This window comes from Pinus tabuliformis, chromosome 3_1 (genome assembly GCF_031772625.1).
Source record: "Pinus tabuliformis cultivar Carrire ecotype Pingquan chromosome 3_1, CPIR1, whole genome shotgun sequence".
In the NCBI taxonomy this organism is placed as follows: Eukaryota; Viridiplantae; Streptophyta; class Pinopsida; order Pinales; family Pinaceae; genus Pinus; species Pinus tabuliformis.
In genome coordinates, this window is record NC_142301.1 from 101,341,826 (window position 1) to 101,630,183 (window position 288,358).

At 38.6% G+C, this 288,358-nt stretch overlaps 1 protein-coding gene across 2 annotated transcripts; it reads right to left on the bottom strand.

The window, feature by feature from the left end:
* Window positions 1–83,742: 83,742 nt before the first annotated feature.
* Window positions 83,743–227,598, bottom strand: LOC149185971 (two-component response regulator ORR21-like). 2 transcript variants are annotated; one of them, XR_016255680.1, is made up of 7 exons: window positions 227,108–227,598; window positions 180,152–180,304; window positions 179,603–180,004; window positions 179,122–179,198; window positions 87,517–88,872; window positions 84,755–84,906; window positions 83,743–84,580 (listed from the first exon to the last, which is right to left on the bottom strand). XR_016255680.1 is itself a non-coding variant. In XM_089410851.1 (6 exons), the coding sequence occupies exons 1-6, from the start codon at window positions 227,337–227,339 to the stop codon at window positions 84,856–84,858; spliced, it is 2,271 nt and encodes a 756-aa protein (XP_089266977.1). In that variant the 5' UTR covers window positions 227,340–227,598; the 3' UTR covers window positions 83,743–84,855. The 2 variants fall into 2 exon arrangements, 1 of the variants encoding a protein (XP_089266977.1); XM_089410851.1 differs by having other exon boundaries at window positions 83,743–84,906.
* Window positions 227,599–288,358: the final 60,760 nt, after the last annotated feature.

The following is a 288,358-nucleotide window of genomic DNA, read 5'->3' on the forward strand; positions in this document are numbered from 1 at the left end:
GGGTTTGATCAATAAAAAAGCATTTATATCTATTTCTATCTTGTTATTTCTGGGTTTATTGCTATTATCTTATGTTTCTGGGTTAGATATATAACATAAAACCCACTCATGTGCAAATTATCAAGGTCAACTTCAACATCACGTAAGCTCATGAAGCCCAATTGACATGTCTTTCCACCCTCATTGATTCATATAAATACAAGAGACCTTCATCCTCATTTGGCACTTCATCATCAAATGACATATATTCTCTCTCTTCTTCCTATTGGTTTGTACAACTAAGATTTGGAAGGACTCCTCTCACACATGCAAAGGACAAAAGACACTTTTGATTAGGCCGAATTGCAAGTTTGTGTTTGGGCATTGACCAACGTTGACTTGGGCATATTTAGCATATTTTTACTTCGTTCTTGGGTGGATTAATTATGTTCTAACAGGCCACAACTATTGGTACAATTCAAGGAAATCTATACATTTTGACTGTTGCCCTAATCGCAGACTTTGACCGTAGGCTCCTCCTCTATGCTAACCAAGTTTGATTGCTCCTAATTGGACTATTTTGGGCTCAATTTTTTCAGCTAAGAAGGTTGCATAAATTGCTTCAGGATCGAGCTCCTTTGAAGACCATTTGATTGTTGTTGTATCTCTGGTTAGGGCACAATTTCAAAATAGTGATAGTTGTTGACTTGAGCAAATGTCAAGTAGATCGGATTTGACTACAGTTGACTCCATCTCTCTTGGATAGTTATTTGGCATATTGACATTATTTGGGTATTGGATGATGTACTCTTTCTCTGCTAAACATTTGAAGACAATGTAATAACAAGAAGATTTGCAAGGGTTTTCCCCATAGTGGGTTTTTCCCTGGTCATATTCGAAAGACATAATCCATGTATTTTTAGTCAAGGAACACTTTATCCTTTTTGAATTAGCTCAAATATATGTAAGACATGTTTGAATAGATGTTTTCTCCATGAGTCTACAAGGTGATTTTTTGAATACTTTGAGGCATATGACAATGCAATTTTTTTTTAAATAAATAATGTTATATAATTTTTTCATTAGAAAAAAATATGGCCTTGGGAAGAAGGATATGTAAGTGGTTGATCCAATTTATGAGTTTGAATTTGAAAATGTAGTGGATATGAGAAATTATAAGTTTGGACTATATCAAATGTCTAGATTTTAGTTAAGAGAAAGTGAAGGGAGATTGGATGATGACTTACTTGATACCTAACTTTTACAAGTGGATGTTGTATTATGCTAGTTTGTAAAAATCATAAAAAAATTACCACTTGTAAATAAATATCCCATTACACGAGTGTGCGTGGGATACAATGGATGAATGTCATATAAATTACCAATTTATAGTATGCCACGTATACAATATGACAGTGGGTGTAGATCTGTGTACGTGTGTGTCAAACCATGAAAGAAATGATATCTATATGAAGCACATGAAGGGTCAAAGGGGGATACTACATAGGGATCAAAACCACAAGAAACGTGATACACACTAGACTTTGGTTTCCCTCATCATTTTTTAGATGTAAAATATTACATGAAGCAGTGTGATGTTTTCTACATAATAATAAATCCATTAAATCGTGATGAATTCCCCTCTATTCCTAATAGTTGCAATAAATTCATTCTATGAATGGGAAATTGACTGTTGGCCAATTGACCCTCACACGCGAAAAACTAGAGCTATATACATAATCATTAAATGGAGTATTTAAATATTACATGAAGTAGTGTGATGTTTGCTTAAAAAAAAAGAAATCCATTAAATCGTGATGAAATTCCCTCTATTCCTAATTGTTGCAATAAACTCATTCTATTAATGGGAAATTGAATTTTGGCCAATTGACCCTCGCACATGAAAAACTAGAGCTATATACATAATCATTGAATGGAGTATTTAACAATATGGGTTGAAGTCATAAAAATGAAATATTGCACTTCAAATATCTGTACACACTTCATTTTTAGAATAATGTGACAAGATTTGAGTGTCCAAAGATGATTATGAGTGATCAACATACCCATTTTATAAAAAATACCACTACAGTACTTGATACATAGTTCATAGTTCATGATACATAACTAGAGGAGTAATCCATACCACCCCAATCTAATGGGATGGTAGAAGGATTCAAAACTATTCTAGAGTATGGATTGATTAAAATTTATAATGTGGGGAGGAATAATTGAAAGAGAAAATCCCTACAATGTAATTTAACTATGTCTTTACATCCTTTTCTGTGATAATTAAATGTAATACAATATAATTTCCTTCCTTATTTGTCATTATTGAATTCAAGAAAAATTTCATACGATTTCCAAAATATTAAGGGACACTGTGGGGTTCAAGGGGGCAATGAATTAAATGAACTAAATTAATTTTTAAATACATTAATTCTTTTGCATGACTGCACATTGAATTTTAATTATTTTTCATGTTTCTCAATTAACTCAAATCCCTCTTGGATGTGCCCAACTTCCCTTTATTTCATAGGTCTGGTTTTCATAAATTTTCTTTCTATTGGTTCCCCAATTCGGCTTCTATACCTTTACGTTTTTGCATATTGATTCCACCTAGACAATCTACACCTTTAATTATGCCTATTTAATGTTACATGGTAGTAACTTCAAATTATGGTGGTCTTTACATATTTTTCTAGGAATTTTCATGTGATCCTTAGGCCTTATCTTGCTCTCGAGCCTTCTATGTGATGCATTTTCCTAAGGTCATTGGGGCAATGGATCCCTCCTTTATGTTTCCCTAAACCATATTCTTTAAATGCACTACAAGGACATATCCCTAATGATGGGGTATGGGTTGTTAATGAAGATCCATGAATGATATCTTAATTAGTCTTGGTAAAACATGTTCCCCCCCTCTGCCCACCCCCACAAGTTTCCCTAATATGCATAATCAATAATGGGATGTTAATCTCAATCCATAGATAATATCTCAACCACTGATTAGGATATCTGGGTGAGATCTCAATTATGCATGGAAAATTATGCACTTGTTCACCTGAGACACTTCTAATTGTTCTAGTGATTGTTGCCTATTGATACAAGTCAATAGATACAACCCTGCCCATTGAAAACCATTGTTTTCCTCCTACTCAACCACTTTTTAAAATCCTACAAGTTATCCTAGCCATCAAGTTAACTTGGTGGATGTATTCTTGTCCATTTGGAGGAAAAAAATACCTTGATAAGGTACATGCTCCTAAAATGCCAGAAACACTCTCCATCATTGATCTCCCATTATCATATCTATCAATTTATCTTCATGCCAAATAGGTGCTCATTATTTAGTGTTTTCTCTTGTGACAAAATGTTCATGGGAATAAAAAGATATCAGTGTATTCATGCATCTAGGTTTAAAATTAAGAATTCCTAATTCACCAATATATGTTCTATGACCTTCCAATAGTGGTATAAATTCTCAATATGACCATACATTATAAGGAATAATGTCAGTCCCTTCTCAAAATTATCCATATTTGGCACAACTTTGATCCAAATTTATGAATGGAACGAAATGATATACATAATTATAACCAAAATATAGAGATACTGCGAAACTTGACTTCAATTAATAAATGGAAAATGTTGAAATTATATACATGCAGAATGAAAGAAAAATAGCTTGAACAGTGGTATCTTATACTAAGAAGAGATGTGATGGCTATGTGTCTTCACTGAACTATGTTATAATGAGGCTCAAATTCCTTTTTAGCATGAAGAATTAATGAGAAACCCTAAATATCCAAAAATCTAACCCTAAGAGATGAAGCGCCAAAGGCTTTTGGACCTCGATCGGGTAAGTTGGGATGCCAAATTGTCAAGGTCGTAACTTTGGCATCCTCACCTAATGCTCTTAGGCAATCAAGACTTCCATAAATAAGGATTTAAATTTGTAATCCTTAGATGACATATCTCCACAATACTAATAGAGAAATTCTCCTAAATAGGACTATGATTAATATAAACACATGCATAAGCATGAAAATTTGGAAAAAACATTGATGGTCAATTTATTTGAGATAATTAGCACTAAGAGTTAGCTCAAGTACTTGAACCATATCCCAAGGCATGTTGGCAACAAGGAGGTCATGTGCTACTTACTAAAATCTCATCAAGTGTCTTACATTACTAATTGTTATTGTGGTTGGTGCTTGAGTTGAGCTCCACCTCAACATTCCATGAGAAAGAGTGGGATCCTTGAACATGGGTTCTGACCTTATTGACCAATATATTATCATGTTCATTTATAAAGGGGGTTCGAAATTGTAAAAAATAGAGTCAATATATTGTAGGTATTAGAGGCAGGAGGGTTGTGGGGTAAAGGGATTTTATAAGAATTGAGGGGCATAAATGGGTGAAAATGTGAAGTTGGGTTACACTTTTTGCCCTTTTTTGAGAAAAAAAATATAATTTTTAGAAGTTCTTCAACTTTCGGCAAGCCAAAGAATTTTTTGTTTTAGAATTTCATTTAACAATAAAAAGAAAACTTGTCAGAAATTTTATTAGCTTTCTATTACTTTTTTCTGAATTTTTTTATTCACATTCGATATGTCAACTTAGCAATTGTTTGATTGTGTTCTTTAAAAATGAAGGGATTAATAACACGTCATGTTTTTTAGCACTAGTGTATTCTTTGTTAACTTGACATTTTTGAAAAAAAAAATATGTTGCAACAAACTAGACAAAATTTACGTCGATATCGTTATATTTACGAAACCAACTGATGCACATCAAAATTACTATAATTTTTTTATTTAAACTATTGTATCATTTTCTTCCCAAAGATGTAAGAAAAGAACCCACTTAAGACTGTGGATGACAAACAATCTCAACAATATAAAGGGTTTGTAAACATTGTAGATCTGCAGCAACTGATAGAAACAAAACCTGCCAAAATCTTGATCTATGCCACAATCATAGTTAAACAGCAAAAAGAAATAGTAATAACTCCAATTATCCAATGGAAACCAGATATACAAAGAATATATTTTATTATAACACCTGTGAAGGGAACAAATAAATGTTACCAGTCCCCCTCTATGGGATGGGTTCTTGGCTATCCTTAAACTTCTTCAGCTTTTTGATAGATTCTCTCTCCTCTATAATGTGTAAACCCAACAAATAAAATGTTTGAGCTCAATGGGAACTCAAATGGAAGAAAAATGGTGGTGGACAATGAAAATAATCAGAGTTACAGCAGTGAGTGCAACAATGAAAATAATCAAAAGTGAATAATGAATGGAACCCTTTTATTTATAACAAAATATTGAGTTATCCTCATATAATGAGCAATAATAAAATATTATTAACCCCATTCTTGGAATAACCACTTGGAATATTTTATTATATTTGGTTAGAAGGGAAAAAAGTATTTAAACTTCTATTTAGAAATAATAAATAAATAAATAATTTATTTATCATCTCAAGAAATTGGTTAAGGAACAATAAACAAATAATCTAAGGGATTTAGTCAAATTTGACAAGGAATAATAATGTGATTAATTAAATATTCCTAGAAAAAATAAGATAATTAATAATTTATTTGTTGATTTTTCATAATTTGGTCAAATATGACAAGGAATAAAAATTGAAATGGTTCAATTAATTATTCCTAGAATAAAATCAAATAAATGGTGATTTATTTAATTATTCTTCATGGGTTTAATTATAAATTACTTAACAAAGGTGGTTTATTAAGTAATTTCTTACAGTGAAAGCAATTTTACTATGGTAAAATTGGCTTTACATAGTGTACTTCAATCCATCTAGTAAATTAGGATAGATGATCAATTTTTTGGTGATAGCAAATTTCCCCCCAACGTATGAGCGTTAGGAGAAAAACGCATGACCGAAGTACGTTGTAAAGGCATAATCACTAAACAACACAGTGGACTCAGAGAGAGAGAGAGAGAGAGAGAGACCAATAAAGTAGAAGTGAAAGAGGATAGGGACAGAGGGGGCGAGATAAATGCAAGTCTCTTTTTATGTTGCAGTACCAGACCTCAATGAGGCGGGGGAGGCATAACCATACCCACCGAGAAGAATTAGTACAAAAATTATGGTGCACCCAGAAACATAAAACTGAGCAATGAAGTACATGTTGAATGGTACATGACATGTTGGCATAACTGAGCCAGAAAATAATACAATGTGTCCCATATACATAATGCACCTGGAGAAAACATGAGCCAAGATTGAATACAATAATATCTTAGTACATGAGATATAATGGCCCTTCCCTCAAAAAATGGGTGGGAGGGAGGGTAAAACAACCGAAGAAGCCCTACTAAACAGGGAATGTCTTTGCAAAACTGAATGGATAATTTGAAGGAGACAAGCATGTTATGAACATTGCGATCAGTAGGAACTAAACCCATCAAATCTGTGGAACTACATATGAGGTTGTAGCATAATATGAAGGCATCCAGGCATGTGGGGGGCTACCTGAAGGGCCACCCCCTCATGAGGTCTGAAACATCTCACACACACCTGCGAATCACTCGTACAATCTACTGCATCACTAGACCATCAAGTGCATGAATCACGAACATGAAACAACCAAGTCAAAGCGAAATGATAAGTCCCTTTACTTGATCCGAGGTGCCAAACAAGAATGGAAGCTGGAACCAAGATACACCACCCTCTAGGCTATTCTTTTGGAATAAATGAGTTGATGTTGACAGAATAGGGACCGCGATAGGTGAGGCAATAAGGATCCTCAACTAAGACACGAGGGAAAATAGTAATGTGACTAATGGACTGACACCAGGGATAATGGGAAAAGTGGTACTGAGGGACAAACAGATGACTTCCCTTGTTAGAGCACAAGATTTGAACCTAAGACTTCTGGTTCATCATGTCCAACTTCTCACCCCGATTGGGGGGATAGCACAAAATTTGAACCCAAGACTTTCGGTTTGGTGAGACTCAGTGAGACTTCATTTCCACGGACTCAATGAAACTTCATTTCCACAACCATTGCCAACTGAGTTATCCCAAACAGAGATATATATGTAACTATAATTATTATCAAGACTTTATTAAAATTAAAATTAATTTATATAAATAATATTATTAATAATTAATATAGATTATTTTAATTGTGATTCTATAAGTGTTAAGAGAAATCAAATTTCTCCATAAATAATGTTTCTCAAATATTCCACTTAAAAAAATTGTATTTTGAAAAATTGTATTGTTATAAATACCAATTTAAAATAAATATATACTATAAATTTGCAAAAACTAAATATATAGTAAAGAGATAAATACTTAAAATAAATATATATTAAAAAATTGCAAAAGTGTTTTCATAATATAAGTGAGAAATGAAAATGTGACACCAAAATTCTTATATTATATTATAATATATATATATATATATAACTTAAAAATATATATGTTATTATTATAATATTTTAAACCAGGGTGATATAATTATAAACTAATTAAAACAAACGACGCAGATAATAGAATCCCAACCGACCTTCTTGTTCTTAATTTTCATCTCCATGGAAATATTATTAATAGATCACTAGGTTTGATATTGCTTTGGTCCTCATTCACACGTTGTTAACAACGTTCTGAACAAACACGAACTCGCGGACGACATCGCTTTCCCATCTGATTTTGCAGACGACATCGCTTTCCCATCTAATTCCGCCAAAATTCTGGAATCTGTAGCATACTTTTAAAAATGGTGAAGGAAACCAGTTATTATGACGTGCTAGGCATCAGCCCCATGGCCACCGAAGCAAAGATCAGAAAATATTATTACATGAAGGCTAGGAAAGTTCACCCTGATAAAAATCCAAATGATTCTCAAGCGGTAGAAAAAATCCAGGTATTAGGAGAAGCTTACCAAGTTCTTAGCGATCCACCATAACATATATCATATTACGCAGACAGAAAAGCAGGTGTATAAATGGAAATGGTGATAGATCCAGCAGCAATCTTTGCTATGTGGTTTGGAACTGAATTATTTGAACATTATTTGAACCTGGTTACCCTGTATTGTAATTGTCTAACATTATTTGGTATAGTTTTTCTCGCTCTTGTCATACATCTTAATATACCCATTGAGTGCGATATGTATGTTTTTCCCTTTCAATTTTCTTTTATATCCACAGTTTTTGTCACCATTCCTAGTTATCTGGCATGTCTAGATATTTACATTAATTTCTAAGTTGTGTACTCATAGCTTGAAGTTGGGTCAAATTCGCTTTACCGTTGTAGTGTTTATGAGACAAATTTTCACCCTTATACGATATCCCTGATAATTTATCCTTTCCAATACTCTACCCATTCTGAAATTCATAACAAATGTTGTGAATTACCCCAATTACCAATTTTGACGCAGAGTAAGTTGATCTATATCTTGAGCATACATCTCTGCTTATTGGTTATATCACTCTCAACTAAAGATGATTAAATCTGTTATTTATTAAATGTGTCTCATGCGCCATCTACCATGGAGAATTTCTCTTTTCTATATAGTTTCTTACCGTTACCGAATAAGCCATGACTATAAATACTGGAATGATCCAAGCTTCTCTTCCTTCCAGTCAATGTTTTTATTTTCTTCTCTTTAAGAAATGTTGATTCCTCACCTAACCCATTGACATTTTTGTTTCCTTGTTTTTAATTAACATATCTGTCCTTATGATGACCCTTTAAAATCATGACGTTGGTTCCTTTTCTATTAGTTACCAAGTTCCTTACATTCGTAGGTTAACACTATCTACTGTTGTTTTTTCCATGGAATAGCTTGGTTTTTAAAAGAATAATAATCGTTTCTTATATGCTATAACGCAACTTCACACAGGTTCATTCCTCCTTTTGGCCTAAATCTATCCTCAAACTTTGATGTTCAAACACCCCAGCATCCTTCATATATATATATATAATTATATAATTATAATTCCCATTCATAGATCGAGTTATGCATTTATCTTGGTCAATAGTATTTATTATAACATGCTTATCATAACATAATTATAATCTGCCTCTAATCCTATCTTTCTCACTGTAAAACAAACATTGTCGCAATATATACATATTATACTGCTTCCATCACAAAGTCTTGTTCATTTACTTAACATTGATCCTAACAGATTATCATTCACAAAATCATTGGACTATAGCATAATATACATGTTATTCTACTTCTCTATAATAAAATCCTACTCCTTTTACTAATTACAGAACCTATCACCTTATCCGTTCACCAAAATATCTCCATTGTTTATAAATTAGATCACATACCATTCATACACATATTTCATAGCCAACCACTTATAAACATTTACGAGATTATTTCAATTTCATACTAGAATAATCACAAAGAATTATGCACATATATTCTGACCAATTAATTTTCACAGATCGTACTTAATGAGCACACTATCCACCCAACCACGAACTGCACCTTCAGTTCCTCCCGAGCTGAGAGCATTTGCCCAAAATCAACCCCCTTTCATTGATGCCTTCAATAGGTATTTAATACCTTTCCTTCTTGATAAGGTTTCCTTTAGTGGCGTCCCACTTTGTGGACCTTTTCTTATCCACTTGCCTAGGATTTTACATAAAATCCCACCTTTCTCTCCCGCGGAGATTTTATGCTTTTCCACGTTTAGCATCTTTCTCCAGCTAAACAACTTAATGGATCTTTCTCTCCCATCCATTAAGCTTATCAACAATTCTTACCATGAAGGCATGAAAAGCATCTCATTTATAGGTGTCTCATTCTCAAGTACATACATCTCATTTATTTATTAATAAATATTCATTTACATATTTATTCTAATATTTTTCCCCGTGGCTTTCTCGCCATTTTATCCAATATAGCTCAGTCAAATCAAAATAATATTATAACAACAAAGGGATATTACACATCATCCTTAATTCAAATGTTTCTCAATAATCTCAGTGGTTATGAGAGGTCGTTAAAGCACCAAGGGTTAGCTCAAGCACTTTGGAACATATGCCAATGCATGTTTCCAATAGGGAGGTCATATGTTACTTATTAAAATTTCATTGAGTCTCTTACATTACTAGCAATTATCATGGTTGGTACCTTGACATTCTATGAGAAAGAGTCTCTTACATTACTACAAGTTATCATTATTAGTACCTTGATATTCTATGAGAAAGAGTGGGATTTGTGAGCATGGATCTTCACCTTTTTGACCAATATATTATCACGCTCATTTATAAAGAGAGTTTTGAAATTGTGAAAAATAGAGTCAAAATATTTTAGGTATCTGGAGGGCGAGGAGGGATGTGGGCTAAAGTTATTTTATAGGTATTGTGGGGCATAAAAAGGGGTGTTTAGTAGAAATATGGGATATATATTAACAATAGGAGTTATTTTTCTTAAAAGGATGTATTGGTGATGGGGGGTTTCATTAAAGGATTTTGAGAGGTTTTTATCAATATCTAGTGAGATTAGAGGTATTCTTTAATATTCCATGAACAAATATGTTATGGGATAGGTTTACTGAATGGATACCCTGAGTAACAAGTGGTAATGGAGACCCCAAGTAACACTTGGTAAATTAGAGGTACTTAGGCATTAATTATTAGTAATTTTTAGTCATTGAATAGTGAGAAGGGATAAATTAGGATTCATTAGTGATGAATTACATCATAGTGAAGTTTAAATATAAGACTTGGAATGCTAATGAAACCATTACTAAGAGGAGATTGAAATATTACAAATATTTTCTCAATCTCACTTTCAATGATAAGAACTAGTTTTGCAACATTCAGAAGTTAAACAAAAAAATGAGTATTGTGAAACATAGGACTAATACTCATGAACTTCACAGTGAAAATGGTATTTGGACTAGCCCAAAAACACCTTCAGGGGAACAAATTTGCAAATTTGTGATACAAAATAGGTTGCAGACCAAGACTATTTACCTTTCAATTGAGTTATCTTTAATACTATAAGACATAAATTTACCTAATAACTCAATTACTCTTGAGGACCTCCTTGCTTAGGAAACAAAAATTCGAACCATTTTTAAATATAGAAATAATTATCCAAACAATATGTAACTTGTTTGCTTTATTTGTTACATAAACAATGTTAAGTGTATTATCGATTGCACACATCTAATATATTTTATCCATATCGTATGCAATATGATAATATTAGCTTAGATCCATTTTAATCTTAACTTTATCAAGAAATGAGAATGATCAAACCTTTCACAATGCGATTTCTTTGAGAATACATAAACATAAAGTAAATAAAAAATATTTAATGTAAACCCTAGTTTTTAACTTAGGATTAAAGCACCCTTGATGGGGATGACCGACACGCAATAGAGGGGTCCTTGGGATCCCCACCCTCTACCATTTGTTCACCATGCGAGGATTAATGAGACAATATGGGGGGCTCGCGGCCCGTCAATGGAACTCTAGGGAGATAGGGAGGTTTTATTCCTTTCTCTGGAGGAGGAATGCGCTAATGTGTCTATGGCGGGTGTCGAGAACGTGTGAATAGAGGAAGGGCTATGATTATGTTCATTGGCAAATCTCCGGTGAACGCTGAAAGATCGGGGTGGTATTTTCTCCAAGAATTCGTTTGGGATCCAGGGGCACCACAAATAGGGAACCCCGAGAGTAGAGAGACGCAATGAAAATCACTTGAATCTGAGTTGTAGAATTGAAGATATGAATTTTTGAAGTTAGAGTGTGAGAAGAGTTAAGGTCAACTTATTGTTTGAGTGACCTTATGACAGGTTGTCAAACCCACATTTGTGATTTGATGGAGGGCAGCGTGATAGTGCCCAAGTTGGAGCCCAGTGTGCACCATCTTCATGGACTTAGGTGGTTGCTAGAGTGGCAGAAGAAGAGCTCAAGGGTCTGACCAGCCAGGAGAAGTTTTGAGTAGCCCTAGACTTTTGCGTGGAGAAGGACATCTACAACATAAGATGGGCAGTCCTCCTAACCCACGTTCATTATGGGAGATGAACATCCTGCAGTGATAGGTGGAAGCCTTCTGTGCCATATGCTAGTCTTCATTGGAGCAGCACAGGAAGACTATAGTGGGCTTAAGTCCCTAAGTAGATGACGATAAGTAGTGGGAAAATGAGAGTTGTTCACAAATGAAGTTTTGAAAAACCTGACAGGAGTCTCGATTTGTTGTGACCTTAATGGACTAAGGCACAACTAGTGATCATATTGGATAGGCGAATTTCAGTGGCCAAATGGACTTGGATCTTTGATAGAGGCAATGTTGCAGATCAAGAGCCAAAGGATCGGGCAGGTACAGGGTATGACCGAGATGAGTTGAGAGAGAATGCTACATCATCCAGACGGTCAATGTATCTTGTATGGGAGGATTGGTTCTCGATGGACTGACAACAAGCCCTAGTTATTTTATTTTGTACTAGTGGATATATGAGGGAAATTATCCCTAGTATGGGAACCCTACACCGTTGTATTACTCAGATTGATTAATATAATGTTGTTGGATTACTGTACAAAATTGTGTAAAAAGTTGTCTATATTTTTGCACTAGTAGACTTACTGTTGTTTATATTCCATTTTGAAAAGTAGCTTTGTTGTGATTCTTGGTTTGGTAGCATCAGTGATTTAAGATTCTATCCTAGACACTGGGATCGTGGAAAAACAACAACAGGATCATTGGATTTGAGGAGCATGATAGTGTGAATGAGGTCTATTTCCTAATAGTTGAAGTTTTATGATACTTTTAACAAAATGCATGCCTAAAGGTTGTGTTGCAGAGAGAAGCATCATGGGCAGTGTCATGTATGAATTTCGCGGCATAGGAAGATGACTCCTTTGTTTGAATATGCAATGAGTATTTTGCAATATGCATAGTTATATGTTCCTAGTCTTTGGCCTTCCAACAACCATAACATTTGAGAATTTATGTCTACTAATGGTTCTAGTTCCACTATAAATTGATGTTTAAACCGACATGTTTTGTTTAGATAATATAACATCGTTGTCATCTAATACGAAGTATGGAAGGGCAAGCTCGGTTCTGTTTGGTAATGTTGCCAATGGCTTCTCCAAGAGCTAGGATTAAGCAATGATAGAGAGTTCCAGTGAGAACCCCATGCAAATTTCAGGCAATAAGAAATTTCTAAAATTCAACCCGACACTCAATGTTCAATTTATGGTTCCCTTGCATTTTCAAAGTAGCAGGGGTTCCATGGTGAGGTGAATCTTAGAATGAGACAAGGACACAAAGGGACATGTTTGAATCCATTTCTTGTGATGATATTTCGAGAAGAATGCCAACAAAGTCATCCTAAAACCTAGCAAGGTATCGATTGGATGGTGCTAAACTAGTGGAGGTGTGGCATAAAGATTACTGAGCATTGATTGATGAAGAAAAGAGATAAAGGTTTCTAATATTGTAAACGGTTAATTTTTATGTGATAGTTTATTTTTTGTCACTCCTTGGATTTTTTAGATTTGTTTGGAGTTTGTATTTTATACATATTGAGTCTAGTCAACTCAATATGTGACTTAGAGTTTGTTAGAATTGACCACTCTAACAACTTATTTGTGAAGAAGAGAAACTTCAAGATAAAGATTGAACCATGATGAAACATTGAGACACTTACATATGAACAACAAGGGAGGGACGAGGAGACTTGTTTGTGCTCAACGACAGAGGATAGTTTCATTGTTATGAGATTTGTTGATTTATTTGTTAAGTAGTTTTCCATTATGTTTGTAAAAAGTGAAAAACAATTATTGAATAGTGTTCCTTAATTCAAATTAGTGCTTCTTGGCACTTGAAAACCCTTGAACATATCACTAGTAGGATTGTGTTTATATATTGTTACAAATTCTTGTTCCTGGTGCTTGAAAATCCTTAAACAATGACTATAGATTATAGTATGAGATCCTTGTGTTATACAAGTCAAATTGTATGATCAACTTCAGAATACATTCAGTATTCAGACCTCTTTCCTAAAAAATGATGGATAGCCGAAAGTAAAATATCTTAAAGATGGTGGTAGGTCCATAGAGTGGTTCATTACTTGACAACTTTTATCACAGAAGCCTCGATAAGTTTAGTATGTCAATATTTTTGATCATATATGTACGTCAATGACAGTTGAAAACAATTATACCTTAAATGATTCAAGTGAGAAGCTCGAAGATTATGGTGGAAAAAAAGTGTGGTGTGTGAGATTTCAAAGTGTGTAGAAGTGTTGGTGAAGACCATATCAAACAGATGTGACTTATATGTGAATTGTAATTTGTGATTCTTGTGTTTATCGTTGTGATGTTAATTTTTGTAATATAAGCATAAAGGGAGGGATTTAGAATTAACTCTTACAATAGTATATTGACATATTAGGTTCGTTGGTTGTCGGAGTTTGTAGAGAGATTTTCTCAACAATAATCTCCTAGTTTGGAAGTTGTTGGATCTCATAACACTCTATATGTAGGATGTGTTTTGGTTTTGAAATGTAACATACAAATCGTTTTATGGTGCAATATGTGTACCATATATGCTTGTCAAGTTCTTATTTGTAATATAATTGAAAAAGTTGTGTAATTCATATAAATAGTTAACTTTGTATTGTCACAATTTTCTTTTGTATATATGTTTCTATTGCATTCATAATTAATGTAAATTATACAATTGTTTATTTAAATTAACTATAATGATATCAAACCAAAATTTCAATTTATCAATAGGAATTTCAATTTTACAGCTTATCATCACAACCAATTTTACAAATTATCGTCACATCCTTTACTTGAGAGATTCAATGCTAATATGAATTTATAATTATTTATAATACAAATTCCTCACCATTAAATATGAGATATCTTTTTTTCTAAGATCTTGTTTAATTTAATTTTTTGTAAGATTGTTGGGACTACATCTTCATCATGTCCAATATATCACCTCAATTGGGTTGGAGAATTGAACTAATGACTTCATATCAAGGAGTGTCTTAACACAACATCATCTTAACACAAGGAGTATCTTAACGCAACATCATCTTAACACATCCGATCACCGTCTATCCAAGACTTCATGGACAAAATCTTATTTAATTTTATGTGTATCATTAAATTGTTTTATTATATTTAAAATACATGAATAATGGTCTTTTGATAAGTTTTTCCCTAAAAATAATAAAATCAAAATATTATGTAATAGTGTTGTGAGATGTCTTATTTTTATAATTCTATTTAATTTTAGGTGTATCATTTAGTTGTTTTATCATATTTAAAATACATGAAGAATGGTCCTTTGATATTTGTTTCTCTAAACATAATAAAATATTATGTAATAGGGTTTATATAGAAAATAAAATATAATTATTAAATGTTATTTAAATGATAGTTGGATTTTTTTTGGTTGATTAGAGATGTTATAATCAATGGAAAAGATATTGTAATCAATGTAAAATGAATTATTAAATAAAAAATGAAAGAAGATAACATAAATTCAATTAAAAAGTAATAAAAATAATAAACCAATTTTTCATAATTTTCATATCATACTAAAAAAAAAAATTATAAAACATGTCAAAGAAAAATGTCAAGCCCATTTATATATGTAATTATACTTTTTTTGTAAGCTTGGTAGGACTACATCTTCATCATGCTCAACTTCTCACCTAGATTAGGGGGATAGCACAAGATGCACAAGATTTGACCCCAAGGCTTCCAATTCAATACTCTGTGAGACTTAATTTCCATAGTCAAAGACTTTATTAAAATTAAAATTAATTTATATAAATAATTTAATGGATCCCAGTTGGGATTTGAAACGTTGACATAAAAATGGTTCAGACTGTGTGTTCTCGGTAACTAAGTCAAAAGATACAAACCATAGATCTCTTAAATCCAATATTATTAATAATTAATATAGATTATTTTCATTGTGATTCTATTAATATTAAGAAAAATCAAATTTCTCAATAATTAATGTTTCTCAAATATTCTAATTAAAAAAAATTTTATTTTGAAAAATTGTATGGTAATAAATACCAAGTTAAAATAAATATATACTATAAATTTGCAAGAAACTAAATATATTGTAAAGAGATAAATACTTCAAATAAATATATATTAAAAAATTGCAAAAATGTTTTTATAATATAAGAGAGAAATGAAAATGTCACGCCAAAATTCTTTTATATATATATATATATATATATATATAACTTAAAAATATATATATGTTATTATTATAATATTGTAAACCATGGTGATATAATTATAAAATAATTAAAACAAACGAGGAGGATAATAGAATCCCATCTGACCACCTTATTATTAATTTTTCATCTAGATCACTAGGTTTGATATTGCTTTGGCCCCCGTTCACACGTCGTTAACAATGTTTTGAACAAACACGAACTCGCGGATGACATCGCTTTCCCATCTGATTCTACGGACAACATCGCTTTCCCATCTAATTCCGCTGGAATTCTGGAATCTGGTGCAGAGTTTTAATAATGGTGAAGTAAACCAGTTACTACAACGTGCTGGGGGTCAGCCCCACGGCCACCGAAGCAGAGATCAGAAAAGCTTATTACATGAAGGCTAAGCAAGTTCATCCTAATAAAAATTCAAATGATCCCCAAGCGGCGGCAAAAAAATTCCAGGTATTAGGAGAAGCATACCAAGTTGGTCCTTAATGGTCCAGGGGATTTCTATAAATATGTATTGCACTATAATTATCACGCCATAAAATAGTAGATTGATCTTGCTAAATGCCTAACTTAGTCAATAATTTTCGCAACTAAAGAACTTCTTGACTTGTGAGAATTGTAGCTTGATACTTAACTTTTGCTATAAATTATGTAATCACTAACTATTTCTTGCAAGACAAAGAAACAGGAGTAGAACCAAAGACAAAAAAACAAAACCAATGTTAGATATGTGATCATCAATTGATCCATCCCACTTACAATCTATGAAACCCACAAGCTTGGGAGAACCAATAATATATTGAGTGGAAAAACTCAAATTCCCCTAAATATATCTCAAAATATGCTTTGTTAATTTCTAATGACTCTGATGAGAATCCTGGGAGAATCAAGAAATTAGCCCTATTAGATAAGCAATGTCAATTCAGGTGTGAGCCAAATATAGTAGGCTTCCAATCAGTCGTTGATACAATGTGGGATCCACCTGTGGTGAGGTGAAACTGGTGGTAACAGTAACACCTGGCTAAAAAGGAGTAGGTGTGGGCTTACAATTAGCCATGCCAAAGCACTGAAGTCAATTAAGGCAATATTTTTCTAGAGGATGGTGATTCCTTCAAAAGACTAGTCAATCGACAATCCAAAAAAGTAATGTAGCAAGCCAAGGTCAGTCATAACAAATTGTCCCATCAAGGCTTCCTTAACACTTTGAATCATAGATGAAGAAATCCCTATGAGGATCATATCATCCATGTATAGAACTAGAATCAATAAATCAAATATATTTGAATTTAAATTGTAGGATTATAATGACAATAGTTAAACCCTGAGGTAAACAGAAATTTATCTATCTTCTCATACCAAGCTCTAGGAGCCTGTTTGAGACCATACAAGTAACACCAAAGTATTCAAACAAGTGAAGGATAATGCACAAAACCAGGAGGCTACTCCATGTAAATATCTATGCAAAAAGGCACACTTTTCATCCATCTGGTAAACTAGCCAGCCTTGAGAGGTAGCTAGATAATTCAAAAGACTTATTGAATTCATCTTGACAACAGGGAAAAACGTCTTGAAATAATCAATCCCTTCATCCTGTGAAAATCCCTTTGACACAAAATGTGCCTTATGTTTGTCAACAGAGCCATATGCATCATATTTGGTTATGTAGACCCACTTGCAATGGACAAAGTTACATCCCTTGGGAAGAGGAACAAGATCCCAAGAATGATTCTTCATCAAAGAATGATACTCTTCTATCATGGAAGATTTCCACTTAGATATTCAAACAACATCAGAAAATTATTGCAAATATGCTGAAATAGCAAGAATCAAAATAGAGATCCTTCTCGACTATGATTGAATTGAGGAAAGATAATTGAAATCATTTTCCTTATAACCATATCTATCAATCTACTTTCTATGGTGAAAGTGATGGTTGCCCAAATTAGCATGTCTTCAACACTTATATGTAACTTTTTTGATATCATTCTTCTAGTTTCCATTATCTCCTTGTGCACTTTTCATCCATATTACCCCATTTTTGGTGTAGGTAATGAGCCCCAGTATTGCAACAAGAATGTTGCAACTCCCAGGGCTACCAACTTAAATTATCAACTCGAGGTTCATACAAACTTAAGAGGGGTTTGCACTGTATGTGCAACAAACACCTTCCTCTCCCTATTCTGACTCCCTTTGATGCAAGAGAAAGAAGACAATGAAACAACTTCAAATGAGCAAAGATCTAGGTACACTGTCAATCCTAAATTGCAAAAGGTGAATAACAATAAGCAAACCTATTCTACTTTTTTTGGAAAGTAAATGGAAGAAAGGAAATCTATTCTATTTGAAAAAATTTCAATCATAATGACAACTAAGAAAATCTAATTTATCTTGTTGGAAAGGAAATGGAACTAAAGGAGTCCTATATTACGCTTGCAAGAAGGAAATCACACTTTGCATAAAGTAAATTGCGGAAAGGAAATCTAGACTAATTGTAGAAATCAGCATTCAAGAAGCAAGAAATGTAAGACCTAAATGGAAACCTATCCAGGCCTCATATCAACCAAAGTGGTCTCAGAGCATTCATAGACTATAAATCTACTTCTACCATGAATTTAGAGTGAATTTGGGCAAGGAAGATTTCAAAAACAAACTGCCACAGGACTGCTACTCCTCGATATAACTTGTTGATGCCCAAGAAAATTAAATGAAAATGAAATAGGAAAATTTGTATTATTCAGTAGGATGTCCTAGGACTCCATTCCAAGTGGAATCACTCAAAAATATCCCTCTTAACATGTGCTAAAATATAGCAGAAAATTATTATAAAAACCGAAAATTCTAGAACTAGTGAACTAGTTAACCTACCAAATGTCTAACCCAATCAAGTGAAAATGCTAAGGGGTAAAAAAAAATATTAAACAGAATGTTTTTATGACTCAATCCAAGTGGAATCAACTCAAAAGAGTTGCTTTAACATGTGCTAAAAAATAGCAGAAAATTACTATTGTTTTGCTACAAGATTGTTGGGAATGAATGTTTATCTACTTTATTAACCAAAGAAAAGTTCCTACAAGGTATATGAATCCATTTTATTCTTTTTTATGGCCTTTTGATCATTATGGAGTGCCTAGGGGTATTCAGAAGTGTTGTTGTGCAAATCGAAATGAAGTTGGAGGCTTTTTTCATAGTGCTACAGGATTGTCATGTTTTGCTACAAGATCAAATCTGAGAGCAATTTGCAGGATTAGAAGGTGTTCTGAAGGAAATATATGGTGGGATAAAGTAGGGGAAAAGTGTATGAATCCCTTGGCAAGCCTAGTTCTCCTCAAGAGCCCATCTTGCACAAGGAGATATGCACATGGTAGCTACTAAAAAATATGAAAAGTAATATTTGTAAAGCATATGCTTGAAGAGGTTGTTGGAGAAAGAAGGGAAATGTTGGTGATGGAATGGACATGTAAATGATTATGCTCAGCCCTGCAAACCCATACCCCAACCAACACACAAGATACATTGTTCTTTTGATGCTTGAAAAGACTACCAAACAAATAATTTGATTGCATAAAGCATAGATGAAAAAGGAAACTAATTCAAGATCTAACTATTCCAACAAGAAATTAACTATAAATTTTGTTTTACAACACAATATCTAGTAACCACTCTTCCCACAAGAGAGGTGATTAACAGAACTACACAAGAAACTTTCTCGTAAGTGAATTCTTCTATAAAGGAAAGGAAATATTGTTAGCTAGATACAAGAAAGAAGATGCATGAATAAAATACACAAAGGGGAGAGACTAGAGCCTATGGGTTGGGCCCTAACCCAAGAGGACTCAACCCTCTAAAGATGGATTAGACTGAAAATAAGATGGCTTTCATTCACTATCAAAATAGTACATAATAAAATACTAGGCAAAGAAGTATGTTACTCCCAATCTATTCTCCACTAACTTGAACCCCCTATTGGGATACTAGGTCCCTTTATTTATACATAAAAACTTGAGGGGAAGCCACCTTGAAGAGGGGGACTACTTTCCTACAATTCCCTAAAATTATGGATTTGGTTCCCTGGTTGAATTTAAATTCCAAGGAGGATAGATCCTTTGTAAGCCATCCAAACTTGAGATCCTCTTTTGGTAGGGAATGCATCCCTATATTTTCTCAATCAATGGAGCTCCAAATTTTTCTTAATATCTTCATAATATCCATTCATTTATTGGTAGGGAACAAGTCCCTAGACTATCTCATTCTACATATTTTTTAGAGTTCACTCAATATTCTGCAAAATTTAACAATATTATGCACATAATAAGCAAGGATAAATCAAATTCCCAAGGACATTAATACTATGAATAAAACTCCATAATGTGCAAGTAAAGAGGTTAAATAAATGTTTTAGGTGTCTAGGAAAGACCAAATTGGCCTTATAAAATGTCCAATTTTGGGGCCCATCATCTCCCCCCTACTGAAACTGTTTCTCACACTTGAGAAACTCAATCCTTATACTTGTCCTCCATGTCCTTCTATTTCTGTGATGTCATTGGTTTGCACATTCCTTGCTTTGTACATTGGTCTACTCCTTGTTCTTGTTGATCCACTATCTGCTCACCACAACATCACATCTATTCTAATTGATGCCTTTGTTCTTTGAAGTTTTGGGAAGATTCAACATCTTGTAGTGCTCAAGATTAAAGAAATGACTCTGCAATGCCTTTGTGATGGTTGGTTTCTCAATTTGGTGCTCCAGCAGTGGTCCTGTAGGATTTGTATAAATTGCGACAAGACTGTGTGTCTTCCTGTAATAGACACACAAATCCTTCTAGGATCATAATTGCCTGTAAAATACCTCTAAAAATACTAATAATTCATGAGCACCTTGTTGTTAAGGGTCAGAGGCTTTTCCTATGGTGGAAGGAATGGAAGAAGGGGTGAAAAGGAGCATTTTTCATGGACAAAAGTGGAGATTTGGGTGGAGGAGAGACAAAGTGGTGTGGAAAATGGATGGTGAACGTGTGGTGGAACCCTCCTCTTGTTCCTAGATGAAAAACACAATATTTTAACCCTCTTTCTGTGTTAATCACAATCCTGTAGCAAATATGGACAATTATGTAGCAATACATGACAAACTTGTAGAAAACTTGTTTAATCCATATCTCTCAAACGGTAGATTGGATTCACCTGAAATTTTTTGAGCAAGTTTCCATCATCCTTATACATCTCCAAATAGAAAATATTAGACAACAAATGCACGAATCCTAAGAAAAATGGAAAAGGGTTGTAGGTGATGGAGGCCAATTTCTCGAAAAGTGTGCACTAGAATATGTTGAAATTCCTTGAGCATCGTACCATCATCCTTATGCATCTCCCCATGAAATAGATCGGAAAAATGATGCATAGTTTTTGAGATATGCCAAAAACAATTTATGCTTTGTGTTTTTCTTCAATCCTGTAGCAACTCATAACTTTCATGTAACAACTATAGGACCACGAGAAAATAATGGGAAAAGCTTTGAAATGATGGATGAGGGTGATGGAAATGAGGCTAATGGTGATTAAAAAGAGGCTAATGAGAGATGAAAACGAGGTTGGTGGTAATGAAAACAAGGGTAGGTAAAGATTGAGTTTGGCCAAGAATTTAGCTTGCGAATGGTTGCCTTTATTAACCCCTGATACTTAGACACATAGAAGAGAAATTACATAGCACTCATGAAGCCCAAAGGATTTGATTACATATCTTGCCTACCTGTGGATATTCTTGATGGTGTCGATGATTTAGATTGAAGACTTGTTTTGCAGGTGTTGTTGGAGCCAAAGACTTCATTGCACGCACTACATGGAGGTCTGATTCTTTGTTGATGATGTTAGGGGTTTTCTTCTTCCTATCTAGTTGCTCAGATCCATGGATAGATCTTCTCATCCTTCTTGAATGGTTGTCCAACCTTCATTTTCATGTTGTTGGAGTCTTCTTCAAATGCAATTGATGATGTTAGGGCCCTCCTAGCCTCTTCTCTTCAATTCTTGCTAAGTAGTGGTGGTTTTGTTTGGATTTTGAAGGTTGCTACAGGAAAGAGAGTTTCCTGTAGCAGTCACAAAGACTCCATAAAATCACCATTTCTTGGAGCTCTTGTTGTTGTGGGAACTTAATGGAGATAAGGTAAGGTGATGGCACAGATATCCATGGCTAAAAGCGGGAAGTGGAGGCATCAAATGTTGATTGTGATGAGGAGGCAGAACTAGTGCATGAAAAAAATTTCATATTTTGAAAGTGGTTGAAATCAAAATGTACTTGATTGGATTGATGGCCAAGGTAATTAGAAGTGTCAAGATGCCTTTATTTTCCTCAAATGATGAAGAAAACTAGATCATAATTTTTTTTTTGTGTAAACAGGTTTAAAATGTATGGGGAGATTTTAGGCCAGAAATGAAAGTGTTCAGATTCCAATTTTGAATATGGGGATAGATAGAATATTAGTTTAGAAGGTAAATGATGCCTTCCCGAAGCCAAATTGACAAGAAAAAGTTGTTGTTGTATATTTTTGCTAAAACATACCTATAAATGAAACTATAACGAGCTTGAGATGATGGTGTGGGATGCCAGGAGTGGCATTTTGGCACATGGGATAGGTGGGGATAATTTTGAGTTCAAGGACACCTTACTCCCCTTAAGAAATCGAAAAAGTGGCCTTGTTGTGTCTTTCTAACAAGATTGTCTACATCATGTAACATTATAGGACAATCATGTAGCATTTCAGGACCATGCTCCAAATGAGCTAGAAATTGATGAAATGGAAGGGGAAAAGGCATGGAATCACATTACGAGGATGGAGAGAGTTTAATTGACCTTTCCTTCACCCTTCCTAAGAAATTTTCACAAGAGGCAAGAAGCCCAAGGTTGACTGTTTTTAGCTTTCTGCTTGCCTATGTGCTCATTTTTTTTATTTTACCTTTTTGTGGCGCTGACATGTTTCTTTTCCTTATGTAGGTGGAAGAGTAACTACATGAAACACATAGATGAAAATGGAACAAAAAATATCTTCTTTTATTTTTTCTTTTTTTCTTTGGGCCTACTAGTTGCCTTAATGAGGTTACTAGCAGGTTTTCCTAGGTGACTCAAAGGAGGTTTTCACCTAGGATATTTTTTATTTTTTTCTCTCTTTTTTAATTTCCAACCCATTGACCACCTCAAGGAGGTTTTCAATCAGTGAGCCAATATCAGGCGCCTCAAAGGAGGTTTTCACCTGAGATTTTATTCTTCTCTTATTTATTTTTTCCTCTTTTACATTTTTTCTCTTTTATTCCTCTATCCTACTCTACTTGAAAAAAAGAAAATCTCTTTCAAGTGTAGGAATACTTCCAATGGATCCATGTGCATAACAAGATGATAGATAAAATCATGTGTAGGCTCAAAACATATACTTTGACATGTACCTGAATATGAGAGACCAGTTCCTTTAACTTTGATGATGACAAACATTGTTGAAGAGAGTGGTGCTCTTGTTTCTTGATTATCGAGAACTAAAGTTCAATATAGTCGTGATGCCCTACAATTTTCTTGCTCATCTAGAGCATTCTTCATGTATTCTTTTTCTGTTTCATTCAAATCTTCTATTATTTTCTGATTGGTCCCTTGAACACAAAAAGGATCTGATGATAAGCATAGTATAAATTATTCAATTTCAAGCTCCAATGGTTGCTCTCCATTAAATGTGGTCAATGATTCTTTATTTTTCTCTAGATATTCTACAACAGGAGCAAGAGAATTTCTTCTTTGCGATACTCTTTCTGATCCAAGATAAATATCATTTGGATCTAGAGAATTTGTTTAGACATTTTGTATCTCAACATTGTAAGTGGGTCAAGTTACTTTATTGTTTGGGTTTGGAAATATTTGTTCAGGTAGTTGAGTGGGAGTGGGTCTTTGAAATGGTTGTGGTTGAGGATGTGGTTGTGGTGGAGGTGGATGGGATGGATAATATTGATTTTGGTACGGAGGAAATTGAGGGTGTTGATGGAAATATGGATCACTCCATTGAGGATGAAAAGAAGGAATGACATATTGAGGAGGATAAGACCATGAATATGGATCACCCCATTGTGAAGGATAAAACCATGGAGACCAAGGTGAGGTGCTAGGTGGAAACCAAGGTTGAAATTATGCATTGAAATAGAAGGGTTAGTTCATATCTTGCTAATATGAGTAGGATTTCTCCATGCCTCATAATTTATCTGCCACACTTTCTTCTTCTAATTGCACATGATCAAGTGGGGGTTTGTGGTGTGGAAGAAATATTTTTTTTGTTTTTATAAAATTATTTGAATGAGAATGCTAATGAAATGCAATGAAAGATTCCTAATGTAATTTTTGAGTTTTTGCATAAAAGAAAGAGGGAATCATTCCAAGAAAGAGAGTGCTTTCTTTGACACTCTCCCCGCCAACGCTACCAACTTAAATTATCAACCCGGGATTCGTATAAAATTAATAGGGGTCAACATTGTATGTGTAGCAGACACCTTCCTCTTCCTATTCTAACTCCCTTTGATGCAAGTGAAAGAAGACAATGAAACAACTTCAAATGAGCAAAGATCTAGGTAAGTCGAAAATCCTTAGTTACAAAAGGCAAATAACAACAAGAAAATATGTTCTAATTTTGCCGGAAAGTAAATGGCAGAAATGAAATCTATTCTATTTGCAAAAATGTAAAGCATAATGACAACTAAGCAAATATAATCTATCTTGTTGGAAACAAAATGTCGTTAAAGGAGTCTTATATTACGCTTGCAAGAAGGAAATCAAACTTTGCATTAAGTAAATCGTGCAAAGGAAATCTAGACTAATTACAGAAATCAACATTCAAGAAGTAAGAAATGTAAAACCTAAATGGCGACCTAACCAAACCTCAACTCAACAAAAATGGCCTCAGAGCATTCATAGGCTATAAATCTACTTCTACCATGAATTCAGAGTGAATCTGGGCAAGGAAGATTTCAAAACAAACTACTACTCCTTGAGATAACCCTTTGAATTCCAAAGAAAATAAAATACAAATGAGATGGGAAAAATATAATATTAAGTAGGATTTCCTAGGACTCTATTCCAAGCGTAATCACTCAAAAATAACCCTCTTAACATGTGCTAAAAAATAGCAGAAAATTACTACTCTAAAAACCGGAAATTCTAGAGCTAGTGAGCTACTTAACCTACCAAATGCATAACCTAATCAAATGAAAATTCTATGGGGTAAAATTTTTTATTAAACAAAATGTTTTTATGACTCAATCCAAGTGGATTCAACTCAAAATAGCCTCGTTTACATGTGCTAAAAATAACATAAAATTACTACTATTTTGCTACAGGATTATTGGGAATGAATGGCTATCTACTTTATTAACCAAAGCAAAGTTCCTACAAGGTCTATAAATGAATTTTATTCATTTTTATCTTTTTTTGTTCATTATGGAGTTCCTAAGGGTGTTCAAGAGTGTTTTTGTGCAAATCGGAATGCAATTGGAGGTTTTTTCCATAGTGCTACTAACATTAGGGGAATTTTGAGGTCTAAAATGGGCCTCCTAAGAAAAATGTACAACCAAAATAAACTTTATAAGAACCAATAGGATTCAAGATGATGATGTCAACCATGGGGGATGATTCACCATTTTTGAAGTAAAAAAAGTAAAAAGAATAAAAAATAATAAAATAATAAAACTACTTTTTTCAACTCGTATTTTCAACTTATGTCCCTAAGTTTTACTCAAATTTCAAGCGGGAGAACTCGTTGGATGAAAATTTTAATTCCTCATTTAAGGAGTACTAACAATCAAATTTTGCATCAAACAAGTGTTTCCGCTCGCAATTTGAGTAAACCCTTAGGGAGATAAGTTGAAAATACGAGTTGGAAAAACATTTTTTTTCGTTTTTCCCTCTAAAATTTGATGATGTAATCTAATCTTATTTCATTATTTCCAATATTATTTTATAATTTCCTTAGAAGACCCATTTTAGACCTCAAAACTCCCCTAATTATCAGGACAGAGTGCTACAAGATTGTCCTATTTTGTTATAAGACCAAATATGAGAGCGAGTTGTGGGTTTAGAAGGTGTTCGGAAGGAAATAGATGATGGGATAAGCTAGGGTAAGCATGTATGAATCCCTTTCCAAGCCTAGTGCTCCTCAGGAGCCCATCTTGCACAAGGAGAGATGCACATGGTAGCCTCAAACAAATATGAAAAGTGATCTTTGTAAACATTCTGCTTGAAGAGGTTGTTGGAGAAAGAAGGGAAATGTTGGTGATGGAATGGAACTGTAAATGATGATGCTCAACCCTGAAAACCCTACCCTGACTTGCACACAAGATATATTGTTATTTTGATTCTTGAAAAGACCACCAAACAAATAATTTGATTGCAGAAAACATAGATGAAAAAGGAAACGAATTCAAGATCTAACTATTCCAACAAAAACCTAACTATATTTTTGGTTTTCCAACACAATATCTACAACCACACTTCCCACAAGAGAGGTGATTAACATACCTGCACAAGCAACTTTCTCATTAGCGAATTATGTTATAAAGGAAAGGAAATACTACTAACTAGATACAAGAAATAAGATGCATGAATAAAATACACAAAAGGGAGAGACTAAAGGCTTTGGGTTGGGCCCTAACCCAAGAGGAATCAACCCTCTAAAGCTGCATCAGACTAAAAATAAGATGGCTTTCATTCATTTTCAAAATAGTACATAACAAAATACTAAGCAAAGAAGCATGTTACTCCTAATTTATTCTCCACTAATTTGAACCCCCTATTGGGAAGGTGGGTCTCTTTATTTATACAAAAATACTTGAGGGGCAGCCTCCTTGAAGAGGGGGATTGTTTCCCTCCAATTCCCTAAAATTATGGATTTAGCTCCCTGATTGAATTTAAATTCCAAGGAGGATGGACTCCTATGTAAGTCGGTCAAGCTCAAAATCCTCTTTTGGTGGGGAACACATCCCTACATTTTCTCAATCAATGGATCTCCAAAATCTTCTTAATATTTTCATAATATTTCATTCATTTATTGTCAAGGAACAAGTCCCTAGATTATCTCACTTGCAGATTTTTTAGAGTTCACTTAATATTCTCTCAATATTCTACAAAATTAATAACATCAGGCACATAATAAGAAATTATAAATCAAATTCCTAAAAACACATTAATACTATGAATTAACTCCATAGTGTGCAAGTAAAGGGGTGAAATAAATGTTTTAGGTGTCTAGGAAAGACCAAATGGGCCTTATAAAATGTCCAATTTTGGGGCGCATCAGTAGGTATGATTAATCTCCTTTTCGCCGTTGTTATACTTATTCTTATGCATTATGTCACGAGATTGTCATCTTTAATAATATTGTCGAATAAGAGAAAAAGGGCAATGGTTGCAACTCCTCTATGTAGTTGCAACACTAGTTGTAACTCTACAAATAGGTGTTGCAACTGCATGGGCCACAATAGTCAAAGTGTTGTGATTCTCTTCCATCTTGTCGCTGAAACTCCAACATGCTAACTGAAGGGAATGTTACAACTCGCCCAAGACCAACAAAATTGTTATAATACATGAATGACAGGCCTCTACGTTGATATATCTCTCGTTTCTACAACTATCGTTGTTGCAACTCTTGCTGCTACAACTCTGACACAATATGTTAGCTAGACAGTCAATGTTATAGTTGTACAATCAACATGTGTTTCTCATGATGGAAGGTGACGTAGGTAACTGGGTGACCAATCATGAGGGAAAACTCAACTCCCAATAATGCCTAGCTCATTTGAGTCAACCTTTTCCCAAATCATAACAAATTCTAAATGTATTGTTATAATAGGAAGAGCTTTCAGATTTTTCTCAAGTTAGTTGTCTAACCTAACACTCAATTTAGATACTAACACCTTTTATAAATACTCATCTTCCTTTGAAGCCCAGAGAGGAGGAAAAAAGAAGAAATTATTGTTTAGTATTGTATAATTTGTTGTTTGTTGCAATAGAAATATTCCTATGTTCCATTTGCTCGATGTTTATCTTGTGATCGTGTGATTTAAGATTTAACCATACCTTTTCTAAGGAGGTAGGGCTCCCTCCTTAGCTTGGTACTACTAAGTAGCGTAGACATGTAGCTTAGTATTTAAAATTCTGATTAAATTACAATTATTTACATTGTGGTTATTTGATTTATGTTTCATTGTAACTGTGTTAATTTTCCTTTATTGTAACTCGTAGTTCCCTTTTGCTACAACAATGTTAATTTCCTTCTGCTATAATTCTAATATTTTGTAATGTTGTGATCACAATATCTAGTTGCTACAACTCCAGGCTATGAAGTTCTAGGCACTAATTCAAGGGCTAACAATTTTCTAACAAATTTGCATGTTTTTGGATAGTCTAATTGTTGTTGCAAGTCATGTAGCTCCAACTTGCATGTAGCTTACTTTTACTTTGTTTTCAATCATAGCTTACAGTTGAGAATTGTGTCATGTTTGAATATTGTTTCTATGTAGTTTATTTGTCATACATTACATATTTGTTACAATAAACCAAGAATATAACTATATTGGAACACATCAATCTCAATGCTTGGAGTGCTCCTTTTTTGCAAGTGTGATTTATTTTTCCTACAAGCATGCTTTATTTCCAGCAAGTGTGGATTGTTTCGCTAGATTATTGACCTATGAAAGCATCTATATCATAAAGTAATTAAGATGGAAATGGGAAGGAATTATATATCTCTCTCATACTAAAAAGTAAATTAAAATATGTTTACTTTCAATTACTTTATATCTCTATATAAATTTGATGTAAAATTAAGGTGGAAAATGAAGTTTTTATTTATAGATGACATTGACCTTTTTGTTATTACTATTTGTTGAAAAGTGTAACTAGGTTCGTTCTTCATAATGACATGTTTAATTATGATTTTATGTAATTGATCTAGAGAAGAGAAATAAAATTATTTTTGTAATGCTTGAATCATGGGTTTCATGATCCATGAATTTTATATTTAGGTAAGGCTCCCATTGTGAGCCTTTAGGATTAGTCGTCATGTTATAAAAGTAGTTTGAGTCAATGTCATGTATTAAAGACCCTTATTGGGCATGTTACATATGTAAATAATTCATTAAAATACCCTCCAAGACCAAGCTCAAGCACCTCCTTGAAGTCGGCCTAAGGAGGATTCTAGTAGGACATGTCAGCGTAGGCACTAGTTCAAGTCGACTTATTTTGATGGGAAAAACACTATATATAGAGGCAACTTGGCCTTCATTTGGAGACAATAATTTTGGTAAAGGAAAAAGTACAAGAAATAAGTGTGAAGTTTCCAAGGAAAGAAGCCTATAGTCAAGCGAAGGAAGGAGGACCATCACCGAGGTTATTTCAGATTTGTTTTTGGGTTATCACCTCCACAAGTGCGAGAAACAAGTATTGTATGTTGCAAAGAAGGGTCGATCCTAGTAAGGTCACTCTAGAAGTTGAATCAAAGAAGAAGACATTACATTCATCAAGTTAAAGTGTAGAAGGAATTCTTTCGATTCAAGTGAAGTGGTAACAAGGTGCAGAAGTTAGTAAACATCCATCACACGTGTTGTATCTAGGGTTTCTGAAGAGGCCAAGGGTTATAGGTCTGATCCAAGAAGCTGGTATCTGAAGGATAACCAAGGAGGGAGAATCAAGTAGTTTGACCATCGTTGACTCAAGAAATAAGAGGTTAAACTAAGAGGTCTTGTGACTTGGTCTTGGAGAGGTTAAATAGGTCAAGGGTCTTGGTCTTGGTATTCGTCAATTGAAGTCTCTATAAGAAGAAGAATTTGTTTGGGTTTTCCTCTCAAGTTGGAGAGGTTTTGGCCCTGGATGGTCGCCTATATTATGTGTCTCTTGTCTCTTTATTTTTTATGCTTTGGAAGTTGTTTGATGAAGAATAATAGTATAATAATCAAAATTAAGAGAAGATCCTAATCTAAAAAAGTAAAAATCATTCACAAGTAGTTATCATTACAAGAGAAATAAAATAATTGCCATGCCCTAAATTTCTCAACATGGTATCAGAGCTAAGGTGACAAATCAAGGAAAGGGCATCTCATCAAGGGACACACAAGCACTCAAGGATCAAATCTCGAAGGATATCAAAGTAAAAGTCAAGATCTACAAAGAAGTGTCAAAACCCTAGATCGAAGAAGAAGTCTTGGGATCCTCAAAAGACCACAATGACCTTCTCAAGTTAAATATACCTACAAATCTTGAAGATTGTTCAACCAAGAGAAGCAAGATCAAGGACAATGTCATCATCTTCAAAATTTATAATGAAATCTACCTTTCGTTGAAGCAATGTCCTTACCATTGAAGAAGCATCAAGAAGTCATCATTGATCATCATAAACAAGGAAAACACCATCAAAGGATCTAAATTGGTTCCCTCTTTGTGGGGTCAAGGATCATTCTTGAAGAAAACTATCTTCATCAAGGAGAAGCTCTCTTTTATCTATATCATCATAAAATTCAAGTAAGCGGAAAGTGGAAGAAGCATCTTCACAAGTAAGTATATTTATCTTTGAATCTGTCAAAATGTCAAGGAAAACAACAAATTGGTTTGGGATTCAAAATATCTTGCACAGAAGAAGAGGACAAATCTGAATCTCATTGAAAATGAGGTGATGGATCATGGCAAAGGATCTATCACCAAACCATCAAAAGAAGATGTTCAAAAACTTTCCAAGTTTATGAAAGGGGAAGTGAGGGCTCAAAGGATTCTCATAGAATACATCAAGGATCCCCTCATTCCATATGTATCTAAACTTGAAACCTCAAAAAAAAAATATGAAAAAGTGGTATAGTTATTTTCTATAAGCACTGCAGGAGAAGTTATCTCTCTAAGACAATAAATCTACAAGATAAGGATATCAAAAGAAGAAGGAATAACCTCATACTTTATGAGGATATCTGAAATAAGGGACCAAATTCAAGATTTGGGTGAAATAATGTCTAACAAGGAGATGACCATTGTAGTACTAAATGCACTACCAAAGGAGTGGGGCAACTTTACTTCAAGTATTTATGGGAAGAAAGAAGCTACTCCATTCCAGGATATATGGTCTCTATGAAAAATTGAATAAACCATACTGAAGGCAAAGACTAATGTGGGATCAAGTGAGAAAAATCAAGCATTTGCTGCTATGACAAAGAGAAGAGGAAATTCTGGAAAGTTTGGTCCTCATAAAAAGAAGAGGAACATGGCTAAAATTCAATGCTATGGATGTCAAGAATATGGGCATTACAAAAGAGATTGTCCTAAGCTCAAGAAGGAAAATAGCAAAACAGGGAGAGAAGAATCCCATATCACTGAAGAAGTGGAGGGCGCTAAAAAGATGAAGTCTAAGAAAGAGGAAGTAAAATATCTCTACTATGATTGAGATAAGCTTCCTCACTTAGTTCTTTTCAAGTTCTTGTTTTCAAGTTTTTTGTTGTAAGATATGGCTATCATGAATCAGTAAGGAAAATAATAGGATGCATCATGGCATCATAGAAGCATTAAAATCAAGAGCTTGTGCTCATAGAATAACTGAAATAGAAGTGGCAGTCGCCTATGGAAGGATATAGCTCTTGGTAACCTCATTAGAGGCATAAGTGAAACTTATGGGAAAAAGAAGAAAAAATCATCTAGCACAAATCTCATCATACATCAATTAAAAGGGGAACATTTGCTGGATGAGGATACTCAAGATCCTCTATTAGAATCTACATCGGAAGGTTCACCAATAAAAATAAAGCAAGGGTTTCATCAAGAATCCCATCTTGTGGGAATTCATGGGATGATGGTATGGTTACAAAGAGGCAAAGTAGATCAAGGGATTGAATTAATTTCAATCAAGGAAGTTGTTGAAGGAAGTCTAGATTACCTAAAGGAAAATGAGGTATGTATGCTTGTATTCGATATTTTAAATTCATGTCATATGGTTGTAGGTAACATGGATAAATGCTCTATCTCAAGAGCATGATCAAAAATAAGGATCTCCTCCTTAAAATATGCGTCAAGGCATGGGTCACACATTAACTAGATGAAATCAACATAATATGTCCTCATATGAAATATGAGGTGGTTGACATTGATTGGTGGAAATCTGATTAAAAGTTCCTGGGAAGAAAAGTGTGTGAAGAAAGAAGGAAAGAGATCGTGGAATATGCAACCATGAAGAAGGCAATCAATATCCTAGAACTGGAAGATTTGACTAAGATATCTCCATGAAAGATATGAAGACTCAGATGAATTCTGAAAAAGAAAGAGACCCTTGAAAACATGTATATTTTGGAGATGTGTCAATGTGTATGCAGGATGTTGATGCAAATTAGAATATTTCATGGTGAAATACCATCACAAAGGTAACTTTGATTTAATGTTTGTTTCTCATTTTTGAATAATATATGGATGGGCTGCCAAGGGAAGAGCTATGGATGTCTTCCACCATTAATGACCATGTAGCTTGATATTAGATCCTTAAGGAAACATGGCATGAATAAGGCAGCAAAGCATGAAGGAGGACCGAATATGGACTAATGGATCACTTTCCAATGAAAGGAGTGATGACTTACTCATGGATGAAAGTTATGGATGGTATGTGCCCTACAAAGAAGTCCCGAAAGATGTAGACTCTGTGAAAAAGAAAAATTCATGACATCAAACAAAGGATTTCTACAAGCAGTTGGTTGTCCCATGATCTCCACTTGAAGAGTTGTTGAAAGCAAGTCCCTAGTCAAGAGGGAGCTTGGTCAAGTCCCTAGTTAAGAGGGAGCTTGGGTACATTCCTATTTGTAGGAATGGGTACATTCCTTCAATGGAATGGGTAAGTCCTCCTTAGATTAAGAGGGAGAGATAGACACATCATTCTTGTCTTCACTTGGGAAGACAGAATGGAGGATTGGGTAAACACATGGCATCTGATACTCTTTGAGGATGATTTAGGGTATCCAAGATAAGAGTAGTTGTAGAGGACCGATATTCTTTGAGGACTGGGAATCCAAGATAAGAATAGTCCTAGTGGAACATACTCTGAATGAACCTCGATGGGGTATGTTCCGAGAGAGAAAATGATGAGGGTGTCTATACATCATTGGTCTCGCCAGCATTGAGCTCTAATTTTGAGAATATCCAAGTACTTTGTATAGATTATTAATACCTCCCTACTTAAGAGGGAGTATTGAAAAGTTTAACTAAGTTTCGTCTTCATAATGACATGTGCTATTATGATTTTATGTAATTGATGTAAAGTAGAAAATAAAATTATTTTTGTAATGCTTGAATCATGGGTTTCATGATCAGGAAATTTTATTCAGTTAAGGCTCCCATTATGAGCCTTCAGGATTAGTCATCATGTCATAAAAGTCAATTCAGTCAATGTCATGTATGAAATACCCTTATTGGGCATGTTACATATGTAAATAAGTCATTAAAAGACCCTCTCATACCAAGCTCAAGCACCTCCTTGAAGTCGGCCTAAGGAGGATTGTACTAGGACATGTCGTCCTACGCACCAGTTCAAGTTGGCTTATTTTGATGGGAAAAACACTATATATATAGGCAGCTCGGCCTTCATTTGGAGACAAGAATTTCGGTCAAGGAAAAAGAAAAAGAAATAAGTGTGAAGTTTACAAGGAAAGAAGCCTATAGTCAAGCAAAGGAAGGAGGTGTTGGAAATAATACTGAGAGGGGGGGGTTGAATCAGTATTAGCAAATCAATAATCTTTTCATTTCCATTATCAGATTCATATACGCTACTTCAGTTAAGGAAATTCGTGTGTATACGCAACTGTGTTTAATGCAACTAGCTATATCCAGTAAACTTATGATTCAATTAGTTGATCTTTAATGAGTGCATCAGAACATTATTAACCATATAAACAGTAAATAGGTGCAGTAAAACAGAATAGATCATCACACATAAGAAGCACACATGAACACCATGATATAAGGTGGAAACCCAATGTGGTGAAAACCACCTGCTGCAACTGTCTCTATCTTCCTTTTAATAAGAAACTTCTGTTTACAATTTTGTACTTGCGCAGACTCATACCAGTACACAGGCACCCACCTGCAGAAGGCTACAAACTTCTCTCGTTCTCCAACTACTACTGGAAGGGAGCTACAACCCCCTAGCTCTTGTACTAGCTGATGTACTAGTACGTAGGTGCTACCCTACAGAAGGCTACAACCTTCTCTTTTCTTCCAGGGACCACGTTTCATAAATTTTTAGACTGGATCCATAAATACAAAACAATCACCACTGCAATACAATCATTAACTCTGAATCACCCAACAACTGAATCACTGAAACCCTATCATCAAAACACAGTCACCAGAACACAGAGTAGAGCCCAGAACTCTGCAACAACCACTAGAACCAACAGCAACCTCAAATATCAAATCTCATAATGTATACGCTACTTGACTGTGTCGAACCAGCGTGTATACACCCTTTCACCAGAGGGAACTCGCATACAGATCTGAAAATAATTACTTATACCTTCGCTGCAATTTTCAACTTCAGATATACCCAGAACATAAGATATAAAGGATAAGACATGCGTCAGTATTCAGATCTATTCATGATCATACCATATAATGATAATGCATTTTAGTCTTCATGATCTCGGTCCATCAACCTTTATCAACCGCATAGGTGCCTCCTTGGTTCAGATTGAGCAAAACATCACAAACCCATAACCAGCATACTAGATCTCACACTTCATCAAATATTCATCACTTGCACACTTCCACCTCTTGGCCTAATGATCTTCTCCTTATATAGGTTTAGGCCTCTCTCAATACCATGGTCGAAAACCACGTAGAACCAATACCTTGGAGCCAATACCTGGGATCAACACTTCGGACAAAATACCATGGACCAATACCAAAATACCATGGACCAAAACTTAGATTCCCAACATGTACGTGCCTTTCCTTTTGTAAACGTATGTGTGTACGTATACGTGACTTAGTATATGGTGATCCCGCGTGTATACGCTTCTTTGTCACATAACACCTGCGTATACCTCTCTGATCATTAATTCTTTGCTATTTACTAGTTGTAATATGATTTGTCATCTGAGTGAGTTGCCATCAAGGACAACACCTGTATCATACTTGTATCACAATGCCAACAATCTCCCCCTTTGGACTTGATGGCAACAACCACACCAAGTCACTCTCCCCTTTTGACATCAAGGGCAAAGGGCGAACCAAGATACTCTCTCCCTTGATATAAATTATGTTGTCCATACTCCCCCTGAGTACATGTTGAATTCTCTAATTGAGCTCCCCCTTTGTATATGCTAAGATGTATCAATCCGTTCATGCTCCCCCTGAGCACATACCGATTCTAAACAAGACCATGATAGTCATCAGCAACTATCATGCACCATATGATCTACACTATAAGCATCTCTCATCAACATCAGCAACCTGTAACCTGCAATATCATTCTCTTGACCAACCAACAGTAAGTAGCAACAATTATGCCAACAATTATTCGAAGCATATGCTCCCCCTGAACCTGTGCCAACCAACACATACCATGACTAAACCATATCAGACTTCTGTCCTGCTGCCTTTTCTTTAGAGCTCCATATACGCGATTCTGCAGCCTCTAACTCGCGTATATACGTGACTTCTATTCATAATATCTGCGTATGAAAATTGGAATACTGAAGGTCTACACTTTCAGTTTCCCATGTGTCTGTTATGTCTGATAACTGAGTTATGCCACATCTTTCTGACTCTAATTATATCTTCTTCAATACCTGGGATTGCAATGATGTATGATCCTTTTGCTTTGGTGTCCGAATTTTGCTCCTACATTCCTTTACTTTATGTCCAAACTTGTTACATGCATAACATCTTACATGTTTCATATTCCTTTTATTGCAATCAATAGCTTTGTGACCAAACATACTGCAAGCAAAACAATATCCCTTAAAGTACCTGGAACGTGATGATCTTTCTTGAACCATTCTACTTCTGCATCTGGCTGCAACGTGTCCAATATTATGACATTCATAACATTCAACATTATTCATTGGAGGAAATAGTCGTCTATCACTTCCACAGTTAGGAGCAAAAGATTTTCTTTGAGGAATCTCTTTGTTGATCATTTCAAATTTTGCATTAGAATTCCTTTCCTCACCCTGTGAGCTAGATTCACCTTCGATAGTTTCATAAAATCCAATCCCAGTTTTGATAGTAGGGGATCTTTGACCACTAAGAATATCATCCAAAATCTTAGCACTGTCTTGAAATCGTAACATTTTATCCTTTTCTTCTAATTTACCTTTAAGATATTTACCTCAACCTGATGTTGTTCTTCCTTTTCCAGATATTGCTTCTTTATGTTTTCTTCAGCTTTCTTCCTTCTTCCACTTGTTTTCTTAATTCGAGCACTTCATGCTCTTGTTCTTCACGAGCTTCTTTATTCTGCTTCTTTGATTCTTCAAGATCTTCTTTTAGAGAGAGGATCTTAAATTCAAGTCTCTGAATTTTTATGCTCTGATCTTTTACTACATCCTGCAGCTGCTCCCTTAATTTGGTTACTGTCTCCAACTGATCTTTTAATCTAGTAACTTCTTATGTTTCTACATCCTTATTTACATATGCCATGAGAAGTCTAATGTATTCATCACTATTGGATGAGTCATTACTTTTATCATAAGTATAATAACTTCTATTACCTTCTTCAGACATCTTTCCTTTGTTATGAGGGCATCTAGCAGCATAGTGACCAACTCTACCACAAGAAAAACATTTGAAAGGTAGCTTACCTTTCAACCTTCCAGATCCTCGTTGAATATTTTTGACAAAATTTACCTCATATTCTTCTTCTGAAATGTATCCTGATTCACTGAGTTTTTTTGATACGTTAAATGCAGCTTCTCTCATATTTGATGGTCCTCCTTTTCTCATTTCAAAAGCAATTAGGATTCCGTGAAGCTGCATCATAGTGATTTTCTGCAGATCCTCCTTTTCTTCTATGGCAGACACTTTGGATTCAAATTTAGCAGACAAGGATCTCAAAACTTTCTCAACTAAGACAACTTCCTTAATTTCTTCACCCAGAATCCTCATACAATTAAAAATCTCATCATACACAGGAAGTAATTAGCTATGCTTTCATTACTATGCATCTTAAGAGTTCATATCGTATTCTAAGAGTTTGAAGCTTAGCACGTTTTACTTGATCATCTCCTTCATAGCTTAGAATGATTTTGTCCCATATTTCTTTAGCTGATTTGAGCTGCATGACCTTGACAAACTCTGATTTTGACAAACTTCCCAATAAGATAGTAACAGCTTTGGCATTGAGTTCATATTGCTTTCTCTCTGCCATATCTGTAGGAATTGCTAATGGATATGTATATCATCCTTCCACGATTCCCCAAACATCCATTCCAAGCGATTGTATATATGTTATGGTTCTTATCTTCCAGTAGACAAAATTGCTCCCATCGAAGATTGGTGATCTGATGGATCCCTCTCTTTCTTGATTACTCATCCTGATGGATCTTCCTTCAAGCGATCAAGATTCTTCTGAAGGACCTGCTCTGATACCAATTGTTGGAAATAATAATGAGATGGGAGGGGGGGTGAATCAGTATTATCAAATCAATAATCTTTTCATTTCCATTATCAGATTCATATACACCACTTCAGTTAAGGAAACCTGCGTGTATACTCAATTGTGTTTAATGCAACTAGCGTATATCCAGTAAACTTATGATTCAGTTAGTTGATCTTTAATGAGTGCATCAACACATTTTAACCATATAAACAGTAAACAGGTGCAGTAAAACATAACAGATCATCACACATAAGAAGCACACATGAACACCATGATATAAGGTGGAAACCCAATGTGGGTGAAAACCACTTGCTGTAATCGTCTCTATCTTCCTTTTAATAAGAAAATTTTTGTTTACAATTTTGTACTGGCGCAGACTCATACTAGTACGCAAGCACCCACCTACAGAAGGCTACAACCTTCTCTCTTTCTCCAGCTACTACTGGAAGGGAGCTACAACCCCCTAGCTCTTGTACTCGCTAATGTACTAGTACGTAGGTGCTGACCTACAAAAGGCTACAACCTTCTATTTTCTTCCAGGGACCACGTTTCATAAATTTTCAGACTGGATCCATAAATATAAAACAATCACCATTGCAATACAATCATTAACTCTGAATCACCCAACAACTGAATCACTGAAACCTTGTCATCAAAACACAGCCACTAGAACACATAGCGAAACCCAGAACTCTGCAACAACCACTAGAACAAACAGCAACCTCAAATATCAAATCTCATAATGTATACGCTACTTGACTGTGTTGAACCAGCATGTATACGCCCTTTCACCAGAGGGAACCCGCATACAGATCTGAAATAATTACTTATACCTTCGCTGCAATTTTCAACTTCAAATATACCCAGAACATAAGATATAAAGGATAAGACATGCGTCAGTATTCAAATCTATTCATGATCATACCATATAATGATAATGCATTTTAGTCTTCATGATCCCGGTCCATCAACCTTTATCAACCGCATAGGTGCCTCCTTGGTTCAGATCGAGCAAAGCATCACAAACCCATAACCAACATACTAGATCTCACACTTCATCAGATATTCATCACTTGCACACTTCCACCTCTTGGCCTAATGATCTTCTCCTTATATAGGTTTAGGCCTCTCTCAATACCATGGTCCAAAACCACGTAGAACCAATACCTGGGGTCAACACTTCAGACCAAATACCATGGACCAAATACCACGGACCAAAACTTAGATTCCCAACATGTACGCGCCTTTCCTTCTGTAAACGTGCGTGTGTACGTATACGCGACTTGGTATATGGTGATCTCACGTGTATACGCTTCTTTGTCACATCACACTTGCATATACCTCTCTGATCATTAATTCTTTGCTATTTACTAGTTGTACTATAATCTGTCATCTGAGTAAGTTGTCATCAAGGACAATACCTGTATCATACATGTATCATAATGCCAACAGGAGGACCATCACCAAGGTTCTTTCAGTTTTGTTTTTTGGCTATCACCTCCACATGTGCGAGAAACAAGTATTGTCTGCTGCAAAGAAGGGTCGAGGCTAGTAAGGTCACTCTAGAAGCCGAATCAAAGGAGAAGACATTACATTCATCAAGCCGAAGTGTATAAGGAAGTCTTTCCATCCAAGCGAAGTGGTAACAAGGTGCAGAAGTTGGTCAACATCCATCACACGTGTTGCAACTAGGGTTTCTGAAGAGGTCGAGGGTTGTAGGTCTGATCCAAGAAGCTGAGATCTGAAAGATAACCGAGAAGGAGGGAGAAGCAAGCAGTTTGACCATCGTTGACTCAAGAAAGAAGAGGTTAAACTAAGAGGTCTTGTGACTTGGTCTTGGATAAGTTAAATAGGTCAAGGTTCTTAGTCTTGGTATTCGTCAATTGAAGTCTCTATAAGAAGAATTTGTTTGGGTTTTCCTCCGAAGTTGGAGAGGTTTTGGCCTTGGTTAATCACCTATATTTTGTGTCTCTAGTCTCTTTATTGTTTATTCTTTTGTAGTTGTTTGATGAAGAAGAATACTATAATAATCTAACTTAAGAGAATATCATAATCTAAAGAAATAAAAAACATTCACAAGCAGTTATCATTACAAGAGAAATCAACTAATTGTTATGCCATAGATTTCTCAATACTATTTTTCAATTTGTTAATGTAAATATTATTTTATTATTTTTAAATATAACATTACGTGACATCTTGAGAAATCAACTAATTGTTATGCCCTAGATTTCTCAATACTATTTTTCAATTTGTTAATATAAATATTATGTTATTATTTTTAAATATAACATTACGTGACATCTCCCTTATATAGGAAGGTAAAATGCCTCTCAATACAATTAGGAATGTTTGAGTCTAAAATGAATATCAAAGACTTTAATAAAGATAAATATATAATTAAAGGTTAATGAAACCTAATTGAGATGATATCATTAAATAAATATAGGGTTTTAATCCAAGACAGTTGCATAAGATTCAAACCTGAAAACCAAGTTCGTTGTTCTATCCAGCCCCATATTCTATCTCATCACGATATAATGTAATGTTAATCCGTTTGATGACCACATTGTATGTGGGAATCAAAAATAACTTCACATAAGCATATTAAAAGCACTTAACCATGGGTATCAGTTGCTAGTAAAGGGAATAATATTTATATTTTATATAAAGGAAAAAATCATGGAATATTTATGCATACATTCACCGCAAATTTAAGATTCATAATTGGTCTACAAGTCTATGCCATGTGATATAAGTTAAGAGTTGTTTTTTTCTATAAATCTGCAACATAAAAGGTTTAGAACATTTTTCTTTGTGCCAAAAAGCCTTTATGACTAATTTCAATATGCCTACCGTTTGATCTTTACATCTCTGAAATACATATAAGCAAGTAGTCACAAATATGTTGCAGGTTTTACTATTGGCAAGTAGTCACAAAGTATGTTGCAGTTGCTACTATATGGAATGTAGAAAGAAAAAAATTATATGTTTTCCTAACCTGAGGTTGATCAATGTTTGATGTAAATGCACACTTATCCAAATTCATGTGCTTGTGGTTGATTATTTGTGTTAGCACATACTGAATATTGAACATTCGAGACCTCTTTTACAACTCAGAAATTTTGCGGTCCACAATGAAAATATATTGCAGTGACATGACAGACACTCATCCTCGATCTTTTTGTACAAACCTCACATGGTCCAAGCTCCCCCTAAACCTTAAGATACAGAATTCCCATGTACTCTGAATCGTTACCCTCACAATCTTTTTTTATCTTGAGTTTCATCACATTGCAAATAAATTTGTTGGGTGGAGAGGTATTCTACAGCGCAATATAGGATAGATCTCACATAAAAACATAAATTTAAAAGTGAATGTAAATATAAACACTTAAACATGTAAACTTAAACACTTAAACATTTAACATTTAGCATCTAATGTTTAACATTTAACATTATAGATAAATAAAAATATAAATAAACCAAAGGTATGGTAAATAAATAAAACCATTTTTTATATTTACTCCATAAACCTCTTTATATTTACAAAAACTCAAAAAAAGAGGTTTTATTTAGGTAAAGCCCATAGGACAAATACCATGGGACAAATTATTACTAATACCACGGGTCAAATACCATATTTATAAAAAGAGTATGATAAATAAATAAATATAAAAGAGGTATAAAGAGGTATGGTAAATAAATAGAAATATATCAAATATGATTAGAAATCAACATATAATTATATACCAAGCCTATGAGTCAAATACCATGGACCAAAATACTATTAATATCATGAAAAAAAAAAAAAAAAAAACATTATTAACCATAATATTTATATTAAAAGATTATTATTATTATTATTATTAAATCTAATATTCATATTTGTTGAAGGCTTTCTATTTCAACTTAAAGTGGATGATGATTTGTTGACTTTTTTTATTTTTTTAATTGATTGATTCTCAAGTGTGTGCTTAGCATGTGCTTCATGTGAATGCTTATCAATGGTTGTAATGTGTTATAGGGTTTGTTAGGTTACATTGACTTTTAATAAATTAAAATAAAATTATTCTTGCCAAGTGGCTTCTCCCACCAATTTCCTATGGATTTGAGATTATTCCAATTCTAATAAGTTCGTATTCTAATTAGATGGGGAAATTAATATATAAGCAAACTTTATTTAGCAAAATGGTCTATTTTACAATAAGATGTGTAATTCTCTTTTTTTTCTCAAGTTAAATCAACCGCCCACCAATTTCCTAGGGATTTGAGATTATTCCAATTCTAATAAGTTCATATTCTAACTAGATGAGTAAATTAATATATAAGCAAAATTTATATAGCAAAATGGCCCATTTTACAATAAGAAGTGAAATTTCTTTTTTTTCTCATGTTAAAGTTAACCCGTGACCTTTTTATACATGGTTAATCAAGTAAATGTATGCATTGGTAAAGCATTCTTTTGTGCTACAATAGTTTTTTTTGTTGCAATAGTTTTTTTGTTATATTTATGAAGTCTTTGGCTATATCAACCACATTAATATTTTTAATGTGGTTGTACTAGTAATATATTATATTATTAATATTATTAAATTTAATAACTTTGAGTTAATACAATATTAAATTTGTTATATATATATATATATATATATATATATATATATATATATATATATATAAACTCTAGATATATATGGGAGGGAAGAACAAAGACATAGAGTGGTAGAGAGATAGGGGAGCAAAAAGGGAGAGATAGAGATACATTGAAAGAAAGGGAGAAAACGAATGAAGAGAGAGAGAGAGAGATGGGGAAAGAGAGAGGATTGGAGGGAAAAGTGAGAGAGAGAATAATGGATGGAAAAGAGAGAGCGACAAAGAGAGGGGGGGAGATATAGGGAGGCAGGACAGAAAGGGAGAGAGGACTTGAGAGACAGGAAGAGAGTGATGGGGGAAGAGAGAAGATTGGAGGGGAGACAGAGTGAGTGAGTGTGTGAGTGAGTGATGGGGGAAGAGAGAATATTGGAGAGGGGAGAGAGAGAGAGTGAGTGAGTGATGGGGAAGAGAGGGGGAGGTAGGAGAGAAAGGGAGAGAGTGTTAGCACTATGTAAATTTCCCTAGGTTAAGGAGAGAAATTTCAGAGGTAACCACAAACCACTTTTAGGCTAGAATCTAGCTCTTCTAGCCTTGGAGAGGGCTCTCCCACTAAGGTTGTTCAACTAATATGATATTAGGCTAAGTATAGATCTCAATAAGGTCTATTTTTTCAAAGGGTTTGTTGTTAAGAAAGGAAACAGAGCCATTGGGCATGGAGTCATGTCAAAGTTATAATTTGTCCAGCGATATGATGAAGAAAGAAAGTGTTTTTCCACAGGGGCAAGGTAGGTAGTCTCAGTGATGAAATCAATTTTAATTGTTGTATGAGGGTGAGTGCAAGAAAGGTGAAAACAACACGAGCATCAAAATTGTAGATGAATTCTAAATATTGTTTTAAGAGGAAAAGACAAATTACTTGGGAAAACTAAATCAGAGCACCATTAAGATGAATTATGAATTAAACATTGTTAGTTTTTGTAGCATCGGATGTGTTCTAGCAACGAAATTTTGTGGAGAGACTAGAATACATGAGATCTCCAAAACCCAAAAATTGTTTCTGGAAATTCCCGCCTAGAAGTGTCTCAATTAGATAGTTATCCGATTTTTAAATATTTCCTAAGTCTAAACTTAAGAAATATGGTTAATTAGTCAATATTAATTGAGATAAGGCATGAATCATCTAGAAAATCACACGGATTGATCCAGAAATGATCCTAGACATTGATTAATTTTTAATCTTGGTCGTTGGTGCTCCAACAATGGATTATAAAAGAAATTTGATGTGGTGATGGAGATCATCTAGTGCAGATACTCAGTTGCCCAAGCAGTTAGATTTTCTCAGTAGCAGCAGTTCAACAAAGAAGATAGAGCCATAGGGTGAGTAGCAGGTGGAAGAGGAGAGCAACAGCATTCCAGGAGGAATTTTTTAGTTCCCAGAAGAGTCGAAGGAAGGAAGGTCGAAATCTGCAGAGGGCCAGCGTAGGGACTACACAGAGGCTGACACAGAAATCTCAGCACAGAGGTCAGGGAAGCTATTTCAGAGGCTGGGGGTGAGAGAAAATTCTCACAATATTTTTTTCCAATGTTTTCTTCAAATTAGATTGCCATCTGGGCATCTAAATTATTGTACTCAGAATTGTTGTTGAACATTAATAATAAAACCCTCATCTGCTACATTGGTTTTCCCAAGTTGGATTTTTCCACGGACAATTGTCCAAAAATAACTGTGTCAATTTTATTGTGTGTGTGCTAGAATTTCTTTGTTTCTAGAATTTTACTTTCCACAGTATTTTTATTGTGAAAATTGCAGCTATGATTTTATTCGTTATATCTCATAAGAAAATAAATTGAAAATTAATTTTTGAGTAAGAAGAATAATATCCATTAGTTGCAATAGATGAATTTTCACATGGTATCGAAGCTTAATTGATCAGTCGAGAAGCTCGGAAGTAGAAAGGAATTTCATTGTTCAGAGGGAGCAGCAGATCAAAATTCCTAGACAGACTGCATAGAGCCCAGAACAGGTAGTTCGAGTTACTAGGGAAGTAGTTCAATTTTTCAGTAGAAGGGAGGCAAGAAAATTGAGTTACCCATATTAGTGATTCCAACAGTAAGAGGGAGCAGTTGTAGCTCAAATTTTCACTGAGTAGAATCCTGGTTGGACGCGAAGAGTTTTTGCTGCAGGCCGCATAACAAAATTTGCATCGAGAGAAAAAGAGAAATAGCACACTAAAATTGTTCCAGTATAGTCGTGGACAGAAGTAACATTTAGGAGACTTCATATTTGTCTTCCAGATTGGAAGACGAATTCGCTTGCTTAGTAGGATCAACTTCACAAGGAGTCTGGTACATAGATAGTGGGGCTTTAGCACACATGGCAGGTGTTAGAGAATATTTCTCTAACTACAAATAGGATAAAATGGATTTCCATATTACTATGGGAAACAAAACTAAATGTACTCCAGTAGGGAGAGGTACCACATATTTTGAGGGGGGGTCAGGAGCAAGCTCCAGCGCTTCAGATGATTACATGTGCTAGGAATGGGTATGAACTTGATTTCAATATCTCAATTATAGGATAAGGGGTATGATGTTCACTTCGTTGGGAAGAAAGTGTATGTCAAACACCCAAGCTGGAAAAAGGTAAGGCAGATTGGAGTTCGCAGTAACAAGTTGTATCAGTTACAAATCGATTCTCCAATGGCACTGATAGGTAGTAATAGTATCAATGCGAAGGAGTTGAATGGATTATGGCATAGGAGAATGAGAGATCTACATCATGGACCACTCATGATGCTCAAATAAACCGTAACAGGGGTTCCTAAGCTTGGAACTGAACATGGTGATGTGTGCATAGGATGCGTACTTGGGAATATGCTAAAGAAGCATTTCGAAGAGTGACAGCAGAGCTGATGGTGTGTTAGGACTTATAGACTCGGATATTTATGGCCTGATGTTCACTAGAGATCTCAGCGGTGTTGAATATTTCGTCTCCTTTATTGATGATCATTCCAGGAAAAGGTGGATCTACATCTTGGATACTAAGGATGAGGTACTTGATCGTTTCAAAGAGTTTAAAGCTCTCGTGGAGAATGTGATAGGGAAGAAGATCAAGGTGCTTCACTCAGATAATGGTGGAGATTATATTGATAAATACTTCACATATTTCTGTGTGAAGGAAGGCATCGAGAGAGAATGGACAACTCCATATAATCCACAGCATATTGGTGTAGCGGAGCAGAAAAACAGAACCATTGTTGGAGTTGCAAAGGCTATGTTTTATGACTAGGATCTACCCAGATTTCTGTGGGTAGAAGCATGTAACACGGTAGTGTATATTCAGAATAGGACTCCTCATAGAGCATTGTGGAAGAAAACGCCAAAAGGAGTCTTCACAAAGAAGAAGCCAGAAGTCAACCACATTAGAATTTTTGGCAACGTTGCTTATTTTCACGTGCTAAATGATAGAAGGACCAAACTGGATCAGACTGCAGAGAATAGGTTTTTCATTGGGTACAACGAAACCTCAAAGGCATTCAGAATCTACATTTCTAGCATTGGAAGATAGTAGTAAGGCAGGACATGAAGTTCATGGAGGACCAAGCTTTCAAAAGGTCTCGTGAGATGCCTACAGGCGATCAGAATCAGTTAGCAGAAGCTCCATTAGTCCACCAGTAGGGACAGCCACAGGGGCAGCCAGTGAGACAAGCAAGAGGATAGTCACAAGGGTCAAGTATTGTGACCAATACCAATATTTCCTTAGGTGCAGGAAATCTGGGGACTTCTCGGCAGATGGAGCAGCAGAGACGGGATGAGGAGAAGCTGACAGAACCTCCCACGACTAGTGATAGAGCCAGCAGAGGTTCGTCAGACATTAAAAGATACAAAGGAGTTTATTGGAACTCCTAGGACAAGCAAGAGGTAACGTAGACAGTCTGATAGGTACCAAACATTGGTAGCTCAGGTTGTAGAGCCTTCTAGCTTTCAGAAGGCCGCACAGCATCAATTATGGAGAGATTTCATGGTAGAAGAATATAGCTCTATCATGTCGAATGATGTTTGGGAGGTAGTGCCCATGCCAGAAGACAGATCAGTTATAGGTTTAAGGTGGATCTATAAGATCAAACATGCGGCAGATGGTAGTATGGAAAATTAAAAGGCTAGGTTCGTGGCAAAGGGGTATGCACAAAAGGAAGGGATAAATTATGAGGAAACCTTTGCCCCAGTTTCCAGATACACTTCTATCCAGTCAATTATATCTCTAGCAGCTCAGATGGGATGGCAAATTCACTAGATGGACATCAAGACAACCTTCTTGAACAAAGTCATAGAGGAGGAAGTGTACATTGAATAGCCAGAGGGCTTTGAGACTCAGGAGAGGTGCACGCATGTGTGCAAATTGAAGAAGACTCTATACGGACTTAAGCAGGCTCCCAAGGCATGGTCTAGTAGAATTGACACATACTTGCAACAGATGGAGTTTGTCGAAAGTGACGCAGATCCCAACCTTTACTATTTGATGGTTGTTGTGGCCACAACCACCACCCTATTAAAACCTGCTCTAGTAGCAAATTTGAATGGGTCCCCTAGAAGTTTGACCTTTCATTTCTCTGAATGATAACTCTCCGAATTTTTATCCCAGGGATTTCAACTATGTGCCAAGTTAAATCTTCAATCCTTAATGCTTAAGACCCCTTGAATAAATCTTTGCGGCATGATTCATTGATAACCCAGTCTAGCCCTTCATTCATGTTCTTTCATCGGGACTTTTCTCAATCCTCACAAACATTCATGGTAATCTATGCCCGCACATTTAATCACCCCACTCTTTACTATGGGTGTATATGGACTCAACCCTCAAAACCTTCCATCGCGCCTTTATTTCTATTATAACACTTGTGTGATAGAAATACTTTGCAAGCATATGCATAACTTACCCTTTTCGCACGTCCTCAGTCTTTACACATCTCTCGATGCATGCCTTCATCGCTTATCGCAATCGCTTGTCCATGCCTCCATCGCATATCACTTTTCGCATTGGCAAAGGCTAAAGGCCCATCTCCCATGAATAACTGCGATGCGATCAAGTCTCCAATCGCATCACACATCACAATCGGCACTTTCAACCAATGCATCGGCCCAAATTCAACATACCGTGATATGTCGGACCCGCCGAAATTATTAAACATAACGTATATATTTTTCGGGTCTGCTTCACCAATCGCAAATCGCAATCAGCAGAGTTCAGTGTTTTACATAAAGCGCAATGCGATATGGCGGACCCGCCGGAATTATTAACCATAACGCATATACTTTTCGAGTCTGGCCTATCGCATATCGCAATTGGCGGAACCCAAGGCCCATACATAAGGCGCTCCTCAATCTGACGGACCCGCCGGGATTATTAAGCACAATATAATATGATGTCGGGTCCGCTTCTACCATCGCAATATCGGAGTTCAACAATTCAATAAGTCTGGTTCCTCTCCACTAAAACGATGCGATGCAATAATGTTTCGCGGACCCGCTAGGGTATGGGTTCCTGCCTATAATATTTCAAGTCCGGATTTCGGATCTGGTTCTATGTTATGCGTTGATTTTCAATGTAAATCAGATTTATGCTTGCGGGACTTAATCAATGCATGAATTAAAAACCCAGGGCTGACCCGTTCTTAACACGACTTAAGAAATAAAAGGAAACACACCAGATCTATTAAAACTAAGAGATTTCAAAGGCAAACTGATATTCCTCTAATACACAATGTGATGTGATATGGCGGACCCGCCGGGATTATTAAACGCCACACATATATTTTTGGGTCTGGCCAATTGCAAATCGCAATCGGAGGGACCAGGGGTGATGTTGTATATGACTGCCCACTGCGATGTGCGATTGCAACTTGATCGCATCGCAACCTTGGCTTAACCAGGGGCCGATTCTTTTACACTTGTTCCTTTTGATTTTATAAAAGTGTTATTGAGAGAAATATTTGTGTTTTTATGCATGTTTGTCATATTTCTCATAATCATAGCTAATATGAACTATTTCGGTAGGCGAGGACCAAGAGAAGAGAGGCGCATTCGAGTGGACCGGTATCGGATGAATGCGATTTATATCAAGACGACACCTCTGCACCGCCGATGTCGATATTGCAAAGACATACTCTGCAAGAAATGGATACGAACCGCCATAGTGCATAATGGAGGCACGCTCTATGTTCAGTGGAAGCACTCATGATAGTGTTGATCCATCAAGATTTCATTTCCTCTAGATACACCTTAAAGCATGCCAGATGTGGGATGATGAGCACAGTATCTTCAGTTTCCTTCAGGTCATGATAGGGAATAATGTCCGCTCCATACAGGTGTAGAGAGATGACACGCAGTCACGCTCTCTTAATCAACATCCTTTCATTTCCCAAAAAACTAAAAATGCCCCAGCAAATGTAGCCTCAAGGTGTCGATAGTCGGACGGACCGTTCTGATCTGTATATTTAATTTGTATATTGAATAAGTCGGGAGATGGAGGGTTAGGGAGATACAGAGAGTCAATTTCTTCTTGCATATGTATTACCTCCAGAGATGGAGAGAGGACTTTTTTTGGGCATAACAGCTTTTGATTTATTGTGCTAATAAAGAAGATTGTTTGGTTGAGAAAGATCCTTTTCAAATTTACTTTCCTTTTCTTTCATGTGTTTAGAATCAGGGTGTTGTCACTGGCATAAACATAAATATGTTTTGTTTTTGTGCATATTGATAACAGACAGTTCGTGACTAGTCTTGGTTATTCAAATATAATTCGTGACCATGGTTAATTCATGAATGACTGTTGATTCCAAACCTTGTTAAACATCAGTTGCAAGCTTTATTTGTATGGAAAGGAATGTGTATTTTTGTATGAATGATTAGATTGTAATTAAGATTTAATACGGCCTTGTTCATCTGTGAACCAGTAATTGATTCATTTGGACTTGGAATCTATATATGATGTTTAATCTCCTTTTGTTATGCTCCTGCAAGATAGATTAGAATAGTTAGGATTAGCATAAGTAGTGAGAATTAGTATAGATAGGATCTTATACATATAGGTTAGATGTTTCTTTTGTTGATTTAATGGAAGTCTTCCTCCGGGGAGCAATCTTTCAACACCTATAACAGTGTACGGGGTCCTTTAAAACACATCAAAACTAGCCATTCCAAACGAAAGCAGATCTAATTGGGGTCTGCAATCAGGTTAGTTCCCCCTTGTTGGCATAGCGAACACTCGCAACATCAACAAATTGGCACTAAAAGGAGGGCCTGAACCGCCGTCCACATCTTTTCATGATTTCATCTATAAATGTCGTGCATGGATTCGAAAAGATTAATGTATGGATCATAAAGGTCAAAAAGATCATTCCGCTCATTTGGAAGAGCCTCATTTCGAAGAAGCAGAGATCCCTCTAAGTCTCGTGTTTGGGTCACCCAAAGAAGAGAGACTGTGGGAGTATCCTGTCACTCAGGAACAACCAGTCAAAGTACTTACTCAGGCTTACGCTCGTTCCCTCTCTCAGCTCCCCATCTTTCAATTTACCTTTGACAACTAAAAGAAAGCCAAGGATCTGTCCCATAAACGAAGAGACATCTGCAGCCCCTTCTGTTGAATATATTGTGCTAGAGTACTTGCAAAGTATCGACACTCCTTGGGAAGAAATTCCTGAGGATCCACTTTCTGAAGGTAATCCCTGGCCTGATTTCAGAAATCCTAATAAAGAACGCCTCGAAGAAACCTTCAACCAGAACCTCCCTATCCATAATATGGCTAACGTTCCTCCTCTAGGTGGGAATCAGCTTCTACTGGGTGGGAATCAACCCCCACCTCCTCTGGGAGCACTCCCTCCCTAGCTCGCTCAGGATGTCATAGCGGTACCTGGGCAGTAACATCCCTTACCCAAGAATGCAGAAAGAGTATTGCCTAAATTCGACCCTGAGCGGGGAGACGTTGTTGATAACCATATTCACTCTTTCTTCCTAGCCGTGTGCATGTTGGGGGTAGCTGATGAAGATGTAGTATGTCGCTTATTCCCTTTTACTCTTATTGGTGTGGCCTCCACATGGTACTTTAGCTTGAGATTAGGATCGATCACCTCATGGGTCGCCTTTTAAGAGGCCTTTTTAGACAAGTTTGGCGATGAAAAAACACCTGCGGCCTTAGTTTTAGAACTATCCCATTTGAAAATGGAAGCCAAAGAAAAGGTCAAGGATTTTAACATCCGGTTCAACACTTTGTTCAACAGAATCCCAACTAACGCTAGACCTACTGAGGAGGTGCTCATGGAATTCTACATCACTACTCTCCCTGTCCCTACTGTGATGTGGGTCAAAAGGAGTAACACACAAACCTTACAGGGTGCTATCGATGAAGCAGTAAAAGTTGAGAATGAAATGATCAGTCTCACAACATGTCATCATACAACCGAAGAAAAGAAAGCCTCTCAATCATCCAAGAAGAATATTGGGAGTGATAACAAAGTGGCTGAAATAAAAGAAAGGATACCACAGATGTGGAAGGTTTGCATCGGATCATTAAGAAATTGACGAATACAGCCATTGATATGAAGAGGAACTCTAGAGAAATTACAAATGGGAATGGAGGAGATTATAACAATAGAAAATCCTTCAAACCTTTATGTCGTAAGAAGATAGAAGGTGGTCATGGCCAACTTGCGCTGCTTGCTCCACCCAATGAAGGGATTTTATATACTGAAGAGCTGGCTCTTATCGGATCGCTCCTTACCAAAGAAGAACCTATAGTGGAGCTGGAGCTAGAACAAGAAAATGAGGAAGAATACCATGTACAAGAGCCCTTGGACGAAGAATCTCAAATCAATGTTCTATGGGATTTCTATACAAATGAGAACGATGACGACGAAGGAGTTAGTATGGCAGAAATCCACACACGAAGTAAAGGGCCACTTGCAAGCGTGATGAAGCCTATAGACCAGACAAAGAAAGATGTTTGCCCTTTGAAGGCATTTGCTCCCAAGGTTCCCATTAAGAAGGGTATACCTAGTGGTGATTCCAAGAGTACTCTAGTTGCAAACTATCTAGAGAAAGATAATACACCTCTGACTGCAACAAAGGTGACTCAAAATGGTAAACTCCCACCTAAAAACGGAAAAACCAGTATGTCTACTCTGCCCTACCCTATTTATAACATTGATTACAACATTTGTGGATGATCTTAAGAAATCTCGAGCTAATATCACATACTTCGATTTGCTAAAATTAACGCAGCAAAGAGCTCTGCTCTTGAAAGCTATGAACGAACGGAATTGCAAATCTCCCACCATTCTGAGCGGACAAACCAAGAAGTCGGCATCCAGACCTGTTAGTACCCCCAGTATAGCCTGAACACCATCAGTTGTGGAAGCCACTCTGTCAAAAATGAATCGAACCCCACAAGATGTCAATGCAGCCATGATAGTAAGGAAATCAAAATCCATGAATCCACCTTTCCTTATCACATTTTGGATCTTCAACATGAACGTACACAATTTCTTGGTAGATTCTGGTGCCTCATCCACTGTTATGCCTTACGCTGTTGCTAAAATACTTCACACGATACCTGAGAAAACTGGAATTCGAATTTTGCAATTGGACAGAACGAATGTGAAAGTAATTGGGGAATTGAAAGATTTGTCGGTTCGGATGGCTACCAAACCACAGTACACACAAGTCATTGACATAGTGGTAGTCGACATACCTGAGGCTTATGGAATGTTGCTTAGTAGGCACTGGTCAGGAAAACTTAAAGGATATTTCTCAACTGATTGGTCCCATCTCTTGCTACCTCAGAAGGGAAAAGGTGATATGCTGAGGGTTGATCGAGAAAGATACATGAAGTATGTGGTGACGGAACTAAATGGCCCCAATGAACCTGTAATGTTTACCAACTCTATCCTTGGGAATTATAGTTTCGACATTTGTGCCATCGAAACTTGTTTCAAAGAATTCCATGCAGAGACAGTTGAAGAAACTGTGACAAACACATAGTTGGAAGCTCTCCCCCGTAGTCCAATTGATGAGCCACCCTGTAATATAGTAGATAATAGGACCAATTTCGTAGGAAGCAGTTCATTTAATGTAACATTAGATTCTATTTTCTGGACACTCTACTTTGATGGCTCTAACTACCTTGAAGGTGCAGATGCTGAGAGCATTCTCATTGACCTGCAAGGGAAACAAAATTTGATGGCCATCCGGTTGGAGTTCGCGTGCACCAACAACACAGTTGAATACAAAGGCTTGTTGTAGGGCCTGAAGAAAGCCATTTATATGAAGGTAAAAAATATTAAAGTTTTTGGTGACTCACAGATAATTGTGGACCAGGTAAGGAAAAGGATACACTGCAACTCGCCACACCTGGTAAGATACCAACATGAGGTATGGAGATTAATTGACAATTTTGATTCTTTTAATATCACATACATACCTCGAGGGAAAAACAAAGATGTCGACCTGATGGCTAGTATGGCTGCGAAACTTTTGGATGATCTTAGACTAAACAAGAATAAATGTTACGTTGAATTGATTTTCAGACCATCCGTGCCTGATAACATCTCGAATTGGCAGGTGTTCGAAGGTGACGAGCAAATCCTTGAGTTCTTGCATGGTGAAAAAACATTCAAAAACGCATTCATTGATGAAAAAGAGCATGACAAGCTTATGAATGGGAGTGAAGATTAGGAGAAGGAGAAGCTCAATATAATTCCCAAGTCAGTTGTCAAGATGGAGCACCTGTATTACCTTCATGATAAATTTAAGAAGCCGACTAACTGCAAAACGCATAGCTCATCCATGAAGTATGAATTGGTCAACCTTGGAACCGAAGAAGACCCAAAAATAGTTAACTTGGGCTTGGGATGCTCTCCACGAGAAAAGGCTGCATTTGTTAAGTTGTTTAAAGAGTACAAGGACGTCTTTGCATGGACATATGGTGACTTAAAAACCTTCGATACCAGCGTTATGCAACATGTGATTCCGTTGGAGAAGGATGTTAGGCCATACCAACAAAAGCTTCGCAAGATGCATCCAAGCCTGGAACCGTTGGTGAAGAAAGAATTAAACAAAACGTTGGACGCCAAAATCATTTTTCCTGTCAGGCACACCCGCTAGGTAGCCAATCTCATGCCAGTAAGAAAGAAAAATGGAGACATCAGGTTATGTTTCGATTTCAGAAACTTGAATAAATCATCGCAGAAAGATAATTATCCTATCCCTTCTATGGAACACATTCTTCAGTGCGTTTCTAGGTCTGAAAGTTTGTCCCTATTGGATGGTTTTTCGGGATATAATCAAGTGTTGGTATCGAATGGAGATCATCTTAAGACAACCTTAAACACTAAATGGGGCACTTACGCATACCATAAAATGTCGTTTGGACTTATTAATGTTGGTGCCACATTTCAGAGAGCTATGGATATAGCTTTCCGAGGATTGATTAACAGATCAGTAGTAGTGTACATGGACTACATTGCTGTATATTCGTATCACAAAAGGGATCATATTTATCACCTGAAATAGATTTTCGAAAGATGCCGAAGATATAGAATATCATTGAATCCCAAGAAGAGCATCTTCGCAGTTACAGAAGGGAAACTACTAGGTCATATCCTCTCTAAAGAAGGGATTGTTATTGATCCTGAAAGAATAGAGACCATCATGAGAATACAACCCCCTGCAAATAAAAGGGCAATGCAATCTTTCTTCGGGAAAATTAATTTCGTTAGGAAATTTGTTTCAAGTTTCGCATAAATAGTGCGTCCCATGCAGCTAATGATGAAAAAAGACGTTTTGTATAGGTGGAGCGATGAAGCTAAGAAATCATTTCAGCAAATTAAGGAGGCCATCGCAGAAGCTCTTGCGTTGGTCAGCCCCAATTTCGACAAGGAATTCTTATTGTACACTTTCGCTTCTGATGTTTCATATGCCGCAATCCTCACCCAAAAAAATGATGATGGCAATGAAGTCCCTATCTCTTATATGAGCTCTAATCTTTAGGGAGAAGAATTGAACTACCCAGACGTGGATGGTTTTGCGGTTTTTAAAGCCGTAAAACATTTCCGCCCTTATTTATTAAAGGCAAGGACTAAAGTAATCATTCCCCACCCTACTGTAAGAGCCCTCTTCGTGCATAAAGAAATGGGTGAACGAAGAGGCAATTGGATAACCGCCCTTCAGAAATACGACCTCGAGATTAAGCCAGCAACGATATTTCGAGGGCAGGGATTGGGTGAGCTTGCGACAAAAGCCTTGGCGGATAAAGAAGGGGCGTCCAAAGAACCAGAAGCGCAGAGCATACAGAATGCACAAGTAGAATTCAGGGAGGAGCCCTTGTGGATTAATGAGACGCTGATGTGTGAGCGCGAAACGTCGGAAGTCCCTTTGGACCCTGAGTCGTGGTATTACGACATACGCTTTTATTTAACACAAGGATCATGTCCTGAGCACATGGATGCATCACGAAGGAGAGCACTCAAATTAAAATCTAATCAGTATCACTTGGCCAATGACACATTATACAGGAAAAATTATGATGGAGTTTGGCTGAGGTGCTTGGAAAAGGATGATGCCGATCATGTCTTGAAAGAAATGCACGATGGCCTAGCAGGTGGTCACTATGGAGGAGAGACCACTGCTCACAAAATATTAAGAGCTAGATATTATTGGCCCACAGTGTTCAGAGACTTGCATGCCTATGCTCAGAAATGCAAGGTATGTCAAACTGCCGCAGGACGAGAAAGAAAGCCAGCCGTTCCCCTCAGGCCCGTTATGATCTATCACCCATTCCAGCAATGGGGCCTAGATGTCATAGGTGAGATCACTCCAAACTCTTCACAGCAGCATAAGTATATACTCACGGCAGCCGAATACTTCACCAAATGGACCGAAGCCATCCTGCTTTGAAAGGTTAACAAAGACGAGGTAATATCTTTTATTGAGAAATTTATTATCAACAGGTTTGGCATCCCTGACGCGCTCATATTTGAAAATGCTTCCTACTTTTCATCACTAAAATTGACTGAATTTGCTATCGATAAATCAATTCGCATAAGGTACGCATCAAACTATTACCCCCAAGGAAATGGAGTTCCAGAGTCCTCAAAAAAAAACCTCATCCGCATAATCTGTAAATCTGTCGCCGACAACCAGAGGAATTGGCACAACACTCTAATAAACGCCCTTTGGGCCAATAGGGTCACCCCAAAAGTAGCATTAGGAAACTCCCCATACTTCCTCGTCTATGGACAGGAAGCCATCTTGCCTCCTAATGTTACCCTTCCCTCTTTACAGCTCTCCCAAGCTTCGAGAGGGACCCCTTCAGCCTTACTTCAAAAAAGGATCAACCAACTGGTGAGGTTGGAGGAATTGAGAGATAAAGCCAGAAATAAATTTAGAAATCACCAAATGATTGTAAAGAGATGGTTTGATCGTCATCTGGCAGGAGATAAAGATTACCAAGTAGGAGAGATAGTCTTGAAATGAGACAAGCTGAGTGAGCCAAAAGATAAGCTCACGAAATTCCAACACTTATGGTTGGGCTTGTTCCAAGTTGAAGAAAAAATCGGTCAAGGAACTTACAGATTGAAAACTTTACAGGGAGAAACTGAAAAACTCCCTGTTAATGGCCAACATCTTAAGAGATACTTCCAGTAGCCACCACATGGTGGTTACCTCCTGAGTAGGTTAGGATTCATTTTATTTTGTTGTTAGCTTAGTTAAATTTTCGTCTTGTCCTTTCCTGTTTTACGCAAAGTTTATTTTCCTTTTGAATTTCAGTCCTTTTCAGCCAATTGATTTTGGTCCTTCAATCTCGTTTTCACCTTTATAACTCTCTTCAGATTTCCCTCATTCCCCACCTTTAGCTTTTTGCCTCCCTCAGTAACCTACTAATGAGTTTGCCAATCCTAAATTCATCGTTACCTTACAAATCAAGCAAAATTTCAATGAGCCTATGAGAACTGGAAAATCAACGGTCAAATTCAAATCAGAGCCACTCATTGGCATCTGTTGGGAACTAGGTAGGATCTGTTGATAACCTGGATACCAGAGCATGTAGGGGCATCTTTATAAAACGAAAAATGTGTAACCACAGTTGGACTGGCATGGCAGAACGCTGCATTTTTAAAATCTCATCCAGACCTAGCCTATACTTGTCTATAAGGTTTACAGTCATTCTCCATTGGTCCCGTCGACCACACTAAAATTTCCAATATCTATCATCTACATGTAAACCTCCTCTCATGAGCTAAGCTCGTTGTCGTATATCCTGTGGCAAATTTAATTGTGCTCTAGTCCTTGTGCCTGAAACTGGAAGGACTTATGTAAGAGAAAATGAAATGTTGAGTCCTTATGCCAATCTGGAAGGATAGGTTGTTTGGGAAGCCAGTTAGAGTAGGGACTATTGTTGGACTCAGAGTACCGGTTGACACAGCAAGCCCAACCTTGCTTAAGCGGTTTAAAAATATGGCATGATCCATAACTGTGCCCCATTCAATCACACGAAAGTATAGCACTAAAAGTCTTACATAAAGTGTAGATAAGCATATCTACATCAAGTTTGATGAGTGATAAAGAGCTAAGGTACACACCTAAACAGGTATTGACAGACCAGTGATGGCCCCGAAAGGATTTTGAAAGTAGAAAACAGGTAAAGGAAGGTCAATAAATCCCATAATACGACCATTGGAGAATGCATGTCAAAATCCTATCAGTAAGTAGAAGTTATTTATCTTCATCCCGCCTAAAGCTATTAAATGTTGAAGTGGAACCCATGCCTATCTGTCTATACAGTTTGCATTTCAAGTTTATCTTAACACCCTGACGTTCTACTGATCCAGAGTTTATTTGGTAACAGAGATAACTGGTTCACCATTTGTTGTGGCCACAACCACCACCCTATTAAAACCTGCTCTTGCAGCAAATTTGAATGGGTACCCTAGAAGTTTGACCTTTCATTTCTCCGAATGATCTCTCCGAATGACCTGTTTTTATCCCAGGGATTTCAACTCTGTGCCGAGTCAAATCTTCAATTCTTAATGGCTAAGACCCCTTGACTAAATCTCTGCTACATGATTCATTTATAACCCAGTCTAGACCTTCATTCATGTTCTTTCATCGGGACTTTTCTCAATCCTCACAAACATTCATGGTAATCTATGCCCGCACATATAATCACCCCACTCTTTACTATGGGTGTATATGGACTCAACCCTCAAAACCTTCCATCATGCCTTTATTTCTATTATAACACTTGTGTGATAGAAATACTTTGCAAGCATATGTATAACTTACCCTTTTTGCACTTCCTTGTTTCTTACACATCTCTCGATGCATGCCTTCATCGCTTATCTCAATCGCTTGTCCATGCCTCCATCGCATATCGCTATTCGCATTGGCAAAGGCTAAAGGCCCATCTCCCATGAATAACTGCGATCTCCGATCGCATCACACATCGCAATCGGCACTTTCAACCAATGCATCGGCCCAAACTTCAACATACCGCGATATGTCGACCTGCTGGAATTATTAAACATAACGTATATATTTTTCGGGTCCACTTCCCCAATCGCAAATCGCAATTGGCAGAGTTCAGTGTTTACATGAAGCGCGATGCGATATGGCGGACCCGCCAGAATTATTAACCATAACGCATATACTTTTCAGGTCTGGCCTATCGCATATCACAATCGGCGAAACCCAAGGCCCATACATAAAGCGCTACGCGACCTGACAGGCCTACCAGGATTATTAAGCACAGTATAATATGATGTCGGGTTCGCTTCCGCCATCGCAATATCGGAGTTCAGCAGTTCAATAAGCCCAGTTCCTCTCCACTGAAACGATGCGATGCGATAGTGTTTCGCGAACCCGATAGGGTATGGGTTCCCGTCTATAATATTTCAAGTCTGGATTTTGGATCCGGTTCTGTGTTATGCGCCGATTTTCAATGTAAATCGGATTTATGCTTGCGGGACTTAATCAATGCATGAATTAAAAACCCAGGGCTGACCTGTTGTTAACATGACTTAAGAAATAAAAGGAAACACGCCAGATCTATTAAAACTTAGAGATTTCAAAGGCAAACTGATATTCCTCTAATACACAGTGTGATGCGATATGGTGGATCCGTTGGGATTATTAAACGCCACACATATATTTTCGAGTCCGGCCAATCGCAGATCGCAATAGGCGGGACCAGGGGTGATGTTGCATATGAGTTCCCGCTGCGATGTGCGATTGCGACTTGATCGCATCGCAACCTTGGCTGAACCAGGGGCCGATTCTTTCACACTTGTTCCTTTTGATTTTATAAAAGTGTTATTGAGAGCAAGATTTGTGTTTTTATGCATGTTTGGCATATTTCTCATAATCATAGCTAATATGAACTATTTCGGCAGACGAGGACCAAGAGAAGAGAGGCGTGTTCGAGTGGACCGGTAACGGATGAATGCGACTTATATCAAGATGAAACCTCTGCACCGCCGATGTCGATATTGCAAAGACACACTCTGCAAGAAAGGGATACGAACCGCCATAGTGCATAATGGAGGCACGCTCTATGTTCAATGGAAGCACTCATGACAGCGTTGATCCATCAAGATTTCATTTCCTCCAGATACACCTTAAAGCATGCCAGATGTGGGATGATGAGCGCAGTGTCTTCAGTTTCCTTCAGGAAATGATAGGTAATAACGTCCACTCCATACAGGTGCAGAGAGATGACACGCAGTCACGCTCTCTTAATTGACATCCTTTCATCCCCCCCAGAAACTAAAAACGCCCCAGCAAATGTAGCCTCAAGGTGTTGGCAGTTGGACGAACCGTTTTGACCCGTATATTTAATTTGTATATTGAATAAGCTGGGAGATGGAGGGTCAGGGGCATACAAAGAGTCAATTTCTTCCTACATAAGTATTACCTCTAAAGATGGAGTGAGGACTTTTTTTGGGCAGAACAGCGTTTGATTTATAAGAGAGTTTCTTCGACGTAAATCACAAGAAATTTCATTTGTCGACGCGTTTCGAACCAACAAGTGTAGTTCATCGTCAAGACAAGTTGAATGAGCAGATTAGGCTTAGAATGATTAAATAGATAGAGCAGAAACTCCAATGGTTGTATTCAAAGACGAGGTAACGACTATAATGACAACGGCTAGATTTGACTCGATTAGGGGAATAACCAATATTTAAAAAATTGACTTGGTTGGTTAGATTCTTAAAAGTGAACGGACCCTTATCAATTAAAATAAACCCAAATTAATTTACATTAATAATTAGTTATCAAAGATTTTGTAACTAAAAAGTTAGAGTAATTAATAGTTAAATATAAAAATTATTAAATATGTAAAAATACATAAATATCAGGATGTATAAGACAAAGGGGTTCCATACACTACTAAATAATAAATTAATTATAAATTAATTGATAATTAATAATAGTTATAAATAGAAGTTTAACAAATCAGTAAAAAATCGAGTAATACAGTAATTTAATTATGATAAAAAATAAAAATAAAAAATAAATAAAATAAATAAATACATAAAGTTATTAAATCTAAATAATGGAGTAGTTAGTTATAAGAGTTATAAAAATTGGGGTAATACATAAATAGTAAGTTGTAATATTATTTACATTTATAATATTAATAATAAAATAATTAAAAATTAATTTTAATTCAATGGTTATGAATAAAGGTTAGTTCAATATATAAATACTAGAGTAATTTAAGGGTAAAAAAAATAATAATAATAATAATATTTAAAATTAAAGGTTAAAATAATCAAATTAATTTCAAGCTTATTATCTCTAAGTTATTTATAAAAAAAAAATGGCTACTATAAACCCTCAGACTATAAGAACCTCAAGTAAGGAAGGCCCCAAGAAACAAGAAAACCAGGGGAAAAAAAAAAAAGACCACATGAAAAAACCAAGGAAAGGGAAGGGAAGGCAGGAAGACCATGACTAGGAGGAGAGAGAGCGTTGAGACCTAGCAGCTACTAATCTTCCAACCATCCTCCCTATTGAGACTGTTTGGCCTTTTTTCAATCTCAAGCGCTTCCCTAAATTTCCGGTGATGGAAATGGGACACTCTAGCAATCACACTAGCCTCCTCGCTGCAGACATGATGATTGGTTTTCTCCACATGCACTGCTAAAGCAGAAGACTTGGCTTTTCTATGCTTAAGGTCAGTTGTGTGCTCACTAATCCTTTGATTAATGGAGCGACCAGTCTCACCAATATAGGGAGTCCCACATGAAAAATGAATAATATAAATCCCTTTCATGTCCTTAGGGTCGATAGGATCCTTCACAGATCTGAGGGACTTACGAATGGTATTGAGGGGTCTAAAGGTTGAGGGGACATTATGCCTCTTAAGAATCCTCATAATCATGTCCGTAGTCCCCTGAACAAACGGAAGATGGACACCGGGAATCCTCTCCTTATCTCTTTTAGCTAACGAATTCTTAGCTGCTTTGAGGAAAGCTTTCTGACCCAAGTGCCTACTATAACCGTTCTCAACAAAGACATTAAGGAGATGGAATTTCTCCTCCTCGAAACTCTTATCATCAGAGATCCTTAAGGCACGAGTAGCAAGGGTGTTGAGAACCCCCAACTTCTGAGCCAGGAAATGGTGGGAACTAGCATATTGTGCTAATAAAGAAGACTATTTGGTCAAGGAAGAGCCTTTTCATATTTACTTTCCTTTTCTTTCATGTGTTTAGAATCAGGGTGTTGTCGCTGGCATAAATATAAATATGTTTTGTTTTTGTGCATATTGATAACAGACAGTTCCTGACTAGTCTTGGTTATTCAAATATAATTTGTTACCATGGTTAATTCATGAACGACTGTTGATTCAAAACCTTGTTAAACATCAGTTGCAAGCTTTATTTGTATGAAAATGAATGTGTATTCTTGTATGAATGATTAGATTGCAATTAAGATTTAATACAGCCTTATTCATCTGTGAACCAGTAATTGATTCATTTGGACTTAGAATCTATATATGATGTTTAATCTCCTTTTGTTATGCTCATGCAGGATAGATTAGAATAGTTAGGATTAGCATAAGTAGTGAGAATTAGTATAAATAGGATCTGATACATATAGGTTAGTTGTTTCTTTTGTTGATTTAATGGAAGTCTTCCTCCGGGGAGAAATCTTTCAACACCTATAACAGTTTACGAGGTCCTTTAAAACTCGTCGAAACTAGCCATTCCAAACGAAAGTAGATCTAATTGGGGTCTGCAATCGGGTTAGTTCCCCCTTGTTGGCATACCTAAGACGCGCAGCGTCAACAATGGTGGAGGATGAGCCTCTCATTCTAGATTTGTATGTGGATGATCTATTCTTGACAGGATCATAGAGGATTGCAAGAGGAACCTAGTAGCAGAATTTGACATGAAGGATTTGGGGTTGATGCACTATTTCCTAGGATTGGAGATGTGGCAGAAGGATGGGGAGATCTTCCTTGGGCAAGGAAGATACGTTACAGATATTCTGAAGAGGTTCAAAATGCAAGATTTCAGCCCCATGTCTACACCCATGATTACCAACTGGAAGAAGATAGATGCATCAGATGACAAAGATGTCGACCCCACCTTGTATAGACAACTCATTGGGTCTCTCATGTATTTGGTCGGCATTAGGCCAAACATTTGCTTCGCAATGAATACCATTAGTCAGTTCATGGTGGAACTGAAAATGGTACATTGGGAAGCAATGAGGCATATTCTGAGGTACATTCATGGCACAATCAAGTATGGGTTGAAATATACTCAAGAAGATGATGTTAGACTTTGTGGGTACACAGATACAGATTGAGCAGGCAATTCAGTGGACAGGAAAAGTATCTTTCAGTACTTCTTCAGTGTTGGATTAGGGATGGTTTCTTGGTGTAGCAGGTAGCAGAAGTCAGTAGCACTGAGCTCTGCAGAAGTAGATTATATGGTAGCCAACACAGCAACGTGTGAAGCTATATGGATTCGGAAGTTGCTAGTAAGTTTGTTCATGCAGAGGATGGAGGCGATTGGTGTCTATTGTGATAATCAGAGTTGCATAAAGCTCTCTAAGAATCCAGTGTTTCATGACAGGTCAAAGCACATCGATATTCAGTGTCACTTCATCGGAGATTGTGTACAGTGAGGAGCAATCCAGTTACAATATGTTCCCACAGACTAGCAGGTTGCAAATATACTCACGAAAGCTCTAGGGAGAACTAAGTTCGTGTATTTCAAAGAACATATGGGTATGGTGGAGAATTTGTTTCAGTAGCAGAGACAGACTATTTTGGATGTCGCAGATGTTGCAGATGTTGCAGTTGCAACAGCAACAGATGAGAGAGAGTTGCAGTGCAGATGCAGTGTTGGCAGCAGTATGGGAGGGTCAACAACAGCACAGATGCAGCGTATATCAGAGTTGCGCAGTAGTTGGTGGGCAGCAGCAACCAGACATCAGCAGCATGATAGGAGATGATACAGAGACATGATGTTTCTACATGAGGCAATAGCTCTAGAACACATTCCTCGCTAAGACGGAGTGTTAGTTTTTGTAGCATCAAATGTGTTCTAGCCACGAAATTTTGTGGAGAGGCTAGAATACATGAGATCTCCAAAACCCAAAAATCGTTTCTGGAAATTCTGCCTAGAAGTGTCTCAATTAGATTATTAACTGATTTATAAATATTTCCTAAGTCTAAACTTAGGAACTATTGTTAATTAATCAGTATTAATTGAGATAAGGTGTGAATCATCTAGGAATTCACATGGATCGATCCAAAAAATATCTTAGCCATTAATTAAGTTTTAATATTGGTCTTTAGTGTTCCAACAGTGGATTACAAAAGAAAGTCGATGTGGTGATGAAAATCATCCAATGTAGATACTCAGTTGCCCACACAGTTCGATTTTCTTAGTAGCAACAGCTCAGTAGAGAAAATAGAGCCACAGGGTAAGTAGTGTTGGTTTTTGGTAGCATCGGATGTGCTCTAGCCATGAAACTTGGTGGAGAGGCTAAGGCACATGAGTTATAAAGAACCCAGAAACCATTTGGTGAAATTCCACCTGGGTTGTATTTTATTAAAATAATTAATATTTTTAATGGGGTTCCTCAGCCTAAACTTAGGGAAATTAAAATATTAATGGGTATTAATCAAAATATGGGTGATAATGATCTAGAAGGCAGATCAAGTCATGTTTTAATCGTAGTCGTTGATTAGAGACTTAATCTTGGTGATTGAAGTCTCAACGAGAAAAGTAAAAGAAGGAGGTTTGGCCTTCATTTAGAGACACACTAAGAGAACAAATTGATCTAGAGTTCGATTTCTGGGGCTAGGAAGCTAAGAATTCGAACTGAGTGATTAGTTGTAGCAGAGGGGCAGGGATAGTTCGGGAGTACAGACAGAGAGGCAAAGAGAAGCCACTGGAGGCAGCGTAGCGGCTAAGAGGACTGACACTGGGCCCACGCAAGCCTGACGAAGAGCCAGAAGGGCCAGTGTAGAAGCAGAAGCTTCCCTCCATGCAGAAAGTCGAAACTGTCGGAATAGCCAAGAAGTTTGACGCAATAGGTAGAAGAGACAACACAGAGCTAACGCAGGGCCAACGCAAAAGTAATCAGTGTTAGCCAGTTTTGTTGCCAGATTAGCCGGAATCTGTAGGGTGAAGTGAGGTCAAACTCACTCAGTATTTCTGCCATTGTATTTTCTGTCACTGGTTTGTCGGGAGGATAACCAGCATTGTATTCAGAACTATTGCTTAATAATAGAAAACCCTTAGAGTTTTTGCACCGATTTTCCCGCATGGGGTTTTTCCGGGGACTATTTTGTCCAAAAATAATTGTCCTATGTATCTTGTTCTTTGCTCAGTTTTTTGCTTCATGTAATCAAATATTAAAGTAGTGTAGGTTGCATAAGTAATTTTCTTCAGTATTTAGAGAATAACATGATGAATGTATATTAAAATCAAGTAGGTGAAGTAGATTTAGATTTTCTGCAGTAGGGGTTCCTTGAGGATCAGGAATTTTCACAAGTAGCAGTTGGAAGAGGAGAGCAGCAACATTCGGGGAGGAATTTTTCAGTTCCCGGAAGAGTTGAAGGAAGGAAGGTTGAAATCTGTAGAGGGTCGGCGTAGGTACTATGCAGAGGCTGACGCAAGCATCTCAACGCAGAGGTCATGGAAGTTATTTCGGATGCTGAAAATAGATGTGGGGTTAGAGAAAATTCTCACAATATTTTTTGTTAGTGTTTTCTTCAAATTAAATTTCCAGATGGGAATCTGAATTATTGTACTCATAATTGATGTTGAACATTAATAATAAAACCCTCATCTGCTACATGGGTTTTCCCAAAGTTGGGTTTTCTGGGGAAAATTGTCCAAAAATAACTATGTCAATTTTATTGTGTGTGCTATAATTTCTCGGCTTCTACTATTTTATTTTCCACGGTATTTTTATGGTGAAAATTGCAGTAAGAAAATCAACTGCAGAATTAATTTTGGAGTTAGAAGAATAATCTCTAGTGGTTGCAATAGACGAATTTTCACAAACATCTCGTTTTTCCAAGCATGAATACATACATTCAAGAGATGTAGAAACATAATACAAACTTACAATATAAAAGAAGCATGACACCATCAAGATCTGACACATGGATCCCTGCAAATCACCTTTTGTCTTTCATTTAGTAGCCAAAATATTCAAAAAATACAATGCACTTAAGGAGTCTCTCTCTCCAATCTGACCAACCCCTTTTCCATTACATAAACATCATAATATAGACTCAAAATATTCATTTCCCGCCTCCAAGGGTTGAATTCTTCATTAGGAATATTGTTTCAAACTTCTGTTATTAAAATAGAACTGGCTGCTTAATACTAGGGACTACATAACTAGATATTTTCTTAAGAATTTTACATTAATATCTTAGCTCCAAACTGAGCTCATGAGTAATTGCCTACTTTATCATAATTACAACAACCATAAAAACAAATTACATCAAGTTTTAGTTGAGATAACTCGCTCAAACATAACTTTGTCTGGAATTCTTCAACAAGGCAGAAACGTAACGCTTGAGGGTTTAGGTACTTATGGTCAGTTTCTAAGCTTATTAATGGCTCCAAAACCTGCAAATGGACCTGCACATGGTCACCTTCCCCTTCAAAAACTCAATTTTACCATACAACACATCAAAATCTAATAAAACCTCTTGTGGGAAAAAACACAACGCATGTTTCAAAAGCACAGCGCCATCTTCATTTCTATGGTTTAAGTGGTGAGGATGTTTGTAGTGAATCTGTACACATTGATGATGATGTTGACTTTGTAATAACCATGCCATATACTTCTTTCAAACTTCCCTTCCTCAAAAATGCCAAATGTCCACCTTGACACCAAAAATCCTAATGTTGGCTAGGGCACAAAATGTTTCAAAATTTCTTCTTCAGAATACCTTCAAAGTTGTGACCAGATATGGTTGCTAAATTTGCTTTGTGCAAAACATGAACACCTGGAACTTCAATCCTATAAACAAGCTTACTTAAGGGAAGAGCCAAAATACAAAATTTTGTTATTACACCTCCTTCCAACATTCAAAGCTTGGTTGCCTCAATCAATAAGTCGAATTTGCCTCTTTCTTTCTCCAGTATCTCCCTCAGCTGATGCTTAGTGGCCCTTAGTTCTTTCCTCATAAATATGTTTTTTCTGCATACATTCTTCATTTGCCTGTGAAGTGGAAGGGGTCTACTTAACATGTATTTGGCATCATCCATTTATAAATGTCCATAAGGTCACTCCATTGCTTCTTCATATGCTCATCATGTTGCTTTAGCCTAGAAATTTCCTTGTGAGCCTCCTTTAATTGTTTTTTCATCTTGTTGAAAGTGTGTTTTCCTTCATCCATCTCTATCGTTTCTTCTTGGATGGCTTGTTCTTCTTGTAGTTGTAGTTTTCCTTCTTGAATTTGCAACTTCGCTGATGTAGACCTAGTTACCCTAATTACTTGAACCTTTGCCTTCTTAACATCTTCTTTAATCACTTTCTCTTTGCCCTTAGACTTGACGGCAAGTGTAGCTTTAACCACAAGCACATCTTCACTAGGTTGGGTTATTTTTTTCTAAAACAGACTTCTTAAGTTGCCTATTTTCTTGCTGCAATTGTGCAATCATGAAATGAGCCTTCTTCAATTGTTCTTGCAATTCTACAAATTCCTTGACTTCATCATCAATCACTTCGACATTTGGTATGGTCTCCATGGTCTCCAATGTCTGCTCCAAGGGGAGCGTTTTGGCAGCAGACCTAGTGAGAGGTTTCTTAGGGGCAGCTACCACCTCTGGAGAAAAGTGTAGTCTCTTTCATTTCTTCTTTCCTGTAGACTGTGTGGTAGATGAGGGCTTCTTTACTAAGCTTCCAGCTAGTGATTTAATTTCATTTACAACTACTAAGGGTGTTTCCTTCTTGATCAAGGGACTAGTTGGGAAATCATCCACTAATTCTGAAGAATCAACAAATGTTTGCCATGATATATTTATTTTACTTAATTCCTCTAAAACCCAACTTGATTAGGGAAAAATGAAATAGGCTAGGCTCCAATTGGCTTTGTTTTCCCTGTACCTTATCATCCATCTTACAGAGACTCCTAAACAGATAAAAGGGTAAGTTCAAAGGGTTCTTTCCAGTGAAATGCATTAGGAGCCTAAAGTGGTATTGATAGACTCGTCCAAACCTTCCCTCACATGTGAAGTACCTTTGAATAGCTTGGAGAAGCTTGCTATGATTTTCTAACATATACTCCTTAGCACAATGGATCCATACTCCTTGTTTTTGTACTCATTCTTCAAACAATCTCTGTAATGGGTAATATCAAGGGACATTCCTTTGAACCATTGTTCTATCTGGGGAGGGATCTCTGTTGCAACTGCTATGGTGACATCTGTAACTCGAAAGGTAAGTGTTCCAATCTTAGCTTTTAATCCATCAAAGCTTTTGACGAAGTCCTTAGTCAATTTGTTGACACCTAATCCTCAACGGATGGGTGAACTGGAACGCGAACAGTCATCAAGAAGATGAACTGATCTGTTCCATTTATGTATATAAATGATAGTTAGCTAATGAATTAAATCATCAGTTTTTTCTCTGACCATTCTGGAGTTACCCTGGCCTGACATTGTATCAGAGCACAAGTCCCAGGTTCTAAAATTGGTTGTAACTCCCGCACTGTCCTGAGACTGCGCCCTCTGTCCTGAGCGCCTCTGGCCTGACATGGTGCGGTGAGCGTGGAATGCGCTGTTGAATGTGAGCTTCGGTTTCCTTGCACTGTTGTGACAAACAATTTTTCCTCTCGCCACTCTGAATGAGGGTTCCCCCCGATACATTTTAGCAAAGATAGGATTGCAGATGCCCTCCTGTTCAAACTCATCAACCTCGGCCAACTGGTTCTGATCAAGCCAGCTGATGGCACCATTAATAGCCTCCTCGATCTTGGATTTGTCTGCCGGATCTAATTGACCAGCAAACTTCTTGTCTCGGATGGTGTTTCGCATATTGTATGCATAGTTCTCCAGGGGAAACGACAGTCTTTCCATATCCTCACTAATCAGTCGGTTTGTCTTTCCATATCCGTGCAAATTGCAAAAGAGCTTTCCTTCCTGGAGAACTGGATTCACGCCTCTGTGGATAAGGATACGACCCTTATTCCTTCTTTGTTTTCTGATTGCATCTGATTTTCTTTTGTTTCTCCACTGGTGAATTAACGGGACTGCTTTCATTGAGGTTACCCGCATTCATCCAAGATTCGGGGTTGCCAAATTCATGGCAGCTCGTGGACTTCGGCATTTCGGAGGGCGGCCGTTTCTTTCCCTCAAGTGGGGCACCACGTTTTTAAGTGGGTCTGCCATGGCCATGCCGTTCTAAGCAGTGGACGGCCTGCATTTATTTCATTAGTTTTTTTCACTCCGAGCGTGAAGCGCTTGTGCAGATGATCTTGAATGTACATTCAAGGAAGCGAGGGATTGCGTTAATCGTTTTTCTCTGCCACTCTGAATCAATATACTGCTCCTCGATTAAATGCGCACTGTCCTGGTTATGAGCTGTTGAATATATTGCGCTGTTGAAGCCCAAATTGGGGTTGAATTTCACAGTTCACTAAATGCAGCCCTTTCAGGATGAATCATGGATTCATGATTTAAATTCTGGTTGTTTTGTTTGATAGTCGGATTTCACTGTTATATGATGAACCACAGTAATGCTTAGAAGTTAGAAGCTTTGGGTTGCTTTGTGTGAGCACCATTGGCATGCTCTAAGTGGATACACTCCGAAATCCAGATTTGGAAAGCTTCTCAAATGGTAATGATGTAGTATTGCGCTATCTCTATAAACAGTTTTTTTTCAAAGCATTGCGTTGTTTTTTCAAAGTGTTCATATATATCATTCAAGGCAGTTTTCAAAGCATTCAAGTTATATCAGTCAGGGTGTTTTATATATCAAAACATTTGTAGTGTTGCATAATATATGGATTATTGAAGTGATATATTGATGAAGTGAAGTGATCCCTTGCGCATTTGCATAATATATTGATATATTGAAGTGATATATTATATAATGAAGTGATATATTGAAGTGATCCATTGCGCATTTTTCAAAACATAGTAGTATTGCAATGATATGTACAATGAAATGCTGATGTTTTTAGCAAATATCAGAAGGATTTGAAGGCTGTAACGTAAGGATTTTTTTTTTATCAGCAGAAGTATTTTTTATAGAATGCATTCAATCATCTCTATGGTCGGAATAGTTCTCACTGGCAAGGAGAACTATTCTGAATGGTCTCGGATGGTAAAACACACCCTCATCTACAATGAGTTGTGGAAGGGAGTGTGTGTCGGAGAAGAAGACAAAGACCCTGTGCAGCCTACATCAGATAAAGAACTTGTCATTTGGGAAAACAAGAACAGCAAAGCCTATGCATTGATCGCAGCATCTGTAAATGAAGAAGTAAGTCGTCATATTTCATCCTATTCCATTGCCTTTGAATCTTTACGAAAGCTGAAAGAACTCTATGATTCACATTCTGCACTTGAAGTTGTTCAACTCATGATTAAACTCTTCACTCTTGAACTGAAAAATAATGATCCCCTTGCTCTTGCATCTGAAATAAAGTCTATAATGCATGATATTAAATCCACTAAGGTTGAGCTGGATATCTCTCTTATTGCCTTTCTCAAAGCACTCTATCCTACCTACTCCAATTATCTTGAGTCTTTACAAGCAAATGGAAATCTTAAAGACATAACCTTTGAGTCCCTTGTGAAAAAGTTTGCTGAAAGAGAGAAAGCCTTTGGAAAGAAAACAGTCCCTGAATCTTCTGAAGAGACTGTTTGCCTTGCTCATAAAGAAAAGCATCCTGCTCAAGATTCTACAAGAGGAAGAGGTGGACGAAGAGGAAGAGGAAGATACTTCAGAGGCAGGGGGGGCAGACATTCACAAGCAGAAAAGGCAGATCTGCATTGCATTCGCTGCAAATGAAATGGATCACATGATGCTTCTACATGCAAGCTACCATGGGACAAAATTGAGCAGAGAAGAAATCAGCAGAAAGGTAAAACTGATGACACAGACAAAGGTAAAGCACCTGAATCCGCTCACTATATTGAGGCACAATGTAACATTGGAGTAAATGAAGATTTGTTTAATGCTTCACTTGCTTCTTCGAAAAATGACTGGTTGCTTGATTCAGGAGCAACCTGTCATATGACTCATAGGAAAGATTTTTTTGAAGATTTCACTGACAATGTTGATGGAGCAGTATACTTTGCATATCAGTCAAAAATCAAGCCATCAGGGCTTGGCAGAATCAGGCTTAAACTGCCTGGTCTTCCAGACTTTCTTCTGGATCATGTTCTATATCTCCCACAGCTCAAGAGAAACTTGATGTCCCTGGTCCACATCCGCCAGCAAGGTCACTCCATTCACATGTTTGATGGAAAGCTTGAGGTAAGAAAGGCATCTGACCACTCACTTGTCATGAGGGGTATAGAAGAAGAAAGACTTCTTAAACTGCAAGGAACCTCTGCTCATGCACAACATTTCTCATATATTTCTCATCATGAAGAAGGTACACTTCCGTCAAGTTTATTATGGCATGCTAGATTTGGACATTTAAACTATGATAGTCTCCGCTTGTTGAAGAAAAATGGTGTTGCTGGTTTGCCTACAATTCCTAGAAAACATAAGCAATGTGATGCTTGCATTCTAGGAAAGCATAGCAAACAGTCTTTTCATGATTCACATTCAAGAGCACATAGGAAGCTTGAACTCATTCATTCAGATTTATGTGGTCCAATGCATGTTCCTTCTGCAAATGGAAATAAATATATCATGACATTTATTGATGATTACACCAGAATGTGTTGGGTTTATTTATTGAAGAACAAATCTGATGCTTTTCAAACATTCAAGAATTTTCATAAATGGATTGAAAATGATGCACAATCTCATATTGGGTCTATTCGCACTAATAATGGAAAAGAATATACATCAAATGAATTTGAACACTATCTTCGCCAACATGGGATTAAACATCAAACAACTGTGCCTTATAATCCTCAACAGAATGGTGTAGCTGAAAGAATGAACAGAACAATTTTGAATATGGTACGATCCATGCTTTTCTTCAAAAATGTAAAGATAATGTTTTGGGCTGATGTTGTTCTATGTGCTGCTTATATAAAGAATAGATGTCCACTTAGTGCTATAAGAAACAAGACTCCTTATGAATTGTGGTATGGACATGTTCCTTCGGTAAAACATCTCAGGATTTTTGGTTCCACCTGTTATGCTTTAATACCAAAGGTACATAGAAACAAACTTGGTGCTAGAAGTCGTAAGTGTATCTTCCTGGGGTATTCAAACACATCTAAAGCATACCGCCTCTATGATGAAGTAAATAAAAAAAAAATTGTATCTAGAGATGTCATTTTTCTTGAATCATCCAAATCTGACAGTGTTGTTGAGCGGCAACTTGATCGCTTGGATAGATTCACAAAACCGAAATCATTTCAAGAGTTTGATAATCAGATTCCACATCTTGAAGGGGGGATTCCTATACTAGATCAACATGTGGAATCTTCTTCTGAAGAACAATCTCCCTTGCATAAAACTCCAACACCGGATGATCCTTTAAGTGATGTAATTGATGGAATTGGGAGACTCAATCTTGATTCAATCCCAACTCAATCAACAGAGCAGCCTGGACCATCTCAGAAAGGTCCCCCAAAGTGGCTGACAAAGACACTTGAAAGTGTTCATCCTGATGAAATTGGAAAAACAGGAACCAGAAATACAAACCGACAAGATGGAGGTGATGTAGATGACTCTAATTCACCTGTTGATATGGATGTTACTTATGATTGTGAATTGAACTTGTCTACAGATTTTGAACCAACTTCCTTCAAAGAAGCTGCTTCTCATGATGAATGGAAAGAAGCGATGCAGAAGGAGTATGATGCCCTCATAAAGAATGGCACTTGGAAGCTGGTTGATCCTCCATTTGGAACCAAACCAATTGGCTGCAAGTGGGTCTACAAGAACAAGTACAAAGCTGATGGCTCACTTGACAAACACAAAGCTAGGCTTGTGGCAAAAGGTTTTGCACAGAAGGAAGGGGTCGATTATGAGGAAACTTTTGCCCCCACAGCAAAATGGGCCACCATCCGGACACTCTTTGCACTAGCTGCCCAGAACGGTTGGAAAGTCCATCAAATGGATGTAAAAACTGCATTCTTGAATGGAGATCTAAAAGAGAATGTTTTTATGTCCCAGCCTGAAGGATTTGCTGTGAAAGGACATGAACATAAAGTATGCAAACTTGTGAAGTCCTTGTATGGCCTCAAACAAGCACCACGAGCCTGGTATGAAAAACTAACTGAGCATCTTCTGAAACTCAACTTCAAACATTTTGATCTTGATGATGCAACTTTATTTGTCAAGAAAGTTGGCAAAACAGTTGTATATCTTGTGGTATATGTAGATGATCTTTTAATGACAGGGAACAATGAAAGCTATATTGCATCCATAAAGAAAGATTAGGAAAAAGTTTTGAAATGACTGATTTGGGCTATGTTCATTACTATCTTGGCATTGAAGTAACCCAACATCCAAAATCCATATTTCTTTCTCAAAAGAAATACATTGGAGACTTGTTAAATAGAGTTGGCATGACAGAGTGCAATCCTCTTTCTACTCCAATGGAACAAAACTTGAAGATCACATCTATTGAAGGAAAGGAATTTGAGGATGCAACAAAGTATAGACAGCTTATAGGAAGTCTCATCTACCTCACTACTACCAGACCAGACATTTCATTTGCTGTTGGAATCCTCTCCAGGTTTATGCAAAAGCCTTGTGAGGGACATTGGTCTGCTGCAAAAAGAGTTCTAAGGTACTTGAAGGGAACTCAAAACCTTGGAATCAAGTATACACGGGTGGACGACTTCAACTTGATTGGATACTCTGATTCAGACTTCGATGGAGACAAAGAAACTGGGGTATCTACTTCAAGATATGCTATGAGTCTTGGATTAGGAGATGTCTCCTGGAGATCACGCAAACAATCAGTTCCAGCAGATTCCACAACAGAAGCAGAATACGTGGCAGCAGCTGAAGCAACGAAAGAAATTGTGTGGCTCAGGAAAATTCTTGAAGATTTGCAGGTAAAACAAGTACAATCAACTCCACTCATGATTGATAACACCTCTGCAATAAAGTTGGCCAAGAACCCAAAGTTCCATGATCGTACTAAGCACATCAATACTAAATATCATCTGATCCGATATCATGTTGAGGCCAAAACAATCCATCTCCGTCATTGTTCCACAAACGAGCAAATTGCAGACATCTTCACCAAAGCGCTTGGAAGAGAAAAGCTTGAAAGATTCAGAACGATGCTTGGACTCACCAACATCCCTTCAGATTAAGGGGGGGAATGTTGACACCTAATCCTCAACGGATGGGTGAACTAGAACGCGAACAGTCATCAAGAAGATGAACTGATCCGTTCCATTTATGTATATAAATGATAGTTAGCTAATGAATTAAATCATCATTTTTTTCTCTGACCATTCTGGAGTTACCCTGGCCTGACACAATTGTAGATTGAACCCTTGAATTTTCTCACAAAACCTCATACACCCCACCTGCTCAAAAGCCATTCTAATGGTTGGGTTTGCATTAATAAATGTGACATCTTGTGGCTCAAAACGGGCAATAGCACCTCCCTTGTGCTTCTTTTCCTCTGGAGTCGACATGATTTTGTTTGCAACAATGAATAGTTTACGGTTTAAGGAAAACTTGTTTTGTGCAATAGTGTAAAGGTAATGACAAGAAGGAATCTTCAAGATAAACCTCTTATAATTATTTAAGAAGCAAGCTTTACACAAAAGACTAATCAACACAAATTTTCTTCAGAAAACCCTTAAACAACTTACAAATGTTTGAAACTAGTGACAAAGAATTCCAAGGGGCAGGTGCAGCACCAAAAGTGCAACGCACGAGAAAATGGATTTTCAAACACTTCTTAAGCACACAGACTTAGGGTGGGAGGCTTAAAATTAGTTTAAACATATGGCATACCTTGCAAATGGAAGGTCTTCAGAGGAAAAAACAATCTTGGCCATGACAAATGTAGAGGATACAAGATTGTGTGGAAGCGCAGTGAATTGAGAAAAACACATTGATGGAGGAATTAGCTATTTTTTGCAGGTTTTCAATGGTTTTGGCTGGCTCAATCATGCAATTGAGAATTCATTCACAATCAAGGAATAAAGATAAGCTCAAGCTTGCACCTGTGAAAGAGATTTGACCACCAATTTGCGAGAAATGTAGCGTTGTGTGGAAACGCAGTGCCTTTGCGTCCTTTACGCATCAATGTAGCACAATCAAACCACAAGGCTATTATACGAATGAACAAGAAATGAGAAATGTAGGATGAAGGGAGTAGTTCAAATAACCTCCCAAAGCGGCCTGGAGTGGAGTTGATGGCGAAAAACTTGATTTGAAATCGTGATGATGAATGTGCAACACCTTGTGGAAAGCGCAGCAATCTATCCTTTTGACCATTGTACTTTGGTTAAGGTCATGACCATTGATGAAATGACATATAAACTGACTCAAACACCTACAAATTTGTGTCCAATCTTTTTCATGATTGCTTTGATATAATTTGACCTCTAGCCTTAGGTGATTAACTTATGATGACCAAAAAAAATTATGACACCCTATGATTACTCCCTTAATAATGAAGCCTCAAGACATTAGACAGTTGGACTTTAGCAAGATAGACATACTTTGCATGTCACTCAACCCAAAACCATACATTTTTAAACCATACTAGTTAAGATATCAAAATTGACTTTTATAAATTGACCTGGGATAAATAGAAAGACTAACATGACTAAGATCCCTATAATATAAGACTCTAACAGAGAGGAAGGACGAGAGAGAACTTGAGAGAGGGAGGGATAGAGAGATGGAGTTGGAAGGGGAGAGGAGGGAAGAAGAAAGACAGAGAGTGAGAAGTGGAGAGAGAGAGGGAGTGACAAGGGAGAGATGGAGAGAGTGTGTACGTTTGGGGGTGAGATTATGAGACAAAGGAGAGATGGAGAGAGAGGCATATAGTAACAGAGTTGGGAGGTGAAGAGAGAGAGAGATGGAAGAAAAAGGGAGAGAGAGGAAGAAAAAGAGAGGATGTGAAAGAGTGGAGAGAGATAAGGAAAGAGAGATGGAGATGGAGGGGGGGAGGAAGGTAAAAAGAAAGACATAGAGAGAAAAAGGTGGAGAGGGAGGGGGAGTGATAAAGAAGATGGAGAGAGAGGGAGAGAGGACAACATGAGGGAAAAGAGATAGAAGTGAGGGAGAGGGAAGGCGAAGAGAGAGAGAGAGAGAGAGAAGGGAGTGATAAATAGATAGATTGGAGAAAGAGAGTGTATGTTTTGGGTGTGATATAGAAAGACAGAGGGAGATAGAGATATAGATGGAAGGTGAAGAGAGGGAAAACAATGTAAACTTTGAAACGGGAACTGATACTGTTACCCGTTTCGTAGAGATAGCAAAAAAGTGACCTGATTTTGAAAAGGGGTGATGCAGAACAAACATGTTTTTCTTAGAGCATAGTTTTTGGCACTTTAATTTTTTTATGTACATTACGTTTTAGAATCATAGTGATTTTCATGCTGATTTTCATGCTGATTTAAAAAAGTGAGTATTCTGCATCACCCCCTTTTTTTAAAAGACCTGTTTTTCGGCTTTAAATTTTCTAATGTATAAAATGTAAATAATTATTTTGTAAATTTGATCATTGTTGAAGTGGTCGTTTTCTTCACATTTTCTTGTTTTTTATTTTAATTTTAACTTTTTTTTTTAGTGAGGTTTTTATTGTTTTGCATTTTTAAATTAGGAGGTCGATATTTAGAATTTTCGATATTCTACATATTTATACATCCTTAATTAATTTTTCAATCCACATGAAATAATTGTTTCTAAAAAACAATATTTTTTAACAATGGACATAAAAATAACCATTTTTAACATAAATATAACTAAAAAACTACACGTTTTGATAATTTTTTGCTAGAATTGACATGTCAAAATCGCAATTTTTATATGATAATTTTAACTAAAAATGGTTAAATAATAGCTTTTTTTATGAATTTCATGTCAAAAAAATAATAATAATCACTTTTTTTTCAAAAAATAATGATTAACTTAAAAATCAATGCGAAAATCACATATTACAGATATTGAACGTATAACAACCCTAATTGAGTGTTTATTCTTCTCATAAAATGTCAAATTCAAAACATTGCAAAGCTTGATTTACAAGCATAACTTAAATTTAATCAACAATGTCACGTAATCCAAACTCTTCGTCCTCTAGAGTTTCATCATTGCCTTCTTCCACAATATTTTATGTTTCCTTTTGCTCATTTTCCTCTTCTAATGGGTCTTTGATGTCTGCGAATCTCGCACACAACCCCCGGCGCCCCAACCCTCTCAACCCCCCCCTCCACCGTCCCGGGCGCCCTCACCCGCCCCCCCAACCGACACCCCACCCTACCCCGTCGCCCTCACCCACCCTCACCCGCCCCCCACCCCGGCCCGGACACCCTGCCAACCCCACTCGCCCGGGAGCCCACACAAACCCCCGCGCCCCAACCCTCTCAACCACCCCCGGCTCGGGAGCCCTCACTTGCCCCACCAACCGCCCCCCCACCCAGCCCCGGCACCCTCACCCGCCCCCTGGCCCGGGCGCCCTCACCCACCCTCACCCGCTCCCCCACCCGGCCCGGGCGCCCTCACCCGCGCGCCCTCACCAGCCCCCTGCCCGGCGCCCTCACCCGCCCGCCCTCACCTGGCGCCCTGCCAGGCGGGGGCGCAGGCTATCCGGGTGGCGCGGCCGAGGCAGGCGCCACCCGAGCGGCCCGCGCCCCCGCCCGACAGGCGGCAGGGCGATTACCAAAATCGCCCTACCGCTTGCCGGGCCGGGGCGGGGGCCGCCCGGGTGGCGCAGACGAGGCAGGGTGGGTGAGGGCGCCCCGGGGGGGAGGGCGGGTCAGGGCGGCCGAGCAGGGGGGCGGGCGGGTCAGGGCATCGAGCGGGTGAGGTGGGTGAAGCCGCCGGGCGAGCGGGCAGCCGGGTGACGGCGCCCGGGCGGGTGAAACGGGTGAGGGCGTCGGGCGGGCGGGCGAGGGCGCCTGGGCGGGTGAGGGCACGGGGCGGGCGGGCGAGGGCGCCGAGCGGGCGCGCGAGCGAGGACGGGCGGGCAGGTGAGGCGGGTGAGGGTGCCGGGCGGGCGGGCGGGCGAGGGCGCCCAGGCGGGTGAGGGTGTCGGGCGTGCAAGGGCGCCGGACGGGCGGGCGGACGAGGGCGCCTGGGGGGGCAAGGCGGGTGAGGGCGCCGGGCGGGCGGGCGGGTGAGGGCCACCCGGGCGATTGCCGGAATCGCCCTGCCGCCTGCCGGGGGGGGCGCGGCCGAGGCAGGGTGGGTGAGGGTGGCCGGGGGGGCCGGCGGGTCAAGGCGCCCGTGCGGGGGGGCGGGCGGGTCAGGGCACCTGGCAGGCAAGCGGGTGAGGGCGCCGGGCGGGCGGGTGAGGGCGCCGGGGCGGGCGGGCGGGTGAGGCTGGTGAGGGCGTCGGGCGGGCGGGTGTGGCGAGTAACGGCGCCGGGCAGGCAGGCGAGGGCGGGCGGGCGAGGGCGCCGGGAGGGTGAGGGCGCCGGGCGGGCGGGCGAGGGCGTCGGGCAGGCGAGGGCGGGCGGGCGAGGCGGGAGGGCGAGGGCGGGCGGGCGAGGCGGGAGGGCGAGGGCGGGCGGGCGAGGGTGCCGGGCGGGCGAGGGCGGGTGAGGCGAGTGAGGGTGCCGGGCGGGCGAGGGCGCACGGGCGGGTGAGGCGGGTAAGGGTGTCGGGCGGGTGAGGCGGGTGAGGGCGTCGGGCAGGCGGGCGGGCGAGGGCGCCCGGACGGGTGAGGTGGGTGAGGGTGTCGGGCGGGCGGGCGAGGGCGCCCGGGCGGGTGAGGCGGGTGAGGGCGCCGGGCGGGCGAGGGTGTCGTGCGGGAGGGCGGGTGAGGGCGCCGGGCGGGCGAGGGCGCCGGGCGGGCGGGCGGGTGAGGGCGGGCGGGCGATTCCCGGAATCGCCCGGGCGCCCTCACCCGCCCGCCCGCCCGTGCCCTCGTCCGCCCGGCGCCCTCACCCGCCTCACCCGCCCACCCGCCGGGCGGGCGAGAGCATGGGCGGGCGGGCGGGTGAGGGCGCCCAAGAGATTCCAGGAATCGCCCTGCCGCCCGGGCGATTCCCGGAATCGCCCGGGCGCCCTCACCGGCCCGCCCGCCCGGCTCCCTCGCCCGCCCAGCGCCCTCGCCCGCCCGGCGCCCTCACCCGCCGGGTGCCTCACCCGCTCGGCGGGCGGGCGGGTGAGGGCGCCGGGCGGGCGGGCGGGTGAGGGCGCCCGGGCGGGTGAGGCGGGTCAGGGCGCCGGGCGGACGAGGGCACGGGCGGGCGGGCGGGTGAGGGCGCCTGGGCGATTCCCGGAATCGCCCGGGCGCCCTCACCCGCCCGCCCGCCCAGCGCCCTCACCCGCCCGCCTGCCCGGCGCCCTCACCCGCCTGCCCGCCCGGGCGGGCGAGGGCACCGGGCGGGCTGGCGAGTGAGGGCGCCCGGGCGCCCTCACCCGCCCGCCCGCCCGGCGCCCTCACCCGCCCGCCCGCCGGGCGGGTGAGGCGGGTGAGGGCGCCGGGCGGACAAGGGCACGGGCGGGCGGGCGGGTGAGGGCGCCCGGGCGATTCCGGGAATCGCCCGGGCGCCCTCACCCGCCCGCCCGCCCGGCGCCCTCGCCCGCTCGGCGCCCTCACCCTCCCGCCCGCCCGTGAGGGCGCCGGGCGGGGGGGCGGGTGAGGGCGCCCAGGCGATTCCCGGAATCGCCCGGGCGCCCTCACGCGCCCACCCGCCCGGCGCCCTCGCCCGCCTCACACGCCCGGCGGGTGAGGCGGGTGAGGGCGTCGGGCGAGCGGGCGGGTGAGGGTGGGTGAGGTGGGTGAGGGTGCCGGGCGGGCGGGCGAGGGCTCCCGAGCGGTTGAGGCGGGTGAGGGCGCCGGGCGGGTGAGGTGGGTGATGGTGCCGGGCGGGCAGGCGAGGGCGCCCGGGCGGGTGAGGCGGGTGAGGGCGCAGGGCGGGCGAGGGCGTCGTGCGGGCGGGCGAGGGCGCCTGGCGGGCGGGCGGGTGAGGGCGCCCGAGCAATTCCCGGAATCGCCCTGCCGCCCGGGCGATTCCCGGAATCGCCCTGCCGCCCGGGCGATTCCCGGAATCCCCCTCACCCGCTCGGGCGATTCCCGGAATCGCCCTCACCCGCCGGGGCGCCCTGACCCGCCCGCCCGCCCCTGCCCTCGCCCGCCCGGCGCCCTCACCCGCCTCACCAGCCCGGCGGGCGGGCGGGTGAGGGCGCCCAGGCGATTCCCGGAATCGCCCTCACCCGCCCGCCTGCCCGGTGCCCTCACCCGCCTCACCCGCCCGGGCGCCTTCGCCCGCCCGCCCTCCCGATGCCCTCGCCCGCCTGCCCGACACCCTCACCCGGCTCACCCACCTGGGCGCCCTTGCCCGCCCGGCGCAGGGCGATTCCAGGAATCGCCCGGGCGCCCTCACCCGCCCGCCCGGTCGCGCCCTCGCCCGCCCAGCACCCTCACCCGCCTCACCCGCCCAGGCGCCCTCGCCCGCCCGACACCCTCGCCCGCCCACCCGCCTCCCTCACCCGCCTCACCCACCTGGGCGCCCTTGCCCGCCCGGCGCCCTCACCCGCCCGGGCGCCCTCTCCCGCTCGCCCGCCCGGCGCCCTCACCCGCCCTGGCACGCTCGCTCGCGCACCCGCCCGGCGCCCTCGCCCGCCCGCCCAAGTGCCCTCACCCGCTCGCCCGGGCGATTCCCGGAATCGCCCTGCCGCGTGCCGGGAGGGGCCGTGGGCCGCCTTGGTGGCGCGACCGAGGCAGGCGCCACCCGGGCGGCCCGCGCCCGACAGGCGGCAGGGCGATTCCTGGAATCGCCCTGCCGCCTGCCTGGCGGGGGCGCAGGCCGCCCGGGTCGCGTCGCTGCGCGGCGGAGCCAGGGGTCACCCGAGCAGCCCGCGCCCCCGCCTGGCAGGCGGCAGGACGATTCCCGGAATCGCCCTGCCGCCTGCCGGGCGGCTCGCTCCGCCCCCTAGCAGGCGACAGGGCGATTCCGGGAATCGCCCTGCTGCCTGCCAGGCGGGGGCGCGGCCGAGGCAGGGTGGGTCAGGGCGCCCAGGCTGGTAGGCGGGTGAGGGCACACGGGGGGGGGGGCGGGCGGGTGAGGGCGCCAAGCGGGTGGGGGCGCCCGGGCCCGGCGGGTGAAAGCGCTCGGGCCGGTGAGGGCGCCCGGGTGGGGGGGCGGGTGAGGGCGCCGAGCGAGGGGGCGGGTGAGGGTACCCAGGCCTGGCGGGCGGGCGGGTGAGGGTGCCCGGGCCGGGCGGGCGGGCGGGTGAAGGTGGGTGAGGGCGCCCGGGCCCGGGGGTGGGTGAGGGCGCCGGGGCCGGGTGGGGGGGCGGTTGTGGGCGCCCGAGCTGGTGGGAGGGGGGGTTGAGAGGGTTGGGGCGCGGGCAGTTGTGTGGGCGCCCAGGCGGGGGGGATTGGCAGGGTGCCCAGGCCGGGTGGGTCGGCGGGTGAGGGTGGGTGAGGGCACCAGGGCCGGGGGGCGGGTGAGGGCGCCGGGGCCGGGTGGGGGGTCGGTTCTGGGGGCGGGTGAGTGCGCCCGGGCCAGGGGAGGGGGGCGTTGAGAGGGTTTGGGCACGGGGGGTTGTGTGGGCGCCCGGGCGGGGAGGGTTGCAAGGCGCCCCGGCCGCCGGGGGGGGTGTTGAGAGGGTTGGGGGGCGGGGGTTGAGAGGGCGCTCGGGCAGGCGTTGGGTTGGGTTGGTAGGGATTAAAGGGGCCAGGGGTGTGGGTTGTGGGTGAAGGTAGTAAGGGTGTCGAGAGGGGGGTTAGAGGTAGGGGACGAGTCGCGCTGTGGCGCCCACCCTAGCATGTTATGGTTGAAAACATGTTAAATTTATACTTAGGAAAGAAAAATGATATTCTACCAAAAACATTAATGTGTTTTTTTTCCTCATAAACAACTTTGTTTGACACATAAAAATTTGGTTTTATTAGCATTTTTCTAAAAATGTTGAAAATTGACCCTAAAAAAATAAATCATTATTCCAGTATCATCACTTTCATTTTGAAGCTATATTTTGCACGAAAATTTCATAGTAAAGTTCGTAGTTACTGCCATTTTTAAAACATGTTCAAAATTAACGCCTAAAAAATAAAAACTTCGTTCTAGTATACACACTTTTCGTTTTTAGCACTGTTTTTGATGTTTTTTTGGGGTTTTTTGGCCAGAGTTCCCGTTTTGAGTTTATAGTTCCCGTTTCAAAGTTTACATTGTTGGAAGAAGAGAGAGATGGAGACAGGGAGGGAGGGACAGAGAGATTGGTAGATATGGATTGCGAGAATATGTGAGTTTTGGGGGGTGAAATAGAGAGACAAAGAATGAGATATGGAAAGATATATAGATATAGATGGAGGGGGAGAGGAAAGAAACATTATTGCACTAGATGCACTGATTTCAACGTAGATGGTGATTTCTAATCCTATTTGATTGCTTGCACTAGATACATTGATTTTAGTGTAGATGTTGATTTCTAATTATACTTGATTACTTGCACTAGGTGTGTTGATTTCAATGTAAATGATTTCTAATCCTATTTGATTGTTTGCACTAAATGCATTGATTTCAGTGTATATAGTGTTTTCTAATCCTATTTGATTATATTCATTAGATGCATTAATTTCAATATAGATATTGATTTATAATTATATTTGATTGTTTGCACTAGATGCATTGATTTCAATGTAGATAATTTCTAATCCTATTTTATTGTTTGCACTAAATGCATTGATTTCAGTGTAGATGGTGATTTTTAATCCTATCTAATTGTTTGCACTAAATGCATTGATTTCAGTGTAAATGTTGGTTTTCAATCCTATTGATTCTTGCACTAGATGCATTGATTTGAGTGTAGATGTTGATTTCTAATCATATTTGATTACTTGCATTAGATGCATTGATTTATAATCATATTTGATTGTTTGCATTAAATGCATTGATTTCAATGTAAATGTTGATTTTTTATTTGATGTAATTGGATGTATGATGGCACATTAATTTTAAAGTGATTAGATTAACACTGTACATTGATTTCAATGTAAGCACAAAAATTTATTGACAATGTACATTGATTTTTGTGTTATAGTAATTCAATCTATTAATATTGGAGAGCAAGAGAAACAAGGTACGATGTTTACTGCAACAACTCGAGCTAAAGATTTTAAATGGTTTACAATTTCAACTTTTATTTTAATATAATCGATATGAAAACATGACAAAACTATCAAAGGTGACAATAAGAATATTACAAACAAATAGTTTGAGATTGATCACAATGAAGACTATTTGTATTTGACTACATTCTTTTATTCATATTTTCTATCATTCGACACTATTACATTGTCACTTTGCATTCAAAAATTTTATTTCATCATTTTTCATCATTAAAGTTATTAACAATATTTATCATCTCAACAAATTGAGGTAACTAAGCAAATTTAAAATTAAAATGACGAAATAAATCTCAAATATATTTAGCATATTTAAAATGATTATATTAATATTATATGTATTTACATATTATTGATCAAATTAATCATATGTTCAATAGGTTTTCTTTGGTTGCACATGACTGAAACCAGTGTAGATCCATCTTAACACCATATCTATCAAGCGCCAAGAGGGATCAAATCTCTCAAGGTGCAAACCTTTCCTCAAGTTTTGCACTCAAAAAAAAAAGTTTGCACTTCGAGAGATTTGATCCCTCTAGGCGCTTGATAGATCTGGAGTTAAGATGAATCTAAGCTGATTTTTAACATGCTAACACTTTAGTGGATAAAGTAGACTGAACAAGTTGGCAAGGCCTTCCCTTGAGCTTAATTCTTCTATAGTCTCAAAATCTACATATGGATATGCTTAACATTGGTTGGAATCTCTTAATTTTGGTTGAATAAAAACAATTCTCGTGTTATACTCCCCATTATATACTTTTCGTTCGATTAGTTAGGAGATGCATTAAGCTCTCCATGTTTTATCATTACATGCTTTTTTGTGAACATTAAAATAATTACTTTACATTTCATTTTATTTTCTCCTAAAACTTGTACATGAAATGCTTTCCAAAATTAATCTTTAAGTTTATTCTAGAATTATACCCAGGCTACATCTTTCAAATCACGAAATTCTCTTAACTTGAATTTAATGTTTTTTCTTCCCTTGTGGAAGAAAGGACTTGAAAAATTGTACAACATACCTTTAGGTCCATGTTTCCTTGATTGCCCTCTATTAAGGGATTTTAAGGGATTTCAAGGTGTGAATGGATCAAAATATCCACCCAATAAAGAACATGAAAACAAGAACAAAAAAAAATAGAAAGTAGAAAGTAGAAAGTGCCTCCTAAAAACCAGTTGGTTGGTAAGAAAAAACAAAAATAAATGGAAAAATGTGTTCCATTTACAGCTATCACTTATCACCATCGTATTTGTTTGTACAGCTGGCTGAGTTGTCATTCAACTTTGGAGTGAAAACATTATATTGCATATGATGAAATTAGCTTGTGGAAAATGATGGCTAGACAGTAGTCTCCATTAAACGAAGATGAATAGTCTCATTTCATGAGAAAAAAATAATAATAATAATTTCTCATTTCATTTCATGAGAAAAGAACAGTCTCTCATTTGATGGGAAGGAAGATAACCTATTATTTCAAGAAAAATTAGGAGCGTTAGACACATTTGATGGTGCCATTCCGTAGTATCATAAGAACAGTCTCTCATTTGATGGGAAGGAAGATAACCTATTATTTCAAGAAAAATTAGGAGCATTAGACACATTTGATGGTGCCATTCCGTCGTATCATTCTTGCTCCTGCTTTCTGAAAGGATTTGCTTTGAACTTTCCGTTGCTGCTTCAGGCAGTAGTATCCAATACACAACTGGATATGCTGAAGAAGACATACAAGATTATTACGACTAGAGAAAGGCAGCAACACATACAGACATCTTTGTAACAGACCAAGCCATAATTTTACATGGGATGTCTGTCACAAGAAAATTCGAGATGTGATAAATTCCATTTTCGCTGCATACATGTACAGAAAGACCTTCTGCAGTTCTATTCCATCTGTTGCAGTAAATCACTTAGGGCAAAACAAATCTACATTGTATCCGCGGCTGATAATTATTACATGCAAAGCCCAGTTCCAGAAACACACAGATCCCATGCTTTCCCAAAAGATCTGGCCATAAATATTTCCTCGTATAAATTACATCTAAAATACATGAGTTTACTCTGTACATAGACAAATTGTGGTCCTTGAATTTCAAGCTAGCCTTTTCACGTAAAAGCCCTGAAATTTCCACCTGGTTTTGTGAATCAGACTCAACCACGGAAAAAAGTGATACCCCTGTACAGTGAATACCATGATTAAGAGGCTCCTTGGGGCAATATGAGAACAAAGAAGGTGCTGATACATTAGTATTGACATTTTGTGAAGAATTTTTCCGAACTGAAGCAAAGATCAGTGGACTACTTAAGAAAGGAATCACCTAATTCTCATTTCAGAATCGAAATCTACAACCTGTATAATCATGACAGTCATGTCACTCTTCCAGCTTGAAGACCAACTTTATGCTTCAAATTGACTAAAGCACAAACCAATTAATTTCGCATGAAAATTGTTCAATTGTAGCCATCCAGACTGAATTCACGCTCCGCAAGTCTAGTCCCCTCCTGTTGCAGGCAGCAGTTCACAATATTTAAACCCCATATTTGTTAGCTAACTAGTCGAAAAGGGAATGTTCCAATAATAAAATCAGCAGAATGAAAGACTAACATTGACTTTTGTATTTTTTGTCATTTTCCCACAATTTTATAATGCACATTAACCGCTAAGTGCAAGGAACGTGTCTGCATTAAACCAGAACAAACGAAAAACACTCACTACAGCTTCACAAAAATCCCAACAAACTGGATGCTGCAAATAACATATAATTAACCAAAGAACGTATGACATATTTATAGGTCCTTGTTAAAAACATCAAATGCCAGAGGAAGAGGAATGGCACGCGCTCTGGAGGCTAGGGTTCCCATTTCCGCTGTGTCTTCGCATGGCACCACCGCACGGTGCCTGGGCAAAGCATGCATTTTCTCATCCTCTGCTTCAATGGGGCTGAGCCGAGAGTGGTCGCTTCTCCACGGATATAGGCGAAGTCCTTATGCTATGTGTGGCTGCTGGAGAGTATGTGTTCTCAAGTCTATAAGGGTGTAGATCTTCTGCGAGAAACCACGGTTCTTCCTCAAGCCGGTTGCCATCTTTCGTTTTGGTAATTGTTTGGTAATTCCTTCGCACTAGCTTTTCACTACGGTTATTCCTTTGGAAATTTCTATCGTCGCGTGGAGGCCTCGAGATATTATAAGAGTTTCCCCTGTTTGCTGGGTCCGCAAGCATTTTCCCCCCTCACTCTTCCTCCGTCCTTCCGACAGGTCGCACTCTCCGCAAGGTAGGGGGTGGTTTTGCCCCCTGATTTTTCATAGGTGGATTCCAGATTGGTGGTTTCACATACTGCGGCACAATCTGTGATATGCCCGCCTCTGTCAGGCTCCAGCAGGGCCACCTACTTCCAGATTTTCATTAAAAAAAAAAAAAAATTGTGGGGATTCCAAGCTCATTTGGGTTAATAGCTCATCCTCCATATTATCTATCAAACTATTCATTGAATCTTGGTGGGGCATACCATCCTTTTATCAATATCTACAATATAATGGTAAAGTTTTATCCTTTTATCAATATCTACCATATAAGGGTAAAGTTTTATCAGACTCTTCCAATCTGGAAGATTATAACATCACAAAAGACTCTTTTATTATACTGAATTCAAGACTCCGAGGAGGGGCTCTGGTTACAGAGTCCTCCAAAGGGCCTTCTGTCTCCTTTAAAGAGGCAGTTCAAAGGAACACTACTGTCCTTGCAGCTCAGCCTCAAAATCTTTCGAACCCATATATAGTTGAACAAACGGAAAATAATCCTTCATTGGAAATAAAGCTTCCAGAGGTTAACTCCTTGTTCTCTGTTCTACAAACAAAAGCTGTCATCTGCAGATTTAATGGCTTTTGGCCCAAACCAGAAGCACTCATTCAATGGTTTGCCACAGCTTGGCCTCCTGATTTTGAATTTTTTTATGTTCTAAAGGATTTTATTGTTCAGTTTGAAACACAGAAGGACATGGACTATGCTTTAAATGCAGGGCCCTAGTTTTGGGGAAGAGTCAGGTTTTTCACTACTCCTTGGTTCACTGAGTTTGATGCAAAATCTATGGTGGTATCTATGATGCCGGTTTTGGGTTAGACTCTCAAATCTTCCACTCTCATTCTGGCATCACAAAGTTCTTGAAGATATCGGCAACACATCGGTAAATTTCAAAAAAGTGGATATGGAAATAGCAGAAAATAGTATCTTAACATATGCCAGAATATGTGGAGATCAACCTCAACAAACTTCCCTATCACATAAATTTGAAGCATCAAAACTTTTGCTGGTCACAAGTTTTAGACTATGAAAATATGGCATTTAGGTGCCGTATTTGTTATCAGACAGGCCATTTACAGCATTCATGCCCCCAGGCAAAGAAGAATCCCAAAAAGAAAAAAACAGCAAATAAAACAAAAAGATGGCAGTTCACAGAACAACGCCCCTCTGAGGAGGAAGAAGAAGGCAAAAAAGATAGTCACCCAAGCAATGATGGAACTAGTGGAACAGACTTGCAGGATGTTGCCCAAGAAGGGGGTGCCACGATACAACAGACCACTGACATTGTGCATCAGGTTGATAAAGATCCAGAAGACTCTATGGCACTGGATGGATCTGGTGGCTCCAAAAGTGCACATGTATCAGAAAGCTCAGATTCTGACAAGAAAGCTCCACATGAGAGACAAGATTTGGTGTTGATTCTTATTGAACCAAATTCTGATGGTTGGCAAAATGTGCAAAAACAAAAAGGGAAAAGAGAAAAACTTTGCACAAGTCAGCCATAACTTGCTGTATATATATTGTTATTTTTCGCTATTTTTCTGAGGCATATTGTATGACGACCCCTCATGCCACACTCAGTCCTCTTTTTGATCTTTTTATTGATCCTCTATTGGATCTCAGTTGCATACACACTAGATGTGTTTACAAAATATAATTTTAATTTTATTAATAGAAATTATGGGTTTTTTCCACGGTATAAAAAATCAAATGCCAGAAAGATAAACCATTTGGACTTTGAACATAGAATTTTCATAAAGGGGCCAAATGTCTACAACTGCACAGAATAATGAGCAATGACTTGTAGAACTTACCATCAAGTCTGATACTCTGTCCTTCAATCTTGTCCCAGTATCGGCTCTAGACTGATCACTTTGACGTGGTGTATTGCTGATCGTCCTCAGGTGTCCATCATTTGATGTGAATCTGTTGGGGAGATTTGATCCCTTTCCTGAAAATCCAAGACTCTGACTCAGAACATGATCTTGTATTCCAGGATTCAAGCCCTGCAATCCAGAGGAAGTTTGACCGTAATGTGGATTTAGAGTAGGGATCACCATTGGTCCCAAACCTTGATTGAAAGCAGCTTTTGGAACTTGACAACCCAGTACATTACCCTGAGTTAAACCGGGAGCAAAGCCATTCAATGCATTGCAATTTACACCAGAACTTCTTAAAGCCTGGGAATTGAAGACTTCCGGAGTCTCTCTAGGGATGTTCATCCCTGGCAAACTCATTACACCTTCAGCTCCAGAAGACAATGGGGTAGATGCAACAGTTCTTGGCTGAAAAACACTGTTTACTGGCATAGAATTAAGACTCTGATTAACATCTTCCATCCTTCGAATTCCAAAATACGCATTACATGCATTCAGAGTTAAATCATGCCCTTCTGGTGTTATGAGATTCTTTTGTGCTGAACCAGGACCAATAAGACTATTGCCCTGGTTGCTGTTGGCATTACTTAGGGTAGACAAAGTATTCAAAAGTGTCCGTTGACCTAAAAGACTGGAGGATGGCAGATTTAGAACTTGTTGACCATGCAGCTGTGCACCAGATTGATGTGGCAGTGGTCCAGGTGTCTGATGTAGCTGTTGCTGCTGTAATAACTTCAACATCGATGCCTTGTCGTCTAGATCCAATCCTAAATTGTTATTTGACCCATATATATGGTCCAGATCTCTCAGAGCCACAGCAGCTGTTGAGAGCTGTGGCAAAAATGGAAGTCCCGGAGATGTATCATTCATTGAAAATACGCCATTCTCATATGAAGAAATATTAGGTTGTGACTGAGACAGAGACAGTTGCTTCAGTTTGAGACCACTAGGAAATCCCTGCAGTACACCACCCTGATTGTTCATCAATTGTTGTCCAAACCCTAAGCTGTTTAACGAATTAGAACTTACACCATGGAATGCGGTTGGCAAACAGAATGTGTCTCCAGATATTCCCAAACCATTTTTTGCATTTATTTTTCCCATGAGTTCTGCTTGCATTGCCACTAAAGTCTGTGGTGATTTTTGACCAGATGCTGCAAATGCTTGTAAGTCAAGCCTTCCAAGGGCACACATGGAACCTAAATTTACTTCTGCAGTTCCTCCAAAGGAAGAGTTTAGCCCACTTTGCTGTTGAGCTACTTCGCTTAGCCTTCTAAGATAAAGTCTGTATTTCTGAACAGAGAAATTGTGTAAGAAACTAGATCTGTGACATTCTACTCTGCAGCTATCACTAATCTATTCTTTGAGAACACTTAAAATGCAACATGCATATGACAATATGACAATAGAATAATAAGCACTTCAGCCCACAGCATTCAGAACAAAAATAATCACAAAATGGCCCATAAAAAGAGTTATGCCAAGTAATCAAAAGGCATTCATTCAGTATGGTTTTCCCCTTTATATTCCAACCAGGGATAAATACTAAAGGAATAGTATGGTTTTGCCCTCTTTCTTCTATAGGCAATTGATTCTCCAAAAACAGAGTAACTACATCCAAGTTAGGGCCTTCATTATAAACGAATCACTAGAAATAGTCTCAATCAGTAAAAGAAAGTTAGCTACACAGCAACTTTAATAAATATAATCATTTTTTATTTTTACAGTTTTAGGAGTCACAAAACATGGTACAGCTTTGCATGCATTATTAATTTGCTATAGTAAAGGAAGAAAGCAAATGAACGTGAATTCCAATCTTAGTAGATGTGTATGAACCAAATGAACAAGAAAATTTGTAAAAGCCAGATGACTTGACCGTATGTTTTATTAATATTCTATTCAATAAAAACATGACACCAGATGTTACAGAAGAACTCCTAAAAGTACGGAAGAATATCTTAACTAACCTATTAAGCAAACATTATCAATTATTCTAGACATAATTCTAACTCTAACTCTAAATCTAATTCTAAAGTTAACAGCATCAGTAATGTCTGGCATCCTACCTCAGTGACCACACCATTAACTTTTATACCGAGCATGTCACAAAATTTACAAATATTTTCTTTTGGCAAAGACTTCATAAAAATATCAGCTAACCGATCCCATATAGGAAAACACAAGAGTTCAACTTTATTTATGCTGTACATTTTTTTCGCTGAAATGATGGTGGACTGCAAGATGTTTCGTTCTTGTATGAAGAACTGGATTTCCCTCCAGTTTCATCACACTCTGTTTGTTGCAGATAAAGGAGTTGGTTGGCAATGCTTAGAACTTGCAAATTCAAGAACTCTTCTAAGTCACACTGCTTGACATGCAACACCTACCACATCTTCGAACTCTGCCTCTGGCACAAAAACTGACTAGAATCTGTTTCTTACTAGTCCATAAAATGGCACCTTTCAAAAAGCTGAAAGAGTCCCGTGCTCAAGTAGTGGCTGCAAGGAAGGGCAACAAATGAGTTGTTATTTGAAACAGCAAGGCCATAATTCATGACTCCCCACCTCCAAGGTGATCACATCCTTGGCTTGATAAATGATGGTGTTCATGGTTCCAGGGGGGGTGAGGGTGGCGTTTGCATCGCATACCAGAATTGTAATGGCATTTCAAGAACTCTCCTAAGCCACACCGCTTGAGATGCAAAGCCTACAGCAGCTTTGACTTCGCATCTATAAAAAAACATAGCAACTGTAACCTACTTCTTACGTATGTCACATGGTTTGGGTTTGCTTCAAATTCGGTGACCATGAAATACGGAAAAAAAATCAAAATTTCCCATGAAACTTGGATAAAATTTCACACTCATTCATCCATATATAAATTTCAAATTTATATATATATATATATACTATGTTGCATGAGTTTCTGGAACGTGGAAACATTGGGAACTTGGGTATGGGTGTCCGGAACGGCTAGAGATTTCTCCAAAATCTACAGGAAACAGCCAATTGAAAGTGGTAATATTATATAATCAAAAAATATTAAAAATTAAAAAATATAAAATATTTTTTTAATTATATAATTTACATAATAATCAAAATTAATATTGAATCAAAATATTCAAATATTAAAATCAATTTAAATATATAAATAATAGATATATAATCTCTCTTATATATAAATATATTCTCTGTGTCTCTCTCCTGAGTCTTGCCCTTTTACATATATATAATGTCAAGTTCATTATCAGTTTTCTGAATATATATATATATATATGAAAATTTTGAAAATTTTCCAATAAAAGAACATATTTAATGATTAAAAATGGTGCTTTTTTTCTTTAATAATAATTTGTCTACTTCACAACGCCAAGGAATTCACAATCTTGGCCAAGCTGCCGATGCAATAACTATCTCAATCTGGCAATGGAAGAATGGAAAGATGATAGTATGGCATAGTTAGAAGTTGATCGGTGGAAAGCATATATTGTTCAATTCATGAAGAGTCATATTCAGAACAAAAAGGATAGGATGTTCTGGTCTAGTCGGTTCATCCATGTATAAATTTCAAATTTTGAAGATATAACAAAATATATATATATATATATCAAAAAACCTGAAAATTTTCATTTTTTCCAATAAATGAACATATTTAATGATTAAAAATGGTGTTTTTTATAGATTTAATTTTATATTTTATTTAATTTATCTACTTTACAATGCCAAGGAATTTACAATCTTGGCCAAGCTGCCGATGCAATAACTATCTCTATCTGGCAATGGAAGAATGGAAAGATGATAGTATGGCATAGTTAGAAGTTGATCGGTGGACAGCATATATTGTTCAATTCATGAAGAGTCGTATTCAGAACAATAAGGATAGGATGTTCTGGTCTAGTCAAGACCCATCCCAAGGGGCATATATTTCTAGATTCGGGTCCAAAGCAATATTTATGGATGCAAACCAAAAAGGGGAGGACTGGTGTTAGAAGGCCCTGTGGAAGGTCGAAGCCCCTCTCAAAACAAAGGTATATATGTGGTTAGATATAAGGAATAAATCATTAACATGGGAAGTTTTACAAAAATGTAGTCTTCGTGGACCATAATGTCGTACTTTGTGCAAACAAGAATTAAAAAATAGATCATCTTCTAAATGGTTGTACATATGCTAGAAAAGTCTAGACAAAGATGGATACGTGCCTGGCACTGAAGATGGATGGCAAGGGTAGACAATAGAGGTGTGTTTGAACAAGTAGGGTCAGAAGCCTTCAGAGCTCTTCTCTTGTGGTATTTTGGGGAATTTGGTTAGCTAGAAATGCTGATATATTTCACAAAAGATATATGCCATCCTTTCAATGTGCAGCCCAAATTAGATCAATATTTAAAATCAAAAAAAATTCCACAAAGGTTCAGAAAACAAGGATACCGATTCACCCTCCAATTGATAAGTAGGGGGCTTGGGGATACTTCGATGGTGCTATTCAAAGGCAGCATGTTATATGTGGAGGTATTTCATTTCTAAAAAGTTGTATCACATAAAATTTGAAGCAAAATTTTGGGGGGCAAGGTATCCAATAACCATGTGTTAGTTTTTGTAGCATCGGATTTGTTCTAGTCTCGAAACGTTGTGGAAATACTACAACACATGAGTTCTCTAAAACCCAGAAATAATTTCTGAAAATTCCACCTAGAAATGACTCAATTAAATTAATTGATCATAATTAAAAAAATTCTAAGTCTAACTTAAAAAAAGGGGTTAATTTATCGAAATTCATTGAGAAATGTGTGAATTATCTAGGAACTCAAACGGGTCGATTTAGAGATAATCTCAACCATTGATTAAGTTTTAATCATGGTCGTTGAAGTCTCAACTGGAGATTATAAGAAGAAGTCGATGGGTAGATGGAGAATACACTTTGGAGAACACTTGAAGGTGAGAAGCACTTGAGAGTGTGACCAGTTGCAGATACTCAGTGATCTAGACAAATTGATTCTCCAGTGCAGGTGATTCAGCAAGAGTGATCAAGTCATAGATCGAGTAGCAAAGTGTCAGAGGGGTAGAGATAGTGATCTAGAGGAGGATATCTAGATCCGGAAGAGGCAGAAGCGAGTGACTAAAGTATTCCACGGCATGTTGAGAAATCTAGGGGTAGCAAAAGGAGGTGATTTCTCTTATTATGATAATTGTTTGTGATGTATTTTTACTTTTCTTAATTAGATTCTTCTTTGCTTGTTTCTTATTAGTGTTTTCTTCATCAAACAACTACCAAACCATAAAGAACAATGAGACAAAGGAAACAAGATGTAGATGATCAGCCAAGGCCAAAACCTCTCCAAGATGAGAGAAAAACCCACCAAAATTCTTCTTCTTATAGAATCTTCAATTGACGAATTCCAAGACCTAGACCCTTGACCAAGAACCCCTCCAAGACCAAGTCAATGCTTCCTCTTTGAATAGCTTCTCCTTCCAGCAACTTCGACCTACTCTGCAACTGCAACTGCAACTTGTCCAAAAACAGCAACTTCGACTTGCCCAGAAACTACAACTTTGACAACAACATTGACTGGCCCAGAAACTACAACTTCTCTTCTTTACTTGGGTAGATTCTCTCTCCTAAAGAACTCGGCTTCCAAAACAGTGCTTCTTGATGACCTAACATCACTTCTACAACTCAGTTTCACTTTAGCAATATGTGCCCTAATTCCTTCACACGTGTGGAGAGAAGTAGCCCAAAAACAAATCCAAAATAGCTCGACTTTTCCTCCTTTCTTTTTCTTCCTCTTCTTCGCACTTCTTCTTGTCCTTATCATCGAACTTGTGTGTGAGAGTGAAGTGTCTCCAAATGAGGCTGAGTGCCCTATATATAGGCTTCCTTGAGCCTCCTATTAGGCCGAATTGACATGTCCTTAGGCCGACTTGTTGCTCCATGAGGCCGACTTGATGCTTGCATGTGTGACATGGTCTTGGAGGGTCTTTTGACTCTAATTTGACTCAAATAATTTTCTTACAATATGTAACATGCCCAAGAAGGGTTATTCATACATGACAATGACTCTTTTGACTTTATAGACTCAATGACAAATCCTAGAAGCTCTCAATGGGAGCTTGACCTAAAATAAATTTCCCTTGAGCATGAAACCCATGCCTCAAGCACAATAATAATAAATTTATTTTTTCTCTTTTCATTGAATACATAATCAATAGTACATATGTCATTATGAAGACCAAACCTAGTTACATGTTTCAACGCTCCCTCTTAACTAGGGAGGTATTCATAATCCATACAAGGTACTTGGACATTCTCAATTTGAAGAATTCTCATAACAAGAGTTGGATTGGTAACCCATTTGTTTAGCATCATATCATCCCGCATTGCCATATAGCAAGGCCTTGACTAACAACTCTATCTCTCCACAAGATCAAAGCACAATGTTTGCAAGACCAATGATTTATACCCCCCACCCGAGTGTTCATAGGGTATGTCCTTCCAGGACTATTCTTATCTTGGATTCCCAGTGCTCAAAGAATATCGATCCGCTATGACTACTCTTATCTTGGATGCCCTACCACATCCTCAAAGAGTATTGGATGTCAGATGCTTACCCAATCCTCCATTCTATCTTCCCAAGTGAAGACAAGAATGATGTGTTTATCTCTCCCTCTTAACCAGGGAGAATATACTCATTCAAATGAAGGAATGTACCTAAGCTCCCTCTTAACTATGGACTTGACCAAGCCTTCCCTTAATCAGGGACTTGCTTCCAGCAACTCTCTAGGTGGAGATCATGGGACAACCAACTGCTTGTAGATAATTAGAACTTCCTCTTTCAATGTCATGAATTTCTTCTTTGTTATGGAGCCTACATCTTTTGGGACTTCCTCGTAGGGCATCGACCATCCATCACTTTCATTTATGAACTATGACAGTCATGTCATCTAAATAACCAGATTCGTCCTATAGGCCCCATGAATCCGGAATCCATCGTGTCCAACACGATTCTGTCGAGATTCGTGTCCAAAAACCATGACACGTCGTGTCCTATTTTGACACATCGAATCCGACTGCATGTCACGACTTTGGCAGCGTGTCCTGTTTTCCAAGACTCGTTAGGCAGCAAAAGTGACCTGCACGGGTATGAAAAGGCCGCATTTGGTCATTACAGCCACGCATATTTTCATTTGGCAAGCGTTTTGGCAGCTTAATGATCAAGTCTAGGCCCTAGTATTGATATGCTATTCATGGTAATGTTAAATTCTTAAAGTAAGAGTGACATTCTCCTTAATCTTCTCCTTAATCTTCATTTTCATCCTTTTACTTAATTTTTTAACATTACCATGAAATGACTCAGGATGTTTGAGAGTGGTTCCGGCCTCATTGGATTTCATATGGAGAAAGTAGAATTTTAGATTTCATTCAAAATCCAGCAAACTTATCAGTTTTTCAGGATTTTAGGATTGGGGGATTGTAATGTTTCCATTGAATTTTGTCATGTATTAGGGTATGGAACTCGTATTTAATCAAGAGCACCAATCCCTCTATGTATCTTGATGTTAGTGACATTGGTTGTCGAACTCCTGTATCATGACCCTCCTAAAAATGTATGCATCACTCAAACAAAATCTTGACTTGACATGTTATGCTTGTTCTATCTTATGTTAATGCTTAAAGGGTGATATTAATGACAAAGATCCCTATACAGATACAGAGGTAATGACAAAGATACCTCTGGATATTAATGCTTAGAGGGTGCTATTAATGACAAAGATCCTGATTTTCCAACAAGACTAGAAAATTAGACATTTCTCGTGGTGGCAAGAGGGCCAAGCATAAGAAATAGATAATAGATTGACATGTATTTGAATTTTGTATGTACTATGCATGCTAATAGCTATAGATGAAGATCTATATTTGAAATCAATAAATTTGTATCATTAATTAAAATTTGTGTAAGAAATATCTAATTTTTAATATATATATATATATATATATATATATTTTAATAAAATAATATATAACAAATCCTACGTGTCCTGTTCCGGGGTCAACGTGTCCGAATCCGACACCACGAACCTCGAATCCTACGAATCCCGAATCCCCGTGTCAAGTGACTTAGCATGTCATCCTTCTTTTCATCAAAAAGTGATTGATTAGTCCATATTTGGTATTCCTTCATACCTTGCTACCTTCTTCATATCATGTTTCATTCAGGATATTTCATCCTACCACATGAGTATCAGTTGTAGATGACATCTACAGCGCTTCCTTTGGTAGCCCTGCATTAGCCCATCCACATATTGTTTAAAAAAATAAAAAATGAACATTAAATCAAACTTACCTTTGTGATGGTCTTTTCATCATGACATATGCTTGTTATCACATCAACATCCTGCATACATATTGACACATCTCCCAAAAAGATATTAGATATCAAGGGTCATCTTCCTTTCCAGACATCATCAAAGTCTTCATACCTTTTCCCTAGAGATGTCAGTGAATTCTTCTAGTTCATTAGATGTTGATTTCATCTAGACAAGTGTGAACCATGCCTTTATGCATCTTTCCAAACGAGGAGATCCTTTATTTTGATCATGCTCTTGAGGTAGAGCATTCATCCATGTTATCTACAACCATATGACATGACTCAATTAAATATATGCTTACATACCTCATTTCTTCTTTTAGGTCATCTAGACTTCCTTCAATAGCTTCCTTGATTGAAAGAACTTCAATAATTTTGACCTGCTTCATTTGTTAAAAAATGTGTAACTAGGTTTGTTCTTCATAAGTATGAAATGTAATTTTGATTCTTGTAAATTATGAAATGAAAGAAAAATATTATTATTATTTTGGAGCATGGGTTTTATGCTCAAGGTCATTTTATTTTTTAGGTCAAGCACCCATTAAGTGCTTCTAGGGTTTGTCCTAGGTCAAGAAGTCAAAAGAGTCATTGTCATAAGTTGAAGACCCCTCTAGGCACATTGTAACTTGTAAAGAAAATTAGTTTGTCTTTAAAAAGTGTCGAAATACCCTCCAAGACCAAGTCGGCCTGGCAGGCGTGTTGGCCTAAAGGAAGAGTCACGTCCACCCTTGAAGAAGACTATAAATATAAGAAGACTCGTCCTCCTTGAAACACACTCACTCACCACTCATACTAGCGGAAGAAGTGGAAGGAAGAGGCAGAAGAGTCGTCAATCCTTGACTTGTCACCTTAGCTTTGATACCATGTTGAGAAATCTAGGGGCAGCAAAAGGAGGTGATTTCTCTTATTATGATCGTTGTTTGTGATGTATTTTTACTTTTCTTAATTAGACTCTTCTTCGCTTGTTTCTTATTAGTGTTTTCGTCATCAAATAGCTACCAAACCATAAAGAACAATGAGACAAAGGACACAAGATGTAGGCAATCAGCCAGGGCCAAAACCTCTCCAAGATGAGAGGAAAACCCACCAGAATTCTTCTTACAGAATCTTCAATTGACGAATTCCAAGACATGGACCCTTGACCAAAAACCCCTCCAAGACGAAGTCAATGCTTCCTCCTTGAATAGCTTCTCCTTCCAGCAACTTTTACCTACTCTGCAACTGCAACTTCGACTTGCCCAGAAACTGCAACTTCGACTTGCCCAGAAACTGCAACTTCGACTTGCCCAAAAACTGCAACTTCGACTTGCCTAGAAACTGCAACTTCGACTTGCCCAGAAACTGCAACTTCTCTTCTTTGCTTGGGTACGTTATTTCTCCTAGAGAACTCAGCATACAAAACAGCTCTTCTTGATGACCTAACTTCACTTCTGCAACTCAGCTTCACTGCAGCAATATGTGCCCTAATTCCTTCGCACGTGTGGAGAGAAGTAGCCCAAAAACAAATCCAAAATAGCTCGACTTTTCCTCCTTTCTTTTTCTTCCTCTTCTTCGCACTTCTTGTCCTTATCATGGAACTTGTGTGTGATTGTGAAGTGTCTCCAAATGAGGCCGAGTGCCCTATATATAGGCTTCCTTGAGCCTCCTATTAGGCCGACTTGACATGTCCTTAGGCCGACTTGTTGCTCCATGAGGCCGACTTGATGCTTGCATGTGTGACATGGTCTTGGAGAGTCTTTTGACTCTAATTTGACTCCAATAATTTGCTTACAATATGTAACATGCACAAGAAGGGTTATTCATACACGACAGTTACTCTTTTGGCTTTATAGACTCAATGACAAATCCTAGAAGCTCCCAATGGGAGCTTGACCTAAAATAAATTTCCCTTGAGCATGAAACACATGCCTCAAGCACAAAAATAATAAATTTACTTTTTCTCTTTTCATTGAATACATAAAATCAACAGTACATATGTCATTATGAAGACCGAACCTAGTTACATATTTCAACATAGCGCAACTAGCCCAAATCAGACACAAGGGTCGCGTAGATTTTTCTAACATCACAAATTAGGGTCGCGCAGGTTTTCCCATAACAGCTGTGAGTATCGCGCGGATTTTCCCATCACAATAGCGTTGATCGTCAAAAGCAAAATCGACCTTCGCTGGGGTTGACGGCCAATTTTCAGAGGTCGGGGTTTGGTCATGGAGGGAGAAAACCTTTTCTCCAAATATTTTTTGTCAGATCTTGCTGATTCAATAGCTAGCTGGGCTTCCAAAGATTGTAATCAGATTTACACTACTGCATAATAAAATAAGCTCTCAGTTGCTACATCGATTTTTCCAAATTGGGTTTTCCCGAGGACTTTTGTCCAAAAATTACTGTCATATTTTATGTGTGTGCCAATATTTTCTCAGTTTCCAGTTTAACTTCTGCAGTGCTTTATTTGTGACGATTGCAGTGTGATTTATTCAATATTTACCGTAGCAAATGAATTGTAAATTATTTTAGAGTTAGAAAAATTCATTCCAGTTGATAAGGGAGTTGATATCTCTGAAACTTTCATTGAAACTGGCAGTTGATAAGGGAGTATCAATATTGTAGGGGTTTGGGATTCTTCTATGTTTAGTAAAGTGGATGGCCCGCATCTAGAGAATAGGGAATTTTATTTTACAACCCATTCTCGAACAGATAAAAAGAATGGAGACTGTATTTTCCAAGGGCATCCAGTTTTCTAGTTTTCCACTCTCCGACTGTTAAAATTGGCAACTAAGGCCAAGTTCCACCTTGGGAGATGATTATTGCATTAGATTCATCTTTTCGAGAGGTCCAAGTTTGATATAAAGATCATCTTATTCAAACAAGCAAAAGTGTGATTTTGAATTTATTCTCTCACATGCACAAATTGTTAAGGTCGGCCTCAACTTAATGTTGGCTCAAGAAGCCAAATAGATGTGTCCTATCACCCTCAACGAATTGTATAAATAGGAGTGACCTCTCACCTCATTTGGACATCATCCACTCATAATTTCTTCTCTCTCCTAATCAGATTGGTTCGTATAGCTTGGGGATCATCTCTCTCACACACACGTATGGATGAAGGACAAATTTTTGGGACAGATTACAGGCCGAAAATTTCAAAGTTTCAAGACAACGTTGAATAGAGGGTTATTGACCAAGTTTGACTGTGTTTTTGAGGGTAGAAGTTCAATCTCCTTATGCCACAATTCTGGGCACAGAAATCGAGGTTTTCTAGGCATGTTGACTACCATTGACTTTTGTTTGACCATAGAAAATGATAGCATATTTTCTCTCTCCTTTGACCAAGTTTGACAAAGTTGTTTTGGGTTGCATTTGACCTCCTATTAAACTCGAGTTTGACCAAGGAAGATTGAGCTGCATTGGTGAAGTTTCGCTATTGTTTTGACCAATGTTGACTTTCTGGTTAGGGCTGAAGTTTCACTACAGTTGACTGCAGAATTTATCAAGGCTGATTTGATTGTGTATTGGGCAAGTGAATTTGATTTTTGTACTCTCTCTCTCAGTTGAACTATTGAATAATAATAAGAAGATTTGATCAAAGGGTTTTCCCCACATTGGGTTTTTTCCCTGGCATCCACCAAATCTGGTGTCCTCTTGTCTTGGCTTGTCTTCTGCATATGTTTTTATGTTCTATCTGCATTTACTGTCAATGTGATTGCTACTAGAAATAATTGGAAATTGTCATTGGGCTGCTAAAGGAACATTGAAGTAAATTGTGCTAAGCATAGAACATACCATTGTTATCTAAAATTGACATGATATCAGAGCTCAGGTGAAGACAAAGCCCAAGCAAGAGTGAGGAAAAGAAATCACTAAGGGAAGTTGTTGGACAAGAACATCAAACTAGCCTCAATCATGACTACATCTTATTCAAATCTGAGGACAAGTTTAAGGACAAATCCGACTATCATGCATGGAAGATGTCTCTAGATTTGACTTTGGAAGAAAATGATGCTATGGACTATGTCAAAGTAAGAGTAGTGGAGCCTCCTTCAAGTACACCCACTGCTGCAAAAACAAAGTACAAGAAAGGTGAAGTTAAAGCTAAAAAAATTATTGTTGATTCTATTCACAAGCCTTTATTTATGATTTGGAAACATCTAAGGAGATGTATGACAGCCTGGTTGGGATGTTCAAAGTAAATAATGCAAATCAAGTCCTCTTTCTCAAGAACAAGTTGAAAGACATCAAGATGGATAAAGGAGAATCCATTCAATCCTACTTCATGAGGATTACCGAAATCAAAAATGATCTCCTATCGATCGAAGAAATTGTTGGTGACAGAGAGTTCACTCTTATTGCACTTGGAGGCCTTACAAGAGAATGGGATGTGTTTAACACTACCATCCTCAATAATGACAAGATTCCGAGATTTGATGAATTATTGGCTAGATGCACTCAACAAGAAATTAGGATGATGGAAAGAGATAAGCCCTCAAATGGAACAATTCTACCGCCTTCTCTGCTCATGCTAAAAGGAAGAACAATGTTGGTCCAAGAAGACAAGGTCAAGGGTTCAAGTCAGGATTCAAAGAAGGAAGAAAAGGAAGATGCTTCAATTGCAACAGGTTTAGCCACTTTGCTAGAGAGTGTCCTCACAAGAAGGATACTCCAAGAGATGATGACAACAATAACAACAACAACAAAGGAAAGAGGAATGCTCCCGTTGCTCGATATGGAAATGGGCGTCCTCCCAAGAAGTCAAGAAATTGCAAGTATGAAGAAGCTAATGTTGTAGAAAAGCAAAAAGAATTTTATCTTATTTTTGCGCTCACCACCACCTCTCCTTTGGATACATTGGATCATTAGTTGATTGACAGTGGTGCCTCAAGGCACTTCACTGGGTACAAGGAGGCCTCTCAAACTTGATTGAAAAGAAGACAAATGTGGAGATTATACTTAGGGATAATGCCACCTATCCCGTGAAAGGAATTGAGATTGTTGCTCTTCACTTAAATCAAGGTCAAACTCTTCATTTACAAGAAGTGTTGTATGTTCCTAATCTAAACAATTAAACAAAAAAAAAAAAAAAACCTTGGTCTCTATTTTTGCGATGGAAGATAAAGGTTTCAAGGTGACATTCATTGATGGAAAGGTTCGTGTTTGGAAAAGGAACCCGAAATGTGCATTCACACTTGGATTTAGTGTTGAAGGTCTCTATCAAGTTGGAGGAAGTCCATTGGGAGCAATGACTTGCGATACTTCTCTTCTATCTGAATTATGGCAGTAAAGATTTTCTCACCTTCATTACAAAGCCTTACCTAATGTAAGGAAGATGGTCATAGGTATGCCTGAATTCAACTTAGATCATGAAGGAGTTTGTCAGGGTTGTGCAGCTGGAAAACATACAAAGGGACCATTCCCCTCAAGTTAAAGTCAAACTACTGATATTCTTCAATTGGTCCATTCTGATCTATCAGGTATGTTCCTTGTAACATCTTTGAGAAGATATTTGTACTATGCAATTTTTGTGGATGACTTCTCTCGCAAAACATGGATCTATTTCTTAAAGAAGAAGGAAGAAGTGTTCAAATATTTCCGTTCTTTCAAAGCCTTCGTCGAAAATCAAACAAGAAAGAAGATCAAAATATTAAGGACCAATAACGGACCCGAATATGAGTCAATGAATTCAATGACTATTGTAGAAAAACTGGCATTAAGAGAGACACCACTACTATATATACTCCTGAACAAAATGGTGTTGCCAAAAAGAAGAATTTAACTATCATAGAAGCTACCCATGCCATGCTTCATTACCAAGGTCTACCGAAATTCTTATGGGGAGACGTTGCCAACACCGCTGTGTATATTCAAAATAGATGTTTGCATCAAGCATTGGACTTCAAGACACCCAAAGAAGTTTTCACCGGTAAGAAACCTGATGTTTCTCATGTTAGAATTTTTTGTTGTCTCGTATATTTTCATGTGCCGAAAGAGAAAAGAAACAAGCTAGATGCATCTAGGAAGAAAGGAATGTTTGTGGGCTATAGTGAAACTTCAAAGGCATATAGAATCTATGTGCCTAGTCAAAGAGAAGTGAAAATAAGTCATGATGTCACTTTCAATGAAGATTCTACTCTTAGGAAAGTCTGAGATCTTCCTATCCCTAAGGACAATAATCATGATGCAGGAAAGCAAGATGAATCTTCGATAGATGATCAAATGCCCGATGTTGAAGGTCCGATGGATCCCATTGATCCACCTCCTAGTGAGCCCTCTACTTCAAGAAAAAAACCTTTGTGGCTCAAAGATACTCTTGAAGATGGTAAGATACATGTTGCACCAACAGGTACACTTCGTGAAAGCAAAAAGTCGAACAAGTACCAAGGGTACTTAGCTACCATGAGTACCATCATACAATCTGAGCCATGTACAATCGAAGAAGTCGTGAAGCACCAAGTCTAGAAGGATGTGATGAACAAGGAATATGATTCGATCATGAAGAATGATGTCTAAGATGTGGTTCTTAGACCCAAGGACAAGTTAGTGATCACTTCAAAATGGCTTTACAAAATCAAACATGGAGCTGATGGGAGTGCTGAAAAGTTCAAGGCCAGGTTCATTGCTCGAGGCTTCTCTCAAAAGGAAGGAGTGGACTATGATGAGAAACTTGCACCGATTACCCAATATACTAATATCCGTTCAATCATAGCCCTTGTTTCCTCGCAAGGATGGAGCCTACACCAAATGGATGTCAAAACTGCTTTCTTGCATGGCTCGCTTAAGGACGAAGTCTATGTAGAACAACCCAAGGGGTTCAAAGTTCAAGATCGTAAGACACATGTATGCAGGTTGAAGAAAGCCCTCTATGGTTTGAAGCAAGCGCCCAGGGCTTGGTATGAGAGGATAGATAGCTATCTTATGAAGTTGGGATTTACAAGGAGTGAAGCTGACCTGAACCTATACTTCAAGGTTGAAAAGGACAGACCTCTCATTCTGGTCCTTTATGTGGATGATCACTTTTTGACAGGTAATGACCCTCTCATTCATTAATACAAGAGGGAGTTGGCTTCCGAATTCGAAATGAAGGACCTAGCACTGATGCACTATTACCTAGGGCTGGAGGTCTGGCAAAAGCCAGGTGAGATTTTCCTTTCTCAAGGAAAATACATTGTGAAGCTACTTGAGAGATGTGGGATGGTGGATTGCAATTTTGTGTCTACTTCAATGGAACTCAACTTCAAGAAGCTATGTGGAAGTGTTGTTGGGGCCAGCAAATAGCCCTATGTGACCATAGACAACCTCAAAGGCACTGAATTTTCTACAAATATGCACAATATCACTTTCGATGAAGATTCTACTCTTAGGAAAGTCGAATATCTTCCTATCCCTAAGGACAATAATCATGATGCAGGAAAGTAGGATGAATCTTCGATAGATGATCCAATGCCCGATATTGTAGGTCCGATGGATCCCATTGATCCACCTCCTAGTGAGCCCTCTACTTCAAGAAAAAGACCTTTGTGGCTCAAAGACACTCTAGAAGATGCTAAGACACATGTTGCACCAACAGGTACATTTCGTGAAGGCAAGAAGTCGAACAAGTACCAAGGGTACTTAGCTACCATGAGTACCATCGTACAATTTGAGCCATGTACAATCAAAGAAGTCGTGAAGCACCAAGTCTAGAAGGATGTGATGAACGAGGAATATGAGTCGATCATGAAGAATGATGCCTAGGGTGTGGTTCTCAGACCCAAGGACAAGTCAACGGTCACTTCAAAATGGCTTTACAAAATCAAACATGGAGCTGATGGGAATGTTGAAAAGTTCAAGGCCGGGTTCATTACTCGAGGCTTCTCTCAAAAGGAAGGAGTGGACTATGATGAGATATTTGCACCGATTGCCCAATATACCAATATTCGTTCGATCATAGCCCTTGTTTCCTCGCAAGGATGGAAACTACACCAAATGGATGTCAAAACTGCCTTCTTGCATGGCTTGCTTAAGGACAAAGTCTATGTAGAACAACCCGAGGGGTTCGAAGTTCAAGATCGTAAGACACATGTATGCAGGTTGAAGAAAGCCCTCTATGGGTTGAAGCAAGCGCCCAGGGCTTGGTATGAGAAGATAGATAGCTATCTTATGAAGTTGGGATTTACAAGGAGTGAAGCTGACCCGAACCTATACTTCGATGTTGAAAAGGACAAACCTCTCATTTTGGTCCTTTATGTGGATGATCTCTTTTTGACAGATGATGACCCTCTCATTCATTAATACAAGAGGGAGTTGGCTTCCGAATTTGAGATGAAGGACCTAGGACTGATGCACTATTACCTAGGGCTGGAGGTCTAGCAAAAGCCAGGTGAGATTTTCCTTTCTCAAGGAAAATACATTGTGAAGCTACTTGAGAGATGTGGGATGGTGGATTGCAATTTTGTGTCTACTTCAATGGAACTCAACTTCAAGAAGCTATGTGGAAGTGTTGTTGGGGCCAACAAGTAGCCCTATGTGATCATAGACAGCCTCAAAGGTGTTGAATTTTCTACAAATACGCACAATAGAAAACAATCTTTTGATCTGATAATTACTACTTAATGATCTTCAATTAATTTATCTCAAGCCATTGATATCATTAAGTAATTATACACACAAAATCTCAACAGTAATGCAGCAAAAACAGTGAGATCATAAAGAGACAGCGATGCACAATAGAGCCAACAAATTTACCCTACGAAACCCAAACTTAGGAGAAAACCCAACAACCTTTCTTCTAGGAGAAATTATTCTTCAGCAAGGTTTACAATTACAAAAATTATCTAGAAATTTGTGCCAAATACCAATCAAATTTTGTCAAAATTCTCGCCATTCAATGCTGGTCAAACCACCCAAATAGTCAATTCTGGTCAATTTTTGGGTTTGTCAACTTATCTCTTGTAGTCAACTTTGGACCTGCAGTTGACTCCTGCAGTCAAACCTGCAATCAAACTTGGCTTGTTTTTCCAGTCAAACTCGACTTGTTCTATGGTTAACCTCAGCCTGAAATATCGTTCAGACAACAAGTCGAACTCAGTCAAATAGTCAAGAACTAGCTCGATCATACCTCCAAGAATCTTCTCCTTTGACTTCGCATGTGTGACTAGAATAGAAGAGAGAAATATGTGATGATCCGAATTGGCCAAATTGGAGATGTCATATTGTGTTTATATACTTGTCAAAATGGGTGAATTTTGACCAAGGGTTGCACCCTTTCATGGTGGGGCTAACTTGACCAATTTGAACCTACATGATGGCCAAAAAATTGAATTTTAACTTTTTATTTCCATAATTTTCCTAAGCCGACTTAGTAGGCCTCTTGGCATGCAGGAATACCTCCCCATGCTACACAAAAAAATCAACACTCCCTCTTAGCTCTTAGTGAGGGGGTACTTTCCTTGGTTGCAGCAGATTTCCCCTTAGTTGAAATTTCTACTTCATAAGAAAAGTTCATGAGCTTGCTAAGTTGATGAATGTTTATAGATAACTCCATCATGGAGTGGGCAATTTAACTCCTCATATGCACATATATAGATCACTCCATCCTGGAGTAGGCAAAGTGAGTATCCAAGGCCTTTTACCTCTGGCCAAAGTCCTTTATGGCTTATTAGGTAAACGTATCAATCTCCTCTAGTCAAAGTCCTCTATGACCCAACCAAGTCCTTTTGGTAGCCAAGTCCTTCTGGCTACTTAGGAGAGAATCTGCCCTTGGACCACTAACCCTCAACCAAAGTCCTTTATGGCTTCTCAAATGAATTACATCTATCTGCTCTATTCAAATTCCTTTATGACCCAGCAAAGTCCTTTTGTCTTCTTAGGAGAAGATTTGTCCAATCCTGCAATTTCCCTAGGCCATTCACCTCTGGTCAAAGTCTTTTATGACCAAACCAAGTACTTTTGGCGTCTTTGGTGAATGTATCCATCTCCACTGATCAAAGTCCTTTATGAACTAGCCAAAGTCCTTTATGGCTTCAAGAGATGGTCTGACCTAATCGCAAAGACATCAACCCTCCCTCTCAACGAGGGAGACATTATGCATCATGTCAAGCTTGTCTCTGAAGTATACAAACTTCACTCTAGACAGAGGCTTGGTGAGAATGTTCGTAATTTGCTCGTCTGTGGATATGTATTGGAGCTCCACTGCTCCTTTCTACACCATGTCTCAGATGAAGTGACTTGATCAAAGAGTCTTGCAAGAAGCTTCTGAAGTAATAACGTTTCACAACTTGCGACACAATTTGCAATATACTGGACCTCTGTTATACTGAGTGTGACAAAAATCAACTTCTTGCTAAACCAAGATATCATAGCTTATCCCAAGCTGAAGCATCACCCTGATGTGCTCCTTTTGTCCTCTGCACTCCCGACCCAATCTGAATCTGATTATGTATATCCCTGCAGCTTCATTTCACCACCTAAGACATATCTCAAACCATATCTATTGTACCATGCAACTACCTCAACCATGCTTTACTGTAACCCAATGTATCTGCGTCATCTCAACCATACATTGACCCAGGGTGTTCAATGCAAAGCAAATATCAAGCCTAGTGTTAACCAAGTACATCAAGGATCCAATCAACTATTTGTACATCATTGGATCCACCAAATATGAATTTGAATCGAAATCACTTAGCTTCTTCAGATTGGAAACCATAGATGTAGTCATGGACTTGCAATCAATAATAAGAATCTCCTCAAAATCTCGACAATGAAGATCTCATCTAATCTCAGCTACAATTCCAATCCCAAGAAATAGTGTATCTCGCCAGAACCCTTTATTTCAATATTCGAGGCCAACTCCCTCTCACACTAAATCAAATATTCTTGTGATAGTCCTAGTTACTCCCTCTATCATGGGAGCAAATCCCCCTGCCACTGTTGCTTTCATTGTAACGTAGGCAAGTATTTCTTCCACTGCTTCTCTCTTTGTCATGTAAGCAAGTCCTACTATCGTTGTGTTAGAAAATCAGAAAGGCAGAAATATTTTCTTATATAGATAATTACTTGTGATTCTTTTATCTTTATGTTCTTCTTTTATCTTTCAGTTCATCAAGCAATTACCAAAACAATAGCATAAGGACAACAAATGTAGGTAGACAAACAAGGCAAAACCCCTATCTAGGGGAAAACCCAGTGAACAATTCTTCCTTCAATAGTTTCTCGAGATGATCCAAGGCTCTTGACCTAAACAAAGATTTCCTCCACACCACGTCAGCCCTCAATCCTTCTAGCAGATGATAACCCTTCAAAAGCAACTTCAACCTAGCAGCATCAACATGGAGTAGCATCTTCGACCTAGTAGCAACAGCGGCAGCCTTGACTAAACGAAGAAAACTTCGACGTCCCTTGATACACCTCAAAAGTGAGTGAGAGTTGGCCCAAAATTTCAATCTCGATGTCTCTATCTTCCTCCAAAAACTCGCACTACTTTCCAGATCTCCTTCCAACGTTTTTCCAACTTCGCACTTCCCAACTTCCAGTTTTAGGTATCGAACCATGCGTGTGGGAGTGAATTTCTCCAAAATTAATTCGAACTGCCTTGTATATATAGCCTTCCAGTGAGGTCGAATTTCCCTTCTTGAGGCCGGCTTGGTGTCGAGAATAAACTCATTTTTGACTCAAACATAATTATTTTTACATGATTCGAAAGCACAAGAAGGGGCTATTTTAATGTACAATGACTTTAATGACTCAAAATAAATCCTAAAAGTCCTCAAATGGAGACTTTGACCTAAAACATGATGACCCAAGCATGAAACCCATGCGTTAATAAGTCATAATAATAATAATAAAAATTTTTCTTCATTCTTTTCATATATACATTTCATTATTTATGAAGACCGAACCTAGTTACATATTTCCACACTCCCTCTTAACTAAGGAGGTATTCACAAGTACAAGGAAGATCTCAAAACACATGAACCATGAAGAATTTAGGCACCACAATGCCATGGACTATATTCTTGACCAGGGCAATCCATCCAAGGTCCTCCAACAGTTTAGGCACCACAAAGCCATGGACTAGATACCTGACCAGGGCAATCTATCCAGGTGGGACTAAGATGGACTAAAGCTTTCAGCGTCTCCAGTTACCATCAAGCTTATTTACTAACCATCAACCCAAGGATCCAGGTGCGTATCTGAGGTCAAAGCTCCATGACCAACGCCACCCTCCCTACTTCGGGAACTAGACATCAACACAAGGTGTCAGCTAGATGTCCTCCCAGACAATGTGTCTTACACACAAAGCCTCAACTTCCCTGATAATTACAATTAGTAACAAATCCTCCCCGATCAAACAGATCGGTAACAACAAATCTCTCCCAATCAAACTGATTGATAACACTAAGCATGTAATACATGCTACCAAACCTCTGAAAGATTTACCTGTACAAACACAACCCCAATCAGTAACAAACTTTCAAATGTACATAAATAAACACAAACCTCCGGGGTCTTTCAAACATCTTGATGTTGCTTCTCAAATTTTCACAATAGGACTTAGAGCTTTGCTAATGAATCTTTGACAAAAGATTCCTCAACCATACAGCTTCCTTTCCTACTTTTCATGCAGCAACATATTCTAAAAATAGATCTGCGTCTTCTTATCTCAGCAGCCCTTCAGAATACATTCTCCAATTTCTTCTTTCAAGATGTCCATCATAACTATGATATGACCTCCCTCTCAACTAGGGAGATTCCTTTCAACCAAGCTCAATCTTAACTTAGGGATATTTCTTTCCCTCTTAACTTAGGGAGCTCAACTTCTTTTCTACGACATCAGAGAATATTTCATGGCTTCCATCCTTCTTATCAAAGTTATCATGACCATCATCATTCACATCATGCTTATCATATAAACTTTACTTTACGAGCATCTTCACCATCTTGAAGATTATGTACCTGTACAACTTAGATAGAAAGTACAACCAAATCTATAGAAGCATGAAGTTAACCATATCAAAATCATGGAGGCATTCAACTTTAGTCATCAAAATACTCAAACTTAGTTACAAACAAGAGACATATATTCTTCAACTTCTAGCTAGGGTTATTTGTCATAAACTCTAGACTATATCATCAAGACTTTGAGCATTTTATAACAACCTTCATTACATCTAGGGTTTCAATGTTTCTTCCAGAGGTATGACATACCCTACTACAAACAACTGCAAACCCTATAAGCAATTCGAACAAATATAAATCTACAATGTATCTAACAACTTTAGAATTCATATGTTAGACTTCCTACTAGGATTTAGTGCAAAATCCTAGATTTCATACATGAGCTTTAACAGTGAAAATCAATAACATCTCAATTCAATGTAACAACATGACTAGCTTACACTAGGGTTTGTTGTAAATCCGATATTTTACTAATTCTCAACAACCACAATACAATTTCAAATTTTATAGACTTTTCATAAATCCCAGATTATCACACTGTCATTCTAGAGAATCAAACTTCCACTAGGGCTTAGTTCCAAACCCTAGGACTCCTGACCATCAACAATTAGGTCAACATATATATCTAGGATTCCATCACCATGCACAAACATATCATAACATGCGTTAGTCAAACCCAAAGACACAAGTATAAATAAAAGTTAGACATATAACAAACTTGATTAAACTAGGATTTGATCAAACAAACACTAACATGCCAAGGATTTCATTTCTAGGACATTATAAGGGTCTTGCTTATGCAACATACCAAACCCTAATGATCTAGGGTTTCACCACAAAACATAGCAAACCCTAAATTACCAATACTTCAAAGGTTCAGGATTTCATACATTACCATTCAACCCTAACGAGTTAGAGTTTCCATAACCATACCAAAATCCCAAACATGACATCATCAAAACATCAGATATTTTCTTTGAAATCAACAATAACCCTAAGAAGGCTAGGCTTTCACACATTATCATCAACATACCCTTAAGTTAGAGTTTTTACCAGAGAACCTTTTTAGGGTTCCACAAGAGTAATCAAAGATATGAGGGGGTAGATTTATCTAATGATGGATCACCCAATCAAGAATCTTTAAGATTCTTGAAAACTAGACAAAATGATATTAGTAATAGTTTTATCAAGAATAAATAGGAAGAGAGCAAGACTTGTAGTTGAAAACATATCTCTTGTTTCTTAACAAACCTTGTAATTCCAATGCTTTGTCTTGTGAGGCCTTCTTCCTTGAGTCTTCAGCAAGTTTTTCCTAAACAAGGAAAATATCTGATTAGTATTTAATGCAAACAAAACTAGATAAGTAAGGAAGACTAAAAATGAAAATTATAATAAGATACTTATCTTTGGAGGCTAGTGAGGGTTCCCTCCAAGCTTGAGGGATACCTATAACCTTAAGAAAAAATAAAAAAGCTTTTCTCAAATATGTTAAACCTACAAATACTAAAAATCAAAAATGAAATAACTAAAGCTTAGGTCAAAGGACTTAGTAGTGTAAGTCCCTTATATCCAGTTCTTCGGGCTTATTCTTCTTTGGAGATCCTTCTTCAGCGACATTGGCTTGGTCTCTGCTTCTTTTCTTGTTCTTCGGATTGCCAAGACAGTCACTTCTATAGTGACCCATTTTGTGGCATTGGTAGCATTCTATGTTGGACATATTGACCTTCCTTCTTGGCCCTCTTGACTTCTTGTAGTGTCTTTTCTTGTGAGAAGCAAAGTATGCATTTGAAACCTTTTCTTCTTCATTGTTGGATACTAATGAAATTCTCATTTCTTCTTGGATGGAATCATTCCACAATTGCTCAAAGGGAGGATCTTCTTTCCAACTATTGAGACCTGAAGCAAAAGAACTCCAAGTAGGTGGTAATCCCAATAGTGCAGTGATTACTAGCTCTTTTTCCGGTACAATTTCATCTATGGCTTGAAGTTCATCTCTAATTCTAGATATCCTTACAAAGAAGGAAGCCACAGTATCATCCTTTCTCATTTTTGTAGTCCTTAACTCATTCTTCAAACTTGCTACTTGACCAATGTTCTTGATACTGAACAATTTTGACAAAGCTTCATACATTTCTTGGGTATTGTCTATATTGGAAATGTATGGGACAAGATTGTCCTTTATGCTTTCTGCCATCAGTGTCATAGCCAATATTTCTGACTCTCTATACTTCACTTTGTTTGCATCACTAGATTCTTCGATATGTCTCTTCACTTTTCCTTTGACCAAATCCAAGACCTTGTTCTTTTCAAGAATGAGGTCAATTTTCTTCTTCCACGACCTATAGTTTGATGCTCCTTCCAATTTGTTCTCACTCTTTATTGTGTTAGACATTGTCTTTGAAGATAGTGAGCTTCTTCTCTTATAAGAGGTCCTTATATGATCCCTTGATCAGTCCTTTAGACTTCTTTCAGTAGATACTGCCTTTTTCCTCCTTCACCTTGGCTCTGATTCCATGTTAGAAAATCAGAAAGGCAGAAAGATTTTCTTATATAGATAATTACTTGTGATTCTTTTATCTTTATGTTATTCTTTTATCTTTTAGTTCATCAAGCAATTACCAAAACAATAGCACAAGGGCAACAGATATAGGCGAACAGCTAGAGAAAAACCCCTATCTAGGGGAAAACCCAATTAACAATTCTTCCTTAATAGTTTCTCGAGATAACCCAAGACTCTTGACCTAGACAAAGACTTCATCTACACCAAGTCAGCGCTCAATCCTTCTAGCAGATGATAACCCTTCAAAAGCAACTTCAACCTAGCAGCATCAACATGGAGTAACAACTTCGACCTAGTAGCAGCAGCAGTAGCAGCTTTGACTAAACTAGGAAAACTTTGATCTCCCTTGATACTCCTCAGAAGTGAGTGAGAGTTGGCCCAAAATTTCGATTTTGATGTCTTCTATCTTCCTCCGAAAACTCACACTCCTTTCCAGATCTCGTTCCAGCCATTTTCCAACTTGGCACTTCCCAGCTTCCAGCTTCAGATATCGAACTATGTGTGTGAGAGTGAATTTCTCGAAAAATGAATTCAAACTGCCTTGTATATATAACCTTCCAGTGAGGTTGAATTTCCCTTCTTGAGGCCGACTTGATCTTCATGAGGCCGACTTGGTCTGGAGGAGACTAAATTCATTTTTTACTCAAACATATTTCTTTTTACATGATTTGAAAGCCCAAGAAGGGTCTCTTTTAATGTACAATGACTCTAATGACTCGGAATAAATCCTAGAAGTCCCCAATGGGGACTTTGACCTTAAACATGATGACCCAAGCATGAAACCCATGCTTTAATAACTCATAATAATAATAATAATAAATATTTTTTGCATCCTTTTGATAAGTACATTTCAATATTTATGAAGACTGAACCTAGTTACATATTTCAACATGTTGCTCCCTCTATCACATAAGCAAGCCCTTCCGCGATTTGAAATGGTCTCCTCCAAGAAAGACTGACTAGTCCTAAAGACTTTTTGTATCTAATAATCTTGACAATCTTAACCCATGACAACCTCTCGGAAGGTTTCTCCTTCCACTCTGCTTGATTGTCTACTCCCTTGGTACTAGAAGCTCTTCTGATCATCTGGCACAATCCTGGATGTCTATACAGTCTATACAATTTTTCCTCTCGAACATCAATCGCTCCTATTGAGTCTATGCTCGAGCCATTAAGAACATGACCATCTAGTGACTAGAGCAAAAATCTCCTTGTAGTCCACTCCCTCTTACTAGGAGAACCCTCTTACCACATGTTGAAAAATGTGTAACTATGTTCGGTCTTCATAAATATGAAATGTACTTTTGGTTCTTGTATATTTTAAAATGAAAGAAAAATTAGTATTGTTATTTTTGTAGCATGGATTTCATGCTCAAGGTCTTTCATTTTAGAGGTCAAGCACCCATTGAGTGCTTCTAGGGTTTGTCCTAGGATCAAGAAGTCAAAAGAGTCATTGTCATATGAGGAAGACCCCCATTGGGCACATTGTAACTTGTAAAAAGAATTATTTTTGTATTTTAAAGTGTCAAAATACCCTCCAAGACCAAGTCGGCCTGGCATCTAAGAAATCGGCCTAAACTAGGGCATTTATGTTAGTTTTTGTAGCAACGGAGGTGTTCTAGTCTCGAAACTTAGGGGAGAGGCTAAAATATAGGAGTTCTCCATAACCCAGAAATCATTTCTGGAAATTCCACCTAGAAGTGCCTCAATTAGATTATTAGCCTATTTTTAAATATTTATGAAGTCTAAACTTATGAAAAGGGGTTAATTAATCTGTATTAATTGAGATAAGGTGCGAATTATCTAGAAATTCACACGGATCAAGAAGGAATTAATTTGGGCCCTTGATTAAGTTTTAATCTTGGCCATTGGAGGTCTAACAGAGGATTATAAGAAGTTGTCGATGCGTAGAAAGGTCGATTTTTCCAAAAAGCCAACAGTTGTCGGAAGAGTTCGAGCTTTAGAAGGAAGCAGAGATAGTGAGGAGCAAAGACAGTGAGGCCGGAGAAATCTTTCCAGATCCAGTGTAGTGCATTGCAGACAAAGGCCGAGATTTCTCCAAGAGACTGCACAGAAGCAGACCCGCAAAGGGCAGTTCGACTTTTGCTGAGGGGAAGACGTTTTCAATTCCATAGTTGTGAAGTAGTCCTAGAGTGTCGAAGAAGAATTTTCCCAATCAACAGTAGGCAAGACAGCTTGATTAACAGTCAATTTGGGCAACACGTGTGGCAGGCAACTTCAAGTTGATGCAGAGCCTGCACAGACCCAGTTGGACGGCTTGCTTTTCAGTAGTAGTCAAGGGTCGAGATTGCTCAGAGTGAGGGTAATTTCCCTCGAAATATTTTTGCTAGTATTTTCTCTACAGGATTACCAATTTTTGGCATCAAGATTGTACTCAGAATTTCTCATTGTTGCATAATAATATAAAACCCTTAGTTGTTGCAAAAGTTTTCCCAAGTTAGGTTTTTCCAGGGACAATTGTCCAAAAATAGTTGTGTCATATTTTTATGTGTGTGTGCTAGATGTTCTCAATTTCCAACACTATTTTCTTCCGTAGTTTATTTGTGAAGGTTGCAGTGTGAATTATTTGGTATTTGTCGTAGCAGATAAATGGTTAAACTAAATTAACAATTAGAAAAATAATTTCCAGTTGCTCCAATAGGATTTCAAATTTGAAATTTTCACAATTTCATCAACCTTGGAAGCCTATATATAGGAGGGAACTCGAACTCCTATGGACATCATTCACCCTCTCATCATTCAAGCACAAAAGAAGAAGAAGAAGGCTAGCAAAGAAGGAAAAAGGACAAAGACAAGTGTTTGGGTTATTCTCTCTCTTTTCACACGTGCAAAGGAAAGGAGGCTAGGGCTTCGTTGTTGCAAGATCATACTTAGAGAAATTGTAGAAAGAAGGTCGAAGGAAGGTCCATTAAGTCATTCTCAAGCCCTAGAAGAAGGAGAAACTCAAGCGAAGGTCAAGGGAAGTCTTGGAAGCCCTAAATTTGCTCACACGTGTGGAGGCAGTAGTCGTTGTGGGGGCCAAAAATTTCAGACCTGCAGTAGAGGCCGAAATTTTGTAGCTAGGGGTCGAGGTTGTGCTACTGGGAGAGATTTGACTAGGTTCGACTTGAACAAAGGAAGCACATCATCAAGAAGGTCGAACTTGGTCTTGGAAGGGTATTTCTCTTGGTCTAGAGGTCTCACAATTTGTCAATTGAAGAATATATAAGAAGAGAAGAGACTTGTGGGTCTTCCTCTCAAGTGGAGAGATTTTGGCCCTTGCTTGCAACTTATATCCTATGTTCTTGTGTATTGTTGATCATCTTGTTTTGGTAGTTGTTTGATGATAAGAATAACATAATAATAAGAGAAGAAACTAATAAGTAAGAAAAAAGTAAAAAGGCATAACAAGCAATTATCAAGTATAAGAGAAACCATATTAATTATAGCCCTCTAGATTTCTCAACATGGTATCATAGCTAAGGTTGGCTAAGGGCATGATGAAGATCAATATATCCTTGAAGAAGTCTTTGAAGAAGTGTTTTATGGTAGCAAGTCATCTCAAGAAAGGTATCAAGTCATTATGGAATCTCCTATTATCCATCAAGAATAGAATGACCAAGACTTCTATAAAGGACAAAGGACTATTCTCAGCACTTACTGGCACATTTGAAGATGAGGATATTTGGGTCATCGACAGTAGAGCATCAAGACATATGACAGGTGAACACAAACAATTAAAGGCCTTATCAAGAGGAAAATTCTCCTACTCCGTTGAACTTGGTGACAAGAAGAACTATCTTGTAAGAGAAAATGGATCAACCTCGTTGGAGCTAGAGAATGGAGGAAATATTCATCTCAACAACATCCTATTTGTTCCAAATTTGCAAAAGAATCTACCTTCTATTTCATGTCTAGAAGATAAAGGAGATAGAGTTTCTTTTATAGATGGAAAGGTTGTAGTATGGGATAAAAACTCTAGCATCGAAAATGCAAAGATGATTGGGATTCGTGAAGGAAGACTCTACAGATTGTTGACTCTTCTCTCTCAAGCTTTAGTTCACATTAAAGTAAGTCCATGTGAACTTTGGCATAGAAGGTTTGGTCACCTTCACTACAAAATCTTACCAACTCTAAATTCAATTAATATGGCATCCCTGAACTCAAGGAGGATCATGTCAAGAGACCATTAGGAAGCAGTGCTTCAAGGTCAAAAAAATTATGGATCTCATTCATTCTGATGTCTGTGGTCATGTGTCTACAAAGTCTCTTGGAGATCATCTATATTATGTAACATTCCCTGATGACCACTTAAGGAAAACTTGGATCTATTTGCTAAAGACCAAGGATGAAGTATTCAACAAATTTCAAGAATTCAAAGCTGAAGTGGAGAACCTTACAGAAAGAAGGATAAAGATTTTAAGATCCAACAATGGAGGAGAATACACTTCAAAGGAACTCATAGCTTTCTATAAGGAGGTTGGGATTAAGAGGGAGTTGATAATCCCATACAATCCCAAAAAAATGGAGTTGTTGAACGAAAGAATCGATCTATTGAAGAAAGTGTAAGAGTCATGTTACATAATCAAGATTTGCCAAAAAAATTGTGGGGTGAAGCAACAAAGACTGTTGTATATATTCAAAACCGAAGTCCTCACAGATCGCTAGACAACACGACTCTCGAAGAAGCATTCACTAGGAAGAAACCAAGCATGGACCATCTCCAAATATTTGGTTGTCTTGTCTATCTACACATTCCAATGGATAAGAGAAAGAAGTTGGATCCTGCAAGCATGAAGGGAATATTTGTTGGCTACAATAACACTTCAAAAGCATATAGGATCTACATAAAGGAAGGACACTGAATAGAAGTAAGTCGGGATGTAATTATTAGAATATATCTCTATATCTCTATTTAGTAATGCTCAGTCTTTTAGATGTTTCTATTCTTATTCTTTTAGCAGTTTCTTAGATGAAACTGTTTGTTCGATATTCTACATAGAAACCTGATGTTTCTATTCTTGTAAATATCTTTGTATTATCATTGAGCTGTTCGCTCCATGTGAATCAATTCATTCAACATTCTTTTATGGTATCAGAGCAAGGTTAAGAGATTTTTTCTTGAACAGTATTTCTCTTTGCATCAAAATCTCTTGAGTCCTTTCTAAGGTCGAGCCCTCTGTAAGCCAGGCAGCCTTCACTGAGTCTTAGCCTCGGCTTTGCTCGCTGTGATAAAAGCTTACAGTCGTCCATCTCGATACAGAAATGGATTCTTCTCTTGCATGATCATTTTATTAAAGAAATAACTTTGTGGCGGTGACTATCTTCGTGGGAGCGGGATTTTTTTTACTGGCCAGTTTTGCTGGGAATCGTGGATCCGGCTATCCTCTTCTTCACCTGGCAGCTACTCGACCACATCGAGGAATTTCTCAGCATTCATGATCCAGGTGTTTTCTCTCAAAACTCACTTGTGTTTTTTGAAAGACAGAATCGTGGTTTGAAAATTATATCTGCGGGCAAATTCGTGATCTTAGTTTCAAGACTGTCAAACCCGTGGATACGCTTTTTTTATAAAACTCGTGGATATTCTTTCTGAAGCCCGAGGATTTATATTTGAAGCCTGTGGATACTCATTTGAAATCTGTGAAGATATATATTGGAGTGGATATATATTTCTGAAACCCCGTGGTTATTTATATTTCCGAAACCCGTGATTATAATTTTTGCAGTCGTTCTGAAACCTGTGATTATATTTCCGGCCCGTATTTGATAACCCGTAGCAGCTGAATTTTGAAAAAATCGTGGTCCATATATATTCCGTTGAATCCAGTGATAACCCGTATGTGATAACCCGTATGTGGCAGTTGAAACCTGTGATAACCCGTATGTGATAACCCGTGGTCCATATATATTTTCCGGCCCGTATGTTGATAACCCGTGGCAGTTAAACCGTGGTCCATATATATATATTCCGGTGAATCCTGTGGCAACCCGCTGAGTCGTTTTTCAGTTGAGACGTAACGTGAAGGTGTGATAGCTCACGTGGGCCAACGTGGTTCGATACTATTTAATTTTTCAGCGTTACCAATCCGTGGTGTTTGCCGGATTGTTTTATCAGCAGTTCTGGTTGCCGGAATTTTTATCAGCGGATTTTTAAATTCTCAGAAATATATATTGTGTGCTAGCAGTATTATCATTGATTTAGACTGGAGAGATATCTTTGCTGGGTAAAAAAATTTAGCAAGACAAAGTCTGTCTTTGCTGGGTCAAATTGTTTTTAGCAGGACAAAGTCTGTTCTTTATTTTACACCAGGATAAACAGTCAGCTACATTGTTCTTGTGTGTCATACTTCTGTAGTTTCTTTGTGAAAATGGCCACACTTACCAATCTGATGTTAGAAGGAAATCAACGGTTTAATGGCAACAACTATAACATTTGGAAACAAAGACTGCTGACCATTTTTGAGTACAGGCGTCTTGATCAACTCATTTTGGGCAAAGAGCTTCGTCCAGGTACAGCCGGGACCGATCAAGATAAATTTGATGATCGAAATCGAGAGGTTGTTATGCTTCTCAAGCTCTCTGTCGCTGATGATCAGTTACCACAGATCCCTTCTGGCAAGACAGCTGCTGAAATCTGGCAACAGTTGAAAGAATTGCATGAGACATCTGATAAAAGCAGAGCTTTTTTTCTCAAAAATCAGTTGTTCTCCATCATGATGGATGAACATATGTCTTTACAGGAACATCTCAACAAAATTAAAGACATTCGAGATCAGCTCGACGCCATTGGTCGGACCATGGAGGAAGAAGATATGGTAGTCATTACCCTGAAGAGTCTACCAAAATCTTATGAACACTTCATTGAAACACTCAACATTACAACCACAAATGTTGATCTGAAGTTTTCAGATTTATGTACCAAACTTCTGCAGCAAGATAGGTGGAAACAGCAGTTTGGTAGTGGTACTTCATCAGTGCCCTTGGAAAATGCATTTGCTGCAAAATATCAGTCCTCTCAGTCTTTTGAGCAGAGAGGATCATCTCAGTCTTTTGATCCTAACAGGAAGAAAAGTGTACAGTGTAATTACTGTCACAAGTTCGGTCACATGAAGAAAGACTGCAGGCAGAGGATTGCTTCTGAACAAAAGAAACAGGGAGGGTCACATCAGACAGCGAATGTTGCAGAACATTCCGAGCAGACAGATTCTGCCTTTTACGCCTTTATGGCTAAAAGGTCTTCAGAGCATGTTCCTTCCTCTGCATGGTACATTGATTCTGGTGCATCACGCCACTTCTCTCACAGGCGTGACTGGTTTATTGACTTTTCACCTTTCAGTGATTCAGTTGTATTTGGTGGAGGTGAAAAGTACACTGTTGCTGGCAGGGGTACAGTTCAAATTCAGTCTGGTGGACGCACGCTCATATTTCTAAATGTATACTATGTTCCTGGTATGGAGATTAATCTGCTCTCTGTCAGTCAGATTATGAGGAATTCTCCTCAGCTTGATGTTGTGTTCAGTGCACACAAGTGTTCCATCATTGACAGGGAGACCAGTCTGACAATTGCTACTGGCCTCGAGGACCATGGTCTATACAGGCTACTTGACACCGGTGACTTTCCAGAAGTGGCACTAGCAGCTCGTGTCTCTCCCATCAGTACTCTATGGCATCAGCGATATGGGCATCTCAATATGCAGTATCTCTCTCAGCTCTCTCGGGAGGGACTTGTGTCAGGATTACCTAATATTCAGACTCAGCAGTTGGGGGTATGCAGCGCCTGTCAAGCGGGAAAGCAACATCGGTCGTCATTCAAAAATGGAGAATCTTGGCGCGTATCCCAGGTACTTCAGTTACTTCATGCTGATATTTGTGGTCCTATGAATACAACTTCTATAACTGCTTGCAAATACTTTTTACTTATTGTAGATGACTTCAGTCGAAAGATGTGGGTGTATTTTTTAAAAAATAAATCTGATGCTCTTAGTACCTTTCAGAAGTTTAAAACTTTAGTTGAAAACGAATCTGGTTGTAATATCATGACCCTTAGGACCGACAATGGGGGGGAATTTTGTTCCTCAGCTTTTGCCAACTTCTGTGATATTCATGGCATCAAACGTCAATTCACCACACCTTACACTCCCCAGCAGAACAGTGTTGTCGAGCGTCGCAATCGCACGGTTGTTGAAATGGCTCGTTCCATGTTACAACACCGGAGTGTTCCAAACAAATTCTGGGCTGAAGCAGTATTTACTGTTGTTTACCTTCTTAACCGATCCCCTACTCAGGCTGTTAAAGGGAAGACTCCTGAAGAAGTGTGGTCTGGTCGTAAGCCTAAGATCAGTCATCTCAAAGTTTTTGGCTCAGTTGCATATGTTTGGATTCCATCTGCTAAGCGATCTAAGTTGGATTCCAAAAGTCAGAAACTCATGATGACAGGTTACAGTGATCATCACAAGGCTTATAGGCTGATAGATATAGCCACTGGTCGACTTAGCTTCAGTCGAGATGTAGTATTTGATGAAGACAGAGGATTCTTTCAGTCTTCTTCTTCTGAGCAGCGCTCTGAGGATCCGCCTCATAGTGTTCTTCTTCCAGTCAGTCCATCTGATGGGAGGGATGATGTAGCATCAAGATTTGATACTACTCTATCTGAGCTTCCTCCAGAAGCTAATCCCCCTCTTGCTGTCCCTATTGCTCTTGAGCCTGCTTCTCTTCCTCCTGATATTGGTCCCTCTAATCCTGATATTGGTTCTTCTTCTCTTCGGCCAAAATGGTGGGCTAAAACCATAGGTGATCTCTGGGATGATGAGCTCCTTGAAGGTAGAACTTCTAGGCATAAGAACAGACAACAGTCTACAGTCAATTTTGCTCTTATGGCTAACCTTCACAGTACTTTTGAGCCTCAAACATATCAGAAGCTAAGGGTATATCTGAGTGGGAACAGGCTATGGAAGCAGAATTTCAGAGTCTTCAGAAGAATCACACATGGACTCTTTCTGATCTTCCTGCAGACAAAAAACCCATAGGCTGCAAATGGGTGTATAAAGTCAAATACAAAGCTGATGGAACCTTAGACAAGTATAAAGCTCGGCTTGTGGCTCGAGGATTTTCACAGCAGGAAGGCATCGACTATGAGGAGACTTTTGCTCCTACAGCCAAGATGAGTACTATCAGGCTTGTGCTTGCCCTAGCAGCTCAGTTCAATTGGAAAGTTCATCAGATGGATGTAAAAAGTGCTTTCCTAAATGGTGATCTCCAAGAAGAAGTCTACATGACGCAGCCTCCAGGATTCAAGGTTGCTGGTCAAGAACAGAAAGTGTGTCGGTTAGTTAAAGCAATCTATGGATTGAAACAAGCTCCTCGGGCTTGGTACATAAAAATTGATCAGTATCTGACAGATCAGGGTTTTCAGCGGAGTCCATCTGATGCAAACCTGTATATCAAGCATACTGATGATGATATCTTGTTTGTAGTTGTCTATGTGGATGATCTTATCATTACTGGCAGCTCTGCACATTTGATCCATGGGATCAAACAAGATCTATGCAGAACTTTTGAGATGACAGACTTGGGACTTCTTCATTACTGTCTGGGGGTTGAAGTGTGGCAGACTGAAAATCAGATCTTTCTTTCTCAGTCCAAGTATGCCAAAAATCTTGTGGAAAGGTTCAGAATGCAGGATTGCAAACCGGCCACGACTCCTATGGAACCAGGGCTCAAACTTTCAGCACAGTCATCCTCTCCTCTTGTGGATGAAACTTTATTCAGGCAATTAGTGGGCAGTCTCATCTATCTTACTGCTACCAGACCTGACATCAATTTTGCAGTAAGCTACATTTCTCGCTTTATGTCAGCTCCTAAAGCTGATCATTGGATAGCAGCAAAGCGGGTGCTACGATATGTGCGTGGTACTTCTGATTATGGCCTCTTATATACTCACAGCTCCACTCCTATTCTCAGTGGCTACACTGACTCTGACTGGGCCGGTTCGGTTGATGACCGTAAATCTACAGCTGGGTATGTGTTTAGTCTAGGATCTGGAGCTGTTACTTGGACTAGTAAGAAGCAACAGGTAGTGGCTCTCTCCTCAACAGAAGCAGAGTATCGGGGAGCAGTTAAGGCCGCCTGTGAGGCAGTTTGGCTTCGTCGTATGCTTGCAGATATGCATGTTTTTCAGACAGGGCCTACTTCTTTGTTTTGTGATAATCAGGGAGTGCTCAAACTTGCCAAGAATCCTGTCTTTCATGAACGAACAAAGCATGTGGAAACTCACTGCCACTACATTCGACAGCTGGTTGAAGACGGCTCAGTTCAGTTGCACTATGTTCCCACCACAGAGCAGCCCGCCGATATTTTTACCAAGCCTCTTGGTCCTGATAAATTTGTAAAATTTCGCGGGTCTATTGGTGTTGTAAATAGATTGAGCATTAAGGGAGGGTATTAGAATATATCTCTATATCTCTATTTAGTAATGCTCAGTCTTTTAGATGTTTCTATTCTTATTCTTTTAGCAGTTTCTTAGATGAAACTGTTTGTTCGATATTCTACATAGAAACCTGATGTTTCTATTCTTGTAAATATCTTTGTATTATCATTGAGCTGTTCGCTCCATGTGAATCAATTCATTCAACATTCTTTTAGTAATCTTTGATGTAAGTATTGCATTCAAGAAATCAAAGGTTGAAATTTGATGACTAAAAAGTTTCCTGCAATCTCAACCTGTTTTAATTTCACTTTATCACTCTCATTCAATTAAATACCATTTCCCATAAACATACATTCAACATATAGAATTCTAGAAATGAAATTTTCAGATTAAAACACATGGGATTGTCAACACATGCTGAAAATAAATAGGGACATAAACAGACCAACAACACACATAAAAATACACACAGATTTTTGGTCAACGTAGAACCAGGCAAAACTCCTTCAATCTTCTCTAGGGGAAACCTGTTAGAGAGCTTTTCAAATATATTTATCTTTCAAGTTCAAGAAAAATACATTTGTAGACAAAACAAAACAACGAAATACAACTTATCTTTTCAGCCCAAAACTCCTTGAAAACCGCGCCCACTTTGCCTCGATTTCCATCCCACTTGAAGCTGAAAATATGTACTGCACAGATACAGATTGTATTGTACTGTATGGATTCTATTTGGACTGTACAGATTTCTGTATTGTTGTATGGACTATACAGATTTTTCAAAAAAATCAAAAACTTCTCTCGAACAGCGTGCAACTCATAGCATTAAATGAAGTTCGTACCACTGTTTTAAAAAACGGCTGGCTCAGAACCGACTCGGCCGAGTTGGTTTGACCCAGGGCTCAAAACTATGACTCGACCGAGTTGGTCTGAGCCAGGGCTCAAAACTATGACTCGACCAAGGATTCGGTTCGGCCGAGCCCGCTCTAACTCGGTCGAGTTAGTGACAGCAGCCCAATGAAACTGGAAACAACATTTTTTTTTAAATCTTCTTTTTGTGGACTCCAAACCGGTTTTAATATTGCCTATTTGGTCTTTGGGGTCCATTCCCCTCTCCCAAACCCTATTTAACCCACTCAACCCCTCTCATTCTCTCACAGCCATCTCATGCATTTGAGTGAGAATTTCAGTGAGAGTTTGTGAGGAGTTGTTGAGTTTGTTTTTGGAGCAGCAGTGAAGAGTCTTGGGCAAGCATTGTAGCTGGAGTGAGGAGCTTCTTGGGCAGCGATTTGGAGCAACATTGAGGAGTTGGTTTCTTGGAGCAAGCTTGAGGAGGCAGTTTGTGCCTGGAGGTATTTTTTTCACTTGTAAAAATCTGTTTTTGCTTATTAAATTTTACGTGCAAATCTAGAAATCTTAAAGAGTGTTTTTTGTGAAAGAAATGAACGTTGAATCAATGTTTTTTTTTTTTCATTTTCAGATTGTTTGCTTTCATTTCCAAGTCAAAAAATGGCACCTAGAGTGAAAGATGCTGCTTGGGCATATGTTGAAATGGTTGAAAGACAAATGCATTGCAAATTTTGCCATAGGAAAATTAAGGAAGGTCTTGGGGGCATTAATAGGTTGAAACAACACTTGGCAGGGATTAGAGGGCAAATTACTCCATGTACCTCACCAGAAATTGAGGAGATTAGGAAGGATTTGTTAGCCAGCTTTGAGACGTTTAAAGAAGATAAGGCTAGGCAAAAAGAGTTAGACGCTAAAATTGGGAGGAAGAGGAATATACAAAAAATGATGGCTACCAACCCCCATTTTGATTTTGAGGGTTCTTCCTCTATCCCTTGCACTGATGCATCCAACCCCTTCCGATATGTTCCTCCCTCTTTTGAGTCTATTCAAGAAAAGGGCAAGGGAAGAATGAAAAAGGGTGATATGAACATCAAAAGTTATTTCACTCCCTCCTCTCCATCAGATGCACATGGTCCTCAAGCTAGTAGAAGTCAAATACATCCCACTTTAGATGACCATTGGAAGAAACAATTGAGGGACACTGCTTGTGATTACATAGCTAGATGGTTGTATGATGTTGATATCCCCTTCAATGCTTCCCGTTGACCATATTATGAGCCTATGTTTGATGCCATACATGCTGCTGGAAAAGGCTTCAAAGGCCCTACTATGCATGAGCTAAGGGGGTATCGTTCGCAAAAACAAATTTCATACATTAATGACTATTTGAAAGATTTCAAGGACTCATGGGCAAGAACAGGATGTACCATCATGTCAGATGGATAAACTGATCAAAGAAACCGTACCATCATAAACTTCAAAGGCCCTACTATGCATGAGCTAAGGGGGTATCGTTCGCAGAAAGAAATTTCATCCATTAATGACTATTTGAAAGATTTCAAGGACTCATGAGCAAGAACGGGATGTACCATCATGTCAGATGGATAAACTGATCAAAGAAACCGTACCATCATAAACTTTCTTATCTTCTGCCCATAGGGAACCATGTTTCTAAAATCAATTGATGCATCTGATAAGGTAAAAGATGGGCAATTGTTGTTTCAGCTATTGGACGAGGTTGTTGAGGAGGTGGGGGTGGCTAATGTTGTTCAAGTCATCACAGATAATGCCTCTAACTATGTTCTTGCTGGTAAACTGTTAGAGGAAAAACACAAGACCATCTTTTGGACCCCATGTGCTGCACATTGCCTAGACCTCATGCTTGAGGATATTGGAAAATTAGATTGGGTCAAAAACACTATAGATCATGCCAAAAGCATAACAAAATTTATCTACAATCATTCATGGATTTTGAGCCTCATGAGGAAACACACTAGGGGCAGGGATATTATTAGGCCTGCCATCACTAGATTTGCTACTCATTTTTTGCCATTGCAATCTATGCTTTCACAACATAGAAACTTGCAAAAGATGTTTTGCAGTGAAGAATGGAATCTAAGCCAGTGGTCTCACAAACTGGAAGGCAAAGAATTGAAAAAGAAAGTTAATGAAGAAATATTTTAGAGAAAGGCAATAGAGATTGTGAAGCTTGCTGAGCCACTGGTTAAGGTGTTGTGGTTGGTGGATGGGGAAAGATTGGCTATGGGCTTCATTTATGAGGCTATGGATCAACCAAAGGAGCAAATAAAGAGGGCATACAAGGATAAAGTGGCTAAGTATGGGCCCGTTTGGGCAATCATTGATGAAAGATGGAACAATCAACTCCATCGCCCTATACATGCAGCAGGGTATTTTTTGAACCCACGGTATCATTATAAATCTAAGGCGACAGGAGCTTTGAGGGGGGAGGTTAGAGATGAACTGATTCACTGCATTGATTGCATGATCCCATTGGAGTGTGATCAGCAGGAGATACACTGACAGGTCACGACCTTCACCAATGCCTCAGGTACCTTTGGGAAGAACCTAGCAAAGATTGCAAGAGAAGCAGATGAGCTAGGTAAACAAAAATTTCAATTTTCAAATTCTTAATAGTTTTTTTGTTAAATCATTTATAATTTGAAAGTTGGATATAATTTGTAATTTTGTTGAGCTAACTCATTACACTCCTATGTTTTTTGCAGCACAAAGGTGGGAGGCTTTTGGTAGCCATTGTTCTGAATTGCAGAAGTTTGCAATTCGTATTTTGAGTCAAACTTGCAGTGCTACTAGGTGTGAGCACAATTGGTCCTTCTTTGAGAGGATTCACATAAAGAAGAGAAATCATTTGGATCAAAAACGGTTAAATAATCTACTCTATGTCCAATACAACCTCCAGCTTAGACGCAACCAATTGCTGAACAAAAGACCTGATTCAGATCCCATTGTGTTGGAAGACATTGATCCAACATCAGATTGGGTAGTGGAGACTCATCCAACAGAGTTTGTTTCTGATGAGGATATGGATTATAAATTACAAACGATAGCATCACTCTAACATAATGTTCAGTTGAATGCAGATCATGATCCACTTGTACCAGCCTCAGCCTCACAACCAGCAAGTCCTCCAGTTGCAGGCGCTTCCTCTGCTCAGCCACGACAGAAACGCATATCTCGTCTATCTCAGCTTGCATCTGCTGCACAACCTGCTAGTGTTACCACTTCTACAGTTGCAGTTGGAGATGATGATGAGGAGCCATGGGGCCCCTGTCTGACTCTGATGATGATCCAGAGATTGATCCACATGATCTTGGCTCCTCTGGTAGGAGCCAGTAGTACTGGTCACAGTTTACTTTTGTTGTAGATGCCATTTCTAGTCTCCTTGGTTATGTGTTTTTGTTTTGATCTCTATATCATGATTCATGATCGTGTATGTACTGGACAGTGCACTAGGTGCCATTTTGATATAATGGATATATTCATGAGCCTACTTTGTTCATATGTTGTCTTCTATCTATATTCTAATCCTGTGTGTTTGGAAACATGAATGAAAATCTTTAAAATTATGTTTTTTTATAAAAAAAATAAATATTTAATGTATTTTTTACAACGACCGAGTCATTGAAATCAAGTCGGCCGAGTCGATACTGAGTCGGAGTCGGAGTCGGAGTCGACCCTCAGCCGAGTCAGTGTCGGAGTCTAAGTTTTAAAACATTGGTTCGTATTGTACCTTATGTTGTCTTGTATGCCTTGATTTTTGTGCCCAGCTTTGCCCAGAAATCACCTCTTCAACTTGCTGCAATAAATTTCTGCTTCAAAACTTTTCTCTAGCTCTCAGCGTCCTTTCTCCAATCTGCTCATATGAAGAATGAATGCAGTGTCTCTTTTCTTTTCCCCCTTTTGTTTCCCTAAATGACATTTGGGCAACCCTAAGATCTAATGGCTCAGATTCATTTAGACCAAGGGATGAGAATAAATGTGCTTTAATTCTCACTTTCTATTTTTTAGCTCACCCATTAAATAAAGTACCCACATTGTACTTTATGTCTAAAGTCACTTTTCACTTTATAATTTAACATTGACTTTACCACTTATAAATTTACTTTCAATTTATAAAGTCACACTTAGGAAAAGAATTATTTTGGACACTTTTCCCTAGGTAGAGACTAACCCATGGGAAACCACTTGTCCAAGGTACATTAAAAATCAACATCAAAGGACCTCCTCATGGACTCTCATGATGAAGAACCTCCAATATTTGAGGAAAAATGCACAAGGGAGGAAGAAAACTCAAATCATGAAGATGAATGTCCCAATGAACCTTTGCAACTTGTGATCATCCCTGAAAGCAAAAAAAGACCTAATTGGTTGAAGTCTACTCTTCTAGATGCAGAAGGACATGGAGCAGCCAAAGGCACATTCAGGGAAAGTAAGAAGCCAAAAAGATATTCAGGGTATGCAACCTATATGACGAAGTTAAAAGAAGCAGAACCATCCACCTTCGAAAAGGTTGTCAAAACTCAAGAATGGAAAGATGAGATGAATGAAGAATATCAATCTATAACGAAAAATTTAGTTTGGGAGATCGTACCTAGGCCTGAAGACAAATTTGTGGTAACTTCCAAGTGGCTCTAAAAGTTTAAACATGCAATAGATGGAAATATTGATAAAGATAAGGCAAGATTTGTGGCTAGGGGCTTCTCTCAACAAGAAGGCATTGATTATGAAGAGACATTTGCACCTACAGCAAGGTATACAACTATACGTTCGTTGGTCTCTTTGGCAGCATCAATGGGATGGAACATGCATCAAATGGATGTCAAAACAACAATCTTGAATGGAACTATTGATGAAGAAGTCTACATAAAACAACACTTGGGATTCGAAGTAAAAGATAGAGAGACTTATGTTTGCAGGTTGAAGAAGGCATTGTATGGCCTTGTTGCACTCAAATTGTCAAAGTTCCAAGGAAGCAGAAGTGCCAATTTTTTCCATCAGGATCGAATCACCTATCAGCAATCCATGTTTCATGGTCACCCCATTCTGTAAGTTATATATTGTAAATGATCTTAGTAAAACCTTGAGCCTATGTAACAACCTAGGTAAGCCTATAATTTGACGACAAATTCCATCCTAGAAAGTTTTTTAACCTCACTGATTACCTGTGTTTTTCAACACGGCTAATTAGAAGAGTTTTTTCCCTCCAACTTAAACCCCCAAAGCTAGGGTGAAATTTATTGTCAAATTGTTAGGTGAGTCCCAGTGTTTCCAGTTGAGTCTAATGTAAAAATGGTTTGGAAATAATTTAAACTAAATGGCTAAATTATTTTATTACAAATCACTTGGTTTACTAGATCATATTGTGTCGGAGATGGGTTATGTGTCTTGAGGCTCTAAGACGAATGTGTATTCCCACTTTGAGTCTTGTAAATGAAAATCTTATGTATTAGAAGGTTGAAAAAATAATTAAATTCTCTCATGTGTAAATTAATTAATTTTCTTGGCAAAATAAAATTAAATCCTAAGCCAAAAAATTAATTAATTAGAGTCACACTAAATTGTTTTAGGAAAAAAAATTCTCCAAATGGAAAAATTCGTGGGTCTTAAAATAGTCAATTTTTAAAGGTTCTCCACCAAGGTAATATTGTATATTTCAAGAAAATTTGGACCCTTGGACCTTGGTGGTTAAGTCAAAATCAAATTTTTGAGGAAATTAGCTCAAAATAATTAATTGTGAACTAATTAAAATGGAATTAAATGATAAATTCGAAAATTCCTCAAAAATAAAAAAATCAAGGGCCAAGATTAAAAGATCTTGAAGTGTTTATCAACGATCAAGGTTATTTTGACAAAGATCAAAGAAACTAGCCGTTATTTTTCCATTTAGAGGATTTATCTAAATAATTAGAGTCGGTTCAGTCTCTAGTCATCTTGATCTCTGGCTAGAATTGTTGTTGAAGCATTTTGCAAACTATTGTCCTGCTAAAAACTATGTTTTCTACTATAATAAAAAACTTTGGGGTGCAACACGAGGTGTTTTTGTTCGTTGATCTATGTTCACAAACTGTGGGCAAGGGTTACTTTGCTTGGATCTCTAGTTTTTATATAGTCCCTTGAATCTACGCTTGGGCTATAGTGAACATTAATTTTTCTAAAGCATTTTAGCAATTCATTCAAGGAAAAAATATCATAAAAATTATTTTCTCAAAATTTATTTAAAACCCATGTACAATTTGTAAAATAATTTTGTAATTTTAAGTGTAAATTATTTTTCTAACTTGGGTTGGGGTTTTAGATCTATTTTGTATATATTTGGGGTTTGGATGTTTTTATTTTCATTTTTACAGGTTGGATCAAGGGATCAAGTGAGAGAAGAGCTAGATCTAGGCCCTTGAGGGTAAGATCTAGTCTCTAAGCAATTTTGCAGAAATATTTACTAAAGACTTGACGGCAAAATTCAAATCTGGAAGAGAAAAAAAATCGACACGGGTTTTCAGTTTTTTGCCTCCTCTTGCCATTTAAGGCACAAGTCACATAGGGTCAACCACCCCCTCCCCCTTGCCCACATCTTGGGTCGGGCTGGAATGATGCCCCGAAGGTTGATGAGCTAAAAAGAAAAGATGGCCACATTCAAGAAGAAATTGTACCACAAAATGCAAAAGATGGTTGGGACAAACACATTTAGCACATGGGAAAAAGCCATTACATGAGCTCTACCCTCTTCCGTGGCTATCACCCTAGTTCATATAGGCCCTAGATGAGCCTCTTTTATCATTCAGGAACTTGTGATTGTCTCAACCCCCGGTGGGCGATGAAATGCCCCACCTTAAAGGGGGTATCCACTGTTATACTTTGCACATCATGCTCTAATTCCTTTGAGCCCCAAGCAGTTAACCAAAGAAAATCATAAAAGGCAAAAGGCATACGAAGAAGGGTGAAAAAAATCAAAGCCAAGTTAACTCATGTACCACAATTTCTCCCTCCTACACATCATTTACCCAAGTGTGGGCTTCTCTTCTATTAACTACCTTTGTACCATGGCATGTAACCCAAGTTGTTCCCCTTCATTCCCTATTTCGTTCTATCATTTGATCATCCCCCCACCATTTGAAGGATGTACCATGGACATATCACCCCCTTTGGAAGTTGAAACCACCTAATAGGATGTTTGGTTAACCCCACTTGGAGCTTGGAGACATTAGCACATACCAAATCCCATTATGGAAGGCATGCCATTATGAAGTGCCCACCTGTTTTCCATAGTTTGTAAATTTCTTTTACTTGATTGCTTTAATGACTTGATATGGTGGAAGGTATGGGGACGCATTGGATCTTATGAAAAAATGCATATGGTCTCCATTTGGGTTTGGTCTCCCTATATGGGATCCTAACCCTCCAAAGGGCTACATTAGCACATGTAGGGTGTGTGTAGAGAGCCATTGGCCTCCACAACAGCAAGTACTATCACCTGGATCCCTAGAGCCATTCAGAGATCGCATATGGTTCATCTATTGGACAAAGAAGATGCACCTAGTTCACCATGTCCAGTCGACCCCACAGTTACATTATGCACTTGGCAAATGACCCGAGACTTGTATGATGATGTGGCATCATTTATACTATCATCCAAGCCCTTGCAGATGGTCTATAGGCATCTTCGATTTGTTTGAAGACCCATGAGGCCACTTGTGAGCCCCCACACCCACTTGGGAGCACCACAAGATTACTATTTAGAGAACAAGGGACCACCCCCTTGTCCACTCCTTTTGGGAGTTTGTTTGACATTACGGCACCTATGGACTCCATTAGGCCTCCTCCAAGTCCCAACAACATGCATTATTGATCATTCGACCTCTTGAGAGGCTTATTCTTTTGATTTTGAGCTAGTTTGGTGGGCTTGTCACCAAAAGTTATCTTGTACATTATTTTATTTTAGGGGCTCAATTAGGCATCATTAGGCAAATCGAATTCATTTGGACATGTATAAATACAAGTGATGTGATTTCATTTTAGCATCATCACTTGGTTTGGACTTGTATCTCTTTAGAGAACTTCGTTATCCTTCTTGGAGGACGAAATTTTGAAGCATGGAATGAATTTTGATGTTTGGATCATTTTCTCATGTCTTGGAGCTTCTTGATTGGCAAAATTTTGGATGGTTTATATTCGTATACATGTAAGTGCAATTAAATGTTATTCTTTCTTTATTCTATCACATACATTGTTGCTAGAATTTCGCTATACTAGGGCTTAATTACCACATCTATTATTGCGAAGTTGTGGAAATTTTGTTTCTGGATAGTGCTGCTTCATGTATGGGCCATGTATAATGAATGACTTTTCCTAGGGATATTTCATTGTTGATATTTATCTTGATAAGCCATCTATTTTGCAAAACAAAGTGTAAAGTCTTTGAAGTTGTTTTTCTTCTACCCTAAGGCTTAGCAAAGTTGTCTTTAAGGCCTCCTTGACCTAGAAAATCAAATCCGAATTAATCATTCTTGGCTCCAATCTCCCCAAAGGATTACGCACTGGTCCACCATAAGGTGATCACCTTAAAACCTAACTTTCCTTTCACCTTTGTCCTTTTCTAGGCCTAGCCCCATTTAGTCTCCTATGGCATCACTTTTCTAGCAAACCACTCACTCAAAAAATTCAATCTCTTGGCCCCTACTGCGCTAGCTTGTCTCCTAGGTCTCCTTCGAATTTGAGCGAATTTCAATAGTGGGATTGTGAGATATCCAAAGCCCTAGCCTAGTGATCGAATCTTGCCCTTTGTTTCCTTGGACTAATAGACTCATTGGGATCATCATATTTCCTTTATTACAAATTCTTTCTTTGATCCCTTTCTCTTCCCTAGTTGGGTCAAGTACATCGTTCGTTGCCAAGTCCCATTACCTTGACCTATCCAGGGGTCCACTTAGTCTCGTGTAGTCCCATTACCTATCAAAATTGATTCTTCAAAAACCACTTGGGAAACCAAGTTCCATCAAGATTTTAGGAGTTAGTAAGCTCCTTTGCAGGTCACATTCATTAAACCTAGCCCTCAAATGCTTATCAACCCCTCCTAGTTTTTGTAGCATCAGATGTGTTCTAGCCACAAAATTTAGTGGAGAGGGTATAGTGCATGAAATCTTCGAAACCCAGATATCGTTTCTGGAAATTCCACCTAGAGATGACTTAATTTGATTATTAACCTAGTTTTTAATGTTTCCTAAGTCTAAACTTAGGAAAATTGGTTAATTAATCAGAATTAATTAAGTCAAAGTGAGAATAGTCTAGAAACTCACACAAATCGACTTCAAGATGATCCTAGCCCTTGATTAAGTTTTAATCTTGTTCGTTGGTGCTCCAACAGAGAATTATAAGAAGAAGTTTATGGGCACTTGGAGAATACACTTGAGCAGTTCGATTGCATTGGCAGATTGATTTCTAGAGAGCAACAGCAGTTGTCGGAGAGCCAAAGATTGAAGCAGAGACAGTGAGGGGCAGGGACAGTGACTCAAAGGAAGTTTTCCAGACCCGAAGAGGCAGCAACAAGAGGTCGAGTTATTACTAGTGAAGCAGCACAAAGGACTGTGCAGTTGCTTCAGAAGAGCAATTCGATTTGGCTGGAGGAAAATTCAATTCAGCTTCTAGAGGGTCAGAGAATCAGTTTCCTCAACAGAGACGGGCAAAACAACTTCACAAAGGCATTTCCGAGCTAGATGTCCAAGGGGCGCAAGCACTACGCAGACGCTGACGCAGAGGGTCCAAGAGGATGAGTTTTCTGAGGTAGAGTTGTGCCAAGACTGCTTGTGGAGGAAGGGAAATTCCCTTAGATAATTTTGGCCAGATTTTCTTGTTCTTTGGATTGCCAGTTGGACATCCATAGGTTGTACTCAGATTTCACTACTGCATAATAATAAAACCCTCAGTTGTTGCACCGATTTTCCCAAATTGGGTTTTTCCGAGGACATTTGTCCAAAAATAACTGTGTAAATTTTATGTGTGTGTGTTAGATTTTCTCAATTTCCAATGCTATTTTTCTCTCGCATTCTATTTGTGAAAATCACAGTGTGAATTATTTGATATTTGTCGTAGCAGACAACAAATAAAATGTTAAATAAATTAACAATTAGGAAAATATTCTCCAGTTGTTGTGATAGATTGAAATTTTCACATGGTATCAAAGTGTGAGTGATCAGCCGAGAAGCTCAAAAGCGAAGAAGGGAATTTCATTGTTTAGTGGGAACAGCAAGCCAAAATTCCTAGAGCCTATGCAGTTCATTGACAGGCAAAACGAATTACTAGGGCAGAAATTTGATTTTCAGTTGCGGGTTGGCAGAAAAGTCGAGTTGCCAGGGTTAGTGATTCCAACAGTCAGAGGGAGCAACAACAGCTCAGATTTTCGCTGAGCAGAATCCTTGGTTGGACACTGAGGGTTTTGCAGCCGCAGAATCAGCATCAAGTGGAAGAGAAATTGCACACATAGAGGGAGATTTCTCTCGGAGGCTTTCTAGCAAAGAAATTTGATTTTCCCAGTGGCAGATTGGCAGTAGCAGATAACAGATTTGCGCATTCTAGGAAGGAGTGCTAGTAGCAGAATAGTAGTCAAGCAAAGTAAGAGGGAATTTCCATAACATATCCAGATTTGACCACATTAGGGCTTAGAGATCAGGATAGGTATTCTGAAAGGCTAGGATGTCCTTCCTTCTAGATGAATATGGCCTGAAAGCCTACATCGATAATGTGGTGGCAATTCCCCAGGATGCGGATCAACGTAAAGAATACAAGAAGGAGATGGCGAGGGCGAAGTGGTTGATCTTGGATGGAGTCCGAGATCACATAGTCTTACATTTGGTAGACAAAGGTACAACCAGAGAAAAGTGAGTAGCTCTCTCTACGCTATATCAAGGTACTTTTGAGTAGCTGAAGATGTCCCTGGAAGAAAAGTTGAGATGCATTAGGATGCAGAAGGGAGAAGACATAGATCCCTTTTGCACCAAAATTTAGGAGGTCTGAGATTAGCTTGCAGTTGTTGGGCGGCGCCTCAACCATCAGAGCTAGTATGATTGGCACTAAACAGTGTCTTAGAGGATTGGCAAGTCTTCGTCCAAAGTATATTGGGAAGAGACACAATACCTAGATGGGACAGAATGTGAGCCGATATGCAGCAGGAGGAAATGAGGTGAGCCTTGCTCAAGAGCTCCATTAGTGGCAACAGTAGCAGCGGAACAAAGAGTGCGAAGGAGGAGGAGAATATGACCCTGGCATCGAAATGTCCCAGTCAGAGGCAGGGGGAGCAGAAGAGAAGAAGGACCTATCAAAGATCAAGTGCTTCAGGTGTGGTGAGCTCAGTCACTACAACACGCAGTGTCCTCTCAGGAAGAAGGACAAGCAGGAGAAGCAGGACCAACAGGTAGCATCCGCGAAAATAGACAAGCTTTCCTCCATGCTAGAAGAAGAGTTTGCTATGTTCGCAGATATACCTCCAGGAGTGAGGTGGGGTGATTTGGTGTTGTAGCCCTCTAGGGCTACAGAGAGTGGGCAAGGTCCTTGAGGAATCCACCTCATGGATCATTACCTGGCTATGGGGGCCCACAGTATACAATAACAAGATGGATCAATGGCAGTTGATGCAGTTAGTACCAGAGTGATAGTCGCAAACTAGTAGTAGTCAAATGTTGAGGAGCGCAATGCAGCGCTGACAACAAAGCGGGTGGCTCAGTGCAGATTTAATAGCATCACAGATTCATCAGTGACAATGCAGACGCTAGTGGTTGTCTGTTGGAAATACTAAGAGGGGGGTGAATCAGTGTTTCTTATCAATTGTTATTTTTACCAATTAAGATCATTTATAATTAGAACACAAAATGAACAAAATAGAATAATAATTTTATGAATCAATGACGAGGACTCCAATCCTCTTTATAATAAATCCAATATAATAATGTGTAGGGCTCCAACCCTAGAAGAAGACACCAATCTTCAATCTCCCAAGCTCCAACTAGTATTTTTTCCAAGCATCGTCTTGGACTTTCCAAGTCTCCAACCTTGTCAACTTTGAGGCACCAACCTCTAGGGCTCCAACCCTATCTCTAGTACAGGCTCCAACCTAGTCTTTTGAGGACTCCTATCCTCTAGGGCTCCAACCCTCCGCTGTAATTCGTCAAGATAAGTTTGATGATTCTTTATGGCTCCCAATATCTTCTGCAACGAGCCTTGTCTATCTTCAGCAATGCCTCCACTTAATCTCCATGTCACTTCATCAATGACAACCTTGCTTTATCATGAAGGTGTCTCCGCAGCTCTTCATGGTACCCAAACAAAATCTCTAAGGTTACTCCATGAGGACTTCAGCAAAGCATAATGTCTCCAAGTCTTATGTTCTTCAAGTATTCCCTGCAAATTCAAGCACAAATCCGAACTTCTTGTTCTTCAAATCCGAGGTTCTAATCATAGAATATTGTCCTCTGTTCCAGACTATAATATCACTGGTCCGAGCTTATTTCTCACAGGTCCAAGGTAGTGATTGTACCTATCACAAGAGACAGACTTAGTTTCTCCACAGGTGGTTGACCTTATTCTCCAAACCGAGCTTCAGTAGCCTTCATGCAAGTATAGACTTTTGCAACCGAGTTTAGGCAAACTATCCCAAAATTTCCAAACACAAATTCGAACTCAAGTTCCCTTCCACAGGTATCCGAACTGAGAATTAACTCAACTGGTCCGAGGTTATCAAAATTCGAGCTACTAAACAAACCTCCACAAGATTGTCCTTCAGTTGAGGTCTGCACTTCTACCGAGCTACAAAAGATCCAGGCCTTCGCAAATTCGCGATAGCTCTGAGCCTCTCACAGGTATGTTCTACTTAGTCTGACCCTTCCAAATGTGATCGTCCACAGAACTAGGATTCACCAAAAATGTCCCACAGATCCCAGCTCTTACAGCTTTATCTGCTTCAGATATCTAGGGATCCTTCTCAACCTCTAAGTCTCCTTTCCTTTACTCTTTCAAATTCATGAGTTGTGAATTGTATCTTCCTCTTTATGATGGATGATCGAGATCAATCCTTGATAATGAAATATTTCACTTGTATTTATATGAGTTTTGCCAATAAACAAAAAGACAAGTTTATTAGAGGAGAGGCCGACTTGTGCATGAGGTGGCACATTAAAAGTATATCAGAAGGGATCTTTGTTAATAGTCAACCAAATATAACATGGCTTCATTGTTTACGAAAACAATATTATAATAACAACATAGGAGGGGCTATAGATTTTAAACAAGGCGAAACCATATTACAATGGATGTCGGGAGGTCCCACACGCCACATCATCATCGTACTCCCGCACATCGCAATCACATGGATATCGGAGATTTTTAAAGTTGTGCACAAGCCAAAGTTCTGATGTCAACAAAGCTAGTATTCCTATAGCACATATCACCCCTACTTGCTTTAACCTCCGACGCAGCGGATGTGATATTTCAATAAAATTGTTTTGATAATCCAATTGGGTCTGCAACATATCGCTCTTACTTGCTTTGACCTCCGATGCGGAGGACGCGATATTTAAATAAGATCGTTTTGATAAACAAATCAGGTTTGCAAAGCATATTGCAGTCGGAGATTTCAACATGACACGGCATGCAAAACTGCAATAGGAAAGTTTTGATGCACGGACGCAATATTACATTTTAAAACGTTATAATAAGGCCAGTCGGGTCCGCATATCAGAGATCGGAGGTCCATATCGCATTTTAGAGATCGGAGGTCCATGTCGCATTCCAGAGATCGGAGGTCCATGTCGCATTTTAGAGATCGGAGGTCCATGTCGCAATTCGGAGATCGGAGATCGGAATCAGAGATTGGAGTCGTAGGTTTGAGTGGTGACACACAATAAAACATCGGTATGATTTCTCGAGTTTGGTTCTAGATATTTCGCGGATTCCAACTCAGCAATTTCATTGTATTTTAATAGACATAGGGGTCTTGTGTTTTCAAGGAAGTTGGTTTCCTGAGTATTAAATTAATGTAATTATTAAGGTTTTTATGTAAGTTTATGAGAAATATTAAGAATAAGAATTAATTAAGTATTGCGAGGCATATTTGTAAATGTTCTCGAATGTTGGAGAACATGAGAGATTTCGGCTAGTTAAGATTCCATAGGAATTGAGACATTTGGGAATTAATTGTAAATCTTAGATTAGGAATTGGTTTCATGATTCATGGAACTAGAGAGAATCCTTAGGGATTAGTTGAGTCAAAAGTGGACTTAGAGGATATTCAGGATTTAATTCAAAAGATTAAGGATCTGAACCGAAATGGATTACAGAACCTTTTGTATAAATGTAAGCCTAAAAGGCATAGAGAGAGTCAGTTAGTTCGAGAGTTAGTTAGTTAGAGAGTTAGGAACTAGAGAAGATTGATTGTAGCCTATGGGCAGATAGAGGGAAGTAGTGTCAAGAGGCCACTGATATAAAAGATCAGGCTGAGAAGTAATTCATGGTGTAAATATTTATTTATTAATACAGAAGTGCAATTTATGAGTTTGTGTGGTGTGTATTGAGCAATTGAATTATAAATTGTGTGTGGATTAGAGTAATTCTACATAACATAAGTGTGCAAGGAATTCAAAAAGAATCCGAGAGAGAGGGCAGTGCTTAGAGGAGTATTGCGATGATCGGACAGTGTTGGAGTCTGATTGAATAACCAAATCAACGCTCAGGAGTGGTAGTGTTTAAATAATACGCAGAACAAAGTTCAGGAAGGAGTCAAGCGAAAGAGCAATCGAAGATCGAAATCAGTGAAAAGAAGAAGTAATGAAGCAACAATGCACAGTAACCGTTGGATCAATTGGATCAACAAACAGGATTAATGGAAGATGAGCGGCGGAGATCTTATCGCAGGAGATTAAGTTAATAGATGGATGGGTCACATCAAGGCATGTGTCGACAAAAAGGTGGAAAACGTGCAGAATGATGGAACAGTCTTCGTAGGCCGTAAGCAGTATCATGCGCGCCCTAAAAGTTGTAAATGGTATTCTAAAATTTCACGTGATTAACCTGAGGGGTTGACACGTAGCACACGATGGAAAGAGAAAACCACTTTTCTCGCGCACTCTCAACCTGGTATTGATCGTGCAAAATTTCACGCGAGATTACGCGATAGCTGTTGGATCGAACGGGAATTGAAAGACGGTGGAGATCGGCCAAGCTAGTTAACGAGCGGGTGATGCGATATCCGTTGGATTTGAAAGAATAAGATCGACGGCGGAGATTTAATGCGCTAAAGAGAGCATTGATATATATGCAAAGGTTTGTGGAATGGCGGAAAGGTAAGGTTTAAGTGTGGGTTATAAAATATTTCTATTATACAAGAGTTATAATATAAATGAGCGGAATAAATGTATTATGGTTAATGTTGGGTTAAACTGAAACCAGAGTTAAAAGGGTACTATTGATATGCGCGGGTAATAAGAATTAACCAAAGATTATGAAGGGTTGTATAAGGTTCCGCTCAAAGGTCTATTAAAGTTTAGACTTGGAATAATTACATTAAATGTTTCTGCATAGAGTTTATTTAAGGAGCTTTAAACCTTGATTTGTGAAGGTTTTACTAAGTATGGAATTTTAAAATTCCTAGGACATGTATATGACATGCATTTTATATGCATACTATGGGCATTTGCGGCTTAGGCTGCATCATTTTTGGTATCAGAGCTGAACAAGGAAATTCCGCGTGAAAAATTCTTTGAGAAAACTTAGAACAGAGTTATGTTTTGAAGGTATATATACAAGAAAGAGGAGATAAGATTTTAAATCTGACAGACAGTAGGGACACAGAGATAAAGTGCAGCAGAATTTGCAGATGCAAAGAAACAAAGAACAATCCATTCAAAGTGCAAGTGAATGGTAGAACAAGATCATGCAGAAGTCTTGAAGGTGAGATGATATGTTTTTGTTTTAATTTGGTTTGAAGATTGGAGAGTTTGTGGTCATTATATTGTCGCACAGGTGGCAGCAGAAGAAGGTGAGAAGATTGCAGCAACCTAGAGCAAGGAGTGCTCAATTGGTTCCAGAGGAAAGAACCAGAAAGATACCGAAAGACTAAGCTCAGAGGAGAGAAGCTTAGTGAGGTATCGTGTAGCAAGGAGGACTTGTTACTGCAGAGGTTTTGTTGCAGCTCACGAAAAGATCATAATGTCAATTCCATAGAGGATGTGGGTAGAATTTCTAAGGGATGAAGGAAATTGTTAGGAATTTCTTGGTAAAAGAAAAGGTGGCCATAACCTAGTATTTCATTTGTGATTGAAATACAAGAAGACAGTTGTGTTCTTAAAAGGTGCAAATGAGTTGAAGCCTAGAAAGAGCAGAGAAAAGTGTTCAAAGAGATTCGAGAGAATAGAGAACCAAGTGCTTGCCAAAAGACCAAGTATAGAGGAAAGCTTGGTGAAGTAAGTGACAGCCGGGAGGACTTGCTGTTGCAGAGGCTTTAATGCAGCTCATAATAAGTGAGTGAGAAAATCATAAAGATAGAGAAGGAGATGACTATTGATAGTCATAACAGAGATAACAGAGGTTCTGAGAAAGACCACAGCAGAAGAAAAGTGAAGAAAGAGGATGCCAAGGCAAATGGCATACAAAGACAATTAAGTGAAGAAGAATATGAGAGACAGAAGGTTGAGATAAATTTTCATCTTGAGTTATTGGTGGAGATATTGCAGATAAATAAAGATGACCAGAGGCATGGTTGTGTCATGAAGAAGAAGAAAGTAAAGTGGCAGAGACTACAAGAGAAGAGTAATCAACAGGTGAATATGCAGTTAGCAGAAGAGCTGATGAAGCTTGCACAGGTAATGAATGTTAAATTGAAGTCTGAAGAACTCAGAGAAGTTGAGTTGAGAATGGAAGTTTTCATTTGTGAAGCAGAACAAAGTGAGGTTCAGGGTGAAGATGAAGACTGGAGATCTGTGAAAGATCTTATGAACCATTGTGTGAATTCAAGACAGTAAGAAGTTTACTTTGCTGAAGAGGGAATTATTGTTGATTTTCTGAACTGTTGGACAAATTCAGGTTAGCGAGAGAATATGAACACGTATATATTTGAATCTAATAATTTTGATGTGATTACAGGTTTTGCAAAAGGTGAGCAGTGTTTTGAAGCTGTAAAAAGTATGGAAGAGTATCTTTCAGAAGATAAACACTCTGAAGTAAAGAATGATGGAGAATGTCTCTTGAATGAGAAAAGAAGTGAATTATTGCAGCAGAAAGAATTTAGTAATACATTGATGTTTGAAACTGTTACAACACAGGAACAATTTCTTGTGAAAGAAGGAGATGAAATTCAATCTGAAGAACTGATATGTGAAGCAACAGTGGAGACTGTTGAACCTTGTAATTCTCAAACTGATAATTTGTGTACAAATGCAGGAATTATAAGTAATGATGAAGTACTTATGAAGTGTCAAAGAGAAATTAAATTGTTAGAATATTTGCTGGAAAACTCAGAGTATGACAGTGTGATTGCAGAAGGAGTTCACTACAGTGGACAAAAGAAGAAAGACATCATTGAAGCAGATGGTGTGGAAGAGAGACTTGCTGACAGTTTTGAGAGTCCTTTGGAGAATTCTTTAAAGAGGTTGAATCAGCACACTGATGTGCTGATAAAAGAGGAAAAATCAGAGCAGCATACGGAAATGTTGCCAAAGGAAGAAGAGGCACTGAGGCCTTATGTTTTTTATTTTAATAATTATTTTGTGAATGCAGGTTTTGTTGCAGATTCTGGAGAAAATTTGGCACATATGAGCAGCCAAGTAAAATGGAAGAGGAAGGAAAATATGCTGGAATTGATTAATAGCATAGTGATGTATTTGAGAGGAATCAAGTACAGGGGGAATTGGAGGACCATCTAATGAACAGAGGTTATTTGGAAAGTCACAAGAGGGTAAGGATGAAAGGGCGGTAGTAAGAATCTGACAACTTCAAAGAGAAGATAATAAACAACAGTTTGAAGATGAGTGGACAAATTACAGCAACAAATGGAAGAGTATGTACCAGCCCAAAGATGTGTTAGAGATAGAGATTGAAGAATTATGGGAGTTGATGATGAAGCAGTCCAGATGGAGGAGATTGACAGCAATAGGAAGAATGATTAATCAGAATTTGAAATTGATTGACAAGGAGAGGAAGATGAAACAGAAGATAGCAGACATACAGCAGCAGCAAAGGTGCAGAGTGTTTGGACAGTTACAAATTAAAATTTGGGACCCTGGAGGTTTTTCTATCAACATATGAGGACACATGACCTGGAGATCATGATTGTTTTCAACCTTGGGAGTCTGATGCAGGAGCATCCAGCTCAGCAATTTCATTGTATTTTAGTAGACATAGGGGGTCTTGTGTTTTCAAGGAAGTTGGTTTCATGAGTATTAAATTAATGTAATTATTAAGGCTTTTAAGTAATTTTATGAGAGATATTAAGAATAGGAATTAATTAAGTATTGTGAGGCATATTTGTAAATGTTCTCGAATGTTGGAGAACATGAGAGATTTAGGCTAGTTAAGATTCCATAGGGATTGAGAGATTTGGGAATTAATTGTAAATCTTAGATTAGGAATTGGTTTCATGATTTGTGGAACTAGAGAGGATCCTTAGGGATTAGTTGAGTCAAAAGTGGACTTAGAGGATATTCAGGATTTAGTTCAAAAGATTAAGGATCTAAACCGAAATGGGTTACAGAACCTTTTGTATAAATGTAAGCCTAAAAGGCATAGAAAGAGTTAGTTAATTCGAGAGTTAGTTAGTTAGAGAGTTAGGAATTAGAGAAGATTGATTGTAGCCTACGGGTAGATAGAGGGAAGTAGTGTCAAGAGGCCACTGATATAGAAGATCAAGCCGAGAATGAATTCATGGTGTAAATATTTATTTATTAATACAGAAGTGCAATTTCTGAGTTTGTGTGGTGTGTATTGAGTAATTGAATTATAAATTGTGTGTGGATTAGAGTGATTCTGCATAACATAAGTGTGAAGGGAATTCAAAAAGAATCTGAGACAGAGGATAGTGCTCAGAGGAGTATTGTGATGATTGGACAGTGTTGGAATCTAATTGAATAACCAAATCAAAGCTCAGGAGTGGTAGCGTTTAAATAATACGCAGAACAAAGTTCAGGAAGGAGTCAAGCGAAAAAGCAATCGAAGATCAAAATCAGTGAAAGGAAGAAGTCATGAAGCAACAGTGCACAGGAACTGTTGGATCAGTTGGATCAACAAACATGATTAATGGAAGATGAGCGGCGGAGATCTTATCGCAGGAGATTAAGTTAATAGATTGATGGATCACATCAAGGCATGTGTCGACAGAAGGGTGGAAAACGTGTAAAATGATGAAACGGTCTTCGTAGGCGGTAACCAGTATCTCGCACGCCCTAAAAGCTGTAAATGGTATTCTACAATTTCACGCGATTAACCTGAGGGGTTGACACGTAGCACACGATGGAAAGAGAAAACCACTTTTCTCACGCGCTCTCGACATGGTATCGGTCGTGCAATATTTCACGCAAGATTAAGCGATAGCATTTGGATCGAGCGGGAATTGATCAACGGCGGAGATCGGCCAAGCTAGTTGGCGAGCGAGTGATGCGATATCCATTGGATCTGAAGGAATGAGATCGATGGCGGAGATTTAATGTGCTAAAGAGAGCATCGATATATGTGCAAAGGTTTGTGGAATGGCGGAAAGGTAAGGTTTAAGTGTGGGTTATGAAATATTTCTATTATACAAGAGTTATAATAGAAATGAGCAGAATAAATGTATTATGGTTAATGTTGGGTTAAACTGAAACCAGAGTTAAAAGGGTACTATTGATATGCGCGGGTAATAAGAATTAACCAAAGATTATGAAGGGTTGTATAAGGTTCCACTCAAAGGTTTATTAAAGTTTAGACTTGGGATAGTTACATGAAATGTTTCCGCATAGAGTTTATTTAAGGAGCCTTAAACCTTGATTTGTGAAGGTTTTACTAGGTATGGAATTTTAAAATTCCTGGGACATGTATATGACATGCATTTTATATGCATACTGTGGGTATTTGCGGTTTAGGCTGCATCAATGGGCACTTGGAGAATACACTTGAGCAGTTCGATTTCCTTTGTAGATCGATTTCTGGAGAACAGCAGCAGTTGTCGGAGAACCAAAGATCAACGCAGAGACATTGAGGGGTAGTGAAAGTGATCCAGAGGAAGTTTTGCAGATCCAAAGAGGCAACAGCAAGAGGCCAAGTTATTCCCAGTGAGGCAACACAAAGGACTGCGCATTTGCTTCAGAAGAGGGATTCGATTTGACTAGAGGAAAATTTGATTCAACTTCCAGAGGCCGAGAAAGTCTTTCAAAGGGCCGGAGAATCAGTTTCCTCAGCAGAGACAGGCAAAACAACTTCATCCGAGGCAGTTCCAAGCTAGACGTCCAAGGGTCTGCGCATGCATTGCGCAAAAGTTGATGCAGAGGGTCCAGGAGGACGAGTTTTCTGAGGTAGAGTTGTGTCGGGAGTGCTTGTGGAGGAAGGGAAATTCTCTTAGATAATTTTGGCCAAATTTTCTTCTTGTTTGGATTGCGAGTTGGGCATCTATAAATTATATTCAGATTTCACTTTTGCATAATAATAAAGCCCTCGATCGTTGCACCAGTTTTCCCAAATTGCGTTTTTCCGGGGACATTTGTCCCAAAATAACTATGTAAATTTTATGTGTATGTGTGTTAGATTTTCTCAGTTTCCAGCGCTATTTTTCTCACGCAGCTTATTTGTGAAAATCACAATGTGAATTATTTTATAATTGTCGTAGCAGACAACAAATATAATGTTAAATAAATTAACAATTAGGAAAATAATCTCCAGTTGTTGTGATAGATTGAAATTTTCGCACAATTGGCCTTGACCAAGCTCTCCCCAACTTAATTTTGATATGAGCTTACTTCTGAGGTCCTCGAACCAACCTTTACTTACTTAAAACAGACCCTTCCATAGCTTGAATAGACCTCTTTGTAGCCACTATGAAATTTCCTTAATTACAGCAACTAGAATTTAGACTTCTATCTACTAGAGATTATTTGTCTTTAGAATTTTAATTATGGAAAATATCAATTAATTCACCACTGCAATATTCACAAATACAGGAACTGAGAAAAAATGCACACACACAAAATAATTAACATCGGTATTTTTGGACAAACTGTGCCTAGGAAAATCTCAATGTGGGAAAAACCAGTTTTGCATATGAGGGTTTATATTATTAATAAATCTTCAGCAAAATTGAGAAATACAATCAACTTGCCTCTCACTGGCAAAGCTCCGGCATACAATATCTTCACTGGAAAAATAAATCTGGAAACCCAAGTTTCCTTCTGCAAAAATCAACTCACCCTCCTTATTGCAATTCGTACTCTCTGCCTGCTACATGCACTAGCTGAACTGGAAATGTGTATGGCCCTATCTAGAACTCACATTGCCTCTGGAAATCAGCGATGACAATGATCTTTGCCTTCTGCAAATCTATTGAGCAACTCACACCTCCTTCGGCACTTGTCTCTAGCAGCTGGAAATCGACCTATTTCCCAACTCTACGCACTCCTTGGTATGGCTTCTCTGCAGAATAATTTGTTTGCCCTTCCTCTGCTGAAAGATCTTTGTGGAGAATTTCTCCGAAAATTCTCTTTCCAATCTCTTTGTTGAAACATTGTTGCTGGTGTCTCCTTATGCGCCCTTACTATCATTGTAAACCGTTATCTCTGAGTGTCTTTGTGTGTTCTCCAAAGCCCCATCGACTTGCTCTTATAATCTCTCATTGAGCAACCAATGGCCATGATCTAATCACAATCAATGGCTAAGATCATCTTGACCCCATAAAGTGACTTTTCCAGAAGTCTCTAGTGCAAAATTGATCTACCTCAATTAATCTGATTTATTAACTTGTTTTCCTAAGTTAGACTAGGGAAAATAATTAATAATTGGCTAATTAATCTAATTAAGGCATTTTCTTGCGAATCCTTTTCTGGGTATTGAAGAAAATGTGTTCCTTAGCCTCATTGACACCATAGAGACTGGAACACCTATCCACTGTTACCAAAAACTAAAAGCCATCTCCACTACACAACAAAACTCAACCTCACTTAAATAAAATACTCCCAAAGACAAAAATCCTTCTCTTCTTATGTTGTGACTTTCCTCTTGAGATATGCGGTTTCCTTTAAGCTTGGTCTTTCTCTCACAAGATGAATCTGCACAAGCAAAGCCACATCTCATTGTTACTCAACCTAACTTCAATGGTTGCTCTTTCAACAAGGCTTTGATACCATGATGAATTTTCTACAAAGATGCCCAATAGAAAACAATTTGATAATTTGATAATTACTACCTAATGATCTTCAATTGATTTATCTCATGCCACCGATATCATTAAGCAATTATACATGGAAAATCTCAATAGTAATGCAGTGAAAACAGTGAGATCATAAAGAGACAGCGATGCACAATAGAGAACAAATTTACCTTGGGAAACCCAAACTTGGGAGAAAACATACCAACTTTTCTTCTAGGATAAATTATTCTTCAACAAGGTTTACAATTACAAAAATTGTCTAGAACTTTGTGATAAAATCCAAGTCCAAATACCAATCAAACCTAGTCAAAAATCTAGCCAGTCAACATTGGTCAAACCACCCAAATAGTCAATTCTAGTCAACTTTCGACCAAGTGAACTTATCTCATATGGTAAACTTCAAACCTGCAGTTGACTCTTGTGGCCAACTCGAACCGCCAATCAACCCCTACGATCAAACCTACAATTGTTAAAATTGGCAACTAGGGCCAAACTCCATGTGGGTCACCTTATTTATGGCAATTGATATTTTTCTTGGATCCCTCTCATCAAGAGGTGTAGGATTGATCTAAAGATCATCCAATTCCGATAAGTATTCATGGAGTTATGAATTTATTTGCGTTATAAGACAATTCGTCAAAGTCGACCAGCAACCAAATAAACCCCACATGTGCTCAACGTTTTAGTATAAATAGAGGTGGCCTTCAAGTCATTTCAACACACTTGGGATCTCTTCCTCTCTCTACTTGTCTTTGGGTTTTAGTAGGAAGAGAGATCCTAAGGAATAACGTTGCCCTGATCCAGAGGGCAGAAAGTCAGAACTGCCGAAAAACCGGAACTGCCATAAAAGCCGGAACTACCAGAACTGCCGAAAAAGCCGAAAAAGCCGTAACAACCGGAAAAGTCGGAACTGCCGGAAAAGACGAAACTGCCGGAAAAGCCGAAAAAGTCGAAACTACCGAAAAAGCTGGAAATGACGAAAACGCTGGAACTGCCAGAAAAACCAGAAAAGTCGGAACTGCCGAAAAAGCCAGAACTGTCGGGACTGTCGAAACTGTCGGGACTGCCGGAACTGCCGGGAACAACCGGAACTGCCGGGAACAACCGGAACTGCTGGAACTGCCGAGAATAGTCGGAACTGCGAGAACTTTTGGGAACTGCCGAAACAGCCGAAGCATCTGTCTCCGAAGGAGAGCAGCATGCAAGAGACAGCTAACTAATATTGGGACAATTGTATGGTACTTAGCCGCAAATACACCAAGCATGCAATGTTACAGCTAGCATGCAAGGGACAACTAGCATGCAAAAACAAGCATGCTAGCGACAACAAGCAAGCAAGGTGCAGCCAACACATAGGTCGGGATGGCAACATGGTGCAGCAATGGCACATAATGTCGTACAGTGATGGGTACAGTCATGATTAATGAAGCGTGATGAGATGTAGCATAGTGATGATGGGTGCACCATGGTGCAGCGCGGTGAGGTGCAGCATGATGACGAAATGCAGCACAACGATAGGTGAAGGAGTCACCTTGGAGAATTAGTTGAAGCATCATGTCTTCAATTGATCTCATGTATCATTTTCCTAGAGATGATCTATGCTCTTATCTAGATAAGTCAAAGTGTTGACTTCTATTGTAAACATACTATCTCTCTCTCTCTCTCTGCTGAACAATTGAAGAACATATAAGAAGAATTGATCAAGGGTTTCCCCACATTGGGTTTTGTCCTTGGCTAGCGCCACATCTTGTGTCCTCTTGTCTTGGCTTGTCTTCTGCGATTTATGTTTATGTTCTATCTGCAGTCTACTTTAATGTTGATGTGATTGCTAATCTGGAAAAGGTATGGAGCTAACTGTGAAAATTGAAATAAATTGCTCTAAGCATAGAACATCCTAAAATTAACATGGTATGAAAGTTGAGCTGAAGACAATGCCCAAGCAAGAGTGAAAGAGAAATCACTGAAGACAGTTGGGAAAGGACAAAAGGATCAGTGGATTCCTCATCCCTCTTCAAATTCACCAAGGGTGAAGTCAAAGCAGAGAATATTATCAGAATGGCGCAGCGGAATATGGCCTACCTAAAGATCACTTCATTGGAAGACCGGATCTCAGGGTGGAAGGAAAGGCAGATAACTAGTTCGGCCATTATGCGAAGGAGTGTCTGAATGGCAGGGACACATCACTTGATGATGATAACAATCATTCCAGGGACATCTTCAATGATCAAAGGAATGACAGGTAATGCAGGTCATCAAGGAAATGGCCGACTCTTCATAGAAAGCAAGGAACCCCAGGTATGAAGAATCAAATGTTGTTTCTGATAAGATAAAGAAGTGTTATCTTGTATTGGCCCTCTCCTTCAGATTCTTTGGGAATCTGGCTTATAGATTGTAGTGTTTCAAGGCAATTCATCGGATAGATGGGTGCACTCTCTAATTTCGTAGAGATGGAAACAATCGTGGGATTATACTTGGAGCCGAATGTTAACTCTCAATTGAATAAGGGAAACTCGATTCAGTTACAGAATCTCTCTTATGTACCTGATCGCAAGAAGAACCTAGTGTCCATCTCAGAAATGGAAGTCAAAGGTTTCAGGGTGGCATTCATCGATGGAAAGGTACGTGTTAAAAAATATAATTTTCAAAGATGTTTTTTCTCATGGGTTCAGGGTTGGAAATTTGTATCAAGTTGCAGGATGGTCCATTGGGGATCATGTCAATTGACATATCGCATCTATAACACCGAAGGTCTACCTATGGGGCCCTACCTGATGTGAGTCAAATGGTGATAGGGATGTCTGAATTCAAGTAGAGCATGAAGGTACATGTCTGAGATGTACCGAAGGAAAATCTTACACGGGGACCATTCCCCTCATGCAACAAGTCCACGGGTTTGGAACAACCCGAGTAGTTTGAGATTCATGATCGGGAATCCCATGTATACAGGTGGAAGAAAGCCCTCTATGGCTTGAAGCAAAACACCCCGGGTGTAGTATGAGAGGATTGATAGCTATCTGATGAAGCTAAGATTCACTAGGAGTGAAACCGATCCAAACCATTACCCGAAGGTTGTGGATGATAGACCTCTCATACCAGCACCTTATGAGGACGACCTATTTCTGACAGGTGCAGACCCTCTCATTTGCAGAAGAAAGAGGGGATCAGATTCCGGATGTGGAATGATAAACTGCAAGCCTGTGACTACCTCGAGGATCTTAACTTTCAGAAGTTATATGGTAGTGATGTCGAACCAGATTTGGTAAATGCCTCTGAGTTTCATAAACTCATTCACGTTGATGTTCTTGGTGAACTTCCGTCTGGACATATGTTTTGCAGTTAGCATGGTGAGCTCATATTTGGTTAAGCCTCACTGGATTAGTGCCAAGAATCTTCTGAGATACCTTCGGGGCACAATCTCTCATGGATTGAGATACACTGCCGGAAATATGAAACTGCGTGATTATTTGAATGCTGACTAGGCAAGCAGTGTGGAGGATCACTAGAGCACTTCTCAGTGTTGGTTCTCTTTGGATACTGCTTCGATATCATGGATGAGCAGGAAGCAGAAGTCGGTTGCTATAAGCACCGCCGAGACAGAATACATAGCTACGAGTATGATCTCGTGTGAAGCTGCATGGTTGCAGAAACTCTTAAGTGAGCTATTTGAATTTTGTACACATGATGTATACCACTGTGATTCTCTGTGACAACCAGAGAGGGGATTCGATTATTGAGGAATCTTGTATTCGATGATTGCTCCAGCAGATAAACATCAGATATTGCCTTATCTGCAATATGGTAAGTCAATGAGCGAGGAGGCTCCATCGCATTGAGACTGATGTACAGGTCGCAGACATTTTGTCAAAGCCTCGGGGAAAGGTCAAATTTGTGACTTTCCCGAACGACTTGGAGCCGTTGAGAGACCTTCTTATAAGGGTCCTGCATGTTGCATGCATTGAGCTCTAGGAGCTCTGGGGGCTTGGGGTACTTACTGGAGCAACATACGACCACAGGGCAACTCACCCTCCCCTGGTGATGCGCTATGAACAGGATGATTAGTTCTTCTATGGGTCGGGATGATTAGTTCTCCTGTGGCAACTGTGGAACAGGGTGATTAGTTCTCCTGTGGGCCAAGATGATTAGTTCTCCCGTGGCAGCTGTGGAACAGGATGATTAGTTCTCCTGTGGGCCAGGATGATTTGTTCTTCGTGGCGACTATGGAACAGGATGATTAGTTCTCCTGTGGGCCAGGATGATTTGTTCTCCGTGGCGATTGTGGAATAGGATGATTACTTCTCCTATAGGCCAGGATGATTAGTTCTCCGTGGCATCCACTGACAGGATGATTCATTCTCCTGTGGACAGGATGATTAGTTCTCCTGTCAAGTCATCCTACCCATGCAATCTAAGACTCATGGGAAGTACCTCTCATCTGATCAATGAGCAGGGAAATGAGGATAGGGACCATAGTAGTACTATCGATGGACGCATCGTTGTATCTACCGTACTCCCTATGCTAAGATGACCTCCATTGATCTAAGATCAATGAAACTGATCTGGGATCAGTATGAGAGGTTTGAGACACTCTCTTGTGACATTGATCTGGGATCAGTATGAGTGGTTTGAGACACTCTCTTATGACATTGATTTGGGATCACTATGAGTGGTTTGAGACACTCTCTTGTGATATTGATCTGGGATCAATAAAACTAACTTCGGGTCAGTAAGAGTGATGTGACACACTCTCTTCAGATCAAACTGACTTCGGGTCAATCAAGAATGGTATGAGACATTCTCAATCAATTCTTCTTCTTCATGGTTCAACAGAGCAGAGCAAAGCAGAGCTCAGTAGAGCAAAGCTCAGCAGATCAGAGCAAAGCAGAGCAGTGCAAGGCACTGATGGCAGAGATAGTACAGTTGGACATATGGATCAACGGATGGAATTCTCCCTAGTTGAGAGGGAGTGTTAAAATTGGCAACTAGGGCCAAACTCCATGTGGGTCATCTTATTTATGGCAACTGATATTTTTCTTGGATCCCTCTCATCGAGAGGTGTAGGATCGATCTAAAGATCATCCAATTCCGATAAGTATTCATAGAGTTATGAATTTATTTGTGTTATAAGACAATTCGTCAAAGTCGGCCAGCAACCAAATAAACCCCACATGTGCTCAACGTTTTAGTATAAATAGAGGTGGCCTTCAAGTCATTTCAACACACTTGGGATCTCTTCCTCTCTCTACTTGTCTTTGGGTTTTAGTAGGAGGAGAGATCCTAAGGAATAACGTTGCCCTGATCCAGAGGGCAGAGAGTTGGAACTGCCGGAAAAGCTAGAAAAGTCTAAATTGCCGGAAAAGCCGAAACTCCCAGAAAAGTCGAAACTACCAGAAAAGCTGGAAAAGTCGAAGCTACCGGAATAGCCAGAACTGTCAAAACAGATGGAAAAGCCGGAACAGCCGGAAAAGCCGGAAATGCTGGAACTGCTGGAACTGCCGGAAAAGCCAAAACTGTCGGAACTGCCGGAAAAGTCGGAACTGCTGGAAAAGTCGAAACTGTCGAGACTGTCGGGACTGCCGAAACTGCCAGGAACAACAGGAACTTCCGGAACTACCGAAACAGCCGGAGCATTTGTCTCCAAAGGAGAGCAACATGCAAGGGACAGCTAACTAACATTGGGACAATTGTATGGTACTTAGCAGCAAATACACCAAGCATGCAATGTTACAGCTAGCATGCAATGTTACAACTAGCAGGCAACAACAAGCTTGCTAGGGACAACAAGCAAGCAAGGTGCAGCCAACAGATAGGTCAGGATGGCAACATGGTGCAGCAATGGCACATAATGCAATACAGCGATGGGTACAGTCATGATTAATGAAGCGTGATGAGATGTAGCATAGTGATGATGGCTGCACCACGGTGCAGTACAGTGAAGTGCAGCATGATGACGAAATGCGGCACAACAATAGGTGAAGGAGTCACTTTGGAGAATTAATTGAAGCAACATGTCTTCAACTGATCTCATGTATCATCTTCTTAGAGATGATCTATGCTCTTATCTAGATAAGTCAAAGTGTTGACTTCTATTGTAAACATACTATCTCTCTCTCTCTCTCTGCTAAACTACTGAAGAACATATAAGAAGAATTGATCAAGGGTTTCCCCACATTGGGGTTTGTCCCTGGCTAGCACCACATCTTGTGTCCTCTTGTCTTGGCTTGTCTTCTGCGATTTATGTTTATGTTCTATCTGCAGTTTACTTTAATGCTGATGTGATTGCTAATCTAGAAAAGATATGGAGCTAACTTTGAAAATTGAAATAAATTGCTCTAAGCATAGAACATACCTAAAATTAACAGCAATCATATAGTCCTCTTGTACGATCAAACTCAGCTTGTTTTTGCGGTCAAATTCAACATGTTTAGTTATCAAACAACAAGTCAAACTCAGTCAAACAATCAAGAACTTGCTTGGTCATACCTCCAAGAATCTTCTTCTTTGACTTCACACGTGTGGCTAGACTAGAAGAGAGAAATACGTGATGATTTGTGTTGTCGCACAAAATGTCTAGGCACCGCGACAACGACTCAGATCGGGGGTTGTCACCCTGATCCCCAATCTCTCCGTTTAAGTTGTCTCCCTACAGCAGGCTAAGGGGGGTAGACCCTGTGGAAAAATGGAATGAAGAAGAACTAGTTGGGAACCAACCAGTTCGGGAGACACAGTGAAGCGATCATGTACTGCATTAAGATTTAGCAAGACCTATAACATTTGATTAGATTTTAAATGATTGATACCAGTGCCTTATGGAGTCAACGATCTTGCTAGGGAAATGAAGACCAAGTAATCGATTAGCAACCGCTGCTTAGATGAATGAGTATCTTATATGAAATGCAGACCTTAAAATTAATGTGAGATGCAAGAATCTTGGTTAATTTTAGTTAAGTGCCTATCTAAGTTTTAACCCTTCGATATTTTCTATATTGAGTCTAATTTCATAGTAATTGGCAAAAAGAAGATAAGGTGAAGCACACTAAAGTGTGATTAACGATACCTCTCCTAAAAATCTAACATACCCGGTGCCTCCGGCACTGCAGAGAATTGTGGCTCTGACGACTCAAGGTCACCGTTTTAAGTACTATTAAAAGCAGACTTCTCAAGCAAAGATGGATGGATACCTATCTCTCTATCGACCAAGCTTCTGCTTGGAAGTAAATTTTATTTATGCAAAACTAACTTATATGCAAATGCACCAGATGATTATAAAATGAGATGAAGTTAGACTCAAAGATCAGAAAACACTTGTGTCGCAAAAGCCCTTAATCACCAAAATAAAATGTTCGCTTAATTGGATGAAGCCTTAAAAATAAACCCCTGAAAATATTACAATTAAACCACAAGCTTGTTTCAAATATTTTTGATACAATTGTAGTTCAAAGGGAACAAAAACTTCTTTGCAATCAAATATCAGATACTCTAAAAATACTCAATTTATGAAATAAAAGATATGCATTTTATCACAATTCCATGACAGAGTACTTAATTTTCAGAAATTAGTTTTTAAGACAGCAGTAAGAAAAACTTTATGACAACAGGAATATGACAATGAAAACAATAAGCTATCAATGATATTTTTATGCCAAAAATTTACCGAATTTTTTCCAAACTTGCCCACATGAATTATCAAAAATTTTCAGCCTGTTATGATGTGATTTCCAGAATTATATCAGATCTGATATACTTATTACAGCGGGCAATAAAACATGAAATAAGCCTAATGATGAATGCCTAACTCAAGAAAATTAATTCCTTAATGTATTAGACAACTTAGGAACTGATTTTAGGCTAACCCACATGAAATTTTTCCACTGTTATATTTTAAACTTCAGAAACAAAGTTATTCAGATATAACAGTGACCCAAAATGTAGATCTAGGCCAAATTCTTGATACACATCGAACATAAATGACTTATTAATGTATTTAGCAATTTTTTAGTTAATTTCAAACCACTTAGATGTGTTTTTCACCACTATTAAAAAGCTATATTACTGTTGTAGCAAACAGTGAGGAAAAGAATAGTTTAGAGATCAAACCCTTAGGCCCTAGGCCTTGAAGATCACTTGCCCAAGTTGCCAAAAAAAATTCAATATCTGAAACACAAATTTTTACCAAATTTTCTGCAAAAACCCACCAATGATTAGCTTCAGAAAATCAAATATTCAAATCAAAAATGGAGCAAGAGAATCTAGGGCCAATGAGAGCTAGCACTAGGCCCAATAAAACTAGTGTTGGGCTAGGAGAAGGCAAACTGGGCTTAGAAGCCCCAAAACTTCAAACCCTTGTTCTGAAAAAATTATTTTGCTTCAAATCTTTAGATTTATTGCAAAATCTTTAATGGTTGGCCTTGTAAAAAGATTTGGGATAAGATATTGCCCTCCAAAGCCTAGATCTATCTCAAAAACCCCAGATCTGCTTGAAAAAATCTCAGATCTGAAGCTTTTCCTGGTTGATTTCTCAGATCTATTCCTGCACACAATCTTTGAACCCAGATCTTGCCCTCTAAGGTCTAGATCTAGCTCAAATCTGAAGATTTACTTGGCTGATTTCTCAGATTTATTCCTGCAAACAATCTTTGAGCCCAGATCTTGCCATCCAAGGCCTAGATCTAGCTGAAATCTGAAGCTTTTCTTGGTTGATTTCTCAAATCTATTCCTGCACACAATCTTTGAGCCCAAATCTTTCCCTCCAGGGTCTAGATCTAGCTCAGATTTGAAAATTTTCTTGGCTAATTTCTCAGATCTATTTCTGCACAAGTGAAAAGAGAAAAGCCCAATACCCAATATGTACAAAAATAGAAAAAATCCCAAAAAAACCAAGTGTTAAAATTCAAAATTATGTTACAAAATTTCAAATCTATACAAGTAAATAACAGATCTATACAAATAATTACAGATCTGAGGAGTATGAGTCCAACTCTGCTCCCAGATCTGATAATTTAAGGCTCTTAATAGCCAAATCTATCAAAATTTCCACAAAATATTTAAAAGATTTTGAAATTTTAGAGAGGTACTAGCCCAAAAACACCTTGCAAGACCAAAAAAAAAAAGAAGAAGATTATCGTTAAATAAATCCTAAGGCTTATATGAAGTAGGCTCTTCAAAAAATATGTGTTGAGAGTTGGCTGGTCCAACCGAAAACTATCCCCAAATGCTCAATGAGAACTTGAGAGATATTCTGCAAACACTAAATCAACCATCAAATCAGGTAGAGAAATAGAACAACAATAAAATTCTGAAAAAATATAGATACCTGCTACTTCAATCAAAATTAAAAATGTTACCCTATATCCAACAAACTGAATAAGACACATGTATTCAGATTATTCTAAGAGAACTATTGATTGATAGTTTCAACATAACATTAAGCAGAAATTAAAACAATGTTGCCATAAATTCATGAAGAGGAGCACTACAGCACGTTGAAACCCTAAAGACTTTTGCATTAATTCAAAAAAATATACAAGAGAGCTTGAGAGCTTAGTACACGATCCAGAGATCGGATGATCCTGACTGACAAAATGACCTCCTATTTAAAGATAAATCCTCCAACGGCTAGTTCGAGTGATCCACGTCAAAGCAATCTCGACCGTTGATGAGGATCAAAATTTCTTTTAATCTCATCCATCGAAATTTTAAATTATTGAGGAAATTCGAAATTTTCAATTAAATGTATTTTAATTAATTCAAAAATTAAATTTTTGAATTAATTTCTTCAAAATTTTGACTTTGACTTAACCCCAGGGACCAAGGGCTTAAAATTTAGCAAAATAATTAATTTACCTTAGTCCCTAGACCTCTTAAAATTTAATTTTTTAAGGACCAACGAATTTTTCCTTCGAAGAATTTAAATTTACATATGGCCTAGAATTAATTAAATTTCTTGCTTAGGATTTTAATTAATTTTGGCCAGAAAATTTAATTAATCAACCTATGAGGGATTAAATTATTTTTCCAACCCTCAAGACACTTTACATCATGATTTTCACATTTTTACATTACAAGGGGGAAAGCCCATCTGAAAAGGACCCTCACAGACTACCCAGTTCTGCGACACAAATATAATCTAGCAAATCAAGCAATTTGTAATAAAATAACCTAACCAAATAGTTAAGATTATTCCCAAACCACTTTTACATAAACTCAATCTAGAACACTAGGACTTCCCTAAGATCCCAGTGACTAAATCCACTTCGGCTTTGTGATAAGGATGAAGGAAAACTCTGCCGACCATCCGAGAATGGATCGGTGAGACAAAAAAACTCACAGAATGTAGATCATCACCAAAAAAATAGGTTTACATAGGCAATTACATACACAACATGGATCTGCTGAGATTATTTACAATTTACACATGCAGAAAGGGTTTACAATATAACATGATGATCAGGCTATGATGATAGTTGAACAGCACGGACACGTCGATCAGGCGCTATCCCTTTTGCGAAAAAATGGGGTGTACTGCTATGGGTCGTTGACACGTAGTGGTCAACAATCTGAATTGGTCAAAGTGGACGTGTCACATTGTGTATATATACTCGTCAAAATGGGTGAATTTTGACCAAGGGTCACACCCTTTCATTGTGGGGTTGACTTCACCATTTTGAGCCTACATGATGGCTAGAAAATAAAATTTTAATGTTTATTTCCATAATTTCCCTAGGCTAACTTAGGAGGCCTCATGGCATACGGGAATACCTCCCGACGCTACACAAAAAATCAACAAAAGCGCTTCACCTATGGCTCCAGTGAATGCCTTATGACATTTAGGTTACCTATCAAATGAAGGTGGGTCATCCATTATAAGGTACATTAATCTTTCGTCACCAAGTGCTTTCATTTATTGTTTAAGAACATATTAACATGAATCACAATTTGAATTGGATGATTCGTTGCTTTTGATTGTATTCTTGTTCCCATGCTTCACCTTGGTGGTTATCCCCTGATCCTAGTCGAGTGTGACTTTCTTTGAGGCCTTTCTTTCCACTGCCCAATAAGGGCACAAACAGGAGGCATTGGTTGATGTTGTATTCCCATGGTAATCCATACTTATCACTTTCCATCATTCCCTAATTTCATGTCCAAATCTTCGGGTTGATTGCTATCTATCACCGACAATGATTCCATATTTTCCTCATTCTTAAGTAGGAACCCAGAAACTTTACCCTCAAAGGTTGTTGTAGCAGAAAGAAAACAAAATGATGGTCATAAAGATGAATGCAAATTATTGACTGGGATACAGAAGCCCAGCCCGAGATCTACCCCCTCATAAGCCCTCACCCAGTTCCTAGCTACTACATCAACAAATCAAAAGAAAAGAAACTTTGACATCCCAACCCTAATGAACAATACACCACTTCATCTTAAAGGGTAATAAATTCATAAACCAAGCTTGTAGCCCAAGCTTGTAGCCCAAGCTATGCAAGAAAAAGGAAATCATTAAAGAAAAAGGCACACAAGAGGGGTGGTAAAAATAGGTCGAGTAGAGGAGTAACTTAGGTCCCACAATTGCTCCCTCTACACATTATAGTGCTCAAGAATGATGGTATTTCATAGTTGGTAAACGGATGGAGGCATCCCACCATATCGCTATTCACTTGTCCTTATTGATTGATGGGTTGGCCTAAGAATTGTTCCTCCCCTTGAGGTTGGAAGCACCTAATAAGGCCTCTCAATAACCCTCCCATACCTTAGCATGGGAACCTGTTTGCAAACCCTAAGCTAGAAAGACATTTGAAGATGGTACTTTTGTGAAGTACTCTTGTGCCTTTTGCATTAAATATGGTCCATTGTGATATGTGTATGATGATGCCTCACTTGATTTTGAGGGTGTGCCACAAATGGTGTCACCCAAGTACAACAGTTATCCCTTGAGGGATTGATTAAGCCTTCTCCAACACTTTAGAGAGGACGTCCAACCCCACATGATGACACTTCAAGGCAATGTAGCATTGACCTCCAAGAGAAGAGCGTTCAACTTGGGATTAATCCAACACAAATGATGACCCTCTCCTCTCCCTCCAAAGTTTGAAACATTGCCCAAGGAAGCCAGGTCCGAGACGTTTCCAAGAAAGATGATGTGCCCCAATGACCACAAGACAACCCCAGGTTGGCCTTGCACTTTCTTGATGGACGCTACCCTATTCCTGGACCATTTTATGCACAATAATGACTTGAGATCCCTTTGGAAGTGATGGCGCACCTTTCTCGATGGAGATTATTGAAGAATCAATAGTGGCAACTATTAGTCTTATTTTCCTTTAACCTTGATATTTGCTTGTGAATCTTAGTTATCTTCTTTATGGTCTTTTAGTTAGATCTTTTCTCAAACAATATCAAGAACATAAACAACAATAGAGGACACAGATATTAGGCTCTCAACTAGGGCAAAACCCCTCCAAGGGGAAACCTGGAAACTCTTCTCTTCTTAGACTCTGCTTCAAATGAGATACAAAGACCCAAACCCTAGACCAGTCCTTCCCCTAGTACCAAGTTGGCCCTTCCTCAAGTCCCTCCTTGATTCTGCACCAACCAGCTTCAATACTGCAACTTCGAACTGCCAACTTCAATACTGCAACTTGTACTACAACTCGATTCTGCAACTTCGGTCTTGCAACTTCTTTGGGAACACTAATCCAGCCTCCTTTAGAGACCGACCTAGAGCAAGACTGCTCTTCCAAGGTCAACGAGGTCAATACAGAGTTTCCTCCCTTCTAGCTACAATATTTTGCACTTCTTCCTCCTGCAATTCAAACATGTAACTTCGATCCCCTTCTACAACACCAGAAACCCTAGAACTTTGCACGTGTGAGAGAGGATAGAGCCCAAAACCAAGGTATTTCGTCCTTCTTTCTTCTCTTATACCTTTGCTCTCCTTCTTCCATCTTCCCAACTACAAATCGAACTCTTTTTTGATGGATCAAACTTGTGGAGTGAATGAGTCCCAAATGAGGTCAAACTGCTCCTTTATCTAGCCTTCTCAAGAAGTCGAATTCCCTCCTTTAGGCCAACTTGATGTTTCCAGGGCCGACTTGTACTTTGGAGGTTTCAAAGCATTCTAGGCTCAAAAATAATTCTTTTTACAACTACAAATTTCCCGAAAGGGTATTATAAACATGATGTTGACTTCTTTGACTCAAGACAATAAATCCTAAGACCTAACAGACCCTAGAAGCACGAAGAAGATGCTTTTACCTAGAAGACCGTCAATAATGAGCATGAAACCCATGTTTTAATAATAATTTCTTCCTTCTTTTCTTGTTTGTTACATAGGATATATTTTGAAAAGAGTACAACAACAATTACGAAGACCGAAACTAGTTGCATTTCTCAACAATGATGTCATGCCCTAGCCTTATGACATCACCATGATGAGGCCTGGGGTGATGACGTGGGCTTGGCTCATGGAGATATCTTGACATGCATAGTTTTTCTTAATCGTTTTACACCTTGTTAATAAGGAGTGTTGTCACACAGAATGTCTAGGCACCACGACAACGGCTCAGATCGAGGGTTGTCACCCTAATCCCCAATCTCTCCGTTTAAGTTGTCTCCCTATAGCAGGCTAAAGGGGGTAGACCCTATGAAAAAGGAATGAAAGAGAACTAGTTGGGAACCAACCAGTTCGGGAGACACAGTGAAGTGACCAAGTACTTGATCAAGCTTTAGCAAGACTTACAGGATTTGATTAAATTTAAACGATTAATACCAGTGCCTTATGGAGTCAACAATCTTGCTAGGGAAATGAAGACCAAGCAATAGATTAGCAATTGTTGCTATGAAATGCAAATCCTAAAACTAATGTGAGATGCAAGAATCTTGGTTAATTTTAGTTAAATGCCTATCTAAGTTTTAATCCTTCGATCCTTTCTGTGTTGAACTTGATTTCGTAGTAATTGGCAGAGAGAAGAAAAGGTGAAACACACTAAGATGTGATTAACGATACCTCTCCTGAAAATCTAACGGACCTGGTGCCCCCGGCGCTGCAAAGAGTTGTGGCTCTGACGACTACAAAGTCACCGTTTTAAGTACTATTAAAAGCAAGCTTCTCAAGCAAAGATGGATGGATACCTATCTCTCTATCGACCAAGCTTATGCTTGGAAGTAAATTTTATCTATGCAAAGCTAACTTATATGCAAATGCAAGGGATGATAAGATGAAGTTAGACTCGAGGATTAGAAACGCTTGTGTAGCAAAAGCCCTTAATCACCAAAATGAGATGTTCACTTTACTGGATGAAGACTTGAAAATAAACCCCTAAAGATATCACAATTAAAATACAAGCTTACTTCAAATCTTTTTCATACAATTATAGCTCAAAGAGAACAAAAACTTCTTTACAATTTAAAATCAATGTCAACAGATGCTCAAAAAATACTCAGGTTAGGAAGCAAAGATATGCAATTTATTACAATCAGTGTTACTTGGAAGCAAAAGCGAAAGCGAGGAGCGGGAGCGAAAACGGGAGCGGGAGTGACATTTCAGAAGCTCCCAATTATGAATAATGAATAATGAATTAGATATAAAAAAACATAGATTGAACCATATAACAACAATCATCTAGAAGGTATAATCTTCATCAACCACGTCCACAAGTTTGTAACATAGTAACATACAACATATTGAGTCTCATGATTCATCAATCTTAAAGTTTCAAGCTTTCAAAATTCAATATATAACATTTATCATCATTGATCACCAAAGTTGTACTTGTAAGCTAAGTGTAACCATTACAACAAATAATATCTAACATGAAATGAAATGTTATAAAATGAAATGAAATGAAACAACTTTCAACTTTCATGAAGCATCATATTCATAATTCATTACTAATGAGTTATAATTGCCAACTTCAAACTTAAATTGTCATATATTGTTTTAAAAAATATCATAATAAATATGAAAGAGTCAATAGTTATAAAAACTACTAGAAACTAGAAAAGACAAGTAAATCTATTATCTATTTGTTATGCTTGGGCCTCTTGCCACCACGAGAAATGTCTAATTTTTTAGTCTTGTTGGAAAATCAGGGTCTTTGTCATTAATATCGCCCTCTAAGCATTAATATCCAGAGGTATTTTTGTCATTACCTCTGTATCTGTATAGGGATCTTTGTCATTAATATCACCCTCTAAGCATTAACATAAGATAGAAAAAGCATAGCATGTCAAGTCAAGATTTTGTTTGAGTGATGCATACATTTTTTAGGAGGGTCATGATAGAGGAGTTCGACAATCAATGTCACTAACATCAAGGTACATAGAGGGATTGGTGCTCTTGATTAAATACGAGTTCCATACCCTAATACATGACAAAATTCAATGGAAACATTGCAATCCCCCAATCCTGAAATCCTGAAAAACTAATAAGTCTGTTGGATTTTGAATGAAATCTAAAATTCTACTTTCTCCATATGAAATCCAATGAGGCCGAAACCACTCTCAAACATCCTGAGTCATTTCATGGTAATGTTAAAAAATTACGTAAAATGATGAAAATGAAGATTAAGGAGAATGTCACTTTTACTTTAAGAATTTAACATTACCATGAATAGCATATCAATACTAGGGCCATAGACTTGATCATTAAGCTGCCCCACTAAAAAATTATTTGTTTCTTTCAAAAAAAATTGCATTTCGAACATTACTACAAAAAAAAAATTGCAAAAAAGACAAAACGCTCCTGAAAAGGCAGAGAGCGAAATTTTTTTTAGGGAGCGATTTCGGGAGCACGCTCCCGACCCGCTCCCGAGTCACTCCTGCCCGGAGCGCAGATTGGGAGCGGGATCGGGGGGGGCGCTCCCCCGCAACACTAATTACAATTCCATGACATAGTACTTTGATAATTACTCTAAATATTCGCAAAATATCTAACATACAATGAACATCAAATAATTCAAGCAATTAATATGATGATCAATCTCAATAGATGCAAAATATTCTAGCAATTAAATTTCTATAGATCTAAATACTTTGAAGAACCATGAAATTTAGATCCTACAACACTTGAAAAATCCATAATTAAAATGATTTTTCATTAAAAGACCCAAATCTAGAAGATTTATTAATTTCCTATAGTCAATCTTTTAGAGATGATTAAAAGTTAAGTGTGTTTGACTATGGAAAAGTTAAAATATTTAATACCACAAAAGTTTTCTTTTAGATTTTATCATTAACACAAAAAGACACCAAGAAGGAACTTTAGATTAACAATTTAATTATTCCTAAGGCAAATTTAATGTGGTAAATGATCCCAAAAAAAATTAATGTGACAAATGTGAAAAATCAAAAAGACTTAACAAATTAAATTTTTAATGGGCCAAAGGCCACATAAAAATTTAAACTCTCAATGCACAAAAATTCTCTTTTGATTTAATTTCTTTAGAAAATTAAAGTCCAATTAATTAAAAAAATGGAAATGAGGAAATTTTTAATTTTTTTTTATCTCAAACAAAATCAAAAAGTCAAAAAAAATCAAAACCAAAAGGAAAAGCCAAAATTAAAAAATGAAATTTGATTTCTAAAAGAAATCAAATTCATAAAATTAAAATATATATATATATATATATATATATAAAGTTTCTTTTTTTGATTTAAACAAAATCAGAACAAAATAAAATAAAAAAGAAATGAAAAAATCAAAACAAAAATTGAAACGAAAAAGAACAAAAGGAAAAAACGAATTATTATGCTATGAAACCTAACCCTAACACAAAAGCAAAGATTAAAACAAAAGATAAAAAATTAGATCAAAGTGGAATTCGTATTGTTTGTCTGCAGGATCAAAGAGAAGCAGCAGCGGCACAGGGAGGAGCGAGGGTGTGGAAGAATGGAAATGCAGGTACTGCGAGAGGGAGAGCGACAGCAGCAGCAAGAAAGGATGAAGCTCGAAGGAAAGGAGAAGATATCCGCACGCAAGTGAGCAGCGATGACGGTCGATGATGAAAAGACGCGCAGAGAGGTGGAAGAACGATGGGATTCGGGTAGCAATGAAGGCTTGTAAGCAAACGCAGATGAGAGATGGAAGGAAAACGCATGAAGGGTCCAAGGGCAAGGAGAATGGAAACAATGGCAGCTCGAAGCTTCGATTTAGAGAGGGGTTTCAGAGTGAAGGAGCTGTGATGAGGAGGAAGAGTTGGGGCTGCAAGAATGCAGGTTAAGGAGCAGCGTTTAACTGCGTATAAGTTGGCAGAGACAGTGAAAACGACAGTAAGGAAAAACGCAGCAAGAGAAGAAAAATCCAAAATTTGAGCAGCAACAGAAGGAGGAAATGAAAATGATTTCAAATTCTTCTAGAGGGAAAAATGCAGCAGACAGAAAGGAATATGGTAGCCCAATAAACCCTTAAAAATTTTCCAGAAATTTATTTGTTAAGCCAATATACTCCAAGTTTTAAAATATGCTTTAAGAAAGATTCATGAAACTCCCAAATGTAAATTTGAAAACCCTCAAACTAGAAAATATTTGGGATAATGCCTCTGCAAATGATTTTGAGGCCAGATCTTACCCTCCAAGGCCTAGATCTGGCTTCAAATAAAAAATTCTCCTTCAGATTTGCACCCTACACCTGCAAAAACGAAAACAAATACACCCAGAACCCAGATATACAAAAATAAACAAAACCCCCGAAAACCAAGTTAGAAAACAAAGAAAAATTACACATCTATGCACAAAGATGGTAGATCTATCAAATCTGAGGAGTATGAGTCCAACTCCACTCCCAGATATGATAATCTAAGGCTCTCAACAACTAGATCTATCAATTTTCCACAATTGTTTAAAACTAAATTTTGAAAATTTTGGAGAGGTACTAGCCCAGAAACACCCTACAAAAAACAAAATTAATCTTAAGATAAGTCCCGGAGCTTATGTGAAATAAGCTCTTCAGAAAATACACGCTGAGAGTTGGTTGGTCCAACAGAAAACTATCCCCAAACGCTCAACGAAAACTTGAAAAATCTCTTGCAAACACTAGATCAAACATCAAACCAAGTAGAGAAATAGAACAATGAAATTCTGAAGAAATAGAGATACCTGCTACTTCAATCAAAATTAAGAATGTTACCCTAGATCCAATAAATTGAATAAGATACTTGTATTCAGATTATTCTAAAAGACCTATTGATTGATAGTTTTCACATAACAGTACGCAGAAATTAAAACAGTGTTACCATAAGTTCATGAAGAGGAACACCACTGCATGTTGAAACCCCAAAGACTTTTGCATTAATCCAAAAAATTATACAAAAGAGATTGAGAGCTTAGTACACGATTCCGAGATCGAATGAATCGACTAACAAAAGACCTCCTATTTAAAAATAAATCCTCCAACAGCTAGTTCGAGTGATCCTCGTCAAAGCAATCTCAACCGTTGATGAAGACTAAAATTTATTTTAATCTCATCCATCAAAATATTTAAATATTTGGAAAAATTCGAAATTTTTAATTAAATGCATTTTAACTCAAAAATAAAAATTTTGAGTTAATTTCCCCAAAAATTTGATGACTTAACCCCAGGGATCAAAGGTTTAAAATTAGCAAAATAATTAATTTACCTTAGTCTCGAGACCTTTTAAAATTTAATTTTTAGGACCGACGAATTTTGTCTCTGGAGAATTTAAATTTACTTAGGACCTAGAATTAATTAAATTTCTAGCTTAAGATTTTAATTAATTTTTTGCCAGAAAATTTAATTAATTAACCTATGAGGGGATAAATTATTTTTCCAACCCTCAAGACACTTTACATCATGATTTTCATATTTTTTACATCATAAGGGGGGAAAACCAATTTGTAATAGACTCTCACAACCTACCCATTTTTGCGATACAAATATAAACTAACCAACCAAGCAATTTGTAATAAAATAACCAAACGAAATAGTTAGGATTATTCCCAAATCACTTTTACATAGACTCGATCTGAACACTAGGACTCACCTAAGATTCTAACGACAAAATCCATTCGATCTTTGGGGTAAGACTAGAAGGGAAAACTCTGTCGACCATCAGAGAATGGATCGATGAGACAAAAATCCTCCTAGAATGGAGATCGTCACTAGAAAGATAAGTTTACCTAGGTTGTCACATACATGACACAGTTTCGCTGAAATTATTTACATCATATACATGCAGAATGGGTTTACATAACATCTTGGAAATCAGGTTGATGATGATAGCTGGACGACATGGACACATCGATCAGGAGCATCCATTTTGCGAAAAAGGGGGGTGTACTGTTATGGATCATTGACACGTAGTGGTCAACAAGGAGATGGCTTTGAGTAAGGAGAACTCATGTGGCACACCTTTTGCACCTTGTTGATGGAGATCTCACTTTTGGATGATGATGTCACCCTTCAAGATTTTTTTTACTCGTGTGTGGGCTAAAAAGAGGCCAATTATTATGTTTTATCACCATGAGAGCTATCTTTTAGGTCGACTTGTGACCGACATAACTTATAAACACTTAAAAGTATTATTTTAGACATTTTGGAGTATTTTACCCTAAATCAACTTAGTTACCCTCATATAAATAGAGGGAAGTTGAATTTAGGAGGATCATTGTCATGCACTCATTTCTTCTCTTGGAAAAGAGTGCACACAAAGTCTTTTCTTTCTCTTGGACACAATGGATCATTAGGATAGCGAATCATATTAGGGAAGATAAAAATGCATGCATGGACTTTCTTTGGATTGATGCAATGATGCTTTGGTGAATGGTGCTAATTTATTGTGAGTATTTTTTGTCCATTTTGCTAATGTTGTAGAATTAAGGTTTTATGAAGTCTTCATGATATGTTGTATCTTTATTGGCTCTAAAATCTCCATATGCAAGATTTATCACCAAGTATCCATCAAGGAAACTTAGAATAGCATTTCTTGACCTTAAGTCTCCTTTTTTGTGAGTCATTAGGGTTATATTGAGAGGCTTTCCTCTCTCTTCAATCATAGCCTTCCACGATTGACATCGTCCTTTTGACTCCATATACCCAATTGATTGAAGGCACTAATCATTGAGTATCAATATTTTATAATTTTATCTTTTTTCTTATTTGTCATGGTGAGCTAGGGTTAGTGTTTTCCAAAAATTGCATTAAATGGCATAAACAACTTCAATGCAATATACCTAGGGTTAGGGTTTGCATCTATTAATTGAAAAAGGGAATGTTGACGTCTAGAGTTTCTAGGTTCTTTTGTGCATTTTCAGGAATTGAAAATTTACTTTAGCCCTTCTCTTGTTTACCTATTTAATAGCCTTTGATATTTATTGTCTATCATTAGTGATAGGCTATTTTATGGTTGTTGTCATAAATTTTGCATGTTGTAAGGTATCTTTACTCAAAACCCTAATTTATAATAGCAATTGTTTAATTAATGGAAGCACGTGCTTGGAATCTATTTGAGCATCTCCCAGAAATCTCAGTCCTTTAGACTTGGACATTGGTTCTTTGAACTCACTATCTTATTTTCACCCAGAGTCGTACCTTATTGAATATATTTCTTGGATGTCTAATTAACAGGTTCCTAAGAGGGTAATTAGCCAAGGATTACTTGGATTACTTAATCTCTTAGACCTGTCGGGGAAGCCTTCCTTGTCAAGATAAAATCCAACCACAAAACAGCGAGGGAACAGCCAATGAGGTGACAGCAGTGGTTGATCTCATTGGTTCCCTAAACCTAGATTGCCTAGTGACGATTTGCACTAGGTTGCTAGATTTCGCAGGAACAAGCATATCTAATGATAATTTTTGCAAGTGTTAAACAAAAGACAACACTAAGAATCTCCCTTGCCTGCCTTCAAAGTTCAAATACTGTGCTTAGTTGGTGTAGGTATATTTTTTTCTGAGGTTACTGCTACCTTCCCCCACTATATCTTATTCCCTTAACATTTGCTCCTTTATAAAAAGACATTCCTAAGTTTTTTTCTCTACTTAATCTGGAGTAGGAAATGTTGACCTAGGTTGTCATTGATGTCAATATGGCAATATTCTAGATACTAGATGATCCATGAAGGGGAAGTAGAACAACTCCATGAAGAGACAGGAGTAAGGCCATCAGGATAGCCAAGCCATAAGCAAGAGTCTGTTAACGAAGGAGCTAACAAAGGAGGCATATCAAAGCTATTTGCAGAATATCAGAGCAAGAGAGGCATATCGGAAAAGGCAGAAGCCATCAAAGTATGAAGGTATCATAGGAGGTCTTTGAAAGACATTGCCAAGCCAGACGAGGCAAAACAGAGCAACAAAGAGGAGCAAACAAAGTTATCGGAGCTACAGGAAGAGCCATATATATATATATGCCAAAGAAGAACATATCGGAGGAGCAAACAGAGCTATCAGAGGAGCAAAGAGCAGACAGAGCCATCGGAGGAGAAAACAGAGCTATCGGAGCTCAGGAGGAGTCTTATCGGGAGTAATACATGCCAAAGAGTCTTATCGGGAATAATGTATGCCAGCGAAAGAGGAGCAGAATACATATATGAGGAAGAGTTAAAGGAGCAGAGCATAAAGAAGAGCGAAAGAGTTAAAAGGAGCGGAGCTGTATATAATATATGTATATGCAAATACACTATCGGAGGCAAATCCTTAATTATATTGGAAAACACTATCGGAGCAGAGAAAGATATATATATATCGGCGTATAGAGGCGGGGTATATATATATATATATATATTGGTGATATGATAATCGACAGTTTAGTTATGTGCCACTACCCAAAACCCCCGATTGCGATATATATGTGCGGACCCGATGACATATATGTCCGAGTGTATAAACAGAGGAAGTCCGGGTAAGTGCTTCAAAGCGGGTTTAAGTGTATTTCATATATATCGTTATATTTGGGCTCTAAGCCTTGTCGCATTAACACTTGTGAATTGCAACATATATACATATATATATATATATAGATATATATATATATATATATATATATATATATATTATCTAACGAACCCGTTGCACATTATGAAACGTTTTATTGTATATCGCATCCGCTTATCGGGCCTCGCAAAGCGCCGATTGCAATAAAGCATGCGAACCCACTTAAACATTACAATATGACTTTATTGTATGTCGCATCCGCCATATCGCAAGAGCTTAAGGCCTTGCTGCTTCGAAAGCGTCGATTGCGATATATGTCGCAGACCCGATGGTACGATTGTAACACAGCTCATTACAATGTCACATCCAGCAGGGCCATCGGCCATCGGCGATGTTATTGGCTCAACCTATACATGACCGCGATAAGCTGCGACTGTCGATTGCGATTACACTGCGGACCCGATACAAGTATTAATGCGAGCGTAATAAATTTGAAGTCCACCCTTCGGAGTTTCGGTTGGATTTTCATAATTTTCCTGTATTTCAGTAATTGTATTGCGCGGGGTTTTTAGGCCAAAAGGCTTATGATAACGGTTCCGATAGTTCAGGAGGCCTGAACGAAAGCAGATTGCGATTGCGATTGGACGTGGCATGTCCGTTAAACAATAAAGTCTTGTATATGCCTTTTATCATTGAAAAAAAGGGGCTCTGTTACAGTTTGAACATGTAGCAGTTTTTCTCTGGGTATTTGGTCCTCGCCGTTAAATCAACGTGTCCCAAGAGAGTTGGTGAGCATGAAGAGACAGAGGAAGCTACAGCGACCGAAAAGCCAGGAAGCCAAAGGGTAAGCCAGCATAGAGGGAGCTGAAGCGAGCGTTGAGGAAGTCAAAGAGCCAACGAAAAGAGGAAACCGATAGTCAGAAGCATCAGGAATGTACAAAACAGGATAAACAGAGAACAAGGGGTGTTGAACGTTGTTGAAATAGGAGGAGGAAAGAGAGGCAGCTGGAGGGTCCAGCAGAACAGAAAAGCACCGAAGGACCAACAGGACAGGAGGGATTCGAAGGGGAGAAGTTGTCAGCAGAGAAGCGATGATGCTGAAGCATTCACTGTGACAGTAAGAACATATGCTTGAACAAAAAGCTGGTTCTTATGCAGAGCTTAGTGCAGCTAATGGTAGACTTACTAAAGCTGTGTGGAAACACATTATCAAAGGTCATGAAGGCTATTGGAGACTCTGTGTGGACAGTATGAAGAGTTGTAAAGACTTCTTCATAAGAAGACTAGTTGTCATTGATGTTGTAGCATGGAGACTACAGTGAAGCTATAAACAGATAGAACTCAGTAGAGAAGAGTTCTGAGACCAGAACATTACTATCAAACATGCCTTGACAAGATTGGGTTGGAACCCTTGGGGTTTGGTGCCTCAGAAGTAAGAAGGTTTGGAGTCCTTGGGGCTTGTTGTCGCACAGAGTGTCTAGGCACCGCGACAACGCTCAGAGTAAGGGCTATCACTCTTAAATCCTTACTCACTCCGTTTAGACTCTCTCCTAGACAAGTCAAGGGGGGTAGTCCCTAGGTGAATAAATGAGTATAGCCTGTGAAAAACAGACTATAGGAGATTTTAATGATGGATAACTTGATGAATCTAAATGATTAAATCAAATTGATAGAATAAATACCAAAGTAAACAAGACATGACCACAAGATAGAAACAATTTTAGACTAGTGCCTTCGATATTTGAATTAACCATCAATAAAACAAGCTATCCAGAACGATTTTCAATATGTGACAAGAAGTGACAATCATAAATATAAATGCCCAACACTGTATCACGCAAAATATTCCAAATTTAAAAATGATTACCGTTAATGACAAGATCTAGAACAGCCAATATGATTTATCGCGCCTTGACCATAGAAGAATCATGAGAAATGCATTTAATAACACTAAGGAACTTTAAATTTTAATTTTAATTATTCCTTAGGCAATAATGTTTAATGGTAACTAAAAAAATTTAAAATCTTTTAATTCAATGAAAAATGAAAAGGGCCTAAAAGAAAAAATTTAATGGGCCATAGGCCACATTTAAATTTTGTTAACGTTAAAGCACAAACCCTTTTTATTTTATTTTAAAATCCTTAATCACCAAAGTTTTAAAATTTTTACGATTTTTTAGATGTTTAGGATTTTAAATATTTTTTAGATTTTTTAATTTTAGAATTTAGAACTTTCTTAATGTTTTTAGACTTCTTAAAATTTCAAAAAAAAAAAAAGGATTTTTTAAAGTTTTTTTTTATTTTTTAATGTTTAGGGATTTTTATTTTAGAAATTTTTTTATTTTTTTAAGTTTTAGAATTTTTAAAAGTTTTTAGATTTTTTCATTTTTTTAATTTTTAGACTTTTTCATTAAATGACATGAGCTAGCCTAACTATATACAAACTAAATGAAAAGAAAATCAAATAAACTGAAAAGAAACCAAAATCGAAATATTAAAATAAAAAAGAAGACATGAGTCTAAAGATCTATATATATATATATATAGAATCAGACCTAACTAAAAAAAATGAAAATCGAAATTTTTAAATGATCTATCTAAACCCTAAACACTTGTGCTTTGCAGGTGTGGCGGCGAAAAGAGATCAGCTGAGCAGCGAAGGCGTGAAGAAGAAGGAGATGACAGGATGGAGGAAGGAGCAGGGATGAACTGACAGCGAGGGAGAACATGCTAAATGCAGATGCAGACAGGCAATACGCAGCTGGAGAAGGGACTGCGGGGTTGGAGCAAAACGCGAGGGAACAATATGGCAGTGTGCCGGATTATGGCCACGGGGTTTGCAGACAACGCAAAGGATTCAAAGTAACAAGGGAAGGGTTTGGAAGTGCGATGAATGGATTTGGAGCAGCGAGAGAGCAATGCGCAGAGAGTGAAGCCTGACGGGGTGAAGAATGGATGCGTGAGAGATGAGTTGCGGGTTAGGGAGTTATAGCAGCGTAGCTTAGTTGAGGTATGCGTGGAAGGGTTGATACCGCTGCGTGGGAGACAGATGACTGCGTGAAGAGGGCAAGGGAGAAGCGGATGGCTGCGATGACGCAGAGGACGCAAGCAGAAATGGGTGCGGATGGTAGAGGGAACTGTTCAGCAGTGAGGAGGAGCGTTTTGATGTGCGGTTTCTGAGTAGAGGGTACGTAGAGAGCAGAAGGGAAGATCTACGTGAGAGTTGGAGAAGCTCGGTTGCGATGAGGGTTTGTTGCAGGAATGGAAGAGTCGCGGACCTGGACAGAACCAAAAAATAGAGGGTTTCCTAAAAAAAAATTCAAAAAATTTACAGCAAACTCAGAAACCCCAAACAACAGACAGGTTTTCTGAGAGGGTTTTAAAAAAAAATTAAATTTGCACACTGAATCCCAAAAACCAGGGAACAAATCACAAAAACCCTTTTTAATTGAAATTTTGAATTCCCCTGCTGCGAAATTCCCAGATCTTACAAAAATTTTCAGATTTGAAGCTCTTAAAACCCTTAGACTGTAAAAATTAATTGAATAATCTTCCCGCAGTATTATGCTGATGGACCTCCAAAGATCCAAATCTTACCCTCCGAGGCCTAGATCTGGACTCTGCACAACCTTCAGCTTCAGATTATAGCTGCAATACAACCAAAAACACCCAAAAGATGTGCACAATGACCCAAAAAAACACTAAAACCCTGAAAACCAAAGTCAAAAAAACTAAAATTAATTACAAATCTATGTACATGAATCACAGATCTATCAGATCTAGGGAGTGTGAGTCCGAATCCGCTCCCAGATCTGATGATCTGTGACTCTCAAAAGCCAGATCTAACGATTCAGCACAGAAAAATTAAAAAATTTTGGATTTCTAGAGGAGGTACTCAGCTTGAAACCCTTCCTGCATCACCCATAAAAATATCTTATGATAAGCCCGGGATCAAATTTAAACTAGGCTCTTCAGAAAACATGGATCGGGAGTTGGTTGGTTCAGCCAAGAACTTCCCCAAACGCCCGATGATCTGATAATCAAGGATTTTCCTGCAAAACTCAATTCAGCCATCAATCATAGAGCAAGAGAATAATAATAAAATTCAAATCTAATAGAGATACCTGCTATTATATTCAAAACTTAAATTACCATTCAAACCCCAGCGACTGAGCAAGATACATGTACTCAGATCGCTCTTCAAAAAGCTATATCAATGGCCAAAAAAAATATATGCATGAAAATAATACATCTTACAGCATTTCCATGAAAAGTAACACCAACAGAAGTTAATCCCAAAGTCTTTCTTTATTGCTCATAAAAAAGATTACAAGAGAGAGCTTTTCGCTTAGTACACGATCAAGAGATCGGATGAATCTGACTGACAAAATGACCTCCTATTTAAAGATAAATCTTCCAATGGCTAGTTCGAATGATCCTTGTCAAAATGATCTCGACCGTTGATGAAGATCAAAATTTCTTTTAATCTCATCCGTCGAAATTTTAAATATTGAGGAAATTTTGAATTTTTCAATTAAATGTATTTTAATAAATTCAAAAATTAAAATTTTGCATTTATTTCCTCAAAACTTTGACTTTGACTTAACCCCAGGGACCTAAGACATAAAATTTAGCAAAATAATCAATTAACCTTAGTCCCTGGACCAGTGAAGATTTAATTTTTTAAAGGATCCACGAATTTTACCACAGGAAAATTTAAATTTACCTAGGACCTAGGACCTATGAGGGGATAAATTATTTTTCTAACCCTCAAGACATTTTACATCATGATTTTTTTACATTTTTTACATCTCAAGGGGGGAAATGCATTTGAACAAAACCCTCACAGACTACCTAGTTCTGCAACACAAATATAATCTAGCAGATCAAGCAATCTGTAATAAAATAACCTAGCCAAATAGTTAGGATTATTCCCAAATTAATTTTACATAGACTCGATCTAGCACACTAGGACTCCCCTAACATTCTAGTGACAAAATCCATTCCGACTTTGGGGTAAGGCTGAAGAAAAACTCTGCCGACCATGGGTCGATGAGACAAAAAACCTTCCGGAATGTGTATCATCACCAAAAAATTAGGTTTACCTAGGCAATTACATACACGACACGGATCTGCTAAGATTATTTACAATTTACACATGCAGAAAGGGTTTACAATATCGCATGATCAGGCTGATGATGATAGTCAAACGGCACGGACACGTTGATCAAGTGTTATACCTTTTGTTAAAAAAGGGGGGTGTACTGCTATGGGTCATTGACACGTAGTGGTCAACAGGGCTAATGCCTCAGAAGTAAAAAGGATTGGAGTCCTTGGGATTGGTGCCTCAGAAGTAAGAAGGATAGGTGTCATTGGGACTGGTGTCTCAAGAACTGGAAGGATTGAAGTCCTTGGGAGTTGGTGCTCCTAATTCCAAGATTGGTGCCTTGGCAAAATAGAGTTGGAGCTCTGGAGGTTGGAGCCTCACAAAAGTCCAAGTTGGTGCTTGGCAACTGATTGCAACCACTTATATATTGTATCTATTTTATTGCAAAGATTATATTAATAAAAGCATTTATTCTTGTTGTTCATCTTGTGTTCTGAATATAAATGTTTTAACTAGTAAAACAATAGTCGGAAAAAGAAATACTGATTCAACCCCCCCCTCAGTATTTCCAAAAAAAGAAATTCTGATTCACCCCCCCCCTCAGTGTTTCCAACAATTGGTATCAGAGCCAGTACCTTCATTCAAAGCCTAACAGCTTGAAGGTTGATCTTTAGAACACAAATGGCGAAGTCAAGGAAGAAAGTCTCCAATCCTCCCAAGGATGTGTCTCCCTCTACTACTAAGATAGAAGACAATCAATTTGAGGAGGCTCCAAGGTTCAATGGGAACTTTAATATATGGGAAGCAAGAATGAGGAATTTCTTACAGACTCAAGGCATTGAAATCTGGAAATCAGTGATTGATGATAGCAGGATGGATAGAGAATCCAAGGACTACAATGCAAAAGCAATGAAGGCAATCTTGAATGGACTACCTGATTCTATAAAGAACAATCTAGGAAAATATTCATCAGCAAAGGGTATATGGGACAAACTTCATGACCTTCACTCAAAAGGAACATTGACCATGACCATCAGTCAAAAAGATGATGGAAATCAAGAGGGAAATCCAAAGCCCATCATAGAAGATGAAGATGAGAATGATGACATCAAGGCTAAAGCAGACCTAGAAGATGAAGAGATTGAAAAAGATTTTGTAGAAGATCTCCTCACTCAACTTATGGCTGCCATGGAGGAGATTAATAGTTTGAAAAAGGAAAATGAGGAACTTAAGAAGATAGCACTAGTTGGTGACAAAGATCAAACAAGAGATACAGTTGACCTTGTCAAGCTTCAAGTACAAGAAAGGGATGAAGAGCTTGCTAAGCTTAAGAAGGAATTTCATCAAAGCAAAAGAAAGCATCATGAAGAAGTCATATCCATGACAAATCAATTGAATAAAGCAAAGAAACGGAAAGATACCTTGTCAAGTCAACTTGAACAAACTTGAAGAAGAGATTGGTCAGTACAAGGTAGAGGTCTCCTCTCTCAAATCTCAAATACAAGAAGCAAGGAAACAAGCACAAGGAGCTGAGAAGACAATGGAAGCATTGGAAATCATAAAATGACAGGTTGATGAAGCAGGAAAGGAAAGAAACACCATGATCTGTCAACTAAAAGCAAAGGACGAAGAAATCTTCAAAATGAAGTCAAATATCATCTCCCTCAAAATAGAAGCAGATGAAGCTACTTGTATCAAGGAAGAAACTGAGAAACAACTTGCTAAGAAGAATAATGAGTGTTAAAGATTGGAAGAAGAGATTGTCTTCCTCAAGAAAAAGGTTGAAGGGATGAACAAAATCTTGAAGAGCTCTCAAGCCTTGGACGACATGCTCAGCTATCACAAATGTCCATTTGATAAATCAAGTCTCGGATATGCAGGGGAATCCTCAACCAAGAATGATAATACTTCAAACAAAAGGGATGTGAAGAAGCCAGAAAGAAATGGTGATGCTCCCAGTTCCAGCAAAGGCAAGGAGAAACATCAAGGCTACAATGGAAGAAATCTTGCTCCAAGAAGAAATGTAGATGATGTCAAAGATGCGAGAGGCAATGGTTATCATCAAAGGATCTCAAGGCAGAAAGGCTTCAGAAGTACATCAAAGAAATCTCCATCTCCCAGGTACCAAAGTTCATTTTTTGGTTATTGTTATTCTTGTACAAACTTTGGTCACATGGCAAAAGATTGTAAAGCATGTCATAAAGATAGATGTTATGGTCCCCAACCATCTCATACAGATAGATATTATGGTCCCCAACAATCTCCAAAAAACAATTTTGTAGGAAGAAAATCATGAACTCTTATTCATGAACAATGTAGAATGCTTCAAGTGTCATAACATTGGTCATATGGCACGTGATTGTAACTTAACTTGGGCTCTTGCACAAGCTAGAACCATGCAAAAGGAGAAAGTTACACAAGTATGGAGAAGGAAGCAAATACAATCCAAAAGTCCCTTGAACTCTCCAGCCCACATCACATGTCACTGGCTTGAATTTTGACAATCTAAGCATTTGATGGAAAGACTCTGCGAAAAGAGATGATGCATACAGTTAGGGGGAGCTTGTGTTTCTTGATCATTATTTCAGAAGCTATTAGTGAAAGGGTCCCTATGAAATCCTTGTTGAACTATATTAACAATCATTCTTTGATAAAGATCATTTTTCAGGAGTACTCCATTGAAGAATATGACCCTGTAACCATTCTTTGGACTGTTGATTGAAGATGCGTTCCACTTAATCACTAAGTATTATTTGGAGCAACAGAGAAGGTCATCTAATGCTAGAGAAATAGGGCAAATAACTATGGTGTTGATATTACAGATGCTAAATGTCTTGACTCAGGGATTTAATGTGAGAACAGATAAATTATGGACACTGACAGAGGCAATCTTCAAACAAAAAGATACATCTGGAATGGAGTTTGAAGTAAGAGCAGCCGGCAACATATAACAAAACTGAAGCATTGCATGAAGATGCAAATCAGCAAATGTATTTAAAAGACAGTCACAGACTGGATATCTAAATCTGCTAGCAGAAATAACTTGCAGAAATATGTACAAGAACACAAGGAAAAGATGGCTCATAGAATGGAGAATGTTGTGCAATCAAATATAACTTATGCTAACACTGGTCACTTAGAAATTACAACAACAATCCTTAATATGACATCGTATCTGTGGGTTTGTAACAGTGGCAACAGTTTTCGGGTGGACTCAAGGCTGTAAGTGGTATTTAGGGCTGATCACCCGATACCATTCATCCACTGACAGAGAAGGAGAGAGGAAACCGCCTTATCGGGCGGGCAATCCTCGTGCATATAGCTCACCCGATATTGTTGTCGAGCGTTGGATCAAATATGGTTTTGATCTATGGTGCAGGATCACCAAGCAGCTTTGTTGGTCGACTGTAATATCAATCGTCGGATGGGATGGTAGGATCTACGGTGGAAGATTGATCTGGAAAAAGGTAAGCATCGATAAACGCACCAAGGCTATGGAAAAGCGGAAAATGCAAGTTCCCGTGTGTTTGGGTATCTTTCCATTATACGAGGGTTATAATAGAATTAAAGGGAAAACTGCTAGACGCAATATAGCATTAAGCTATATAGCAACAGGCACAACCCCTCACCATTTCATCCAAATGAAATGATGTTGAACACTGGATGGCAATGACTTAAGGAGAAGCACAGAAACACAAAGGAACTCGGTTCTGAAGAAAGATAACAAGAAAGACAATTTTAGTGGCATTTTCTCTTGATTCGGACTATGAAGGCCTCTCAATTCTGATTGTGGAGACAACAATATGGATTGAAGCATAAAATCCTGCACTTGGGCACTTGGTGTATGGCTATTTGCAATCTGATTGAAAGCATTGAAGTAGAGCATCTTTAAGCATTGAAGTCATGATAAAGTAGTTCTGAGACATGAAGAGAGAATAATGTGCTAATTGATGATAAAGCATCAATCCTTCTATCTTGAGTAAAAAGAAGGGCACTATGATAGGGGGAGTCACAGACCCATGAAGAACAGAAGCAGTTTGATAGGGAGAGTCCCAGAGCACTCCTTTGCCATTGATGTCAAAGGGGGAGAGAAGAAGAATATTGCCATCAATAACAAAGTGGGAGATTGTTGACCTAGGTTGTCATTGATGTCAATATAGCAATATTCTAGATACTAGATGATCCATGAAGGGGAAGCAGAACAGCTCCACGAAGAGATAGGAGCAAGGCCATTAGGATAGCCAAGCCATAAGCAAGAGTCTGTTAACGGAGAAGCTAACAAAGGAGGCATATCAAAGCTATTTGCAAAATATCAGCGCAAGAGAGGCATGTTGCAGAATATAAGAGCAAGAGAGGCATATAGAAAAGGCAGAAGCCATCAAAGTATGAAGGTATCGAAGGAGGTCTTTGAAAGACATTGCCAAGCCAGAGGAGGCAAAACAGAGCAATAGAGAGGAGTAAACAGAGCTATCGGAGCTACAGGAGGAGCTATATATATATATATGCCAAAGAAGAACATATCGGAGGAGAAAACAGAGCAAACAGAGCTATCAAAGGAGCAAAGCGCAGACAGAGCCATCGAAAGAGAAAACAGAGCTATCAGAGCTCAGGAGGAGTCTTATCAGGAGTAATACATGCCAAAGAGTCTTATCGGGAATAATGTATGCCAGCCAAAGAGGAGCAGAATACATATATGCGGAAGAGTTAAAGGAGCGGAGCATAAAGAAGAGCGAAAGAGTTAAAAGGAGCAGCGCTGTATATAATATATGTATATGCAAATGCACTATCGGAGGCACAAACACACATATGTAGGCTATATACACTATCAGAGGCAAAGCCTTAGTTATATTGGAATACACTATCGAAGCAGAGAAAGATATATATATCGGCGAATAGAGGCGGGGTATATATATATATATATATATATATATATATATATATATCAGCGATATGATAATCAACAGTTCGATTATGTGCCACTACCCAAAACCCCCCATTGCGATCTATATGTGCAGACCCGACGACATATATGTCTGAGTGTATAAACAGGTGAAGTCCGGGTAAGTGCTTCAAAGCAGGTTTAAGTGTATTTCATATATATCGTTATATTTGGGCTCTAAGCCTTGCCGCATTAACACTTGCGAATTGCAACATATATATATAACGGACCAACTGCACATTATGAAACGTTTTATTGTATATCGCATCCACCTATCGGACCTCACAAAACGCCGATTGTGATAAAGCATGCGGACCCACTTAAACATTACAATATGACTTTATTGTATGTCGCATCCGTCATATTGCAAGAGCTTAAGGCCTTGCCGCTTCGAAAGCGGAGATTGCGATAAATGCCGCGGACTCGATGGTCTGATTGTAACATAGCTCAATACAATGTCGCGTCCAGCAGGGCCATTGGCCATCAGCGATGTTATGGGCTCAACCTATACAAGACCGCGATAAGCTGCGATTGCCAATTGCAATTACACTACGGACCCGATACAGGTATTAATGTGGGCATAATAAATTTGAAGTTCGCCCTTTAGAGTTTCGGTCGGGTTTTCATAATTTTCCTGTGCATTTTAGTAATTGGATTGCGCGAGGTTTTTAGGCCAAAAGGCTTATGATAATGGTTCCGATAGTTCAAGAGGCCTGAACGAAAGCCGATTGCGATTGCGATTGGGACGTGGCATGTCCATTAAACAATAAAGTCCTGTATATGCCTTTTATCATTGAAAAAAAGGGGCTCTGTTACAGTTTGAACATGCAGCAGTTTTTCTCTGGGTATTTGGTCCTCGCCGTTAAATCAACGTGTCCCGGGAGTGTTGGTGAGCACGAAGAGACAGAGGAAGCTACAGCAATCGAAAAGCCAGGAAGCGAAAGGGTAAACCAGCGCAGAGGGAGCTGAAGCAAGCGTTGAGGAAGCCAAAGAGCCAGCGGGAAGAGGAAACCGATAGTCAGAAGCATCAGGAATGTACAAAACAAAAAAAACAGAGAACAAGGGGTGTTGAACGTTGTTGAAATAGTAGGAGGAAAGAGAGGCAGCTGGAGGGTCCAGCAGAACAGAAAAGGGCTGAAGGACCAACAGGACAGGAGGGATTCGAAGGGGAGAAGTTGTCAGCAAAGAAGCAGTCATGCTGAAGCATTCACTATGACAGTAAGAACATATGCTTGAACAGAAAGTTGGTTCTTATGCAAAGCTTAGTGCAGCTAATGGTAGACTCACTAAAACTGTGTGGAGACATTATCAGAGGTCATGAAGGCTATTGGAGACTCTGTGTGGACAGTATGAAGAGTTGTAAAAACTTCTTCATAAGAAGACTGGTTGTCATTGACGTTGTAGCATGGAGACTACAATGAAGCTATAAGCAGACAGAACTCAGTAGAAAAAAGTTCTGAGAGCAGAACATTACTATCAAACATGCCATGACAAGATTGGGTTGGAACCCTTGGGGTGTGCCTCAGAAGTAAGAAGGTTTGGAGTCCTTGGGGCTGAAGCCTCAAAAGTAAGAAGGATTGGAGTCCTTGGGATTGGTGCCTCAGAAGTAGGAAGGATAGGTGTCCTTGGGACTGGTGTCTCAGGAACTGGAAGGATTGAAGTCCTTGGGAGTTGGTGCTCCTAAGTCCAAGATTGGTGCCTTGGCGAAATAGAGTTGGAGCTCTGGAGGTTGGAGCCTCACAAAAGTCCAAGTTGGTGCTTGGCAACTGATTGCAACCACTTATATATTGTATCTATTTTACTGCAAAGATTATATTAATAAAAGCATTTATTCTTGTTGTTCATCTTGTGTTCTGAATATAAATGTTTTAACTGGTAAAACAATAGTCGGAAAAAGAAATACTGATTCACCCCCCCCCCTCTCAGTGTTTCCAATAGGAAACACTAGTGAAGCCAAACATTCAGGTATGCCAACATAAAATAAGTTATAACAGCATATTCTATCATTAAAAACAATAAAACTTCCAATTGATTAACCTGACACATAAGTGACACAAGAAATAAACTAAACATCCATCTAAATTGATACCTGAAGGTGGCTTGCAACATTCTCCCTTGTAAGGCCATGAACATTCATCATCTCAAGTATCCTCTTTGGAACAGCCTCTGCATCCATGCTAATTATTATGTTTATACCCTATGAAAAATTCATGTGAAAAATATTCACAATTTTCATATATCACTGCAAATATGATTGAAAAAGGTTCATTATTTCGCTATGAAAATTTGACAGTGCTATTACTCCATTAGACATGAAAAGATGAATTTTCATATACAAAAATTATCAATATTGACAATTTCCTGAAGGATTTTAGTTTTATTTTCTATTGACAACGCAAGTTTTCTCCAACCAGTTCAAACTGACATAAGATCATGTTAATAAAACATGGTTGGGAAAATAATATTCATGTCATTAAAGGTAAACAAATTTAACTGTGCAGATTTATTTTGTTTTTTTCTTTTGAGGTTTTGGGACTCAAGAAAAAATGAATAAACACAGGCATCCTTACTATCAATTCCAAGCTGATTTACAGAGTTAACAAATTGTTGATGAAGCTCCACAGACCAGACTACTCGTGGTTTCTTCAAAGACATAGGATCATCATTCTCCTGCTCAAAATCATCATCCTCTTCCTTTGTTTCCTTCCTTCTTTTTGATGTTTTTGAATTAGACTCTGTCCCTTCATTGACTGAGGAAGCATACTCAATATCATCTGAACCCTTCTTATTCTTGTCACTATCTTCAGCACTACCTGAGTACTCCAATTCTCTTCCCAAATTCCTTTTTTTTCTGATTACATGCTGCCATATGTTCTTGAGCTCTTCAATTCGTATAGGCTTGAGGAGGTAGTCGCATGCCCCATGTTTGATTCCTTTCATTACTACACTGGTTTCTCCATCTGCTGACATCACTGCACGTCACACATCAAAAGCTTCCAATGAGATGATGAACATCCACAGACCCTAGCTATGTGAAAACAGAATTATACTAAAATAAGGCTCTTTCTTGTATTTTGAATCCATAAATAAAATGAGAATATCTGGCATGGAAAATTTACTGATAACAGGAAGATCCATCTCCAACCCTACGTGTTCAAGGAGCTTGAACCCATCCATGTCAGGCATATAAACATCACTTATGACCAAGTCAAAGCTACCCTTTCTCTCTCGGAGCATTGATAATGCAACAGTTGCATGGGAACATGTTGTAACTACATAGCATAAACAGTGAATGATTTAGAACAACGTCCATTGATAGAAATATCAAAAAGTTCACATCAATACAAAAGTGCCACTATTTCCACCACCACCAGCAAAGACAACAACCAAATTTCAAACTGAAAGCAGTGTTTAGCAAACTTCAACTGCAAATAACCTACTTCTGAAATGTTTAATATGCAAAACTCTAAAATTACACCTGAATGCTTCAACAGAACACTTATACTGTCAACTGTAATAGTAAATATTTCATTACATGAAACTGTTCAAAGCAATGAAATAATTAACAATAAAAATCATTTCAGTCACTGCAAACTAGGTTCTTCCAGTTTAATTAACAATGATACATTACATATGTGTTTCCTTCTTAAAAACCAAACAGGAAGGACAAAGCCAGGTCAAACCTTGACCACAGAGAACTTGAGGCTAAAACAACAATTAGAAGAACACATGACTGAAGAACATTTTTAAAATGACAATACCCCTGAGAGCAAAGTAATTCGTTATGAACATTAAGATAAGATCAAACCAACAAAGTTAGAAATTGGTAGAGGAACCCATAAAGTTGAATGGGAAAAAAGAAGTTTAGACTGTAATGAGCAAATGAGTGTTAACTAAATGGCACATCAGGTAGTTGCACAAAATATGTGCACACTAGATGCAGAAATAAGCCCTAATCTATGATCAAATATATGATTATTCAAGGCCAAAAATAGACTTTTCAAAAGAGCTAAATATATATTGAAGGCTGGGACAAGGATTTCCTCGAGCAAGGAACTAAACACTGACCCACACTTTGATGTTAATCAAAATATAATGAATTCATATCTCAAGCATGAGTTGAATTTAGTCATTGCAGCTGAAGAGCATCTCAAGTCTAAAGATACAAGGTAAATTCTAATCTCACTTCTCATGCATACTTTCCTTTCTTATGGAAGACTTATTTTGCAAAAATAAATTCAAGAATTCTACAATTGCTGATTTTGTAGAAAACTTTGGAGCTCCTGCACTTACGCAGGCCATTCTCCTCTCTCTTTCCCCACCTGTCCATCCCCATCTATAGCAAACATTGGGGAACCCTTCATGTCCCAGCCTTAATGAGCAACAAACCACCTCAACGGGTAAAACTTGTTGAAGAATGTAACTAGTGTCGGTCTTCATAATTGTATTTGTCAAAAGAAATTTTATTATTAAAGAAAATGACTTATTAAAGCATGGGTTTCATGCTTGGGTGAATGATTTCTAGGTCAAAGACTCCATTGAAGGTTTCTAGGTTTTGTCTTGAGTTAATAGAGTCATTGTCATTTTTATTAGACCCTTCTTGGGCTTTTGTATCAAATAAAAAGAATTGTTTTTGAGTCAAAAAGGCCATTTGTCACCTCCACACCAAGTCGGCCCTGTCCTCATAAAGTCGGCCTGGATTAGGGCTATTTGACCCAACAGAAAGGCTATATATAGAGAGGGAACTCGACCTATTTGAATGTAATATTCCTAACGGAAATATTAAGTGAATAACATAAACATGCACTATAACAACAACTAGGAAATTCAACACATACACAGGAAATCAAAACACAAGAGGAAATGCACCAAAACTTTGAGCCATTTTATTTATTTTGAGCAAAATGGAGTACAATGAGTATGGAAATAGGAACCTGGGCTTGCTACAGCAAGCTAGGCGAAACCTAGGTTGGAATTGTGATGCCCAAGTACTGGAATGACTCCACCAAAAACCTCTGCGCTGACCCAGTAAATTACTATCACTGTTGTTGTAGGTGAACTGAGATTTCGGCCCTCAAATCTACTCCAAAAATTCTGCAAAATTAAATGTAGGCTCTCCACACTAGCTCCAACAAAACCCAGAATTATCTCACGGACCAAGTGGTGGAAATAGTCCCAGGATAAAAAGAGCCCTACTCTAACAATTTATGTTGCTAACTATTGAATGGAACTAGAAATTTTGCCCTCAAAAGTGCTCAAAAAATTCTGCAAAATTACTCCTAGTCTCCTCTCACCAAACCCACTAAAACCCAGAAAGGGTTTGGGTAGAATCCAACGACCCCCGATGACCCCCAATAAGTGTGAATTACCCAATTTGGCCAGAAAACGCCCCACATAATGGAACTATGTGGGATGCCCAAAATATGACACTAAAAGCCTCCCAAAGTCCAGCAAAGTTCCCCTATGATAAATGCCTGATTTCTCCAACCCAAATTTCCTCGAAAAGAAGCCACCTCTGGCTCCTGCGCAGACTTGAACCAGTGAGCTCTACGCACAATCAAAATGAGGAGAAATTCATCCCAAATTCTGACCTCACTCGCTGCCCTGCAAAATGCTCCAAATCTCTAGCCTTAACTATGAAGAATGTCTCAGCAAAATCCTGGAGTCTCCAACCAATTGCAACTGCTCCAATTGATATGCCATGAACTCCTTCCCTGATCCGAACTTATGAAAGAACGCAACATAATACAGTAAACATAAACACACAGATGCAGCAGAAATAAAACTTCATTTTATTAATATCAAATAACTGAAATATGCTTACATACAGAACGGAAATAAAGTAGCTCGGGTGATGGTAGCTTATCTTTGAGAAGAGATCTGGTGGCTACATGTCTTTGAACTGTGTTACAATGAGGCTCGAAGGCCTATTTATTGTTGAGAAACAACGAAAAACCCTAAACATCCAAAAACCTAACCCTAGGAGATGAGGCACCAAAACTGTGGGCCCCGTTGGGGTAAGTTGGTACATCAACTTTCCAACGTCGTAGCTTTGGCATACGATCTCTGTTTGACGGGCACGATACCTCGTTAGAAAGATCTATCTGAGGACTACAGCTTTCCATTGTAAACATTAGTTGAAGACTAACGTTTGCCCGTTTTCCACAAAAATGTCGTTTAGGGCCTCAAAACAGCTCTGAAAGTTCAAAACCAAAAAACTGCCAAAAATAGTAAATTGTGCTACAATTAAGGAAATTGAAAAATTGAAAGAAACAATAGTTGGGGTCCAAAAGGAATAGACAGGTGACCACCAATATCCACTTGGATCATCCCTCCCCCCTTAGTAAGCAATGGTCCCATTGCGTTGAGTGCCTCCATGAGATGGGGAAACTTCTGCTGAACTTGGTCCCTGGTGAGCCACTTGCCTTGGTGCAGGAGTTGGCCAGCTTTGACAACCCGATACAGTTGGATCTTCTGTTGGCAAGTGTCCTTGATCTATATGTCCATGATCCTATCAGTTGTGGCCTATTCGATGCAACTTGGGTTGAGCTTCATTGGTGTCAACTGCTCAACAATGTTTGATGTGTCCAACAATCGGGGAAAGTATGGCCGCAACCTGTCCACATTGAATACTGGGTGCAGGCTAAGGAATGATGGAATGTTGAGCTCGAAAGCATTGTCTCTTACAACCTTAGTAATGGTGTAATGCCCATATTCGAGCGGGCAAAGCTTGCGGTAAGCCCCAGCGAGGCTCTCCTTTTGCAAATGTAACCAAACTTTGTCACCCACCTGTAACTTGTGTGGCACCCGATGCTGGTCATGACGTTGTTTGTACTTAGCATTTGCTTTGTCTAATATGTCATGGACCTGCTGGCAGATGTGCTGAATGCGCTCAATGAAGTTTTAGCTCTGTCAGCTTCAGACTGGACATGAGTTGAATCTGCCTGAGTAGCAGCAAGTGGTATGGCAACATAAATGGGACATAGTGGTTGGAATCTCGGTCCCACCTGAAAGAGGTTGTGGCCAATTGAGTTGTGCAGAGCTCTGTTGTAGTTGTGTTGTACATAGGGGAGGCTTTCGTCTCATGTGCGTGGATGCTTCGAGTTGTACATGCGGAGGATATGCACAGTCATCCTATTGACCAGAGGCTTGACCAGAATGCACTTAGGAACCTGTTGTCCAAATCTGAGATGATGAATTGTGGGATCCCAAAGTGTACCCACACTCATTCAAAGACGAGTTTGGCAGTGGCTTCTGCTGTGATACTCTTCTTGCAAGCCGCCAAAATGGCCATATTGGAGAATCTATCGATGAGCACGAAAACACAGTCATTGCCATGCTTGGTAGAAGGAAGGCCCAACATGTAATCCATGGAGATGGATTCTCAGGGTCCGCTAGGAGTAGGCAAAGAAGTATACAGGCCTTACTTCTTGATTGTAGGTTCGGAAATGGCGAAGGCAGTGCAAGATCTTATGTACTTCCCAACATCATGTCGAAGGTTTGGCCAATAAAAATATTTTTGCAACACTGCCACTGTCTTTTCTATCCCAAGATGTCCAGTGACTCCACTGTAGTGCGCCTCCCAAATCATCTTAGCATGGTCGCTTGAAGGAACATAGAGATGTCCCAGGTGGCATAATAGCGCGTCCTGGAGGTGAAAGTTTGGAACTTACGTACCTTCTAGGAGCATCTGATATGTGGTGTCGAATTCTGGATCACTCTTATAAAGATGTGATCATTCCAAAGTCTCGTGTCCACAAGAGTCAAGCACAGTGGTCAATGCCATGACCGGCAATTGGCTGAGGCAATCTACAACATTATTGGTGCTTCCCTTCTTGTACTTAATGTTCAAATGGAATTGTTGCAGGTATGTGGACCATTTCTGATGGCAATTGTTCTACAACTTTCCTTGCGTTTGTATCAACTGCAAGGGTCAGTGGTTTGTGTGGATGATCGTTTCCTTCCCCATAATGTAATGCTTTTGTCGACAGGCTTGCACAATGGAATACATCTCTTTGTCATAGGTGGGATACTTCTGAACTGTCTAAAAGTGTCTCACTGTTATATGCCACAAGATGCCCCTACTGAGTAAGAACTGTACCAATAGCATAGTCGGGCGCATCAGTCTCAATCTCAAATGGTTGTTGCAAGTCTGGTAATGTGAATACTGGTGCAAAGCAGAGGCAATGTTTCAACTCGGCAAACACCTTCTGTTGGGATTCAGAAGGAAAAAACTTTGTTTTCGCTCCACCCTTGGTGACATGACTCAAAGGCCAAGTGATATGAGAGAACCCTAACACGAAACTCCGATAAAAATTTGCAAGGCCCAAAAAGTTGCGAAGCTCTGTTAGAGTGGTCGGGGTTGACCAATCTCGAATGACTTGGATCTTAGTTGGATCCACATGCACGCCTCGCTCATCTATTATGTAACCCAGATATTGGCCTTGGCTCGTGCCGAAGGTACATTTCTCCAAGTTGGCACACAGTTTGTGCTGCCGTGGGGTTTGAAGGAGCTGTCGAATGTGTTGCAAGTGTTCTTCCCAACTTTTGCTGAAGATGAGGATGTCGTCCAGATAAACAACCATGAATGAGTTGGTGAAGGGCCACAAGATGTCATCCATTAGCCTCATAAAAATAACAAGGGCATTTGTCAACCCGAAGGGCATAACCAACCATTCAAAAAGGCCTTCCTTGGATTTCAAGACGGTCTTCCATACAACTGTGGGCTCTATTGAAACCCGGTGATAGCCAGACTTCAGATCGATCTTGCTGAAATATTTGGCCCCCTTGAGTTGGTCCAAAATCCGTGGAATTGGATACATGTTCTTGACAGTGATTTTGTTTAGTGCCCGATAATTAATGCAGAGCCTCCAGGTCTCATCATTCTTTTGTACAAGTTCAATCGGGCTCCTACAAGGCGAGGAACTTGGTCGGATGTGCCCTTTTCACAGCAACTCCTGGATTTGTTGCTTGATCTCTTCATTTTCCATAATGGAGCGACGATATATCGGCTCGTTGGGTAGAGGTGCTCCGAGAGTCAGATTGATCGAATGCTTGACCTAACAGTGCAAGGGTAACGCTGTGGGAGAGAAGAAGATGTCCTTGTATTCTTCCACGACCTTATCCACCTGTTTCTGCTACGTGGAGGAACCCTTCCCGGGGGCCATGGATGTGGCCACAATCTTCCCTTTACCTTGAGAGAAAATCAAAAAGAAAATAAATTTCCCGATCTAGGAGATGACCTTACTGCATTGCTTAATAGAGATCAAAGAGATGGCGGTAGGCGAGGCTACCTCTGGTATCCTATATAACTTATAGCCCAAAGAAATAATAACAGTGTGAGGCCTCGACTCATACACAGCATGACGCTTCCACAAGTATGGTTGGCCTAATAATACATCACAAACTTCAAGAGGAGCAACATACACAATACCTCATCTGTGAAAGGCTTGATGTTGTAGGGAAGGTGGCACCGTTGGCTGACGCGGAGATCTCGTCCTTGGTGAAGCCACCGGATGGTGTACAATTGTGGGTGTAGTGTGGCCGATAGGCCCAACTGCTTCACAACCTCTGCCGAAATGAGGTTCTTTTGTCTCCTGTTGTTGACAATGAATTGCAAGGCGAACCCTTCACCCACATTCATGAGTGGAAGAGACACTCCCCCTCCTCTGAATCTTCGGGCTCAATCTTCTAGATCTTGGTGGTGGCAATAGTAGCGTTGAGCTCTGCATCAATAATCTGCTTCCCTTTGTCATTCCACTTGTCGGGCTCTGACTCAGAGTAGGAACATGCATCTGACTTTGAAGCCTTCAGCTCGGCCACCAGTGACTACTTGGCTCGAGACTCACTTGTGTTGTGAGTGGGGCTCTTACGGAACTCACACAACTTTCCTGTGTCCTTTGTCTTCGTGGTATTGTTCTTTGCTTGTGGCTTCGACGAGTTGTCCTGGGTCACCACGCCTTGGCTTTGTCCTTTGTTCTGCGGTTCGAGGGCATCTTTCCCTTACAGCGTATCAATAGGCGGCGCCAAGCGAGGAGATGTCCAATAACTCTATCTCGTCCTGGATGTATTTGTGTAAACAATCACGGTACTTGAGTACGAGACGCCGCTCAGAATCCTTGATACCCAACTTCGTGCAAAGGGTATGAAAAATATTTGTGAACTTCGCACGTCTTGGTCCCTTCCCTGCAGTAGTGTTGTCCTCTTTACGTACTTATCTTCATAGCTCCCAACAGGGCAATACTTCTCCTAGATGGTGTCTCAAAAAGAGTTCCAAGTGGGTGCGTTGAAAACAGTGGAGGTTCCCTCTCGTCCTTCTTCTCACAGTAGGTTTCCCACCAGTCCTTGACGTGGGGGGCGGCTTTGAGTAGTGCAAAAGTAATATTTTCCCTATTAGAAAAATCATGAACCAAAAAATAACCTTCCAACAAATTTAACCATCTATCTACAACCTCTGCTTCTACATGGCCTTCAAATATGGGAATGTCAAAGTTGACTTGTACCTTTAAGGGAGTGGCGCCTCTAGAGTGGTTGTCGAATGAAGATGCGTCGCATGTGTGTTAGTTTTTGTAGCATTGGATGTATTCTAGCCACGAAATTTGGTGGAGAGGCTAGAATACATGAGATCTCCAAAACCCATAAAACTTTTCCGAAAATTCCGCCTAGAAGTGTCTCAATTAGATTATTAACCAACTTTTTAAATATTTCCTAAGTCTAAACTTAGGGAATATGGTTAATTAATCAATATTAATTGAGATAAGGTGAGAATCATCTGAAACTCACACAAATTGATCCAGAGATGATCCTAGCCATTAATTAAGTTTTAATCTTGGTTGTTGGTGCTCCAACAATGGATTATAAAAAGAGATCGATGTGGTGATGGAGAAGACACTTGAGCAATTCGATTTCCTTAGTAGATTGAAGCAGCAATCATTTCTCGGAGAGAAAGCCAGATATTGAAGCAGTGGGTGAGGGAAGGGACAGTGATTCGGAGGAACTGTTTCCAAATCCGAAGAGGCATCAACAAGAGCGCCGAAGTTTCCCAGTGAGGCAGTGCAGAGGACTGCACAGTTGCTTTACAGAGGACAGTTCAATTTGCCGAGGAGAAAATTTGTTCTCAGTTCCAGTGGTCAAGCAGAGGTTCCAAAGGGCCGGAGAGACGATTCCTCAGCAAAAGAAGGCAGAACGGCTTCATCAGAGACCAGTCAAAGGCTTGACGTAATAGAGACTGCGCAGTGCAACACAGAGGCTTCAGGAGGCCGAGTTCTCTGTAGGCAGGTTGTGTCGGGATTGCTGGTGGAGGAAGGGTAATTCCCTTCAATAATTTTGCCCATATTTTCTTGTTGTGGATTGCCAATTTCAAGCATCCAAATTGTACTCAGAATTTCACTACTAGATAATAATAAAAACCCTCACTGTTGCATTGATTTTCCCAAGTTGGTTTTTTCGAGGACATTTGTCCAAAAATAATTGTCTTATATTTTATGTGTGCTAGCATTTCCAAGTTTTCAGCGCATTATTTTTCCGCAATATCTTATTTGTGAAGGTTGCAGTGTGTTTATTTTGATATTTATCATAGCAGATAAATCGTTAAATTAATTAATTAGGAGAAACAATATTGAAGGATCTAGGCAAAGTTATCCATCATCGCGTTACTTTGCCGCTCAAGGGTTTCTTCAAGCAATATTTTGAAGGGATCTCCTACTCCCTCGTCTTTCTTTTCTTCTACCATGGGAGGTCATCGGGATTTGTGAGGTTGGTCTTGCGAAGGTTCAACCAATTCGAGCCCTAACTCCTTACACCCTGACCTCCTTGGGGACATGCAAAGATAAACAGAGAAAGAGCAGGCTGCTCTGATACCACTGATCCAGACTTATGCAAGAATGCAACAAAATACAGATATAAACATAAACACAGATTTGCAACAAAAATAAAACTTCATTTCATTAATATCAAAGAACTGAAATATGCTTACATACAGAATGGAAATAAACTTGCACGGGCAATGGTAGCTTATCTGTGAGAAGAGATGTGGTGGCTACATGCCTCTGAATTGTGTTACAATGAGTCTCGAAGGCTTATTTATTGTTGGAAAACAATGGAAAACCCTAAACATCCAAAAACCTAACCCTATGAGATGAAGCACCAAAATTGTGGGCCCTGTTGGGGTAAGTTGGTACATCAACTTCCAGGAGTCGTAACTTTGGCATACGATCTCCGTTTGACATGCACAATACCTCATTAGAAAGATTTATCCGAGGACTACAGCTTTCGACTGCAAACAAAGGTCAAAGACTTATGTTTGCTTGTTTTCCAAAAAATGTAGTTTAAGGCCTTAAAACAGCTCCAGAAGTTCAAGACCCGAAAAACTGCCAAAAATAGTAAATTGTGCTACAATTAAGGAAACTGAAAAATTGAAAGAAACAATGGTGGAGGTCCAAGTGGAATAGGCGTGTGGCAACCAATATCCACCTAGATCATTCTGTGCCCGGGTAATCAATGTTCCACCAAGTCTCCGGGACGGGGAGACGCGGGTGCGGGGAGACGCACAAAGGGGACGTGTGGGAGAACCCTGAAATTTTAGGGAAATTTAGGGGAGACAGGGAGACGTCGAGGTATATATAATATAATTTTTAATTATATATATTATAAATTTATATATATGTATATAATTTTGAAATTTTCATGTTCATATTCATTGTTCAATAATGCTAATTCATCAAGATTCAATACCATAAGATTCAATAATAAAATTCAATATGAAATTCAAATATTTAAATACAATGTACATTGATCCATATCAATTATCATTCATCAATCATCATTCTATAATTTACATTGAAAACCAAAATAATAACTGAAACTAACATATATTCCAAACAGTTGTTTCTATATGATTAAATCAAAAAGTTATAAATAAATTAACTTCTAATATATCTGACCAACCTCTGCTATTTCGCTTTGGTTTTCACTAAAAGAATGACGATAGATGAACCACATACCTGTAATCTTACAATGCTCTTAATTTGTTCACGGTCTAGAGGTTGGAAAACAATATACTCATCAATGCGATTCATGAACTCAGGGCGGAATGTCGTTTGAGCCACTTCCATAACCCTGTTCTTCATTCTCTCATACAGTTCCTCTTTTGAGCCAGGTTCATCATCAAGCCTACTTAGAATGTACTGAGAACCAATGTTTGAAGTCATAATAATGACAATGTTGGTGAAGCTTACAGTTCGACCCTGAGAATCAGTGACCCTTCCGTCATCTAAAATCTGAAGTAGAATATTGAAGGCATCTGTATGTGCCTTCTCAATTTCATCAAACAGAATAACTACATAAGGCCTTCTACATATAGACTCAGTCAACTGTCCCCCTTCTTCATAACCCACATACCCTGGTGGTGCTCCAATCAGCGTTGAAACTGCATGCTTCTCCATGTATTCACTCATGTCAATCCTCACTAGAGCTTCATCAGTATTAAATAAATAGGATGCAAGAGCCTTAGCTAATTCTGTTTTGCCAACACCTGTTGGGCAACGACTGCTAAGTGCTAAAAGCAAGCCGCTGCGTGGAGAAGAGTGAGGATGCGCTGAAGCTCTCGTGGGCGCAGTGGGAGCAGATGGAAGAAAAAAATGCGTTGAGGTAAGAGCATAATGAATGGCGGCAAAATGAAAACTTGAAAAGTGGAGTTAACCCTAACTTGTTCATGTAATTTTTTATTTGTAATAGTTAATTTAGTTTATTTTTATTTTTTATGTTTTTTTAATAAATTAATTTTCATTTTTTTTAATTTTTTTTTCGTTTATAAAGGGTAATTAGACAAAAATGAAGGGGGGACGCCCAGAAGTACCCCTTTCGGGGAGTCGAGTCTCCCACATTGGGGAAACGCACCCCCTTGCGTCTCCCCGAGTCTCCCCAAAAGGGGGACGTGGGGAAACGCACCCCCGAGAGTCTCCCTGTCCCGGGTGCGTGGGGTGCGAGGGGTGCGCGCACCCCACCCTGGGGGACGCGTCCCCGTGGAACACTGCGGGTAATGCGCATAGTTGGGAAAACTCTTGCAATGAAGCTCAAGGAAAGCCGTGAATTGGACTCCCAAATTACCTCAATAGGGAGACACTCGAAGTTCTCTAAAATGAGGGTGGATTTCCGCTTGGAATTCCTTGTGCTAAACAAAACTTTTCTTCTTGTGCTAAACAATCCCAAGAGAGAATATGATTAACTTTGAAATCATTTGATCTCATCATGGAGAATTAGGGTCCCAAGGGCACTAAGATTGGAGACTGTTCTGAAACCCTAACAATGGCGTGAGGGCGTTGTTGGTTGCTAGAGGGTAACAATAGATGGGAGGCCATACGCACCACAGATGGCGACGCACGGAGGTAGGTGTCAGGGCACGGAGGACCGTTGGAGGGTAGTTGTCACGAAGACAAGACGTATTGGGAATGGTGATGAAGGCAAACGGGGTATAGGGAGAAGGGAGGATGGAGGCAGGGTTTTTACTGTTTGTTTTTGTTTACCGTTGTGTTGTCGATAGTAAGTGACTGCACGTGCCCGCGGAAGGTGAAATTGCATACCGGTTTCTAGGGAGATTTCAAACTGCTAATAACAGGAGAAACCATGGTCAACCAACGGGACTCTGTTGATCTGGACCCCGAACTTGGGGACATTCTATCGGTGTGGGGATTGGAAGTCACAGACTAGAATATAGAGAAATATATTCGTCCAACTAGACTGCCAGGCGAGAAGAGGCGAGGCTCGGGGGAGGGATGGAGACAAGGAAGAGCATTAGGGCTTCTGGAGGAAAGCTTATGCATGTCTAAACTGGAGAGCTGGGGAACAATCAGGGAGCCAGAAGGGAGGCAGGAAGATTTAGTTTCGTTGACAGGTGCACAGCGGGAGAAGCAGGCGGGTTCCAAGTAAGTAATTTGTACTCTAGTCCACTCAAAGAACAATTTTTTTCTCTGGAGGGCTAGAAGACATAGTCATCAGTTGTGGGATTAAGGGACAGGAGGGGTTGAAATCCTTCCTTGTGGAAGATTTGGGACCGTCAGAAGTCGTAAGAGGGAAACGGCTAGACAGTACTATTGCATGCAGAAGCCCTCTGCAATTGCAAAGTGGGGAAGTTTTCCACCATGAAGGGAGTCCATTCTCGGAGCTTCTAGGGGAAAATGGATAGGAGGAGGCTCTGAGCGGTTTCCGAAAGACCGTAGAGGCTGGGAGGGAACTGTGAACAACAGGGGAGGCTTCTTGCTCTTTCTTTTTCAACGGATCGAGAAGTTTTTACTCGGGCAGACAGCTTTTCAGAAGCGGGGGAGATACCACAACTGGTGGGAAAGGAAGGACAGACAGGGGAAGGAGGTCTAAACAGTCTCAAGAACATTTGGTCAGAGGGGCAATCAGAGCCGCTCCAGGCAGTAGATATCAATGCGGAGGAGAACTTACCAAGGTTTGGGGAAGGGGGGAGGCACAAGAAGATAGGGGAGAAGTGGAAGAAAAATAAGCTAATAAGGAAAAAAGAGATAACCCCAAATCTGGTCCTAGGAGTTGATCTTCAGATCGACGAAGCTATGGAGGCAGCAAAAGTAACCTTGGTCAGGAGGGCTGATGGGAAAAAATATTCAGCTAATTACATAAAGGAATGGATTGCTAAAAGTTGGCAGGAGGCACCAGACAAATTCTTTGAGGTATCAACCCTAGCTAGGGGTTGGTTCATGGTCAAATTCTCTAAAGGGGAAACCCTAGAATGGGTGTTGGAAAGGAATTGGAGCTTTGGGAAAAGTCCAATACTATTTAAAAGATGGAATCCCTTATTTGATGCACAAAGAGAGAAGGTGGACGAGATCCCGGTATGGGTAAGACTTCCAGGACTACCACCTCAATTCTGGGTGGAGTCGGTTTTCCGGGCAATTGGGAATAATTTGGGACGCTTCTTGGAAGCCGACATGTCATTTTTGCATACTGGGGATAAAGGACTAGCTAGAATACTGGTAAGTTTAAACCCTAGGGAAGGGCTGGTAGAGGAAATCCACCTCAAGTATAAGGATTTCTCCTATACTCAGATGATCGATTATGAACAGTTGTCGTTCCGATGCCATCGATGTCACAAATATGGCCACCTTGCAAGAGAATGCCCTCTGGGCTTCAGAAGAAGAAGAAGGCAGAGAAAGGAGGGGGGAACGGCAGAAAAACAAGTGGAGGAGGAAAAGAGGAAGGAAAATCTTGAGGCGAAGGGGGAAAGGATGGAAGAGGACAAGATGCAGTTGGATGTAGATGAAGCAGAGGATATGCAAATTGAGGAGAGACCTATCCAGGAGCAAGAGCTTCAGGGGGAGACAGCTCGGGCAGAGGCAATGGAAGGAGAAGGAGTGGTTTTTGCTAATCAGTCGGAGGGTACGGTTCTGGAACCTATCCCTTCTTTTAATTCATCCTTGTTGTCTATTCTCAATTCTTTATCAAGGCCTGGTCCTTCCAGGCTGCTGAACTCAGAAAATCTCCATGTTAAAAATGTAAATGAAGCCCTTGATAGCATTATCACTTCTATCCCTGAGATACATCTAAACCGAATTCTTGTGTCAAGTCTTGAGACTCCTAGTCTTCCCTGTGCCCTTTCAGAGAAGCCCCATTATAACCTCAGGCCTCGAGAAAAGAAAATTCTCCCTTGGGAAGCAGTGGGGGGATTGGGGGTTCAACCAATATCGGTTGGACCTCGAAAATCCAGAGGAAGGAAGACAAACATTTCAAAGGCTCAGTTAAGAGCAAAGATTGATATTGTCGATGGGAAACAATTATCTATTTCAGGGGTGCTTAGAGCAGCGCAGAACCCCTCCCTCGGTCTTAAATGATCATTATGTCCTTTAACTGTCAAGGGTTTGCTAGTGCTCCCAAAAAACTAGCCTTGAAGGCCCTAATAAAATCCTATGACCCTGATGTGCTACTGCTGCAAGAAACCCTAGGATCTGGTGAGGAGATTAGTAGGGCTTTACATAAAATGTTGCCTGGGTGGGCCTTTTAGTCACTAGATGCTAAAGGTAGATCTAGGGGGCTGGCTACGGGAGTGAAAGAAGGAAGGCTGAAGGTCCTATCCACCTGGGGACTAGAACAAGCTTTGGGTGTAGAGGTTTACTCACTGGAGCTCTGCACCAATCTTTTAATTCTAAACATATATGGGCCCTGTCAGGATAGGGCTCTTTACTGGAACAACTTGTTCTCAAAATCATTTATGGAGAATCCAAACTTGGTATTAGGGGGACTTGAATTTCTCGTTGGGTCTTTCAGAAACCTGGGGACCTTCAGCTCATGTAGACCCTCTGACAGACTTCTTCATGAACAAGATCAGTTCGAGGAAACTTATGGACATCAACCTGATCAAGCCCAAGGCCAACGTGGAGGAATAGGAGAACAGGGGAAGCAAGGGTGGCTAAGAGGTTGGATCGCTTCCTCCTTAGAGAAGAAGTGGTGGCTAGGCTTCCGATCTTTAGACATTGGGTGGGGGAAGGAGGAGACTCAGACCATCTTCCCATACTACTAGAGATGAAAGGCCCTAACAAAAAGCTTGGTTCCCCATTTAAGTTCAATCTGTCTTGGCTTAAAGATGAATCTTACAACAATCTGTTCAAAACCACTTGGAGGTCAGGAGTTGATGATTAGGGTAGGGATAAAGCATTTTTGTTCATGGAGAATCTGAAACGTATGAAAAAGGCAACTATTGAATGGGCCAAAATCAAGAAAGACAAGGAAGAAGTAGAACTAAAGAAAATAGGAGAGGAATTAGATATGCTAGAGAGCCCGGAAGAGGACGAATACGAGACAGAAGCACAAAGGGACAGGATCAAGCAGCTGGAATCCAATCGAAGGAATATTCTCACAATCAGGGAAGAGCAGTGGAGACTAAAAAGCAGAGAAATTTGGTTGACAGTCGGGGATGAAAATTCAAAATTCTTCCAGAACTATGCCAAAGGCCGGAAAAATATAAACACAATCTGGAGTTTAAAATCGGAGGAAGGCACCCCGCCAAGTCTTTTGAGGAACTGTCCCTCCTCGAAAGGAATCATTTTAAAAAGCTATTCAAAGCCCCAGCTGAGGTGTCTATCGCCGAGGTGATCAGGACGGCTCAAAACTTCCCAAGGTATATGGAGGAGGAGGATAATGAAGTCATCATGGGGGAAGTGAAAAAAGGGGAAGTCAAAGGAATATTAAGGTTGATGCAGAAGGATAAGAGCCCAGGCCCGGCGGATGGATTGTGGAATTTTTTCAACATTTCTTTGAGCCCATTGGGAATGAACGTACAGGGGTAGTTGAAGCATCCCGGGTAAAAGGGTTGATATATGAACCTTTCAATGCCACATTTATAGCTCTAATTTCGAAGACGAAGGATCCTTCGTCTTTTGAGGACTTCAAACCCATATCACTGTGTAACTGCATTTACAAAATTATTGCAAAAGTAATCGCAGTCAGATTGAAACCTATTCTCTCAAGGAACATATCAAAAGAGCAATTCGGGTTCCTAGATGGAAGACAGATCCATGAAGCAGTGGGGGTGGCGCAGGAGACATTACATAGCATCAAAAAGAGCCGGAGGAAAGGAGCTATTGTCAAAATAGATCTCTCCAAAGCATATGACCGTATTAGCTGGCTTTACATTCGAATGCTATTGACTCACCTGGGTTTCAACATTGGGTTCATAAACTGGGTGATGGGATGTATGACAAATATCAATTTTGCAGTCTTGATCAATGGGGCAACCACATCTTTTTTTAGTCAGAGGGGCCTTCATCAAGGATGTCCCCTCTCTCCACTACTCTTTCTCCTAGCAGCAGAGGGACTCAGTCAAATGATCCTTGAAGCAAGGAGAAGAGGTGATATTAAGGGCATTGAAGTGGTTGTCAACCTGCATATATCTCATTTGTTGTTTGTTGATGACATACTTCTCTTCAGTAATGGAAGCAGGAGTGAAACTCGTCAACTAAAATCAATCCTTGATCTGTTTCTAAAAGCTATTGGCATGTGTATTAATACACAAAAATCCTCCTTGATACTTGAAGGGTTCTCAAGGGCTGAGATTAGAAGGATAGTAGAGGACCTTCCCTATGAGGAAAAGAAGATGTTAGACAACTTCAAATATTTGGGGTTCCACTTAAAGCCAAACTTGTATAGGATCCAAGATTGATTCTAGTTGGTTACAAAAATCGAGAAAAGGATAAAGCACTAGAGTTACAAATGGTTGTCGAGAGCGCGTAACGCTCGTATTGATCAAATCAGTTATCATGGCAATCCTGATTTACTGGTCGGCCTTAACATGGGTGCCTAAAGGAATTCTAGCAAGGGCAAGAAAAGTCTGCAGCAGGTTCTTGTGGGCCGGCTCAAAAGAGGACTTTGTCCTCCCATGGGTGGCTTAGGAGAAAGTGGCAAGACCGAAGGAATGGGGGGGGTATAAAATATCTCACAGCTTTTGCCCCATCTCTAGCAACAAAACTAGGATGGAGGATTTTATCAATGGAAAATCTATGGACAACAGTGGTCAAAAGGAAATACATTGATCCAATCCCAATAGATGAGTGGATTAGAAGGTCAGATAAGAGAAACTTCCAAGCATTTGTGGTGTGGAAAGCAACACTGGATTCGGTCGATATTATTGAACAAGGCCTCTCTTGGCATGTAGGGAACAGAGTGCAAGTAAGGGTGGGGCAAGACCCATGGGTGGGATGTAATGAAGGATATGCCCTTTCTCGGGAGATCATCGACCATTTGAAAGCAAGAGGGGTTTATAACTTGAGCCAAATAGAGAAGGTAGGACATTCAACAATCTGGCATCAAGCCTGGCTAACAAGGGGGATCTAAATCTTGAGCCCCAATGGGAGGAGGAATGGCAGCATTTTATTAAGGAACTATAGAGGTCGAATGTACGACTCAAAAACCATCCAGACACCCTAAGATGGGTTCATGCACCCACAGGCAGATACTCCCCTAAGTATGGATACAACTATCTCATGTCCAAGAAAGGATGGGCTAACCCGAAGTGGTGGGTTAAATCCATCTAGAAACTAAAATGTCCAACTAAAGAAAGAATGTTTTTCTGGTGTATACTAAGGAATAAGGTTCCAACATGGGACAATCTTCAGAAGAGAAATAAGACAGGACCTGGTTGGAGCTCTTTGTGCAAAAATAAGAGGAATCGGTGCAACACTTGTTCCTAAAGTGTCCTTTCAACATAAGAGTATGGCTCGAGACTTTGAGGTTGATAAAGAAAACCCAGAGCTGGGATGGAGAAATTATTAGAGAGGTGTGGCACAAATGGTGGAATGACACTCCGGAGGAAAACCTGAGAAACTTACCTCTAATAATATCTTGGGGCACTTGGCTGGCCCGGAACATGAAAATATTCAAGGATCTGGATCCAACTTATGAGCACATTGCGACTGAATGCGCATCAATTTATGAAAGCATACCATTACCAATCCCAAAAACAAATGAGAGGGGGACTAGGGAGGAACAGATTAGGGGCAATATCCCTTGGGCATATTTTGATGGGGCCTCTGATCAGAGGAATATCTGTGGGGCAGGAATCGTAATCCACCTAAATGCACAAAAATCCTTAAAAGCCTCAGTGGGGCTTGGAGCAAGAACCAACAATTTTGCAGAACTACAAACTTTAAAACTCTTACTATGCTGGCTTATACACCTGGGTTTGAGTTCGGTTCAGATTTTTGGTGATTCTCAGAATGTTATCAAATGGTTTAATGGAGAGTACAGATGTCAAAACTATATGTTGAATCCTTTGTTAGAAGAAGTCTTAAATCTGAAACAACATTTTAATTCTATTATTGTGTGCCATATTTACAAGGAGCGAAACACGGTTGCAGACCTCCTATCTAAGTTGGGTTTACAACAGGCTATGGACGGCTAGAGCATAAGAGAAACAGATCAAGATGTGATCTGTGTGTCGGATCAACCTCCATTTGTGCTTTGAAGCTACATATCCAGTTGCTCCTGTTTTTTGGGTTCTTGTTTTTGCTTTTTTGGGTCCTCAGTTTCTTTACTTGGCGAATGTAAACAAGGATATTGCAAGAGACAATTAATACCTGTGTGGTTTTTTTTACTATGCCTTTTTTAAAAATGAAAACATCATCAACTAAACAATAATTGGTTCGTTTCCTGTTTGGGTTGTTTTCCTCATATGAGGAGGCCCAGGAAATTGAATTAGTGCTCATTTTTGCTTACATTGGGATGGGAAAGTATGTTTTTTGCTTACCAGCTCAGCTTTACACTCTATGTTTAGTCGATGAACATACAGTTTACAGAATGCTTCAGTGCATATACTATGTAACTTTTTATTTCCTTAATAGAAAGTTTGATTTTTTCTCTGGAAAAAAAACAACCCCAAGAGAAAAGGAACAATGAAATGTAATAGTCAAAAGATGATAAACAAATGAGTCCATCTTTTATAATTTCTCCCCATGCTTCTAGAATCCTTTTTTTATTGTTATTTTATTGATAAGGGCCATTTTCCACCAAGTGACTTTTGCCTCCCATTTTAATAAAATAATAATTTGTTGCCAATCTTCAATAAAATAATACTTGCCGCCTTTCTCCAAAATAATATTTGCCCCTTTACTTAATATCACCAAAATTAGGCAAAATTCCCATGCTCACAAAATTAGAGATATTGCATTGAAGCGCTCACTCATCATGTTCGATCTACAAGAGAAAGAAGCAAAAAAGAAGAGCGAAGTAGCTGGAGAAGGAAGGAAGAAGCTGGGAAGACCTAAATCGAGTTCTTGGGCAATCTATCTCTCACACGTGCAAAGTTTTTGGGTTGTCGCTGGGGCTAAAATTCTGAATCTACTGCAGGTCCGAAATTTTATTGCTTGGGGCCAAAAATCTATAGCTAGGGGCCGAAATTTTGGATTGAAGCTACAATTAAAAGCTGACACTTGGAGACTTTGGCAGGGGTCATCTACAAGGAGGAAGGGTTGACTTGGTGATTGGAGGAGGTCTTTGTCTAGGTCTAAAGGGTCTTGGATTGTCTCATCTTGATTTGAATCTACTAGTGGAAGAGTTGGACTAGGTTTTCCCCTTGGAGGGGTTTTGCCCTAGCCGAGTGCTTACATCTTATGTCTCGTGTTCTTGTAATCTTCATATAATTTTATTTGGTAATTGCTTGATGAAAGATAAACTAACAAAGTAGTAAAGGAAGCCAACATAAATCACAAGTAATTATCAAAAAAGAGGAATCAAACCCTAAGCATTGATTTCATAACAAAACTAAATACTATATCATAAAGAGCAAGCTCTAATCCTTTATCTATGCACCATAATATAAAGCATTATCAAACAGAAGTAAAAGGCACACTAGAGGGATGGAAAAAGCAGGTCAAGTGTTACCACCTTGAAAGTGATCACCTAGCCATAATTCACTACGTGGATTGAAATAAGCCATGTAGTATAGGCTTTTACAGATTAAAACCAACTTTCATCTTAGAAAATAGCCAAAAGAACCATTTTTCCTAAGTTATTTCCATTTAATTAATTTACCCACATGAGAATAACCCATAAATCCATTTATTTTATGTTATTCTCGTACTTTTACCCATTAAAGTGAATGAGTAATTAAAAATATTTTCCCTCACATTTTCCATTTCCATAGGAATAACTCAATAAATCATTTATTTATTGACTATCTTTAATCCTCTAAACATTTTCATAGGAATAATTTATTAAATCATTACTTAATCATTATTTTTAACTTATTTAACCGTTTCACCAAGAAGTAATTTAATAAACCCATTTGTTTATTAATTATTTCTTATTTATTTTATCCATTTTATTAATTAACTCAATTAATCATTATTTTTTGAGTTAGTTGTTGGCTCCCAACATTGACATCCTTAGTTACATTCTTTCCACACTATTTCCCTACCTATTATACTTTTTTTGTCCTAAAAACCCATACTATCGACCTCAAAAACCTATAATCAGTGTGATGAGGTACATTATTAAAATATTATGTTTTTAGCTAGATTTAAGAGCATTTTGAGGTTATGTTACTAATGATGGATATATAATTTACTTTCACTACCAACACAGATTTTGGTACCCAAAGGAACCACGAGGTCATTACACAATCGTATCCATTGCTATCCACATAGGAGTCCAACTTGCAAGCCTGGACAAGTACATGACAGCATGGCACCTCTCTTGTTGGTGTGCATTTGAAGTCCCTTCGAGCGGCCTAAAGTCAAATCGAAGTGCAAAGGTTCCATAACACACTTGCCTGTCATGAGTTATAACAAAAACCTTACTTGATATTAGCCAAGCACACACTTAGAATCTGGTCAGTCTCATCACACCAGCAATGGATTTGGCGAAGGTCACAAAGGCAAAAGGAGATCTCTCGTTTGGTATTTTGGCTATTGCAAGGAAATATGTTCCGAGAACAGAGGGTTGCACCTTATCTCTGTATCATGGCCTTTTGAAAGCGAGATCTAAATGTAATCTTGGATGCAATACTTATAAATAGAGCCAGGCATTGTGATGTCGATATTGTAACTTTGATACTATTTCTCAAACATTGTAACTTTGTGTAAGCCATGCACTAGCAAGCCTTTTGTACTCTAATTGTGATTAATGAAAGACAAGTTTAATCCATGATTGCGTTGTGATCTTCCGTTTTTCTTGATAGTAGTTTACCCAAGCGCTACCTATGGGAGGGCCCCTCACAACTGCGTTCCTAATTTGTAATGTATCATTTTCTATTATCTGTATATGTTTTATAATTATTTTCCATAGTTATTGTTCTTTATAGTGTTCAATGGTTAATATACTGATAATCATTGTGAGTTTTGTTGTGTGGGTTGAATACAAAGCAACGTTGTGAATCGAGATTACTATTTCAACTCAGATTTGATTCTTACCTGACTTTATGCTAATGATTGTGTAATTGATGAATTACTCTCTACTCATTTTAAGGTTTCTTTCGTGTTGAAATTAGGGTAAGTTATATACCCTAGAAATAGCAAGAGTCGACTCTAGATATCAAAAGCTAAGTCACCTAACACGAGGACATGGGACATGTAGGACACGAAAATATGAGTATCTGACACATGACACGATGACCCCCCAAATCAAAACACAAAGGACACTTTATATATTATATATTAAAAAAATAATATATGTTAAAAAATATAAAAAATTTAGTGAATTACACATTAAATATGAAATATAAAAAACATTTAGATGATGATGATACAAATTCAATACACAACTAATGCATATAACAAAAATAGCATCGAATGCAAATGTGATCCATCTCTAAACCAAAAATACATCAACAAAGAGGCCCTAAATGGCAAATATAGTCCAAAAAAATCATGCTACAACAAATATAGTACTATATATCATCAAAATCATTGCCTATATTGGGATCCCCTCATCATCAACATCACCCTCTAAGCATTAAAATAAGATAGAAAAAAATTAACATGTCAAATCGAGATTTTGTTTGAGAGATGGGTGCATTTTTATTATGGACGTGATAAAGGAGTTCAACAATCAATGCCACCAGCATCAAGGTACATAGAGGGCTTGGTCCTCTTAATTAAATGCTAGTTTCATACCCTCATACATGACGATTTGCAATGGAAATGTTGTAATCCCCCCAATCTTGAAATCCTGAAAATTGTTAAGCCTGTGACTTACAAACTGCAAAGTTCTACAATCACACTAGAGAGTTAGTTGCAAAACCCTAGATTCTTCCAGGGCTTCAAGATCTGTCATGTTAGGAATTGCAAATTCCACAAGCATGCAAATGGGTTAGCTACAAACTCTATAGATTGTATTGACAAGCCTTTTACAAAGATTTCAATCTTTTCCCATAAAGACCTAGTCTCTATATGTAGGAGAATATTTTAAATGTTATATTGCCAAATTTTAACATATCTTCATAGATCTTGATATTATCTTTCAAAAGAGCATAAGATCATTAATCATGATCTAGAAGACTTATCAATATATGCACAATAGACTGTAAAACAATTATGAAATGAACAAGAATGATGCATACCACTATTGACCTTACCTGGTCTTTGGTAAGATAATTGTCATGTCTTATTTTCCTTCAACAAAGATACTTTAGAACTTCAGTTATCGAACCACGAACATATTTTGCAAAGTCCTTTATCTCTCATGCTTCAGAATCACACAAGATGGCTTCATGATGAGATTTATTCTTCTTATATGTATAGGAAAGGAATCTCATAGATGCTACACATAGGTATCACAGTTCTTCCAGTTTCATCCTTGAAAATGTCACAAGTCTTAGGTCTATCTTCTACAAGGTCATTTTTGGTTCTCAATGAGCATCAAGCCTTTATACATGTCTCAAACTATTGTCCAGCGATATAACAAATTCTGCAACGTCCCTATTTTGTGTATGGTATGGCTGCCTCATAGATCTTCTCCGAGGCCTCTAATGATAATTTCGGTTGCTTTTATAGATGTAGTTCCTCCAACTTCATATCACAATGCATACTTCTATTTTTCATATGAATTTCCCTTTGATTTTCAAGTATATGACTGATCCAAGTGGATATTGGTGGCCACCCGCCAATTCCACTTGGACCCCCACCATTGCTTCTTTCAATTTTTCAGTTTCCTTAATTGTAGCACAGTTTACTATTTTTAGCAGTTTTTCGGGTCCTAAACTTTCGGAGCCGTTTTGAGGCCCTAAACGACGTTTTTTTGGAAATCTACCACCAGCGATTTTTTGTCTAAAATCGTCTTTTCCGTTGTAGTCCTCAGAGAGATCTTTCCAACGGGTTATCATGCGCGTCAAACAGAGATAATATGACCAAGTCGCGACCCCGGGAAGTTGGTTGTCCAACTCACCCCAACGGGGCCCATAAACTCTTGGTGTTACATCTCCTCGGGTTAGGGTTTTGGTTGTTTAGGGTTTGCTCTTATTGTTCAATAATAAAAAGGCCCTTGAGCCTCATTGTAAGGCAATTCAGAGGCGTGTAGCCACCATATCTCTTCTCAGAGATAAGCTACCATCGCCCTAGCTGGTTTATTTCCATTTCTGTTTGAAAGCATATTTCAGTATTTTACATTAATGAAATGAAGTATTATTTCCGTTGCATCTCTGTGTTTATGGTTATCTCTGTAATTTGTTGCGTTCTTGTTTAAATCCGGATCAATGACTTCATAACTATTATACAATTACAGTGCCACAAAAGATTTTGGATGTCATGGTAATAATATAATGTCACAATAAGGTTTGGATAGGTTCAAGCCATTTGTCTTTGTTTTGTAGATACTTCGTTGTTCTTGGTATAGCACTTCAGAGAGTTCACATGCCTTGGTATATTCCCATACTAGGGACCTTGCATTCATAGAAGATTTGTATACAAAGCTTGCACCAGAGATAGTATGCTTCAGAAATTCTTCATACAGTAGGGACGTAGATCAAGTTGTTGCTTGCCTCATGTAGTTCAGAGATTCGGATATCTTCCACAAAGACTTCGGAGTTTCAGGACTTCGCATATATTGAATTGCTAGACATACTTCAATCCTTTTATATAGATGACCCTTATGAGCTTGACCTTCAATCTTGAGCTAGAAGAGACTTTGATCTTCCTTCACAAATAATTCGGATTACACAGGTTACAAATGTTACCATAGATTTGGATTTTGGACAAATGTTATTGTTATTTTGATGCCATCATCAATGTCTTTAAGGAGATGCCTTCCATGCCTAGTTCGGATGCTATACATGGTCTTCTTAACTTGAATAATGATATTGCTTTAGAGGAGTAACACAGGTCTTGGTGCAGGTTGCATAAATACTCGGAGAACTCGCATATATGTTTCAGAATGGTCCATACAACTGCCTAAGGGAAGTGTGCCATGGAACTTTACATAGTACTATGCTTAGGGTGTTATAGACTTCATGTTCCTTTAAATAATAAACCTTGATCTTATAAGAATGTTGATGTTGGTGATGATTTCAATGCTAGGACTTTTGGTTGATCATAGTGATAGAATTCTCTGACTTCAAAAATGGAACTCAGAGTATATGTCACAGAGATATAACTTTCGGTTCCACAAAGATGTTAACTCGGACTTCTATTTTGATTTTCTTGTCCTTCGATAGTACTTGAGCAAGAGAGAGAGAATCTTCTTCTTTCTTGCCTTGTGTTGGTACCTGTCCCTTTAATATATTGAATGGTGCTTTTAGGAATCTTCTTGTTGCAACAATGTCTTTAAAAATTGATGATCTTCAATCACTAGAATGATGATCTTAGAATCTTCTTCAAGATGCCAACAGAGTGTGATCTTCAAACTGCTTTCCCTTTACCTTAGCTCTGATACCATGTTGAGAAACCAATAGGCTAGCAAATTAGGGTTAATTTCTCTTACTTGATAATTGCTTGTGAATATTTGTTGGCTTCTTATTTCTTTTATTATGTTCTTTTCATCAAACAATTGCCAAAACATAAAACATGAAAATCACAAAAGACAAAGAACACAAACATGTAAGCTCTAAGCCAAGGCAAAAACCCCACAAAGGGGAAAACCCAAACAACTCCTCTTCTTATAGAATCAAATCAAATTGAGATATCCAAGACCCAAGACCGTCACAGCCACATAGATCCCAAGTCAGCCCTCCACCAAGTCCTCTTCAACAAATCAAAGTTAACTGAATCAATGTTGGTCAAACTTCACCAAAACTGGTCACATTAAGAATTTGGACCTGTAACTTCGCCTACAATTTCGGCCTTGTAGTGTTGCCAAGTTCTTCTCATGTGTGAGTAGTAGCAGACTAGAAAAACAGAGTTTTCTCTTGTTATAGAATTCGCACTCTTTATGTTCTTCTTCGTTGGTCTTCTTGTCTTCTTAGCACAGAATTCGGTATGGTTGATTGATGCTCCAATGAGGTCGAACTGCTCTCTATATATAAACATCCAGGAGGGCTGACTTGGTCTAGTGGATGACAAATTAGACTTTTTGACTCAAATAAAATTCTCACAAAATTCCAAATGGGACTTTGACTCAAATAATCTTTTGACTCATCATAAATTCTTTTTTTGACTAAAATAACCCTAGAAGCATGAAGAAAATGCATTGACTAGAAATAAATAATAATAATAAATTATTTTCTTCTTTTTGCTTTTACATGAAATACATATTGATACAAGTACAATGATGATTATGAAGACCGAACCTAGTTACATTTTCAACAATAATCAACTTCCATATATCAAAATGCATCCAAGTATCTCCAAAATCACCCACAAGAAGCAAGTGCAAATTCTCTAAGAGGTTCGAAATTCGCAAGATTGATGATGAGAAGATCAAATGAAATAATCTTCAATATATAGATGTCCTACTAACTCGAATTCTTAGGCCTAAGAGCCCCCAAAATTATAAAATAATGTGAGACAAAGCCTCTAAGTCACAAGTCGAACTAGTAACCAATGTGAAAATAAGATAAATCTCTAATAGAAAGGTTGAAATGTTGACGTCATCTAGCCGTAGGCCTCTTGGAGGCATGCGTTGGACCCCTCTAGTGCCAAACTGAGTGTAGAGGGCTCAAAAAATCATGATCTAGGGATTGGCCCCTAAATCTCCATGCAAATCATTGTGTCAACCCCAATTTTGTGTTTGGGGCACAAAATGGGTCTCATGGTCATAGAATAGCCTAATTTTGCTCCAACATTGAGGGTGTTGACCAAACTTTGTCAACAAGTCGAAGGAAGTAGAATGCAAAGACATGAATATATTTTTTCAAAGTTCAGAGTCATCAACCAGCGCAGTTTTATCATTGTAAACCAAATTTCTGCAAATTATATTGTAAATGATGTTAGTATGACCATTTAATTATGTAACAACACCTTGCTAAGCCTTTGATTTTGGCAAAGGGTTTCATCCTAGGAAGTTTTTTAACCTCACCGAATTATGTGTGTTTCTAAATACGGATAATCGGCAGAGTTTTTCTTCCATCTTAAACCCCAAAGCTAGGGTGGAATTTATTGACGAGGTCTTAAGTGAATCCAAGTGTTATATCGAGTCTTCGTAAAAGTGTGTTTGGGAATAATTTAAGCACATTTGACTAAATTATTTTATTACAAACCACTTGGTCTATACTAGATCGTATTGTGTCGTGGAATTGGATAAATTGTTCAGGGTATTAGTCTAAATGTGTTTTCCGCTTTCAAGGGTTGATATTGTAATAATCTCATGTAAAAAATATTTTGATGCATGGTCTCTCATATTTAGACACCATGACTAAAATATTTGAGGATGGAAAAAATTATTAATCCCCTCTAGTGTCAATTAATTAATTTTTTGACTAAATTAAATAAAAATCCTAAGCCAAAAAATTAATTAATTTTGAGTCAAAAATAATTATAGAGAAATTAATTTCTCTCAAAGTGGAAAATAATCAAAAAATTTGTGGGTCAAAGGAAAGTAAATTTTTTGGAGGTCCCCGACCAAAGGAAAATGGATATTTTAAGAAAATTTGAGCCCTTGGACCTTGGTGGTTAAGTAAAAATCAAATTTTTGAGAAAATTAATCCAAAATATTAATTTTTGGAGTAATTAAAAGTGAGTTTGAAGAAAAATTCGATTTTTTCCTCAAAATTAAAAATTCAACAGTGGAGATTAAAAGATGATCAAGTTATTTTCAACAATCGAGATTATTTTGATGAGGATCAAGCCAACTAGCCGTTATTTTCTACTTGGAGGGGTTTCTCTATATAAAGAAGTCATTTTGCTTCTATTGGATATCTCTGGATGATGTAAATTTTGTAACACTAGTATTGAGCCATTGCTATGTTGGGAACATTTTTGTATCATAATAGAAAGACTTAAGGGTTCAATTCATGGTGTTTTCCTGCCATTGATCTATTGTATGTGCTAGTTATGTGCTTTCCTGTATTGTGCTAAAATTTTATGAATTGTTATTTCATTTGTCAGTGATAAGAGCATTTTATCGTTAAATATTTTGTTTATCTTAAGTGATCTGATTCATCATATGATCTGACAATTCTACTTGAGGAAAACTATAGAGATCTGCAAGTACACTGGCCCTTGGGCTCGAAGTTCACAGACTGTGGGGAAGAACCAACTGTGTTTGGTCTCTAAGATTTCTATATGGTATTTTAATTTTGCAGGAGGGTTTTTCGCTGATAATCAAATTTTTCGAAAAATGCATTCATCCATTGCTATTACTCAAAAAATATTTCTCCAAAATTTTAAATTTGCAAACATTGTATATTTGTAAATTATTTGTAAATAATTTGTAAAATATTTCTAACTCATTTGTTTTGCAGCAATTGGGGTTTTATTATTTTTGGGGGTTTTTATATTTTGTATATATTTGGGGTTGTGGGATTTTTTTTATTCATTTGTGCAAGTGAACTTCAGATTGATCAAAGGGATTTTTGTTGGGGTTTTGAGGCATATCTAGACCTAGGAAGGCAAGATCTGGCCTCCATTCATCCTCCAACCCCAGCATCCAGCATTTTGCGGTGTTTTGTGGCATGTTTTGGCAGTTGCAGGCATCGGAATTTCTTTTAGGCCCTGAGGCCTAGCCGTCCAACCCTTCCAGCCTATGTTGTGGGCCTATAAAGGCTTCAAACCCCTCTAGAGGAGTTGTCCAACCTCCTGGAGGCCTCGTACCTCCTCCTTCACCCTTGCCGCAACCCTTTTAAGGGTTTTTACCTTAGCAGAAACCCTTTAGAGCTAGGCCGCAAGCCCTAAGGGCCATTTTCCCTGACTCGCGGCCCTTGGAGGGCTTGCGGCTAGCCTTTAGGGGCCTCCTCCCTCAAGTCGCAGGCCTTTTAGGCCCTTTCCCAGGCAATCGCGAGCCTTAGAGACCTTACAGCCCAGGGCGGCAGGCCTAGGACGCTATTTAGCCCTAGCTGCTAGCCCTATTGAGTTTTTCCCTTTCTTCATTGGGGTTTTTTGTGGGGTTTTGCAGTGATTTCAGCCAAGTCATGGGGTTTGCAGCAGTTCTTCAACTAATTTTTGTGGTTGCAAGCTTGGGGCATCATTGAAAATTATTTGGCATTGGTTTATGGTGATTTGCATCAAGAATTTTGAGTTTATTGGGCTAACACTTGGTTTTGCATATTAACTAGCCTCTTGGGCCAGGGTTTCAAGAGCCAAAGTTGTCAAGCAAGGTTTCAACCAGCCATTGGTGCCCTAATTGCAGTCATAAGAGGGCTAATCCATTTATTTGTAACTGGGAATTTGTGTTGCAGGTCATTGGCCCAAGTATCAAGTCATTGGAAAGAAAACTAGTCACCAAGGTAGGCCATTTGGCCTAAGGGCTTGCTCTCTTTCCCCACATTTGCCCTGCTATTTTGCTTTTCAGTTCTAAATCATTTTGTTATAGCAGTGTATTCAGTACTAAAACACTCTAAATCTAACCCTAAATCCACTAATCAATCCCATAAGATATTGGAAAATAACCCCAAGTCACTAAACATCAATTTTGAGATCCTATTGATTGCATACAAGTGGATTTAGTGAATTGTTTGATAAATTTTCAGATCTGATTTATATGCTACAGCCATCTACATTTAGCCTACAGCAATGATTAAGTTCATAACAATGGCATAATAGCTCATTGATAGTCATATTTCACATTTGTACTGTCACTTGCATTGGTTGAACTTATATTTCTTGGCATAATTCATTATTTTAGAGGTTGTAATATTAATTTAAGATCTGATATAAAAATTTGCAGTAGTGTTAAAAGTGTTGAAGCTCATCTAATTTCACTTGGTTATTGTTCCTTGTAATTTGGATAAGCAGTTAAGGGTGTAATTGGATGATTTTTCTACTGCTGCAATCTTTTGATGGCTATTGGCATCTATTTTCACTCTTGCATTATCTCACATAAGTGCTCTAATCAAGTTGACAAGTGTTTAAACAAGTTTGGCTAATTACTCTAAGTAACATTGTTGGAGAATTGATTACATTGATCATTGTTGAATTGGTTATCTTTTATGGATCAAGTTTAATCATAAGTGAGATAATAGAATCTAATTGTGTATCTTGGCATATTGGTAATTCATTGTTATTTAGCATTGATCTTGTCTTATTTATCATTTAAGCAATTTGTCTATTAGTTTTACCGGCAACAATTTCTGGCACCGTTAGATTTGAGCACTTTCTCTTGTGGTTGGAATTATCATTCATATATTGTTTAAGTACTCTATTGTCATAATCGAAGATCATTTGTGATTAAGTACTTAAGAACATTAAGTAATCTCACCTTAAGGGCACTCAACAATCTCTTGCACTTGCATACTAGGATTAGTTCCTTGCATTAGCCAATTTACTTCCAAGCATAAGCTTGGTCGAGACCACCTTTATCACCTAGCTTGAGGAGCCTAGCACCTCTTTAGTGGTTAACACGGTGAAATGGGAGTCGTCAAAGCCACAGTCTCTGCAGCGCTGGAGGCATCGAGTGGTTAGAAGCTAAGGGTAGGTATCGTTAACCAGGCCCTAACATGCTTCCCCTTGGCTTCTCTCTCACAGCCTACTCTTGAGACTAGCTTCAAAACAATTAATAGGAAAGATACATTTAGAGTAGGTATCTAACTAAAATATACCAAGATTATGCATCTCACCTAGATTGTAGGATTTATATATCATATAGGATAGCAAAGCATCTCCAAGCAATAACTATTCATCCATTCATTTGGTATATAATTGATATAAAGCAAGTAATTGACTCCATAAGGCACTAGTCTCACATAATAATATAATCGAATCTTTAAAACTTGCTAAATCAACCAAGTGACTAAGCCATTCAGTTGTGTCTCTCGGACTTGTTGGTTATCAACAAGTCTTGCATTCTCACATTTCATAGGGACTAACCCCCCATAACTTGCTTTTGGGTGGCATCTAGAACAGAGAGGGCAGGGATCAGAGTGACAGCCCCCACCCTGAGTCATTGTCGCACCGTGCCTGTACAATTTGAGCGACAACAAAGGGTTTTGGTGATAGTTCTATCCCTCCCATGTCTCAAAGAGTGATACAAACCTCATCTGGGCCTCAAATCAGCTGCCAAAGCATGTGTACACTGCTAAGTCGGTTGGGGCATGCTAGTCCAAGTGCATCATCTCATGAATATTGTTGGCGATGTTGTAGGTCCCGTGGAATGGAATGATGCTCTGCAAGTGACAAGAGTCCCATGGCTCTCAACACTTCACTTGAAGGGTGTCATAATGCTCCTCTAGTGGACTTGGGCCCCAATTAAGTTGCCCAACAATGATTAAAACCAGCTGCCAATCACACACAATGTCGAGTGTTGCATCTTCACCATTAGGTACAACAATCATTAATGCATCTAAGTGGACCAAGCTTGCTAGTCAAGGGCAATTTGACACTTCATATGGGACTCCCCTTCCAAATTTGGGGCTTTGATCACATAATAGTGTTACCTCCCTATGTAGGAGTGGCTAATTGACAATCCTACTAGGTGTTCCCAGCCCCTAAGGGGAAAGACAGGTCCTTGGTACATCCCTCAATCAATAGGTGTCATGTAAATAATGATGGAACGAAGGGGACAAGGGGTCTCAAGACCATATGTCATGGTCAAAAGGGGTAGCAATGATGAGGAAATCCACATTCTAGGCATATATGAAAGGAGGGAGCAATCGTATATGCATGAGTTACCCTGGCCTTTGTTTTTCCGCCCCTCTTATTGCCATTTGCCTTTTTTTGATTTTTTTTGTATTACTGCTTGAAGCTCTAGGAAATGAGAGCATGTCATGAATGATGTGTAGCAATGGATCACCCCCCTAAAGGTTGAGCAGTTCATCACCCACCAAGGGTTGGGACATGTAAGGGTTCCCTTTATGATGTAGCAGGGCAACATTGGCCCTAGGAACCGAGTGATGGCCATAACGATAAGGGGTAGAGCTCATGCTTGGCTTTTGCCCACATGCTAATGTTAATGTCTCGATCATCTTTTGCATTTTATAATTTTCTTTCTTTTGTTTTTTGCTTGTGGCCATTATTTGCTCTTTCGTTTTCTTTTAGCTGCATCAACCTCCTGGGGCAAAATTTCCAGGCCCGACTCAAATATGCGGAAAAGGGGAGGGGTGTGCTAAATCCCAATGGACCCAAAGATGGGAGGTGTAGTATAGCACTCGTAATGTACAAAGGGAAGTGATAATTATGGAATGGGGGAAACTGGAACACGCTATCTCAATCACGGTTTCCCTAGTGTCCTTCCTAAAGCCATGGGCCATTAGGGAAGGTCCCACTGGACTAGGATTGAAGATTAACCCCACATTTAAGGGGAGGGAACAAAACCATGGTCAAAACCCTTCCCTTTTCCAAGTCACCCAACAATCCACGCCAAGTGCCCAAATGAAAAACAAGCATAAGCACCCAATTGCATAATGAATAACATACCCTTTGGATCGGATTGCCCACCTTCTAACATGTGCTCTTAACTAATGGGCAAGGAAACATATGGTTGACGCAAGTGACGGAGATAAAATGGCACATCATATCGGCTACAAGGTGGCTGTCAGGGGTTGCTGGCTACCGACTAAAGGAAGAAGATTAGGAAAAAAATCCTAGGGGTAACCCACTCATGGTGGGGTTACAATGTCATTTGGTTGTAGCAAGATAGGCCTAAAAGGAATGTGACAAAATAATTTGGGCCACAACAAGATTGGCTTGAAAGGCTAGAGAAAACATACAATCTCATCAAAGAAAAATAAACGCAACATAAAAATGAAGCAATTTTCTAAGGAAAATACCCTAAATGCCATGAGTGCACATGGTCATGTACACCAACACACAGAATGAGACAGCAAATTACGTTTTGTGTAACAAAAAAACAAACTCAAAAAAAATTACCAATACTTCGAGGACTAAACATCTCAACAAGAAAGGACATTTTACATACCAAATAGTTACTAAAATAACAAATTAATAATAAAGCATTTCTTATATCAAGGGATTACTATCAACTCAAGTGGTCAGGAGGAATGATTATTACCCTCCCCACCCACTTCAATACCTACAAGTGACAGGTTGAGCTCTTATTGTGTATATTGTTGCAATGGCCTTGAGCCTTGTGTTGATTGTTACCCACCCACATGTCTAGGAAAACTTAAGAGAAAATTTCTCCTATCATGTAGTCTGACAGCGAACATCCCTATCATGACCCACAACCTCAAATGCATATCATCCACTCTTTGGTCAATGCATTCATTCACCTAGCTTGCTCATCCAATGAAGGTGGGTCATTTCTTGTGCAGTACATTAACCATTTTTGTTTTAAAAGCATTCTAGTATGGAATACAATTTGAATTGGATGATAGACCACCATTGGTTGTACATTTGTTCTCTTGTTTCACCTTGGTGGTTATCATTTGCCCCTAGTCTACTATGACCTTTGTTAGAAAATCAAAAAGGCAGAAAGATTTTCTTATGTTGATAATTACTTGTGATACCTTTGAGTTCTTATTAACTTTCTTATGTTCTTCTTTTATCTTTGTTTCATTAACCAATTATCCAGAAGCAGAACACGAAGATCAAGACACCAGATGTAGGCACTCTACCAGGGCTAAAATGCCTTTATAAGGGAAAACCAAATCAAACTCTTCCACTAGCAAAATCAAGTTGAGATAGACCAAGACCCTAGACCCAAAGTCCTTCCTCCTCCACCAAGTCAACCTTCCAATATGATTCAACAAACTTCAGTAGTCTCTTCTTGTCCAGCAGCTTCAGTCCAGCAACAACCCAAAATTTCAGCCCCGAGTAGATCCAAAATTTCGGCCCAACTATATTATTGCAACTTCGGTGCTTCCAACAGTTCAGTAGCTTCACAAATGTGATAGAGAGAGAGAGAGAATTTGGACTTCTTGTGCTTGATAAAGACCTCCTTCTCCTTCGCTAGCTTTTTCCTTCTTATCCCTTGAATTTTGCACTCTTACTGGTCCCAGAAGTTGCATATTGAACTTGATGAGTGAGAACTCCAAATGAGGTCGAGTTGTTGCCTTTATATAGGAGATTATGCCCCTCAATTAGGCCGACTTGGTGGAGGAGGCCTAATTGACCTATTTTACATTAAAATAAATTTCTTCCTTGACTGATAATGCCCAAGAAAGGTTTATTACATTATGACATGGACAAGGACACTTGACATAAACCCTAGAAACCTTCAATGGAAGCTTTGACCTAAAAAAACAATTTACCCAAACATGAAACCCATGCTTTAATAAGTCAATTTCTTTAATAATAATATTTCTTTTTCTTTCTTTTGACAAATACATTACATCATGACTCAAAACAATTATGAAGACCAGCACCAATTACATTCTTTAGCACTCCCTCTTAATTAAGGAGGTATTCATAATTACATATATTAAGAGGTACATGGAAGATCTCAAAATGATATGCTCTATGAAGAGTCACAACACACACAGTGCTACAAATTAGATACCTGACCAAGGTACTCTAATCAGGTGGGACTAAGATGGACTCAAGTTTTAGCCACTATAGGTACCATCAAGCTTTTAAGCTCTACCACCAATCCAAGGATCTAGGTGTGTATCCAAGGTCGAAGCTCCATGACCAACGCCACCCTCCCTACTTCGGGATCTCGACATCAACACATAGGTCAGCCATATGTCTTCCCAAGCATCTTGCCATTAGATGCTTCATCTCTCCTAATCAACTAAATCAGATGTATCTACCAATCCAAACATGCTTCAAACGTTCAATCTTTTATGGAGAGGTCTTGCACAATCACAACCCTAATCAATATTAAACTTTCCAATGTATAAACACAAACCTTCAGATTCCTCAATCATTCTGATGTTGCTTAGATCATCTTTGATCTTACTGGAAGTTTTCTTTTTCCATTTCTTCAACAACACCAAATACAATCTCAGTACTTCTCAAGTCTTTTGTTTATAACTTCATGAATCACAAACATTCATCCTTTCTTCTATCTAGGCTCCCTCTCAACTTGGGAAGATCAACAGCTTCATAACTTCGAAGAAACTTCATTCTTCATTTCATCAAGGTCATCTTGATCATCATTATTCTTATAGCTTCCTTTCATCATGCTCATCATTATCATCTTTAATTACGAACATTTCCACCATCTTGAAGATTATTTACCTACAAATCTTTAATAACAAGTACAACCAAATACAAAAATACAAAAGCGCAAAGAAAACTATAATACGTTTATCATGTCATTATAATGGAAACATCAAAAAATTCAAATTTTAGACGTCAAATACCTAAACCTAGTTAGGTTCATAATCAGCTAGACATAGACCCTAGACTCCATCTTCGAGACATAAAAACCTTAGATATCAACAATTCAATAACAACCCAATCATAATCTAAGGTTTCAGCAATATGCTTTTAGAATTGCATGTGAGACTCTACTAGGATTTGTTGCAAACCCTAGATTTTATCATCAACGCTAAATCATATCGAAAACAATATCATCATATCCTAGAATATCAATCTCTACTAGGGTTTTGTTATAAACCCTAGATTTTACAAACTAAAACATTAGCATCAACAATTAGGTTAGCATACTCACATATACATATCGAGGATGCATTATCATATACTAGAGACTTATATCAATACTTACTTAGGTAAACCCGAGATACAAAAAAAAATCAATCAAGCTAGGGTTTCGATTATGTGAAAGAATACACATCTAGAGTTTCATTCCTAGGATCTTACTATAACTATTATAAGGGTTTTGCTCATAAACCCTAATTTACCAAACCCTAAAGATCTAGGGTTTCAATAACTTAAACATTAACAGCAAACCCTAAAGAACTAGGGTTTCTATCATATTAGTACCTATTACTGCTCAAACTAGCAAGGGGCCTAAAAGGGGATCCTTAAAGGGCAAATGCTAGGTCAAGGTCAACAAATGGAGATTTAGCCCACTATCACCTTAGCTAAGGCTCCCTTCTATTTACGGACTTTCACCGATCGGAGGAGACCCGGTATGTATGGAATCACCAATGAAGGATAAGTCAATGAATGGATATGAGTGACCGAAATAATCCCTTTCCCAAAAGAGCTTGAAGGATGGAGCTTGCTTGCTTTCTAAGCAAGGTACTAAGTATTCTAGGGAAAGGAAGGGAGGATTTGAGTGTTGGGTTTATGGGATATGACTTATGAAGGAACTTCCCAATCCCTAAAATCCTTATTGTAATTGGTATATCCCGGATGGTTCTTAAAGAATTGTCTTTTCAAACGAATGGGACCACGTGGACCAAGTCTATGATAGGAGGAATGAGTATAGCAACAAATGGTGATCTTACCCTAAACAAGTTGGGGAAAGGATCAAAGAAAGAATTTTCACTTAAAGGTGTTGATTTGATCCTATGAGGTTTAGCCTTTGGGATGTTAAGGTAAAGTTTGATCCCGGAGCTAGGGCTTAGCTTTTCTCCCACTCCACCATCTGAATGGCTTCAAAATTGGAGGAAACCTTGAGGAAACACCAACACAGAAGACCCTAGGAGATCGAACTTTTTGGAGGGCTAGCTTGTCGGGAAATTGATGCCCTAGGTGCCCCAAATTGACTAGACCTGGAAGAAAGTGAAAGAATGTGATTTTTGGTGACCACCTTTTGGTAAATCAATGCCTTAGTCTTTGGGAGAATGGAGTCTATGATAAATATGAGTAAGATTTCCTGGTTCCCAGTTAAGGAGGTCTCAAGACCACTTTGCTAGCCTTCTAAGTCAAGGAGAAACAATCTTACAGCTTTTATACTTCAATGTGCAAAGGAAATGGCTTACCAAGGTCAAATTCTTTGAGAGAATTACCCCTAGGAGATTTCCTTCATATTACATGGCCCATACATTGAAAGATGCTATAATAGAGACAAAAATCCACAATTTTAAGCAGTAAATGCATGCAGCAATTAGCCCTAGAAACGTGGAAAATCCCAGCCCAATGTATATGGCAAAGTAAAACAAGAATAACATAAAAAGTGTGTACTTACATGTAACAGCATATATCCAACCATTCACAATTGACAAGAGAGAAGCTCCAAGAGAAGATAAACCAATATCCACACATCAAAATTCATCCATAAAAGCTCCAATTCATCCTTCAGAAAAAGTCTGGAATTCTCTAAAGAAGAGAGAGATCCAATCCAAAGTGATGATGAGCAAATGAGCACATCTAAATTGTATTTATACACAACTTAGGAGTTCAAATTAGCCTCCTTGGCCTACATAAGTCCCAAAAATAAAATAATGTTCTAATAATTCAACTTTTGGTGACAAGCCCACCAAACTAGCTCATAAATGAAAAAGTAAGCCTATCAAAAGGTCAAATAATAATTTATGCATATCGTAGGGCCCTATAAGAGGCCTAATGAAGTCCATGGGTGCCACAATGAAAAATAGGACCCTCAAAAGCAATGGACAAGGGGTTGGCCCCTTGTAATAACATGTGGTGCTCCAAATAACATGTGGGGGGGCATACAAGTGTCCTCATGGGTCTCTAAACAAATTGAAGATGCCTATAGATCACCTGCAAGGGCTAGGATGATGTTGTAGGTGATGCCACATCATCATGCAAGTCCTAGATCATCTGCCAAGTGTATGGTGTAAGTTTGGGGCCAACTGGGCATGATGGATCAGGTGCATCTTCCTCGTCTAATAAGTGAACCATGAGCAATCTCTGAATGGATGTGGGGATCCATGGAGTGTTGTCTGTTGTTGTGGAGGCCCATGACTCTCAACACACACCCTACAAGTACCAATGTAGCCCTCTGGAGGATTAGGACCCTGTATAGGGAGACCAAACCCAAAGTGGAAACCATCTGAAATCTTGCATAAGATCCAATCCGTCCCCTAGCCTTCCAGTACAACAAGTCGTTAGAGAAATCGAGTAATTGGCCATATATGCTTTTATCTTTCTTTTTAGCCACTTCAACCTTTGGGCTTCATTCCAAGACATGACCCAAGTTGTGGGCAAGGGGAAGGGGCATGCTAACCCTATGTGGACCCGATGGAGGAATGTGGACCCAGGTGGGAGAAATGATGAATGGGGTGATACTGAATGGAAAGAGGGTAATATAAGCAGATAAGGGAGTGGGACTACAGAACCAAAATTGGGGTTTCCCATGAAATACCATCCCTAGAGCAAAATGGTCAGTAAAAGAAATCCCACGAGACTAGAATCCAAGATTAATACCTAAAATGGGTCTAGGGGACAAAAGCATAGACCTAGCCCATTCTTTCCGACAAATCCCCCCATTAATCTGTGCCCGAAAATGTCCATGATAAGCAAACTACAATACTCAATTTCCCAATGACAAGGCATACCTTTAGGTTCGGGAGGCCCACCTTCAAACATACGATCATGGCATATGGGTGAGGAACCACATGGTTGGCTCAGGTGGCGGAGAAATGGCACAATGAACTAGTTGGTGGCTGCAAGGGGCTACTGGCTGCTGGCTAAGGCCCTTCTTGGAGAAAAAAAAAATTATCCTAGGGATATTACCCACAAAATGGTGGGTAACAGTACCAAAACCCTAAACATCAAAAGAATAGGATTTCTAGACGTCATCAATGACCTTAAGTAGACTAGGGTTTCATAATCAACATTGGCATATCCTTAGCAACAAGTGGATAGGGTTTTATGGTGAACCCTTAAACGTTAAGGTTTCACAAGAATGATCAAATAAGAGACAATATAACGAGGTTAGATTCAATCTATCAATTAATTACCCTAACAAGAATCTTTAAGATTCAAAATCTTAGACATAATGATGTCAGTAATGTAAAGCAAATTTCAAAAGAGAATGAGCATACCTTTTCTATGAAGAGAATTTTGTACCAAAATTTGTAGTTTAAGACATACCTTGAGTTGTTCTCTAACCAACCTTGTAGGACATCAAAAAACAGATCTTCTTCCATGCTTCAAGTCTATCCTTTGAAGTCTCCTCCATAACCTCTGCATTCAGCAAGCCTTCCTAACCAAGGAAAATATAAAGAAAAGGTTATTAGCATACAATACAAACAAATCTTGATGTGAAGAGGAAACAAAACATAAAAGAGAAAAGCAAGGAACTAGATACTTATCTTTTGTTAAAATGGTGAAGGCTCCCTCTTAATCCAATCCTTTTGAGGGATACCTACAACTTATAAAAATAGTTCAAGAATGTTCTAACAAGATATGTTAGACCTACAAAACTTTAGAAATCAAAGCATAAAGGAAAATAATACAAAACTTAGAATAGAAGACTAAGAATGATATGTAAGAGAGGACTTAGTAGTATAAGCCTTTGACTTATAATTCTTCAGCCTTGTTCTTCTTGGGTGGAGCTTCATCGGTAATATTTGCTTGATCCCTATCTCTCTTCTTATTCCTTGGATTCTCAGGACATTGATTTTTGTAATGAACCATCTTATGACAGTTGTAACATTCAATCTTGGATAGGTCAACTTTCTTCTTTGGTCCTTTGAATTTCTTGAAAGTTCTCTTCTTGTGATGAGCAGAATAGACATTAGAGGTGTTTTCTTCTTCATCCTCCTTGTTGTTTACTGATGATATCTGGGCTTCTTCTTGATTGCAGGGATTCCACATTTGTTCGAATGTTGGAGTATCCTTCCAACTGCTAATTCCTAATGTAAAAGCACTCCAAGATTTTGGTAGTCTTAGAAGAGCAACAATTACGAGCTCTTTTTCTGGTACAACTTCATCTATTGCTTGGAGTTCATCTCTTATTCTAGATATCCTTACAAAGTAGGATGATACAGTATCATCTATAGTCATATTTATTGTCCTTAGTTCATTCTTGAGCCTTGTTATTTAACCAATGTTCTTGATGGTGAATAATTTGGAGAGAACCTCACACTGTTAAACACACATGGGCAGCAAAGGGATCTTAAGGCTTAAACATGAGAGTACATTTTTATTAACAATTGATATACATTTATAGTACATATTGTGACCGTTGTGTTTCACATCCCAAGGTCTCTTGAACTTCTTTTGTCTTTTCAGTTTCCACACTAACCCATTGAGGATTAGGTGTCCAACACATACATTTCTTGAGTGGAGTCTATGTTGGGTATATATGGAATTAGGTTATCCTTTAATCCATCTTCTATTAGATTCATGGCCAAGATTTTGGTTTCTCTGAACTTCTCTTTCTCTGCTTCATCTATAGGCTTCTTGACATTTTCCTTGAACAAGGTCCAACACTTTCTGCTTAGCAAGGATAAGATCTATTCTCTTTTTCCATGCCCTGTAGTTGGAGGCTCTTTCTAGCTTGTTTTCACCCTTCAATGTAGTTGACATAGTTCTTATAGATAGTAGGCTTCTCTTATATAATACTTTTCCTTAATGACCTTTGTTTGATCCCTTTTTTCTTCAATAGATCTTCAAGCTGCCTTTTTCTTCCTTTTTCACCTTAGCTCTGATACTATGTTAGAAAATCAGAAAGGCAAAAAGATTTTCTTATGTTGATAATTACTTGTGATATCTTTGAGTTCTTATTAACTTTCTTATGTTCTTCTTTTATCATTGTTTCATCAAGCAATTATCCAAAAGTAGAACACGAAGATCAAGACACCAGATGTAGGCACTCTACCAGGGCTAAAACCCCTTTATAGGGGAAAACCAAGCCAAACTCTTCTAATAGCAAAATCAAGTTGAGATGGACCAAGACACTAGACCCAAAGACCTTTCTCCTCCACCAAGTTAACCTTCCAATACGATTCAGCAAACTTCAATAGTCTCTTCTTGTCCAGCAGCTTCAGTCCAACAACAACCCAAAATTTTGGCCCCCAGTAGATCCAGAATTTCGGCCCAACTATATTACTACAACTCCAACCCTTCCAGCAGCTTCACACATGTGAGAGATAGAGAATTTTGACTTCGTGTGCTTGATAAAACCTCCTTCTTCGCTAGCCTTTTCCTTCTTATCCCTTGAATTTCGCACTTTTACTGGCCCCAAAAGTTGCAGATCGAACTTGATGAGTGAGTACTCCAAATGAAGTCGAGTTGTTGCCTTTATATAGGAGATTTTTCCCCTCAGTTAGGCCAACTTGTCCAATTTGAGGTCGACTTGGTGGAGGAGGCCTAATTGACCCTTCTACATTAAAATAAATTTATTTCTTGACTGATAATGCCCACGAAGGCTCTATTACATTATGACATGGACAAGGACACTTGACATAAACCCTAGAAGCCTTTAATGGAGGCTTTGACCTAAAAAACAATTGACTCGAGCATAAAACCCATGCTTTAATAACTCAATTTCTTTAATAATAAAATTTATTTTTCTTTCTTTTGACAAATACATTACATCATGACTCAAATACAATTACAAAAATGAAGCTTGTTAATAATAAAATTTATTTTTCTTTCTTTTGACAAATACATTACATCAATGAAGCTTGTTAAATAGGCTATCTAAAGAAACGAAAAGGCAAGTATGGGGTCTTAGAAAAACAAAGGCGAGGAAGGTAACTTGGGCATTGCTAAATGCTCCCTCTACAAAGGCGCTCATGGACAATGGTTTGATATAACCCAGAATAAGACTATGACGCCATTCATGAAGTACACCCCAATCCATTTCACCCATCACTTACACCTATCTTCTAAAAAGGTTGACCTAGGAACCATTCCTTCCCTTAGGGTTGGGAGCACCTAATAGGGACTTGTAATTACCCTCTCATAGCTACATATGGGAACATTTGTACAAATCATAAGCTAGGAAGACATTTGAAGATGATGCTTATATCAAGTACTATGATGGTTTTAACATTAAATATGGCCCACTCTAATACTCTTATGGTTCTTGCACCCATGATGTTGATTTCACTTGATTTTGTATGTGTAGATATGTTGCTACCAAGTATAGCTACTATCCATTGAGGGATTGTATGATGCTTCTCCAACACTTCAAGGAGGACATCTAGCCTAATTGATGATGACTCAATACACTTTGACAAAGGACGTTGGGCATTCATTTAGGAACGTTGACATTGGGATGCCTAAATGTAGTTGATGATACCTCCACTACCTCCAAGACCTTGGACACTACCCTCTAGAGCTAGGATGCTGCTTTGAGAGCAAATGTACCCCATGTTGATTTCTAGTAGCATCGAATGTGCTCTAAGCCTCAAAATTTGCAGGGAGGCTAAGACACATGCATTCCAGAATACCCACAAATCGTTTTGGGAAATTCACCCAGAGACAGTTTTATTAAGATAATTAATTATTTTTAATGGATGCTTAAGTCTAAACTTAGGAAATTAAAATAATTAAAGGGTATTAATTAAACCGGGTGTGAAACTTCTAGATGTAGACGAGGATCAAGTCAAAATGATCTGAGCCATTGATTAGAATCTAATATGGGTCATTGATTGATCAATGAGAGGATTATAAAGACTTCAATGGGCATTTGAAAAACACACCAGGCAGATATTCAACTGCCCAAGTAGATTGATTTTCTCACTGGTTGAAGTTCGGCAAAAGGAAATTGAATCAAAGGGTGAGTTGCAAGTGAGAGAGAGAGGGTATCAACAACAGTGGAGAGTGCGGGAAGAGGTAGCGCAGAAGAGGGACGCAGATCACCCACGCAAGGGCAATGACACAAGGATAGCACAGTCACTCTGCAGAGGGTGACGTAGTGTGGCTAGCGTGAGGGCAGCAGGTCCTCTCAGGTGTCAGAAATTCACTGTGGAGTGGAGAAATTTGTTTGTAAAATTTCTCTCAGTGATTCTTCTTCTATTTTGCTATCTGTAGATTGTACATGAGATTTTGCTGAAGAATAATAAAAGAAACCCTCATCTGATGCATCGATTTTCCCACATTGGGTTTTTCCAGAGACAATTGTCCAAAAATAACTGTGTTAATGTGCTATTGTTGTGCTAATATTTTCCTTACATTTATTTTTCTGCGGTAATTAAATTGTGAAGACTGCAATGTATGTATTTCGATATTTGTCATAGATAACTGCAAATAATTTGTTTCAGTAGATTAACAAATAGAAGAAATATTATCAGTTGCTACAGTAGGATTTGGAATTTCCAAATTTTCACACACCGAAGATGACAAGATGCCCATCGCTTAGCATTACACCTACTTGATGAATTTTTCCTTGTTTCTAACGGCATTTGACAATGTTGATGGTAAGGGATCCCTTTGGACAATATGGTACACTCTCAATGATGACATCATACCCTAGCATTATGTGGGCACATTGATGAATAATGTGTGGTTGAGGGAGCCTTGCTTGATGATTAGGCAGCTATTTGATGAGATATCACCTTTGGGATGAGATGTACCCCTCAAAGCCATTCATTGGACCTTTAATTGACAAACACACCTTTTGGAGAATGATGTCACAATTGGAGGGAATTTAACTCACGCGTGGGTTGATTGAGGCATAATTTTATGTTTGTCTCATTGATTTATCTATCTTTGGGGATCAGCTTGTGAACTATCTAATTTGTAACCATGATTTATTATTATTTTAGGGCTTTTACGCTAAATTAGGGAAAATAGACTTGGTTACCCTCATATAAATAGAGTGAAATTGATTTCCCTTAGATCATTGAGATAACTTGCACTAGCTAAATTGTCTCTTCTCTCTTGTACGCTATGGATCACTAGTGTAGCAAATTTCTTATGGAGGATGTTTGTTGGATGGTTCTCTCTCTTGGATGATCATTGGTGATTCTTCGATGATATGTGTTATTTTTATGTAAGTTATCTTCTTCCATCCTGTTCTTGTTGATGAATTAGGGTTTTCACCAAGGTTTTGTTCACGCTTTACGACTCTAAAAATATCCTTACACAAGATTTTCATCAAGTCTCGCGAGGGACCTAGGTTTAAGTCCCTCCCTTTGAATCTCCAAAGAAGGACACTAGGGTTAAAGGGTTGAGGAACACGGATGTGTCTTCCTTAATTGCTTTGAATCCACATTCATCTCTTTTCTTCCAACGATTTTTACTCCTAGACTCCATTAGCCCTATTGAGAAAGGCATTAGTCTTATCTCTTGTGCCAAACCATTCAAGAACACTAAAAAAAATATAATTTATTTTTTGCGTGTAAATTAGGGTTAGGTTATGGCAAAATCATTCATGTTTAGCATTATTTGCCTTGGACATTATTATCCTAGGGTTAGGGCATGTGTGCAACTATTTGAAAGGTGAAAATATCATTATGCAGCAATTTTTTGAGCCTTAATTAGGGTTGGCGTCTAGGGCTTATTGTGTTGTCATATGTGATTTCAATCATTGAAAATTGTTGTAATAATTTCCTTTATTTACTCTTTATTTAAACCTAATTTTGCACTTGTTTATCATAGTTTTGGATCTTATTTTATTGATGTTGTAAACTATTTGCTGTAAATTGCTAGTTAAAACCCTAGTTTATAATAGCCAAGTATAATTTCTTAATTGAATGTGTTTGGGAACCTATTTGAGCATCTGCTAGTTAACTTTAACCCTCTAGATTGAGCCATAGGAACCCCTGAACTTGCTTTCTTGGAACCATACCATAAATTACCCAAAGCCCTAATTATTTTAGACTTATCCTTGAGTGAAATCTTGTTGTGGAACCCTTAACAGCATTTAGCCTAAGACTACTTGGGTTACTTGATCCCTAAGATCTACTAGAGAAGTCTCCCTTGTGGTGGATTGTGTCCAACCACAGAAAATAGGGGAGTAGTTGCTAAGGTGACAATAGTAACTCTCCCATTAAGGTGCTGGATTTTGCAATAACATTGACAAAGCCTCAAGCTTTTACAAACTCTGGTTTACCCTTGGTACCATCCTTGAAATGAGAAAAAGTGTCTAGTGGGTTTTCACGAGATATGTATCTTCGAGAGGAAAAAATATCAATGGATTAATATCATGGTTGATTAATTATGTCAAATGATACCTTCATTTATAAACACGGATATCATTCTTGTGAACAAATTGATTAAGCATCATAACTTTATTTCTTTGTGATAATTAACATTCAAATTGTATATGGGAGGTGAGCTTCCTTACAGTTGGACAGCAATAACACTCAATTTAATTCCATTGTTGGTAAGGAAATTGATTAATAAAACCCATATACTCAGCCCCAATGGGAGAGTAAGTTATGCAGCAAACACAGATGAGAGACTTCCGGCTTGGTAAGAAAATTTGTTCTTGAACCTTTTATTAGTATGTATGTTATATTGGAAATTTTTCAGAAAAAATCAAATGAGATTTTTTAGTTGACGCGTTTCGAACTATCCAGTGTGGTTCATTGTCAGGATCGCATAAGCCTCAATTCAGAGTATGTATGTTGTCAATTGGATTTAATTCAGGTGGTTGATAGGAGTGTTATTCTCCCCACTCAGGTTCAGTTCTCACAAGTGAGATGTTAAACTCTTAATAAGTACATTATTGTAACAACCTTGAGCCCTGTATTGACAAAGCCTCAAGCTTCTGCAAAATCTTATTTAACCTGACTACCATCTGTGGAATGAGGAGAAGTACTAGGTGGCTTTCCCAGAATATGTATTTCATGAAAAAAAAAAGCAAACAAACAAACAAATATGTATGTGATATGTAATAAGAGAATTTTGGTTTTGGCTTGGATGGGCAATAAATAAAAAGTATGATGAGGAATACTTATCCTAAACAAGTCATAGCAGAATTCCTAAAGGGTTGAAAAATATGCAAATATGCATCAATCACATTTTCGATGTAAAAAGGGGAACTGCACTTACATTTATGATGAAACTGACTGCTTAAAATTCGTCATTAAAAGATTCGCTAAGAGTTTCTTGCCTTGCAATTTTAACAGTAAACCATTTATAAGTTGGTCAACTTTTGTAGCTGCCTCAAGTAATTATCCACTCCTTTCTTTCCCAACAACGTTTTCTTCTTAGATATCTACCCTGGCAGGATCATTAGAAAACTCACTTTCCCCTCCACTAAACAAACTGGCAAAATGTAATTATCTTCCAGTATATCTTTCAGTAAATTTTGGCCCTTGTACGATAGAACAGAGAGCACTTCATAACAGGAATGGATCACTTAGGTAATTCAAGGAAAAATGTGTTGCGGAAATAGATAGTGTTCCTGAGAAAAAGAAGTTCAGAAGATTAAAAAATAATGATAAGCTGTCCATGTTTTAAGTAAATAATTTCTGATACTTTTATTGGCATCGCACTTAACCGTTTAACCAATACGTAGGTAAAAGTGAGGATATGGATATGTCAATGTCTGATAGATATGGTCATTTGTCAAAATCTGGCATACATAGCAACAGTATGATTAGGCGAAATAACTTTTCTAATTATAGATATTGTTGGAGAATGTTTGCAATGCAGTCGATATACTATAGACAGAAGTGTAGGCTTAACTGAGCAGAATGCCGACAGAGAATTGAATTCGACGGTGATAAATATAGTGGTTAAATGTCAATGACAGGATATGAGTAGCAGTAAATCTCAAATATCTAAGATGAGGAACCAGAAAAGGCTAAAGGGAAAACACATATGGCAAATTGCACCGTTGCATTCCAGCATTTACTCAGCTGGACAGTGGTAGTAAAATGACAACAATAAATCAACAAACCAGCAAACGGGTTACAAATTCCTCGTTAAACTGAAAGGAACACAATATATTGAGGCAGAAGAAAGAGCAACACCACATTGGTGTCACTGTAAGTTGCTATTCCAGCGGATTGATATCCAGCGAATACCATGCTTTGTGCCTTGAGTCTTTAAATGATGCCATTACAGTTACAAATTCAACAGTGGTGCACCTTAGAGATTTACAAAATTGGATACACTAACTGTTAGACTGCTATCTCCTAGTCATACAGTTTTCGAAAATGCGCTGACCATGCTAGAACTAGCTCCCTCGGTGACTATGGCCCAGCTTATCCATGCTCTCAGCTGTTAGTGTTCTGAATTTGGCGACACCCTGAACTTTTCAGACCAGCTGAAACAGTCCAGACCGAAGCTCTGAATATTTCTTTAAAAAATGCAAGGCAAAAATAAGCCTTGCAAATACTGATTTAAAAACAAATAAAAACTCATTGCAGCCCCACAAGCAAGCGGCCCTGTCATATTCCTTCACTGTAAAGGCTATAGACACAGGATTATTTTCATGCAATCTCCTATGATTATTTGAATTTCTGAGCAAAACATATAACTTTATGTATATTTTTCTGAACTTTAAAGCTTTTTTTATTTTCAAAATCCCATCTTGTCAAACCTCCTCCCTCATGGTACCTGTCAATTGCAACAACACCACATACAGCTCTATCTGTTGAACTTCTAACAATGACATTGGACCTTGCCAAATGTCACGGTCTGACATTTTGGTTAAGAATCCATATCCACAGATAATTGGTCTTGAGTTCTACATATATATGTGCTTGTGCTGGATAGCTCTTTGGCAAAATGTGAACAGAATTAAAACCCTTCAATTGTCCTGAAATCTGGAGCCTATTATAATGGTCTATTTAACTCATTTTCATCAACCCTTCCTTTGCCCCTCAACTACATATTCAACATGCAAGAACTATTGAAGCTGACGTGGACATGTCAAAACCCTCAGTTTGCTCCTCGACTACATATTCTACATGCAAGAACTATTGGAGCTGAGATGGAGATCTTTCAACCCTTATTTTGCCCCTCTACATTTACAATGTTTAAGGTATTTCTATGAGTTGAAAACAAAAAATCAAGTCCCCAATATACTCCTAAATACAGATCTTCAGGCAACATGCTTAGTTCACAGGAATGCACATTAGTGATTAGATATTCATTAAATATACTATTGGCTTCAAAATAGACATCAATAAAAAACTATTAATTTATTTCCTTCAAGCAATATGTACCATAATAGATTCCCCGGTCTGGACCTTGCAGCTTTAAACTTCAAGCTATCAGGTTTCTTTATGGAAAAATGTGTCCGAAAACTTCCAGTGGAAATTAACAGTCGTGGATCGAGGTTTATAATGATATGCCGCAAAAACAGTAATTTTGTAGCAGTAAAAGTTAGGCGAAAATATTTTTGAAAAAGGGTACCTTCATAGAGGCACCTGCGAAGCATCTTCTCAATAATCTTTAAACAAATGGGATCGTCATCAACAACGAGAACTCGTAATCCAGCAGGAAATCGGTCGGGAAAACGAGATTTCTGGTTAAAACCGCTCTTCTCGTCGAAACCACCCGAACTCTCCGAAGGGAAGCTGCTTGCAGTGCTCATACTTGAACGCTGCAAACTTTGCATGGTCGTCATTTCAGATATTGAATTCATCGCTGTATTTTGCTGCAGATGAAATTCATGCAGGATTAAATTTAACTGATAAAACCCGCATCGGGGATTCTTATCCCGAGAGGAATTACAGAGCCCCGTTGCAGAAACGAATAGAATAAAACAAAGACAGGCATTTCTTTATGAGTGGGCGATAAGTAGAGGCAGAGCTAATGTTAGTGCCATGGGAATTTGGCCCATTTTGGTGAAAATTAAATGAGAAAGGCCCATGGGTGTCTATATTTTCCCACACTTTTCTCACCATCCAATCAACCATGCGCACACAACGAACCATCCAATATAAAGAAATTGAAACTTTGGTAAGATAAACGTTTTAGAGGGAAAGCGGAAAAATATTGATATTTCCGAAACCATCATGATATTTTTGAACATTCTTGTAATGTAATGGCAATAGCATTTTAAATTCTCAAGACACGTGGTTAAATGGTATTGACCAAATTTGTTTATATTTAAATTTTTAATAATTAATTGAATTTAATATATATATATATATATTTTATTTTTCGGTAGTTAAATAGTGAAGTTAAGACTTATTTTATTTTTATATTAAATGGGTTATAGTGAGTATGGACTTGAAAGTTAATATTAATAAGAATTTATGATTTTAACTTTTCACAAAAATAGGTCTTTTTTTAAGAGGTTTTTTTCAAAGAGTAAAGTAATTTTTTTTGGAATCAAAAATATATAAGCATTGAAAGTTATATACAAAAAGAACAGTGGCTTATTGTTTACAGTTAGTTGAAGACAAAAAGACAAAACTGTAAGAGTTAATAAACAAATCAAAACCAGAGAAAATTGGATTTTGTCTTAAACATGAAGTTGTTTAAGGAAAGATTTGAGAGATATCAACAAAAAAATTGCTCGGGAATGTGTCTCCAACTCTAAGAAAACAAAATAAAAACTAGAAGAAAATAGTCGTATGTTTTTTACTAAAAAGAAAAGACAAGCAGTTATGTTTATTGTATAGGCATATGTGAGCGCTTTGGGCTGAGGTGTCAACCCATTCTTCATAATACATGAAACTTGTGTCCATAGAAAGAGTTATTTTTTATAGGAGACTTCTTGTTGTGTTTAGCTCTATATGGATGTGTTGGAAGCTAATTTCCAGGAAGTGTTTCCTTAACTCCACAATTTTAACTTTCCAAGGAGCATGGTTTAGGATTTTTTGCTCAGCTTTACCTGCCAACCAATCTATTAAGCATTTTGAATCTCCTAGAAGTTTGTATGCATTTAATTTTTTTCAAAGCTGCAAGAAACATAAGTGTGCAACATGTAATTAATTCAACATTTGTATTGGTTCCCCTCCCTATATTAATTTTGAACTGAATAGATATAGTCCCTGTCATTTTTATATTCCCCTTATATGTTCAAATTCAATGAGGTAGAATACACTTACACCTTTGTAAACAAAAACTTGTGCTTTTTTCTTTTCTTTATCAAGAGAATTACTAAGAGGAGATCTAGGATCGAGTCAGTGGGACTGTCATTATACTCTTGAGCCTAGTGCAACCGCCCACAAGTATCGTTAAACAAGTAAATCAAATTTTGAATCTAAGTAGGCCGTTATATTGGTTAACAAATGCCTTTTGGTCGAGAATTTCTCTTGTTAAATTGTTGCGTGAAAATGGATCTCTTATCCCACAAACAAGGGTATCTCGTGCACCGATTTGGTGTCTAACTTAGTTATAACCTTAAAGTTAGATGATGATTGTCATTATTAATATATTTGCAAAACTTTACAAAAACATTATATTGTTTATGTAAAAAACATTGTAATGTACATGTAAAGATGAATTCATTTACGTCGTCATTAGAATAAGGTATACATTAATTATTGTCACTCATTTTTTATGGTTATCAGTGTATATTATATATAGATTATTTTTATATTTTTAATCATATTTATGCAAACTATAGTTATTGTCGACATTTTATTTTTATAAATTTACTTAATATAATATTTATATTTCTACTTGTTTGAGTTAGTATGGTTAATATTTCATTATATGTATAATGTTTCATTGTGTATGTTTGAAATAATTTTTACTTGGTAGATATTGATGTTATCAGTGTAAGATGGTGTGTCATTAATATGATGGTTCTAAATACACCTTGGTAGCCATTTAATATGGTAATGGTTTTAAGATGGCCTGAATGGTCCCTCATTATTGTGGTGGCTAGAAAGTGGTTGGGTTAGAGCAAACCACTATATAAAGGGGTTTTGTATGTCATGTGAGTTAAAATTGCTCCTTGTTATTCACATCTTTTTTTCGGTAGTGAGGTTGTATTTTAAGCTTTGAACCTTACATGTTTTTATTATATGTTCATGAGTGGAGATTATATTTTCCTTATGGCATTTCTATTTTAACTTCAACATGGTATTATAATTAAATTCTATTTTGCTCGCTCAAGTCAACATATGCCCCTCTTATAACATGCACTTAGCATGTTTGTGACATGCACTCATCCTTCTAGCTCATAACCCTTCTTTTGGACTACACTCGATTAGCATTAGGTCATGTGTTCATCCTTCTAATCCATGTCCCTTCTTATGCCGTGTGCTTGGCCTATGGTGTGCACTCTCGTGTGGGTTGCAACTAGCATTGCAATCAACATACTCTTATATCTTACAACCACTTGTGTGGCATGTTATCGCTATTTATCTAGTGCACAAACTTAAGGTAACCTAAGTTATGCTAGTGCACCTTAACCTTTTCCAACAAGGTTAATTTCTATTTAAGTATTTTGTGTCTATGACACATTGTCATCGATTTTTTCAATAGGATTTGGGCATTCTTTAAACCATGTTCAACTTGTTTTTTAACAATTGTTTTAGCTATTATAGGACTTGTTTTGATTCTAGTTGTGGTTATGTGTGGTAGTACTTATTCACTTGCATGTGACTAGTTTCTATGGTAAGATTGGATTTCCTTAGTATGTATTCTAAATAAAATATAATTTGAGCTTGGTTTCTAGCTTAAGGAGAGTAGTATAACTGTTATTGGGTGTATTCATTGTTGTACAAAGCAAAAAAAAAATGTCACTTAGTTTTTCTATGATAGCGGATTCTTCTTTCTAGGTAACAAAGAGCATTGTGTTGTTGCTCTCATGAGACCCTTATGCATTGTGCACCCACTCCAAGTTGCTCTTCAAAAGGGAACTTACATGATTAGAATCAGCGTGGGGTTCGTAAATCCTATTTATCCTCATAGGGCATAATTTTAGTAGTTGATAGTGCAATATGGAGGATGCGTTGTGGGACCATGGCATGTTATGAATAAACCCAAATATGATGAGGAGGAAGATAAATGACACAATCAGGCTTATGAAGCTTGGGATTTGATTGGCATACATGTTTCATATGAATTACAATTATACATTTAGAAGTTGAGGTCTCCCTAAGATATTAGGGAATGTTGGAGAAAACTTTATCCCACTATAATGAGACTCAAATAATTCAAATTGAGACCAATTTGATATGCCTAGAGCCAAAGGAATTTAATAAAATTGAAAATTATCTAGCTCAATCTAAGAAACTTTATATGTAGTTGTTATATTGTTGATCTAAACATAAGAAGAAAGCATTTGCAATGTATCCACGTTGTTGCTATGAATTTAACAACCTTGTATGATGTATTCTTTGCCATGTACTACACTAAGAAAAATATATGTCCAAATCAATATGTTAACATAGACTTTGATGATTTTTGTAATTCTTTTATCAATGAATGAGAAATTTTATCATATATTGGTAAGATTAGTTCCAAATTGGTTATTCTTTTTTCCAGAGGTGAGTAAAAACGCAACAAAAATTCCTCATGGTGCTCTTTTAGTTTAAAAAAGGACTCCCCCTCTCCTTCACATCACAAGCAGAAGAAGAAAGAAAAGTAATAAGATAATAAATTGTAGGCTTGCAATGGCAAAATTACACATTTAGAATATCAATGTTTTGAGCCATTAGCAAATATTCAAAAGAAAAATAAGAGGCTTTCGGTGCCAAATTGATGGCAAGGCAACCCTCATCATCATGGTAGAGCTTGTTTCCCCTTCCTTGGGCCTAGCCAAAAGTTGTAATCCTGAGATAATTCTTTCCATGGGGCTACTATGTGTCCCATATAAATATTGTATCCAAAAGATGCACCCTTGGGAAGTTGACATAACAACTGACCACCTCAAACCCTACAAATCTTTTGGTACTTCGTCCCCTAAGGTTAAGGTTTTGGACCTCTATGGTTATTTCTTTACGTTAAAAGGTTATTCTTTGAGCCTCTTGTAATAGCTTTTATGAGCAAGTATAACCATCACCTCTCTCTCTTTAGAGATAATCTACAACCATTCTAGCCAAATAAACTTACCAACTTAACGAGAATTTGACCGAGTTTTTTGTTTTTTAGAGGTTACACTTAGTGTTGGCTTTTATGCTTATTTTGAAAAAATGGTGATTGAACATCATTTATTTTTTTTCATTTTAGGGTTAAAATTCCAACGTTTTAAAACATGACATTAAGAACCAAATATCATGAGTACGAATGATATGATAAAACACCCCATTATGTCAAAGTGGTGATGCATGATCACCCTATTTTTTAGGGCTAAATTTCAAACATTTTTCAACCATGGCATTAAATACCAAATATAATGACTACGGAAAACATTAAAAATCAACACTTGAAGTTTGTCTACCTTTATTTATTTATTTTATTCAAAGTTGCCTTTACAACATTTTTCAAGATTGTTTAATTTATATTTTATTTTATTTTATTTTTAGGCTTAAAATTACAAATTAATTGACACTATGTCCTTCACAATTTGTACTCTTGAAAATAGAAAACAAAACATCAATTGTAAATCTAAAAGTGGTATTGCATGTTTTTTTCAAATTTTTAATTGATTATTTTATCAATGATTTACAATAAAAGAAAATTTGTAAATAATTTTTTTAAAAGAAAAATTAAAATAAAACTACCTTCTTCTTCTTCTTCTTTTTGTTTTTGTTTTCTGGTTCCCTAACCCATAAGGGATTTGAAGTAGTGACCTAACCCATAAGGGATTTGAAGTAGTGACCTATCATAAGGAGTGATTTCTAATGCACACATTCACTACCATTCCAAAGACCCGCAAACAAAAACAACCTTTAAAAAAGAGAAGGAAAAAACAATTTATTTTTTTTATTTTTAAATGTGGAGAAAACAACTAAATATATTAAATTAAATTTAAAGAAAAAAAAACAAAACAAAACAAAAAACACTTCAAAGTTCAAAACAATTAAAAAAGGTTCAAAAATAGCCCCTAGGGTGCAGTTCGATTAGTGATCACCATGATATGAAGACATTGCGTGAATTTGGGGTTCGGGGTTGAAATCCCCTAATTTACTATGTGGGTCGTGCGTGGGGGCACATATAGGTTCACCCAGAGGTTATAGTGATAGTGGTGAGAATCGACCTCATGTCATATGAGTACAAGCCCGACCCAGTTGCCAATTTATCTAGATACAAAAATAAAGTAAAATCAAGGGCACATATATGTTCACCCAGAGGTTACAGTGATAGTGGTGAGAATCGACCTCGTGTCCTGTGAGTACAAGCTCATCCCACTTGTCAATTTATCTAGATATAAAAGTAAAGTACAATCTCTCTCTCTCTCTCTCTCTCTCTCTCTCTCTCTCTCTCTCTCTCTCAATAGCGAGGACAACCATCATTGGTTGTTATTTGCGAATGCAAGCTGACTCATCGTTGTTATTAAAGGAAAACCACACCACCTGGAATTACCCGTCGGTACCCTTAGTTGCCATGTAAGCTACCTTGGGCGACTGCAGTGGCTTCGTGTGGGATAACAAAAACCCTAGTTGCCACATAGGTTGCATTGGGAAACTGTGGTGAGGTCGCGTGGGCCAAGCATCACCCCAACATGTTTTTAGTTAAAAATAATAATAATAATAATAATAATAATAAATAAATAAATAAAAATAAATTAGTTTATATATTTTTTGTCTTTTGGGGGAGTGGGTTTTTTATAATATATATATATATATATATATATATATTTTTTTTTTTTTTTTTTTTTTTTTTGTCCGAAGAAAAGAACTCGTAATTTCCATTAATTTCAGAAAATTACATGTTGTAGATGCTGAAACGCATATGCTGTAGTGTGGGTAAACCACTTACAAAAACCAATACTTCAGGGACGTATGCAGATAAAGCCCTCAGACAGGGCATCCAGAAAACGGGTATGTAAACCCCAACAGGAGTATACGCCTACCCTTACAAGCTAATAAAAACAGTAAATAAACGATAGCTCCTGTGGAATGTGCAGAAATATTCAAAATGGCTGCCAAAAGACAGAGGGGAGAGGCACGAAATGGTAGAGGTAGCCACACCTCCCCCATCCCCTCAACTCTCCACCAAAAACCTCAGAAGCCAGTGGAAGAAAACCTCCCATATATCCAGAGAAGCCAGAAAAGAAACTAACCAACAACAGCCATAGAAAAGCGGCACGAATCGATGCAGAGACAGACTCCACACCTCAGATCCCTCAACACTCTCCATAGCTGCAATGGTAACTAGCAAAAGACCCAAAAAAAAAACCAGCATCAGCAAGGGAGCCCAACAGGTCCCGAAACGAGCTGAGGCGGGTCGGTTCCGGGGCCAGAGGCGGCTAGGGCAACCACCTCGCCCCCATGAAGAAAGTCAGGAAGCCTAAACCCCTTCACCCCGCTCCAGGGCGCAGCACAAAAATCAAAAGCCAAAACCCCTTGCTTAAACCGCCAAGTCGGAGGGTCGGACGGTGCGTAGAGAATCGCCGAGGTACCAGAGGAAAAAAGCCGCCGCCGCGCACATCAAAACACTATGTAAAACTCCGGACCACAGCCGATGATGCGCAGAGGATGCAGTGCAGGCAGCCAACCCGGGAAAACTAGTCGAGGCCGATAAGATGGGTCCGAGTCTCGCTGAGGAAAGATGAAGAAGGGCACTGCGCGAGGGCCGCAGAACCACCAGATGCAGCGAGCCCCGGAACTGATATCAAAGAAGAAACTGGCTGCACGATACACCAGACGATGGCAGCCGGAAGGGCGACCAGGACCCCCACCAGCTGTAAACCCTGCCGCCGCAGGCTCAGGCAGCAACCAGAGCCGAGTAAACCCTAGGTTCTCCGCCGCTTCGATGATACAACTTCTTTCATATATATATATATATATATATATATATATATATATAGTTTGTTAAGTGTTTTATTGATTTTTTTTAATATAAGTTTTTAATTTTTTAATTTTTATTTTTAGTGTATTTTTAATTAGTTTAACTTTATTTTCTTTATATTCCATTGGGAGTGGACGAACATGAAGAGTTGTCTAGTATTGAGGGGTAGCTTTGCAACAAACCACATCATGCAACTCCACTCAATCCATCCATTCCAGCTACTGTTGATATTTCCACATCCTCTTGATGGTTTTTGTTAACTTATGGTTTTCTACTTTAATGTATTGCATAATGAAGTCTTAGCCAATAGATCTTTTTGTATTTATTTGGTTAGTACATGGACATTTGGAATGTAATACATTAACTTTTATGGTTAGTCTAGTTCCCAATTTGACAAGCCACAACAAAATGATTTTGATATTATGTAATCAATTTAATACAAAAAAAAACTTATTTAAAATATATATATATATATATATATTTTTTTTTTTTTTAATTTTTTTTTTTCATATAACCATTTTTAATTTCATGTATTTTGGTTTTATTTATTTTTTTATTTAAATTTATTTTTCTAAATTATTTTAAATTTTCGTTTTTCAATTGTTTTAATTGCAATTTTAAAATTTTTGGGTTTGAAAATAATCATTTATTTTAATTATTTTATTTATTTATTCTTAAAAGTTTTTTTTTTACTAATCCATAAGGGAATTTGAACCAATAACCCTTTTGCAAGGAGCGCCTTAACAATATACCCATTCACGGTCAATTTGAAACCTTGTGAGCTTTCTTAAAAGCAGCCTAGATCCATCTTAAATCTAGCTCTACGAATCATTGAGAGGGATCAATTCAAAGTTAATATGGATCTAAGCTAGGAATCTTATATTCGATAATGAATTTCCTCAAGCTTTTAAATAGAATTCATCATAACAATTACCATGGACAAATACTATGGGCTTGTAAACCACCATCGACAATCCTATCAAATGACTAACTCAAACTTATCTTAACAATTATATATTTTTTAATTTTATTTTATTGTGTCGAGAGGCGCTCTATAGGGTAGTATGGCAACGATGTTGTAAAACAATATGTAATGTTATGTTGAGCACGTCAACTTATTAAAAATAAAATTAATAATTATATATAAGTTTTAGTTAGCCATTTGATGGGTTTACCAATGGTGGTTTACAAGGCCATGGTATTTGTTATGATGAAGCCTATTTAAAGACTTGAGGAAATCCATTATGGAATGCAAGAGTGCCAATTTAGATCCATCTTAACTCCGGACTTGATCCCTCTCGGCACTTGGTAGATTTGAATTTAAGATGAATCTAGGTTGGTTTTAATTTTATTTTAAATATTTTACTTAGTCAACATAACATTTTACAACATCACTGTCATACTAGATTGTAGAGTGTCTCTTGGCACAATAATCTAAAATTTTCTTTTTTATTGAAAAAAAAAACAAATAATTTGCATTATGATCACTGTTCAAGGAAAAAAATAGTGTTTTTTATTTATAATTTTGTTTATATTAGTGATGATTTCATATACCATAATTTAAAATTGTTGCAATTTTAATGACCCATTGAAAATGAGATCAAGTTGTCTTAAGCCATTGGATTTTAAGGTATTTCATAATCATGATAAAAAGCCTTTAATGTTATGATTGAAAAATGTTAAAATTTTAACTTTAAAAAAAGGGTGATGTTGCATCACTACTTTTGCATTTCAAGGTGTTTTTTCATGTCTTTCATAGTCATGGTATTTGGTTTTTAATGCCATGCTTGAAAAATGTTGAAATTTTAACCTTACAATGAAAAATGGTGATATTTCATCACCACTTTTGCATTTTCGGGTGTTTTTCCATGTATTTTACGCAAAAATATGGATTTGCAAGGCTAGAGTTCTCGTTTTGAGGTAACAGTTCTTGTTAAGTTCACAATTTTGTTGCTACATCATGTTATATAATATTTTGTTATTTTATTTATTGATAGAAGTTGGGTTTTCACTATATTATCGTGCTTTCTATTATATTTCTCTATGTGTGCATTCCACTTCCTTTCCTACCTTTCATTTCATTCATGTATGACCTATATCAGTGGTACTAGAGAAAATTTATTGTTGTTTCTCAATGCATGTCCCTAGTAATGTTAAGGTATAGAGAGTTGGATCTCAAACTATTGTCAATTGTTTACGATTACTCTCACCAACCCAAACTACCTCCCGTGGTAGAGGAAAAGAGAGACGAAGAAGTAGAAGATCTTATCAAGTTATTGCTCGAGGAGGCACTCATGCAACATACGAATGAGATGATGGATAATTTTGCTTAAATCCTTCAATAATTGCCAACGACAATTGAAGCACCTCCAACAAGCAACAATTGCAGAGTTGAGAGACCCTTCAAGGTACAAGTTACTTTGATATCCCTTTATTTGAAGTCTAAATAAATGCAAATTCTTTAGAGAAATAGTTAAATATTAGAGGGCTATTACTCTATCCAAAATTTTCCCAACAGTGAAATGATCATTTTTGCACTTCTGAAATCCCTTCCCCATGTCAAAGATTATTTGGAAGGCTATTAGGAGAGACATATCAAAGATGTCTACAATATTTAGGGCAGGATCCAACTTGGGTAGCCTCTTTTGACACCATCAAGGAAAAATTCCAACTTGTAGGGAACTATGATGATTAATATATAAGATGGACAACTTTGTGATAGGAGAGAGACCAAATGATGTCTAACTACACCAATATTTTCCATACCTTGTGCTCAAAGCTAGGTATTAAAGACTTAGAGTGGTAGTTGGTTCTGAAGTATCATAAAGACTTACATTAGGTACATCCAAGCATAAATGGATTTATTGCAAATATCCTCACCAAGAGTTTCTCATCAATATGGTGTCAAAATCAAGTAGAAATTTAAGCAAATGAATAAGCGAGAGTTTGGGTCTCTAAATCCACCACAACAAAAACTTAGAAAAGGTAGCCTTAACTCACGAACCAAGTGACAGAGTAAGGAGAGCCAACCTCAAGAAAATTAGCCCAAGTTATAGGAAAAGGAGGGTAATGGGAAGTTAAAGAATGACATTGGAAAGTGGTGTGAGTTCCACAAAATCCCCTGGCACAACATTGATGAATGTAGCTCAAAATAATGATTGTTGGAGAGCATAAAGAGAGCGAAACAATTTTTGGCTCAAAATCTAATTCATAGGAGGATAAGGGAAAGAGAATTATTAATGTTAAACCAAGTGCTACCATCATGACCATTAAGATCCAATTAGAATAGTCAGAGGAACCTGAGGAGGGGGGTTGTCCCTTCTATTCACAAATGTGGTGAAGGGGAAAACACAACATCTCATTATCAACAACAGGAGCCATAAAATCCTAATCTCAACCTAGGTCATCAAGAGATTAAAGTTTTCGATAGTGCCACAACCCCAATCATACACCATTGGTTGGTTGTGCCAAGGACATGACATCCAAGTTAGCTAGCATTGCCATCGATCGTACAACATCAAACTATTCAAAGATGAGTTATTATATGATTTTGATCCACTCAAAGTTTGTGATGTTATTTCAAGACAACCTTCTATTTGGAAACATCATACTATTTATGAGTTCCATGCTTGTAGTTTCATTGTTACTGTAAGAGGTTAGCTTTACAAGGTGCTAGATGTAGTTTTCTTTATTACAATTTCCTTGATCTCAATAAAATAATTAGAAAATACTATCTCTCAAATAACAAGGTTTATCCTCTTCATGGTTCAGTCAGAAGGTGTATGGAAGGTCACTATGACCACCATAGCCTCAACATGGGACCTCTCTACATAGCAAGAGTAGGTGGATAAGACTTGAGAGGCATACATGGATATCTCCACTTCACCTATGGGGGTGCCTCTGCACTGCCAAGTCAAACATTCAAATGACTTGATACTTTGTGATCCTTTTCCTAATGCCCTAATTTATAAATACTCTCTTATAGAGAACGGGAAAATAAAACACCAAATTCACGAGCTTCTGAAAGGACCACATTCAATCAAGCTCCTTGCCCTATGGGAGCCTAATGGTGTTGGTGCAAAATAAGTATGGGACATGGAGAATGTGTATTGATTATAGAGCCATAAACAAAATCACCATCAATAATAGATACCCAACCCCCTGCATTAACGATCTTCTTGATTAGCTTAAGGATGCAAAGTTCTTTGGTGAGACTGACATGAAGTCATGTTAGCACCAGATTCCAATTGAAGGAACCGTTTTGTGGAATACAACCTTTAAATATAAATAAGGCCTTTTTGAGTGGTTAGTCATGCCTTTGGCTTGAATAATGCTCCAACAACATTCAAGATGATGATGGATGATATCTTATAGCTATTCATGAACTCTCTTGTGGTCATATATTTGGATGAGATTCTCATCTTCAACAAAACTCAGGAAAAATGTTTCTGACACATTCAGCAAGTCTTAAGCACCCTATGTCAACACAAATTGTGTATCATTATAAATAAATGTTCATTTGGCATGCAAAGAATTCAATATTTGCAATAAATCATGGATGAATATGGGGTGAATTTGGACCTAGACAAGATCTGCATCATTTGGGATTAGGCAACCTTGAAAACTCTAATAGAGCACCCAACCTCTTTGTTCTTTCAAAATTCTATCAAAGGTTCGTGTTGGGGTGTTATGAAACCAGCTCACAAAAAGACAGAAAAGATAGATCAACGATTTAGAAATCAACCTCTTCAAGGGGCAACCTCCTTTACATTACACAAATGAACAATTCTTGGATGATACAAATGACAAAGCCTCCTCTAGCCTTTGAAGGTACTCTACTAGGATTTGTTGCAAACCCTAGATTTTATCATCAACACTAAATCATATCGAAAACAATATCATATCCTAGAATATCAATCTCTACTAGGGTTTTGTTATAAACCCTAGATTTTACAAACTAAAACATTAGCATCAACAATTAGGTTAGCATACTCACATATACATATCGAGGATAACATAAAAAGTGTCCAATGTATATGACAAAGTAAAACAAGAATATGCAATAACTAACCTGGTGATTGAACATCATTTATTTTTTTTCATTTTAGGGTTAAAATTCCAACGTTTTTAAACATGACATTAAGAACCAAATATCATGAGTATGAATGATATGATAAAACACCCCATTATGTCAAAGTGGTGATGCATGATCACCCTATTTTTTAGGGCTAAATTTCAAACATTTTTCAACCATGGCATTAAATACCAAATATAATGACTACAGAAAACATTAAAAATCAACACTTGAAGTTTGTCTACCTTTATTTATTTATTTTATTCAAAGTTGCCTTTACAACATTTTTCAAGATTGTTTAATTTATATTTTATTTTATTTTATTTTTAGGCTTAAAATTACAAATTAAGTGACACTATGTCCTTCACAATTTGTGCTCTTGAAAAAAAAAATAAATAAAAAAAAAACAAAAAATCAATTGTAAATCTAAAAGTGGTATTGCATGTTTTTTTTCAAAATTTTAATTGATTATTTTATCAATGATTTACAATAAAAGAAAATTTGTAAATAATTTTTTTAAAAGAAAAATAAAAATAAAACTACCTTCTTCTTCTTCTTCTTCTTCTTCTTCTTTTGTTTTTGTTTTTGTTTTCAGGTTGCCTAACCCATAAGGGATTTGAAGTAGTGACCTAACCCATAAGGGATTTGAAGTAGAGACCTATCATAAGGAGTGATTTCTAATGCACACATTCACTACCATTCCAAAGACCCGCAAACAAAAACAACCTTTAAAAAAGAGAAGGAAAAAACAATATTTTATTTTTAAATGTGGAGAAAACAACTAAATATATTAAATTAAATTCAAAGAAAAAAACAAAACAAAACAAAAAACACTTCAAAGTTCAAAACAATTAAAAAAGGTTCAAAAATAGCCCCTAGGGTGCAGTTCGATTAGTGATCACCATGATATGAAGACATTGCGTGAATTTGGGATTCGGGGTTGAAATCCCCTAATTTACTATGTGGGTTGTGCGTGGGGGCACATATAGGTTCACCCAGAGGTTATAGTGATAGTGGTGAGAATCGACCTCATGTCATACGAGTACAAGCCCGACCCAGTTGCCAATTTATCTAGATACAAAAATAAAGTAAAATCGGGGGCACATATATGTTCACCCAGAGGTTACAGCGATAGTGGTGAGAATCGATCTCGTCTCATGTGAGTACAAGCCCAGCCCACTTGCCAATTTATCTAGATATAAAAGTAAAGTACAATCTCTCTCTCTCTCTCTCTACCAATAGCGAGGACAACCATCATTGGTTGTTATTTGCGAATGCAGGGTGACTCATCGTTGTTATTAAAGGAAAACCACACCACCTGGAATTACCCATCGGTACCCTTAGTTGCCATGTAAGCTACTGTCACACGGAATCTGTCAAGGGTGCGGACACGACTGACCTTCCTAGAAGTCTAAGACATTCTAATGACAAACAAGACAAAATGGAGTGATCTTTCTCTAAATACACCTTTTACAACATGAAAACTACAAGTGTTTAGGCTTACCTTATTCCAAAACGCTGTTGTTGAAGTCCGTTCTTGACGATCCGGATGAGCTCCTCCTTCAAGTCAATTCCTGCAACCACAAACAATCAAACAATTACCAAGCACTTGTATTTCATATAATAAAACATATATTCAACATGCAGACCAAGGAACACATGAAATAACTCATTAACACAAGCTATTGAGAAAAATAAACCAGTTTGTATTAATAACGAAACAAAGAAACTCTTACAACCTGGCCTTGGTGTTGTGCAAGTTCCTCCCAGGGTCCATCAAGGGTTTTCCTCTACTTTGACAAAGCTCACCCTCTCCCAAGTAGAATCAAGTGAAGACAATCTCTCCTCACAAAGGCTCTAATGGAAGACCTAAATCCTGCAACATTTACCCAAAGAAAATGTATAGCTCCAACCTCTTCTCCTTTTGGCTCAATGCCTTTATTTATAGTGCTGTAAAGAGGCTATTCAGGTCCACTATCAATGGGATCATCCCCCTCTATGGGTGGGATAGCTCCCTTATTGATGGGATAAGTTCCCCCTTAATAGAGATACATGAACCAACTGGAGGCGCATCCATTTCATCAAACCGACCTCTAGAATGTTCTAGAAGTAACCACAAGTAACTTTTTCAAGATAAAACTCGCGCATTTTGCCTTTTACAGAGGGACGCACCTGTCCCTTAACATACAGAGCGTCCATGGACGCAGATTTTGTGAACATGGTCAGCGTCCCCGCAGGTAAGACTAGAGAGAACCTGCGACCCCAGAGATAAACATGATTTTTACTAGACTTTCTCTCTTCTTTGAGTTTGAGATGGATAACAGAGGCATGAGACTTGCCTAAGAGGGTAGCATGACTGTTGATTTGAGCCATACTAACTGTAAGTAGTCAAGGTGACATTTTTTAGTGTAACAGATTGCCCCCTAAAGTGCGAAGCCTGGAATAGAATAGGGTTTTGTAATTCTAGGAAGGGTGAAGCGCTTTATCATTTCAAGGATTGCCTTGTGGATGGCCTGGTTGGAACCTGCAATTTTCAACACAAAATACATGGATAAGATTATATCATCACTGAGGTAGGCATTCCCATACTCAGATTCAAAACTTTAACTAATGGACTAACTATTCTGATACAGGAATGATCTTGCAGTACATTATTTTTATAGACTTTTGTAGATACAGTATGGACGCAGCCATCTGTTTATGATAAGTCTACATAGACAATGAATACAAAACTCCTCGCAGCCTGGATGGTAGAAACTAGATCCAGGGTCTTCACTTCTACTTCCCGAATTGGTACGATTCTAACCATGTGATTAAATGATTCGATGTCGAACATGGTAGAAACCACTTGATTACCAGTCAATGATGTAAACTGTTAACAAGCGTGAGAGAAACCACCAGTAATGTCAATGGTCCTCAAAGTACCAAGCACAACCCGTGAAATGTGAATAGATGTTTTGATGTCGAACACTTCACGGAATCCTCTGATCGAAAGTCAATGATGTAAACTGACGTCAAAGGCGAGAAACCTGCCATTGATGCATGCAGACTTCAAGGTACTGTCGATTCCTAAGTCATCTTTCTAGATAATGTGTCGATGTCGATAGAAAGCGACCCGTTGCAGGCAAGCCCGCAACACGAAATCATTGTTCAAGTTGAAGAAATGTTGCTGTAAGGACTGACTCAGGGATGGTCAAATGGATGACAAGTATTTTGCAGATGAAAGTTTTGCTTGCAGACCTCTTGAACACATAACGACACAACAGATGGTTTGGTGACGAATAACTCAAAGTTGATCCCTGAACCCGGTTAAAGACTTTCAAAGTGACTTGGTCAACTGTGAGGTAAAAGATTTCCCAACCCAGGTGAAATGAAAAAGTGTCGTGCTCAAGAGTGGTAATAAAGTTTCTTCTGAGACAAAAGGTGACAAATAGGTTCATTCTTCTCTTTTTTCCCCCACCATTTCTGGCAAGTACCTCTTTATTTTTAACAAGCTTGAGGAGGATAACATATGCTTGATTATAAGCTCATCCTTCGGACGAGTCCAACCTAGTTTAAATTCGAACCCTAGGAAGGAGTGGTTCGTTCCTGTTTGTAATTGAACAGGTCCTTTACTGTAAAAGTTTAACGAGCCCAGTATAGGAGAAACTCGGCGTTTTTCATTTTTAGAGAGTCTGAAAAAACTAAAGGAGACTCCACGTTGAACTTTTTCGTAAGTTTGTGTCCCTCAAGCCCGAAAAAGTATAAAATAATACCTGGGGGAACCGCTTGATCTTGCGACCAAGGAGTACTTTCATAATAGTGTCGTTGACCTGAAAAGTAAAAAGCGATCAAAGACACGTCGTTTTATTTCCTTATCGAGTTTGAAACGACAAAAACCCGGCAATCTTTTCCTGATTTTGCGGTCAGAAAAGAGCTAAAAGGGGACCGTCTTTTAATTCCGTTTTAACGAGTGAAAAAGAAACACTCGGCGATCTTTTCATGTTTTAGGAGTCAGAAAAGGGCTTAAAAGATGACTCTGAAATTTTGTTTGTGAAAAATTACAATTTCCCTCGAAATCCCTTTGTCCTGCACAAAAGCGACACATTACTCATACCTGTTTAAAATAGGCAAAAATACATTCGAAAACATCTTTTCATGGTAAAAAATGAACTAATTCATCCAAAAAACCTATAAAAAGACCTTTTACCATGTCATTTTTACCGTTTCACTGTTGAGGTTGAAAAAGGAGCTTTTGACAAGAAACTTCCCGTGGTTGCTGCGGAAAATCTGACCGTCGGAATCGAACGCCGCTTCACCGAGGTATTTTACACATCCCACTCTTCATTTTTATCCGTTTAGTTTTTTGTTTTTGGTCTCTGTTTCATTTTTTGGGGGGGTTTTGGGTTCAAAATGCGCCCCTCGGCGGACGCAGGTGCCCTTCGGGTGACCTGCGTCCCCCGACTTTTTCTCACACGGGAAAAAGGTCGGGGGACGCAGTCCGCCTTCAGGCGAGCTGCGTCCGGACGCCCTGTGCTACAAAGCCGGGGTGCGTCTTCCGCAAAGGGCGCATTTCAAAACCCTAACTCTCTCAAAAAACCACCAAATTTACTCAAATTAATTTCTAATTGACTCTTTTGATGTGCAGGACCTAAAACATGTTAGACTGGAGAGAGAGAGAGCACGTAGAGGACGATGAAGCTGCGATTAACCACCAACCCTCTCTGGATGCCTTAAGAACATGTGGATTGTACAAATATTGGACCATACCGGGCATGAGGGGCCAGGTAAGATTTTTGGAATGGCTGGTTGAGCGATGGAACGTTCAAGATCAATGTTTTTACATTGGAGGGCACCAGCTCGAGATAGAGCCCTCGGATGTATACTTTCTCACTGGCTTGCCAAACAGAGGTGAGCAACTCAACCTTGCGGGGACCAGGCCGGGTGGCCAATCCCTTGATGATCTCCGCGAGGAGTGGTGCAGACCAGGGACTCGCCATAAAAAAGGCGTGGAGATAAAGCACATCGCTCTGGCGGAACTTAGAGTTATTGCATTTACGGTCACCAGGATTTGTGGCGCGGCCGCCTTGCACATTGCCTCCGGATCCCAAATGCGGATGGCAGTTGACTGTTACCAAGGCACCATCTTCAACTGGTGCGAAGCTGTGTCGGCTCATATGAAGAGCCAACTAACCAAGGCAAAGAACGGACGACTAAAAACTTTTGGATATGGGCCTCTAGTCGTGAGCTTTGCCTTGGAGAGAGTTCCTATGCTGATCCCTCAGCAACTCACTGTTGATGACTTGGGTCCTCGGGAGCCAAAGCTTGTTCGATGGGTTGCGGTGATGGCCCGGCATCCTGACGAGGGTGCTGCAGTGGTTCGATTCTCAGACAGTTACTTCGACTGGCTAGAGGGCCAGCTTTTTGTGATACAAGACTTTCCATATGCCGGAATGGATTTCAGAGGTGATCCGGACATGGTTCTTCCACAGGGAGAACAATGGGATGACAGAGGTACTTTCATTTTCACAAGTTTTCTAATTATGTATTTTTTATTTTTCATATATATCGTCTCAAAGTAACAGTAAAATTTTAAAAATGCAGATGTTGGACCACAGCGTCCAGCCAATCTCCGGCCTTACGACAGACGACATCCAGCTGCACCGGCACCGGCCCTACAGGATGCGACAGCAGAAGTACTAGCTGATTTGGAGCATGATCTAGAGCGTCTCACGGCAGATATACCTGAGACTACTATGGATGATATTCCTATGAGGCTTCAGCGCTTCGTAGTCGCGGTCCCTGGACCGTTTAGGAGATTTCTGCGCAAAATAGCCCGCGCAGTGGTGTCGTACAGAGAGCACCACCAGTGATTGACTAGTCACTTTTGTAGTCACATGTGACATTTTTGACTTTTTGCACTATCATTTTGCCGATCATAAGGTGTGTTAAACCTATGATCGAAGACGATGTATATATTTTTGGACACACTTCTATCTATATCTATATATCACTATTACCGGCTTATCTTGTTTAACATGTATGATGAAATGTCTTTAAATTTACTTGCATGATTATTATAAATGTCTGTCCAACACTCGAGAAGCAATTGCATCTGCTAATGTATTCAAAGACCTTGGAATATGTTGATATTCAATGTAATCAAATTCACGTTCCAAGAGACGCACTCTCAAAAACAACCTTAATAACACAGGATTTCTAATGGCATAAACTCTATTAAGCTGTAATACAACAAGTTCAGAATCTAACCTCACTATCAAACGTCGAATTCCAAATGAAATAGATTCGGATAATAATTCAACCACTGCACTGTATTCTGCAATGTTATTCGTTGTTTGACCGAGGCTTACCCCATGCATAGAAACTAACTCGTCAGAGGGTGAATAGATAACCCAAGCTGCGGAAGAGATATTCCGTGTACTACGACAAGCACCATCAGCAAATCCAATGTATGTTTGGAGAGGCGTCGACATCTACAATATCAAGAGTAAAACCAAGATGAGCCAAAATAATGACGAAAAACCACACTTGCTAAGCTAAGCACACTGACTAAACTAACACACTTGCTAGCTAGAAAGGAAATCTAACCTATCTAAAAATTTCTCCATCCATCATTTTAAGCATAATACCTCTTTAGGTAAAGTCCATTTCTGGGTTTGCCCAAAGAGTCCCCATCAAAATCAACTAACTCATAAGCCCCTTTTGCTAGCTTTCGCTTTACAATGTAGGGCCCATGCCACATGGGAACGAATTTTCCGGCACCTAGCTTATCGTTAGCTTGATCATATAATAGTACTAGGTCTCCTTCCGAAAAACTTCGAGGGGTTACATTTTTATCGTACTGAGCTTTCATTCGTTTCGCGTGAGTCTCGATAGCTAAAGTAGCGTCACGTCGAGTCTCATCTAATTTAGCTAAGTATAACAACCGTTTCTCCTCTTCGGAAGTAGCTGGAAGTAATTCGACAGCCATTTGAAGTGATGGGATTTCGCACTCAATAGGTAACACAGCTTCTAAGCCATAAACTAGCTGAAAAGGGGTGAAACCTGTTGAATTTTTCACTGAAGTTCGATATGCCCATAGCGCCGAAAATAACATGTTATGCCAATTCGTTCGATGGATACCAATGATCCGTCGAATCATGACGACTAGAACTTTGTTGATTGACTCAACCAAACCGTTGGCTTGCGGATAATAAGGTGTAGAGCTATCGTGGCGCAAACCAAGCTGGCTTGTAAGTTCAGTCATCATGACATTTCGAAAATGGCTTCCATGGTCCGTAATGATTGCTTGTGGGACACCAAACCTAGTTATGATATGATTGAATACGAAAAGTGCAGCTGTCTTGCCGCTTGCGTCGAATGTAGGCATCGCCTCGGCCCACTTAGTAAAATAATCAACCGCAAGGATGATATACGCATGCCCCCCGGCCGAGTGAGGGTTACAAGTAATAAAGTCAATGCCCCATTTGGCGAATGGACCAGCGGCAATTATAGGGTGGAGAGGAGCAGGTGGAGCGCGCATCTTGCGATCAAACACTTGACAGTTGTGGCATTTTCTGACGGCAAGGATACAATCTTTAAACATAGACGGCCAGAAATAGCCAGCGCGCAACACCTTCTGAGCTGTGGCATACCCAGACATATGACCGCCACATGCTCCAGAGTGACAATCATTCAAAACTCTCTCAGCCTCATCGTGAGTTAAACAACGTCGAAAAACTAAGTCTGCCCCCAGGCGATAAAGTGTATCTCCAATAATTCTGTATTGCTGGGATTGAAACCGAATTTTTCGACGGTTTTCCTTGGAAGCTTCAGGCCGAAAGGTTTGGGTTTGGAGATAGATGATTATATCCCCATACCACGGATCTACAGTGCTAATAAGAAACAAAGATTCGTCCGCAATGGACTCCTCTGCCACAGTCTCTGTGTCAGCACTCGGGAAATCACACATTAATTCCGCGAAGACTAAAGATTTCTTAGACTTGGACTTCTCAAACTCCAAGTCGAACTCTTGCAGGATGACGATCCATTTAGAGTACTTGCCCCCTAGCAGTTGTTTTGTCAAGATATAAATCATAGGGTTGCAATCCGAAATAACAGTAGTTTTGCGGAGAAGAATGTAGTGACGAAAACGCTGGACAGCTTGAACGGCTGCCAGGGCCAATTTCTCCACATGTGAATATTTTAACTCAGTTGGATTTAAGGTTCTGCTAAGGTAATATATCACATGCTCTGCCTTGAATTCATCTTCTTGAACTAACACCATTCCAATGGTGGAATGCGAAGCTGCGAGGTATAAGAAGTAGTCCTGGTTGTAGTTGGGAGGATGCAATAACGGTGCATGGGTCAACGCGTGTTTTAATGCATCAAAAGATTGTTGAGCAATCTCGTCCCAAAAGAATTGTACGTTCTGTTTCAACAACCGTGTAAAACCTTTAGTGACCTCGGCGTAGTTAGGGATGAATCGGCGTAAAAAGTTCGCTTTCCCTTGCAAACTTTGGAGTTGGCGCAAACTCGAAGGAGGAGGCAATTGGATGATAGCCTCGACTTTCGAGGGATCGACGCGAATGCCGGTTTTGGAAACAACAAATCCCAGCAATCGACCTGTTTCTATACAGAAAACACACTTGTGGGGATTCAACCGAATTCGATAATGCCTACACCTCATAAAGATTGCTCGTAAATGGACAAGGTGATCAGCTCGGTGTAAAGAATGAGCAGGCAAATCATCGAGATAGGGTTGCACAATGTGCTTGATGTCATGAAATGCATAAGACATGGCCCGTTGAAAAGTAGCACCGGCATTCTTAAGGCCAAAAGGTAATTTGCAATAAGCAAATGTCCCCCATGGACAAATGAATGCCGTTTTTGGTTGATCGGCAGGTAGAATATTGATTTGATTATAACCTGAGAAACCATCCATGAAGGAAAACATCTCACTTCCGGCACAATCATCAATAATTTGATCGATATAAGGCGTAGGATAGTTGTCTTTTGGACAAGCTCGATTGATATCCCTATAATCGATACAGATTCTTATTGTTCCTTGTTTTTTATTGACGGGAACAATATTCGATACCCAATCCGTTAACGGGATCGGATAAATGAAACCTGCTTTCAACAGCTTTTCGACTTCTGCTTTGATTGCAGCTGCTTTTCGAGGGTGAATCTGACGCAACCGTTGCCGAATGGGTTTAGCATCCGGGTAGGTTTTGATTTCATGAACAACAATGGCAGGATCGATTCCTGGCATTTCTTCGTAGGACCAGGCAAACACGTCGCGGAATTCTTGGAATAGGGCCTTGTAAGTTTCAATTTCTTCGTTCAGTACATGCGGCACCTATATGAATGTTCTCCTTATTCCGGGCTTCACTGAAATATCAATGGGAATAGTACGAGAAATATTCCCTAAATTCAGCTCTGAATCAGAATGTTTCGTTGGATCCTGAGCGTCTTTGACATATTCAGCGGTAAAGATAGATGAAAAATCATTTTCAAATGCATCATCCTTAGGTAAAAACGAAGATCTGTGATGGAGATCTTCCCATGGTAGATCATCTACACTTAGGATTTCGCGAAGTTGTTCGTCAGATGACACTTCTTCGGGAAACGTTATCCGTTCTAAGGGTGAGGTGAAAAGTGACTCTTCACTGACCACATTCATTTGGTCGGTTGAATGAAAGTCGGTAAAAGACATAAGAGCTTCATAAGCAATCTCATACGGACTCAACGGCATAACATCACCGAGTGAGTCTAGCTCAGAGTCAGAGGGAACATACCAAGGATCATCATAAATAATGTTTTCTGACGTGATCATATGAATTGTTGCAAACGAAGGGTCTGCATTGAGTGGAGGGAGAGGAAAAGTTCCCAGTAAACCGGAATCCTTAACTAAACCTACACCAATGTCCCTATAAGGGATTGTCGTTTTACCAACATGCTGGATAGTTTCTAAAGAGGTTGGGTCGGATGAAAAGTATGTCAGCTGATCAATAGTCACGATCTTACCGTTATGTGGAAACTTAATGACTCTGAAGACCGATGAAACGACCGCTGTCATAGCATATGACCAACTTCGACCCAAAAGAAGGTTGTAGTCTAGAGGGGCATCAACCACTTCCACATCCAGACTAACGGTTTTACCTTCGACCCCTATAGGCAATTCTTGTAGAATACCAAACGGACGGAACCCACGGCCATCAAAGGCCTTAAGGATGGTGGGGGATTGGTTCAACGAAGGAGAACCAAGCGATCTCCAACATTGAATCGACATAATACACGTAGAAGCTCCCTCATCAATCACAGTCCGATGAATAGGCCTGTTTTTGACTATCACTGGAATTTGGAAAGCCATTTGATGGGGGAGACGCGGTGTACTACTTTCTAGATCAAAGATCATTAGGTTCGGGTCCTGAACATCGACAGCTCCAATAGCCGACAAAAGCAATTTTCGTTGCGCTGGACATGATTGCAGCACTTCGAGTGCCGACATTGCTGAAGGTGAAACAGCTAAGTCTTCAACAATGTTGTAATTCTGGGCTGCTCTCGCATGTGGATTGAAAGCAGACCTTCGAAGTACACCCTTGGCGGGCGGCTTAATCACTAAGTCTGGGTTAGGTTTTTCGATCTGTAGTGGATCGGAACCAGGAGCTGAGGTTGATGGGTTAGAGTGAGAAGATTCTGCTTCTTTACCATCAACAGGAGCCTTACTACCATAATCTTGCGATCGAGTCGCAATCCTGACATGAGACATCATCAAAATGGGTTCTTCACTGGCATTCGAAGAAGAACCTATCATCTTATTTTCCTGCTCGGGAAATGGATTTTTTAACACAGCAGGAGTCGGAGAACCTTTGACTATTTTCACTACCTCGGCCCGATGAGGGCAGTCTCTCGTAAAATGATCTTCTTCACAAATGAGACAAGGATAACGAGGTTTGCGCTTTTCGTCATTGGTTTCCGACTTTTCCGTTTTCTCCTTTGGAGCCTTGTCTGCTTTAGCCTTCTTCTTTCCTTTCTTCTTTCCACCGTTTTTGGATTTGGCCGTAGATGACTCTACAGCGTGAATGTCGGCGGTAAGTTCAGGAGGAGAAGACTCTCCTGTCGGAGAATCAGGCAAAGTGATAATTGGAGTATTGGAGGTCTTGGAAGACTTCTTCTTACTCTTCGTAGTCACGATACCGATCATACCATCAGCGGCATGAGATCCCGAAGGAGCAGCAGCGATTTGGTTTGACTTTGGAAGATCCGGAATTTTCTCGTGTAACGTACCCGACTGAGTGTAAACTAAGTCAAGGTATTGTGCCTGAGCAATGACTTGCTCCTCAGTAACTACTCCGGCCTTAGCTACATCTTCAGTAATTCTTGGTAATAATGATTTGACAAACCATTCAGCTAAAATTTGGTCCGGGATAAAAACTTTCACTAATCTTCTTCGACGTCTCCACTCATGGATGTGATCAGAAATGTACGTGGATGTCGATTGTTTTAGCGAAGTTAATAATTCTGTACCATTATCGTATCTGACTGGTAACTGAAAATGAGTTAAGAATGAAGTAGCTAACTGGCTAAAGTTGTAAAAAGAAGCCCGTGGCAACTCAATGTACCACTTGGCTGCGAGACCAATGAGTGTACGCTGGAAAAGACGTAAGCGGATAGAATCATCTGAGATGGAATTTGATGCACACCAGAGGTGGTAAGTCATCACGTGATTAGACGGATCCTCTCCAGACTTACCTTCGAACTTGGGTATATCGCTGGGCAACTTATTTGGCATTGGCGGCCAGAACGGAAGATATTGAATTGGATCGTTCGTTAGGCGCGTCAAGTCGGGTAAATCTAAAGTCGCAATAAACGGTAACTGCCGGTTAGGATCTCTAAAACTCTGAGTCACAATACCAGCCCCAGGAGGAGGATATCCAGGATAACTAGGAACAGGAGTCGCATTTGGGATATTATATCCTCCTGGAAAACCAGGATTAACCGGACCGTACTGGGGTTGCTGAGGTGGTTGATAAGTGTACCCAGGATACGGTTGATACTGGTAAACCGGTTGTTGGGCAGCTTGCCCAGGTTGATACTGTCCCTGGTACGGAGGTTGAACAAATTGAGGTTGAGTAGTAACAACCGTACTTGTACCAGGTTGGCCTGCAGGCATCTGGACTGTGGTTTGAACCGTGGGTCCAGACAACGGTACAGATGTCTGAGGAGCGGTTACAGGGACAGTAGAAACCGGAGCTGCCGATACTCCAGAAGTAAGCATGGTAGATGAAGCGGTAGTTGCTGCAGCCGTGTGAGGAGGAGTACTAGGTGCAATTGGCGGCTGAGTAACTACGGAAGTTACAGGGGTCTGAACACTTGACTGGACAGGTTGCGGTTGCTGGGGTGGACCAGGAACTGCAGGTTGTCCTGCTTGAGGTACCGACTGTATACTTGGTTGCGACATCTGTTGACCCTGTGACGGATCCCATGTTAACATTCCAGGGTATTGACTCGTAACAGGTTGAGGATACTGAGATCCATAGCCGTATTGAGGATAGGGTTGATAACTGTAAGGTGTAGTCCCATATGATTGCCCTTGAGGTGGTTGATAACCTTGACCAGGGTATTGACCCGTAGGTTGATAACCTTGAGGTAAATACGAATACTGGGGTTGACCTTGACCTTGAGGTTGGTATCCTTGAGGTTGATACCCTTGGGGTTGATACCCTTGGGGTTGCCATCCTTGAGGTTGCCATCCTTGAGGTTGATACTGATACTGAGGTTGACTTTGGGGTACATATTGAGGCTGGGGTTGATACCCTTGAGGTTGCCCCCCAGTCACAAATGAAGTACCTTGAGGTTGCCCCCCAGGCATTAACGAAGGTTGCCCCCCAGGCGGTAATTGGCCACCTTGAGGTTGGTTAATGGGAGTTGAACCTGACATCATATAAACTTCACCTATACTCAATGGTACATTACCACTGTTTCCAACTAATAACCCATGATCAACAGGTTGAGGAGATGCTCCCGCAAAGGTACCAGAAAGTGATTGATACCCAGTAGGAACAGAAGGACCGCCATGTAAAAATGATTCAGGACTTTGTGAAAACACAGATGACTGACCAGACATATTTACAGGAGAATGAATTCCTCTAGGTGGAACCGGAGTACGAGGTGTAGAAAAACCTACTGAGTTGTCTAAAAAATTGGTTAATGCAAGGTACCAAGATTCACTTCTAGGAGGACTGTAAAAGATGGATTCACGCTCCCTTAGATCAAGGGTAATTAGATCTTCAGAATCAGAAACGCCTATTTCTTCCTCTGGAACAAGTTCTTCTATAGCAATTAATCCAACAGGAAGATTTTCGGTGATAATTCTTTCTATTCTTGGTGAATCAGGAACACTAGGAGTTGGAGTAACAGGTTCGGAAATTTCAGGTTCTTCGCCTGTTTCACTGGCAGATGAAAAACTACCAGCAAGCTCGGAAACTGTAACAGCTTCGGGATTGTAACCTGTTTCTAATCTTTGGTAATCTGGATGGACTACCAAAGAAGATTCTCCTTCTTCAGGTGAACCTACTCTACTGCCACTAGGAGGAGTTACAAGGACCTTTAACCCTTCTAAATGACCCGGAATGTCTTCAGGAGATTCACCCCGCGATTTACGGAGTTTTCTTAACAAATCTATTCCGGTAACAATCTCAGGAGACTTGCCCCGAAGTCTACGGGACTGTCTCGGTAATTCCGCCACAATTAAAGATTTTAACTACAACACACGAAATCAAAGTAAAAAATTTCAAATCAAACCACCTAAAGTCTTCTAAAGAACCAATCAAATTTGAAGCACACGCCTAAATAATCTAGAGCGTCAAACCACACACAAACAGTAGTCTTCCGGACCAAAAGCGCTAGTTGGTGATTAGGCCCAACCTCGCAGGATTCAGTACAGAAATAGTGGGTGGAACAGTTACCCCGGCAACCTGCTTAATGAATAGACTGGACCAAGTTCCTCCACTTTAACCGTCTCGAAGTGAAGCGAACCCCCCAGAAAATCCAAGTGAGTATAACCGACGTCTGCTCCAGGTACAGTGGGACCTTCCCTCCACCGTCACCTTGGGTAGAATCCTAGATATTATGGCCACTAAGGTTACCAATCACAACAATTACACCTGGGGGAACAGTCTAAACTCCGACAGCACGCAAGGGCAGAGTAGCAAGCTCCAATCCCCTTACCGGCTCCTTGACAACAATCCAAGGTTTACCGATAAGTGACCCCTGGCTCCTCGACAATGGTTAATCCGAGGTTTACCGTTTGTAATACGTACTGCCTGGCGTCGTTCCCAACGAGGGAGGAATGATCCCCTCACTGGTTCGGACACGAGCTCGTGTTTCTCCTTTAAGAGGAGCTTTCCCAGAATGTAACTGAAACAATTGGATTTGTTCTACTCAAGATAGACTATCTGTTTGGTTTTGTAGTCTTGGAGAGTTAAGTACTCACCTACTCCAAGACCCTAGCCTAAGCTATGTTGGTGCTTCAGAGCCCTAGAAAAATAAAGATTACTAGATTGATTTTAATTTAAGCGTTACTTTTAAGGTTGTTTCTTAAGTCAAAAGGTGATGGAAGTGAAACTAGTGGTGTGTTGACTCGACTCGAAACCACTACAAAATGCACCTAAAATGATTTATCCACTACTTTACTTTTTCGATGAATTGCTTAACTAAAAAGTTGAGAGAATGCAATCTTTATAAAAGCAACTTCTTAATTGAAGACAATCAAAGAAACAATTCGTTTTTCTTTTCCAAGCATAAAAACATAACTTCTCTTTACATGCACGAAAAAACTCTTTTCTTCTTTTGAAAACAAAAAGCTACTTGAAACAAGACTTTTTAAGAAGATGTTTTTGTATTTTTCTTTTAATAAAGCAAATAAATCTAATATAACCAAAAATCAATCTTAACAACTCTTAAAATCTATGAAAATGCACTCATAAGCAAACTAAAGGCAAATTTACTCTAAGCAATCTTAACGAGGCCAAAACTAACAATGATTATTTCTAAGGTGTTTTACTTGATCACAATCAAATCAAGGACTAGCTTATTGCAGAATCAAAAACTAGCCAAAACAAAACTCTAATCTTTTTGTTCTTTTTGTAAAATGGAAATCAATACTTTATAAACAAGTAATTCGAAATTTGACCCAAAACAACTCAAATGACAAGTTGCTCAAACAAGGAGACTTTACGACAGGCTCAACTTCTAAGAAGGTTGACTAACCAGAGATATCTAAGGCTGGACAACTTTCTACTATCAAAGTCACTACAAAGCCTTTCCAAAAATCAAACCCTAGGTCTAAACTTCGTTGAAAACCACTAAAACACTCAAAGCTCACAAAACTAGTTCAGGTGAGAATTCTTGACAGGGTACTAAAGGATCTGGGCAGAAAACACTAAGAAAAAACAAAATCTAAAAGTAATTTAAAGCAAAAATGGAATTTTCTTAACTTTTACAGGAAGACGCAGGCCACCCGTTGTCACAGGTGCGGCCCCGCACTGTGCAGTCGACAACAGCGCGTCCAAGGACGCACTGTGCAGCACACAGAGACTGCGTCCTTCTGGAAAAAGGAAGAAAAACTAAAGCCAACTAAATCTAAAGCTAAGCCACCCAAATACTAATTCTCACAGTCAAAAACCAGAAAATAAAAATGATTTTCTCAAAGCAAAGTTCATATAAAGGAAAAGACTCTCTCATTAATGGATTCCCCAGTGGAGTCGCCAATTTGTCACACGGAATCTGTCAAGGGTGCGGACACGACTGACCTTCCTAGAAGTCTAAGACATTCTAATGACAAACAAGACAAAATGGAGTGATCTTTCTCTAAATACACCTTTTACAACATGAAAACTACAAGTGTTTAGGCTTACCTTATTCCAAAACGCTGTTGTTGAAGTCCGTTCTTGACGATCCGGATGAGCTCCTCCTTCAAGTCAATTCCTGCAACCACAAACAATCAAACAATTACCAAGCACTTGTATTTCATATAATAAAACATATATTCAACATGCAGACCAAGGAACACATGAAATAACTCATTAACACAAGCTATTGAGAAAAATAAACCAGTTTGTATTAATAACGAAACAAAGAAACTCTTACAACCTGGCCTTGGTGTTGTGCAAGTTCCTCCCAGGGTCCATCAAGGGTTTTCCTCTACTTTGACAAAGCTCACCCTCTCCCAAGTAGAATCAAGTGAAGACAATCTCTCCTCACAAAGGCTCTAATGGAAGACCTAAATCCTGCAGCATTTACCCAAAGAAAATGTATAGCTCCAACCTCTTCTCCTTTTGGCTCAATGCCTTTATTTATAGTGCTGTAAAGAGGTTATTCAGGTCCACTATCAATGGGATCATCCCCCTCTATGGGTGGGATAGCTCCCTTATTGATGGGATAAGTTCCCCCTTAATAGAGATACATGAACCAACTGGAGGCGCATCCATTTCATCAAACCGACCTCTAGAATGTTCTAGAAGTAACCACAAGTAACTTTTTCAAGATAAAACTCGCGCATTTTGCCTTTTACAGAGGGACGCACCTGTCCCTTAACATACAGAGCGTCCATGGACGCAGATTTTGTGAACATGGTCAGCGTCCCCGCAGGTAAGACTAGAGAGAACCTGCGACCCCAGAGATAAACATGATTTTTACAAGACTTTCTCTCTTCTTTGAGTTTGAGATGGATAACAGAGGCATGAGACTTGCCTAAGAGGGTAGCATGACTGTTGATTTGAGCCATACTAACTGTAAGTAGTCAAGGTGACATTTTTTAGTGTAACAGCTACCTTGGGTGACTGCGGTGGGTTCGTGTGGGATAACAAAAACCCTGGTTGCCACATAGGTTACACTGGGAAACTGTGGTGAGGTCGCGTGGGTCAAGCATCACCCCAACATGTTTTTAGTTTTTATAAATTTAAACTTTTTTTTTATAATTATTTTATATATTTTTTGTCTTTTGGGGGAGTGGGTTTGTTAGCATATATATATATATATATATAGTTTGTTAAGTGTTTTATTGAATTTTTTTAATATAAGTTTTTAAATTTTTAATTTTTTTTTTTAGTGTATTTTTAATTAGTTTAACTTTATTTTCTTTATATTCCATTGGGAGTGGAAGAACATGAAGAGTTGTCTAGTATTGAGGAGTAGCTTTGCAACAAACCACATCGTGCAACTCCACTCAATCCATCCATTCTAGCTACTATTGATATTTCCACATCCTCTTGATGGTTTTTGTTAACTTATGGTTTTCTACTTTAATGTATTGCATAATGAAGTCTTAGCCAATAGATCTTTTTGTATTTATCTGGTTAGTACATGGACATTTGGAATATAATACACTAGCTTTTATGGTTAGTCTAGTTCCCAATTTGACAAGCCACAACAAAATGATTTTGATATTATGTAAATCAATTTAATACCCAAAAAAAACTTATTTAAAAATAATATATATATATATATATATATATATATATATTCATATAACCATTTTTAATTTCATGTATTTTGGTTTTATTTATTTATTTAAATTTATTTTTCTAAATTATTTTAAATTTTCATTTTTCAATTGTTTTAATTGAAATTTTAAAATTTTTGGGTTTGAAAATAATCATTTATTTTAATTATTTTATTTATTTTTTCTTAAAAGTGTTTTTTTTACCAATCCATAAGGGAATTTGAACCAATAACCCTTTTGCAAGGAGCGCCTTAAAAATATACCCATTCGCGGTCAATTTGAAACCTTGTGAGCTTTCTTAAAAGCAGCCTAGATCCATCTTAAATCTAACTCTATGAATCGTCGAGAGGGATCAATTCAAAGTTAATATGGATCTAAGCTAGTAATCTTATATTCGATAATGAATTTCCTCAAGCTTTTAAATAGAATTCATCATAACAATTACCATGGACAAATACTATGGGATTGTAAACCACCATCAACAAACCTATCAAATGACTAACTCAAACTTATCTTAACAACTATATATTTTTTAATTTTATTTTATTGTGTCGAGAGGCGCTCTATAGGGTAGTATGGCAACGATGTTGTAAAACAGTATGTAATGTTATGTTGAGCACGTCAACTTATTAAAAATAAAATTAATAATTATATATAAGTTTTAGTTAGCCATTTGATGGGTTTACCAATGGTGGTTTACAAGGCCATGGTATTTGTTATGATGAAGCCTATTTAAAGACTTGAGAAAATCCATTATGGAATGCAAGAGTGCCAATTTAGATCCATCTTAACTCCGGACTTGATCCCTCTCAGCACTTGGTAGATCTGAATTTAAGATGAATCTAGGATGGTTTTAATTTTATTTTAAATATTTTACTTAGTCAACATAACATTTTACAACATCACTGTCATACTAGATTGTAGAGTGTCTCTTGGCACAATAATCTAAAATTTTCTTTTTTATTGAAAAAAAAACAAATAATTTTCATTATGATCACTGTTCAAGGAAAAAAAATAGTGTTTTTTATTTATAATTTTGTTTATATTAGTGATGATTTCATATACCATAATTTAAAATTGTTGCAATTTTAATGCCCCATTGAAAATGAGATCAAGTTGTCTTAAGCCATTGGCTTTTAAGGTATTTCATAATCATGATAAAAAATCTTTAATGTTATGATTGAAAAATGGTGATATTTCATCACCACTTTTGCATTTTCGGGTGTTTTTCCATGTATTTTACACAAAAATATGGATTTGCAGGGCTAGAGTTCTCATTTTGAGGTAACAGTTCTTGTTAAGTTCACAATTTTGTTGCTACATCATGTTATATAATATTTTGTTATTTTATTTATTGATAGAAGTTGGGTTTTCACTATATTATTGTGCTTTCTATTATATTTCTCTATGTGTGCATTCCACTTCCTTTCCTACCTTTCATTTCATTCATGTATGACCTGTATCAGTGGTACCAGAGAAAATTTCTTGTTGTTTCTCAATGCATGTCCCTAGTAATGTTAAGGTATAGAGAGTTGGATCTCAAACTATTGTCAATTGCTTACGATTACTCTCACCAACCCAAACAACCTCCCGTGGTAGAGGAAAAGAGAGACGAAGAAGTAGAAGATCTTATCAAGTTATTGCTCGAGGAGGCACTCATGCAACATACGAATGAGATGATGGGTAATTTTGCTTAAATCCTTCAATAATTGCCAACGACAATTGAAGCACCTCCAACAAGCAACAATTGCAGAGTTGAGATATTTGAAGGCTAAATAAATGCAAATTCTTTAGAGAAATAGTTAAATATTAGAGGGCTATTACTCTATCCAAAATTTTCCCAACAATGAAATGATCATTTTTGCACTCCTTAAATCCCTTCCCCATGTCAAATATTATTTGGAAGGCTATTAGGAGAGACATATCAAAGATGAGTCTACAATATTTAGGGCAGGATCCAACTTGGGTGGCCTCTTTTGACACCATCAAGGAAAAATTCCACCTTGTAGGGAACTATGATGATTAATATATAAGATGGACAACTTTGTGATAGGAGAGAGACCAAATGATGTCTAATTACACCAATATTTTCCATACCTTGTGCTCAAAGCTAGGTATTAAAGACTTAGAGTGGTAGTTGGTTCTGAAGTATCATTAAGGCTTACATTAGGTACATCCAAGCATAAATGGATTTCTTGTAAATATCCTCACCAAGAGTTTCTCCTCGATATGGTTTCAAAATCAAGTAGAAATTTAAGCAGATGAATAAGCGAGAGTTTGGGTCTCTAAGTCCACCACAACAAAAACTTAGAAAAGGTAGCCTTAACTCACGAACCAAGTGACAGAGTAAGGAGAGCCAACCTCAATAAAATTAGCCCAAGTTATAGGAAAAGGAGGGTAATGGGAAGTTAAAGAATGACATTGGAAAGTGGTGTGAGTTCCACAAAATCCCTTGGCACAACATTGATGAATGTAGCTCAAAATAATGATTGTTGGAGAGCATAAAGAAAGCGAAACAATTTTTGGCTCAAAATCTAATTCATATGAGGATAAGGGAAAGAGAATTATTAATGTTAAACCTAGTGCTACCATAATGACCATTAAGATCCAATTAGAATAGTCAGAGGAACCTGAGGAGGGGGATCGTCCCTTCTATTCACAAATGTGGTGAAGGGGAAAACACAACATTTCATTATCGACAACAGGAGCCAGAAAATCCTAATCTCAACCCAGGTCATCAAGAGATTAAAGTTGTCGATAGTGCCACAACCCAATCATACACCATTAGTTGGTTGTGCCAAGGACATGACATCCAAGTTAGCTAGCATTGTCGTCGATCGTACACCATCAAACTATTCAAATATGAGTTATTATATGATTTTGATCCACTCAAAGTTTCTGATGTTATTTCAAGACAACCTTCTATGTGGAAACATCATACTATTTATAAGTTTCATGCTTGTAGTTTCATTGTCATTGTAAGAGGTTAGCTTTACAAGGTGCCAGATGTAGTTTTCTCTATTACAATTTCATTGATCTCAATAAAATAATTAGAAAATACTATCTCTCAAATAACAAGGTTTATCCCCTTCATGGTTCAGTCAGAAGGTGTATGGAAGGTCACTATGAACACCATAGCCTCAACATGGGACCTCTCTACATAGCAAGAGTAGGTGGATAAGACTTGAGAGGCATACATGGATATCTCCACTTCACCTATGGGGGTGCCTCTGCACTGCCAAGTCAAACATTCAAATGACTTGATACTTTGTGATCCTTTTCCTAATGCCCTAATTTATAAATACTCTCTTATAGAGAACGGGGAAATAAAACACCAAATTCACGAGCTTCTGAAAGGACCACATTCAATCAAGCTCCTTGCCCTATGGGAGCCTAATGGTGTTGGTGCAAAATAAGTATGGAACATGGAGAATGTGTATTGATTATAGAGCCATAAACAAAATCACCATCAATAATAGATACCCAACCCCCTGCATTAACGATCTTCTTGATTAGCTTAAGGATGCAAAGTTCTTTGGTGAGACTGGCATGAAGTCATGTTAGCACCAAATTCCAATTGAAGGAACCGTTTTGTGGAATACAACCTTTAAATATAAATAAGGCCTTTTTGAGTGGTTAGTCATGCCTTTGGCTTGAATAATGCTCCAACAACATTCAAGATGATGATGGATGATATCTTATAGTTATTCATGAACTCTCTTGTGGTCATATATTTGGATGAGATTCTCATCTTCAACAAAACTCAGGAAAAATGTTTCACATTCAGCAAGTCTTAAGCACCCTATGTCAACACAAGTTGTGTGTCATTCTATATAAATGTTCATTTGGCATGCAAAGAATTCAATATTTGCAATAAATCATGGATGAATATGGGGTGAATTTGGACCTAGACAAGATCTGCATCATTTGGGATTAGGCAACCTTGAAAACTCTAATAGAGCACCCAACCTCTTTGTTCTTTCAAAATTCTATCAAAGGTTCGTGTTGGGGTGTTATGAAACCAGCGCACAAAAAGATAGAAAAGATAGATCAACGATTTAGAAATCAACCTCTTCGTGGGGCAACCTCCTTTACATTACAGAAATGAACAATTCTTGGATGATACAAACGACAAAACCTCCTTTACATTACACAAATGAACAATTCTTGGATGATACAAATGACAAAACCTCCTTTCTATATATAGGAGTCTAAGGGGTCACAATATAACCCAAGCCGACCTAACAATAATAATATAAGGGCACAAAAATAACAATAGTGGCCTTCTGACCAGTATGGATAAACAATATGGTAACTGTTTGGCTTTATAGCCTTATATATTGTTGCCTCCCTGCGTGGATCAAGGCAACAAATTTTGTTTTTTGTCATGTTGTGATTTAAATATGCTCTGCATCTACAGAATGTAATTTCGTTATCTTAACGAAATTACGATTTTCCCTTATGGAAAAAAAAAAAAAAAAAAAAAAAAACAAAACAAAACAAAACAAAAAAAAACAAAACAAAACAAAACAAAACAAACAAACAAACAAACAATAGTGGGCTTCTATGGGGCACAATAATAACAATACGGGGACAATAGGGGCACAACAATAACAATAAGGAATACAATGACAATAGTAATGGGGGAATCACTAGTATTACATGGACCTAACATGCCCCTCTCCTTCAAAAAAGTGTTGTCCTCAATGCTTGAGTAGTTCTTGATTCTTCTATATAACATTCTCATCCTCCCATGTGGAATCTTCAGCGGTAAGTTCTTCCACTTGATGAGATACTCTGAAATTGATCCATTTTGTAGCTATCGAGTTCTTTTTTCTTTGACCGCTTCAGGTTCCAGTATGATTTTTCCTTCCTCATCAAGTTTTGGAAATGTTGTTTGAACTAGGAGCTTGTCACCTATAACCTTCTTTAAGCATGAAACATGGAAAACTGGGTGCACTCGGGAAGCTGCAAGAAGCTCCAATTTGTATGCCATAATACTTATCGTTTGCAACACCTTGTACGGACCATAATGCTTTGGTGATAATTTATTATCCTTCTTAGCTTGCTTGAGGGACATTTGTTTATATGGTTGTAGCTGTAGGAATACCCAATCACCTACAACAAAACTTCTTTCACTGTGATGTTGATTTGCCTGCTGTTTCATTCTATTCTACGCCAAGGTGAGGTTATCCTTTAAGAGTTGGATAACTTGTTGTTGATGGTCGATGTGATCTTCCATTGCTTGAACTTTAGAATTTTCTCTTAAATATGATGTGATGGATGGTGGATGATATCCATAAAGTGCCACAAATGGGGTCATTTTTGTTGCAGTATGGAAGGAAGTGTTATACCACCATTCAGCCAGAGGCAACCATTTGACCCCTTGTGTATGCTTATCATATACAAAGCAACGAAGATATCCTTCAAAACATTTGTTTACTATCTCAGTTTTCCGATCAAATTGGGAATGATAAGATGAGATATGAGATAACTGAGTACCAAGACAAGAAAATAATTCTATCCAAAATTTCCAGTGAAAATGGGATCTCTATCGCTTACAATAATATTTGGGTTTCCATGTAGTTTTTGAATTGTTTCCATAAATGCAGTAGAAACTGTACTCACTTTAAATGGATGAGATAATGCACAAAAGTGTGCATACTTGGTAAGTCTGTCAACTACCACCATGATAACACTCTTTCCTTCGGACTTGGGTAAACCTGTGATAAAATCCATTGAAGCCTCCTCCCAAAGTTGGCTTGGAATGGATAAAGGTTGTAATAGACCTGGGGTCTTAATTGTTTCAACTTTATTTTGTTGGCAAACCAAACATTCCGCCAGAAACTTTTGAATATTCGATTTAAGGCCATCCCAAAAAATTTCCTTCTTAACCCTGTGGTAAGTTTTTAGAAATCCTGAGTTCCATCCTAAGGGAGAGGTGTGCAATTCCCTAAGAATCTTTTATTTGAGTTGGGAATTCTTACATAGGTATAACCAATCTTTGTACCATAATGAATCATTTTTCTAGCGAAATGTATCAGATGTACTGGGATCTTGTTGTAACTTTTGAATGAGTGTCCACACTTCTTCGTCATTCTTCCATTCATCCCTTGCTTCGTTTATCCAATCTGGTTGGATAATAGAAATGGTGCAAAGAAATGCTTCCACATCCTTATCCCTTTTTGAAAGTGCATCTGCCACAACATTTTGCTTCCCTTTTTTGTAGATGATTTCAAAGTCATAACACAACATCTTTGTGACCCATTTTTGCTTCTCTTATGAAGATAAACTTTATTCTAAAAAGTATTTAAGACTATCATGATCTATTTTTACCTTGAAGTGTCTTCCCATTAGGTAGGTTCGCCATTTCTTAAGTGCATGTAGTATTGTCAACATTTCCTTCTCATAAATAGCTTTATGTAAATACTTTCCTTTGATTGGATGACTTTCGAAAGGAATGGGTCTTTCTTCTTGCATTAAAACAACACCAATTCCATTTCCTAAGGCATCACATTCCACAATAAATGTTTTTGTGAAGTCCAGTGTAGCTAAGACTGGTGCTTGGCACATTGCCTCTTTAAGATGTTCAAAGGCCTTCGTTGCTTCTCGAGTCCATGAAAATGCATATTTCTCCAATAATGTTGTTAGAGGTGCTTCTATTCTCCCATAATTCTTAAAAAACTTGCGATAATACCCTCTCAACCCGAGAAATCCTCGCAGATGCTTTATGAATGTGGGGATTTTCCATTCCTTAATGGTTTTAATTTTGCTAGGGTCTACCTTAACACCTTCATGAGATACATATGACCCATATATTCCACCTATTGTACTCCAAAGAAACATTTGGAGCTTTTTGCATATAACTATTTCTCCTCCAATAGTTTGAGTACCCTGTCAACATGTTGAACATGATCCTTCCAAGACTTGTGTTGTAGATTAGTATATCATCAAACATTACTAACACAAATTTTCTAAGGAAGGGTTTGAAAATGGAATTCATCAAACCTTGAAATGTAGAAGGTGCATTAGTAAGGCCAAAAGGCATGACCAAATATTCATAATGACCCTCATGAGTTCTAAATGTTGTTTTCAGAATGTCTTCAGTCTTTATTGTGATTTGATGATATCTTGAACGAAGATCCAACTTGGTGAAGTAAATTGATTCGTGCAATTCATCCAATAATTCATCAATGACAGGAATGAGAAATTTATCTCTAATAGTGAACTTTTGAGCTCCCTATAATCCGGACACATGCGCCATGATCCATCCTTCTTATGAACCAATACTATTGGAGCAAAGAAAGAACTTTGACTAGGTTGAATTATACCAGCCTCTAACATTTCTGCAACCATACGTTCAATTTCACTCTTTTGGGCATAGGGATATCTATAAGGCCTGATGTTTGGAGGAACACTTTCTGGAATCAAATGAATAACATGATCATGATCACAAATAGGTGGGAGGCCTTTGGGAGTCTCAAATACCTTGGAATGATTGTCCAAGACTTTTTGGAGAGCTAGAGAAATAGATGATTTCGATGTGGGAACATCTAGTGAACATAATTGTGCAATTATGCCTCGACGTTGTTATTTCTTTAGAAGCTTTGTCATTCCGTTAGAGCTGGTTATCTTTTCTGATTTCCCTGTGATACCCCTTAATTCAACTTCCTTTCATTCTGAAGAAAATTTCATGAAAATTTCTTGAAAATTAAAAGCTATTGTACCCAAGGATTGTATCCATTGGACTCCTAGTACAACATCAGCACCACCCATTGGAATGGAAAGAATTGGGCTATTCAATACATATTCTCCCATGGATAGCTTGATATTATGGCACTTTCCTGAGCAATTTATGGTTCCTCCACTTGCAACCATCACTTGACACTCTGGTGCTGGATATAGGAAGCAATTCAATTCCTTGGCTATCTTACAATGAATAAAATTATGGGTACTGCCCGAATCAATCAACACTATTACCTTTTTCTTTTTGATATGCCCTTCTATCTTGATAGTTTGAGGAGTGGTAATTCTAGCCAATGCATTACAAGATATGGTCGGATTCATTTCTTCTTTCTCTAGGGTTTGTTCCTGGTGTATATCCTCTTCTTTTGACGTTTCTTGTTCCTTTACTTCCTCCTCTTCACAGTGTATGTAAAATATTTTTTTCTTGGCACACTTATGACCTTTAGTGTATTTGCTATCACAACTGTAACAAAACCCTTTTGCTCTTTTTTCTTCCAATTGTTGTGGTGTCAACCTTGTAGGGTGTGGATGGCTAGGGGCAACAACACTTCCATATTTATGATTGTGAGTGGTAGGTGTCGAGCCGTAAAAAGGGTCTTTTTCACCTCTAATTACCTCACATTAACTTGTCAATCCAGGAACGATTTGTTGTTTCAAAGAGTGTACTCAGTTTGAGGCTGTCATTTGTCAGAGTAATGCTAGTAGTACAGTGCTCAAAATACAAGAGTAAACGGATGCTTAAAACAAGATCTACTTATAGCAAAGCACTTTAAAACCTAAATCATGCATTCAGAAAACTAAGCAATTTATCAGTCAAGGGTCCAGTAACAGTAACTCATCCCTCTGTAAACTGATGTAACTGAAGATAAACAGATCATCAACCTGGGAACTAGACAATAGATGTCAATGCTCACTACAGTCTCAGATCGTTCTGCACACCAAAGCAATGATAACGCAAATAACAGGAAATGGAACAACAACTAGGAAATTGAACAACAACTAAGAAATGGAACGACAACTAGGAAAATGTAACAACAACCAGTTCTTATAAATAGCAACACCTTAATATACAAAAACAAGTGCAGCAAGCATATCCTACAGAAATCAGATGGTAATCTTTACTCTAAGAATAAATCAGATAGCACACGGAAATAGAACGAAAACTGATTAGTAATGAAATATAGAACAACACTAGGAACCAAATGTAAATGCACAATAAACTAAGATAAATAACACACACGACACACCTTAGTATTGAGAAAAACAGTGATTTAATTTCGGTACTACAAATATCAATCTTAGTTATAAAGAATAACGATTGTAATTCGTAATTGAACAGCAATATCAGTTGAATCAGTAATTGCAATTAAATGTAATCTATAGATGAATACAGTAATACCAATTTATGACTGTTACAACATGGGTACTCTGTAATTGAACAACAATAGCATTCTGTAAAGACTGGCAATGTTATATTAATGATTAAAGGAACAACAATGCGTTAGAGAGTCAAAATGAACAATCTGACATTCTGAACAAAGCTGATAATGAAAACCACGCACGAACTAAAGATAATGATACAGGAGCAAGTGTTCCACCAGGGCCGGGCCCTTAGCCTCTAGGGACACACCGCTTGAAATTACTCCAGGATCAAAGACGAAACAACAACCAGATTTATATTAAAGCATTAAAACAGAGTTACAGTGAATCACTTCTCAACGAGAGTCGATGATCAAAGTTTCAAATACAGAGAAAAGTTACATAGAAAAAATAACAGCAGATCGTCGCCCGGGCTAGCAGTGCTGCCCCTTTTTATAACAGCTAAAGCGGAGATATCAAGGATGCAAAAATAGTTAAGGCAGCGATCCCTCAGGATCAAAGGATCCTGAGGGATTCACCAAACTGTTAATTCCCAGTTATCCGTTTGTTTTCTTGCGTCGAGTCGATATCTCCTTTTCCTTTCCTTGGCTGATATGTTTTAATTTAGATTGCCTTGTTTGCATATGGTTCCCCGCCAAAGGGACAACAATTAACTTGGCCCTGTCTTTTTCTTTGGAACGACAATCTTTTGTTTTTCCCTTTTCCTGCATAAGAAATAGCAATTATTAGTGTTTTTGTGTTGCGTATAAATCCTATAGATTTTGTCATGATTTCTTATTATCTACCTAGTTCATGATGCAAAGAGGTTACGAGTTCTAAAGAAAAGATGACAAAATAATCAATAAAAACATACCTTCTTCAGTACTCCACACACCCCCCTGCTTACCCTTTTTCATGCCCTCATGAAAACATTGTAGTTGACATGTAAGGCAGTGAGAGAGTAGGCTGGAGATGGGATCTCATGTGGTGGTCTACAGCCATGATGCCTAACTAGGTGTTCAAAAAGATGGCCTGTCTGACCCTCAGGCATCTCATACAGGGCTTGGTATCCAGGTGCAGGGTGCCAAATAATCGGACTCCGAAACCTATATCCTAACCAAGATGGCCCTGCCCTCAAGATAATTTCGCCATAGAGGTTCAAGCGATCGGTAGCTAATTTAAAGTTCTCATAATTAAATGGTTCCCTGAGTTGAATATTCGGATTAGAAATCTGATATCGAAATTTAGCAGCATCAATGGCAAGGTCTTTAATAGTGAAAAAGTATTCTATTCCTTGCTGATTGATTGCTGTATGAATGGGTCCTAATGCTTCAATCATGCCTGGAGTCCTCATGAGATTCCTATGTTTCCTCCATAACTGCACTGGATTTCTAGGCTCAGCTCTTACCCATAAATCTAATCCGTTTTCTTGTCTTTGGAAGGCATTATAGGCTTTAAGCCATTTAATTTGATTAACCCCAAACGAAATAAATGCCTGCAGTTGGATATCCCCAACGAAAGGGCTAGGGTTCTGCTCTGTCTCTTGATCTAACACAAGGTTATGCAGATAGAATTCACACAATAATCTTTGAACCTTTACTCCATAGTGCTTACAACAATTTATAAAATCATCAATAGTATTAATTTGTATAGGGGCTCCTGCTTTGATAGCCTTAATTTTCAATTGCAAATATCGTTCCATTAAAAACAAGGCATAATTCTTAGCAGGGGTTCTACATGCTAGGACGTCAGTGTACAAAGAGCATAAAGTATCCCTCTGCTTGATAACTACATCTAACCTATGAGTTACCTTTGTGACTTTTTCTTCTTCCTTTCGCCATCCTTCAAAGGCCTGGCTTTCAGATAAATTGACATTCCTTAGCCGTTGTTATAATTCTTCATACTTTTCTTAAGAAACTGTTTGTTCTGTGAGTTTTTCTACTGCTTGCTGAGCTTGTACCAAACCCTCTCGTAGGGTTACTGTCCTCGGATCACTGTCCCACATGGTAGTGGTAAGCGAAAGATTCACTTGAATCTTCTTATTGCATTGTCTTGTGTTCATGGTTCGTAATTCTTCAGAGGGTTGTGCCTCTGTCTGAACTTCTTTGTCACAGGCCGACATATCATCTGTTGCTACCAAAATATATGTTTTCTGGTTCGAGGATGGCTTAATTGGACCAACGAAATCGAGGGCCCATCGCTCGAATGGTTCAATAACTAGCTGTGGATTCAGGGGCATTTCGTCGAACTGACCAGGGCGTCCTGCTCTTTGGCAACTATCACAAGCTTGAATGAACTTCTTTGCATCTTTGAAGATTGTGGGCCAATCATACCCTATTTGCAACACCTTATGCTCAGTTCTCTGATCGACGAAATGTCCACCACATGGTCTGTCATGACAAGATTTCAAAATGTCAAAAATTTCATCCTCGCGGATGCATCTCCTGATGTGCATATCTGCCCCTGTATGGAACAGGTAGCCCCCAATCCAAGAAAATTGAGCACTTTGCTGGACAATCTATTTTCGTTCATTGGGGGTCAGATGTTTTGGTAATTTACCTACTGCTAAGTAATTCACAACATCAGCATACCAAGGTGTTTTAACAGTGACAACAAACAAATGCTCATCTGGAAATTGATCTTCAACTGTTGCTGCGTCCACTGGTTTTGGCATTCGCGAGAGAAAGTCAGCTACAAGATTTTATTTTCTAGGTCTGTCCTTGATTGTAATATCAAATTCCTGCAATAAAATCAGCCATCTAGTTATTCTACCATTTGTGATTGGTTTATTTGCTAAATATTTTATGGCAGAGTGATCTGTATACAAGATAACAGGATATCCAATAATGTAATCCCTGAACTTATTGACAGCATGTATTACAGATAGAAATTCCTTTTCAGTAACAGTATAATTCAATTCAACAGGGGATAAATTCTTGCTAATATAATAAATTGCATATGGTTTTTTATCTTCTTCCTGCCCAAGGACTGCTCCAATAGCTGTATCTGAGGCATCTGATGAAATTTGGAATGGCAGGTCCCAATTTGGTCCTCGAAGGACTAGGGCTGTGGACACAAGCTTCTTCAGATCCTGAAAAGCACGGTCACATTTTTCTGTCCAAAGAAAGTCAACATTACCTGTCAGTGCATATAGAGGTGCAACAATATGCGAAAAATGTTCTATAAACCTTCTATAATAACCAGAAAATCCAAGAAAACTGCATACCTCTGTTTGAGTGGTAGGAGTGGGAATTAGCAAAATTATTTGAATTTTGGCTGGGTCTACCTGTATGCCAGCTTCTGAGATATAATGGCCTAGGATAAGTCCTTTAGTCATCATCATATAGCATTTTTCATGGCTCAAACAAAGCCTGGTGGCAATGCAGCACTGCAGGACTTTTTCCAGTGTGTCCAATGCTGGGTCAAAATCATCTCCGTACGGTGTAAACTCATCCATGTATACTTTGAGCCCTTCATTTATTAAGTCTGAAAAGATGCTGAGGATAGCCCTTTGAAATGTGGCAGGAGCATTGCATAAGCCAAAAGGTAGAACTCTATAGGCAAATGTTCCCCAATGACAAGTAAAAGTGGTTTTGTCTTGGTCTTGAGGGGCAATCTGAATCTGATTATATCCACTGAAGCCATCTAAGAAAGAAAATAATTTCTTCCCTACCAAAGTGTCTAATACTTGGTCAATGAATGGAAGGGGAAAGTGGTCTTTTTGTATTGCTTTATTTAGCTCTTTATAATCTACACAAATCCTCCACTTTCCATTCTTCTTTGGTACCACAACAAGTGGAGAGACCCATTTACTATTGGAGATAGGGTAGATGAAGTTGAGATCTAAAAGTTTTTGAAGTTCAGCTTTTACAACATCTTTTAGATGAGGATTAAGTCTCCTTTGTGGTTGGCGAACAGGTCTCGCATCCTTTTCTATGTAAATGTGGTGTGTACATAATTGGGGATCAATTCCTTTCATATCAGGGTAGTCCCATGCAAATGCTTCTTTATATTTCCTCAATAGTTCGATAAGCTTCTTTTCTTGTTCAGAAGTCAGGTTGGCATTGATGTTTAAAGTCTTTCTTGGCTCAATTTCTACAATTTTACTATTTGAAACAGAGGTAGTAGGTATTGTTTGATCGTGTGTATCTTTAAGAGGATCTTCTTCTAATTCATTATCGGCTTCTATCATGTGACATTGTATGTGGGATCTGGGTTCAGCTCGACTAATAAAATTATTAAATGGCATCATCTTCTGTTTGGTCTTTGAAATCAAGGGCCTCTTCTATGGTTAATGGAGATCTAATATTTTCGGTGAGGTATGATACATGATGCTTGTTAGTTTTTATTATTGTGACACTTGGCTGCACTGGAGGATATAAAGCTAGGTTCTTGATATTTTCCCCTCTAGTTATGGTCATATTGCCTTGTCGGCAGCCAATATAAGCATCGACAGTTGCAAGCCAAGGTCTGCCTAAAATTAATGGATGTCCATCAAGTCGGTTTTGGGGTTTATTATCAGAAAATCGGCCGGATACTCCCAGGAGTCAACGGATACCATGACATCATGTAGTGTGCCTTCTGGCCTAACCACAGATCGGTCAGCCAGTTCTAGTAAAGTAGAGGTCGGTTCTATTGATGTAATGCCCAGTTTTTGGCAAGTGGTGGTTGTTAAGATATTAATTGCAGCTCCTAGATCAACTAAGGCATTTGAGAAGGTTTGACCATAGATTTGTATGGTTACTATTGGATTTCCTGGGTCTTCGTATTTAACAGGTGTTTCTTTTGCTGATAATAAGTCGGATAGAGTGCCAACTACTTGGACTTTTGGGTTATTTGTTATTTTCCTCCTTGGTTTCTTTATACATAATTCTTTGATAGTCCTTGCATATATGGGGATGTCTTGAATGGCTTGGAGGAATGGGGTTTTTATGTATAGATTTTTTAGTTTTCCCAGAATATCAAAATTAGGGTGTTATATAGGTCGAGGTATAATTAATCGCTCTAGGAATGGGGGAGAGAATGTGGTTGTTGGGTCATGAATTTGTTGTCTGGTCACATCTTCTTCTTGTAGCGGTTGTTTTGTAGGTAACTGATTTTCAACTTGAGTTGTTTTATCTCCCTCTGTTTCGATGATACGCCCAGATCTTAATTGAAGGTCATTACACTCCCTTAGATCAGTTCCTATTTCTAGTGTGTCCACTATTTGAATAGATTGGATCGGTCTGTTATTTGGATTAGGGTTGGGTTGGGTTGGGAGTTGCAGTCTTAAATTAGACTGGAGGTTTTGTTGTAAGGCTGGCAGTGTAGGTTGAGGGAGCGGGATGGTTCCTACTGGCTGATTCATTGGTCTTTGCTAGTTTGTCTGCCAGGCTTGACTCTGTGAGGTAGGAGGGGTCCATTGTGTTGGATATATGTTGTTTTGCCAATATGGTGGGGTATAGGGAAAATTTGGCCAATTGGGTTGGTTTTCTTGATTTGGCCATGGAGATGATGAAGGAAATGATTGTTGTGACCAATTCGGGAAGGGAGGTTGATTTTGCCACATTGTATTATATTGTTGAGCATGATATTGTGGAGGCTGAAAAGAAGAAGCTCGGTTTGAAAACATACCTGATTGTCATGGCTGCCATTGACGACGTTGATTGAGTAGATACACTGGTTCTGGTTCTTCTTCTACTTCCTTGTATGCTGCTTTCAATCCAGGAAGTCAGGGGCAGCTCTCTGTAGAATGGTCTTTTGTACAGATGGCGGAAACTTGGATTGCATCTAATGGACACTCCTTATGGCTATGTTTCTTTTTGCATCGGGGACAGAAGATTGCCAAATTCTTTTCTGCCTCTGCTTGCTTTTGTTTGGCCTGCATAATATCAAGTTGTGTTGTTAGTGTCCCCAACATGTCAGTTTTAAAATTTTCTAATAGATTTCCAATTTCTGCACGAGTTACTCCTTCTGCCGAAATTCTATTATCTCTTACAAACCAATCATGTTCTGCTAGTTTTAGTCTTGTGCTACCTCTTGAGCTCCTGATACATAGATTAATAATGTCAGCAAAATTTTCCTGATAAATATCTCCTTTTCCCGTAATATTCAGTGTTTCAATCCATTGTTCCTTCATTCCCCTAATTAATGTTGTTTTTAACACATTATCAGGTAAGGGTAATGATGCATAAGGAGATCTTTGAAGATTATACTAGAAACGTTCAACATACTCTTCTAATGTTTCATTTGGTCTAGCTACCATCTGAAATATTTCATCTTTTAACTCTCTAGACCTGCAATAGTCCTGATATTTTTTTAGAAAAGATTCTTTCATTTGATCCCAGTTATTTATAACACCACCACCCAATCCCATAAACCATCTTAAAGCAGCCCCTTTTAATGTAGAGGGAAATAATTTCAGTTTCTAGGGATCGGTGGTATAGTCATATCCTCTACACAGCACATCAAATTCAAACAGGAATGCATCCGGATCTTCTGATGTAAGGCCATGGAATGTAGGGATGTGCTGAAGAGGAATTGCTTTCATAGGTGCATTAGCTGCAGTATCCACAATGGGGTATTGCAGTGTAGAGGTTTGGGTGTTTGGCTGGTTTTGGGCCATTTGGTCAAATATATGCCAATAACCTTCTGGGATATCTAGGAGGGTATTCCTAGGTTGTCGAGGGGGAATGGCTCTAACGGGAATGGTCTTGACAACACTTCCTTTATCTGGGATAATGAGAGTGCCTAACGTCTGGGGGGATTTAGGTTCTTGAATTTTGTTATAAATGATTTTTGCAGCACTTCCCTTATCTGGACTGCTTAATGGGTGAATTACCCCAAGGGGAGATCTTGTTTCTTCAGTCTCTCTGGTTTCTCCTCTTCCTTCACAGAGGTTGCTAAGGTTCCCTTCTTGTAATGATTTTGGGCTAGAATTTTCAATTTCTTGAAAATCTTGCTCTTCGGTTTGACTCTGCACCTCAGCAAAGGCTACATATGGTGATCCTGTGGCCTGAAGGGAACTAGTAGGTTGTTTAGAAGTAACTTTTCTAGGTCCTACTGAAGGCTGAGATTCTGCTTTCTTAAGGATTTCGTCTATAAAGGTTGATTGACCAAGGGTCATCAGCCCCTTAGCTTTATCAGGCTTGGGCAGAGGTTTAGGGTTCTTTTCAGGCTTTTTCTGCTTAGTCATGCACACAAATCAACTGCTACGTTTTACCCAAAAAGAATAGCAACAAATCTGCAAGAAAGCGGGCAGGGGAGCAGGGCTATTGCATACTCCACACACAGGTTCTTACCTTCCATTTTTAAAACCCAGTCCTTTCCTAACAAGTTCTCACATCACTCTGAAAAGGCACAAATGGCTACACTCTCCCCAGCAATGGCGCCAAAATGTCAAGACATAAAAAGGGTCTTTTTCACCTCTAATTACCTCACATTAACTTGTCAATCCAAGAACGATTTGTTGTTTCAAAGGGTGTACTTAGTTTGAGGTTGTCATTTGTCAGAGTAATGCTAGTAGTACAATGCTCAAAATACAAGAGTAAACAGATGCTTAAAACAAGATCTACTTATAACAAAACACTTTAAAACCTAAATCATGCATTCATAAAACTAAGCGATTTATCAGTCAAGGGTCCAGTAACAGTAACTCATCCCTCTGTAAACTGATGTAACTGAAGATAAACAGATCAGAAACCTGGGAACTAGACAACAGATGTCAACACTCGCTACAGTCTCAGATCATTCTGCACACCAAAGCAATGATAATGCAAATAACAGGAAATGGAACAACAACTAGGAAATGGAACAACAACTAAGAAATGGAACGACAACTAGGAAAATGTAACAACAACCAGTTCTTATAAACAGCAACACCTTAATCTACAGAAACAAGTGCAGCAAGCGTATCCTACAGAAATCAGATGGTAATCTTTACTCTAAGAATAAATCAGATAGCACACGGACATAGAACGACAACTGATTAGTAATGAAATATAGAACATCACTTGGAACAAAATGTAAATGCACAATAAACTAAGATAAATAACACACATGACACACCTTAGTATTGAGAAAAACAGTAATCTGATTTCGGTACTACAAATATCAATCTTAGTTATAAAGAATAACGATTGTAATTCATAATGGAACAACAATATCAATTGAGTCAATAATCGCAATTAAATGTAATCTATAGATGAATACATTAATACCAATTTATGACTGTTACAACACGGGTACTCTGTAATTGAACAACAATAGCATTCTGTAAAGACCGGCAATGTTATATTAATGATTAAAAGAACAACAATGTGTTAGAAAGTCAGAATGAACAATCCGACATTTGCAGAGGTATAAACAAACTCTCCATATGATTGGAAGAGATAACGAACTGGAGGAGTACTGACTCAATAACAAGGTTATGGCTCTCCTAAGTCAAACTAAGGCCCATCTCAATGGAGGAAAAACTTACTTTGAGTGCTTTGTTCAATGGTGACACAACTGAATCTTTCTGCCGTCAAGTATGGAAGTAAAGTCCCGTTCCTGCTCTTTATTGGAATATATAATTTTTTTGTCTTTTTCATATTTTGAAAGCCTAAAATATAACAAAAGAATGCCTATGGTACAATGGAAAGAAGGAGTGTCCAGATATATATGCGTTGGTTCCTGGGAGGGGAACATTCCTATGCTCAATGCAAGGTAACGAAACTGGTCAATGACACTAAATGGAATGTTATTTCCATGGGCATAAGGTGTCAAGTTGCAGAGGATAAGTGATTGCAAGGTTGATTTTAAAGAAAGACATTGTCAAAAAGTGGCTTATACACGAGTCCAAGTGAAGCCGACTTAAGACCAAAAGGTAAAAATAGTCAACATGCAATGCAAAAATACAACTCAACATGTGGGAGCCTCTAGGGTATAAATCCAGAAAGATAACGAAGAAGAAGGAGAATGAAGCTTCATCACAAAAATCATGGCCGGTCTAAAGAGGACTCCCGAGCCTACTCAATCTTTGTAGCATGGGAAACATGTGTTAGCAAGGAAGCCCATGTACAAGAAGGCTCTACCATCATGTCATGATTTTATAAGTCAGTGAGTTAAAATGGTTTTAAGAATCATAACAAAATGGGGTCAACCCTATGGAAACATATCGCAGTATGGAGGCTAGAATGCATAATGCAATGAAAAAAGTGATCTTCCCTAACCTATATCCCAGTGATGAAAATGATACCTGCCATGACGGGTCAACGGTCATGGAATCGAAGTGGTAGAAAAAATCTCAAAGTATTCAATTTAACCTGAAAGACAACCTATCCCAACACTCAAAGCCAAAAGTTCACAAAGTTTATAAAACTAAAAATAAAACATAAACTTTGTAAAATTGGGTTTTTATTTTTTTTTTTAAATTACAAGTTATAAATAAACTTTTTGACTCAACAAACCTCATTTGTGTTTTGAACAATTGAGAGAAAGAGCTCTAGAGAAAAAACCAGCAACCACAAACCACCCTATTTCTTGGCCTGAACAGCTACCAAATTTCTAGGTAATCCTCAAATTTGATCTTTCAATGAATTTTTATGTATTTCAAGTATTTTATCAACAATTTTACCATACGAAATTTGTTTTTAGATTTTTACTCTGCGCATACGCGGGTTGGGCATATCGAAGTTGCGTATCAGTAAGCCCTATATGTGACTTTGTATGAAATGAACCTATGTGTGTGCAGTGCAATTTTTTAAATTTTGAATATTAATGGATAAAAATGCTTGAATTGTAGGATGACTATCACATGGAAGGAAAGAGAGCACAATGCAGTAGACAATGAAGTAATGAATGACCCATTGGCACTGGATGCATTAAGAGGGTGTGGATTATTAAATTTTTTCAAAATGCCAAATATGAAAACCAATACTAGGTTGCTGGAGATGCTTGTGAATTACTGGGATGAAGATGATTTTTTTATGATTGATCAAATTCCCTTGTGAATTGAAGTAGAGGATATCTACTTCATCACTAGACTTTCTCGTAGAGGAGAGCCAGTTAACTTGGAAGGGAAGGCCTGTGGAATCCTCAACGTAGATGATTACATTCACATATATTGCCCCACGAACAATGAGAAAGTAGGGACACAGATCCCAATCAAGAATGTGGAGAGTTTTCCCATCATAATTCTCCTTTTCACCATTTTGAGGGTAGCAAGATCAACTTCATTGCATCAAGCATCACATGTTACAATGAACCTAGCAGTCGATTGCCTCACCACATTCTTTGATTGGTGCACAACCCTCCTAATCAATCTGAGAAAACAACTCACTTCTATTAAGAAGAGTCGTACCAAACACTTTGGGTATAGTACTATCCTTTGCACTTTATTCTTTGAGAGGCTACTAGGACTTCGACACAAAGTTCTCTCTACCATCAGTAGCCCAAGATATCCATGGATAGGTAGATAGGATGACTTGATGAAGAGACTAGGGGGTGGCGAGGTCCCTAGGACAACATTTGATGATGAGTTTTTCCTTTGGTGGGAATAACAAGTCATTGCCATCGAGGACTACCCCTATGTAGGCATGGACTTTAGAGCGGATCCAGATCTAGTGCTTCCACCTAATGCTACATGGGGTGCCATTGGTAAAATTATTTTTAAGTTTTTAAATTTATTTGATTTTTTTTGGATTTCAGAAATTATGAACTGAAATTCTTTTTCATGAGACAAAAATTCTTACAAAATTGTTTGATCATGATACAGTTGTGGGACCGAAAAGACCTGAGGGTCTACCCAGGCATAGGCATCGTGGAAGAGACGCGGAGAGTGCCACAATGGAGATTGAGAGACTCCTCCATACTGTACAGAGGAACTTGGAGAGATTGACTCACCAGGTATCTACGGTAGCGATAGAGGATCTAATAGAGGATATGCAGAGACGTGTGGTAGGAGTACCATGAGATTGGGTGCAGCTTTTTTGACGGGTGGTTACTGCCATCATCTCCTTCCGAGATGCACATCCAGGGTTGGACCCATAGATATAGATTAGAGATGTCCAGATTTTTGATAGACATGATTGTGATTAAGCCCTGATGTTGTAGGACATTTTGGCCCAATTTTGTATTCTATTTTGAACATAAAAATTCTATCATATACAGATGGTTTCATGATGTGATGATCATATATACAGATGATTTTTTATTATTTTTTATTTTAATGTGATGAATGATTAATATGCCAATTTGTTGACGGTGCTGGACCCACCAACATGTCAATGGGATCTCCTCGGTAAAAAGTCCCAATTAGACCTCAGACCATTTTGTGTAGGAGCCCTAGCAGTGGGTTGTAAGGTAATGCATTGACCGCGATGTCGCATAGAGGCAAGTAAGATAACTTTGTCAGTAGCAAGGGTGTGACTGATGCAGTGAGTCAAGGATGGTGTATGAGAGGTTCTAACACTTCAAAGGGGGGAATGAGGTGAAGGTGAGTTCTAGGTTGAAAGGGATCAGTCCCAACTTGGCTAGGAATACACAACACAAAAGGACATGCACAGCTTCCGGCGGAGCAGTCCACTCAGATGTGGCAGTCACATCATACAAGGTAAGATAACATGTACAACACTCACAGATCAGTCCGAGACGAGTATGATGGTTGTTGTGGCAAGGTTCAAGTGAAAGGTCTGTCTGATGTCCGGCAGAGCAGTCGACACGGACAGTGACAACATTAACAACATATGCAAGACATTAACACCAAGATTCATATAATTGCATGTGAATCAGTTCATACACAAGTACGTAAGTTAAACAACATATATCATTAAAGCAACCAGAGCAGTCCAACTACATGTTGAAGCCCCGAAAATCGGGTCGACAACAAGGGGGATACCCACCCGGTCCGGACCTTGGTTGGCAGCTCCTTATCCGTTTGGTATAGCGGGTCCGACTGGGGATAATGGGACCAGTTTCCCAATCTAAGGGGTGTGTGTGTGTGTAGAGTTGGATGATGCTGTTCTAGGAGTATTTTAAGCTTAATTTAATTCAAACTTCTAAACTAACTCTATGCTACTGTAATCTAATAAGAAGCAACACATCTAATCTACGCTAACCCGGGGTGTATTTCTTCTATTATGCGATCTAAAGAGATTTCGAACAATAACTGGTAATAAAGATCATTCAACTATCATAAGAATAGAAATCAATTAAGATAAACCACTATGCATAAAAAGTTAAGCAAAACAGTTGTGAACAGCATATCGCATAATAAGTTATTCATATGTCAAGCACAAATAAATGACTCCACCGTACAGAAGTGCCAAATGGTAACACACACATTCATGCATTAACATATAAACGACTGAAAACTGCATATTACTTTAAGAATATAAGCAGAAATTGGTCAAGAGATAAAAGTACCATTTATGACTGGTTCCACTCATAAGCTTCAAGCAATAACGATTTATCTCTACTTGTTCTAACATCTACTAAGAGTACAAAAGTGCAACATCAGTAGCAGACATTAAATGCAAATATTGATAAATCTCGATCCATCCATTCATCAAAAACCCCCTCCGAGGGTGCAAAAGTGCATGTTCTGAGGACAAGTTTTTTGACAAATTTCCGGACCCTTCTCCAAATGCCTGAGAAGGGTTTAAATACTACTAACTAATTAATCTTAATTACATAAATTTAGGACACGGTTTCAAATGATCGCCCTTCTACTAAAGCAAATTTATTTCTAAAATTAAATCTAATTTCTAACCGTTTCTGTATTTGCTCCTTAGTGCTGTAAGTGATGCAACATTCGCCTGGGAAGAGTCGGCTGGTTGTCTTCTCCTTTCGTTTGAGCTATGAAAATAGAAATAACAAGAGCTGGCACCGCTTTCTGACAAACTAGAAGATATTTTCGAAAATCTTCCTCTGCCTTGGTGTATTCACTGTGTGTATACTTGGTATAACCCAAATTTCTTTCAAACTGATTGTGCTGTTGCTATTTCGGTTTCCGGCCGTGCGAATGACTGAATAAGTTAGGGACTTTGCTCTCTGAACAATTTTATGTATTGAAAACTGCTTCCGTTCTTTGTTCCAGGCTTTTCTGGAGCGTATTCCCTCTTTATCGTTTTTCTTTTTGCTTTACCCAATCTAAGCTTCAGGATCTTTTGTAAACATGCTGCTTTTGTGCGCCTTTGGCTCTGAGTCTTGGATAGTCTATTTCCATCAGTATCTGTTGAGTGATACTCTGGAATCCGCGGTCCTGCTGCATGCGGCATCCGTTTGCGAAGGCATCTCTTCTCTGTTCTCCGAGTATTGACGCTTTCCCCTTTTCCTTAGATGTTCCCTGCACATTGATTTATATTAGTTGCTGTCTTATAGTTTACGCAAAGGAAAAGAGTAATGACGAAAAGATTGACATGAAAGCTTTAAGCTCTAATGAATGCATAATCATGACACTCATAATGAACTGACTCTTCGAAAAACACAACACAATCCTTCTTGGATACTTTGGCGTACAATCATTAATTTCTTTTAAGGCGCGTGCCCTATTTTGGTCTACAGACATCTTTCCTTGAACACTATGTCGAGGAAATTTTGCGATGAGTGATTTCTGCGACTCGTATCGCAGTATCGAGGATTGTGATGTCAAGGTGTGTCATCGCAGGAATTGATGGTCGCATTCATCGCAGATCGCAGATCGCAAATCGCTTAGTCATCCAATCATTGTGTGCTGCTTATGCGATGTTGCGATATGTGACGTCGCATATCGGCCGTCGACGATTCCTTAATTTTTTATTTAAGAGCGCTTTACAATATATGCGTTGTGATGAATTTCGCGTCGCTTCTTCGCAGCTTATTATGCGCATAGGAAAACGCTTGACTCTCTTCTCGCGATGCGATACAGCTTTAGGGAGTTAGAATACAAAATTTTTTGATAAAATGTTTTTTGGATTTTTCGTTAAGGGTCCCCATTTGCTTGGTGTTATTGCTAATACCAAACAAAGAGGGGGGTTGTTGGTGACCACAACAATGGCGATTCACTGTGAAAAACCAGTTATCTCTGCTTTTCTATTGAATTTCAACTTCCGAAGCAGAAAAAATTTCATATGTCTAAATTTTGTTATGGACAGATAGAGTACATTACGCCTTATCCTATCAATGATACTTTGTATCAACCTTTTCATATTCCAATTGTTTGTTTCTTCAGGCTTAATTCTTGTATTCACACCAGACATTACTTGGTCTTTTTTTAAAGATAAAATAAGGTCTTCTCTGCGCGCTGGCTTTTAAAATATGCTCATTTGTCGTAGGTAGAGCCTCTGCTACCCGCAAGCGTCCATAGCCTCGACAGGGTTACCTATTATCCAGCAATGATCATTTATCCTGCTTGAGGTTATTTACAACATTTCAGAGAAAAACCCTTTTTGACACTTTTCCCTTTTTATTCTCTAAAGAACAATGTCTTGGTTTGGTGGCCAAATTATGACACAGTCATTCACTTAATTTACACTTTTTCTGAACAAGCTGGCTCGTGATGAGACCCCTTGTCTTTTGATTGCAACAATCTTGAGTCATTGCCCTGTTTTGGTAGACAGTATTGGCAAAGTCAGCAAGTTATAATATCTGTGATCATGATAAGCCGGCTCGTGATGAGACCTCTTATTCTTTGAGATATAGTGTTTTCTTGGATTGTTCCTCTGAATGCTGCGATTTCCTTTAGCAGGGAGGAAGTCATTGTTTTTCCTTAAGAAAGCTCTGGACGACAATAATAGAGTTTGAAAACAGCAGCTTTACATAGAATATTTATTTTATTATTGATACCTTTCATTGTGCTGATATAAAACAATTTCTTACCAAAGGTTGCTTTCATCAAATTTTTTGAAGTTGAAACTAATATCATGTCTAGGCTAAAGTTAACTCTACCTGTCAATAATAAAAATTAGATTTTTCGAAATTTTTTGTTACTTGTACAAGCGAAAAGCTCAAAATCTGATAGAGAATTGGTGTCTTTTTCATGAACCCTTTTAGTGACCATCTACAACTGGTTTTATTTATAAGAAAAAAGAAAAATCAAATAAAAACTAAAACTATCCTACAAAAACAGAAGAGTGATCTTCTATGGAAAATACATTTTAAGAATCCGTCCATTAACAGGCAAAGAATCTCTTCTACCTGCGAAATCCTGCAACACAAACGTCAATGGGCTTATGATTTCTACAATCTGAAAAGGACCAAGCTAGAGTTTCTGAAATTTCGCATGTTTGCCCTTTTCTTCATGAGCCTTATACCATTTCAAGACTAAATCTCCCATTTGAAAATTTTTTCTGGTCATTATGTTTGAGTCAAAAGAGGATTTTATCAGCGCTTGGTGATGGGCATGGGTTTTCTTAGCTTGTTCTCGTTGTTCTTCTAATTTAATTATTTCCATTTGTCTTAGTTGTATGGAGGAGGTAGATACCTCATCGATATGTTGTACTAAAGACAAAGAGGGGATGACTAAGTGAGTTGGAAGAACCACTTCTTTCCCATAAACTAAATTAAAGGGAGAAGTGCCAATTGAAGCTTTATTCGTTATTCTATCTGCCCATAAAGCATTTACCAACGCTTTGTGCCAATTCTTTTGGTTTTGGTCGACTGTTCTTTTAATAATCCTGATCAGGTTTTTGTTTGTTGATTCAGCCAATCCATTACCTTGCGGATAGTAGTTGGCTGAATATTTCAGTTTGAATCCTCTTTTAAGTGCAAACTCAGTCATTGTATTTCCAGAAAAGTATGAAGCATTATCAAACATTAAGGCCGTTGGCAATCCAAACCTAGTGATTATAAATTGATCTATGAATTCAATAATGTTTTCAGAATTAGTTGTCTTGAGAGGAACTGCTTCTACCCATTTAGTAAAATAATCTGTTGCCGTGAGGATGTACCTATGCTGCTTAGAAGAGTGAGGAACGATCTCACCTATTATGTCCAAGCCTCACTGACTGAATGGTTGCTCGATGTTAACCGGCTGTAGTGGCATGGATGGTTTCTTTTGTTTCCCTGCAGCAGTCTGGTAGACTTGGCATTTCCTCACTTAACTGTGTGAGTCTTTGAACAGCGTGGGCCAATAATATCCTGCACGTAAGATTTTATGTGCAGTAGCATCTCCAGCATAGTGTCCGCCTGCTGGTCCATCGTGGAGTTCCTGCAAAACCTTTTCGGCTTCAGTTTTCTCAAGACACCTAAGAAGCACAGAATCATAATTCATTTTAAACAGAACATCATTTATGAGCTGGTATTGTTTAGCTTTCAATCTCAGAGCTCTTTTCTTGGTATGATCCAAGTGTGATGGAGCATACCCGTTCTTAAGAGAGTAAATGGTGTCAGCATATAATGATTCTGCGTCGTTTAGGCTTACCTCATACGTATGTACCTCTTCATATGAGTTCTCAGGAATTTGTGATGCTCCAGCCAACATTTTGCAGAAGCCTTGACCTCTTACAATGTTTGCTGGTTTGATCTCAAGATCGTATTCTTGTAAAGCGGTGATCCAATTTGCTCTTTTTTCGCCCACATCCTTCTGTATCAGAAGGTTTCTTACCGCTGGAAACGGTACTATGACCTTAGTATGGGCTTTAAGTAAGAAAGGTCTGAAATATTTGATCGCTTTGAAAATAGCATATGCCTATTTCTCCACGTCTGAATAGTTGAGTTCAGAACCTTGTAAATTCAAGCTAAAAAATGCGATTGGAGCTTTCGCTTTCTCTTGATTTGCTTGAGTTAGAATCGCGGCATAAGATTTCTCTGAGGCAAATGTGTATAAGATAAAAGATTCTGAAAAATTCGGGGTCGCTAAAGATGGAGTGTTAATGATAGCTTGTTTGATCAAGTTGAATGCTTCATGCTCATCTTGACCCCATTTAAAATTTGAATTCTTTTTAATCATATTTTGCAAAGGAGAAACAATACGTGAGAAGTCTGGGACAAATCTCTTCACAAAATTGATTTGACCAAGGAAAGATTGCATGGCTTTTTTGTTATGAGGCATGGATATTTCAGAAATTTCTTTGATTTTGTCAGGTTCAATGTGAATACTAGATTTTGACACTATGAATCCTAGAAGTTTTCCTTCACTTAATGCGAAAAAAGATTTCTTTGGGTTAAGTGAAATCCCATACCTTAAACATCGTTGAAAGATTTGTTTCAAGTCTTTGAGATGTTCGCTTCGCTTCTTGGAGTACACTGTTATATCATCCAGGTAAATCACTACAGATTTATTGACTAAACCTTTGAATGCGATGTCCATGGCTCTCTGAAATGTAGCGCCGGCATTGATCAAACTAAATGGCATCTTTCGATATGCGTATGTGCCCCATTTAGTTCGGAATGTGGTTTTTAACTGATCATCGGGATGTACCAGCACTTGATTGTATCCTGAAAATCCATCCAAAAAAGACATTAATTCTGAGCCTGCTACTGCCTGTAATATCTGCTCCATAGGTGGGAGGGGAAAATTGTCTTTTTGACAGGCTTTGTTGAGATTCCGGAAATCGATACAGATTCTAATATCTCTGTTTTTCTTTCTAACGGGTACCATATTGGAAACCCATTTGGAATGTCTGACGGGGAAAATTATTCTGGCTCTCAACAACTTATTTAGCTCAGTTTTTATCTAATTTTCTAGATTGGGGTGGATTTTTCTGAGTTTCTATTGGACAGGTTTTTCATTGTCAATCATTGGGATAGTATGTTGAATGATAGAAGTGTCGTATGTCTTCAGCTCATCGTAATTCCAGGCAAAAACATTTTTGTATTGTCTCAAAAGATGGATATACGCTAATTTTTCTTCAGGGGCTAAGCCGTGGCCTAGATTAACATTTTGTGGTTTCTCATCGGTTCCTAGGTTTACTAATTCGTAGTTCAGAGTCGAACTGTAGAGTTTAGAATTGGTAGACCTTTTAAACCGACTTTTCAAATCATATAAGTCTTCTAACTTAACCACCGATTTAGGTATAGCATTATCAGTGGTATTTTGTTGTATTTGGTGATCATGATGGTCTTCGTCAATTATTTGATTTGAGTAGGATCCTTCAGAAGTGAGGAAATTTACATTATCAGGATCGTCATTGAATACTCTCCAGTTTGTAATGTTGTCAGGGATGGACGGTCTAAAGATTAATTCTATTGAGAATCTATTTGGACTAAAATCTTCGGAGGAAATAAGTCTAGAGGCTACGTTAGCTAACAGGTCTGCGCTTGCATTTTGGAGTGTTGGGATTGACGAAATATTGAATGCTATGAAATGTGCAGTCAGATCTTGTACTAAAGATTGATAGTGTTTCAAATGACCTGATAGGCAATGTATGTGTTACGTACCTGTTTGACGACAATCTTAGAGTCTCCGAAGACTTGAAGGTACTTAACGTTCAACCCGATTGCTTTGTATAGGCCTTGCACCAAGGCCTCGTATTCCGCTGTATTGTTTGTGCAATTGAATTCAAGTCTGCACGTAAGCATGGTCTTATTTCAGTCTGGGCTAATCAGAATGCATCCTGCTCCTGCTCCCTCGTTAGATTTAGAGCCATCAAAATATAATTTCCAAAACAAAGATGTATTTACAGGGTTATCTAAAAAATTAACACACTTTGAATTATCAGTTTGGGAAAAAATTTCCACTTGGGACAAAACTGAATTTTCTAAGTAAGGTGAGATATGAGCATTGAAATTGCCGAGGAAAGAATCTACCGAGTAATTGCCTATGATACTGCTATTGTATGCTATTGCTTCATTTTCTCCCTCCAATTCCGTCACTATGTATTTCTGGTGTAACTCTCGTTCAACCTTTATTTGATTCGGTTTACCATTGTAGGGTAACCACATGTGCGACCAGTCGGTTGAGAAGTATCCATGGAGTTTTTCGGACCAGCCCCTACTAAGAATTAAACCATCGAATTCAGGGATATCAGCTACTAGAATGTCAATAACCTGACATACCTTCGGGTTAGACGACAATCTTATGGTCACTTGATTAAGTTCACTAATCACCTCGACTTGAGATCGATCAAGCTGAACTATGCGCACTACGGATTTTTGTGGTTGAACATTCAACTTGGCACAAATTGATCTTGGTAAAATATTCGTTGAAGCACCAGAATCTACCAAACAATTGTGCACGTTTTTATTGAAAATTTCATAAGTGAGAAGAAAAGGGGGAGTGTGAGACCTTGATCTTCCTCCAATCAAGGCGATGTCATTTAGGTCAACCTTATTGGTCGTGTTGGTTGGAGGTCTTCCCATGTTGTGAGAAGCTACAGTTGTAGCCAAAGATGTAGTAGGCACGACATGTAATTCTGTCATCATTATCTTCTATTGATGTTTCAATTTGCTCAACTCATAAAGGGTGATATTAGCCCTAGTCTTTTTCATGTCATCGATAATGTTGTACTCCATTTCATCCGACACAATGAGTGTTCTTGATGGAGGTGTTTGATCTGATTGGACTGGGCTATATTGAGTCGCTTTAGCGGTTGTCTTCTTTGTTGCGACTTTATCTTTTGCTGCAGGGCTTGCGCCCTTCTGCTTAGGGGTAGTTTGGGGAGGATCAAGTTGATTTTTGCTTCGTGTGCTAACCAGAAATGCTTCTTGATCTTCTTCTTGTGGGAGGATGAAATCCCACATTCCTTGTAGTTCCACAACTTCTTTGTCATCGGTCTGCCCTTCAGTGGTATTCTCTTCTTCTTCCTCTTCTTCGGATTCGACGTTTGAGATAGCGTTGGGTGGTTTCACATCCATTGAAGGATTTCTTTTAAAAGCTCTGTAGGGCTTTTTTGAAGAAGTTTCTGCTACTTGTTTTTTTATGTCAATCATCTCATTGGAAATGGTTTTTAACACTTTTTGTAATCCTTCCAAATCGAAAGGATCTTTCGTTTGTTTCTTCTTGGGGTCTTCCTTGTAGGAGACTTTCTTAGATTTGCGTTCCTCTATCGCAGATCTTTTCTCCAGGGCCACTACGCGTTTCTCTACTGCTATCGCCTCTGTCAAGTTTTCAACTAAGGTTGTCTTATTTGCCCTATCCACGAAGATTTCCAAGTTTGATGGTAAGGCTGTAATATACCATTCACATCTCACTTCTTCGCTGGGCTGGGAAGCAACGGGAATTTTGTTGAGGATTTTATTGAACCGTAAATTGAAATCTTTGATGGGTTCTCTAGCCTCGGCTTTAAGATTGGATAGGTCATTGATCAACGTCACCGTTGATCTGTCATCACCAAACTTGGTAAGGAATTGACTTTGAAAAATGTCCCAACTTGTGATAGACCCGGAAGGTAATGAAAAGTACCATGACCCGGCTGTTCCTTGCATTGTGTAGGGAAAAAGCCGGACGACAGCATCCTCGTTGGTAACTCCGTTGAGATTTACAGAAAGCATGAAATTATTAATATGCTCTTCAGCTAGCATGCCTACTTCTGGATTGAATTTGGGTAGCCATTTCTCAGGATGGGCCGGTATTGGGCTCAGGGGTGGAGGCATTAAAACGGCCCCAGGATTGTTCCATGGAGACTGGGCCATCGTTGAGCTGCTAGTAAATGAAAGTGCAGAGGATGATCCCCGATGCTGGGAAGATGAAGATATTATGATCTTTGATGATTGAAGAGGATGGGTCGTGGAAGATGGATGAGTGGTTTGGAATGAAGATGTTGTGGTGGCTGACTTCGCGGTGAGGGAGTTTGAAATGGACGACGTAGATGAAAGAGTCTCACTGTCAGACTCTGGTGGTGTTTTCCTTGCTCTTTTCCTGGTGGGGAGAGGGAATTCAGTTGGCTGGATGCCAAATTTTTCGCTCTTTAATCTGGTCAGGGGATGAGAAGGATTGTACTGCGAAGTCACGCTGATTTAAGATTTATCAAACCTCTGAGTAAAAATAGAGAATCCCTGGAGTTTACGAATCAGAGTTTGAACTTCAGGGGGTTCAATGGTAAATTGGTCTGAAATATTAGGGTATGTAGCAGCGGTTGATACTCGAGCGACTTCTGACTCTGGATTTAAACGTACTGGGGAAGTCGGGGCGGTTGATGAGGGCGATTTACTCTCAGAATGGTATTTAGATTTTGATTTAGGTGCCATTCATAGTTCGGGCCCTCCTTCTAGCGCCAAATATGTTGAAGCCCCGAAAATTAGGTCGACAACAAGGGGGATACCCACCCGGTCCGGACCTTGGTTGGCAGCTCCTTATCCGTTTGGTATAGCGGGTCCGACTGGGGATAACGGGACCAGTTTCCCAATCTAAGGGGTGTGTGCGTGTGTAGAGTTGGGTGATGCTGTTCTAGGAGTATTTTAAGCTTAATTTAATTCAAACTTCTAAACTAACTCTATGCTACTGTAATCTAATAAGAAGCAACACATCTAATCTACGCTAACCCGGGGTGTATTTCTTCTATTATGCGATCTAAAGAGATTTCGAACAATAACTGGTAATAAAGATCATTCTGCTATCATAAGAATAGAAATCAATTAAGATAAACCACTCTGCATAAAAAGTTAAGCAAAACAGTTGTGAATAGCATATCGCATAATAAGTTATTCATATGTCAAGCACAAATAAATGACTCCACCATACAGAAGTGCCAAATGGTAACCCACACATTCATGCATTAACATATAAACGACTGAAAACTGCATATTACTTTAAGAATATAAGCAGAAATTGGTCAAGAGATAAAAGTACCATTTATGACTGGTTCCACTCATAAGCTTCAAGCAATAACGATTTATCTCTACTTGTTCTAACATCTACTAAGAGTACAAAAGTGCAACATTAGTAGCAGACATTAAATGCAAATATTGATAAATCTCGATCCATCCATTCATCAAAAACCCCCTCCGAGGGTGCAAAAGTGCATGTTCTGAGGACAAGTTTTTTGACAAATTTCCGGACCCTTCTCCAAATTCCTGAGAAGGGTTTAAATACTACTAACTAATTAATCTTAATTACATAAATTTAGGACACGGTTTCAAATGATCGCCCTTCTACTAAAGCAAATTTATTTCTAAAATTAAATCTAATTTCCAACCGTTTCTGTATTTGCTTCTTAGTGCTGTAAGTGATGCAACATTCACCTGGGAAGAGTCAGCTGGTTGTCTTCTCCTTTCGTTTGAGCTATGAAAATAGAAATAACAAGAGCTGGCACCGCTTTTT

What these genes read in the sequence shown, in the direction of transcription:
- LOC149185971 (XM_089410851.1), bottom strand. Translation starts at nt 227,339, where the DNA reads ATGAATTCAATATCTGAAATGACGACCATGCAAAGTTTGCAGCGTTCA. An exon ending in AAATCAGCTTGGAATTGATA is followed by an intron (nt 179,199 to 179,602) that starts GTAAGGATGCCT and finishes GCATGGATGCAG; the next exon opens with AGGCTGTTCCAAAGAGGATA. An exon ending in ATGTTGCAAGCCACCTTCAG is followed by an intron (nt 88,873 to 179,121) that starts GTATCAATTTAG and finishes TTCTCTGTTCAG; the next exon opens with AAATACAGACTTTATCTTAG.